At 39.7% G+C, this 253,045-nt stretch overlaps 5 protein-coding genes across 6 annotated transcripts; all 5 read right to left on the bottom strand.

Annotated features, from left to right (window-relative positions):
* Nucleotides 1-38,124: 38,124 nt before the first annotated feature.
* LOC140278625 (rap1 GTPase-GDP dissociation stimulator 1) lies at nt 38,125-43,508 on the bottom strand. The gene is made up of 5 exons (XM_072373674.1): nt 43,342-43,508; nt 40,990-41,097; nt 40,246-40,368; nt 39,935-40,060; nt 38,125-39,047 (listed from the first exon to the last, which is right to left on the bottom strand). Exons 1-5 carry the CDS (start codon nt 43,433-43,435, stop codon nt 38,575-38,577), a joined length of 924 nt encoding a protein of 307 aa, XP_072229775.1. The 5' UTR covers nt 43,436-43,508; the 3' UTR covers nt 38,125-38,574.
* A 565-nt stretch (nt 43,509-44,073) lies between these two features.
* On the bottom strand, nt 44,074-49,049 carry LOC140278624 (uncharacterized). 2 transcript variants are annotated; one of them, XM_072373672.1, is made up of 6 exons: nt 48,924-49,049; nt 47,274-47,406; nt 46,752-47,172; nt 46,280-46,480; nt 46,062-46,191; nt 44,074-45,970 (listed from the first exon to the last, which is right to left on the bottom strand). In XM_072373672.1, the coding sequence occupies exons 3-6, from the start codon at nt 47,143-47,145 to the stop codon at nt 45,499-45,501; spliced, it is 1,197 nt and encodes a 398-aa protein (XP_072229773.1). In that variant the 5' UTR covers nt 47,146-47,172; nt 47,274-47,406; nt 48,924-49,049; the 3' UTR covers nt 44,074-45,498. The 2 variants fall into 2 exon arrangements, with proteins under 2 accessions (XP_072229773.1, XP_072229774.1); XM_072373673.1 differs by lacking the exon at nt 47,274-47,406.
* A 2,735-nt stretch (nt 49,050-51,784) lies between these two features.
* kif19 (kinesin family member 19) lies at nt 51,785-85,411 on the bottom strand. Its single transcript, XM_072373903.1, has 20 exons — nt 84,910-85,411; nt 82,966-83,046; nt 67,075-67,185; nt 66,881-66,968; nt 66,032-66,168; nt 62,078-62,203; nt 61,791-61,985; nt 59,653-59,799; nt 59,432-59,554; nt 58,584-58,740; nt 58,307-58,481; nt 57,724-57,922; nt 57,341-57,611; nt 56,923-57,047; nt 56,668-56,831; nt 56,480-56,579; nt 56,091-56,214; nt 53,923-54,311; nt 53,637-53,805; nt 51,785-52,773 (listed from the first exon to the last, which is right to left on the bottom strand). The coding sequence occupies exons 1-20, from the start codon at nt 84,946-84,948 to the stop codon at nt 52,646-52,648; spliced, it is 3,048 nt and encodes a 1,015-aa protein (XP_072230004.1). The 5' UTR covers nt 84,949-85,411; the 3' UTR covers nt 51,785-52,645.
* A 1,048-nt stretch (nt 85,412-86,459) lies between these two features.
* Nucleotides 86,460-145,963, bottom strand: ttyh2 (tweety family member 2). Its single transcript, XM_072373390.1, has 14 exons — nt 145,377-145,963; nt 131,109-131,281; nt 121,698-121,809; nt 110,784-111,004; nt 106,638-106,733; nt 97,506-97,578; nt 93,788-93,857; nt 93,644-93,699; nt 90,847-90,939; nt 90,665-90,757; nt 90,104-90,246; nt 89,497-89,682; nt 89,323-89,401; nt 86,460-87,555 (listed from the first exon to the last, which is right to left on the bottom strand). The coding sequence occupies exons 1-14, from the start codon at nt 145,503-145,505 to the stop codon at nt 87,475-87,477; spliced, it is 1,605 nt and encodes a 534-aa protein (XP_072229491.1). The 5' UTR covers nt 145,506-145,963; the 3' UTR covers nt 86,460-87,474.
* A 987-nt stretch (nt 145,964-146,950) lies between these two features.
* Nucleotides 146,951-149,726, bottom strand: rpl38 (ribosomal protein L38). Its single transcript, XM_072373391.1, has 5 exons — nt 149,685-149,726; nt 149,457-149,483; nt 148,807-148,867; nt 148,578-148,700; nt 146,951-147,022 (listed from the first exon to the last, which is right to left on the bottom strand). The coding sequence occupies exons 2-5, from the start codon at nt 149,457-149,459 to the stop codon at nt 146,997-146,999; spliced, it is 213 nt and encodes a 70-aa protein (XP_072229492.1). The 5' UTR covers nt 149,460-149,483; nt 149,685-149,726; the 3' UTR covers nt 146,951-146,996.
* Between the last annotated feature and the right edge of the window lie 103,319 nt (nt 149,727-253,045).

Here is a 253,045-nt window from a genome sequence, read left to right as displayed (position 1 = left end):
TGGAAATTGATAAGATTCTATTGACACAGATGCTATTATCACCGCTTCTTATCCAATGAGGTCTTTATTAATTCTCTTATCAATTGTTGACCAAATTTTCCAGAAAAGAGGTACACTACATCAACAGAACTACTTACTATGTGAGATCCTGAACACAATAAACTTTGGGTTTAGTGTCTCTGTCAACTCCATACAAATAATTTAATAAAAACTATTTTTTTCAGATCTCTTACTTTTATACCAGACAATACAGGACAATGTAATGTGATCTAACTGACATGTCGACCTTAGGTGCTGTAAGTCTTTCACGACTAATTTTGTGACAGAACAATGACAATCATTCACTCTTTCAACACTCATCACTTCCCCTGTCTGTGGGATGGTAGCTGTTAGCAGCCAAAGAGCTAATGTTAGCTGTAGCAAGAGTTTCTCAGCCAACATTTAAAAATGAGGACATGAGATAAGACTGTTTCCATTTTGTCTTTCTGAGTCAAAGGAAAATATGCTTACCATGGTGCTAAATGTATTATAATGCAGAATATTAAATTGTGGTAACAGATGATCTGTTAATCTGTTGATAGACAGTAACACTTGTGCTCCACGTTCAAGCTTCTACACTAATTTAACTACCCCTTGAGTCAGTTATCAAAGCAAATATGTTTACAACATGATGAAAAGGGCTTTAATATCCCAGGACTGTTCAACAGCAACAACAACAACCCCTCTACTCCACCCCTCTCTAAATGGGGCACCTTTGAAGCCACTTTGATTAATGCTTTCCACTGACAATCAATAGTTTGACTAATTTAATGCGAAAATCATCACTCAAAGTGATGAAGCCACTCAAAATTATAATCAGTCTGTGATGTTCTCCTCTGCTCTTGTGTACAGTTTAAATGTCTCGTGGCTCAGTTTTTAGGAAATAGGTTTGCTGCAACATGATAATCGCAAAAGTTGACAGTAAACCATCGTTTTGTTCACAATTTTTCACAAGTGAGAAAACAAAAGACAAACCTAAAATATTTAATACCTCCATGAATCAGAAAAATGAATAAATAAACAATTGTACTTAAATTAAGAAGTTCCATTTCCAAAATAAACTTATGGAACTGCTGGAAACGTCCTTAATACCAAAGCATTTAAGCTATTTTGATCTCTAATAACCCAAGCTTTAGGTAAACACATTAGAAAGTTGAAGGAGAGTTCAAAGTATTCTGCTGGAAAATGTTTCATCATCACTTTCTCATAAAATGTTTCCTACAACACCCAAAACTCTTGATGGATCTTTTACAACAAGCATATATGTGTTTGACTGCCTACTTTTCATGTTAAATCTACTCACTGAGGAACTGTGTCATAGCTGAATGTATTAAATTTCATGGCTCTCGACATATAAGTGCGACAGTGTGTGCTTTAGAGGAGAGCGTAGATGGGAGCAGAAGATGCAAGGTTTGTACACTGTCAGTGTGACTTCCCACTTGAATGTCTTCACGCTCTACATCCCTCCCTATCTCTGGTGCCCTGCAACCTCTCCAACAAAAAAATGGGTCTATGCAATAGCAGGAAAATGAAAGTCAAAATTAAATTTGCCCATGGGAGGTTTCTCTGATACATTGTACCTGGATATAGAGTGAGTGTTTTCAGGGGTAATTTTGACCTGCTGACTGGGGAAGTCACACCTAATTTGAGACAAAACTGGTGCCCCGGTTTGATATTTCTTCAGCTGCATTCAGCAGATGTGAAGCACTTTTCAACTTAAAGGGGGACTCCGGTATTTTTAAACCTAGACCTTATTTCTGGCATGATATACATTTATCTACTCACTGAGAACAGTTCGGCGAAAGTCGGCGTCCTTCGGGAGATTTTTAGATAACTCGCGATCCATATAAAGGAGTGAACGGGGCATAGACGATGCAGCCTCTAAATAAGGCATTATCTGTCTTTATTTCACCAATACTTTAAGAAGAATGAATGAATATAGCTTTGTTAACTCATAGGTGCTGTTATGTGGCTAATTGCAGCTATAGGAGAGCTAATGGAGGGATTTCTACACAGGCACTCTACTGGGACCACTTCATCCGCATGCACCCCTGGAGCACAGTTTAAGGACGCTTTAATTTCAATAAATTTGTCATCTTTGAACTACTGGCAAAATGAAATGCAGTCACTGACATACTGTATAAATCTGTGAAAAGAGGAAAAATAATTAAAGACTGGTTAGTTGTTGGAAACATTTGGGGTAATTAAAAAAGTAGATTGTAAAAAAATCATCACACATTTCAAGCTATGCACATCTTTTGTTATATGATTACAGCACATGTTCTGCATCCTTCATTAACTTTATTATCTCCATCCTATTTTGTGATAGCTGATCATGCATTTTTTAAAACTTTTTTAAAAAGAATGATTTTCTCTCTTTAATTTCAGGTGGAAATTCAACAGTTCTACACACAGAAAATACGGATAAACAGATCTCCATAATTGCCTCTAAAAATAATCAACCATTTGAAACTGTGTGACCTCAAAACCTTTTGCTTTAAAAGAGCCGTCGTCTCCACTGGCTGACTGACATAAAATATCCTTTTTGTCCTTTTTCATGGAAAGCAGTCAGCTAACGCCAGTGAATGTGGCCCCAGATGATCCATGTGCCAAACCAATCAGTGGGTCTCAGTATCTCGTGAATCGTTGTCCTTCAAGTAGCCTCTCATCTTCCCAGTGCAAAATCAGAGATGTGAGGGGAAGGAAAGTCATTTTTCACCCGCAGAGGAATTGGTTCTGAGTGATGCTATGAGTATAATGTAAAAATGACATTAACACATGTTTAAAAATACATGCAGTGCCCTCAAATTAGAAGGTGATGTTCCTTTTCCTGTGGGTGAATCAAGATGAATAACTCTCAAACTGTTCTCCTCTAGTCCATAATGTCCAGTGTCTATCTCAGCTTCCTTTTTCTCTGCTCGTTCTCCAGCATTTGAAAGAACAGAGCAGTAACACTAACCTCAGTCGCCCATCCTTCTGTCTGCCATTGTTGTTTCGCTTCAGTGGGAGGGGGACTGAAAAGCAAAAGGTTAACATCGTTGAATGAATGTTGTAAAATTAAGAGATTATGATTAGATTTATTGCCATGCATGAGGTCATACACACAAAATTTGTCCTTTGCTTTTAACCCATCCAGATTGGCACCAGCAGCCAGGGAGCATGGGGGAATGGTGACTTGCTCAAGGACACCTCGGCTGTGACAAGGAGGTGGACTGACAGCCCTCCAGCTGTCAGTTTCACCAATATTTATTTTTTTTGAGTGGCGAGAGAGGGAATCGAACCTTCCAGTTATTGGAGGACCCACTCTAACCACTGAGCCACGGCCGCAAAGACACTGTAGCCATATGCATGCACTGATAAAGCTGACTCCTCTTTACTGTGTCATTAAGAAGAGAAAATTTTAATTAAACTTGACTTCCAATTTTTTAATTAAGATTGCAACTTGTAAAGCATTTAAATATTTATTTTTCAGCAAATAAATTCAACAAAAAATACATTTACTGGATAGTGCACCTGCTGAAATGAGGTCACATTACTGTTGTTTTCGGAAATCTTTTGTGTTTTGTCGCACACAATTTTTTTTTAGATATGATTAAAAAAAACAGCTATAAGAAATTAAACATTTCCTCTTTGTTTTATTTTTAGAAATCAAGAGAGTTTAGTAGATAAACTGGGAAATGGAGGAATAATCTTTGAAAAATGGCTTCAAAAAGTAGCATTACTATAATCATTTTTGTTTAAAGAACATGTCTTGAAAACCATTAGAGTGCTATGAAGTCTGAGGCGTGCAATTATACGAAAGTCAAAGCAGACCCTCTTTAAATGTGAAGGTTCTGTATATCAGGACATCATTAAAAAATCATCCGGTCCTCACCAGGTTTTACAACTGGGTAAATGCAACCTCAGGTGAAGAACACAGGACATATTACATTCAATATTTACTGAACAAAAACTAAACCAAGGTGCAGAGGCAATGTGTGAAAAACTGGGCCACAATGATTCAGAAGCTTGTAGAACCACTTTTAGCAACATCATCTGAAGTAATCCTTTTATTTCATAAGTCTGTCACATTATTTTTGGAGGACTTTAGAGCCACTTTTCTTACTCATTTCTTCAGTCTTTTGAGGTTTGCAGCCTTCATAAATGCACTGCTCTCTTAAGGTTCCACCACCAGCATTTCCATCAGTTTGAGGTCTGGACTTTAGCTGAACTAACGCAACACGGTGATTCTTTTTCAGCCATTCTGTTGTAAATATGCTGCTGTGCTTTGGATTACTGCCCTGTTGCGTCACTCAGTTTCAGTCAGGCTTTAGCTGTCAGACAGATAGCCTCACATGTGACTCCAGAATACTTTGGTTAAACTTGTTGGGAAATCCAATCGTATGAAGATTTACAACTGATTGGTGGAGCACTACATGTTATAACAAACACTCTTAGTAGTAGTAGTAGTCTTTTTTTATATGTTAACACTGTGGAGAATGAGTGTAGACTGCTACTATTTAAGAAACTCCACTGAGTCTAGGGTACACCCACAGTGCCCTCCTTCAGGGGATTGTAGTTATTTCTTATCTGAGACAGTTCACCGGCAACATTTTGATCAGCAAGAGGTGAGATCAGAGTGGAGAGATCCTTCAAACTAAATGAATGGGACGGCCAAGCTACTTGAGAACAGACTGAAGGAAGCTCACTCTGCTCTGGGCTTAGTTAATGTGGCCTATTGTTACCTGTTGGGAGGAACATGCTTCACCGGATTTGTGGATGGTCTCCCACAAAAATCTATGTAATGGTAGACTTGACAGTGACAAAACAGGCACAACACTACTAGTTATATGTCATCATACTAATATTCCAAAGCTAGACAGTAAACATGTTGAATAAAACTTCAAAATGTTGTTTTCTATAACAGTGAAAATGATAGTAACATTTACTAACAGAAATTGTGACTCTTATGCCTCACAGGTCTGGTTTTATAATGGCAGAAACCTATTCAAATTTACCAAAGACAAAAATGGGTTGAAAAGGGAATCTTTGTGTAAATGACAAAGAAATCAAAATAAAGGACAGCAGTTAAAGATTCAATAAGAAATAAGTTATGTTGTTGGCTTTCAAACAGCACAAGAAAAGCTTGACCTTGTAACAAATGTGACCTGGTCATTCCGGTGGGCTGTCTGCAAATGTCAGAGGTCAGATTTGACTTATTTATCTATGTTTAACTGTGTCTGCAGGTTAGGACAATGTATAGTGGTGGATCGACCTTGATTGTTCTACTGAATGAAGAAAAAGCTAGTAACACTGTGAAAGGAGAATGTGATAGTGGTAATAGTGACAATGAAACTGTCATCACATAGATCAGTTTGTATAGAAGAAGGTAATCTTTTCTCATTTCTATTGTCGACTTATTTTTAGAAGTAGGCTGTAATTTGCAAGCATCCTCACTCTACTGTGATACCACCAACTGAGACTTGTACTTGTTACAGATTCAGAATTTCCATGACATATAACTCAGTATTCATAATTAAGTTGAAATTAGAAAAAATATACTTACACTAGAAACATTTTTTTTGACTGTGATAAAAACACAAACCCAGGATCGGCGAAGAAAATGAATAACACTGTCTCTTTAAGAGTACTGTGGTGTATTGGGGATGGTCGCCTTCAAACAGCCTGTGTGTGGATGATGAAGGAAGAACTCTGCTGACACAGACTTGGTCGAACACAGAAACCTTTATTGTCAACCAGGTCCGTATCAGAATTACAGAAGGATGCATCAAGTCTGAAGAGATGTGTCAAGCCTGGATTCCCCAAAATCTCTGACTTACTGAGGGTGCGGTCTTCGTTAAGTAGAATCTGCCTGTTCCTCGTGACCTTGAAGATGTTGCATGTTCCCATCACTAAGCATAAAAACCGGACATGGTGTGTGTGTAATTTTGAGCCTATCCTTGGACAAACTTACTGGGGAGTATGTTATTCTCAAAATGTCCTGATTTATACCCATAACTCCCTTACACAGATGGCAATGAACAGACTTCTTATCATTTTCCCAAGGCAACTTTGCACAGGTGGTAAACATCAGACACTACAGTACCTTAGCTACATTTGGGTTTTAACCAGGAGCAAATAAAGGCTAAAGACTTCTGTGTTGAAAAAAAAAGAGAAGGGAGTTGATTCAGGCTCCACTGAGGGTCAAACACATTTGTAACGTGTGGATGAGCTGCCACAGAGCAGCTCTAGAGGGAGAGAGGCTATATTTGCGGGAACGGGATTTAAGTGAGATCATGAGCCGATGACAGGCTGGCATTGGGGTGTGAGAGTGGATGAGGAGCAGATGAAACAGCCAATGAAACAAAAGTGGGAGACCGAGAAATATTCTACAACTGCTGTATGAATATACACATCATATTGTGCTTTTATTTAGATAATCGCTTGGTAAAACCATGAACTGCAGTTGACATAACTGTTTAAAGTGGTGGCTATAATCAAAGCTTTACTATAGCAAAGCATTTAATGAAAATGTGACATGTATAAGTCAGTTAAAGAGCAAAGAATTATTAATTGTCTTGCATTAACCCCCTTGAGTATTTTTCCATTTTGTTGCTTCACAACCTGGCATTAAAGTGGATTTTTGCACGTTTAATTTAATCCGCACAACATGCCATCACTTTGAAGGAAGAAATAAGATTAAAAGAATAAATAAAAATAACTTTTTAAAGAAGTGTTTTAGCGGTATACTGAAAAGTGAACCTCTGTTCAAGTCTCAAATATTTGAAAGACTGAAACAGGAAGCTCATCCATCTGCCTTGCTCTTGGTTTCAATAGGCGGCCATCTTTTCAACACAGATGGAAAAAAAGGTATATATATGGGAGAAGATGAAGCTACACATTGATTAGATGCTGAATGGTTGAAAGTTAGCAAGAGCTGCTAGAGGCCAGCAAAATCACAACAAAGAGTATGAAGCGCAAAAAGGCCATAGAGAGCATGATTTAAGTAAATCCATCACAAAGCAGCAGAGCAAAGCTACCAGAACAATAACATCGCCAACACAACTAAGAGCAGATCACATCTCGCATTGTTCAACATATTTCTGAGACTTCTTCGAAGTGGCAGCAAAACACTAGAAAAGGTTGGTGTGTTAGACCTATGTTAACCGATGTCATCCGGGAAGTGTTTTAAACATGTCCCACCAGGTGGAGACCTCAAGGCGGACCCAGGACCTGCTTGAGAGAATATCTCTTGACTGCTTTAGGAACACTTCGGGGTCCCTCAGGAGGCACTGGAGAAGGTGCTTCCTGAGGGAAAGAGACACCAGGGGATCTCTGCTCATAATGCTGTCCCCCCTGATCCTCTCCAGATAAGCAGAAAAACTGGATGAATGGACTGAAACAGGTTATTACACAATGATGTGCCAATATTAAACACCATAAAATATTCAAATTTAAATTCCAAATTAAAAAAAAGAAACAATTTAGCATGGTAGGCCATTGAATAATATCCCTACAGCTTGATGCTGCCACCATCAAGCTTCACTGTGACTATGGTGTTATGGGCATGAGAGGTGCTACTTGGATTAGCTCTACACACTGGGTTTTCCTTGATAGCCAAGCAGTTCAGTTTTCCACTTATCAGCCCAGAATACCTTCTTACACATGTCTGCAGTGTCTTTGATGTCTATTTGTGTTTTTTTCCATTAAGTCAATCTCTGTGGAGAGTATGGCTTAAAGTGGTCCCATAGACAGATGCACCAATCTCTGCCATTGAGCTTTGCAGCTCCTTCAGGGTTTCTTTTGGTCTTTTTTCTTACTTCTCTGATTAATGCCCTTCTTGCCTGGTACATAAGTTTAGGTTGTTTACCCTTTGGCAGTTTTGTTTTGGCGCCACAATAATTTAATTTTCTAATAATAGATTGAAAGCTACTCTGAGGGATATTTAGTTTTTGATGTTATTTTATAACTTTGTCCCTGACCTATTTGGAAAACTAATCAGTGTCTATTGTGCTGGTTGCTTGTAATTGTGAAATGGAAATAAGATAATGTGAATTCAACATATTTTTCATATTTACACTGTAACAATTCAATTAATGTGGGCTTATTAAAGTATTATTAAATTCAATTTATGGAGAAATAAATGGGACAAATAAGTGCACAGGTTTTTTTTCAGGTAATAGGCCAAATTTTGCAGATTATTTTTACTTTATTAAATTTGGAGAACTTAAGTGTGGATTAATGTGGAACTTAATCTTTGGGAGGCCCCATTAATATTCCTGTGTGGGAATGTTGACTGAAAGACAGATGTGGCATTTCCACAACAGTAGGAGACAAACATTACCTTTATTTACAATAACCTTTGTCCTTTGGAGATGCTTTGAAGGTGCTCTCTCTCACCAGACCTTTGCCATGACTTCTCTGGAGAAACAGCCTAAAAAAGAGAGAGAGAAGTTGAAGAAAGAAGAATTAAGTAATAGAAAGATATTTTAAAAATTTTTGTTTTGTTTTTTCATTATTTTTTTTTTATTACTGGTCTTCGATGTCTTCTGTTTTTTTCACACGTTTTAACCTCGCTGCGGCATAAGTTACAACACAAAGTAATTCTCCTCCCTGCAAAGAGCCAGCGTAAGCTTGTCAACTTTTTGTTAACTTTAATCATTTTTGTGAATTGAAGTTCACTTCACCAGAGTTTGTTTATTTGACCACACAAACCAACTCCAACTCAAACACAACTCACATTTTTGTTACTTTTGACGCTATCTCTTGACGAGACACCCAGTGGAAACAGAGACCCACAACTTGCGAGGCACATTGAAAGCCCACGGAAAGCCATACACAAACAGCTGACTGCCGAGAAAGACAGCAGAAAGACAGCAGAACCAAGAGAGACCACTTGGATACCGCTGACCTTCAGCCTGGTGTGTTCAGGGCTAACCCACAGAGCTAGTGCCAACCAAAAGTAAGGTCTTTCCTCCTCTTTTATCCTTCAAATGGTATGGTGTTAAAAATGATAAATTACTTTAAAATCATTAGACTTCAAACTGTAAATAGTGACCGGGATTAAGACCAATTGTAGCAGTTCCAGTAGAGTTGTCCATTCTCTTGCCCATTAGCCAAACCATAAGTCCTTCTCTATACCACCATACATAGTCCATAGCACACTCAGTTTTAGCACAGACTTCTCTTGTTTATACTTTCAGGTTCAGGGTTTTGGTTAAATCTTTCAATAAATATTTAATCTATAGTTGTAAGTCGTTGTTGAGTGTTTCTTTATGTAACTTTGGTCAATTTAAAACAGAACTCTTTAGTAGCTCTGCGAGACTGATTAAGATTAATTACAATTTTCCTTCTGTCAAAGCATGATGCTCCTGTTAACAAATATTTACTACATACATAAAATGAAGCAAAGTAAACTTGGAGGATAAGTGCTGTTCAAGTACAACTGTTTCCTTTGACAGATTCAATTTAATCAATGAGAAGTGCAACCTAATTGCACGTCTGAAAGATTTACTCCAACAGAATTGAGTCTACACCTATACTCCCTCTTTGCTGAATTAATGAATGAATTACATTAACTGCACTGAAAAATCATTGAGAAAGTGAGAAGTTTATATGCTACTGATGAAGATTTGTCAAAGTTCCCCAGTTGTTGAGATATTTTTACCTGGGTCACAGTGTTGGATTGAACGAACAACAAAATGACCAGTTTTGTCATCCCTTGATCCGTGTCACTGACATTGCCTGAAATAATATTTTCTTTTTTTTATCTTTTCATCTATGCTGTTGCTCAGTTTCCCCCAACTTTCATTCCCCTCTCAATACCCTGCCCTCCCATTTTGTGTCATTTGCTAACAAGGAATCCTACTGTGGCTACAGAGCGTGATCCGAAAGCAGCGGGCATCAGAACGGATGCAATAAATCTGATTGTCCTGTTTCACTGGAGGCGACAGACAGAGAGAGATGAAGTAAATCTCTTTGTCTCTCCCCTCAGCATGAGACTTCAAGATCAGACACAATATCAAACATTCCCTATTGCCTCAGCGATATATAGATGGATTGACCTAAATTAACACACACAAACACACCCAGACCTACACTTAAACACACATATATGAACAAGTAAGATGAAAATTAAGAGATCATGTAAAGTGTTAAGTCAGGGCTGAGCTGAATAACTGGAGAAACCATTTTGGAGCAAATCTGTTCATAATAGAGGAAATAAACCATCACAAAAAACTATAAATCATTGCCTCATTGAATGTTTCCACTTATGTTACTAAACTATTGGGCAGGACTTCTCCAAAAACAAATACAATTAGCATTTTCTGATCTTTTGCGTGAAAAAAGACAAATATTGAAAAGTTCTGGTATTTTCAGTTCTGGGCCTTATTTACCCTTCTTTTCAGATGACAATACATTGTTTAAGTTGCCAAAAGCCAATTTTGAGTGCTCTGCGGCTGAATGAAATAAAAGGAGTGTCATTTTAAAGGTTAAAGTGCCTGTTTTTGCCACTTTTGCCTCAGACTAATAGGCCAGCAAACGAAAACACAGAAACTCCCCACATAGTCATCTTGTTAACTGTAATCTCTATCTGCTGGAACACTCATCCTCGCACACCAGTTTGTTTACAGGTTGAGGCTGGCTGTATAGAAAACCTAGCAGCGATTACCCCAAGGACCATTATAAGGACAATCATATGTAATTTCTGTTGGCTATACTTAGAAGAACTAGAGTCAATTAAATGAAAGAACCCAGATGCTGGTCATTTTACATTTATCTAAAAAAGAAAGAATATCAGTCATTTCTACATTTCTCATATTGCAGTTATACATTTCTTATAATCATCCAGCACAATGCCACAGCACCCCATGGTAGACAAGCACGAGTCTCATCAAAGATCCAACAGAAACAGTTTGGAAGCAGTTAGGTTGCAGCTTTTTAGTCAACAAACCTTTGAATGAAAAACCTGAAAAGGGTTGGTCTAATTACAACGAGTGGCTTTTATTTTTTCACTTAATTTTGCCATTTAACCTATAGTTCCAGTTTTATGTAAGTCCCAAAATGCAAGTATCATTGTTTTTATCTTTACTTTCGTTATCTGTGGTTTAGATAATTGCACTGGGACATAAATCCAGGGTTTAGGGAACCCATAGGTGAGAGAGTAATTGGTTGATTTCAACTTATCTACAAACAGGTACGTGTACAATGTCACATTAATGTACACAGGTTATTCCTCATGCAAAACTGCCTGTCAAAGTCATCTTTCCCTTATAGGCCTGACAGACCCGACTGAAAAAAGGCGTTAACAGAGTCGGACTGTGTCAAAGGGGCATTACACACTGAAGAGTCAAGAGATACAGACGTTGATGTTGTAACACCCCTTAAACTCAGCACCACTTTTAACTGCTGATGCCCGGAGTGTAGACTGAAAGGCCCTTCCACAGAAAAAAAGCTGATAAACTGTCAGGGAAACATACACAGGTTATTCTGAGCATGTGAGCACAAGGCTAGTGATGTCAGCTTCCTGTTACAGGCAATCTCTTTATATTAACACTCAGCATGCACAAACCCACAAGCATCAACACAGGTGATTCTAATAAGTGTCACCTTCTGTTTTTGGGTTCTGCGTACACAGATTATGGGACTGATCAGTTTGACCCTACTGTCGGACATATGGACTCCAAAGGGGGGTACTTTCAGAAACACCACCACCAGTTCTCGCTGCCCGTCCTGATACATGACCTCCAACCTGGACTGCACCACATGGCTGCTGACTGACTATTAAGGGCCTCTGAAAGGGGCAGAGAGAGGTGTAGGAAGGTATGGAAGCCAGTGAGGTTGTTTCTAACCATCCAGTTTGTATAACGTGGCCAAACTGAGAATTGTATATTTCATCTTTACCTTCTTCTCAGCGACTGGCTTCAGTTCAGGCAACACAGAATGAACTTTGCCTGACGTGAAACTTGCTTGAGAGGTTAGCTTTCACTTGGATGTTTTGAAATCTCCTCCTTATGGTCGTCATGGAAACAACATCTTTTCATTTTTAAAGCAGCGTTATTCCATTTTTGCCAAGAACTATGTCAAAACAAGCTGACAGAAACACAGAGTCTGTCAGAGCTTATAAAGTTACGTCTGGGACAACTTGTCAGCAAACAATGTTGCAGAGACGGAGCAACATTACTGCTTTCTCAGCACTCTGAGCTGAATACTCATGCTGTTTGTAGTGCTGGCTTGTCCTACTCCAAAGAAAAATATGTGGCCATTTAGTTTCTAAATATTCCACTGCGTTTATTACAATTCTCTTACTTCATCTGTTAGATTATTTAGGCTGTTTGGGTTGTGTGCTGTACAGTTATCAGAGCCAATTTGCAGGAAACAGCTCCCTGATACCATACGCTGCTTTGAAGTGTTTCTCAAAAAGAATTACAAATAAGTTGCAAGAAGCAGTGGGGAAATCCAACCTTAAACAAGACAAAAACAAGTATTAAAAGGATGAATATACATATAGAAACAATCAATAGCAGCTGTCAAATTTGGGGCATGGCCGAGTTTATCTGAATATGCTAAGATCTGAATGTAAGAGAGAGTGATTCAATCGGTTGAGCTGCATCAATTCATTTACAATTCAAAATGTTTGTAGTATTTCTCGGTACCTTAGTGTTGTAGGTTGTTATATACACAACTAGAAACAATATGCATCTCACAACACATTTTCTAAAAGTGCATTGAAGGAAAAACAATTGCATCTATTCATTTATTTATTTTGAATAAAGCGAAAGCAAAATCAAGTTGTTTGTGGATTTTTTTTGATCAGTTAGATGAAAATTTGTAAAAACTGAAGCAGCAAGAGTCAACGAGGGATCATGGCATGCAGGAGGACACAAGTTTCAACACCATGGCTGTAAGTAAAGATGGGAAACAGGGTGTGACCTTTCTTACTGCAGGCCCAAGTGGTGCAATTTGTTTTTACAACCCCAAGAAGGGGTGTCGAAAACTAAGGAGCAGATTTACTGTGACCTTACACCCAGCGCAAACTTTGTTTTTGACGTTAACTTGTTACTGATGCTACTTCCTCGGAGAACAAAAACATTAGATACATCAGATTTAATTATACTGTAATGCTCTGAAGGTATCAGTCCTTCATAACTCTGCTGTAGGTATTTTTATTTTGGTCATTTGTAACGGAGGAGATATTCCTAAAATGATTTTACATGATTCATCTCATGTCAAGCCGTTTTTTCCCTCCCAGATTTTGGCATCTTTCAACATACTGTTTCAATTTTACTGCTCAGAGTGTTACGGTTTCTTGAACCGTATCAGTCAGAAACTAGTTTATAAACAGAGGAGTTTTCACAGTCTTCAGCATCGAAAACAAGATACCTCCGATCAGTTCAAGCTCCCTCAGTATAAAAACAGAAGCGGAAGAAGAAAGACTCTTGGTGGAGGCAAGGTTCCAAATAAGGGGTAACACTGCCTCATGTTAGCTTGTAAATGTGATAATAGGATGCTGTGTTTCAAGTTCCCTTCAACAACTTTATAAGATGGTAAAATGTGTTAAATGTGAGCTTGTTGCTCACCATTAAAATTTTATTGGAAATAAACAGAGTTTGCTACAGATATTTAAAGTTTACCTCTTTGTGCATCTAAAGTCTGATTTATTCTCAGCAGAGAATATGAAACACGTCAAAAACTTCAACAGTCCTAATTCCTGTCTGGATTTCAGTCTAACCCCTGATGTTCACAAGCCTTTGTTGTGCCAATAATTCATAGCCACCGGTATTCTGCATATGGCTTTTGCACCACCTGAGGGCACAACACTTTTTAACGTAGTTTTGATACCTTTTTCACATGAATATTCTACACCCAACATATGCTTCAGACTGCACACAGGGATGCAGTCTCACTTTACCAGTCATAATCTGCTGTTGCTTGAGAGTTGCACCTGCTGCAGTTGAGCTGTTGAACAGACCCTTCAGTTTTGCCATTATTATTTATAATATACAGAATATTCACTCCCCACCATAAAGTTAGTCCAAAGTTTCTTTAATCAGTTGTTAACAAAGTGATATGTACATGAAAAACAGGTAATTAACTGCATATTGGAGAGTTTTCTCTGAAAATTTGTTGTTCTGAGTATTATTGTGCATATTCAAATCACGGTGACTTAAACTATTCATTCTGTCCTCAAACCAGTGACTCTTTTTTTGGATAAAACATGTTTGTGTACTAAATCAAAGTCCAACTTTGAGTGAGGGAATAACCAATGTGCCTGTGTTGATTTAATGAGCAAACTATGGGTATGAATCATTTCTGTCACTGCAGGTATTACAAGGCTGTGCCTTAGGCAGCTCGTCATGATTGATAACTCAGATGATTACACTTTGCCAATGGGAGATGGAGGGGGGGTGAAGGGCCACAGTGATACAAATGATAATTACAGAATCCCTACTACCTGAAATTAAAGCAGTGTCTCTGCCCTCAGTCCTGGACACGCCAATATATCCTTTAATCCCTCTACCATTAAATGTATTTAATCACTGTACAATGTCAATATACAGGAAATGGTATATTATTCATTTAGATTTCACTGAGGCAAAGTTGTAATTTACTTCTGTAGCATTAAAACTAAAACATGAAAATCTAGTTGGGTTTTTTAGGCGAGGCTTTGCCAGCATGACTAACCAAGCAAACAGATGTCATTCCCATGAGCCATTGCATGTTGGGAGCTAATGTGGTCTGTGTAGCCATATGAAACATGCCTCCTTCATATCAACCTTCATTAGCAGGACACATCACCCTCATACATATCATTAAGCACTGTAGGTCACAGGGACATGTGGCCATTTATGGATTTTACCATTTTGATGAAGACAAGCGCTTCATCACCTCATCAGACCTCAGAGTGCATGAACATGCCTGAAGTGATTTTCTATTGATTTTCATAGAGAGAGAGATATTCGGTAAACCTACCATCCAAAAACAGACCAAATATCATTCAGCTGTTGATATATGAAAAACACTTTTGCTTTTAAAAAGGAGTTGGAATCACTGAAATTTATTTTATCTTGATGTTATAACGTTCTGATCTTTTTTTGGATCTTGCCTGGTTTTCTTATGATTTCATTTTAGCACGTTTTCACTCAGCATGTGATGTGGTGGTTAGAACTGTCACCTCAGAGCAAGAGGGTTCCTGGTTCGAACCCTGACTGGGGCCTTTCTGTGTGGAGTTTGCATGTTCTCCCCGTGTATGTATGGGTACTCCGGCTTCCTCCCACCGTTCAAAAACATGCATGTCAGGTCAATTGGTGATTCTAAAATGTCCCTAGGAGTGAGCATGCTTGGTTGTTTCTCTCTGTGTGGCCATGTGATGGACTGGCGAACCATCCAGGCTGTATCCCTCTTCTCACCCAATGGGATATGCCCTTAACTTGATTAAACTGGTATAGGGAGCATAAAGTATATATTGTCTTTAACTAATTAATTTAGTCTTTGCATTATTTCAGTGTTTTAATTTTTCAACCCAGTTTGAAGTATAGTCATTACTTCGTTCTAAATTATTTATCATTTTTCTTTTCGTCACAGTTCTGGATTTTGAATAATGCTAAATCACCTCATAAAGTTATTAAAAAAAAAAGGTTGATACATCCTGTAAACACTTTTTGTTCGGTTGATGGACTTTTCAATAAAATCCACTGTAAAATCGCAAAATTAATCAATTGACTGAAGAAGAAAACCCTGATCATTATATGTATATATAACATATCGATAGTTTAAAATTTTTTACTTAAAACGAGTTCACAAACATTCAATCCACACAGTACAGCTATTCTCCGTTTGTTTGATCCGTTTGTCTTTGGATGGACAATTTACTGGTTCTAAATCATAAATAGTAATGCCTTTATGTAGCTCTTTTCCAGTCTTGTTGACCACTTAAAGATACCCACAGTACAACACACATTGATGTGTGTATTACTTTAATGTAAATTCAATTAAATTGTTTTACCTCTGGTTAGCTTGTAATTTTCCTCCAGTGATTAATAAATTATTTCGACAAATAATAATATGATAATTAATTATTTTGGATCATTAACTTAATTAACTTAATCTGTAATGAACTAGTTTAGTGGAAATATAAAGTATCAGAAAATGAAGACAGTGGGTCTTCAGTGAAGACAGTGAGCAGACAAACATATTTCCTTTCCCTGAATTTTTGCTGTGTCACATTGATAGGCCGGTCCCGACATCGTGGAGCAGCTTGCTAATAAGTGGTCAGGTGTCTCGTCGTCCCAAACCAGACCTGACAGTCTTCAGTGTCACATTCATTCATAGCTGCTAAATGAAAAAAAGTGAACTCTAAGTGTCCAAAGAAGCTCCATGGAATCATCTATGACGGGTACGGTGGCCCATGCAGCTGCCACCAAAGTGTTCTGTGAGAGCTGAACCTGCTCACCCTCAATCAGCTACACTCCTGGGATAAACATTTACATCCTGCATGGCTGCACATAGACGGAACAGGTCACAGGAAGCAGAACATCGTGTGTTACTTTCGGTATTTGTGTTGTGTTTGCTATGCGAGTATCTATTAACTCTTGGCATCTGCTTGTCTTTACTGTTACTGTGTGTTTATCACTGTGTGACTGCCTTGCTGATACCAGATCTGATACCTGATGACAGTGTCTGTCAGTCACACTCCAGCAGTGACGGGCTGATAATCACCTCCCCATTAGCTGATCTGGGGTCAGTCAAGATTTGGGAGCTAACTTCTTTCTGACAGCTTCTAAACTGTGGTGTCCACCCACCATCATGACCTGCGACATTGCCTCAGCCCTTCTTAATTTGTGTCAAACCAGCATAGCCTGCCGAAGCGGAGGATGTAGTGAAGACAGTTTAAACACCCTCTGCTGTTATTTTTGTTCTGTTTTGTTTCAAATCAACCAGACAACTGGGTTAATCCACCCACCTGCTTCAGAGAGGTGCAGGAGTGTGATAAAGGGAGTAACTGATAGATATAATTAGGGATTTTATACAAACATAAAACACAGCTTGGATCATTTTTTGAGCAAAAATAGATTTCATCTAAAAAAACAGTGAGTAGGGAAGCTTATCTGTTTGTTTGTGAGGCTTCACAAGAAAGCAGCATAACTCATCACTCCCAAAGAGGAGGGATTGAAAGGAGGGCTAAAAGACAGCACAGGGGAGGTAGGAGCAAAGGAGAGTAATAACTGGGTGAATGCAGAGAAGGATGACGTAGAGAAAAGGAGGCTTATTAAAGGGAGGTGGAGAGGTGAGGCAGGCTGAGTTTGTGCCAGATTGTGCCAGAGTTGCTCCGACCAGTCCCTCTTTTGGGCTGGCAGATGGGTCCTGTCGTGGCGCCGCCTGAAGGATGGCGTGCTATGTCGACACCTTCCCTGGGAAGACACGCACACGTGTGCGTGCGCAATGTTCTATTGCAATTTCACCCCTTTTTTGCCAGCATGGCCGCAGCATTGACAGATTGAGAGCAAACAGGCAGGCAGGCAATCAGCTCAGACACCTGAGAGCGCCCTGAGGATGCCTGCACTCTCTGGCAGGCGGCAGGGGCTGCTGGCCACACTGCAAAACACCAATTAGGTCCTCAAAAAAATGCTCCATTAAAAGACCAATTATAGAGCCATTACAGAGTAATGAGACGAGTGATACGTGTTAGGTCTGAATCAAACTGAACCAATGCAGTTACAGCACATACAACACCTGAGAAATATAGTTTTATTTAACGGACACAAGGCATCACGCACAGCCACTGAGGCTATGCTGCCGCTGATGATACAGATCGTTAAAGCTTATCACCAAATATGTTCTTGATTTTCCACTGAATGGTGATGAAGACAAACTCATGAAGCAGAGATGCAGAATACACCCCTCTAAAAGGAATCACTCCGTTTAAACTATTCTGATATGAAATGATCCAAAACCCTGACTGTTTTCTAGTAATGATGGAGAGAGCTGTCACTGAATTCCCTTTTCAGTCGTTAAAACACGTGGATTTTACAAGGGCATGGTAAAGAATGGCTTGTAGACTGAAGGCTGAAACAGTTGCGTAATCACTTAACTATGTGATTGCTTTCTATTTCTATCCACTGATGTGGCCTCTCCAGACAAGTTTCTGAATCTGACTGTGCGTATGTCGGTCTGTGTGTGTCTGTTTGTGTGAGAGAAAGAATGAGTGAGAAAGCCAGAGCTGGGCAGACAAGTGTCCTTCTACTTGATATCTCAGCCTCCATCAGGACCAATCAATACAATCCCTCAGAATTACTGTCACAACAGAATGAATTGGCCTGTCATGCAGTGAATACACAAACACTCACAAACAGACGAACTTTGTATGCTGCTCATTTGTTCTAGCACACACATTGACATTTAGAGTGTTTACCAAAGCAAGCACCGTGCACTAAACATTTTGTGTAGAGGTATGTTCAATTGATTGAACAAAGTGATTGCATGAGCATGAAGATCAAACAGGAAGACATGGGACATTAAACACTGAGTCAATCCCAAACTCGGTATAAAGATGGCCAACCCGTCACCACTGTGGCCACCATGCCATGCTAGTGGAGATGTTGAATTGTGAGCCTACCTACTGTAAGGTTATTACATAGTCTACAACTCTCAAACAAAGGTCCACAGGAGCCTCGACAGCTGCTTTACTCAGAGAAGCTGTCTGTCACAACTGTAAATCAGAACAAAACACAGCTTCTCCGTGACCTCGAATCAGTCTGGCTAAAAAACATGCCGTATGACAGGAATCATATCATCTGGATTTAAAAATGAGCTCAGTGTCAATATGTCTTCAACCGGCATGCTATCTGATGGCCAGTTGGGGGCAACTCCTACAACTACTAAAATATATATTGTATTGAATTCTATGAGAAAATACCCTGCTTCTCAGTTCAGTAAACATCTTCCTAACACGTTTTAAGGTCTCAATGGCAAGTTTAGTGCTGTTATGTGATACAGCATAATGTTTATTTTGTAAATCAAGGTCATACTGAGAGCAATAAGAACAAAACAAAACAAAAAAAGCTGGGTATCCTGTTTCTGAAGGACCAAGATGGAAACAACCAAAATGAAATACTCACGGCCTCAAAACAAAGTCCACAAACCTATAAACTGTAACATTATGCTGGTGATAAAAATCTTATTTTTATAACTTTTACCGTGTCGAGGTTTATATTTTATACTCCCAGGTTGGCTAAACTCATCTATTAGAACCGTTCAGCATTGTTATATGTTGCCTACTTTGGCAACTGTCTTTAATTTGTATGATTTACATGCAAGAAGCCCTCCAACTGAAACAATTATACATCTGTTCATACTCTTAAATGTGAGCCATAAGGACATTTTGTAAAGTGTCGCCCCTACAAGTGACAGGGAAACCACAACTCATAATGTTTCCACAGCAGCAGATGTCATTTTCAAGTCTTTCAGCTCCTGAAAAACAACCCCACACCATAATCCCCCGTCCACCAAACTTTACACTTAGCACAATGCAGTCAGACAAGTACAGTTCTCCTGGCCAGATGGAGATGAGTGATTCGTCACTTCAGAGAACACGTCTCCACTGCTCTAGAGTCCAGCGGCGGTGTGCTTTACACCACTGCATCCAACGCTTTGCATTGCACTTGGTGACGTATGGCTTGGATGCAGCAACTCGGCCATGGAAACCCATTCCATGAAGCCCTCTACGCACTGTTCTTGAGCTAATCTGAAGGCCACATGAAGTAGCATTTGACTGCAGAAAGTTGGCGACCTCTGCGCACTATACGCCTCAGCATCCGCTGTCCCCGCTCTGTCATTTTACGTGGCCTACCACTTCGTGGATGAGTTGCTGTCGCTCCTAATCACTTCCACTTTGTTATAATACCACTGACAGCTGACTGTGGAATATTTAGTAGTGAGGAAATTTCACGACTGGACTTGTTGCAAAGGTGGCATCCGATGCGGTACCACGTTGGAATTCACTGAGCTCCTGAGAGCGAACCAATATTTGTAGAAGCAGTCTGCATGCCTAGGTGCTTGGATTTATACAGCAGTGGCCATGGAAGTGCTTGGGATACCTGAATCTAATTATTTGGATGGGTGAGTGAATACCTTTGGCAATATAGTGCATCTTTGGCTCCTTATCCAGACTAAACAGTGTATGAAAATGAATTAAAAAAAAACTGTTGTCACATAGAAGGCTAATATGAATCTCTAAAACAAAGAAAAGCCTGAAACTTGTTCCAGTTCCATCCTTTTAAGATCCTAATTTTTAGTTAGATTTAGTTAGATTTTAGCTCCTGGGGCATCACAGCAAGCCAAAAAACTGTGTTGTGCACGAAACCAGTATTTGTCACCCGGGGATCGATATGTTAAAATCATGACAAGTATGATTTCTGACATCATGTTTATATACTTAACTTCAAAAGAAAATGCTGTCAATTAAGGAATGTGATATTGATACTGGGGACGTAACAAAAATATCCTCTTCAAATGTGTTTTACTACAATTTCTACAACGTTTTTAATGATAAAATCCTCTTGTCGCTTTATCAATGATTCTTAGAAATAAAAAAGTAAGTTGATTAATATGATGCTAGTTAAAGAGTTTAAGTATATCCCAATTCCCGTGCTTGGTTAAAAAAAAAAAAGAAATCAAACATTTCATTCACTTTAACAAATGTTGCCTGCGGGCATAATTCAAGCACCATTTAATTTTGCATCACAGCTACACTGGGGAAATATATGAGTGTGTTTATGGCTAAGATTTGATTTACATCACTGCACTCACTCAAATTGAGTTCTATGTAGGTTTCCTTTGCAGCGATGGATTATTTAAAGCATTTCTGGCACCTTCGCTTTACATTTTACCTCTGAGTTAAATAATGCTAAAATGTGTCGTTAGATGCTGCTTTTATTTCCAAAAAAAGGTTCAAATAATAACTATAAAAATGGATCTATCCATTGAAGAGACTGAATTAAGTAACTGAATGCCCTTTTGTATAATGAGACATGTAAAAGCAAAAACTATTCACGGACCCTGGCACTTGTCTATTTCTAGTGCTTGTTTCTATCAGAGAGAGGATCTGTCCTTGTTACATGGTGGCATATTGACTTAGTCTCGATAACAGATATCATGTATCCATGGGGTCGCATTTATCTTCATAGATTCTGTTTTGAGACACAGAGATAGAGGGTGAGAGAAACAGGTAGAGACACATAAATGGTCAATAAGTCATAAATGGAGAGGACAACAAGATGGGGAAAGAGTGAAGGGCATTGGAGAGAAAGAGACAGACAGGGAGGTAGAACAAAAATGGGCAAGAGAAAACCTAGAGAATGTGTAAACCAGAGAGATAAGGAAAATTATCTCGAACTGAACGCTGGCTGGCTGCTTCGGGGCATCTGGGATGGGAGGATGAAACGGAGGATAGGTGTGAGGTGATTAAAGTATTGTGTTGGCCCCATGAGGACTGACAGCCATCTCCGCTCATACTGTCTTCACCCAGGAAGTGCCATCCCACCTTTTCTCTAGTCTTAAACACATAAGACTGTTGAAACAGCTGGCCTCAATGTCAATGCAGGACTGCTGCTCTGAGATCTGTGGAATTATGCAGCAAGGAGACAGATGCTGATAACTAATGGCCAACGTTGTAAAGATGCCCTCCAAACAAAAGGCTATGTGTACATGGAGAGAAACAGCTTTACACATGCACTTCTGCCTATGAGCACTGATTTGGAACTACTTAATAACTATGTATATCATATATCTTGCTTCTCTGATGTGTCCAGTGGTTATGAAGTTTAGTCAGCTTATCAGAGCCAGGACACCGCATGTACCTCCTCTCTCTATCATTTCCATACAAGGGCAGCTTGTCCATTCAAACTAACAGAAAAGTAATCAATAAAAAGATTTAAAAAGTAACAGGATCAAACAAGGAGTTTCAAAGTGTATGTGTTTGCTGCGTAATGCTCAGATAAACTGGCTGTGAGTTTTACAAACAGCAGTGCTCACTGGCCGAAAGTAAAAAGATCTGAAGTACAGAACTTTTTCTATGTCAGGGCTTAATCTATTTCAGTTAGAGTGATTTGCTTATGCGATTGATAAACTGACATTAGAAGTGCTGCAGTCCTGTTAAAAGGTCAATCGTGCACATGTGCATTGATGTTATGTTGACTGACAGGCTTTTGGACCAATTATGTGGCTCAAAACTTTCCACAGTTTGCATGTGTATCCTGTGCAATTATTAATGATGTTCTTTTAACTTTAATGATTTTTTTTCAAGCGGTTAAGTCCCAGGACTGTACTTAAAGTCTGTGGCTGCATCACTCAGCAGACAGTGAAAGCTTCCAGTGTTAAGTCAATCTTGCAATTTCCTAGTCTTACTTTGTTAGTGGTGAAAGAAGTATTCAAAGGCTTATAAGTCTTGTTATACTCTATAGTGAGAGAAGTAGGACCCTAATACAGGCAGGACGGAACCAGATAGCGTAACAGAGACACTGTAGTTGGAGATCTGGTGCTGAACAAAGGAAACAAGGGAGTATTCAAATAGAGGGAGCTGATGAACTAACTCAGGGCAGGTGGTGGTGATTAGCTAACAGAATCCAGGTGTAAAGGAAACAAAACTACCAGGAATAAACACAGGAAGCATGAACAACCAAATAAAACGGCAGGCAAACATAACCAAAATACAGACAGTTCCAATGGACCAACAGATACCATCACCATTTTAGCTTTGGTGTGAATGTAAAATTTTTAAAAATCATGAACAGCAACTGGTAGAAAAATGTGACTTTTTGTTGGGCCAGATACTGGTGCAGTGGTAGAAGAAACAACACATATGGTCAAACATATATGTACAAACATATACACATATATCAAATTTGATTTATTTTGGGGACTTTAACATGTATATTATATCAACTTTGTTGAACGTGTTGGAGTCACAGGATTACGTATTCATCTTTTCAACTTTTGGGTGAATGTTGAAAAACTGTTAAAAAAAATATTGAAAAACCTTTTCAGAGATTATTGAAATATATTCACAACTTCAGCGCTAAAGCAAAGAATAGGTTCACAAATGAATTTTAAGATGCTCCAGCTGGTCATATGTTATCATTTGAATGAAAAAGTAGTGCATACAAATACGGGATGGATTTAATATGCAGCTTTTTACACTGTTGTGAACCCTGTATGAGGATTTTTATAAGAATGTAGAAAACATGCTGCTGTTATTATAAAATGAGAGCTCCTGTTGTTCTGAAAGAACCTGAAAGGAATTAGTTTTTCTCATCAATTTGGCTAATTATGGTCTCATATACACCATGTGGGTTAGGGTTTATGCACATCTAGCCAATAATATAAACATTGATTTAATGCACGTTTATGTAAGTTTATTATATGCCATTACGATGGGTATGACTTTACACTAGATCACAGACTTAATGTGACTTAATACACATACAGAAACGGCTTTATTAAATCTGTAATTCAGCATGCTCAACATCCCAGCACATCCTCTTCTCCACCCTGTAGGTACACAGAGCACACAACACACACAAACATCATCATCAGTGGCTGCAAACACAGAACAAGGTCACTTTGGGCATCTGTGTGACCAGCGGTGTTGATTATTTGGACTAGAAGCTGCATTCAATGCCACTCCAAATAACGCCCCGCACCAAACAACTGTCAACAGGATTTGGCGGTCTTACAGTTATTTATATTCATTCAGTCACTTGCAGTCAGAAGAGTTGATTTTATTGGCTGAGAACAAACTAAAGAAGTGGCCAACACTTTGTTGCTTTAGATTATTTGATGGTGTTGAAAACAGCTATTGACAAAACCCACAGAGATCAGAGGATGTAGGTCAGGGCAACAGAGGCCAGGAGGAACATTTCGATGAAGACAGGAAATGCTGAGAGAATGGATGGAAGACAGTAATAGACAGCCAGATATATTCAGAATCACTTCCTACAACAAGAAACATATGTCCTGATGATGCACTCTTTTTATGTCTGACTGTGCTGCAAATCTTTTCACCGGGCAGTCAGATGCATTCAGATTGCACGGCATTGTGATTAGCATTTCATTTGCACTCTGCCTCTCTTTTATGAATCATTTTATCATAATTTGGCCATTGTATAGGCAAAGGCACAGAAGTATACGCACAAAGTATATATATATGTTTGTTTTTTTCTGTATAGCTCCTCAGTAGGCGTAAAGAGTTAGGGTGAGAGACGGCGGGGAACTCAAAGAGGGAGCCTGGAAGGGGAGAAATTAGAAAAAGTGCAAAGAAGAATATGTGGATGTGTTTTATAAATCTAAACACATTATTCACAACCATTAACACTCACACAAATGCACACACGTTCTATCACTCACACACACGGACAAGCCTGTCCCATCCTTTAGCTGACCATCAATCTTCACTGACACATTATTAAGCATGATAGCTCTGGCGGGTACATCTATATAGAGAATGGCTGCCTGCTTATTTACACAAACACACTGACATATGCTGGGACGGGCACACATGCACGCCTCCCTTGTACTGTCGTGTTTTCAAGTGTCATACAGCTATCTGTCATGCTTTGAGGGGAAGACATTTATAACTTCACATCTCCATCGCACCGCCTCCATCTAAATGGAAGTCGCCTTGGAGGGACACACCACAGGCGCAACCAAAAATATAATTTGGCAAACTCCACCAGCCTGTAACCCTGAGGCATAAACGCAAATTTTACACACAGCGAGCAGCAAAGTGCTGTAGGAAAATCAGTCCAACATAGATGCGGTTTATACAGTGGGGGCTAATAGACGTACTGCACATTTCAAGAAGGCACAGCAAGTCTTGCTTGATGAGTGAATGCAGTGAGAGGTATTTCCTGGTGGTAAAAACAGTTATAATATCATAATTTACCATTATGTTCTTTTTAGCCGTTGTTTTCTCACTAATAAGTTGCACAATATAATTTTCTTATGATTAAGTTGCTGAATATTTTATGTTTTAGTCACTGTGTTTTTACTTTTTAATTTAACTGATTAAATGTTTGCTCCTGGGTTATTAGGCAATGTCTATGAGTCAGTTTTGGTGCTCAAATAGTTGTATGAATGCTTGCTCTCATCTCTTTGAGATTCAGTCTCTTGAAAGGCATCTTCTCTAAGGGTTCAGTTTGATCTGAGTCATCAGCCTATCAGTCGTCGGCCAAAAATGGAAGAATATAAAGACGCTGCCTCTTTCTGCCAATGGGCAGGCATCATAGTGATTTTTTGAGTCCAGGAAGAAAAAGCTTGGATTACAAACAAGGTGTTTCAGGCATCTCAGGTGCAGTGACATCAGTGATGATGGTCAAGCATAGAAGAAACAACACAACACATCATCAATAACATTTAGTTTTTAATATTAAGAAATTCCCATGTTCAAACTCTAGTAATACGTTTGACCTGTTGATCTTAGTTTCACTATTAAGATTTATTTAAACAAATTATTTTAATTGACATTAAATGATTTACAGCCAAATCCTGAATTATAGACAAGTTGTCATCAGATTTTTTATTGTAGAATTAAAAAAAAGATTAATCGGGTTTCTAACATCACTGCACAAATCTAAATGAACAATGATGATGATTACAATTGTTAAGGAAGAAATTATAGTACATAACCTGTAAAATAAGAAAAAGTACAATAGAATAGTGTAGATGGCCACATGTTGGTTGTTTTCAGTACTGGATGGCTAACGGCTTTTACCACTTTATATTGATACTAATGAAGTTACCTGTTTTAACCTGCTATGCCAGAATCTCTCTAGTAAATAGCACCTTGTAGCTTATGTTGCTTATAGAAAAGACCGGCACCTGCTCTCTATGATCAGCATGTCAGAAAAACTAAAGTGCTGATCACCTTTCACGATATCCTGCCGGGTAACAATGCATTCTTAATTAATGTGGATGTCACATTGATACAAACATTCCATCTGAACATTGCTGTAGATCAGTGTTTCTCAATTCCGGTCCTCATGACCCACTGCCCTGCATGTTTTCGATGTTTCCCTCCTCCACCACACCTGATTAAAATGAATGGCTGCTTATCAGGCCACTGCAGAGCTTGATGACGAGCTGATCATTTGAATCAGGTGTGAAAACATGCAGGGCAGTAGGTCATGAGGACTGGGTTTGAGAAACACTGCTGTAGATCATGTATAGCTTCTCTTGGAAATGTTGCCCCTTCAGACCATATAAATTAGTCAAGAAAAGTGAAAGTGGACAAAGAGCTAAATGCACTGTCTGGGCATTCCCAAGATTCCAGTTTCATCTGATCCATGGAATGTGCTGGAACAAGTAGATCCACTGAGGCTCTCTCACAGCACCCAAGAAGCTGCTGCCAAAGCCCAAGTAAAACACCTCAAGAGGTCCCACACCCATGTCCTGATGAGTCAGAGCTGAGTTATCTTATAACTTATATAAGTTATCTTGTGTAACTATTAAAGTTAATTTACAATTTCTTCTTAAAGACCAGGAAACTAATACTGCTGTAATGCATCCTGAAGTCTATCACAAAGCTGCTGCTGATGCAAAATTTTACTGCCAGAGCTGCCAATAAAACCTATTACTTTACATTTATCCAAACTCAGGACAATTTATTCATATCTTGCTCTCCTTTGCAGACGGACTTCGATGTTTGTTATCCTGTTTAATGTGTCTATTCTACTATATTTTATCATCTCAAACTCTGTATTGCTCTGTTCTTCTATACCTCTGTTTAAAGCCTTTATGCCTGAGCAAAAGCACTTTGAACTGTTGTATTATTGAATGGTGATGTTCAAATATGGCCATGGCCTGGCCTTAAATGTATATATAGAAAAAGCAGAAATGCCCAAAGATAACAGGTTTTCAAAAAGGAAAAAAGGTAAACATGTTTAAATCTACTTTGTAATTTCTTTCTGACGAAGGCTTTCAACATAAATTTGTGAATTTTGTCAGAATATCAATACGTATCTTAAATAGTGAAATAAATATTGGTGGTTTGATAGCTAAAATTACCTCCTGAAAAATGGTTTTGGAGGGGGCTCATAAATCAAGGGCTTCTACCTACATCTTAAACTTTCTCTGAAGTTTAAATTTTCTCACAGAGTCCAGTAATATTTGGTCACTTTTGTACATTCTGTATAACTTGAAGGTCAAACCGTATACTGACTGTAAAAATCCACTTAAAAACACTGCTAGTTATGCTAATGACTGCATGAGAAGGAAGGGTCCTTAATCAATGCCCATGGTATTCTCATGCTTCCTCACAAATTTGGTGACAAGGGGCCTTTCTTCATTTGCAGTTTGACGGCTTTGTTGCAGGGGGTGTCCCTGCCGGCTGGCACTGACGGCTGCAGAGAGGCAGCGGAGTGACTGACGACTCGGAGACTGTCCGTCTGTCAGGCAGAGTGATGGCTGCGAGACACTTGGTGACTAATCAGACGAGACGAAAGAAAATAACAGAAGAGGAGGAGGATGACAAGGAGGGAAGCCTGGCAGCTTTGTCTTTAAGTTTGGGCAGATCTGGGAAATGGGAGATATTGTAAACCCTCAAGTGGGCGCTTGGTTGTTTGTGGATGATCAGGAAGCACCTACACCTGTTGACAATGTTTTCAAGATGGATCCAAAGTAGAAAATTTGCCCCATTATGCTCCATTAAGCTTTCATCCAACTGATGTTGTTCAATGACATCAATGACAGTCTGCAGCCAGTGTGAAAGCTCTCACCCAGGGACATAATGAACAGCCTAATCAGGCAAGTCTGTAATCAGCACATATCCTAATTAGACTTGGGAGGGTTGCTGAAGAGCAGTACTCTTCCTGGCTTCAATCAAGCTTCAACAGACCACATTTTTGAGGAAAGATGCATTGATAGAACCTCTTGATTGTAAGCATGAACACAAAAAGGCACAATGAAACACTGACGTAGTTTTTTTGCCATTAGAAACAGCCATTCACGACTGTTGTGGGTTAGCCGACCATAAGACAAAGTGGATGTGTCTTTGTCATGGCAGAAGCAGGACCAGCAGTTATAACTTACAGTATAGCTTTTTCAAACCAAACAAAATGAAAAGTGAACACAGGCTTATAGTTTATTGTTCTTCTTCATAATGTAAAACTAGAGTTGACCCCTGCAAACTGTGCGTAACATTGTAGTGGTGATAAAACTGTGTACATTTAGAGTATAAGTTTTTCATTTGGCTGTTGCCATCCTGTTTTTTTTTTTTTTTTAAAAAGATAGATGTTGTAAGTGAAAGGTGGAGAGATGGATCTGGATGAGAACCTGTGGAAACTATGCACGAATATACGATACCAACGACGAGGTAGCCCTACCTCAAAGCATATCCGTCTTTATATGTGGTCAGAATCAGACTTGGATTTTAGTCTAATTTATGACAAAATAACTGCAATGCAATTGAATTCCAAGCCAGAGTTGCACTGTTTTTGGTAGTAAGCAACAAATCTTTGCATACTAAAACACTGGGGTGTTAGTGTTGTGATTCCCTCGATTCTATATTAATCTCAAACTAGCCTGATACAAGCAATGCTGACTAGTATGCAAATGCAAAGCATAGGTGACTATACTGCCTCATAAGTGAGTTCTGTGTAAAATTTCATTATACTGATTCCCACCACATTCAGTGCTATTTAGTTTCTTCATTAATGTTCTGTGCCAATTATTCCAAGTCTTTCAAAGCAATATGTCCAACTTGATGCAAGGTTTAGACATATCCCACGCTAAATTTGCACCTTGCATTGTGGAAAATTTGAATTAATTTGCATATCTTCAACTGCAGCGCAGTCAATCATGCAAGTGTCAGGCAAAGTGCTTCTCCAGGGGTCACATGGGGTTTCACTCTCAGGTTTGCCTCCTCCAGGCCTAACATATCCAGGACAAGAAGCAGCACTGAGACATATTAGCATAAACCCTTCCCTCTCCCTGCTTCTCTTCGTCTCTTCGTCTGCCCTTCACACATTCACTGACAAGTCCTATTTCCTCCATGTCGAAACTAATTGGCCTGGCTCAGAACTGAGCTTTTACAACTCGATTACTTTTCTACTTGTTTGGGCTCAAGGCAGTTCAATCATGAGTTTGAGTAGCATTTGTATTCAGCACCATTGTACGTGAAAGATCCTTCAGTTTGAATTAAACACAGAGTGTGTTTTCTGTGGAAAGGGGCCATTGGCTGTGTAAATGGATAATCTTGCACTTTCGAAAAGACCTTTTGATAATTTTCAAGTAAAATATGACTTGCCAAGCTTTTATTAGCAACTTTGCCTCCTTTATCTGAGTCGACTTCGGGAGCCCTCTCTATCTGCAGGGTAGACTTAATTATTGCTTTTAAACTTATTTAAGATTTTTACTGTATGTACTATAAATGACAATCCAACAGCCTGACTTATCTTGAGAGATCTTAGAGCAGTGTTTCACAATTCCGGTCCTCATGACGTACTGCCCTGCGTGTTTTCGATGTTTCCCTCCTCCACCACACCTGATTCAAATGATCAGCTCGTCATCAAGCTCTGCAGTGGCCTGATAAGCAGCCATTCATTTGAATCAGGTGTGGTGGAGGAGGGAAACATCGAAAACATGCAGGGCAGTGGGTCATGAGGACTGGGATTGGGAGATAGATGTGAGGACAAAAGAATTGTCCTGTTGTCACTTTTTTTTAAAGAATACAATAACCATAGCCATAAACACTCATTATTTAAATGAGTGAGGAAAGCTGAGGAAAACCATAGCTTGGATGTGAATATACATCTTTAATACTTTTTCATTGAATGGGGATCTATGGATGTATTAATCTCGCTCTGCCCACATCATCGCCAAACCAGTATATTTGGTGCTACTTGCCCCATTTACTCTGACTTTGCTATGCTAATTGACGGCTTGTTCTTATATTCTAATATTGGGATAATTTACGTGTAATATGCTGTAATATGTTGTAATTATAGCACAATTCTAGAGAAGAGGAAGCGAAATAATAAAAGGTTGCATGCATTTCACTTTCTGTCCATTTATACATTAGAAATGCAGCTGTGGCTGGCAACCACCTGATGAAAGTCACTTTGTCGGGGACAAGAGACTTACGATGTACATCTCTCGCTGTGGGTAGTTGTAAAAAACCTAGAAGCCTCTTTTGCCAATGATGTACATTGTTGCCATGCATTTGGTCTCCAAAAACAACTGTAATTAACAGAAACAGCTTTGAAGTAAAGATGTTGGACTGGCTTACATAAGGGAGATATGAAGAAAATAATGACAAAAAAAACCAAAGCAGTATTTATACGACAAACAAAAGCCAGCTGGTGGTCATTGGCTGAATGAATCCAGTAGGCTTAGCTTTGATGTTGTCATCAGTAAGTAATAATTGAATCGACCTCTTGTTTAGCATTGAGTTGCATTTGCTTTGTTTGGATCTGTCGGGCAGGGTACATTCAGATCACAAGGCAATGTCTGGTCAGCTTTTAGAAATTTCAGACCAAAATCTAGGACGTTTGCAGCCTTTCTAAAGCCTCTATATGCTAACGTGTTATATACGGCACTGTAATATATGCAAAGTGAATTACGTTGCACATGTATTGATTTGATTTGATCTGTTGGCAGCTTCTGGTCTAACCACGGATGGTTGAACGGATGGACTCACAGGCTGGTTTTTGTTCATGGCTAATTTTGCTTATGATATTGTCTTTGATAATATCTTTCTCGGTCTGAAACGGTTTCTGCTGGCCTCTCCCACTATCTTTACCACACATAACTCGCTCCTCTCCTTTTATCATTCATGAAAAGAACTTCCCGGGGGTCTCAGCCGTAATATCTCCTTGACAATTCATTAAGTCAGTAGCTCGGAGCTGACAGAACTCACTGCACACCTCAACAGGTAGGGGACAAATAAACTCACATCTTCACACAGTTAAAAAAAACCTATTCCACGAAAATGACAAACATCATATGAGGAGGTGATTATTGTCCAAGGTTTACACTAAAACTGTAAGAATAAATATGAAGAATTTTGATAGGTTGTCTAACCATCTGCATGTCACTGTCCCCTCCCCTAATTGACTTCCTGGTGTTTCCTCCCACAGTGTTAATCTCCAATCAGCCATCTGCCGTGTCATCTCTGTGCGCCACCGCTCTTCCCTCCCCTCCATCCCCTCTCCAGTATAGATTGCTTCCACCAGCTGGTGATGTCAAGATATGATATTCCTTTAAAACATTCATTAAACAAAACACTGTATGAAAACAAAGCCCTCGGTCGCTCTCACTCCTGCCCCTTCTTACACAATATATGTCACAATATCTTACAGGATGTGTGTTGTGTGGAAAGGCCCTCCTGTGATGGACATAATAGGCCAGGACAGATGGCCTCCCCCCCACCAACCCCACCACTGTACACACACATTTGCATGTACACACACACCTTAAGCACAGCCTGAGAGTTTGGTCGTGGTTGTTGTTGCGTCTTCTGGTACTAGCCTTATTCTGTCGCTCAAAGCAGCTGGAGAGAGCTACATCTGTGCTGCCTTTGCTTGTGATGTGGGTACAAAAATAGAGGTGAAGGAGTCAGTGTTTGAAACGACCATTCTGCTCTCTGACATCCCTCAGTAAAAATAAGCTGTCTGGGGTGTGCTAGGCTTTTTGGTGCTGGGGTTAACATCTGCTTGTCATGACCCGGAGCACCTTCACACTTTGACAGGGCAACCACAGGTGTGAACACATTTGGCTGAGAGTGGATGCGATATCAATTTGTTGTTTTCACTGCTACATCGAGTTAGGCTCAATGTCATTTCCTGTAAAGTTATCAAGTTTGTCATGATGGCATTAAAGTTTTGGCATCTGAATTTCTCCATTTGTTGGAATGAAATAAAATAACATCTCTATGAAATACTTTAACACTAAAAGTATTGAATAAATTACACCGAGAGATTTCTATGGCAGATAAAGCAGTATAGCCTCATCTCACCATAAAATGTTGAACAGGTACATTTGTCCACATGCCTGAAACATAGTAGGCCAAACACTCCATAGGTTAAAATTTTGTTGGGTTTTCAGACTGTTGTTTTTTGTGGGGCAGTGTGCCTATTACATTAAGCGAGTCATGGCCCATGAATAGCACAATATGTCAACCGAATAATGTGTTTTTTTGTAGGTCTAACCATCAAATCAATCTATGTACTTTCAGCTCTTATCCTTAACTGTTTTTGCAGTCAAATAGTGAAGAATTACATTGAAAGGGGAAGAAGAAGAGTGACTATGACTATGTAAAATACTGTATAGGAAGCAAAATGCAAAACAGAGCAAATACAACAAAAAAAAGTAAGGCTGGACTCTGAATAGAAAACTAAATCTTGACAAACATTTTGATACAATAAAACTAGGACGGACACAAACATGCAAGCCAGTATGAGAACCTAATAAGGGCCAACATAAGGAACCGTAGACCATTAAACTTTTTTGTGAGACTACAAGATTTTGCATTGTGATATTTTCCTGTTTCGTGTACCGGCCGTTGTTTGTTTGCTGAGTAATATAAAAAAGGCAATAAAAAACAAAGCTCTCATCAGATGACTGACGACTACAAACAGAAACCAGAAAAGTTCCAGTACTAAAACCTTTTCTCTTGCTCACAGATATTTACATATTTAAATGTAGATAAATCAATTGGTAAAACTTCATTTGGAAAGTCTCACTGTGATAAAGCTCTCTTTTGCTGAAAACAAATCACATTATATCAGGATGATCGCACCAATGAAAATGACTCCCTCCAAACAGTCATTACACACCAGCTTTGGTCACGTTAATAAGAACCTTCATAAATATTCTTTGAAATATGAGCCAGTAAAGCTTGGAACTCTCCCGGATTAATAATATTTGACATCTCATTTCACTTTTAATTGTTCACAACATTGGCAACCAGTCTTGAGTGTGAAGTTACTATCGTTTAATTAGCGCATTTTCTTCATTCAACATGCCATTTATCTTGGGGTTTTCTTTATTTCTGTATTCAAAATCCTTTAGAAGAAAAATCTCACCTCCTTTCTTTTTTTGTACCTATTCTTGTTCCTTTTTGACAATGTTTTTTGACACAATATTTTTTTTCTTTAGTCACTTTAGCAGTCATTAAACAAGACGATAGATGTTGCTGAAGAAAGTCTGTAGATAAGCCTTATTAAAAAAAAAAGAGCAGCATCGGTACCAGCCCATCTAGCCATTACTTTTATCACCTCAGAGAAAATAGTGGAAAACATCGGTTGCTTTAAAGACTTGTGAGACCGACTGTTGATGTCACGCCCCCCACAAGGTTGAACTCTTTCCAAAAGTTCTGAGAACAACAACTGTCCAAAAATAAATGAAATATTACATGCTTTTGAATCTGCCTGAAAGCAGTATTGACAGAGAAATTGATTTGGTTATGGTAATCATGGATCTCTGAGTTGTCATCGACAAGGCTCATAAATGATAATTTGGTTCAGTTTTTTTTTTTTTACCGACAAAGTCTGTGCATCAACTTCTGTGTGCAAAGATAGGATGCCAACCCCAAAGGATCTATTATAGTGATTAGTTATTTTGTGGATAAATGAAGCCCCTGCTGCATGTTCTATTTCTGTCTGTGTCTCAGCTGATATGTCCGTACTTGTGTCTGAAAATGGTGTTTGTGAAATTACTGCCTCACTTGTATCTCTATATTTGCCATTATATTGTATTTTGTAGATTGTTGTTTGATAAAATGTGTGCTTTGAGTCAAATATAAAGGAGGCTGGTATTATTTTTTTTTTAAAGTGCTGCACATCAAGAGTAACCAAGACCCCAATAAAGAAATGACAAAAGCTGTAATTATGAGCATGGTGAAATAATAATGCAATACACGGAATTGTTTCTACTGGAAACAAGTGGATTAAAGTTTAAATGACTAATTTGCAAAGACAAGCAATAAAACAGTCTTCAGCTGTGTTATCTGGGTTTGAGGGCATCGAATGCAAAATACATCATGCATTATTAATAAGTTTTATATTAAACGTAATATATGCACACTGCCTGCGTCTCCCATCACAGAGTGGAAGTGGAGCTATTGATTAAACAATTTATGTGTGTGACACATTAGATGTTTGTGCGAAGAGTAAGGAAACACCTAGAAAAATAAAAGTATAGCTTAATAGCGGTGAAGCAATGAGGCAACTTTTACAGTGTTTATCCTATGCTGTATAATAATTAAATAAATTAATAATTAAATAAATAAAAGAGAATTTTATTTTTATTTTATATATTATTGCCTGAGAACAGACTTTGTTTCATGTCACCTTCAGCCAACATGAAATAACACTAAAATGTGTAATATTCAAATATAAAATGAGAGTAAAAGCTACATCTACCATTAGTGATGACAATACGAAGCCTATAGCAGCCTTGCTGAAAACCATTCAAATGACTCCTGATTAACTTTTCCTTTTCAGCAACATTTACACATCTTGTTAACAACTAGATGGAAAACTCAGCTTGTGTTGCTGAGATGTCTTTCTATAACTAATATTTTTTAAAAAATCAACCAACATCTTATGAGGTGGTGCACTCTACTGTTACTTAGGCAAATAATCACAATACAAAACCTAGCGATCAAATATGAAGAATGTTTTTCTGCTACCATGTACTTATGACCTTCAGCAACTACTGTTGGATTAGATTCTGAACTAACTATATAACACAGACATTTTTTCAGTATCAGAGTATGTGGTCTTACATGGAAGTTATCCCTCTTCGTCATGTCTTCTGGCCCAGTAGATGTAGATAGGTGTTTTTCTCTGCAGAGACAGCACTCTGTTAGCAGTTCTCTTGTGTCTTGTAGAGCCATGCTGTTTTCCTTATCCTACTCCCGAGGGATTTCTGACCATTACAGCCAGTGTTTTTCTCCCCAATCCTACAATTTTTCATTGACCTATTTTTTTTTTGCCTCCTCTAGTCTACTGCTCAACTCGTTAAGCATGTTGAGCAGAAAATTTTGTTCAGATGAGAGAAATGCCTTTCCTGTTTAAATTTTCTCCCTAAAAATACCCGAATAAGGTATATATTTTAGCCCAGACGGAAGCCAGGAGAGAGACCAGCAGTTCTCAATAAATAAATGAAAACATAGAAATAAAATCTTTTTTTTTTCATCTGTAGAATTCAGTATTTACCAGCTGTAGCCACTTAGTGTACTTTTACTGAAACTGGATATGCCACACATTTCTCTAGCCATCTTAGGCTAGTCTTGAGCATGTGTGTGTGTGAGGGTGTCTGTGTTCGGATCATCATAAGCACACACCATATCTGAGGGAATGGGTTGGCAGAAGCCTATTGTTTTTGGTTGAGAACATATTGTAATTAACTTCTCACTTCGCACCACTGAGATAAAACCTCATGTCACAATATGGCATGTTTTTTTGAGGGGGATTGTTTTATATTCACCTACACAAGCACTGACTGCAGCCATGACTTTATAATAATCTTCAGTATACCAGTAATTAATCAATTTTACCTAAGAAAAGCAATTGCATGTGTTCGAATAAGACAGCTGAATACCTGGCTGCAAATATGGCTCCTGCACATATTTACAAATGTTTTCTCAAATTCAGGGGCTAAGACAGAAAGGGAAACAAGCCACCTTCCCCTGAAGATTATTATTTCCTAATCAGGCTAATCTCAACAGGTAAAAAAAGATTTCAATACTGAGATGTTAATGATTAGCACGGTCTAGCTAGAGTTAGCATTCCCCGTCAGCTCGATGACAGCATGAGGGTAGGTTGACTGGTGGAGTGCACAGCTGCTCACACTACTTTGGATGTACCATATGATGCGTTTACTAAATAGTGAATGAAAAGTTTCAGTTAAAATTTTGAGTGGCACAACAAAATGGCTGACTCACTACATGGTGAACATGTGGAAAGTTTGAACAGAGCCGTGGTGCAGGTTAGCTTTTCCACTTTAAAATGTTTTGTCAGCAGTCTAAAAAACAGAACTTTCCACTCTTCAAAATTATTGCAACAATCTATAATTTTTGTTTATTATCTAACCCCTTTCTCAAGCTGCAGTGTGTGAACACTGGCCAAAAACACTTTAAAACAGCATGCTGACTGCCTGGGTAATAACAGCACTCAGCTGCCATTAAATAAAATCCTCTCTGACCTGCTCTTGCCACTATTTTTGACAAGAGTGAAGATTCTCTCTTGTCACAGAGGTAAAAAAACAAAACATTTTTGGTCTGATTAAGACAAAGGCATTAATGACTTACTCATTAATGCCTCATGCTGTTTTCTTGTGTAAATGTTTTTCTCTCACCTGAAAAGTTCACTGGACAATCAAGTTAATGATGAGCAGATGTGTGCACCTCGTGTCTACCAGTAAATAATTCCAAAGCCCCATCTCATCTCACATCAAATATTTAAGTGGTTCCCAGAGTAATAAAGTTAGGATTGATTAGAGGACATGCCCCTACGTTTGGACACCTGAGGCGGGATGGAACCAATAAGAGAAGCAATTAGATGAGGAGGAATAGGAGGTATATTGAGACTGAGGGAAAGCTTGTGTATATCTCTATATTGCCTTTACAGACTTACAGTAAAGTGGCAACGGCTGTAACTTAGATACTATCGCAAATTTTTGTCATATCACTTTGAGACACAAGACCAAATAAATCTGCATAAATAAATCTGACCATCCACTGAGATGCGTATAAGTATTAAATCCAGTCTGTGTCTGTAGGCTTGTGTGCAACGGCCTGAATTAGCTTTACATTTATTTGATATTTGCAATGGACACAGAATTAAACAGTTTACTCCAAAGTACACGTATGCCATCTAGTGGTAAATTGACAATTAGTCTGGTTCTGAGAGGTTTCACATGCTGATTAAAGCCACTTTGAAGTCTGAAAGGGGGTTGTGAGAAAGGACACAAATGAGGCCATATCTGCATGTGTGATACATGGCTGTTACTGATCACACTTTTTGTCATTTTGTCTGAAATTATTTATGATTTTGCCATCCTATTAAGGTGAGTGGGGTCTCTGTTTTGTGCAACAAATGTGAGACCAGGGCAACCAGCTTCCCTGCAGGCCAGTCATTTCCCCTTGAGAAAAAAATACATTTAAAGGTGAGAAAATCCTTAAGATGTGACTTTTCACCTAGCTCCCTTGTGCTCCTTTTCTACCCTACCTTAGAGTGCTAACGAGTGCAGCACTTAGAAATTGACTGGTTACGTCAACAAACAACTTTTATCTTGTAGTCATAAATCTAGACCAAGAACGGCGAAGCAACTGGTTTCTACAGGTAAAAGTTTTTTTTTTTTCCAAAACTGTCCTTTCAAATCTTGTGCATTAGATTAATTGTAGGACCCAAGCAGCCAAACATCACAGAGATCTACAGCTGTCAGCAGGCATCATTTCTGGCCTCTCAGCTTGGCCTCTCTTCTAAGTAATGCTGCATCCCTGTCATCCCAGTTAAAGGGCTTGGGGTAAGTGACTCACAGTGAAAGTGTTTGCTGCTTTTATTAGATAATTTCAAATCCATTAAGACAAAGCAATATGTGTCTTGGTGGATTAAAAGAGTATACGTGTAAAACAATGTGAAATAGAACAAATAGAGAGTATTCTTTTGAATGTTGTAGTTTCTCATTATAACACCCTGTTATAACCCCCCCACACACACACACACAAAATAAACATAAAAGATCTTTTATTCAGGCATTAAAAGTGCTTTTAAAACACATCTCTAGATTAAAAGTAGGGTAATGTTGAATGAGGTCAAAAATTAAATCCATGTGCTGTACAAAAGAACATTCTTAATATTTCAAGCACTTGTGAATAAATCAGCTGCATGGGCATCGTGTTACAGTGTATAGAAATGGGATTTTTTTTTCCCCCTGTGATTTGTAATATTTTTATTTTTCCCAGGTTGAATTAGTCCTCAAAAGGTAAACAGCATTATAAACTGTGTCTACTAATTGTCTGGACTGTCACAGATGAACTATAACCATGAAGACCAAATCCATTTTTGTCTGATTAAAACTTTGGTGTAAATTTGACTCCCAAAAATCTAAATGGGTTCAAATCAGCAGGAACGGTGAAGAGACATCTGTGCATGTCCAGGTTTATGATGTAAACAAGGAAGTCTCGAGTAACATTTCTAACGTGTGGCTGCACCACACATAGAAAGTGGCGAAAGCTACAGTGATGCTTCAGTCTATGTGCATCTCATTAAATCAACTGCACACATAGTACTGTCTAACTGCCCTTTGTTAACACTGAGAACATATTGCTACTGTGTTCGTCTAAAACACCATTTTTTTTGTTGTAATCAACCTGTGCTGCTAAGATCCTGGTTATTGAACAAAATCCACCTTCTGAATAGCTGTAATGGAACATAATGGTTGTGATGTCAGTCCCAGTTCTGAGATCGGACTCTAAATGAAACACATTTTTATAGCTGTTGTGTTAATTTTTCTTAGTCCAGTTAATTCAGGCCACCATGTTTCTTTTTTAAGCTGTCATAAGAAAGTATGGAACACACGAGTCTTCAGACTCCTCGTCCGAGGAACATTCCTCGTAGAGAATTTAATCCCCTTAAAAAAATTTGAACAGCTGCCCGAACTGAAGAATGGGAACCAACGCGTTTCCCGTTTGTTCCCGTGAAGGTTCCAGAAGGAGGACGAGCAGCGCTGGAAATCCTCTATGCTGACTTCGTACTGACCTGGTCCCCACTGAGAGACACGGACCAGAGTCACAAAGGAGGCAAAACCACAGGTGTGAGGAGAAATGCCGTGAAACACAGACTCCCCAGGCCTCACGGGCGCTCCTCTCTCCCAAATCATTCCAGCCTCCTCTGCCACTCCCATGCCACTGAGGTTACAGAGGGCCTGAAGGCAGACCTCCTCCAGGTCCTCCTTATCTGGAAATCGGAGCAGGATGGCAACAAGACGAGGCACTGCGCCTCGCCTTAGTAACAGTTCCTGCTGCTTAGCTGAAGAGGACAAAAGAAGTATTTCCACATTGACCTTTAGTTAAATAATAAGCACTTGATTTATGTTCATAAACATCACTCAGCTTTAATGGGAAGGAAACAAACGGGGCCAAGAGAAGTACTAGCTTTCTTAATAATATTTAGACTGTTCTCTAATTTCAACATTCTAAATACACCCTGAACGCTCCGACTGCAAAAAGAATGTGGCTCGTCTTCTATAAACTAAACACAATGGGAATGAATCCCATCTGCACAAACTCAGCTTTTTTATCTTTACCCACGTTTTTCCAAGGAAAAACAACAATTATGTCTTATTTCTAAGTTCTGTTTTACTCCCCCAAATAAGGCAGAGCGGTGCATTATGACACAGAAACGATTTGGTCTGATCTCAGAGCTTGTGAAATTCAGAGAGGATTTCCAGATTAAATCGTGTCTAAACTGTGAATCTGATACATTTCCACTGACTGATCTGAAGCAAATACACAGCGTAACGTCACCAGACGGTAGCAGTATTGGCTGTGGTTGTTGATTTGTAAAAGAAAGAACTATCCTAAGTAAAAACAACAACTCCTGTGGAAATCTTGGATTTTATATCATATCTGGAAAGATGCCAGTCAATTATGTGAGTTAACAGTTTGCCAGCTTAGAGGCAAAATAGCTGCTGTGTCACATTGTTTTAATCTTTGCCAGGTCAGATGCAATTAGGTGTTTCCAATCCCTCTAACATGCAACAAGTCTCCTTAGAAACAAGAACTTCCTCCAGTGGAGGGTTTTTTCTTCCTCACATCTAAGTAAGAATCAAACACAGTCAGGGGGAATTGGGAGTAGTAAACTCCTGTTAACTACAGGTGACACTGGTGGTGTTTTAAATATTTCACGTGACTTACAGCTGTCATAGGACATGCGTGAGATGGCTCTTGCAGCATGAATGAGCAGCTCTTCATTTGTACTGGTCAGGAGCGACAGCAGCGCCGTAACCAAGCCTGCGTCACCGAAACCTTTACGAACCACAGCTGACGGAAAACAGGAAAAACTCCATAAATGTTCAGAAAAATGCACAGCAAAGAGTGAAGAAGTGGACTAAAATCTCTTGAAGCAAACATAATCTTTAGGTCCTATCAACGATCATTCGGTGACTGATATTTAACACTTCAATAATGAATAATAAACGGCATCTGGATCTATGCGAATAACCTACATTCTTTGGCAAGCTCAGCCACCAGTTTTGCCGTCAGCAGGGTCAGAGGCCCTCTGCTCCTCAGCGATAGGGCCAGGATGGGCAGGATCCCACTGATCACTACCTGCTCAGCAGCGCCTTTCTCTGGACGAAAAGAAAAGAAAAAAGAAAAACCTCAATATTCTAACCAATACGATCGTTATCACTAAACAATCTAACATATCAGAATCATTTTATGAGGCCAAAAGCAGAATATTTTGTCTTTAGAGATGAGATTGTGTGAACTGAACATTTATCAAGCTGTGGCTGTTAAGTATCTTTAATCTTTGAGCAGAATGGAGTCTTTTAGTGTGGTTTAGCAACACGCTGCATGCAATCTCGCTGACCCTTATTTATCTCTGCTCCTGTTGCTTTCGCGTTGCGAGGCACAGATACAGCTTAACGTCTACTGAAATACTGTCATCCCTCTGCAGGCTCTGAACCCTTATTCCTAATTGATGTGGTTTTGCAATAAGTGTTATCTTTAGATTGAGAACTATCATGATATAGATGCTAATGCATGGATTAGATAAGCGGTTTGTGCAATCAGATTAATTTAATATGAAATGCGTGTTGTGATAGTAAAAATAAACCTAATCTATTCTAAGCTCTGATTTATTTTACACAGTGTGATAGCTGATCCTTAAGGAATAGCACGACTTAAAATAAACTCCTCTTCGAAGTGATTATCTTAAAGTGTTAAAGAGTGCAACCAAATTAACTCACTCCTCTCCTTGATGTTTGCCAGCACTGTGTTCAGATGGGGTTTCAGTTCGTCTTCAATCAGCTCCACACCAAGGACTCTGATAGCGCCCAGTGCATTGTTCAAGTTGTCTGATGAGAGACAAAAAAGATAAATGAGTCAAGAAAAGGTGACAAATAAAAGGTTAGGTGGCATGGATGCTGTATGGGGGCATAGGGAATATGAGTTTCACTCTAACAGTTGTTCAGCTCACATGCAGGGACTATTACAGCAGTACAGCTGATGTGGGCTACATAAGAACTACACTTTAAGCAGAAGATAAGCTGAAAAGTATACAAGCACATTTTAGTTCAACACCTTCTAAATCCAGATGTTAGCCTATCTTCTTTCTTACGGAAGCCAATGCCTGTGACGGATATTAATGCCATTGTTTTCTGATGACGAGTTAACTGATTTCATCAAGACTACAAAGATGGGTTAAATTTGCCTCATTGTCTCGAGAAATCGAGTGACTGGTGGTTGATTTGATCACACAGTTGTGCGTGTAACTACACAGGGAGTATAAATGCAAAATCTTATTTGCAGCAGTCAAATGTTGACCAAATCCAACTTCTCTGCTTCAACCAGCAGCTTCTCCAATGAAGCCTGTATGTTTTCTGGTAATTACAATACAATTAACTTGATCACTACAAACAAGCTTTGTTATCTCAAGATAATGGGATCATTTGAACTTGTGATCTTGAGATAACAGTATTACAAAATAATTTGAAGCATGGTCATTATTGGCAACCTTAGCTTCTGGTTTAGATCCAAATAACCAGTATTTTCATTAAGTGTGAGGTCTTTGTGGTACTGTGCATGTAAGAGGAAGTCTACACTTTAGAACCATATTAGCAGCTGAATTTAAACACAGGGGTACCCTAAACTAAAAGCTACCATTGCAGATCATGTTAATGTTTAGCAGCCATTGGACCTGGCTCCAAAAATCTAATCAGCTCCTATATATACAGGAAGTAACGTAGCCTGGTACAGAGAAAGGTTTAAGTTATGCATAGTTATAGTCTTCTGAAGTAGTTCTGAATGAGTCCGTGTCTTAAAATGGAAGTGATCAGCTTCTTATTAACTCTTATTAGGACATACACACAACTGTGAGGCACCATAGGGTTGCCTTCATGTTCTCTATCAAACGCACTAAGTGGTAGAACAATGGTCTAGTCATGTGTGACCAGCATTTGTCAAACGTTTACTTCAAGCAGACCATTACCATGAGCAGAAATAGTCAAAGAAAATATTCAAAACAATTGTTCATTGTGCTGTTGTGTTCGACAGATCTGGCTTCAGATGTGACATTAATTCAAAGGAAAATGTGTGTGTTATTAAACCCGGGGGCTATTTTTCCAGCTCTTAGCATGTGATTAACTGAACAGACCGACAACTGACCCTGTACGGATGTCGGGTCACCAAATGTTTAGCTGAAATTACTTCTGCTCTGCCTGCAGCCGCCGTTCTTGGAATTATATTTTTATTCAAGGGAAAGCACTCTGACTCCTCTCCTATTGGACGGATTGCAGGCAGAATGGTCAAAATGGTAATTGCAAACATGATCTGTGAGACAAGTGTTTTTGGCCATATGTAACATAGCTAGCCATAATTTTCACACAGTCGCACAAACGTATTGAAAAAGCTTTTACTTCTGTCCATTTAAATCAGAAGTGCTTTCACCTGAATTGATTTTGGTGATTGTTGATCGGTTGTTGATTTTTTCCTGCTACCATATTGGATCTATTCCAAAATATTTAATTAGTCACCATTCGTGATTTACCTAAGCTGGAAAAAAGGGACTAGTTAAAAAGCACTTGGAGCTTTCCTTTAAGTTAAGACGTACAGCTGTGAAGTCATTTTAGTGCAATACCACATAATCTAAACTGATCATTTAAACTACCAAAAACAGCAGATTGACTATCACTGCAATGTTTACATAGGTCAGTCAATTCTGATAATTCTGCTTCTGTAGTTTCTGCATGAATATCAGGGCAACAATGGATGCCTGGAACGATAGAAACATATATTGCAAATTATGAAAAAACGCTACTTGTCCATAAACACTGATATATCCATCTTATTGTGTTGTAAAGGGGGGAAATGCTGGTTTGCACGTCTTCAATGGTCGCAAACTGGAAAAATACAGTGTTTTCCAACATGCCGATTACCCTTTAACTTGACTAATTAAGCTACTCAGCAGTAAAGAATTATCTTTGAACATGCAAAGTGTTCGGGTTATCTGAAGCGCATTAACATCGAAGCCAACATTTAAGGTCCAACACGTACCGACAGTTAACTTCACAGTCATCAGCCATCCCCACTGTTCCACTCACCGTTTGGCGTGCTGGGCTGCAGTCGACTGGATATGCGTTTATCTCTGTGGGCTCGAGCGTGTTTGTAGGAGAGTGGCACATTAGGGTGCCCCATTCTGCTCAGTCCTGCCGTCTCCGAACCGCTGATGGTGAAACTTTCTCAGTTTGACTCCCACAAGTCTCCCACAACACGCAGCACTTAATGAAACTGCCCTCCTTTTTTCCCCTTTCAGCACTGCCCTTTGGAGTCATTAGCTGTGGCTTTTAGGGCCCCTACCTCAACCTGAACTTCACTTTAATGGAGCTGCTGCATTTCATGCCGCCTTTCGGCGTTGTTTTGTGCAAAATGAAAGTCTACTTCTTCTCTTTTTCAGTTTACGTCTCGTCTCGCTCCTCTTCTTTTTGATCCAGTTGGCTATCTCCTCCCTCTCTGGGTTATTACAGAGAAAATCCTCACTAAAGCTGCGCCCTCATCCAACAGCCATGTGTGTGTGCGCGTGTGCACAATTAAGGTATTAACACTTGGCTGACTCTGCTGAGTGTATTCCTACCGCCATAAAATCTCCCATGATGCCTTTCTGCTTCTAGAACGTCTGAGCCAAAACAACAACATGGGCAGATGGGGATCTGGCATCTACACAGGTGGGTTCACCCAGTCAAGAACGCACTTTATAATTCAGCTTGACTCCTTTAAAACATTTCATTAACAGGAACATATACATACACACACCGTGTCAGTATTTCTGAGCTGGTTTATTTTTCCTTCGAAACAAAGTATATATATTTATATTTGATTCTACTCTTATTGTAGTAAAAACAGCAAACAGAAAAATCATTTTCAGAACTCGAGATCTAAAACAATAAATAAAACAGAAGAACAAGAGACCCCGTACCATCGGCAAATCCATACATAATCCTGATCTCCATTTCTTCTTCTTCTTTTTTTTCTGAAAACAGCATGAAGACATTATATCTACTTTTACTGCTATTAAAAAAGAAAGAAAAAAAACTTATTGGCTTAAAGGAATAGTTTGACATTTTCAGAAATGCAGTTTGCTGCCACTTGGAGAACAATATCGACACCACACGTGTGTCATGTAGCAGGTTAGCTTAGCTTAGCGTAACGAATGGGAAAGGGTAGAAAAAAAAAGAAAAAGTGTAAAGCCTTGTGAACCAACCTGTTGTGCAGCTTGTTGTTTTTACCATTTCGGTTTTTGTACATAAACTGATGGAAAGTGATGGCTTAATGCGTCAGAAAATCAGCTCCTTAACACGACGTGTCAACTCGTGGTCTCTCTGCTCTAATAAAATCCTGGTTTCATAACTGCAGCATCATCAGTAACTTAAAGACGATGTCTGCGCAGGGAGTTTAGCTCTGCTTCCGTGTACGATGATCTCACACCAAGAAAGTTCGAAGCGGCAGAAAGTCTTCAATGTGTACTCACAGTCCGCAGCATTGGACACACTTCAGTCAATAACTTGAGTCCGTTGCTGTGCTTGTATTCTGGGAATAAGTGTAGCTCAACTCAACTGTGCATGTAACTGTCCTGAGAGATGGAGCTCACTCTGATTGGCTGTTGGAGACAGCAGGGTCAGCAGGAAATGTATTTCTGCAGCACAGTGTGTGTGTGTGATATATTTCAGGTAAGTAAGTTTAGCTTTCTGTTCTTTCTGTGGAGGACCGACATCGTGTAAGATTGCTGTTGTACTGGGATTTGTGTTTCAACACATAATTTCCAAGTCAAAATAACTTATACAAGCTCAATGCAAAAGAAACACTTTGTTAATGCTCAAAACAAAAGATCAACAAACACGTGGCTGTTTGCAGCTACATGCTGCAAGAAAGTAAAGAAAATGTCAAACTATTCCTTTAACTTCCTCTCCAAGACTTAAGGCCCGATCCCAGTTTTCACACTTGGCCTTACCTCTCCGTTTTGCAGAAGTAAGTTACCACTACTCCTTCATTTTTAAAGGAAAAAGGCACACCTACCCTACCAACAACTATGACAAAAGTCCTGGTGGTAGGGCCACGGGAAGGAATTAGGAATGTTGCCATGATACGGCAGCTTGTGTTGTTTCTCTCGTAGGAGCTCAGGCCAGACCTCCTGAGCTGGATGACTGGGTTTTCTTTTGAATAGGACTGTTACCTAGTCTTTACAACAGTCATGTGACCAGTTGTTAAACAGTTCCAGCTGAACTGAGACCACTAGAAACGGCCTCATAACCCACAGAGACCAGGGTGAGGACGTTATTCTCCACATCATCTGGTTTGCTCTGCTCTGCTTGGGTCTCAACAGGACCAGAGGCTCCGGTTTCTGGCCGTATTTTCTTCCTGGCTCTGGCTCGGACCTTGCCTTTGGAAACGATCTTTCCTTGCTCTTTCACCCCTCCAGACATCTTGTGAAGCTTCTCGTTGTCAGCCGAGCGGATTTTGCGGTGCCGCCTGCGGATGCGACGCAAAGACGGCCCCGAGTCAACTGGGTCTGATGCCGCCGCGCCAGACAGGATGCGAATCTGCTGCTCGATCACCATAACGATCATGTCCAGTGCAACGTCCAACATTCCAAGGCCGAGGCCATGAGTGACATTGTCAAACGCTCCGCTGTTAACCGGATCCTTGAAGCATTTTCTCATGTCCTCAAGATGGTTTCTGGGAGAAAAAAAAAAGAATAGGGAGGGGGGCTGTTAATTCATTATGTTGATTCTGATAAACACAAGACCTATCGTATGGACATTCGTACTTAGTTTCAATAATTTTGGACCAGTGCTGAACTGTGTTCGTCTCGGGGATGAGCTGTTTAGCCATGTTGCTGTAGTCGACGTAATCGTGTGCAAAATCTTTCATGTCTTCACACAGAGCTCTGGTGTCGCCTAAAATGAAAGAGTCAAATTTAAAGTCTTCTAAAATCTTCTACATACTCTCAAATGTAGCACTGCTCTGCACCCACACACAGGTCACCTTCAGTGAGTTTGGAGAACGAGGAGGAAACGGAGGTAGTTGTGCTTGGCGTGAGGCCAAGGACATTCAGCGACTCCAGAAGTGTTTTCTTGCTGGCTGGGCCTCTGCTGACCCGAGTGTACGCCGCCAGAGAGCGCAGAGACATCTTCTCTGGGGCCTGCAGGCGCCTTTTAATTTCATCATAAGAGATGAGATATTTCCCTGAAGATGGAGAAAGACAGGAGGAGATAAATTAGCACCGCGAGGTTGGGATTTAACAGCATGTGATTGAATCCGAAAAGGCAATTTGTTGAAGTAAAACAGTTTTATCTACCAGCAAACCAAAGTGACAGAAAAACTGAACTCAAAAGCTTGAAATTCAGGAGAGCAGAATACACATTTGCATTTTACATGGACTTTAATTCATAGAACGTGCTGCAGTAACCTCAGTTTGCACTGATGGTGTGATTTTTACAAAGAACTGGCCACTTACGAGCCTTAGATCCTTTCATGTTGGGATCCAGGAGTGACGAAACCTCTGCAAACGGCATGTGGCTCGTGGACTCTGGGTTCGCGGTCGAGTTTTGTGGAAGCTCCTGATTCTGTGACACATCCTCACTTTGGACTGAGGCAGAAACCTGCATTTGAGGCTGAATATGATGCTGAATGTTATTCATTTCCATCTGGTTCTGGTCTAACGGAGCCTGATCCTGTTCCTGAGGCAGGACTAATGTGTTTTCAGTTAAACCGTGCAGGGTCATGCCCCCTTGTGATACACTGCTGCCTTGCTCTGAAGACATCTGAAAAATGCCCATAACTGGCTTTACCACTGTGAAGAGCATGTTCCCCTGCGCATCCAGACCCACCACCTGAGTGGACGGGTCCATGTCTCTGCCCAAATGTTACCTTTCAAGCTGCAGGAGAAGAAAAAGGAGTACAATTATCAGTTAAGGCTAACTCTGAGGCTTGCAAATACAGTCCAACACTTTCACAAGTGGTAATGGATAAAGCTGACCTGATGAATGGGGCAATAAGCCGACTCCCTCTCTTCTAGTTAAGTCCTCAAAAGAAATGTTACAAGATGTGACTTTTATCCACTTTCATGATGTTTATGAGCACTCATGGCAACCCCACAGCTAAAATTTCATCTGAAAAAGAAAAAAAACAGGAAAAGTGGTTAGTAATTGTGGTTTGTGTTGTTTTGTTTTAGCCTTAACTTAAGACAGTTTGCACAGGTGACAGTATATTTGTAACAATACTCAAACGGAACCCTTGATGGGGATATTTCTGTATAAACCATATTTATTTGGCATGCCACGTGTTGTTGAATAAGTAAAGTGACGTTGACCTCTATTATTTTTAGTAATCGACATGGAAAACACTTGGGTGTTGTTGGAAAAACAGAGATCCCACAGTACAATCTATTTTTTTTTCTATTTTTTGTTTTTTCAGTCATGCATGTCCTTTAGTGCTTTTCTTGCCCATTGTGTTGAGATATTTCAGTATTATCAGGTTAAATCTATTGATTTGTATCTGCCAACTTTGTCTCAGGAATATTTTGTACAGAAATTGAACCGATTACCTAAAATACAGTTTCCAAATTAGCTATATTGTTGTTTAGGCTGTATGCAAAAGCAGAAAGGAATGATTAGCAAATAATCTAAACCTTAGAGGAAAACTGAACAGAGACAACATATCAAATATTAAAATTGGAGTTAATAATATTTGGAATTTGATGCCAAAGAGAAGCAAGACGAGACTGGAAAGCACATCATATAGATGTTAATTTCACTCTGAAATAGGTTAAAAGATAAAAGGTCAGTGGCAGGATTGGTTCTTTCAAGATTGGGAGAGATCCAGAAAAACTGCCAATGGTCTCGTTCCAAACTCGTTCAGGATGAACAGGGCGAAGTTGCATTGGAAATGGTGGATGCTGCATTCATTATTTAAATGTCTGATTTAGAGCACAAATGCTCTAAATCCCACATTGTTTGGTGCTGTTTGCATGGAAAAACACGTGCAAATAAAAAACTAACAGCCCTAACATACAACATAGGTTCATCCAGGAATGAGGTACCACAGCTGCTACGAGCGGTGCGGTCTGTCTCAGCTCGGCTGACCCGAGAAGAAACGCTTGTACCTGAAGGCGAATGAGGGGACAGCTGTATATTTCCGGTTAAACAAATCAACTGTGCCTGTCCCAAGTGATGAAGTTATTTAAAGACAACTGTGAGAGGCTGGCGAATACATGTGACGTCAGCGACTGCGTGATCATACGGTTTTAAGTCTCGCGCCAGTGTCCCAGTCAACATTTCCGAGGCGCAAACAAGTAACTTCTAAAATATAACGCCAAAAGCCAGTTGTATAATATTGTGTCTAAAATTCTGGACACAGAGTTAACCAAGCTGTAGACTGATAGTTGTAGCTTCAGTTGTACCCCCCTCCCCCTCCTGAACTTTAAGCTAAAAAGACGTAAATTTGATCAAAACAGCTGTATTCAACGTAACTAACATACATCATGGCTGCTAGCCATTACTGCTAATGTTTTCTGTCCAGCAGGCCTGCAACGTTAAACTGGAGCCGACAGCAGCGGGACATATCACGATTCAACGAATGCACTTAAACTCTAACTTTAGATGCAACTGGTGACGGCTGTCCCACTCACCGAAATGCCGTCTATTTTTTCTTACAAGAACACTGATCCTAGAACGGTCCGAGTCGAGGCGAGCGACATTTTCTCTTCTTCTCTGCTGATGCTTCGGCGGGTTGCAAATCAGCCATACAAACCCTACAGAAGGAATAGTAATCCCGCCTCTCATTGGTCGACGGACACGTCAATCAGTCAACAAGCGCGTTTTCATTGGACAGGGTTACAGTTGGTAAGAAACGATGGGCGGCATTTCCGTTTCTGAAGTCTTTTATTTAATAATTTGACTGCTTTTCATTTCTCACTGATTTTAGGAGATGTTATTGACAATAGATCGGTTCCATAATCCATAAAAGCAATATGCGTATACTAATATTATTTTTTTTTAAAAAGTACTTAAGTACTTAACTAGTGCCTCCCCTTTGGTACAACTAAACGCAAGGGCTCACAGGAGAAAAGGTTATTGTTGCAACGTACAGCTGCTTGGATAGTGCAGTCATTCCCTGCTCACCTGTTACCACTGTCCATCATCTAGTGGGCATTTTTTTTAATATAACATGTCAGATCATGTTTGGTTTCCAATCTATTCCTAGCGACAGTTTGTTTTTTATTATGATGTCCCTGCGATGGACCAGCAGCCTACTCACTTTTGCGGTTGCATTAAAACGGATGCCATTATTCAACATAATTATTCAGACCTTTTTTTCTGTTTGGCAAAGATAAACTATCACTGCTGGCCATTTTTACTCATAGATAAGCTTGTCTTGTTAATTACTGTAGATTCTTTATCTGAATGGCCGATAAAATGTGTATTTCATACCATTTGCATCATTTTAAATTCGAATCATTCAGATCTTTGAATTTCTACTAGATATGCGTTAATACTTTTCAATTTTTAAATGAGGACACAGAGAACCAAAACAAACCAGAAGTCCTTAAAACCTCAGGGGAGAAGCAGCAGCTAAAGAGGCAAACAAAAACTACCTATTCAGACTTGTAGGAGTATATAAACAAAAACACTTTTAGCCATTTTCTTTGTCAGGTTTAGGGGTCCTTTGGAATCATCTATACAGATTGTCTTTGGGGCACTGTCAGAATTAAAAGAATCTTTCATTCAGACACTCGGGGGTAACTCATATGTCATAAGCTCTGCATTTGCTGTTTTAAGCCAAACTGATTTTCAGTCCAAGCGTATGGACTCAATTTGTCTAGGACCCAAACGTCACACTCCTCGGTTGCTCGAAGTGACATCTATCAATTATGTTAAAAGTGAAATAAGTCAGCTATGACGGAGGGCCTGCTTGGATTATCCACTCGTAGATTCAAGGTGGAAAACAGATTTCTACTCATGCTTCATCATTTTGATCAGAAAAATCTGTTTTGAGCTTTGCAAGCATATTAGATGGAGTGAAAATATCTCCTGAGGAGAGCGATGTTTTGAAAATCCCTGTCCATCCTTCATTTTGTTTGGCACTTATCTAAGGTTTTTTTTTGCTAACCCATCATTCATTTATTAATTTTTTTCTTGTTGAGCCATTTCATATCAACATTACACAACCAAAAGACTTGAGTGGTTGCAGCAAAGAATCATTCCTTATCATTGAAAAAAACAGAAGAAGTTAAGGTTTAATCAGCATTACTTCAAAGAAAAAAAAACAATAAGCAGGTCATAATGACCAAAAATAAGAGATATCACTCAGGACAACTCACATAAGGACGGATGTGTGCACCCTCCCTCTTAACGTCTGATCTACCTTAATCTAAAGGAGATAAATCCACAGAAAGACTGCCTGACCAATCACTAAAAACAAGCAACAACAATCAGATCAGAGAAACTGTGTTTGGAGACACAATCAGAGGGGAGGACAGAAATGGAGCTGAGCTGCCTTCCCCTCTTTATTAGTTTGCTTCAATCGACTGGACCAGAAACACCTGGGGGAGGAAGACAAGATGGCCTGTGGAAATACATGCATTTACCCATCAGAACCAGCAGAGGGGGCGCATGTAACGTCTATGAATGATGATAATAATTTAAAAAAATGTTTTATATTATTTACATTGTTTAAGCTGATATAATGTCAATAACTGTCTTTGTGTGCTACATATATATTTGTTTGGATGGGATGGTTGTTGTACAATTGCTTTCAGTTCCTTTACAACAGCCGTGTTACGTTCACAGACAACAAATCATCACCTCTTTTCGCTGTTTTGTAGTAATTGATAGTATATCTGAAGCTGCAACTTCAGTACAAGAACAGCTTTCATGTATTAATTTTGCATGCTCTTGAGACTATTTATTCATAAAAGATATTCCTTTTTTCCAACGTTATTGTCGCTTTGATGTGTTTTAAATTGGGCACAGAAAGCTGTTACTCCACTCTGCAGCTTCACTGGCTCTGCAGCAGCAGAGCATGAGTCTCTGGGTGGTAAACGAGCATCATTGTCTTGACTGTCTTAACTGCTTGCACCTGTAAAGTTTGGATAAGAGATGCCTGTTGAGGCTTGCAGATGCCATTCCACCTTTAACGTATTAAAGCACTGCAAGCCCTGCATTTTCATTTCAAACTACATTTTTTTCTATCATAAGAAAATGGGAAATACTGTAAATAACATAGATAAGAATATGTTATTTCATAATATTACTTGGTACAGAAGTATCATCGTCTTTGGTTCCTGAAGGTTCAGCTGTTGCTCGTAGAAAAACTTTTTTTTTTCAGCATAGTTGTACCATTGTGCAACTTTATGGTCTCGTCTATGATGATGAAAATTACCAGAATTTATTGTGCGTTCTCCTACAAAAACACAGCACAACGTCCCTCCCAGTAGACTGGAAAATAAGACATTTTATACAATCGTTCAAATTTATTTGGGTACAAAAAAAAAAAAAAATACAAAATAAAACAATAGAAAGTAGTAATTATGAAAGCAATGTCAACATCATAAAAGAAAAGGCAACAGTCAAATAATGAAAAACGTGACCCAATGAATCTGGAAAAAACTACACAAACGTGACTTTTAAAAGGTGAATTTGTGGTGTGGAAAGGCAGAGACCTGGGAAGTGCGGGAATACAGCATCGAATCCACAAGTGCACAATAAATCAAACTCATCAGAGAAGAAAGTCCACAAATACCAGTGTGCCACATCGCAAAAGTCTCACTACAAGAAACATTTGTGCTGACATGTTTAGACTGTAGGCCACAGCTCAATAGGCTGCATTCACATTGTTGTTAGCGTGTATTTTCTCTACTTCCTTTTGCCTTTTCCCTCAGTTCTTATATACAACAACCCACTGAGGCCGAGTCCCTTACGCATCCCCTATTTATATAGTCTCAGGGCTTCATAGTGACCACTGGAAGTTACAGAAACCACATACACTCACAAAGAACAAACAGTAGTACACTCTGGCGTTCACATTGAGCTCGACATCATCCTGACTTGATGAAACAAGTAATTCAGCACAACAGCAGGTTAAAGTCAAAACACTTGACAGGAACGAACACGCGCTGTACGTCTGCCAATCTTTGTCTTCTGTAGTAGATTTCTGGGAGCTGGACGGTTGCTGCCATCCCTCAGTGCTCACAACTAAGATTGAACAGCGGGAGGCCTGCGTTGGCATCGTAGATTAGCGCCGTAGACTCTGTCTCGTAATCTGGCCTCATGTCACTGAGGGCTTCAGTGTTTATTTTAAGGGGGATGCGATTGGAAGAGGGCTCTCTTTCGGGATCAGCTGGTGCTGGGCTCAGTGTCTGCGTGTACGCTGAGCCCCGGTGCCCGCCGTGGTCACGTAGAGGAGGGGCTGGGGCTGCCGGAGCTGAGGTCCTCGCTTCAGGTTATTCATGTTGGCTGTGGAGCCCTCAGCATTTAAGCCTATAGGGAAAGAAAATAAGACTAATTTAAAATAGAGATCATATCTACTAACATTTTAAGCCTCTTGGAGTCAGCGCAAACTTTGGTGTAATTTCTGATGGTATTTAGCAAAAGGCCCAGCGTACACAGAGTGATCTGTTGCATTTGCATCTATGGGAGTTTCCCTCTCAGGGCACAAAACTTGGGGAGGAAAGTATTTAAATGAATCACTTTACAAAGCTTTGAGCCTTGCAGTTCAGAAACATCTGACATGCCTGTGGTGGCTGTGCAGGGGAGGCACAGTTGTTGCGCAGCATCAGCTGGAGGAGAGGTGTGTGTGAAGCAAGATATCAATATACACATCATGAAACCTGCAGGGATATCGTCATCCACTTATTATTCGTGAGAACAGAGAAAAACAGTCGAGCATCATCAGATGTCAAGGCATCTGGGTTTTTTTTGTTAATAGATACCTGTAGATGACTACAGTTGTGAGCTATTAGCTAGAAAACAGGCTGAGACCACAATCTGATTCCTTATAAATAAATAAAGCTTATTAGTTTACATGTTTTTTTGAAGGTTTGTCCATATGCTTGAAAGATGGTGCCACTGAGTCTTGAAGTTTTAGTTTAGTTTTACTGTCAATTTTGCCATATTCTTATCTCAGAAATACCAACCTATCCAGACCACAGTGCACAAGTTGCTCCTTTAAACAGGGCTGTCCTTGTTGGACATTCAAAGTTACGACATGATCTAATTTTCTGTTTGATGCATCGATCCTTAACAAGCTCATTTACCACCAACTCACTGTATTTAAGACAGAGGAGGGGCGTGCACTTTCTGACAGTGCAGACATCTCCTCTCTGGCAGAGACAATGGTTTACCTGTTTGATGGTTGTTGTGGGGGGGCCTGACTTTGGCGAGAGGCGGCACTCCTCTGTACTGAGGACGTAGCATGGGGGCCTGAGGTTGACCGTTGATGTGGAGATGAGGGTCTGATGTGCTGTCCAGAGGGCGAAACCTCTGAGCTGTGGTTGTCTTTGTTTGAGGCAACTGCAAGTGAGAAAGTAAGAAATCAGTGAGTCATGAGAGACTAAGTTCCCACATGGCAGACACCCAGTAGTTTTCAGATAATACTTATTTACTGTGCTGCACATGAAAAATACTCACTGCTTGACCAGTGACCTCGAAAGAACGTGAGCGTCTCTTCTTGCGACGAGCTTCAAAGTCCACCTCACGCGGCGTTTGGTTCTTGGTGGCAACCTGGCGGTTACGGGGGCGCGTCCAGGTCACCTGTAGACCAGGTCCTTCCCCGGTGCTGCTGGATAAGTTATCGTCTGAGGTGGCATGTCTCAGCTCAGGGCTGGGCTGTCTTCCACGCCGCAAAGGTAAACCTCTTGGGGGAGCCTCGCTTAAAGAGAGATTACTTTTCTGCTTCGTGGGGTCCAAGGGAGAAGGGGCGAGCGGTATCCGCAGGGCATCCACCTCCTGGGCTTTGGAGCGCCGGCGGGCAGCTTTTACCACAATGTTCTGGACCCCCTTCAGGATCTGTTGGCGCTCTGTGCAGGCAGGGAGATGGGCGGCGTTTTATTTAAACTGCACTGTCATAGTAACTGGATAGAAAACGGGGAGCCTCAGCTTTACAGTAAGTGAATGAGCCAGATTTTTTTAGCAAAGCACACTGTCAGGATTTACTAAAGGCACAGAGAAAAGTTAGTACCTGAAAGGCATCAACAGTTATTTCCGTGCGCTTGCATGCATTATATCAATTGATGTAAGCTTCGACTGCATTGAGAAGACTTGGGGGAGGACGGTATGTAAATTAATTATATCAGAAAGTCATGCTTCTAAATACATTCTGTGATTATTTACTGCAGCTAAAATTCTGTCTGAATCTTTTCTGTGCCTGACACAGCTGTAATTACAGCTGTCGTTAAGAGGTGTTGCTACCACTGCATAGCAGAAAATCATAGAGGGGAGAGAACTTTCTCCACTCGTGGGGATTCATTTGAAAACCTTCTGGAAGATCAAAGACTTCATTCTTTCCAGTGTATTGTGGTTTCTCTACCTTTGATCTCAGTATGTATTTTGTATGCTGTTTCTGGGCCTGAGGTTATTCATAAAAAGAGCATGATAGTCCAAAATGACTAAGATGCCCTCCTAAAAGCCAAGCAGAAGTTACAGGAAGTTTATCATAAAAGTTCAAGATGGCTTCTTCTTCGAGAACAGCAGCCTCTTCCATGAAGATCTATTTAGTTCAAACTATTTAATTAGATTTTAGTTAAAAATATCCTAATTCTTTTTTAAATTAAAGGGGAACTCCGGTATTTTTAAACCTAGACCTTATTTCTGTACGTTTATCTACTCACTGAGAACAGTTTGGTGAAAGTTGGCGTCCTTCTGAAGATATTTAGATAACTCGCGATCCATATAACGGAGTGAACGGGGCAAAGACGATGCAGCCTCTAAATAAGGCATTATCTGTCTTTATTTCACCAATACTTTAAGACGAATGAATGAACAAACATGTACTATAGCTCTGTTAGCTCATAGGTGCTGTTATGTGGCTACTTGCAGCTACTGGAATGTTGTGATGCCAGCAGCACACCACACCAGTTTGTCAGATTGTTTCTGGGCTGCAGGGCAGTGCTGCTGGGGTTTGGTCTTTTTAACACATCAGCTTTGTGGCGTTACTGATGTGGACCCGTTTGCGTGGCTCCTTTGTTGGTGATCTCAGGTTGTGAAGTGGTGCCATAATCCAGAGGTATGAGCACAGTCTCCAGCCTTTCATGTTTGCTGTGCAATTAGCAAGAAGTCACCGTATTGTTGAGTACACAGGCAAACCAAAGCCTCAACACCTGCTTGTTTGACTCTAGTTTGAACTGTTCTTAGTAAACTGCAAATCGCTGGTTGATCACTTATATAACTGACTACTTCCATTAGTTCTTTTAGATACTGTAGAGTTCTATTTACCCTGCGCAGTGAATCTGACCCACAAAGTTTCTATAGGCAGAGCTCCTCGCTTGCAAGTTCTGAAAACATTGTTAGATTGAGCACTTCTTTGTTTGTAACTGATATAAAATAACTGAAATAAAATTAATTCACACAATTCAAGGCCATTGACTTGACAAAGAAGAAGCAACTGTATTGTCCAATAACAATGTTTTTAGATTATTTTTCAAACTCAGAACAAGGCAGGAATAAGAATAAGGGGTAAAGTTTGAGTCACCCTCAACCCAAATAGTGGTGTCTCTTATGCTCACATTACTGTTGAAGCAGCTGAAATATTCGTCCAGGCCTAAATCACACTGAATAATGTACTGGATGGAGTATCTTACCATTTCGTGAAAGGGGAATGTCAGTCCCAGCCTCGCTGCTCTCGGTTGATGAGTCCAGGTGGCTGCTGACACTGTGGCTGAGATGGCTGTAGCTCAGAAAGCTGTCGGGAGCCAGAGGTTGCAGCTGCGCACACAACGCGCAGAGTTATTCATCATGACTGCAATAATTTGCTTTCTGTCAGTCAGGCCAACTTAATCAGCTTTTTCTGTGGTGCGTGGGTTGAAAATGTTCTTTCAGTGAAAGATATGTGTGAGCTTAATTAAGACAGAAAGCCATGGTGCTCGAAGTGAAAAGCAAAGTGTGTATTCATTCATGGAACAAGGCACCTCAGTGATAGCTTCGGCACTGAATGAACCAGGGTTCTTAGTGCATTATAAATCATCCGTACCTCTCTGTTGCCCTTTCCATTAATGTGGATGGGAGGTGGAGTCATTACAGCAGATTTCTTCATATGCCTGGCATGAGGGCTGCTCTTGAAAACTCTGTCTCTGATCCAGGGAAATAGATAAGGGGAAAAAAAGTTATACACAGATTTATAAATGCAGATTGCAGGTGAGAAATAGGAAGTCTTCTTACGGCTCAGGATCAGGAAGAATGGGAGGCAAGGTATGTCTACGCATTTTGGCTTGACTTCGTCTGTTATTGGAGCACATGTTGCGCACGCTCTCCTGGTCTGAATCTGCATCTTGCATGTTGTCACGGCCCTGACCAGGGAGGGCAATCTTGGGTAGAGAGCCCTCCTGGAAATGAGAACCTGTGTCAGTTTTCATATAGTCCCTCTTATGGATGATTAAGTGTCTTAATGAATTGATTTTGCCATGCTGTCATCACCTTGATGGTGTGTCTGATGGTCACCTTATCCAGGGCCATGGCTCTGTCCAGTTTCCTCTCATCCAGCTCCCTCATGTACAAATCATACAGTTCCTGGAGGTGCGGCGGTACCGGCAGCCTATGTTCTAAAACAAACAGGGACACAAAATTCAGAAAAACTGAGTTTTAAATTGTTCTTAAAACAACAACAAGACTTGAAACATAACTAAGGAGTAGCCTCTTGACAAACAATACTGATTATTTAAGTCAAATGTTTAATAATGCCCGAAAATGTTCTTGCTTGTGGAAGGCAAAGAATAAAGTCATTTTGATTGACTAACTGATGAATAATATTGCAGCTGCAAGCCTGATCTGTGAAAGGACACAACAAAAAGTTTCATCCAAATACATTTTGAAATCAAGAAGCTGACAGACTCACCATCGATGAACTGCCTCTGCTGCTGAATGATCTCGTCACACAGGTGTCTGTGCTGCTCGAAGCGCTGCACCACAAAGTTTTTCTGCCGGATGAGGTTGTCTTTGAGCAGTGCGTGGGACTGCATCTCAGCGTTCTCGATCTCCAGCTCGTGGACCTTGCAGAGAAGGCTCAGGACCTCGCGCTGCTCCTCTGAGCTCACCCTACGAGGAAGCAGCTCCTCCAGGCGTCGGGCTCGATCCCGAAGCTCCAGAAACCTGCGCTCGAGCAGCCCCTTAAAGGACAGACATGGTGATTTGATCAGTCCAGGTTCTTATAAAAGTATACAAAACTATGAAAAGCAAGATGCTGCAGAGCTACTTTAAGATGCTGACGGACAAGCCCACCTTCTGCTTTTGAATCTTTTTCCGTTCGTCCATTAGTGTGTTCAGGTTCTCTCGAGCCTCCGCCACATCCCGGGTCACTGTGCTGTCTGGGGGAGACTCTGAGGAATCTGAGTCCTTCTCGCTCTCATCCTTATTGACACTTTCCTTCCTCCTTTCCGCACGCCACTTCCTCCTGCGCCTAGTCCGCTCCTGTTCCCAGCTAGAAGAAGAAAAGGCTGTGAGTGCCAGTGATACTATTCTGGGACTGAAAGTAAATTCTTCAACCAGTCACTTGTTTTTGATCATTTCTGGTCAATAAAACCCATAATTAGTAAGTGTTTCATAAATGATTGCAGCTCAGAGTATGGCTGCTATGGTTACCTGCTTTGCAATACACGCTGTGCACTAATTTAAATTTGATTGGTTAAAGTAAACCAAAGCAGTCATAAAGGTTCATACAAACCTATGACAATTAAAGCTCTCGGGGAACATTGGGGAAAATAAGCACTTACTGGAAGTGCATTTTCAATCTATTTTTTTCCAACCTGGATGTTGTACCGAGTATTATTGGTGTCATGTGCTATCTGTGGGGAGAGACACTGACTCTGCAATGATTAGAAGGTGTTTGGAGGTGTCGATCTGGATCTCCATGTTGCTGTTCTCCAGCTCCATCAGGCTCTTCCTGATCTCCATCTGCTGACGGAAGGCATCCAGGAGCTGCTCCTTCAACTGATCCATCTCTGCCCGGCTCTGCTGGCTGGAGTGGGCCTGGACCTCTGCTGCAAGTGGGAAACAAAGCAGAGAGGACAACGGGGAGTAAGACAGAAATGGATAAAATGGGAAATGCTTGATAGGGTTGCTATTCTTCATGGAAAATTTACCCTGAACGTTGCGGATGTCGGCTCGATCAGAGTTGAGCTGGCGGCTCGTCTGATCTTCGATCATCTTTTTGAGCCGCTGGATCTCGCAGCGAAGGTCTGAGATGATGTTGGTGTACTGAGCAATGTGGTATGACACATTTATCAGGTTCTTCTTCACCTGAAACCCAAAGGAATGAGAAAAAGATCCCTTCAAAGATCAAATGGATCTGGAAATTTCACAGTGAAAAACTTCTTTTCTAACTACAACAAGATGAATTTTGGTCTTAAGACGTTGATATCACGTCTCAGACCTGCTTTACAAAGAAATATGTGGGGGCTGGGTACCGAACTTAGGTTCTTTTAAGGCACCGACCGAAATGCTTCGGTAGTATCGAGTATCAAAACATGCCTCGTCTTTTACTGCCAAGTTTCGGGACCCAGAGATTAATCACGTGATCAAGAACTGATCATGCTACCCTCGATTGGCTGTATTAATGTTTGTCACGGACAATTTTGTTGTTAATTTTTCTGTAAGAACGCTGCTTGGATTGAAAAAATAGATATATGACTTTATTAATCCCTTTGGAAGGTTCCCTCCAGGAAACTGAAATTGATGATGATTGAATGATTTGTACTGTTATGTCTAATGTAATTTCCTTTTTGTTAGAATTGATATTATGAAATTGTATCGAACAAAGTATCGATCAGGAACCAGTACCGAAGTGAAGGTATTGGTATCGGTACCGTTATCGAAAAAATTTTGATTGATACCCAGCCCTAAAAATGCAGTCACTGCTCAGTGGGCGTCTGTCAGGGGGAAGTATGTTTTCAAGAAATCGAATAAAAAGTTCCATGTATCCTGAACTTACCCGTGTTCGAATGCTTTTGGCACGGTCAGCGTACGTCAGTGTGTTACGAGACTCCTCAAAAGCCATGGAGGCGGGGCTGATATGAGCAATCATGACCGTTCTGCTGTTCCCACCCAAGGAGTCCTATCATTCAAAGGCAGGATGATGGATGTAAGAAGCAGAGCATGCAACTAAAGCCAGACTGAAAATCCAAACAGTATCCTGCTTATAAACTGCTGTACCTTCAGGAGGCGAGTCAACTTGCTGTCTCTGTAGTTGACGTACTTGTTGCCATTTTTGTCGCTGAGGGCATTAATGCAGTTGCCCAAAGCCAGAAGGGAGCGGTTGATGTGGGCTCCTTCTTTCAACCGCTGACCTCTATTTTGAGTCTGAACGACACAGAAATAGATGAGTGTGAAAACCTCTGAAAGTATGCTTTAATGCTTTGTGCCTGTGAGGCCAGACAACTGAAACGTACAGGTAATGAAACCAAATAAAGACGGGGAATAAGATGGAACAATGCCAATACCAGAAACATTTAAATCATATGGTCAATGTCGCGAAGACAAAAGATCAAAGGCTAAAGTGTCAGCTATTTAATCTTTTTTACTGGGATTTTTCTTCCTTTTTGTCACCCCTCTATTGTGTTCGTGGAGGAAGAGTCAGGCAGGAAACATCACATACTTCCACTCACCAATCAAGGTTTAGCAATATTCGAGAAAGACTTTAAGCACAATAAAATCACACTCACACACACTTATTGCAAATGAGCGGTTTAGACTTCCTGATGAAGAATAATGAGAACCGAAAAAGATCTTTAAACCTCGACTGCTTCTCGGTTGGTCATAAATGCTGATAATGTTACAGAGACATGCTTTTAAACTCTGTTTTTCAGGGGCCTTTATAGCCTGTTGCCACCAAGGCAATGCCAACAGTTTCACAAACAACCGGCTGGTTCTTTCAGATTTTTTTCATTTCCACTCTTGACCTGTAGATGGCGTTAGCTTCTATCTTTGTGACATCAGCACTGGAATCGAATGAGACTCTTTGGAGATAGAAAATCTCCCTTTACAAACAGTTCTCTGTTCAGCTCAATCCCTGATGGAGATCACATGTACTCTTCATCATTAGTATGGCTGTGAGTCATTCAAACAGTCTCCATGGAAAGAAGCACTCTCGCTCACAAACTGCTGCATGTTCTTGACAAGGTGTCTTTTGGTAATGAGACAATGACAGTGATTCATGTGACATATGACAGAAACAGCTACAACTTGCAAACACTGCCACAGCAAACTAAATAAATACATTTCAGATACATATTAACCGTTGAGTCTTCTCTTCACTGTCTGATGATACAACTCTGTCTGTCTCAAACCTTCTCAACAGAGGAACTTAACAGCATTCAACTGATTGTTCTATGATCTCGCATGAGTCTTAATCTATTATTACAATATTTGCCAACCAACTTTTGAAGGTTGAGTGAATAAAACACTGATCAGAAAAATGAAATGATTCAATATATAATAAAAGTGATTTTGATTTTACTTGGAAATGAATGGGAAACACACCATTAACCATTAAACCATTAACACTTTCATTCATATGTTCAGGTTTTCAAGGGGTAAAGGGTAATTCACACTTTTAAACCTACAATATCAGGTAATACTAATAATTCTTTTGGGTCATTTGGCAGCCTGCACGTGAGGGTCTGATATGACAAAGCTATGCGTTCAACAGTCACCATGTAGCTGCAGACTGGGCCGGTCACGTTTTCCTTCAAATCATTATTAGAACCAGCCCTAAAGTTTTCTATGCTGTCGGTCGAGCCAGTCAAGTCAGATATAGTTAATCTTCATACTGTATATAACACTCTACTATGCTAAGATAATTCCTGTTCTGTTGCTGTAGCTGTTCGATAGATTTGGCTGAAGGGAAGCATAAAGCAGCACGAACACTCACCAACAAAAACTTTCCAACAGTGTAAGAAATGGTGAAGACTTTGCTAAAGCTGCAGAGCATTGTGATACATGTGAACATATTTGCAAATCTGTTGGTGTATCAATTAAATGGACCGCATAGTGGCCGACATAAAAAAGGCTTTAATTTAATTCATCCAAAATTTATCGGCTTCTCAGTTCTCTGGAGTGAATATTCATGGTGAAGCAACCTCAGCGAGCAGGCTGCAGTTAGGGTGCAGATCGACACAGGGTGCAAACCCTTGAAGTTTAGAGGCTCCACATGAATAATGTACTATACAGTCTGATGCTGAAGGTACAAGCGTGAAAGGAGCCGAATCTTGAACAAAGACAAGTCACACCCGCAACATCCAAAGAAAAATGTGTAAGTTAAACACAGTTTCAACCAGCACATTTACACAAACCTGTGCTGCTCGTTCTGAGCCGGCAAGGTCGATCATGAAAAGGCGTGCGAAGCGGACCTCCTGCAGAACGTCACGGCAGCGGCTCTGCTGTTTGACGGCCACCTGCAGAACAGCGTGGGACCGAGACGACGTCTGATTGGCGGCTGTAGGCTCCTGCGTGCGCTGTTTGTTGCCCTTCATCAGCAATTCCATGATCTAAAAACACACAGGTGCAGCTTTTAGCGGCAGTTTCCACAACACTTTGACAAAAATAAACGAATCAGGGGAATTTTTACAACATCTCTCACCTCTTGGGCATTAATGGTAGACACTTCTGTGATGCCAGCAACCTGAATCACACCCTTAGAGTCTTCCCTCAGGTCTAAGAAGCCAGAGGAAGGATTCAGCAGGTCACGGATCATCTCATTGTAGATCTATGAAGACGCAGATGGAAAGTTGTTTATTACGCCATGGACACACATTAGCTGGGAGAAAGGCTCCATTCAAGACTCAAACCTGGTACAAAAACAAGAAGTGCTATATTCTGACTAGTTATTAAGAAGTTTCAGGTTGTTGGGTGGCAGGCTGTCTGTGCTGCCCTTTCATGAAAGGAAAACTCATGTGACTCCTCTGGACTGACAGTGATGGCTGATGTGAAAGTCCATCAGCCACATTAAAGCCAAGTGCAGAAAAAGACATCCTGGAAAGTGACCGCTGGATGACAATCTGCCAGCACACACTTTTTACTTACCAAACTCACTGTAGCCACTAATACTAACAAGAGGATACTTTTACTCAACCTGACAGCTGGATATTTTTTTCCACCTGCACTCTCTCATTGCTGGTGGTAGAAACAAGGCTGAGAGTGTGTTGTCAATTCTGGCAGCTCTGAAAGGCTGTGCTTATGCATACAGTAATAGTACAGTAGAGCCTGACAGTTTGTTTTGACATTTCACTCAAAACCACAAATGTGTGGTGGTGGTTCTAGAGAAAAAAGATCGCCAAAGTTTGGAGGAGCCGTCCACTGAGAATCATCAATGTCAGAACAAAATTTCATAGCTATCCATTTAACTGAGATGTTTTTATTTGTGGACCCCACGTTTCTAATTTTGTTATCCCGTGTGTCCTGCAAATGTGAGCTGTAAGGTTTCTAAATGTGACAAAGCTCTCGAAGCCGGGATAAAAATAAACAAAAAGAGGCCCGGGAACAACACAGAGTGAGTTAGGGTTTCTTTTCATTCACACGAGGTTGTATTGATGTGTTTCTGTGCACATGTTGTAGTGATGGCACACGTGAAAGAGATCTGAACAAGAAAAGGACCAGATGTGTGCACTTTACTCGATCAGGCTATAAAATGGCATTTAACCTCTTTGTGGCGAGGCAGCGGCGGTAACAGATTGCTCCCTGGAAACGGCAAACAGGCACGTCACACACACCCACTGGTGTAAGGATTCATCCAGATGAGATCAATACAGGTCAGAGAGCATCCAGATTCCACGCCTAGTGTTTTGATTGAGAAAATTTTAGTTTCCACCCACCCAGAGTGCATCTATTGAGTTACACTTCAATACCATTGTCACCCAGTGCACATAATGACAGCGTCTGGCAGTGGAAACAAAGTGTAATTTTGATGTCAGATGCAAACCCTCCTCCCTTAAGAAGGGCTTATTTGTGCCTCTTTCATTTTGTTGTTGAAGGCTGAATGTTCTTTTCTTTTTTGCTCTTTGTATACAAGATTCTATTCATCATCTGATTAATTTTTCATCAGTTACTTTCCTTTCTCTATAATATTTTTTCTTCTCATTGTTTTCTGACAGCCTGAACACATCCAAATAAATCTGACATTCTTCTTTATGCTCCTATTTTCCAAAGCATTTGGTGGCAGAACCAAGATTAATCCTCAAAGATATCTAAAGTAAGAGCTTCCAATCAATTCCAAGATTTTTATTAAAAAACAAGGAGTTTCTATATTTCAAAACTATTTGCTGCACAACTATATAATAAATTCTAATGTCAAGAAGCTAAATATGAGCTCTTTAAAACCGCAGTAATGCAAAGACACACCACTGAGGCTGAGCCTTTGTTATCAGAGTCAAATAAGCTAACTTCAGCGTTGTTAAGGCAACTAAACTCAGAGGCTGAGCTATACCTGTTTGTGAGTAATGAGGTGTGCAACCAGGGCCAGCAGGCACACAGAGAAACCAACATTATGAGCCTGCCGTTTCATCTGTGCCTCATCATCCACTGACAAAGGAAGAGATAATCACTCAGCCAACGGGACTATAGCTCGCAGCACATCTAAGCGTACAGAGGGTTTCAATGCAACAAAAGCACCTAGAAATCCAGAACAAAATGTCTTACTTGCTCTGGTGTTTAACAAAGTTTATTTTACTTTGACTGCAAAATGGTGTTGAAAATGGAGTTGATGATGATGATCATACGTAGGGCCAGAATAACTCTGACTTTTGGACTCACGAACAGCGGCAGTAACAAGTATGTGAGTATCCGGCTAGCAGACACAATCTATCCAGGAGTAGTAGTACAGAATGACAGCTTTTTGTCTTATTTCTTTTTAATCTAGAATCTACTTTGGTTTTCCAAGACGTGTGTAGCTAATTCTCCTGAAGCTTAGTGTGCACAGAGCCTTGTGTACGCCCTCCGATGATTATGTTTATGTTAATTGAATCCCAGCATCCTTGAAAATATAAAAGTCAAACACTTGCATGACACTCAGTGGAGAAGGATAATCATTCTTGCTACATAATCACTGTTGTCCCTTTTTCTTTAATAAACTCCATTCACTTTTTTCCCCCCACACAAACTCCATCTAATGAGACTGACACATCAAGCTGACCTGAAAGACAAAAAGCTTGCAAAGTCTGACTGAATGTTTTACAATACTTCACCAAAAGGTTGTACTAACATACAGCAGATAGTTGTGGCACAAACCTACATTCTGTGTCAGCATGGGGAAAATAGTAAGTCATGGCTTCCAATATACATACAAAACAAGATATATCTAAAATGTAAGAATAACAGAAGGCAAAAAAGTAGAAGAAATTAGGAGAGAAACACATTTTCTGGAACAGCCTTTCAGATTTCTCTCATTCATTCACTATCTCCACATGCCAAATTGGATCAATAGCCACACTTGTACTACTGAGCCAAAAGCAGGCTAACAAGTAAGTACCAGGGCCAATAGAGTCTCCTCTGCCAATGACGTGACTTAAGCGGCACTTTATTGGGACTTCCTCTGGGCTAGCAGCCAGAGCCCTTGGCCCAGTAAATACCCTTGGGCTAGACACAGCGACTCTGATGGAGCGGCTTCATAGATGGGTGGAATGAGTAAACTGAAAGCAAAATGCTAACTGTAATCTGTTTTTAGACATAGGGCTACAAGATTCTGGCATGTCTGTTATGACATCTGCATTTGTATTTTATTTTGGACCGTATCTTCATTTTGGCAAATTCATCAGTTTACTGTGGCACAAGTTCCATCTGCTTGTACTACTACTAGTACATTACATGTGATCAAACTTGGAAGTGCTTGCTGCTGAAGACAAATGAGTGCACATTTCTGTTTGTTGTGATGAGCAATTACATGCTTATAGTTGACAGGAGTATTTTTTTTTTGTTTGATGCTGTATTTGATACTCTATAAGAGCTGCACACCTTTTGTTTGCTGTGATGAGCAGCTAAACATATATTTTTGACCACTTTCTTTTTTCCCTCTAATTGGTAGTGTACCCTATATGCACACCTTTTGCAATTATGCAATCACTTACTGCCACCGTGCATTGTACATATCTCACAGTCACACTCTCTGGGACAGTTTCAGAACAGCTGCAGTGGTGTTCACAATTCAGTGTGTTGAGGGTGACTTCTAGGACAATACTCCAAAGAGTGCAAAGAGGCTCAGAGGCCCTGCTGAAGCTGCCCTGCTGAAGCTGCCCTGCTGCGCATGCTGGGTTGAAGACAGAGCCAGCCAGCATTTGGCTTTTTAGTATGAATGTGGCTAGTGAGGGTCATTTAGACACAAAAGGTACAGGAGATGGACCAGTCCTAAAATAATAATTCAACATGAACTAAAGCAGAGATGGATAATGATGAATACATCAACGGAAATCCCTGTCAAATTATACAAAATGTGAGTTCGATGCAGGGCTATTAGAGGATGTGTCACAGCTGCTGCATTGATGAGGTGATTCTGTCACCTCATGGTGAGATTACAAGTCTGTTGAGAAGTTTTTGGGAGACTTGCCTCGAGATAGGACATGGAGACGCTGTACAGCATGTCGTCACTGGTCTCCTCGATGGCACGGAACAGATCGTTCAGTGTGCGGACGTAGATGCCTGGCTCCTTGTCCGTTCCCAACATGGTGTAAGTCTTCCCACAACCTAACAAAAAAACATAATTCACTTTACTAAAGTGGTCAGCACCAAATAATGATGGTGAAAACAGTTCAGACCTCAAAATGGAAATGAAACAACGGTATTTTTAAACAAATTCATGTTTCAAGGGATAAAGATGCAGTTTATCAGTCTAAATGAAATTGCCTAAAAGCTAAATGCTAAAGCTAAAACTCCTTCGATAGCTTACTGTAGGCTGTAAGTACTTCTGTACGACTAAATGTTGAGGACTTGTTCTTTAATGTGTCTTTGGCTGCTCAGACTACATTGCTGCACACATCAAGCCCACACAAAAATTACTACAACTCCCTTGTTTATGTCTCCACAAGAAGAGACCCCAGAGTGGTGAATCTCTGAGACTGTTTGACTGGAAGCAGGCAGAAGAAGACGCAGAAAACAAAGAGACAGGTGAGTAGCCTGGATTGCGAGAACTCAACTCCTCTTTGACAGTCTGATAAATTAACATGGCATGTTAGAGGAGGAGCATGACTCATATTGTCACTGTGCCTTTGCTAAAATTAGAAACCAAAACAAGTGCCAATCAGATGTCTCATCTTCCTCCCTACAGAGTGCTGACTGACGACAGATTGGGGGGCAGGAAGATAACACATGTAATTGGTGGATGACACCTTCGTTCAGACAGAGCACCAAGTCACCTAATCTGGGTCTACCACACACACTCAGTCACACATACACAAACCTGTGGGTCCGTAGGCAAACACAGTGGCGTTGTAGCCTGATATGAGGCCTTCAATTAGCTCTTTGGTTGTAGATCGGTACACCTCTTCCTGCACACATTGAAGAGGACTGCGTTTAAGGAACACAAATATCGAGCAAAATTTGCTTCAGTTTCATTCTGCTTTTGATTTATATAAACCTTTACTTCTGACTGACCTGACTGGCCGAGAAGTCGAACGCCACATCAAACATGTAAGTCTTCTCCCTGGAGCGGTTGGCACGCAGGATGTCGTCTGGGTCTTCCATGGGGTCCATCAGAACCACCATCTGATGATTGAGAAGAATAGAGATGCAGTAAAAATGAAAGAGAGCAACACAGTGTGACAAGGCGGTTTGTGTCCGGGCCAGTGTTGACATCTAAGTAGCGAGCTGCCTTGATAATGTGTCTCTTTGTCAATCACTGCAGGATGCTGTGTTAATGAGCGAATGAGATCTCAGTGAAGTGAGGCGAAGCTTTAAAGTGTGACAGTTGAAATGTCACTGAAATACAAATTACTTAGACAACTCTATTCTGCTGGGATTGGATGGATAACATGTGGTATTATTGTTACGTCAACCAGATGTCTAATTAGTTTTGAATTTTGTCTTAAGGAAAATGGCGATTAAAAGATAGATGTGAAAAGAAAAAAAAGTACAACAGGTATAATGCACATCTGTGGCAACAGCTATCAGGGTTAGCAAACACTAAACACAGATGTTTCTGTGCTGTAGGTTTCTGTTGAGTCAATCTGCATGTGGTGCATCTCTGGAAAGATGTCAGACACAATCATAGCCTTCAAGCAATGAAGGTGTTAGTGGCCTTTCCATTTAAATGCACAGTATGTTACTGAAGGTACTATTCATTCAAAGAGATACCGTCTTATTACATTTTTTCAGATGTAACTGCCTTAAAGAAATTGTTCATATTTAGGCAGGTTTTGTTTTTGCAAAAACTAGGCACAGAAGCTTGAAACTTGATTCACTGAATGAATCTATTTCTAAATATGTTCATAACGGAGGTGAATTCTCTAAAGTTCAGGAAAAGGACCATGTCAGGAACACTTCCCTTCCAGCGAAATGTCTGTCAACCTGTCCTGCAAACCTGTTCTTTCTCATTTTCCGCGCACCACCTGCCCTTATTCTCCTGCTTCTCCTGTGAGTCTCTCCTGTTTCTTATAGTTGGGGGTTTGCCAGCCTGGGAGCTGCCACGGACCTCCAGTGACACCTCCCAACATTACAGCTAATAACCTTCCACACTTTATTACAGTAGGTGCTGTAAGAGAGCACCTTAAATGATAGCGGTTGGAGTGGGTAATGTTATGTCACCTTATAATCGCTGCTGGCACCAGCCTTACAGCTAAAGTCACAGCTCGTTTCACATCTTTAATAACATTTATTTTTCTCCTGAAAACAAGTTGTGTCAAATTATCACTGAATCAAATCATAATCGCCTTTAGTCTTGAAATCTAATGAGCTACTTGGCTGCCTCTCCATGCAGCCGCTGCAGCACACACATTTAGAATGAGTCATTTCGATCAGACTGACAGAGATGTATCAAACAGAGAGAAGAAGAGGCATGAAAAATGCTGTGAAATCATTCCTACATTCCTCAGTAAATGGCAGGCTGTCTTTATGACAAATATCTGTATGGTACAGCCACACAGCATGTATGTATGCATTTATGCAAAAGCTCAGTCACTCGGGCCATCTGGAATGCTATGGAATCTAAAGTCTAACCCAAAAACATCAGTAAATCACAGCTCTCACAAAAGGATGTTTCAGGGACAAACAGCACAGCATGGCATCAAATAAAAATGTCAAAAATGGCTGACCAATCACCGAGCCAGAGGGGCTGCAATTAACTTGGAAATGTTGCATGCAGCTAAAGGAAAATTGTCACTCTCAGAAAATTGGACGTTTGAGTCTCCAGCGACATCATGACTGACAGAAAAGTCAACAACGATAAGGAACCCTTGAGTCTTGGGATTTTCCAAGTGTGATCTGCTAGTCAGCTTCATTCAGAAGCAGACCTTGAGAGTCCTCCCAGAACCATGACGCTGAAGCACCCTGCCTGTTTGATGACGCCCTCAACCACCGAGCCGCTCACTTTGAAGCCTCTCAATTGAAATTCAAGAGGAGAGATTTCACTTCTAATAAACTGACAACACACTAAGGCGGGGGGGGGAGCTTGCTGGCTGCACTCTACAAATAGGTGGACAGCAGAAATGAGGGTAAAGTACTCAAGAGAAAGATGGACGATGGAGAAATTGGAGAGCGAAACAACACTTGGCCTAATCTTGGCACAAGGAAAGCATGTGTGGAAAAGAGGACAGTGTGAAGCAATTAATACTGCTCTCTTTCTGATCCTTCTTCCTTTTCCTCATCCTAGTAGCAGCCGTGACGTACAAGTTGTGATCGCATTTCAGAGAAAAGACACTGAGAACAAATGGGTACTTCTTTTGATATCCAAGGTCAGAAACTCTGACGCCTCCTGGCCAATCTGATATCCTTCACCAACAATGTGAGTAAAATCAGAATCAGAAAACTTCACTGTCTGCCGTGGCAGAACATCTTCCTCAACATGTACCAGAGACTTGGCATAAAAAGGATCCACTCCTAAAACGGAATAAAATCAGCTTGTGCATTATAAGACAGGATAAAAACTATAACAGTATCAGGGGATCTTATTGTTTATTTAACATGTTTATAGTGGTAAGAACAAAGGATTTAAATAAATAATTAATATTAATGTTGTTGTTCATGTCTAAAGCAACTTTATGCCGTATTTGGGTTTCACCAATGACTCTATTTGCTTGGATAATGATCCAGCAAAGCTTTAATTCATTCTCGAAAGTGGTTAAAAAAAAAAACTCAGGCCCAAACATTGAAGGCAAGTATTGGCTCAATGGATGCCTTCCTGTACGCTGAATCAATGTTAGGAGAAAGACAGACACCTGTCACTTTGTATTACTTGAAGGAAAATACTTGAAGGCTCCGGCCTGTCTATTCACCCTAAGAGCTTCAAAGAGAGAGTAGAAGGAAATCAGACATTTGCGGCCCCCCAGAACACAACTCCATGGTCTTAGAGATGTTGGACTCCAAGGAGGTCTTTCTTATGCAAGACATCAGGGTGTCTACCTGTGTCTAATATCTAGAAGGGGAACTTTCATTCCTGATGTAGACCAACATGTCATCTGCATAATTAAGAGGTGTAAAATCATTACTTTTCCAGGTTTAATTGGTTGTATTCGGTTGAAAGAATTTTCGTGGCAAACGCCACCTCGTGATGAGTACAAGAGGCCAAGTCCTTGGGCCTCAGAAGAAAGGACAGGCAAGTCCAAAAACAAGTCTGTAAGGTTACAGCTAAATGAACAAGGGTTCCCGATTTCAACTATCACACAAAAACTGAACTTTCTAGCAGTTTGTAACAGCAGCAATGGGGCAAAGCTGAGGCGTAAGTGATGGTGCAAAGTACAGACACAGAAAATGCACAGCAGGAAACGAGCTTAAGCTGCTAAATAATTTCATGACAGTGGCTATTCTATTCTTGTCCAATGACAGATGGGATAGCGCCCCCACCCCCCACCCCACCCCACCCCTACTATTATAGTTAGAGCTATTATAGAGATAATAGCTCTAACTCTGTAGAGTGTATTTGGGAAGTTGCAAGAGGATTACCACACCAGACTGATTGGGGAATTTAATTCAACCATGTGAACAAAAACATACTCATAAGCAGGCACATAACCAATCTGAGAACATTATATGTGACCATTCATAAATCATAACAATCAACTAACACTTTATTTACTTTATACGATTCAAATTTTAGATAATTGAACCGATTACATTACATTCTACACAACATAATTTCTCACAGGTCTTTAAACTGCTTGTTTTGTTTTACGGTAACTTCATTATTTTGACTAATCATGACCTCCACAAAACACACAACAAACAAAGTTATTGTACTGAAAAAAAAAGTCGCTGTTGCTGTAGCTTCGACAATCTGACAGCGGTGATCTCACATGAGAACAGTTTTCTGAGGTGAAAAAGATGTTGTCGAAACAAAACGTTTAACTAAGACAGAAATATAGCTTTTCAATTGTTGGCAGCTTAGAGTCGATATTATTATATATGCATGGTGTGGCGATGTAATTGTGTTCCTTGGGAAAGCTAATGAGCATTCAACAATGCTCTTACATAACCGCAAGTGTAGTAGGTTTCAAATGACCACGCGGAGTTTTGTCTCCGTGCATGCGCTTGGGGAAAATCATTATGGGCAAAGGTGATGATAACACCTCTAGTCCCATCTGTCGCCTGTCGTTCTCAAGTTACAGTACCTCACAGCTCCACCCATGAACATCCACATATGGCAGCTGCTGCTTGAGAAGATTCTAAAGCACTAAGTCTTCCGATAAGACTGTGAGGTGCTGGCTCTGATGACATCGTGTGGCAACATTGGACTGGAAGTCTGGTCATGTGCCAATGGGTTTAATTGCTAATGGGCTATCCCAAGCCTTTCAGACTTTGTCAACACTTGCAGGTGCCCTTCACACCAGACTGTCCTCGCATTCAATTAAGAAGCTTCCGAGAAATAAAGAGACTGGGGTGAAGCGCCTGTCAGTATTAGCGGTTGAGCCCTGACGTCCACTCAGAGTACAGAACGGGTTCAGGAACATGGAGATCTCCTGGAAAACATTAAATCTCCCACATATTCTCACATATGCATGGAAACATGTACTCATTTACACATAGCAACAAACAAAGAAGCATGTACTCTGCAACAAGCAGGTTTGTGGAAGTAGTAAGGTGGCATAAGGCATGACTGACCAGAGGAGAGGAGGCCTGTCTGTTCAACATAACCTGTCCGTGTATAAAGGGACAAATGTTTGAGCAAAACACAAAATAAAAAGGAGTGAAAAGCAGAGCTAATCTCATAATGGCATACAGTTAAAGATGCAACCCTCTAGTAACATTCGAGTGGAGCATTTTTGGTTCGTAATATTTTAGTGTGAGAAAGGGAAAAGAGCCTGTATGCAAAAGTTTGGGCACCCCAGGAAAATTGAGTCTTTGGATAAGTTTTATAGAGGTCCCAGATACACGGGTAAACAGGCTCAAACTAACTTTACAACAGGAACATTATCCAAAACACAGCTCAAAATCCACAATGAACCGCCAAGAGCTGGGGGATTTTGCCACAACTCTAGTGCAGTTCCAATCTAAACATCATCTGTGAACAGACCTCAAAGGATCAGTATACAAGGCAGCCCAAGAATCACAGAACTAGCAGCCTGTGTCTTGAGAATAGAATGAAAATGGCCCCTCAAACAAAAACTGAAAGCCTTTAACTTACTATGAAAAGTGCTGTGATTCTTAAAAAAGGGGGTGTTATAAGTACTGACTCTAAAGGGTGTCGCTGTGAAATTTATCATTTTGAAATAGTAAGGAATGGAAATTACGTTCAGTGTATCAAAACGTTTCTAAAAACATTCCAATATTCTTTCCAACGCAGCAAGTCCGACAAATTAAAAATGGACCTCTATCCATCCATTTTCTACACCCACTTAATCCAGTTCAGGGTCACAGGGGGCTGGAGCCTATCCCAGCTCCTAATGGGAGACAGGCAGGCTGTACCCTGGACAGGCTGCTCGTCCACAATGTGAAGAAGTGGAAAAAGTGCATGAACACAAACAAACATCTTCCAGCCATAAGCACAGTCTGCCACACACTAATCCACTATCATCCACATCAGCTGTACCAACTGTCTGCTGGCAGAATCAGCCTGTTCAGCTCTTAATTCGATATACATGAATCAAGAATTCAACAAGCTCCAGACATGATTAAATCAACCACTCTCCAAATACAACATAACTCTGATACTGTTGAAAAATACATTTTTTGAATTTCTTTGAGCTTTGAGCATCACATACCTAAGCAGTGTGGCAGATATGGCTCAGGCAGGCTTACTTCCAGTACTTTGTAAGATGTGTTGTATAAAAACAGGAGAGCGAGACTTTAAATGGTTAAATATCTGTTTGCCATGTTCACCAGGACACCCGTTTCAACCAATTATTTCAATCAATAATCATTTTACAGCTGAACCTTAAGCAGACAGAAACAGTTTGTGGCGTTCACTGTGTGACTTCAATCCACCATTTAGCTGCTTTATCGACCCATCTATCAGCACCGACTGCTTCGCTGGCTCAGCTCGTAGACCATGATCTCCCAACAATCTGGAAAGATCAGAGCTTTAGGTAAATGACGTCAAAGTCCAAGTTTCCACTGGCTCTTAACTGGCTCGTTCTGTTGCCTCAAATCACCCCTTTTTGTTGACTGCTGACAAACTCATGGGGGCTCCTGAAGTGGTCATCAATTTTGACATTTTTGAAGTGGGCACGACACACCGAGGATGTGAGAAGTGCACAAAATTAAAAGCAAAGCAATTTCCTGGTTGACAGCCTCCGTGCAGATGGTGATATCTTTAGCATTTTCAATTATGCTGCCTTCTGTCACAATGGACATCACAGGCTACAGCTACTTTCATTTGGATGCCGGGCATGACTCATTTTAACTTGACCCCGGGGCCTCACAAAACAAAGTGGCCAGAGCGTGGACTTACACGCTGTGACTCTGAAAAAGGAGGCTCCTAAAATATTCATATCCTCGCGAGGAGCCAAAGTCAAACAACAGCTTGCTTATGCAATGACATGAAACCAATTAGCATGATGGAGGTTTCTAAGCACCATAAAAAGCAGTGGGGTGCGATGGAGTACCACGACCCGTGCTTTTCTTGGTTGATCAACAGCACCACAGCACCTGCTGTTCTGCTCATTAAAGCAGGAGGGATCACTTGGTTGGCCATCTTGCTGATTATAACACTGCGTGTTCCCGCTGCAGATTCATAATTCAAAGCCTGGATGTGGTGCGGTTTCCCAAGTCAGCTTGCCCTGGGTGGTTCTGTCTGACTCTCACCACTGCTGTGTGCAAAGCAACAAATGCTGCCAACCTCGGCAACAAAAGTCAGCAGCTTTATTCTAAAGGTACAGGTTTATTACACCGATGTAAAGGCTTGGGTCTCTGAGACATTTGAAATTGTTCAAAGTGCAGCAGCAGCCAAATGTCGATACCAAATGCACCAGACCAAAGGCAAATTTGTTTTCCTGTTTTCTATCTGTGTGTTGGCATTTTTATCCATGATAACTATGAGCGGGCTTCTATTTCTCACAGCCAGCAGCTACAACTGCAGAAACTGCTGCATCCAGTAAAAGAATGTACCTGAAATTAACAAGAAGACATCAACGTGAACAGATCAATGTGGCAGCAAAAAACAGGACTGATGAACAAAAACGGAAACCCAAAGAGAAGAGAGATTAGAACAGAACATTGGATGATGGCACTCGTTTTCACAGATGGAGGATCATTTTAAACAAAAACACCCAGATGGGTGCTGAATCAGAGTGATAGAGCCACCTGTAATGATGTAAAGTTTTATTGTTTACATTGTTGGCTTGTCTTTATGGCTTCAACAGCCATGAGGCTGTCTCCTTTTTTAGGCTAAAAGGGTTGACCCTGAATGGATCATAAAGATTAAGAGGAGTGTTTGGTCCACGTGTCACATTTTGCGGTGGATGTCCATCTCTGCATGTAATTTCTACCCTGAGACACAGTCATTTGGTAAACCCTCATCCCCTCGTGACAGTGTGGTTGCCATGGAAGTGTGTTTCCAATTCATGACTGCATTATTTCAATTCAACAGAATATTTAGAATTCTAAAAAAAAAAGCTCAGCAGTTTGGACGTACATGTGCAGGTAGCTCTGGTGATAACAATGACACTATCCAGAAAGAAACATCTCAACAGCTACTGCAACAACCACAATTTACAAGCATTCAGCCCCCAAACTACTTAACAGAATTCAGACTTAAGGAGTAATACATACTTTGGGTTGTTTCTTCAGAGACATAGTATGACTAGAGTCAGTCGTCCAACAGCTGTACTATTAATCTATCCTGCTGACAAGCTATGAGTCATCAACACAAAGATAAATACCCCTCAATCTGAGTCTTACGGATTTTCCTTTCATCTCCAGGCAGATATTCATCTCTAATGTAATAACCAGCATCCATCTTGATATAAGAGAGGTATGTATTTCTGTGAGTGTGTCCTCTCTACATGCCACAATGTGACTACATTACTTTCTATTATCTTTATGCCACACAGTGACATAACAGCTGACATTTCACAGTGCCATTTGTGTGCTGTGTTGAGAAAACAGCAAAGAACAAAGGATCAAGACTGCGAAAAAAAAAAAAAAAGCCATCCGGGGCAAGCAGTGACCTTCGTGGGGAAACCTTTCAATCTGCCCTTTCAGAAATGCAACCAAAGCTTTGGAAAATCCACAGTGCACAATTGTAGCAGGTTATCCGATAGAAACCGTCAGCGCTGCCCTCTGCACCCCAACAATGCCACTGAAGATCCTGTTTCAGGGTCTCTCCACGATTGGAGGTGTCTGTTTGACCACAGTGTACCTGATACAGCATGCCTGATTGCAAAGTCTGCTCTTCAGCTGAGGTTACATAAGATGTCTGGTGGTGGCAAATGAATGCCAAACTGGTACCGCCGGTTGAGGGTCTTTGTAATTCCAACTCAGACACTCGATAATAAACACAAAAGGACTCCCAAGCTTTTGCACATGAGCAACAAGAGGTCTTAAAGGACCAGATGACACAGACACATTTTCTACCTTCCTTTCTTCCAATTTCCCTCTCATGCTCATTACCCTTGCTTGTTATGTTTAACAGAGGTAGCACAGATGTATTGCTGCATGGAACAACAATAGATGGTTACAAAAGATAAGAGGAAAATCACTGTGCCTTGATGTTGCCAATAATGACACTCTCAACATAGAACAGAAAGAAAAGCATTCACGTGTCAGATGGTTTTATTCAAGAAAAGGTGCAAAGCTCATGCATACAAACCCTCGTCTATTCGCCTTTTCTTTGGTTCTTATATTTGTGTTGATAGTCATAAGAACTTTAGAGCTCACAGATTTTTAAAAACACACCGTCCTTGGCAGAAGAAACTAGGTTGATTACTAATGAAGCCATTATCTAAGCACATGGGATTGTCATCACAAACAACAAACATCCACCAACTGGCAGGACAGCTCAGTAGCTGAAGGCCAGAGGCGTAGGCAGGTGTTTATTAAGAGGTCAGGCGAAAACTCAAAGCCACAGGCCGGAGGATAGCCATAACACATAAACTAGGCTAATCGTCAATTACCCAGACAACAACACACAGGATCTTGTTAACAGTTGTGTGGTTTTTTTGGGTCAACACCTAACCTCAGAATGACCATCTGAGGACAATGGATTCTACATTTCTCCATTAAAACTGTCAAATGTACAGTGAAACACTGCGAGCAGGGTTAAAGTTCTGATATGAAAAGGTATTTAGGTGGTTTAACTCACTGTTTTCCATAATTTTCACTGAATTCTCACAGGAACTTTCGATAATCAACCTTTTATGTTCTTCTAATCCCCTGAGAAGACTATGTATCATCCACAGCAGAGGAGCATTTGTGCTTACATCTAACCAAGAATAGACTGACCAGTACCCTTTATAGGACCTTGGAAAATGCAGCATCTGTTATTCTTTTTAAATTCTTTCATTAGGTTGATCTTTCCATTCATTTTCATGGAATTTCTCAGCTGTATGACTCTTCTCAGTCAGCTTAAAGGCAGAAAAAAACATGCTGAACTTTTGGTAAGTACTGTCCATCAAAGGAACTTTTCAGATGGATGCATCAAATAGCTGCTGAAGGATCCATTCAGTCTGGTGTCAAGTTAACTTCACACCCATGTTCACAAGTAATAATAGTAATGCCAAAATGGTGCTCAACAGCATGTTATTTTCAAGTCAAATTTGCTTCCATCAGACGTGACAGAATGGCAGATGTCAGTGCAAAACACAAAAGCAGCCATTACTGCTTCTTTGCGGCTTCAAGCCTTGCTGCTGAGCAACAGAAGGAAGTTTCCACGGGGTTTAGAGCAGACGCTGAACTCTGCCTTTTTGAAGATGAGTAACAGATCTCATTACAAGTGCAAATAGAAATAAATAAATAAAAAATGTTTAAAAAAATCCATTAGCAAGCTGATAAGTTTGTAAAAGACATTCTCAAAAACTAAGTTGGTGGTTGAAACTGAACCCACGCATGGAAAATCTGCTGGACACGGACATTTAAAATAAAAACTTAAAATGCTCACATGCCAATTGTTCTACCACAGTTTAACTCTGTGAGCATGCTATATTTGCATGTTGGCAACATGTTTTTGGAAATCTGGTTACAAAACTATACAACTAGACAAGAGATTACTAAAGTCACCTTTACATAAATGACAGAGCTTTTTCTGACCTGCCAACAATGTGGATTAGCTGGGGCTGTGCTACGCTGCTTAGGTATTGTGTCTAAATACTTCCATGCGCTGCCATTCCATTACATGTGCTGCCTACCTTTGGTGAAGCCTCATGGACCAACTCTACAAGAGAACCAACTTGTTGTCATCGCTGTGTATTAGACTGAAATCCCCAGTGGAGACGGATTGCCACTTAAATCCTAAAGCAGACATGGATATCTTTTGCTGTAAACACTACTATTGCTATTTATTTTTGGTATCTATTAAATTTAGCTTTTTTTCTGACAACCCGCTGCATTTCACACTCTCCATAAATCTTCATCTTATGATTAATTTATTTCATGAATTTGTTTTTAAGCACTCCAAGTTGTTTTTTGCATTTGTGCAAGGATACTATGAGAGGATGATTAGGAATTACTCTACACTTTAGATAATGAAGCAATATTACAATGGACCAATCCTTGCCTGTCATCCAATAACAATGACTCATCCATGGCCATGCGGCTGGCCTTTACTTCCCTCTGTGATGTGGCCTTGGAGGAAACAGGGGATGAAGAAGCTCCTCATTTTGTTATGCAGATAAAAAGACCAGACTGTGGGTTCATGGAAGCGTTTTTCTAACAATTTAACATTGCCACTAAAATGGTAAACATGTTTTGCTTTTATAATATGTGACATAACGAGTAGATGATGCCCTCTGGGTAATTCTTTCCTTTTCACACCCCCCTGCGGACTGACAAGTGACTCAAAAGATGCCAGCGGGCTCAGCATGGTGCAGACAGTTCAACTACAGCGACATTCTTTTTTTGTTTCGTCTAATCAAATTGGATAATTAATTCAATGTGAGTGCTGTGCGTCTCCAGCTCCATACAGCAAAGCTCTGGCTGCAACTGCAGAGGGGTTAGACAGAAGAAGTAGGTGTGTTTACGTCAGTACCAAAAGCTGTTCAACAGAACTAACAACAGGGCCACTCCAGCATCTACTCTCCTTCAGAGGCTGCTTGTGATGAGTTGCCCTGCCCTGCCCTGCCCTGCCCTCTCATCAAGATCAAGAGTGTTAAAGCATTGAGAGGGATCACACAAAGACACATAGAGCCACTCACAATGGCCTTTGCTGCAGAAGACGCTTAAATGGAGGGGCAGGAATCAACACTTTGAGGTGAAGAAGGGGAGGTGGAGTCCGAGAAATGAGGAGAGCAAAGATTATCCACTTTCCATGGACAGACAGTCTATTTGGACTGACATGTTAACCCAGTTTATCGTAAAAGGAAGGAAAAGGCTATGTTACAAATTAGAAACAAAGTGTATAAGTTTCTCTTTCTAGCTGCTCTCTTTGGTGCCAATGTTGCCGTTTTTGGTTGATCCTTGTTCCGTTTTTGTGTGAGAAAGGGCACGGCTATTTGTATTTCCTTTCCCTCCCTTGTTCAGATGTGAAGCTATTCAAACACTCCATCTCGTAAAAAAAGGGACAAAACTGAAGGCAATGTGTGCCCTTTTTCTAGTTTTCCCCAGATTCTTACTAGGCTGTTATTGCAATAAAAAACTCTTCCATCAGCAGAGAACGGGGTAACACAGAAACTAAATGAAAAGGGCATTTTTAGGGAGTTGGCATTCCGCATATTAAAACCAAATCTATTGTATGTGCACAAAGAAATGGGTGCATGTTTGGTAAAAAAACAAAAAAACAGAAGAAAAACCTGGCCTCGGATTTTGTTGTTTTGTTGGGAGAGATCCTTAAACCCTTTCACAACCAGTGAAGCGGTGAAAAACAAATTTACTCTCCATTTCCTGTGATAGATGCCGGCACTCCTGTATTCAATGGAGAAAGCTTCAGTGTGTTTAAGTGTTTACAGAACAAAGCTTTTCTAATTTAAAGTGTTTTGTTTTTAAGGGGAGCAGCTCTTTCTGAATGACACTAACTACTGGGCAGCGTCTCCTTTCACTGACAGACCTGTGTAAAGGCACTCAGAAACTCTACACTGAGCACCTGAAGTAAGGTTCATTGTACTCCACAGGAGCAGAAAATGTACCAATTCATTTGATAATGGAATCAACTATACATGTGCTTGGAACAAGCTTGAACGCTGTTTAATTAAGTCTTAATCTGGACCAGGAGGAGAAATGGTGCCACTTTGTTTGCTTACTCTCTTTTTGGGATCCGACTAAACCACCCACTTTTGAAAGTTTCTCCCCCAGAAGATCGCATGTTGGTATACAAGAGGACAGAGTCTTTTTCTTCAGTCCCAGCTGTTGTGGAGAGGGGCTTTAAAGACCCCAAATGTCTGCACACAACAGAAGCTTCATTCTTGAAATATGACCACGAAAGACCACCGTTAGGACGTTGTGCTACTATCTGTTCATCGCACTCACAATCCAGCCAGCACAAACAAGCCAAATGGTACGAATGCTGCACATAGTCCCGACACCTCATTCACCTGCAAACACAAAAACAAGCTTTCCTGCTGTCTTTTGCTTTTGACTTGTATACAAGGGGATGTATGTGGAAAAGGGGAAAAAGGAAAAGAAACAAACAAACAATGGCCCTGACCTTGACTTGGTGTCTCCACGGAGACAAGGCCTCGCCATAAAGTATTCCCCACTGTGTGCAACAGAGGGACCAACCCTACTGAAAACACACGCAACAAGTTTGAAGTCTGAAGAGAAATAATTCTACGAAAACTAGTTTCCCCATCTGCTCTGCTTGTGTGTGGATATGCCTCAGTTTTGATTATCCTATCTTATACCAAAGTCTGCAATGCCAGGAAAGTTTCTGTAATTTCAGTGAGGTTGGTAGTGAGATAACACTGTCCTCTCAGGTGTCTCATTGACAAGGTCGAAAGACCGTCTTTATCTCTCAGGGGCTAAACTTAGCCTCAGTTTTAGCCTCTTAAGGAGGGACCTGTCACCTCTTTCTGTGTGTTATAATGAAGTGGGAAGGTAAACAATGTCTGAGTACATAAAGACCACAGCAGAAAGTCAATACAAAGGACTTATTACTTATTAAATTACAAATTATCTTTAAAAGCAGCTGAGGGCCAAGATGGCAGCATTAACTCTCAGGGCTTTCATTGTTCATTTGATCTGTTTGATATTACTTTATAAACTCATAGGTTGAAAATCTCAGTAAAACAGCTGTGAATGGTACATAAGGTGAGTAAGTTTAAGTACTATAATTTATTTAAAAGGGCATTAGATAAAGCATACTTTTATTATCATTATTATTGTTCATTCCTGCATTTCACAAGAAGCATGGACTTTTTAAATGTCTCAGAAATATCTTGTCTGGGATGGATCATCTAACTGACAAATGTTACCTCATTATTCTGTTATGACACTACAGGCCAGTAATTACTAACTTTATTGGGGCAGTTTTGATGTTTGCCTGGTGGATATCTTTAAGAACTTCTTTCCATCCTGAACTGGAAATGATATTCCATATTTGGTCATTTCAAGGCATCCTCTGGTCTGCCTGATTGGTCTTTTTTGCCTCATTAACAGAGAAAGGTTTTCATGATGTCCATTCAGTTTGGGCTGATCTCTTCATTTCTAAAACCAGCATACTTACAAAGCCTGCTACAATATTTTTTCTTTTCCAAACACAAAGTTTTTAATACCACCACAGCTGTGATAAAGCACCCCTGTTTCTGGCATCTACTTTGGCATAAAAGCCCCTGTTCTATGTTGGTAACATCTGACCCATTTAAACATCTTATTCGTATATCCACCGCACTACACGTCCGACCTGTTTACTAACAACTCCCACCGAGCGTAACAGACACAGGCCAAATCCTCTGGGGCTGTCAGAGGGGAAGAGTAAGGCAGAAGAGAGAAAAAGAGCAGGTGGCAGAAGGCTTAACCTGAGCTAAAACCCCTCCAATGAGCTCATCTCCACAAGCTTAGTAAGCTGAAAGTTGTCTGCTTTCTGCTAGAACAGCGAGATCTGGCTACACCCATCCAGTCAGCCAAGTCAGCCACCAGCACCCTGCTAATCTGTCTGAGTACAACCTGTAGGCCATATGGTCTTTGCCTGTCTACTGTCTAACAAACAAAATACTCAGTGAGCAGCTTTGTTCATTTGTAAAGGTACAGAGTGTGGAGAGTGGATGTATTATTGGCATGTTCATATCTGCACGTGTCTCTGTATGTTCAGGCTGCTGAGAGGTGGGTAAACACATTCAGCTCTCTGTGCTGATGTGACCAATCTCACCGACCTCCTCCATTCATGTGAGGACAGCTCAGGTAAGACCATGGATAAAAAAAACCCAAAGATTCCCTCAGTCCCGCTGTCTCAATAACAAGCGTGTATTGTAAGCTCCTCTAATCCTTTTTGCGAATGTGTCTCAGTGCACATGACATAACCAAATAGAGACCAGACAGCATGACTGCCACAGTGTAATGATCCCCACAGATTTAACACACTGGACTGGGCTCTGTGGGCAGAAAATCAACACACTGGAAAAAGTTGAAGAGGAGACACAAAACAAACTTTTTTTCTTGGTGAAGTTGGGTTGAGCTGGAAGACAATAACAAAGCCCTGATATAGGGGCTGTGCCAGCACCATAACTACCTTGCTGTTGTTATGCTCTAATCCCCTGAGTTCAAGCCTATTTTAATGATGTCATGGCTGAGAGAAGTGCTGATGTTGTATCTAAGACGTGGTGTAATTAAATTACATCTAACAAACAAGTTAGATTTCAGTGCAGCACATTACCCGTTTCTAGAAGTGTTCCACAGTAACATCCAACACTACACATCACACTCCTGCATGAATGCAACACTCTTACAACTTTTAGAACACTTTCATAACAAGACCAGGCTGCGTAGCAGTGGCAGCTGTTGCTGCTCTTACTTTTAGGGCTTGGTTAAGAAACACTGGCCACTAACAGCAAGCACACGAATGTTTCAATCAACCAACACTGAGCGAGGAGACACCTCTGCAGGTTCCCAGTCACGATGCTCATTAGCATTTGCACTGCCTTCATCATCATTCCACATTCTGCTAAATGGTCTCCACGGGGGACCAGTTGAAAGCAAGAGCTAATGGTAAATATGGCCCTAATGGAGCTTGAACATATGCCGTTTTTTTCTTATATTATCTAGTAAAAACCTGAGTAAAAATTAAGCACGTAAATTTTACATATTCAAGTATCAGATATATTTTTAATTGATATAATAGCTAGTTGCTGCCATACATGTAATTCTTAGCTTTTATTCAGTAAGGCAGATGCATTAAAAGACTTAATTACCATGAGCATGAATGCTTCTCATATTGAAAGTGCTCGATAGCTCTGCAGTTGCTGATATGAAATTAACCTCAGGCATTCTCTGAAGCAAGGGTCTCACATGTTTGACTATAGAATAATTTTCCATCGTAGCATTTGTTAGAAAGGTCACTCTCAGGTCTGACTCATCCTCGTATTCACTTACAAATGAAATGTGACATTTGAGCTTTACCAACCCTGTTTTTTTTTTTTTAAAAGAGCTTCTGGCATTACTGAGGTCCCTGCAGATATCTTATCTGTGCATGCTCATGACTGGCAAGAAGGGGCTTTGAAAACCACGACGACGGCTTTTCTCCCGCACAAGCGCACACACACTGACCCCATCAGTCACTCAAATGCACAGATAAAGAGTAAAGGATGGATATCTCACCTGGTCGTCCACTCTGTGGGCCACAATTGTGGCTCCCTCCTCCTGCTCAGCATCACTGAGGGGTCGGATCCTCAAGGCAACCTGCAGCACAAAGAGGGAACTCAGTCGTCCTTGAATTTCATCAAAACAGAGGTTTCAATTTACTGAAGTCTTAGTATAGAAAATCCAACTAGGTCTAGATGGGAAAGGGTGACACTGACAGCACACAGGAGTATTCCATCTCCTATAATAACTGAATAGTTATTTAAAAAGGTTGTGCCTGATTCTGAGCTGATGCAGTTTCATCTGGAGTTGCACTTGGTGGAAACATTTAGGGGTCACTTGTTCGACTGAATGAAAGTGCATCGCAAGAGAGAAATTAGGCTTAATTGTCAGTTATAGCATGTGTGTGAATTCCTCTGATCTTTCAAAGAGGGAGTTTTCAAATGTTAAAGGCATTTTAGAAAGGAAACGAGTCCTCCTCTCTGAGGCTCTGTACGAAATTATTCACAAAGATGCCATTGGGGGTTATTTAAATGACACAAAGCATGCATTAAGAAGACGGATCATATTAAAGACACTGACACATAATCTCCAAATTGGAGTAAAACAAGACGACTCACAATAGCCCAAATTTGAGGAGATGCAATTTGACAACCGAATAACAAGTGTTTTAAATGTCAAATTTTGCCTCATACAACTGAAGAACAGCACATAATGAAGAACACTTGCATTTATTCTGATCCTGCCTCAAACCAGTCACTTCTGAATGTTTTTTCTGGGTACATTTTGCACATTGTCCCCACTTTAATGTCTTCTTTCTTCTCCTAATCACATACAACTCAAGTGAACTAGTAATGAAAAATTGTTCTTGGATGTAGACATATGTTACATGTTGTTCGTACTGTCAAAGTTGATGAGCACCTATAGCGAAAACGTTAAATAAATGGATTTGCAAACAAATCCTTCACACCAATTGATGTCCAAAGTGCCTTGAGTGGTGAACGAGACAAAAAAAAAAAAAAAAGAAAAAAAGAAATACAGTCAATTTATCATTCACAATCTGCAAAGCTGAATTTGAATGAAACCGTTAACTGTGCAGAGTGGGAATTATAAATGCTAAACAGCCTCGGGCAGACAAATTAGTGGAGGGCTGTATTATTACACTAAATTCATTCAGAGATTTCATGCTGTTAGCCTGTGCTTGCATGCTTTAGTTCCATTAAAACATTTAGAGGTCAGTAGAAAGGGGTTTGATGGTAATAAACTGGGATGAACGCAGAGAATTACAACAGTGGTGGACATAGACCCAGCGTAAAGCCCTATGACTCATATGTGTCTACGTGTAGTAATAAGTGTGCTCCACATCGTGGGCATGTCTCTTACAGTAAAAGCAAACATGCTGATCCACATTAGCTTCACCAAGGCACCATATTTTGATAATAAGCTCCCGTCCTCTTGTCAGAAGCCTGTAGAAGGTGTATTACATGCTGGATAAGAGAGGCCCAGCAGCTGAAACAGCCACCTCAATAATTCAGGGATGCAGTGCAGAACACAGAGCAGGCAGTGTCAGGGCAAATTGAGCATATAATACCAGCAGCAGATGCTCTTCTGAGGTATGATAAGAAACTACAGTAGGAAAATAGAAAAGTACACATAGTGGCCACACTTATCTTACTTTTCCTCAGCCTATAATGTTGTTGGTTTATTAATGTTTCAGCTCAGAGGTCACTGGGGACAGTGGTGCTGCACTGGGTTTTATCAGTTACACCTCTCAAGATAGTGCTGTTCAGAACAACACCACATTTTGCTGAAATTAGTTTAGTCAAATTTGAAGAGGTCACAGAATCTTAACAAAAACATGAATAACTCATCAAACTTGCTAGGTAAAGATAAGCAGCTAAGTGTTTTTTCACGAGGACTTTAAAAACATCACGAAAATAACCGTTTTTAGTTTAAACTTACAGTTAGTTGGTGGTCTTTAGATTCCCCCGTGTCCTTCATGTTTGCTTTCAGTCCAAGTGAGGGATAACGAGCATCAACAGCAGTCGGAGTACTGGACCATCCTGCTCCGTAGTGTTGGTACCTGCACTTCCCCCAAAAACGTCTACAGCACAACGTCCACACTCCACAAGTAACGGCTGGTGCCTGAAAATAGTCCCTCACAGTCTCTCAGTTCTAGAAGGCGTAACAACTGACCTAGCAACCACTAGTGTATTTTTTTACTTAACGACCTGTCCAACTACCAGACAGCTACTCTCTCCTCCCCTCTCTATCCGTCAAAGTCGGTCGACACTCCTCCTCCTCCTCTCAGTAGCTTGGAAGCACGAGCACAAAATTCATCTACCTCTTCAACGAAAAGCTGAAGAGTGAGGCAGGTAACGGCGGCAGCGCCTCACCTGCTACAAGCACTTCCCTGTCCGTCTTCGCTCCAGTCCGCTGCACTGGTGCTTCAGTCGTGGGTCTGTTTGTTTGTGTCTGCGCGTGTTCGTGTGTCAGTGTGTACGTGCGTGTTGTCCCTGGAGATCCGAAGCTCCCGGTAGTATCAAGTCAAGTACTACAAACAATAGCTGTCCACTTCCGATTATAAAATAAAACCTCACAGTGAGACCGTTTCCGTTACTTTAAATGTTTGTTTCATATGAACATTGTTCGATTTAACTGTAACGTCTTAAATGTTTCACAGCAACTTAAAATATATTGTACGTCCAAAGTTTATTTTTTGTCTGTCTATCTCTGTAACTGTGGCAATTTAACCGTCGCTTTTTTCCCTCCAACGGTTAAAAAAAAACTCCGTTAGAAACGTTGGACCTGCTGTTGAGCCAAATTGATCTAATTTATAAATAAAACAATATTTAACCATCTTAACCAAATTGAAAATATGTCAAGTATGACTGATTTTTTTTTAATCGATTTAACATTTTTAATAAAGTTTGCCTAGTCCTGTCAGGTGGCAGCGAAAAATCCGAGGGGTACTGTGTTTGACATTACACCAGCTACCTGACAAATCAGGTGAGATGCGGGGTACACCACGGACAGGGTGCGGACGAGCCGCAAGAATAGCAGCCATTTTGCCGGCCTCCGATGACATCTGCTGGATGAAACTATTACTCTTTTTTAAGAACTCAAGTTTCAAATTCAAGTAAAAATCTGGAAAGTCGCTATCAACACTGAAAAGCATATAAAGCTTTTAGAGCGACAGATTTCACGCCATCAAAAACAATGCTAAACCACATAATACATAAATTAAAACAGCATGGCTTCTGAGTTTACTTTCAACACTCGGTACGTTTTCTATCTTCTACTGTGAATAAAATAATAGTTTATAAGATGTTTTCATTTACATTTTACACAGAGTCCCAACTTTTTTGGAACTGGCATTGCATGTAAGCACAAAAAGAGTATTCTACTGGATTATTCTTGAAGAATTAACTTTTAAAAATCTAAAGCAGCAAAACGTTTTTTTTTCTACCACTGATTTCACTCCCTACAACAAAAAATCCAGACACATCAAGTTGTACTCAAAGCTGGTTTAATTAACTAACAATCAGACCCTTAAGCTTGGAGTCTCACACAAAATTAAGCACTACCCTTAGTGCCTGTACATTGTATCATGCTGAAAGAAAAAATATTATTCAAAGACACTGCATGTATTTAAATCCCTACAAAAAAAGTTAGTTATTACAAACGTGCTGTTTGGATGGTTGGATTTGATGAAATCTGAATATTATCATTAACACAGCAGCACAACTTCCCATGTCATGGTAGAAATGACAGCTTCACTGTTGGATTAGGTTATAGACAATATAAAAGAATGACCTTTTAGAAATACAAATAATAATAAAAAAAAAATAGCAAAAATAGTGACCCTATGTGACACTGTCACAAAAACTAGAAAAAATAAAAATGGCACACAGTTTAGACAAATTAAATTGAGAATAAGACAACTGTCTGCTATTGTACAAGGTATTTACAGAAGCCACAGACTCAAGGTAGTCCTGTCTGTGGAGGTTTCAGAGACGTAAAGCTTCGTCTATAGACATGTTTGCGTGGTTACGATGAATTTGTTTCCTCACCATTACCTCCAGCAGTGTGCTGCCATTGCTGGGTTTGTGCTTCACAAATATCATAGTACATAGGACACGGCGTAGCCATGGTTACCGCCGTTTCACCATATTTCATTCTTTGGAGACCTGGATAGAAGTTGCTGGAAGTGTTACCCACCCAAGTGTTACGAGTCAGACAGAAAAATCTGGATTTCTAAAATCTCACCGGAAAGCAACTTCAGTTTTTCAACATGATGCAAAAGTTTGTGTGAGGTATCAAGTGAGCACAAGAACAGTTTAAGAGCAGGTTAAGAATCATTTAGTAAGTTAGGAGCTTTAAACACAGAGAGAACAGTAAAGAAATTGTCCCATTGGCCTGCACAGCCTGGAGTCCCAGATTAACCAGATGTTCCACCCTGTCCTCTGTGATGCTTCTAACAGCCACGCGCTCCTGTCTTGTTGAGGGTGTGTGATGCAAAGAAGTCTATGCTTGGAAGTCGTTTCCAAAGTGCCGGCTCTGTTCTTCGGTCATGGACAGATAGGTGGCCCTCATGCTGGGAGAGTACTGTGGAGGGAAGATGAACACAAAGAAATAACAGAGACGATTACGCTGCCATTCTCTGAGCTGATGGTGATGAGCAGAAGAGTGAACTAGATCAAACATAAGGAGGGGAAAAGGAGCTTAAAGGAGTCGTCCACTGAAAATATATCTTTTGAGGATTTAATTCTTGCCTCTGAATCATCACTAGCGGAACAGCAGTAACAGCATGTGTGGATTCACAGCATTTATCTTGAATTATCTGTCAATTTCTCAGCCAAAATGGCTTATTGTTACTGCAGGGAACTGATAACAAGCTGGTAACAGTTACTATCCTCAAAGGAGTAAATTTTTATTTGCTGCACTTCATGTTTAAAGTAAGCCCAAGTTAAATTTCCAGTGGAGTATTCCTTTAAGTCATACGTACATCACAAACTCAACAAAATCAATCCCTAAATTCATTAAAAAGGTAGTTACCTCATGTAAAAACCTTCACATGTTACAAATAGTTTCTTAAAAAATTATAGCAATTAACATGACGCCTGCAGCCGAGCACTTAGTGCCAGAACAAGCTTTACAAGACTGCATGCACAGTGAGAGCTGCGTCCAAGAGACACAGTTACAGTACCACCCTGCGAACACCAGGGGGAGACAAAACCCTTGCTACGTGAAAGAAACTGCCTGGAATGAGGACAGGTTGTGGGGATGAAAGCCATGCCAAACAGGAAAAACTACACAGGAACCAAAGTTATGTGAGGTGATGGGGAGGTAACATATGGAGATACTGTACAACGGAGGAAGAGGAAGGGAGTTTATCCTGAGGAAGAGTAGAAAAGACTTACTCGGTTTCTATACTGCTGAGAGTATATCTCCAAAAGTTGATTAAAATAAGAGGATATATAGAAATGAAAGATACAAACAAAACACAGACACAAACACATGACAAACAAACAAAAATATATAAAAGAAGCTGTTAGCAGAAGACGACTGCATGGTGCTGCACAGTTGTAGTCATGAGGGAGAACTGAAATATGCATTTCTTGCTGGTGTTAATTAGGAAACAAACAAGGCAGAGAACATTCTGTTTTCTGTTTCATGTCCAAGTGGAACTGTGAGCTGAAAGATGATTATGATGACTGAATTAAAAAACATTTACATTTATGAATTATGTCATAAAAAAATTTAAATTTCATAACATAAAAAGTTTTTTCCTATATATATCACTGTAATACATGTCAACCTAACAAGCATTGGACTGATATAAGTACACCTGACAATAAGATATTATTAAGAGAGGTGCCCAATGAAAATTTAATTCAACACATTTCTATTTTTATCTCTGTGATATAACAGTAGATGTGTGGCCCAGCGTGGTAGTGAAATAAACCAGTGAGGAGGAAAATCTTGAGCGACAACAGCCAAAGAGTTACGACCTATGTCACTTTCTCTTGGGAATGGGGCCTGAAAGAGGTTAAATGGTGTTCTGTTCATATCAAATATTAACCATATTACTTCTCCCCGCCTTGCTCTGGCACTGAAAGTCAGCGTCATGTAAGTTAGGGACAGCTGAGAAAGGCACGGTGTCTCATTAAATACTACGAGGATTCCTTGAAAAAAAAAGTAGATTAAGTCAAAGGAAGGATTTTAAATGGGGCTTTACACTTGAGTGAAGTAAAGGCAAGCATTAAAAAAGCTGAGCCACTGAGTGAATTTCCGGTGCTTTAAAGGCTAAATGTGTTAGCTCTGAAGGAAATAACATCATAGGAAGGACTTGGCCTCTGGGACCCAACACACCGAGGGGGGTGGAGAGCCTCGTCCGATCAGGGGCACATTCTCGTACCGCGGGTTCCCCCCAAAAAGAGCTGTCTGGTTCCTGGTAGACAAAAAGAAAAAAGCAGCTCAGACGCCAGAGATTCTCATGGACAAATGGATATCATTATCCAAGTACAGTAGCTTTCTCTCACTCACATGTACTCAGACATGGGGGCGTTGGAGACAGTCGGAGCAGGAGGGTGCAGGCTGTTCTGGCTGCCCATGCTGCTGCTGTAGCTGCAGAAGCTGTGCATGTTGGGGTGGCTGGGGTTCTGGGAGCCTATCCTCCTTGCCCGTGGGTTAAACGGGTCCTCCTCATCAATGTCGTCGTAATCTTGCTCCCTTGATGAGGAGGGAAAAAGTAATGTTTCTTTGGTGCAGTTACGATATGAGCTCAGAGATGCTTTAAAATGTCTTAAATGTGACCGGTTTCTGTTATTTTGCTCGTGTACAACTGGGAGCAAGCACTCTTCCTTCAGAGATTCAAATGTGCTTTAAATATAAGACCAATTTCAAAGACAATTTTCATTTAAAAGAACAAAATATACAAAGATTGTTCATTTAAAAAGGTATTTTGAAGACATTCACCTTCCACTCACACAACATAATTAGCATTTTTAGTGCTGACACAAGGTCAGTTGTACATAAAAATGGTCGAACACATGCATCTCAAACAGCACAGTATGTAATGCACATAGAGACTAGTGCTTCGTGTTAAAATGAGGGTGCTTAGGTAAGAAGACTAGCCTGAGAATAAACTGACCTGCAGGCAATTTGTCTCCAAGCCCTGGGAATGGCACACAACATGACAGTGAAGGCACAGGCTGCAAGGATGGAGAAGAGGCAGAGGTACAGCACACCCTCCACGCCGTCGTAGCACACCCCCACCATTGCATCCAGGTAGTCCTATAGAGGTCAATCAGAGAACATGAATACCAACAGAAAGGCAACAATAGTTCCCTTGTTGCCCTCATTCTAGTTGTCATGTTTGAATTCACAGCAGGCAGATGAAGAAGCACTTGGAGCTGTAGTGTGTGTGTCATCTCCAAGAGGAGTAATCTATCTATGTGCTGCTCAGTCAGAGCGACATTTAGCATTATTCATGTAAACTGCACTGCAGTCCTGCAGCACCCTTTACAAGTCAGACACGGAAGGAAACTAAACCTAAGATGTGAACAGTTAGAAAAGTTTGCATTTCTTATTCTTTTTATTGTGCCTTGCTCTGTTGTGGCTCTAGTTCCATTTGCAGTTTAATGTGGAAATCCTGCATGGCTTTGTTTTACTGTGTTTTACTGTGATGCCAATTAGGCTGTGGTGAACAAACCTTGTTGAGCCCTCTGCAGTCCAGCAGGGCGGTGAGCTGGTGGAGACTGGCCTCTGAGGAATTGAGCACATGCTGGATACCCAGTAGATCTCTCTGTGTGGACAGGTCATGTCAATGACAAATGATCATTTACATAAATGCATTAATCTAAAACCGCCTCTAAAATAATTCTGCGGTCATACCTCTGCTGTGGGAAACAGAGGCACAGCGAACTGCAGCAGACCCTGGATCTGGATCTGCATGGTGGTCAGAGATCTCTGGAAAATGGTCAGAGGCTGCAAAGGATAAAATAAACTTGAGTGCAATCGAAGAGAATGCAAATTGAGTGTAGCATTGATTTTTATGGCGACTTAAGGGTAGAATTGTAATGACACACTCTGCATACCACATAGAAATGAAAGATTTCACACTGTGTAATGAAGACAAAGTAACATGTACATCTCCAGTGTTCTCCATTAACAAGGGCAACACAGATAGTTTTAAATTAAGTATAAATTTGGTTGGGGATGACTTAAAGATTAAGTTCTATGTCACACCAAAATTTTATTTTTATGCAGGTTATATTACCTAAAGTTGTCAGATTAAATCAAACTCTATCACCTCACCATAGGCTAGTTAGTTAGCTTAAGTAGCTTATCAGATGCTGCATTTCCCCTCATTTCATAGGTTTACATACTGCCTTATTACATGGAAAAAACAAACACATCTACAGAAAAGTTGGAATTTAAGAACTTATATTCTTAATCAGATGAAACCAGTAAGAAACAGTCAGCAAATGTGCTTCAGCTCAACAATCGTAGGCAGTCACAACTAGCCGAAAGCTAGTTGTGACCCTTTTCAGTTTGAATTCAATTTTTAATTTGTTTAACTAAACAATTTCAACATAAAACTCATCCTTCTGTAAGTTATCTGTCATGAAATCAAAATTATAACTCTTTTTTGGATAAATATGCAACTGGGTTAATTTTTTTTTTTTTTTAGAATAATCTGTCATTTCTTCAACTCAACATGAAAATATTTAGCAGGTTTACATTCACACCAGCAGGGGGCAAAATAACCCTTAAAATTTAGCAGAACGCACCTGGATAATACCTCACCCCACAGCCTTTTCTTTTTTTTTTTTTTTAATTCAAGCATAAAAGAAAAAAGAATAATTGTTTCACAACAAAAATAAAACTGTGTCTTCACACTCATCCAACCTGACTCAAGAAGTCTGGAAACCCTCTGACCCACTGGACAATGTTAAACTGAAACAGGATATGGTCAATTACCCAGACTATCCATCAATGCAGTTTTTTTCTGGATCTACATGACTGTCTTTGGTCCAACAAACAGCCCCCAACAGCACAGCCAAATGTTCTGATCTCTTTTGTCTCATTTTACTTTGGATTGCTCCAAGTCAAAGTAAAATCGTACAGAAAATTTATAGAGGAGGACAGTAAAAATAGAACAAGAGGTTATGATTAAAAAGGAAAGGAAAAAAGTTAGAAACAGAGCTGTGGAAAGACACAGACTAAATTCAGGAGTGACGCCCTAAGCAGTGAATTACAAGAGCGTTCTTCTGCCGTACTGCAGCCTGGAAGTACAGCAGATTGAGATAGACAGATGAAAGAAAAATGAAAAAGAGCTAAGCTTGTGTGGTTGTCAGTCAGCTGCCAGCTAGCTTGTGAACTTTGCACCTGTTGGCTATCGCTGTGGCAGAAAAAAGGGATGGTTTTGTTTACCAGGAAAGGTAGCGCTCGTGTTCCCTGCTGTTGTGCTCTTGTTCTGTTCTCTGCAGGGCAGGCCTACCAGAGCCAGATAATAACAGATGAGCTCTGTTGGGCTACAGCATGCAGAAATTGACTTAACTGCTGACTGATGTCAGCGGGGAAGTTAATGATGTGACCAACAATTCCTACACTGCCTCCGCACAGAGTGAAGGCACAAGAAGCTCCGGAAAGGGGAAAGAGGAGGGTTCACTAAATCATTTAATCTATTCAGCAATTTCATAGTCTTTGTCTTGGCAGCTTTGTGTCACTTAGGCATGCTCTGGCAAACAAGAAATACAGGAGGAAACAGAAAGCAGGGCAGTCTATGAGAAAGAGTTGGACGCTGGGCAATTGTGAGTTGAAGTTGGGAAGTAATTCAGACAGACAGGGCTGGATAGAAAGAAAGTCTCTGACAAAGATGAGGCCTGAGCAGCAGAGAAATGACCTCCATACTGAGCACAGAGCTCAGTGAATTACTTGTCAAATGATATGTAGGCACATTAAAGTTCAAACACAGTTTGAACACAGTTAGTTCTTTTGTCTGATGCTGTGTTGTCTCAAGTTTTTTCAAATGACTAGAAAGGCTCTGCATTAAATACGATTTTAACAGCCAACATTTTGCTAATCAATTCACTTGAATATGTACATGTTTTACTTAGTCAGTTCCAGAGTTATTCCAGTAACTCTCATCCTGATTAGACCATCACTCTGGAAAATCCAATCTCCGTGCTCTCCGACAAATGTAGTCCCTTTTTTCTTTCTTTCTAATAAGCCTTACAGATATGAGGTTTAATTAACGCTACACAGCTGTTTAGTTCCAATACTCTGACCTCGCTTGACATTGTGTGTGTGGATGTGGCTTCTATCATGGCTGTTTAAGGTATAAGAAGCTGCTCACTGCTTCAGCCAGGGTTGAATGACTTTTTGTCAGCTGAAATATTAATTAATGTGTAATTAATAATATTAATTAGTTAAACCCAGGTGGTGAGGCTCCTTTTGGTCAGTCGGTGTATTCTAGATGACATTACTGTAAGCTACACCCTTTCAAATCTGCTGAAACTCACCTGTGAAATATACAAACTGTATAAACTGCCTGAGACAGTAGTTAATAGCAGATGTTATTTTTTCAACCAGTCAGCCAGATGTGTAAACCCTCTGAACCACCATTTGGTTACAAAACAAGTATGATCAGTCAATATTCTGCTCAGAAAGGCAGCACTTCTCCTACCTGCTGAAAGGGGTTGGAAAGAGTCTGGTTGCAGTAAATGTAGTAGTGGACAATATCTGTGGAAAACAAAAGGACATTTTTAAACCATGAAACACACAGCTCTATTAAAGCAGCTTTATTCATTTTATTCACACTTAAGCTCACCAGAACCGATGATCCCTTTTGTCTGACTCATGACGTACTTGTCAGGAGACACACAGAAATCACTTGTGCCCTGAAATAAAACAGGACATGTGTGAGAGGGGTGGAAAAAAAGAGAGAAAAACAAAGACAGACTTGACAGACAATGAATGGCTTTTGTGACAATTATGATAAAAATGGGATTTCACGAAAAGAAAACATTCAGAGCGGGAGTCAATCAGTGTGTTCAATACCAAGTAATTTACCTGACATTGATATCTAAGTCTTTTGACACAGAATAGGAAATAAGGCTGCTCTTAGAATCCACTTTAACACATCTCGGCAGGATATGTTTTAGTTCTGTCACTCACAACCACATTCACTGCACCGCAGAGTGCTAACAAGAGACCTGCCTTGGCAAAAATAATAAAAGTGGTGAGCGGTGAGTCTCTTCCGAACCGTGCTGTCTGAATGCTAAATGTCCCCTGGGCTCTGGGCACACACACACTGCATGTAGCTTAACCTTCTCTGGGGGTTACGCTAATGAGCCCCACAAACACAGACGAGATAAAGCAAGCTGAGTTTCTCAGCAAACCCGAGCTAGTTTGTAAGAAACAAGGGATACCAAGGAGCTCTGCAATTCAGGAGCAAGTGTGTTAGAATTCCTGAGGGGAGAGCAGCGATTCTCAGAGAATGTAAAGTTCTGACTTTCACTGGTCTATAATTAGAAGTTCCGTGAGGGAGTTATTCAATATGCATATATGCATATTATGTTTTCAGGCAAAAACCCTAGTCTACACACACGTACAGTTTCAAGATTTCCTTGCTGATAAACAAGTATCTGTCAGTCAGTAAGCAAAAACATCTCTTAAACAGACTGTAACCACACATGAAGATGTTCAGAAATACAGACAGTATGTGCAGGGTTTTCATTCCCCTGGACGGGATGATGGTCTGACCTGAAAGTTCAGCCATCGTTTTAGGGTGGAGAATTTTCATATGCAACACATTTGGGCTTTGTGATGGTAACAGGGTCACTTTGAGAATTGTACTCAATGCCAGCACAGTACTTCTCCAACAGTCCAAAACTATCAGAGCCAACTGATGAACTACTTTAAATCCAGCACTTTATAGAACTGCGGACCTTTCCTGTGTTAACTGCAAAAATGATTACATTAAAAAGTTAATGGACCACTGGTATTTGGATTTTAGTCAAAAATCAGCATTTCTTTTAACATTACTTGAAAGAATTAAGCATAAAAAGAAATCTGAGCCTAAATTAAATGATAAATTAGATTTCCATGTACAGCGTTCAGGCTGAAACAGTCTTCCAATCCCTCATTTCAGTCATGAAAATGTCACCACTCAGTTATCTCTGAGGGTTTTTTTTTCTCTTTTATTTATAACCGTGAATATAATATTTTTTGGATTCAGAGAAACGTTTCCCAATGTGATGTGACCCGTAATTCCTACACTGCCTCTCACCAGTGAAGGCACAGTAACTCAGAAAAGTGGGAAGAGGAGGATTCACTAAATCATTTAATCTGTTAAGCAATTTCATAGTCTTTGTCTTGGCAGCTTAGGCATGCTCTGGCAAACAAGAAATACAGGAGGAAACAGAAAGCAGGGCTGTCTGTGAGAAAGAGTTGGACACTGGGCAATTGTGAATTCAAGTTGGGACACAATTCAGATGAAACAGAATTTTTATTGCTGTCTTTTATATAAAGAATATGCCAAACACATTCTGGACTCATCTTTATAGACAGATCTTGACCAACAAAACCATCTATGGCCTTGAAATAGTACAGATACCATTAAAAAAGTTTGTTATTTAAGTACAGCAATCTATTAGAAATGTGTTTTTTTTCTAATTAAAAACTATGTTTCAATTAATATCTACGGTAATCGCTTTATTGCTAAATCAGTTGTGTTTTTGTTACTCTAGACTTAACCGTTCAAAGTATTTGTGCAGCGGGTCTTTTGGCTTTGGAGAATGCTCATATTACTGCGATAAAAGGTTTGTAGAAGATGAGAATTTTTCGGGAGGTGACGAAGTTGAAGAAAGACGAGGAATTGATGTATTTACAGCCCACCGAGACAAATTCTTGGGTACCTCTATCAGATAGAAATCCTGCTGAAACACGCCCAAGGTCACCAGAGCCTTGCAGTACATTCCCATAAGAAAACCAAGATATGTACTTTATAACAACTCAAAATAGCCTTTTTGAACCTCTAAACTTGTTCAATTATTTAAAAACAAGCTGTAAATCTTACCCACATTCTGTGAAAGTGGTTATTAAACCCAGAGATTCAGAAATGCACCAACACAACAAGAGAACTTGTCACCTTCAATGGCTATGATTGAGAGCTGTGCAGACTATAAAGAGTCACAAAGCTCACACCACAGATGAGTATATAACCTTCAAGCAGGCAGCGCTCGCACACTTCTGTCCTGCTGCTTCCTCCACAAACACACCCTCACACACATATCTGAGCCACTCACATCAATTCAGAGAACACACATACATAAGGACAAGAAATCTATTTACATACAAAAATGTTGCCTAAAGAGGCCGAGCAGATTGTTCTTGTAATTGCTTTGTTCAAATTGTAGCCATTATGGTGTTTACTCTCAAGCAGAGAGACGTCTGAGAGGACTTTTAACCATTCAGTCCAGTCAGGGACAGAGCAAAATGCTACAGAACAGACAGCTTTACGCAACAGTTAAATGTAATTGCTATGACTTTTGCAAGAGGACAAAACGTGGGAATGATTCTGCTGTCAGATTCTGTAAAGTCGCATTATTCATTCCTGAAGAGGTCGAAAAAGGAGAACCTTTTTTCAACTTTTCTCTACCGCTGGCTGCAAGCAGTAATATCATGTACTTCATCAAATGCTTTCATTTTCCTCAAAGGACCTCAGAAGGGCCAAACACTCAACTTTTTTCTGCAGTAAAAAACACAGATGGGTGAAATATACTTCTGGATTTTGGTTTTCACTTTGCTTTTCACATCCATGCTTCAACATGAAAGCAGCGTTTGTTATAGTGCGACAGTCTTACGGATCTTCTGCATGTTAACTGTACTGTTCTGTGAACTGAGCGCTGTACGCGGGCGGACTTTTGTTCTGTCAGTCTGTCCCGTGTGTCAAAGCGTTGTTATGAGAGGAATCCAGCAGGGATTTGGGCGATCGATCCAGCAATCGTCAATTAATCTGGTCGATGAAAAAAAAAAGATAAAACCAGAGGCTAACAGATCAGCTGTTTTTCTCTACATGCTCATTATTAGCAACTTAAACTCAAACGTGCAAACAGTCCTCCAGATAAAACGCAACACACTGGAAAAAAGCATGTGTCTGAGGCAGGCGAGTCAAACATCCATCTGATGCTCATTCTTTCACCTTTTGCCATTTTTACATTGACTCCTCAGCTCAACGCCAATCTAGCACTTTTGTGGTTTTTTTTTGGCTTTGTGACCATGACACTGTAGCGCAACTGTTCACCTCATCATTATGAGGGTTCAAAAGCTTTGGTTAGATTCACTGCATGCTGTCAAAGTCCTTTACTTTGAATCAAGTAATTCATTACAACGGTGGCAACAAAGTTTGAGTTTGGGCCGCAGCTCCGTTGTTGGTCTATATTTAGTGGAGGGTGGTTTGATAGCAGAGATCAAAAGGCACATCAGGTATGTGACAGGCCATTATGATCAGAGGGAGTTGGATAGAAGGAAATAAGGCACCCTACCACAGCTGTAGCCAGGTCAGCTCCCAGAGAAGTCCAGCTCAGGACCAGCATCAGCACTCCAAACACCATCATCCTGCAGGCACACAAAGCAACAGCAGTGTTAAAGGGATATTTTACTGTTAATTACAAAGTAGCTTACAACTAAGGCTTCAGTGAGCCAGGACCTGGCGGCTCATTACAGCTTGCTATTTATCCAAGAAACCCAATTATTTCACCTCTTCATAGTCACTTCCTTCATATAATTTGCACTGATGATGTCATTCTTACTATAAATAATTTGAAAAAAACAAAACAACAACTGTTGATGTCATTTAAACCTTTTGGTGGCATCAAAAACAAGTTGTGAACACAACAGACATATCAACACCTTAGGCTCATCTCATTTGTCTAATTTCAGCCTCCTCGTTCTAGTCCTAGTTCCTCCGTCCTCCTGCTTGTGACCCAGAAATCCTTCACAGCGAAACATTTTGAAGGATATCTCAACTCTTAAAACGCACCCAGAGGAAAGACGACTGAGGAGAGAAGAGGTTTGCGTGAGGAGCTCTGAGAGAAGAAGGGCGCATGGCTGCATTTCAGATTCAATTAAAGGAAATATCTACTTTGTCAGACTACTTTGCAACAGATTTAATGCCATTCTGACAGATATAATTTAAATGGTAGGTTGCAACAAAACAATGGTTAGACGATGCAGTTTGCGACACGTCTAATTCGTTGACAGTTTGAAATAACATTCTGAAGCGAGGGCGTCTTATTGTGGCCTCTCACTTCACTTCTTTCCTCTCGTCTGTCCTCAACTCCTCTGCTGGTGTCTCGGGCAGGACGGAGCGACATGTGATGAGATGAGTGAAGAGGAGGAATCCAGTGGGTGCAGTTTAGGAAACAGGAAAAGGGGCGTGCGAGTTGATCTGGGGAACCTGTCAGTCAACGGTTGCAACCTGAACATTAATTTTCTGGTGACCACATTGTTTTCAGTGTTCCGTCTCCTTTATAATACTTTTGCTTTCCACTAAAATATCTCCCACAGGTGCTTTAAATGTTTCGTTCTGACTCCATTTGTCAGGTGTTTGGTGTTGACGTAGTCAAGGCCAAATGGACTTTTTTGACAAGTCAAATAATGTGCGAAGAGACTCGGTAAAGCACTTCGAGTATCACTTTGAGTTAAAAGAAAATACAAGAAACAAGCTTTGTTTCCTTGAGCTGATGTACACCGATGTACCTCGACAGCATCAAGGATACCAACTTCTGAGATGTGCACTTATAACAAGGGAGACTTTAGCTCTTTTCTTTAGTTATGGGACTTAACACATCTTTGCTTTGTCAAGTTTAAAGTTCGCCATGGCAACTCTGTATTGATTTAAAACCTCGCTCCTTGAGTACAGAGATATAATTCTCTGAACACGTTTAGTGACTCTGTTTTTAATATTTGATCCATCTCATTAGTATTTCCAGTTTCTGTACATAGCATATATGGATTATATAGTTTGCAATGCTGTTTTTTGTTTGTTTTTACAGTGTCACAACTTTTTCTGTAAATCATGTAATAGAATTGTCCATGAGATGCATTGTCAGTATAACATATTTATTGTAGTTTTTATTAGTTGGTCTTTTCTGACAGCTTAATTGGAGTGAGCTTTATGACAAAGACAGTAGAAAATCTGAAATTAAAGAAGAATTAAAGAAAGAACTGTGAATCAGTTTGGAAATACATATACTTGTGGAGCATAGCAACACAGTCATAAGAATTTCTATTCAAAGCACAAAGTGTGACCCAGAGGCAAAGAAGAGCTGCTGTAATTAGCCTGCCATCAATAGGAAAAAAATATCAGGCCATGTTTATGTCTTTGGAGTTTTCTCTACAGCCTCAATGTAGAGCTGCATCCGAGTGGATTTATGAGCCGAAGGACGAGCATCAGAGCATCTACATCCGATTACAGCCCACTGGGTGGATGGGTGTTCCATCACTCCACCCATGAGGATGTAAAAATCTGGTTTTGTTTTACAGTGTGCTCCCACCCTGACACTTTCAATTAATCAGATCAAATACATGTGACTGTAGGGGGGTGGACAGATTAGAGGGCTTAGGCGTGCATTTCTGCCTGCTGATGTGAAGAATATAAATACCTCTTAAAAGACAACACTGCTCAAGTGATGGATCCGCTCGAGTTGAGTGAAATAATCAGACAATCCAATAAGCATCTGCTGATTTTACCACTGACGCACTTTGCAGATACTTGAAGTTTAATTTTCTAATTTTTTTATTTTTTATTTCAGCATGTCAAGACTAATCATTGGCCTGTTCATCTTTCAGCACTCCGAAACAAATCCATTTCACAATAAATTGAGCTCTCAACACTGCACTGGAAAACCACCATGTCTGTACTGCTTTATCTTTTTTTCTTTTGTATTCCCTTGGCCCTATCCGAGTCTTGTCATTGACTTTCTGTCTGATACTGTGCCCTCAACAAGCCCTCCGACAGAGATAAGAAGAGACCAACACCTCACAGACTGCTTATCTTTATTCAAATCAAAAAGAAAATCTGATGCTAAACGTGCCATCTCCCTAACTGGTCCAGTGCGCCTAACTGCAGTATCTCAGCCTGCTTTCTGACAATATACACCAAGTGCCATGTTAGTTTAGGAATGGATTTATTTTAACCTGATTTTTTGTCTTTTTGTCTCGCAAAAGAGTGCTTTCACCTTGTGACGCTCTGGAAATAACTAAAATGAATTATTCAGATGGTTACATAATGTTCTAACTCTAAGACTGAAAGGGTTAGGCAGCCGACACAATTTTATGACTGATAGTGAAATCGTTACATTGTTTTCAACAGTAATTTTACTCTTCTACTTCCCTACAACTCACGATTCCTTACTTTTCAATGGTGTTTTCACCAATGAATGGTTGGGATTGGCCGTTAATGTTAATGTCTACAGGATTTTGTTCATGGAGCCAGAGATTGCAAAAGTTAGCCTGCAAAAGGTGGACTCAAACTCTGCCACCTGCTGGAAAATGGCTGGATAGTTTTGTAGGTCCACATCAGGCCAGATCCTACTGTCACGTTCCATGGTGGAGAGGACCGCATGTAGGCAGTGGAACTGGATCCAAACTTACTGTAAACAAACCAAAGAAGCTGCCTGTGGCGGGAAATCAAATAAACTAATCTAAAATAAAACTGTGCACAAGTGACGAAAACCAACACAAGACTGAATTTCATAGGAGAGCTTTTGTGCAGATCTATCACTGAAACCAGGGAGCATTTCTACAAAGGGAGCTAATGACAAACTAAGTTCAGGAGTGTTAAAAGGCCAAATGAATCCAGGTGTACGACAGGAGCTGATAGGAAAGTTTTAATATGAAGTACAGACTGAGGAATAAAAAAAATGAAGGACATGAAACAAAACAAAACACCGAACAAGAACTTCACCCTAACACAGAAGGCAGTAAAAGTAAAAAAGTACACGTTATCTCTATGTGTTATAAAATACATGACTTGGAAGTTACAAAAATGGTTTTGTCATTATGACATTGGATTTGTGGTGACACTGGGCAGTAAGAGCCCAGGAGTTACCCAATGCTTTATTTTCAAAAGCCTTAGGCCCAGATGGTTGGGAATCACTGACCTACATCTCTGTCAGGTTGTGCTTATTTGTTTATTTGGTGACACTGAACTGTGTGAGCTGCTTTACACAATTGTTAAACAGAGTGACCGCGCAAACGGGAGCAATGCCCTCCGATTGCCTCCTCAGTGCCAGCAGATCACGTCCCACCCAAGCGATACTGTATTACGCAGCTTTGTGCTCTGGTAGGCAAAGGGGATTCACAGAAAAGCAGCAAACAGGGTGTAAACCTAAAGCAAGAGCCCAATAAGCAGGGCAGATGATGCAATGCATTTGAGTCACAGGAGGATAAAGATTTTCCTCTGAACTGAACATGATATTGCAACCAGTTCATAGAAAAGAAAGAGAGAGCATCATTTTACTTTATAATTAAGAGTGAGATGCACCGATGCCAAATGGCTTGTCGTGATAATCACATCTTTGTCTGAACTTCTAATAAAGACTAGTGAGCACCATCTCTGAGACCGCTGGAGTCTAACTTCAAATGCATCTCATTATATTCTACTTATATGGCTTATGGCTTGAGCCAATCTAAGCAATTGCCCACAGACTGTGGCTTGGTCAAAGAGATGGATTGATGGACTTTAGTAAACTGGCAAATTGAACTTTATTTCAAGGCACAACTTTGAAGATGATGCAAACTACAGTATAGCTCCCAGAAGTAACTGCATACCTACAGTATTCCTCTAAACCTTTATGCAATCTCTGCAGTGTTTGAAGAACTGCGTTTTAATAAATCATCACACTACCTGATCTCTCATTTTGCTTTTTTTTTTTTTGGTTTTTACTCAAAATCAGTGACCTGGATTTTCAGCTTTTGGACTGGTAACTCGTTGAATATTAAACAACTGTGTCTTCTCCATTCTTATGTATTCTGCTCTTAGTTCAATGTGTGGAAGGTCATTATTATTGTATACTACTGTATATGCACAAAAGGCAAAGTACACTTCCCTGTGGCACATCATGAATACATGAAGCTATGTCAACACAAGGGCAAACCTGCAGGGCTGAAAAATGAAGCCCATGCGGGACTTCAAAAAGCTGTAGTTCCTGCAGGAGCCATTTGAGGTTGGCCCTAAAAGGAAGTCAGTCCCTGTAGACCCCCATGCAAACATATCCCACATAACGGCAGAAATGCAGTCTTGTGCAAAAAAACTCTTTCTTCATTCATGACAGAAGGACATTTTTGTATGAAACCCTTGTATAAATTGTTTGAAGACTTAACCTTATTCATGGTAAATAGTGAGTTTGCTGTGAGTGACAGGCATATTGTTCTCAGGTTCTAAGGTGGATCCATTCCTGGCAGACTGCCTATGGCTCCAAAAACCCAAGATAGTGACAGCTAACACCAACAACTTAGTTGTGCCCACATTTTATGTAGTCTGTGTATGTTTCACTGTTCAGACTTTTGCATTAATTTACATGTAGAATGAGGTGTAGGAGCTTGTATCAAGTACAGTCATGATACATTTTGCACTTACTACACCCGATCATAAAACCGTTATGCCTACTGACACATTTAGTGAATAATTACAGTTACACTAAAACTAATACCTGATAAAAGTGTCCTGGCCTTAGTTTGATAGTTAGCATTATCGTCCTCATATTAGCTAAAAAATGAGTTTGAGACACAGCATTTAGACTGCTAATACTGTTTTGTGTCAACTGACAACTTAAAAACTTTAACCTAAAGCTGGGAATAATCCAAAAACATCACAGACATCACATCCCATCACCCCTGCAAAAGACTGCCTACACAAACAATGGCTAATATTTGTAATATTTTTTCTTTGTAATAAACCCGTCGATAAAACATCTTTCTTCAGTCATATGAACTATCGAACTCTTGACAATCATTCGTTGTTAACTGCAAAGTAACAAAGCCAGTCTGGAGGCAGCCTTGCCATGTTTTTTCCACACTGTGAGACACATAGGAAGGTTGAAAATTATACGAAAGACAATGAAAGAGAATAAATTTGGCACATAAATCAATGCGGTTTCCCACTGATCTCTGTGGACCTGTCTGAGTCACGTTTCCTAAAATGACATTTATATATAATCCTTTTTTTTTTTTTTTTTTTTTAGCCCAAATAAGAAGTGAAGCATGCAAACTCCTTCAGACAGCCCAACTTGATTTCGCTTCCTCACTCATATGACTCATTTGTCTGACTAGAACGCATATCCAAACCCACCCTCTAGATCACAGAGGCGTACTTAAAATGTCAGAGCTCCACTCATTCTTTCGTTACATGCCTGCGCACACTGTTAACCTGAAAGCTGCTGACTCTACTGCCTTCAGCATTTTAAAAGCTCCACCCTCCCACAGCATCCTCCATGTACCCTCACTGCAACTAGATTCACCACAGGACTCACATTAAGATCTTATCAATGTCGGTCCATGCTGAATTGAGCTCAGTGTTTTAGCTTTGATCTGTTATCATAAAAGCAAAACACTAATGCAATGAATATTTGATATTTACTGAACTGTGTCATGCAAGTAGACCTGAGTGAAATATTTTCAAGGCAATATCATTGTGAGTTGGATTATATTTACTGACGTCTTACCTTTCCGTGAGAGTAAAAATAGTCTTTCTAAAGAACACAAGCCAACAGGAAATGCTAGGTGTGATCTCTGGATCCATGATCCATGAGGCAATGGTTTCTGACACTTAAGGCCAAGGTTCACTTCCTGTGCACCACTTGTGGTTGGCTTTAAGCAAAAGAAAAAAAAGAAGCTATTTGATCAATATTACTTTAAGGTTAAATATTAATAAAGGTATGGTCACTTTTGACTTTTTCAAGATCTATTGGTGGTCTTAATAACCATTAAAAGATGACAAACATGTCTTGATTTATATTAAAATAAAATAAAAATCTGTTGGCAAAGTTGACAAATATGCACATGAAAAATAAATTTGTGTGGTTTTATGCTTCTGTAAAACCCTTTTGGCGTTGCAAGTATAAACAGTAAATGTAAAATAATGAGGCTTAATTACACCACGTGATTAAAAAAGTGTGTTTCCGTGAGTCATCTGTTGCTGTCGACCTCAATTGGATACCTGAGCCGGGTTGGTGTGTCTTGGTCAGTTGTGCACCGTGCAAGTGGTGTATTAGAAAAGCCAGAATAGCAGGAGGGAAGAGTGTAGGAGAAGTTCCATCTCTACAAGGATCTGTGTGACCCATCAAACTCCAAAGAGATACAACTATTGTAAATCATGCAAAAACATGAAATATTCATAAAAGTGAAACACAGAAAGTACACATTATGGACTTTCTGTACATCTTCTTCTAGTCCTCTTACTTTGTTGTGGAGGTGTCATTTTCTTAGTACTGACACCAGCTGTTTAGGACGAAGACTGCAGTTAGTCCAAAACACCCTCAAGTGGCGGCATAAACGGTAGCTTCTCGCTGCGACCTGTGGGAAGGAGGAGTTGTACCATCGAACTCCTCCCACACCCAATTTGCTTATCATGTTCCCTTAGAAACAGTACCTCAAGGTGGCACAAGCAATAACAAGCGCTTGAGGCTTAATAGTATTATAGAAATAGACTTGAACTACCTGGCTCCCTGAACTCGATCCCAAGCATTGACTTGTTTCTATTCTGTTAATTTCCTCAGGCTTACAGGCTGTTAGATGGTGGTAATGTGGTCATTCAAGGTAACCTGAGCGGCTCTTTCCCTGTAAAACTGCTTATTACTCTGCATATGGAGCATCATCTTCAGTTTCAGTTCTTTCTGTAGATTATTGGTAATGACAGCTCGATTTCTGCCACCATGGAAATGATATTCCACTCTCGGCTTTACTTTACTGATACCCCAACACTTGCAACCCATAAAGGTAAGCTTGTAAAAGGGCGAATGCTCTTACTGTATGACATTTTAACACCAAATTCACCCTCTACTTTCCAAAGTACTTACATATTCATATATCTCTTCACTGTATGTCAGTTTTCTGTCAATACCCTGAGGCAGAGGAGGTGAATAAAATGTTGTTTACTGTGTTAAAGGCATAAAAAAAAAAAATCCAAATGCAAAACTCAGCAACCAAATACGACTACAGAAAAACAACAGCTTCAAAATGACATCCAGATGAAATCTGCTGACAGCAAAGTTTATGAATGTCGCTCCCCGTTTCACATGTGGGTGTAACTTCTTGTCAAAGTTCTGTCTTGGTAACACACAGTCAGCCAGTTAGAAGCACCAGAAGGAGTTGGTAGGCCTCCAGAGTGTAATTTGCCTCCAACCACTTCCACTCTACTGGAAGAGTGCATCCACTGAGAGGGTGGACACGCTTGACACTGACTCCTCTCATTTTTGTGTGTGCGCAAAGGGGTTAGAGGGTGATGTGGGGGAGGGTTTGTGGTTAGAAAGCAATTTTAGCATGGCTCACACTCTTGACTAAGTAATTTAGAGAGACAGCGGGACGCTCAGCTGAATGAATGGTCTCGATGGATTTTATGCCCTGTGAGAGCCCCCTTTACAACAGAAGGAAAACAGAAATAAAACCAAACACATATCATATATGCAATACTGTTTGTGTTCCTGTCAATAATAAACTGTCAAATCAATTAAACATTAAAGTGAACTACACTTTGAAACAGAAAAGCTAAATAATTAATCACATGTTATACAAGGCTCCAGAGAAACACAATGTTTGTGTGTTACAGAATGTAATTCATGTCCAAAGCTGTTTTAAAACAGGTCAAGTGTTAAACTGGAATAACAGTCCTCAGGAAGTTGTGTTGTTGATAATATCAAACGGCTTCGCTCCCATCTCTGCACAACTTTCTAGTCCAATTTGTTGGGCAAAGCTATTGAGATGGCAACACTCTGAGAAAGTTCAACCCCCCGCTGGCAATGCTGAAAGGCAAATGGTCAAATATAACAGGGCTAGCCGAGCAGTGTTTGTACACGGATGTGATCCAGGGCTTAGCTGCCTTGTTCGCAGGCAATTTCCCATGGGAAGAGACTGAAAATGTGCACCCAGCTCATGGGAAATTACAACATTTTTGTTAGAAGTGGTCATATCTCTGCTTCCTGTGCTGTATATCATATATAGATTTATACTTTTATGTCTCTCGTATACACTGGGTCATTTATATCTACTGATGCAAAAGGGAACCAGTGTATGAGAAAAAATCCATTTGTTTGGAACTTTGTCATCCAAATATAAAAGCAAAAAATATTAATTTTGGCAAAGGTTAACTTTGTACCACAATGTTTTCCCTTCTAAGATCTGGTCAAATGGAACTTGCTTTTCAACAAAGGCAAAATGAACATCTCTTGCTTTTGTGATGCTCCAAGTTAGTCAGACGCTCTTCCAATCCACTTCTGTGCCCTGTTTTTGCGTCTCAGCATTTGCTACCCGCAGTGCAATGTAATGAAAAACAGACTAATCTCAAACAAACATACAGACAAACCACATAAAATGGAACATGTTCCAGCTTTTCAAGTAAACAATAGAATAGCTGGTCTCTGTAAATATACCAGTTTCACAAAACATATTAGACTCACGTGGTGAGCAGCCAGCGGGACTGCTTGGCCAGTCCCAGACAGGCCAGCAGGCAGATGATCAGGTCCAAGATGAGGAGCAGCAGGTATGTGAGCCACCTGCAGACACAAACAGACCCGAAAATTAAACTTCTGCTGGTAAATGCATGTTTTGGCACTGGATGGTCAGATTTTGTCAAGAGAAACTCCAGTTTTTATACTAATTTTTGTCATTTTGCCAAATATTCCTACCAGTGATACTGGTTATAACATTGGATTGAACTAGTCAAGCAGTGAATGTATCTGCAGTAACATAAGCTGCACACTTTAATATGTTCAGCCTATTATCTTAACACATAATGTTACAATAAAGGCCTCATTTTGAAAGCTAAGCCATTAACAAGTAACTGTAGAAGGTTCTCATTTAAAAAATAAGAAATCATATAATCAATAAGTTATCATGATTGATGATATATGAACAAAGGAGCAACGCAGGAGATTACACAAGAGTTTTACTAAATGAGCCAACTAATGTAGTTAGTGTTGATTAGCTAGCTAGCTAAAGCTAATACAATCTACATGAGCAAGAAACACATTTCTATTGCCAACACTGATGCTCTCTTCTAAATGCCAAGTGCATGTACTTTAGTTTAACATCAGCACATATGAAAAGATATCTTGTGAATTTCAAAAATATCTTATGAATTTATTGTGGTGTGGTTAATTGGCAACCATTGTCATTTTTATTCTAGTTGGTAATAGTTTGCATTCTGATTATGCTTTAGGGATTTGGAAATTATATGCAGCAGCTAAACTAATCAGCGGTGGACTTGGCTAAATTACTTGTTTAAAGCTTGTTTTGCTTCTGACAAATTGCCTCTATTAGTAAAGAATAAAACCCTGATTGAAAGCATGGATGATTTATGGCGTCCTCCGCCAACCTAAAATGGTAAAAGTTCAAACAGTAAGAAAGCTCAAAGTGACACTGTGCAACCAGCAGCCTAAATCTCCAAATGTCGTCAAAAATCACTGAATCAGAAAACAGCAAATTCACGCTTTTAAATTTTGCTATGCCATCTCAATTTCATGTACAATTTAATCAACAACAAAACATTATATAATATCTCACTTGCACCTCATTCTGCATGTAAAAATCCAAATTTCGAAGGTAATTATTGAGTACAACATTTTCTTTGAGAAAGCAGAAAAGTATAAATGATCTAAATCTAAAAACTGGAAATATCCAAGTATCACAAAATTAGACTTTTTGTGCGGTCGCAGTAAAGCTCTTTGCTTTAACCGCCTCCGTTTGCTTTAACACGAGCAAGCGGTGCTGCCCTCCCATTGCCAAACAACATTAGCAACCACAGTACAGCATTCCTTCAACCGATCCAACTCAAAACCGGCTCTCAAGTTTGGTGATTTGCCAGCAAGGGCCTTGGTAAACAGTTACTCTAGTGAGAATAACTATCATAACATGATAACAGAAGTGCAAAACAAAAAAATATTCATTTCCATTTAGTCAGTGAAGCCCTCTGGCTTCAAATAATGTCATGAAGAAAACTGACCAGCTGAACCACATGGGGAGGGTGTCCCACTTCCTTTCACATCACCAGACACATGCAATAGCTGTCACCTGTGTATGAGCGTGTTTGAGGGCAAACTCCGCCCTCTTCAGAGTAACCATCTGTTATGTGAACAGTAGCCAAGCCTGAGACCGGACACAGCAAAACCTGTCCAGATGGTTAATGATGAATGGCTTCAAATCCATATGGCCGACTGTTCCATGGTGCGATTTAAAAAAAACAAAGTATGAGGTTCTTTCACTTCATTATTAATCTATATATCTTATCCATCAACGCTATCGTCTATATATTTCCATCTTACTGTCTTTTTTCACCATTCCTCTACACTCATCCCTCAGTAAAGTCTTTTTTTTTTCCATTCTTTTACTCACCATAAACCTGTATTCTCATTACTAAAGAAAATCCTTTTATACCTCTGCCTCCATTACTAATGTACTCTTCTACCTTTCTCTTTTTACCTCCTCCTCTCTGTCTATTTAATCTCTCTTCTCATCTTTCCAGTTTTTCTGCCTTTCACCCCCTTCTTACCCTTTCTCCCTCACCATCACCGCCATGTCTCATCTTTTCCCCTTCTGGCAGGGTACAGTGCAAGAAGCTGAGGAATCAACTTGGGAGGCTCTCCTGTGCCACCGTGTTTGTCTACATTATCCTAATCCAATTAGATTCTCACTGAGTAAAGCATGGATACATGAGAGGGTGATGAGGGTGCATGTATGTAATGTTGAAAAAATGCTTGTGTTTTTTGACACCGTAAAGCATGGACTCAGTACTATCTGCACGCTTAAAGAGTAGACTAAATATGAGAGAGCTGGGAGAAAATGCTTTATAGATTTATAGAGTCTAGTTCAAAACTATGTGTGCGTGTGTGTGTGTAACTGAGTTATTGGCAGAGCAGAGGAATCACATTACAGATCAATACAAACCCATCAGCTGGTGTGTTTCTGCAGACCCCACGAAAAAACAGATGAACCTGTCATGGACTGAAAAACATTGTCCATGTATCTGTTTCTGCTCTAAAGCCCTGTTCACACCTGGCATTAACATGTGGACTGTAAGACCAGGTGTTGACACATTAAGGGTGTGCTGAAAACCTTATGAAGTTCTCTGCATTAAACAGCAGGCTTTTGGAAATTATCTTTTTCCTGCTTGTCCTGTGTCTGAAAAGAATTTATACTACTGTATGTGTTAAACTGACCCCAAATGTTCTGGGTATAGCACTCACAGAAAACCCCATACATCTTATTTGTGTATACCGTGTGAGAGGGGCCAAGGCTTTGGGGGTCCCTTACTGTCCCCTGAGACCAATGATGTACCTGCTTTTAAGCATGCATTTGCATGGTTACGATGACTATCTCACATATCCTGCATTTGTTTGGATTCAGTCTTCGAAAATGAATGCAAGATTCAGTATGGCGGTGACCAGTAGAGGCAGCGTGGAGGTAAATATGACTGCATATCCTATGTCCTTAATTAGGGCACTTAAAAAAAATTCAGCTGTTGCACCTGAATAATCGACAGGAAACACGACAGTGACTGATGTATATCTAGACCTTGACAATGTGAACGGTGTAAATAAACAGTGAAGACCTTTTGCCGTGTCTAACTTTCTCTGGTCAATGTTTTTTACTCTCAGATGACACTGTGGTTATAAAAATCTGAATTTTATTAGAGCAAAGCAACAGTCTGGGAGATGACACGTGATCTTATTGGTCTGATTTCAATTTTTGACGTTTAGCAGACAAAAGAAACAGAAAAACGTGTATGAGTGTGGCTATGGTGGGAATTCGGCTGTATTAATATACACTTCTTTTTTACAAAATGTCCAGAATCATAAGTTATTTATAGTACTGCATTTGTTAGCTGCTGCATCCCATCATTCATGTTTTCACTGAAAAAAAATGTATATATGATGGAATCATGACTAACAGGATGCTTTTTTTCCCAACATCTCACACAGCAGCGTTGGTGAGGAAGTTCTTATTAACATAAGTAGTTGATGCGTACATGCAACCACAACATTTAATTCCATCTACTAAATATCATGTGATATATCCAGGTCATAATATCTAGAATGCAACTCCCTGTACATGAATTAACTATATCAGGGTGTGTTCAAATTGCTCAGCGATTGCATCTATAAAATACACTGGATATCATATGCTTGTGCATATTTGTATGTCCATGATGCAAATGACTCTGTATTTGAATTGAATGTTTATGAATATGTCATATGCTGTTTCTGCTCTGCAGCCAGTTTGATTCATGCTTGGAAGTCTCCTCTCATAAATTTCTCCCAGCAAACCCAGCACGGACAGCTATGTATGAAGATGCAGGTTGTTCCCTTGACATGAATAACTATACTCTGAAACAGTTGTGTAGTGAGCCGCATCTTAGAAATGCATGTGCAACTTTTACCTCCTACAAAAAACTGTGCACAATCCAGTTTAATTTTCATTCAGCTTTCTAAATTTTGAGCAAATTAACTCTCTGAATTTGTTCTCAACACTCTGCACTGGTGCTGTACTCTAGTGCGAGCGAACATAGCTCCTGACTACCCCACGCGTGTATTTCCCAGTATCTTCACCTGTAGTACTCTACGCTTGCCGTTTGATCAGCTATGGACGCCAGGTCCACTTTAGCCTCTTCCCAGTCAGGCAGACCCAGGAGCTGTTTGATCACGTTGTCAGCCATCTGCTGCATGAACTGCAGCGTTTGCACATAGTCGCCTCGCGTGGCGAAGATCTCATCCAGCCTTGCGAGATGCTGGTGCAAGCCAGTTTTCATGTTGCCCATGGTGCCAGTCACCTGCAGGGCAAGAGAGGAAAAGAGTGGGGTGAGATGAAGTGGTATACCAAGTGCAGTCGAACGTTTTGACAGGTTTCAACTGTTATATACTCTGTAGCTTTAAATTTATTTCAACATTCTTGTTTCCACTGAGCAGCTGTGAACTGTTTCAATGTGGGTAGGACACATCTCTAAATATAGATGTTTGCTATTGCTCACAGCAATGCACTCAACCAGCCACTGAACAGCTCCTCCTGTGGGGTCATTTACTAGTTACACTGGAAAAGTCCTGGGGATACAGCCGTGTGCATTTGCTCAAGCCTCTTTTCCAGGCTAGCCAGAGTTCCATTATGCTTTTACGTCAAGTAATCAGAGGGAAAAATCGATATCAAAGTAAAATTCATCTTTAGTATTGTACACAGTAGATTCACACCATCTCAAACAACATCAGATGATGCAGGAAATTGACTCATTCTAATGCTGTTTCCTGACCTACAGTCATGCTAATGAACTGGCCGTAGATTTACCAACATTATCAACACTTTGACCCAGACTGAAATATTTTGGCAACTGCTAAAACACATGTATTTCTGTTTTGTTTAGTTCATTCTTGAAGAACAATAATGGTCTCCAGAGGAAGAATTAAACTGATTTTGGTGATCCCTCAACTTAAAGACATAAGTTTTTTTTTTCTTTTTTCCAATATTTGGTTAGACACAACAACAAAGAGAAACAGCCAGAAGAGAAAGAGACATTCCTGAAATGAAAGTGGTTGTTCTTGTCTTGGACCCACTTCATCACACCAGAATTGACACTCTGTCACTTCTAGCTCTCTCTGTCATTCATATATTCATAGGTATAGCCGAATTCATTGAAGACACATTGTCTTCAGGTTACTTTAATATTGTGTTTTTGTCTGATGAAGCTGAAGTTATAAAATCAGGATTTTATTAGAGCAGAGCGACAGTCTGGAAATGCTTTAAGCGACTGTAAGTTGCAGTCTTCATGGAACGGTTTTCGGTCACAATTTCTGACGCATTTAGCCAACAAAAGACAAAGAAACTGAAAAATATGTGAACGAGAGCAGCTTTGTGGGGAATTTGGGTGTATTAATCTTCGCTGTTTTTACTAAGAAATGTAAAAAGATAGAACTTTGGAGGAAATAACAGAGCGCTTGGGCATATTTGAGTCCAGCCGAGCGTATACATGCAGAGTGATTTGGTTCCCAACAGTATTATCTGGGTGTGCTGGTCTGGTTTTGAGAGATTTGATTTCGTATGATTTTGGCCACATGAACATGTCCATATACATGCTAAAAGTCCGGTTTTGGACTGAATAACAGGATTATTCTGCTCACTGTGGGTAGGATGCAATGCTTGATAATACTTGATTGGGATTCTAAAAATGTATGGCTTGGAAAACAGAACTTAAACTCCACCCCTCCTCAAATTAATGAATATTCAAACTTTTCACAGAAAGAGCAGAACTCGGCACCCTGGTAACCGAAGTAGCATGTGTAACAAACATGAGAAATGAGGACGACTTCTTCACACAGCATATAGTCAACAGAGGACTATCTTGTTGCCTGTCCAAGCACAGATATGCAATTTTAACATTTAGCGCGCTTCTGTCACATAGTGCGGTATTTAGAAATATAAAATCAGAACCCGTTTTCATGAGACTAACCTGATAAAGCTTGTTGCATGGCTGCAGCCTTGTGTTATCGTTCAGGGAAAACTCATCATTTCTAATAACAGCATAACACTTTTTCTCCCCCCACAAGCTGCTGGCACTGTTTTTTCCAACACCTTTCTACCTTATTAGTTATAAGGAATGCTGGTGTGGAGCACCTCCAACAAAGAAAAAATTTCAAAGGTGTGATTAGCTTAAACACGAGGCTGCTCTACGCTGCCAGTTAAGAGAGAAGGAAAGAGAAAGGACAGTGTAGGAGAAGTTAAAAAAAATGAGTGTGGGAGTCTGTTCAGTTAGGCCTGGAAAACAGCCAAAACTAGAGAGCTCATCAGTGAAGTAGTATGTTTGCTGTTGTTGCTGTCAAACTATTGTTGAAAGCAATCCATCGCAAATGAAACAGTTTGTTTACCTCTTTAAGCCTTATAATTATACGCCAACTGATCCATTCTCCGAGGGGAAGTGTGATCTTCTCAGGCGACTAACAAACAAAACTCATGCATTTAATTTGATGATTGTATTTTCATTTAGTTGGCCACGACCACATTATTCAGTAATGTATGTTTAGAGTAAGTACGTTCTGTACAAGCACTGCCCATCGTCTTGGGTTTAATTACTGTGCGCTTAGCTCTGAGGGAGAAGCTGTTTACAGAGAAATGGCATTCACGGAGAAAACCTGCTATTTCAGAATTAAAAAGGGTAATAAATGCTTCCATTCAGCTCTGGGTGCTTGGCATTTACAAGAGAGACAATTGTGTTTGTTTCTGTGTTTGTCAGGGACATGGTTTGGTGAAGCTGTGAAGAGAAGTGGCTGGTTGGAGGTTCTTAATCGGGTTTGCATTCAATGTGTGGCCCATGTTTGGAGGAACTGAAAGAAAAAGTGGAAAATAAGACAAATCATTTGTGGTTAACTGGGTATTGTCTGCCAGGCTTTTTGCACATCATTCTTTGAGGTTTTCACCCTTGAAAAATTTTCTTTTTTCAACCAGTGACAGACATCGAAAGGTTTTCCTGAACTGAACCTTATTTTGCTGTTCAGTTATTGTATTTACTGTGCGCTCTCTCTATAAAAGATACAATTACTGACCAAAGAGGAACTAGTTAATATGACATTACAAACTTTTGTAATTGTTAGATAAATCACAGGTTAAATACGGATCTAAAATCAGAAATTTTAGTACTTAGCTGATATATTCCTGTGTAAGGAATAGCTCTTGAGGATATTCCCCTTGTCGGATGCCAGACTCAGCTTCAATAATAATCAGCCACCAGTTAGACATTAGTGAACTGCGTCTTCATGGGGATGCAGTTCAGTGAAGTCAAAAAAAAGAAAAAACGAGTAGCTTCAGGCAGATCAGGAGCAGTTCTTATTGTGTTGACTTTAATAAAAGCAGAAAGAATTGAAGAAGATGTTAAAAACCCAAAATGGATGATATGTCCTCTGTATGCAGTTAAAAACACACGCTTGGTGACACTATCGTTGGTATAATGGCTGCATTTTCTTTCACACTTTATCTCCTTGAAATCAATTTAGCACACTTTTTGTTGATTAAAACTTCTCCTTCACTAAACTCAGGATGAATAATATGTGGCGGCCACCCACCTGTATAATAAGAGAGAAAAAATGAACCAGAGAGTTATAACTTATTATATTTAGACTTATAGATCTCTGTAGTTTGTTATCTGATCGCTCATCGACCCATCCGCCCCCTCAGCCTGAGCAAATGAAATCGCAGATACAGAAAAATGAAGGCATTTATCTGATCATGCTTCCTGGGTCTGAACCTTATCTTAAATGCCTTGGGAAACGGCCAATCCAGCTAATTTCTCCTCCATCTTGGTCTGATCCCCACCGTGTAAGTGATCCCCACAGATCAAGGAGATATGATTCCCAGTCCCAGTTTTCTCTGGCTTTATCTCAGTCTGATGTTTTGAGGGCATGGAGAAGCCTTCTTTGTCTCACATCTTTGATAAACAAACAGTTTTGCTGCTTCGTGACTTTGTTGCAAAGCTAGTTTACTATGGGATGTTTATTTCTACACTCCAGAGGAAAAGCAACAAAGAAAAATTATAAAAAATAAAAATAAAATAACACACAGCCTTGGGCTGGAAGAGTGACGATGTGAACTAACATTTCACGTAGATTCTAGCTTGAAGAAAGGGAAGAAAATAAGGATCAATGGGCTTCATGTAAAGGTTCTTATGTACACAAGTGTCTATTTCTTCCTGTTTATTCCCTCAAACAATGTTAGAGGCCTCTTTTTTTCAGAAAACTGGCATTTTGAAACTCAATCTTTCCCATAGAAATGCCTGCTAGGAATCATGTATATTAATTCTAACCTAATTCTAACAAGCACGGCCATGCATAGCAAATAGCATTATTACTTATCATCAAATCTTCTCTTCAGAGTTTCTCAAAGGAGATCAGATTTCCTGTGCACTGCTTTCTCCCAACATAATGATGACTCAGATTCTTCAGCGATACCACCTCCTTCACTCGGACTTGATTTCTGTCGTAGGGGTGGTGCACAGCTTCAGAGGAAGAGATGCTTCAGAGATGACAGAGCTGGAGAAACATCTTTAATTTAAAGCTCAAGCCTCTCTGAGAATGCCTGTCTCAGAAATGAAACTCTAAAGACTGGTGCCAAAATAAAAGGAGAATTTTCTGCTATTTGATTATATATTTTTTCCTTGATAGAGCTCATTGTGAAGCTTTGTTATGCGTTTATTAGTAAAACTGCAAGTGAGTATTCCTCCAAGAACCACTTCTGCCAACATCATTGCTTGCTACATGATGGCAAACAAGGACATCTTTAACAGTAAAAAAAAAAGAGAGAGAACAAATGGAGATGTCATATGGTTGGATATTTCCGTGCTCTTGCATATGGTGTCTGCTTGATATCAGAGAGTTATCTCAATTAGAAACTGAAAGTGAGAGCAGGAGCGTGAAATGGGTCTGAAGTGCAGCTCAGTATTGGCCGAAGATGGACCATCTTTGACTGCCTGGGAACCAAATCTCAGCAGAACACTTTAAAAAAAAAAATATGGCTCCTTTTTCAATCAAAAACTCAATCATCAAAAAGCTTTTAAAAGTTTGCCTGCAGAGTTCATGCGACGTGTTCTGGTTCGCTGATAAAAACTGAGCATTAAATCATACATTCTTGATTTGCCCAAGGTATTTTATCTCTAAAAAGGTTTTGCAAAATACATATTTTGAGTCCAAAAGTAACCCTTTGTTAAAATTAGAGTTATACACACATACACACTTCGAGGTATGTTGGAGATCTGAGGCTTCTCCTCTCCGAGGAACAGCTCCTCACGTCCAGAATTTTGTCTGAACACTCACGTAACTCACATGTGTACATTTATATTCACAATTTCATTATTTTGGTCTCAATCCAGACAAATAAATGTACATCTTACAGTCTCAAACTCAATGCATGATTTAGAGTAAGTCTCCTTCAAGCAGCCAAAGCAGCTCTGACCCACCAAGACATCGACTCGACAAGACCTCTGAAAGCCAATCCACGGTTTCCACTCTCACATGTGCACAAGGCCCATGAGACGTAAAGCAGGAGTATGCCAGGGTCTATTGTGTAGCTCTCCGGCTGATAGAGTGCAGCTCAGACACCTGTAACCGCATGGACTTAGCATTCCTACTCTCATTCCTGCGCTCAAATTAATCTTGATAAAAAAGAAAAAAAGTACTTATCGAACAAAGCAGAAGACGCAGGAGAAAAGCATGGAGGCTCGTTTTGTGACACTCTGCAGTGACTTGACATTATCCACACTTCTCCAAGGGATCGTAGACTGATTGCACATCCATGCATGAAAAGCTTTGACACTATTGATCCAAAAACTAGTATGAATAGAATTACACACGAATTACCTGTGGTATGAGGGAAACGTTAGCATACTAACCCAAATGAAAGATGTTACTGTTAACGTGACAAGGCATGAGAGTTTATGCCAAATCTTGTGCACAGGCCTCCTCAAAAATGTGCCAACACATCAGAGCAACAGTAGACCCTGTGAGAAGCCATATAAGTGATAGTGTGCTGGTTCTGATCTCGTTCACAGCTTTCTGAGTAGTTGTTAAAGATTGTTTATAAAGAAGAAGAAGTTTAACAGGGGTTCAGTAGCACTGATTAAGCAAAGCCTGTTCAACTGCACGTGAACTTCTCAGCCTTACCTCCCCGTTACATCAGAGTGAAATAAACCACAGTACATAAATACACTCATTAGTCCTGTATTCAGAAATCAGGCACTTTTTTTTTTTACAAAGAATGCACTTTGTGGCACAGTTCGTTCAGTGAGAGGTGTGGTGGTGACAACCGGAAAAATATGATGTTAGCTGAAGAATAAATCAACACAGAGGTTATAGGTAACTACAGCAGGACTCCAGTTAACCCCAAACAGTTTCCATAAATCTGACTTAACTGTCTACTCTGCAGTCATCTGTCTGGTGAGCACACTTTATTTTACTTCAAATGTGATCAGTACTCAGTACTTGAACTCCACTGAAGGGTGCCTTTTTGGGTCCTTGAACCCACTCTGAACATGTATGAACACTGAGACATCCAGCATAGTGGGTAAGAGGTTATCACTGCTGCCCAGCAAGAACTGTATGAATGGTAGATGAATGTTCTCTGTGTACTGTTAATTTCCTCTAACACAAAACACATGCAGATTAAATATCTTGCCCAGTGCTCCCCATTCAGCCAATGCCTCGTATCATAAATAGCTCACAGTTCTGTGCAATTATGAAAAAGATTATAATGAGAATTGTGTGAAAATATGCATGTAGTAATTATGTAGTAGGCCAGCATCCAACCCACATTTGAGTTCCAGCCAAATGCTCAGTGAGTGACCCAGTCGTCAACCCAGTCCACTGGGAGATTGCCTGCAGCCAAAACCTCTCACAACACCCATCTCCAAACAATAGAGTTATTATTAGTGTGGCTAAACACTTCAAATGTCACATCAGTCCCATTACAGCACAGATAAAGCATCCTTACTGGCCAGTTTCCAGACTGGGCCATCCTGTTTGAAATAATGTCTTTCAGTATGCTAGTGCCTGCTTTGTTTTACATTCTTACTCTGTTTCACTTAGATCATAAGCATTTATTCCAGACCGTATCTAATCAAGGTCTCTCCACTGACTGAGCATCAAACTTCCTTCCTTTTCTCTCTTATGCTGTGAGCTAACTTTCTTCTAAACTTTCTTGGAGCTGGGCTAAAAGGCATTTGTGTGGGCCAAAGAGGAGTGAGGCCTACATTGTCAAATGATTTCAATACCGATTTCAATCCTGTCTCTGCCAATCAGACGACGTAGCACTGCTCCTTGTTCTTCCCAATCAAAGGGCTTTGTCTCCTGGGCTCATGGTTGATTAGGTGGGGGGAGACTGGGAACTGTGTGCGGCACACTGGGCTCTTTGTCCTCCTCTAGAGTTAGACTCCTTAACAGTCTATAGCAGCGTGCACATGCACACAAGTAAGCGTACTCGCACTCTAAAGACTTCCGTGTGCAAGTATGTGTACAAGTTTGCAAATCCCACAGGGACACGCTGACTAAGGTACCGATTATTTATATGTTAATGATTTCTCCCGTCTTGCTAACATGCTAACATTTGAGAAATTAAATGCAGAGTGCTTTCCAAGAGGCAATCGGGGAACATCAATCCATACCATCTAGAAATGCCAAGAGACTAATCCATTTGAGTGCATTACAAGCTTAACATGCAGTTATATTGAAGGCATTGAGTAAGGGTGCGTTCTAATTACTCAGTTCCCTGTGAAATGGACTGAACACGGTATTAAGATGTGTTAAGATTCCTAACGCTGTGTGAGAAGGAACAGAAAATGTTTTATCACTTGACATTAAGTTAGATTACCTATTAGTCACTGCATCTCAAGCTCCAAACATAAAAAAGAGCTTGTTTGAACATGTTTTGTCATAGTAATTAACGTTTTTATATTGAGCGCAAAGCAACAATGTTAAAAAAAAATAAAATACTTTTAGAAAAACAATTATTGCTGACATTAAATCAGAGTATAAAGGATTCTAATGCAGTCCTATCTTAAAAAGTGCATGAATTAATGGCTCCTGAGTGGCAAAAAAATTCTATATGGTTGCTAGTTGTGATACTGGGATTATAACTAAAGACTATCATCATAAATCAAAGGTTGTGGATCTTACATGAAATATTCTGTGAACCACAGACAGTAACATCTGACCTGATGATTTTATGTTCCTCTTATCTCATCTCGACTAGTTGACATCAAACCCTCAACTGTTACATGTTAGATTTTTCTTTTACATATGTAAAAACATTGCACCTACATGGACAATAAATGTAAGTTACTTTATAGCTTAACAATGATTTTTACTCAGAAATCTAAAGAATTCCCTGCAAACCCACATTTCCGAGCCTGGATTCCAGTTGTCCATGTGAATGGCAGAAATCCACTCTTTTCTCTTTACTTTTAAAATTTTCTCCGCAGCCATGGAGCCAGCTGTCTTTTTGCCATTTAGCTAACTTGGCTAAAGTTGGCCTGGCTAGTGCAGCCACAGATGTAAAACTATCATAAATGTGAGCTTTCCCTGAGATATTGGTCATTACAGCAGCAGCAGCATCACTTAACCAGCATAATGGTTAATGGTCTATACTGGTGACATTGCAGGGTTTTCCAATAGAAACAAAAAGCTAATATAAAAAAAAGCTAATATAACTAACATTCCCTGAGAGTTGAGAGTGCTGTTCATGTACAAGTGAAATAGAACATAGCTTAAATCAGTGGCTTGTGTTTACTGGTTTAATGCACATAAAGTGAGAACTAATCCCAAAACGTATCAGCCCAACTACTTGCACATCAGTCGTCCCAGAGCTCCTCAATCTTTCCAGTGTAAATTATCCGCAGAGAGCATCGATGAGAGCCAGGCAGCTAAGAACGACTGTCCATTAAAATATGACATCAACCCCCCCCCGCCATGATTACTGTGACATGTCCTAACATGCCACAAAATAGAGCTGCTGGGAGAGTACCGTGGGCTCTTTACTCTCTCAGCAAGGCGTTTATTACTGAGGTCATGTTGAGTCACCGCACTGAGAATCTCACACACCACAACATTAATCTCCGTTAACACAGATGGAGACTTAATCCCTACTCTTCAACAGCTAGTCACCCTGAGTCTCTGCCTGAACGGATACTTTCTCAGGATAACTGCTGGTTACACCAACAAGGTAATAATGCACATCTCAGGTCTATATTGCAACGATCTACTTTTAATTAGGAAAAAAAAATGTTTGTATTCTTTAATCAAACGCTTATTATGACCCAGCTCATCAAAAAAACTCCACGACAAAAAAAATCCATTTCAAGCATAAGTCTACTCCAAGTATTGAGTTAATTTACAGTCTTGTGTATGTCTTTAACAAACGTGAAGTTAATCTACTCGAGCCTCAATTCTGATCAAATCTAAAGAGTCAGCACACCCTGGGCCTTGCGCGAGAGATTGTATCTCTCAGCTGGTTAGGGAGGGTCTCGGTCATCCCCCAGCCAGCTGGAGGTGGCTGGGAAGAGGCTCAGACACGGTCTGCCGCCCCCACAACACAGTCCTGTACAAGCAGCAGAAAAGCTACGGAGGGATCTACACAGCCAAAGACAAGAAAAAGGTCAATCTCCAGTTTCATTAAATCAATCTAAATGTCAAAACTTATGCCTCTGATCAGCGTCCACAAGTCTCAAAATTAGTCTGCCTGCAGTAACTAGATGCTTCAAATCATCAGCCTTATGGTGCCTCCAGAGTATGAAAGTTTAGTCATTTTATCAAATTACTGGAAGTCACATGTGTGACATGGATTTACTAATCTTTGATATGATATCATGTTTCATGAATGCAGACCGCTGCAAAATTATGATGTATAACCCCACTGGCAAGAATGATGGAATCACACTTGGAGGCAGTTTTTTCATACAAAATATTAAACAAAATATAGATGTGACACATCAATTTTATTCAATAGCTGAACATTCTGGCTTTGTAAAGCATGCATCAAAACATGTTTTTGCTTTCTTTTAGATGAAGAAATCCTAGATGATTGATAAATCATAAATGATGGAATCACCTCTTCAATTTGCATCTCTAAAACAAACCCCTGCACAGGTCTAAAAGACAGTTCTGGCAGAGTTTAATGAGCTGTTGCACCTGGCTGATTGACGGGAAATACGACCCCGACAAGAGAGCTGTCAGAAGAAACAATGGAAAGATTATAAAACCCCTTCAACTCAGAGTGCGGAAAAGGGTGTGTGGTGTTCTCCGTCAGCAGTTATCACCGCAATCTGAAAATGCACAGGTGGACGTTGAAAGTTTGGACATAAAGTCAAAAGGATTCGAGCAGTCATAATAACCAGAAGAGATCCAACAAAGCACTAACTGTGTTTTACTTTGGTTTCCTGATTTCAGATTTTTACCTCTACTTCATCTGAAAAAAGTTATGGAATCCCCACAACACCCTGGGAGGAAGGCCTGAGTTTTAAGTGCTGCGTTTACAAAAGAGTAACAGTTTACGATACCTTTGGTAAGAAAAAAAAAAAAGATGTTAATCACAACTCTGTTTTCCGTTGAGGCCACAGTGGAGCGTGGAGGGTGAGAGTGCGTTATTTGCCTGTCTGAGAGGAGAGCATTTTGAGTTGAAAGGCTGTCAGTTTGTGTGTAGCCGTAAAAAGCTATAAAAAGACTATGAAAAACAGTCTAACGGCATACTAAATTGTGTCCTTTGGGCTTTCCTCCTCCCTTGAGTGTGTAAGTGTTTGTGCCTCTGTGTATGAATACATCAAAACCAGCAACTCAGAAGACTTCCTCCTCAGTTGTTTGTTCCCTGCTGGATGCACTTATCTATAAACTTTAAAGGCTACAAAGTAGTGTTTTTTCATTTATTTCAGCGAACTTAATTATTCAGTCAAACAGCACATGTTGGGAAAGGGAGACATTCATGATGTGGCACTAATATGTTTTACCTACCAGACTGTCCACACCACCCAGTGTGTGATTGGCGTTGTACAGGGAGTAGGTCAGCTGGTATACGCCATCGTTTGTCTCACTGTTGCCATAGAAACCCACACCCACCCCGACGCTAGAAAGAGATAAGGAAAGAAAGGACAGGTAAGACTTTAATAAACGAATGAGAGAAGGAAAGAACAATAGCAGAGCTGCTTGGCCTGTAAATCCTCTGTCCACAGTGATGTACTTTTTAGTCAGTCAATCCAAAGCTTGTCTGCTTTAAAGCCATCATTTGGACCCTTGATGAACAGTAGTGGAACAGACAAATAATCTTCTCCATATTTTAAATAACTGTGTATCAATAGGGTGCATGGCACAGTAGAAAACAGCACAGAATGAAGATTTTATGAATGTTTGAAGTTTAAAAAAAAAAAACTGATATAAGGGCATTATCATTGATTAGAAATTTCAATTTCTCCACCAACCCTGACTTTTGGAAAAAAAAAGTGAATAAGGCACAAACCTGAAAAACGGATTTTCAAGGTAAACATTTTCATTCGATCAGTATTAATGATGCGTGTTTCTTGGAAGCATCTAGCATCTTCACACACCATCAAGCCTATGTTTAGGATGAAAACCACATACTTGTGTTTCTTCCATAGCAAAAAAAAAAAAAGACACATCCACATCCAATCACCACGTCAAACTTTAAGGGATCAATTTTAATGCCTGAAGAACTAGAATTTACAGTCATGTGAAATAGAAAGCAGATCCTCTTTCAATTCCAAGGTTTTACTTATTAGGACAAGATAAAGAAAAATCTTCTGGTCCTTACCAAATCAGATAAAAACAACCTCAGATGAACAACAACGCAGAACATATTACGTCTGGTCATTGTTTTTTTAAATAATGACCTACGTAATTACGCCACGATGCAGAAACAGTGTGAGAAAAATTAAGTACACCCAGTTATGCATTAGCTTGCAGAACCGCCTTTAGCAGCAATTACCTGAAGTGATCGTTTTCTGTGTGACGTTATCAGTCTCTCACATTGTTGTGGAGGAATTTGGCCCACTCTTCTTTACAATGTTGCTTCAGTTCATTGAGTTCACAGCATTTCAGTCAGGATGAGGTCTGGACTTTCACTGGACCATTGCAACACCTTGATTCTTTTCTGCTGCTGTGTTTAGGATCATTGTCCTATTGCATGAAACTATTTTAGCCAAGTCGGACAGATGGCCTCACATTTGACTCTAGAATACTTTGGTATACAGAGGAGTTCATGGTGGACTCAATGACTGCAAGATCTCCAGAACAAGCTCAAAGCCTAAAGGCCAAATCATCACCCCTCCACCACCATGCTTGACAGCAGGCATGATACGCTGTGCTTGTTTTTCTTCAAACATGGTGCTGTGCATTATTACCAAACCTCTTCATTTTGGTCTCATCTGTCCAACAGAAGTCTTGTGGTTTGTTTAGATGCAACTTTGCCAACCTAAGCCATGGTGCCAAACTCTTTTAGAGAGAAGAGGCTTTCTCCTGCAACTTTTCCACACAAACCAAGCTTGTTCAGTCTTGAACTTTAACATGTAACACCCCAACCACGGTGTGTAGAACTGTGTAGAGTTTTAGATGTAGCTCTTGGGTTTATTGCAATTCTACTTCTACTCTCTGAGTATTGTGCAATCTGACCTTGGCGTGAACTTGCTGGGATGCCAGCTCCTGTAATTGGCAACTATCTTGAATGTTTTCCACTTGTGAATAATCATTCTCGCTGCAGAATAATGGACTCTAAATAGTTTGCAAAAAGTCTTGTAACCCTTCCCAGAATGATGGGCAGAAACAATCGCTCATCTAGATTATTGCAAATATCTTTTCTCCTTGGCATTGTGTGAACACACACCAAGAATCTCGAAGCAGCTGCAACAGTCAGCTGAAAACCACCAAAACCTTTGCTGTTTTACCGAGGTGCTCACACTCATTAATTAGCTAATCAAGTGCATTTGATGAACATCACCTGCCTGGTACTTTCCCAATTAAAGCAGCAAAATTGGACTTAGTTTTACACACACTGCTTGTGCATTTTGGCGTAGTTTTTAAAGTTAAATTTAATCCCTGGCAAGAACCAGATCATCTCTGATAAATCTGAGAATTTAAAGAGGGTGTATTTTCTGCAAACTTTTGCTGAACATTCTCGAGCAGATATCAGAAACAAAATTAAAACAGTATGTCACATATATTGTGTCTAAAGAACAGTGAAACTGTGAAGGCTGTTAATTTCTCTGAACCGAAAATTACACAATGCAGAGTTTTGCAATGTCTCTGCATAATTTCAAACCACTTTTGCATATGCAGCTATCCAAGGATTTAATTTGTTCCCCCCAAAGTGCTGTCGTATTGTGCTGCCATATGATGGAATTTGAAAGCAGCTGTGCATTTGTTCAACACAGCTAAATCACACCGCATCACAGTTTATTTGACAAACAAATAATAGAGCTCTAATTAGTGAGTTTTTTTGTTTTTTTAATCCATGCTCTGAGAGAAGAAATGAATGCAGAAACTGTATATACATGATGTGCAAGAGCTCCTTAACCAACATACAGCAGAACACCGTGTTAAATAAATACAAATACAACTGCAGCTGGAACTTCAAGCATGGTGGGCACTACATTAGTTGATAATAGTTAGTTAATACAAAAAGGGCATCTTCAGTGAGAATCAAAAATGATCCCATTATAAATGTGCTCCAGATGAAGACCGAGGGCAGGTCGGGTCAGTACCAAAGGGACGCAGGAACCATCCCAAGTGAGACTAAGATCCGCTTCCTTAACACTGTGGATCTTGATGTTCCAGATAAAAATGGGGCTTCATGTAACATTCATTTGGCAGAGCTGTGGTGGTAGAAGCTGTGCAGGTGGAGCAGAACAACATAGCCTGTTTTCCTAATTAAATACACCAAGAACGGGGTCTCATTAACTGACCTCCAGCAGATAAACCTCCCAATTTGCAAGTTTTATCCATACCCTTAAGGGAGATTTGAAAGGGGAAAAAAAGGACACAAAGGCATGCGATTGGGCCAAAACAGAAGCAACAAATGCAGACTAACGCGAAAGAGATTATATAAACCGGTTTATAATATGTATTCAGAGAGGAGGAAAATAAAAGACAAATAACATGACAAAAACAGAGAGTGGAGCATTGAGGCAAAGAGAAAAAGTGTAAACAACGAATAGATCAGCTTTGCATCCACATGTAAAACAATCTTATGATATATTTGCACATTTTGCTAGTGCTTACTGAAAAATGTGACTGTGAGTCTGAGATGGGAGAACAAAGAGAGAATATCCTCATTTCTCACTTCCCGTGTCCTGCCATTGTCTCATTCAATGATAAAGAATATCATAGATGTGGGTAGTTATGCACTGACCAAAGTCCAACCTGTCACGTCGATGAATGAAAAAAGCGGACGAAAGAAAAAAGTCAGCCTGAAGCAGAAAAAGTCCCTCGACCACTTTAAATAGACTCTGGCATGTTTAGATTTTGAGATTTCTTTTCCCCAAAAATGGTAGAAATAAATCTCCTGAGATGGCCAGTGATTTTATATTTTACCCTGTCATATTTAGGTCTCAGCCAGGACCAACTAAAAAAAAAAAAAAAATTATTTATGCTATTTCAGAGCTTCCAGCAAAGTCAATCTGTCAACAGAAGGGGAAAAAAGCAGTCACTAAAAACCACAAAAGAGTGAATGAAAGCTTTGAAGCTTTAAAAAAAAAAATCTGATTAAAGTAGCTTTTCCTGAAGAAGATAAGTAATCTCTCTTCTGCTAACTCTTTAAGATCAATTTTTTTTTAAGGTTGTGAAGTCTTTTATTAGAAGCATTTTAACTTTTATATTCTATATTCTACAGGCCTCATCAACAGCTGCAAGAAATACTAAGCAAGCCCTCATCAAGGCTAGACATTTTATGATAAAAACAGTCATAAAGGGATTCTGGCATAAGCACACTCGGTACTCTGTACTTTCTAACATTCTGTGGACATGTGGACACCCTGACCCAATGTAAGTAGTTTGTTCCTCTGGCCCATCAAAGAGCTGATGCTACTGCAGCATCAGTTTTCCTGGCTGGGGGCTGATTGTCTTAGCTGTCAAAAAAGATCAAATGGTAATAAATTAAGCACTGGCTCTGAAACGCAGCTCGGTCAAAATTCTGTTACGAGTTATGGTCAAAGATGTATGTTGTTAGTTCCCAACAATGTTTAACCTGTACATTCTGGTCAAAGCGGGTTCGTACAAAAGCTGAAGAAACTGCAGGTGTTCCTAAATTATTCAAGTTATTAATGAGAAGAAAACAAACGCACAAATGAATGAACAACCTGAAAACACAATGTCTCGGGCTGTGGGAGCATGGAAGCATGACAAAACTATCAACACCTTTATCACGGGCCAGTTGCCCTCAGCATGAGCGACTTAACCCGTAATGGTGCAGTATAATTACAGTGTTAATGTGTTACACCATGGGCAAGGCTGCAGCCACAGCTGGGTGACATCTGCGCCGTCTTCACCAGTGTAAATTACAATGGACTTCATGGTGTATCAACTCTAGCCACTGTCAAATAATTAGAGTGGAGCACGGCAAGACTCCAAGCAGAAACGGAGAAGGAGGAGGCCAAACGGAGGTTAAAAAGAAAGAGAGTAAACTGACAGGGGAGGATCAGAATCGGGGATTAAAAAAAGGGTGAAAAGAGGGGAAATATCTGGACAGATGAGATTAACATGAGGACAGTTTTACTCCTCAGCAAAGGTCTGCTTGGCAATCACATTCATCTACCAATGCATACAATCAAAGTTAGGAATCAGATAGAGTTAATTTCCCACAGGATGTTCTATCCTTTTCATTAATCTCATAATATCTGCACTTACAACTCAGCAAGACAGGCCACATAGGCACTTCAAAGCTACTCTTCAAAACAGGTCACACTATCAGGAGACTACTATGTACACATACATATATATATACCCCATCGTTACAAGACTGAGAGCATTTTCTTCCATTTGCACAGAAGTGCAGCAGAGATAGATGAGTAACCATGTTGTTTATGTTGTTGTTTAAAGGGCGTACATCTAGTAGAAGAATAAAGCAGCTCTGCTACTAAATCATGTAGATACAAGTTGAGACTAGATTTACCTTTAAATCTATTTTTCAATGGCCTCTGAAAAAAGATATATGGACATGGTTACAGATGCGGAAAATAAGAAAGATTTCTTTCATGAAAGGAAAGCGCTACTCACTAAACATAATGCATCTCCTGCAAATACAAAATAAATCATTTATTTGGAATGGATCTGGAGAGTAAAACCGAGGCTTCAGAGGGTTTCTTATTTTATAGTGACTGTATAAACAAGGTTCTTCAGCCAAGACATGAAATAGTTCACAGTTTTCAGAAAGTCATCCAGATCCGCTTCAAAATTCAATAGTTTTTCCTTTAATCATGTTCCACCTCTCAAACAAGTTTCATGACATTCACGCCGGGATGTTTTTTAAAGTTTTACGACAGGACTTTCAAACAGAAATGATCACATGCTCATCTCATTTTTACAGACAGTGAGTTCCAGCTTTATGCTTAGCTGTTCTACCCCGTCTCGATTCATTCTGTCTTCGCTCTATTTGGTTTAAAAGGGCCCCGGTTTTCTGTGGAAACCATCTTTAGCTACCTGCTCAGCGCCAGAGACACAAAGATGCTGTCATAGGTTGGAGCATGAGCAGCTAAAGGGACATGTAGTGGGTATACTGCCCAACATGGTCCTATTTGAGTCAAACTTTAATTAACTTAATCATTTTGTATGAGAGTTTGGCGAACAGTTAATTAACTGTGAAAAGTTGTGAGCCCCCTAAAAATAGCATGTAGTTCTGACAAACTCAAAGCTTCGACCTTGTAACTCTTATTCTTCTGACATGTTTAACATTTAATGTACTACCCAAGAACTGAATTCATATGCTTTCAACATGCTCTGCTCTGGCAAGGCTACATGCAAAAAAATAAATAAATCAATAAGGAAAATAAAAAAAGTGGCGTATCCCTTACATTGCAGCAGTTCCCGTAGTCCTCGTCCCCAGCTACTTTGTGCTTTCAGCCATATTTTTACTCATCTAATTTTGATTTTGCCAGATTCATCTTTAATGAGGAGAAGACTGCTACATTTGGGACACGCTACATTCTAAGTAACCAAACATAAATAATTAAACATCCAGTAATGAAGACTGGTTCAATCGGAGAGAAAAGAAGTAATCTGCAACCCTTTACAGAGTCATCACTGAATAAATTTGTGCCGTCAAACTAAGTGTTGAATGATTAGCAATTTAATGCTGTTTTTCCAGATAGTGATTCAAAAGTAATTAGACAAACAGAATGCTTGTCACCATGAATCTAGCAGTCAGCATGTAAAAAGATCTCCAGACAGCTAAAATGGAGAGGCTTCCCTGTCACAAAATAACTACAAGACATAATATTGCTGTGCTTCATTTCTATTGTCTGTCACCATCAGTTTTGGTAGAATTGGAGCTCAGGAAGTTTCTTTTTATTTATCTGATTTGAAGGTGTAATTTTCTCACAAATTTGCGCGTCAGATGTTGTAAAAAATGGGACTACAATGGGGAATTTTGGCAGGGGAGGTTTTCATATCTTATCCTGGCATTGTGACAGGGAGAGGGTGATACACTGCCTTGTTGCTCATTCGGTCTGTGCAGTTGTGGCTCGCTGATTTTGCCTCGTGAAAAATCCAAATCACAGCCACATGAGGCAGTTAAAGAAATTTTTTTTTTTCATTCAGACTTTATTTCAAATTGCATTCAGATGTGTGGGTAGTTGCACGAATAACATACAACCTAGAAATGGATGTAAATCATTAGTATGACTCACCAACAATGTAAGCTTTAGCCAGTACTGCTGAGGTTTCAGGATATTTTACACAACCATGCACTACTGTGTATCTAACAATGAACTTAAATAAAAAAGCATAATAGCGGTAATGCTCAAGGCTTAATCTAATATTTCCTACCAGCTGATAAGCATGGCTGTCACATGCCTGAGCATCCATTGCTCTGGCAACAAAATTAAATTATCTACTTTGTGAGGACAGCACGTCTCATCGACAAACTTAATAGATCCGTTGATGTTGGTGCTGACTATGTTGAATCTGTCCATGTGTTTCTGTGACTTTATTACAAACTGTACGGCCCGTGTTTGGGAGCAGCATAAAAAGGGTGATTTCGCAAGTTTGACACAGCAGCAGAACAGAAGGTCAAATGACCGACACGTTGGATTCAATGCTGAAAGAATTATGCGCTCCAGGTTGCACCAAGTAAAGGCTACGTTGCTGATATCATTAATCTATGCTTCATGTCGCTGCTAAACTAACATCACCTGGCACCAAGTTCACAAGAAACTTTTGTCCAACCAAAACAAATAACATCTATTGTATAATTTTGTAAAGTTAGAAACTGAGAGGAAACATGGGGTCGAATAATTTAAAAATAAAAAGTAGCATAAATATTTCTCCTTTTCTGGGATAATTTCATTTGAACTATGGCCTATTGACATATTTGGTTTCTTTACCATTCGCTACATGTTAGTATCTTGTCTTTGTTGTGATGGTGGCACATAGTCTGCGCTAAAGGGACTCATGACAAAAGCTTATGTATTCACCTAAAGAACATTGCTCTTCCATCAATGAAAACCGACACTTTCCCTCTGCACTCAGAGGCCGCATGTTAGCAGATGTGTGCAGGTTTTTTTCTAACAGTGCAAAAAGGGGTTTATATTTTAGTTTGAGCACGTTTTAAGCACATCTACGTAAAAAGCACATTCGTTAGTGCCTTCCATGTGACACTTTGAAATTAGGAATACTAAAAAAAAATGTTCAAAGAGTGAGGGCTATCAGGGAGATGTTATCCACATTAATGCCTCAGAGCTGAGAGAGAATTTGCAGAAACAGATCAAAGGCTGAACTCATCAAAAGAAGAAAATTCTAAAAAAAAAAAAAAAAAAATAAAGAACTGTCTTTGCTATTGTGAATCTGAATCAGGAGAATTCATAGAAGTAAAAATAGAGGCTTCAACCATTTCAAAACAGAGGTGGACTGACAAGCATGTAGACCAGAATACAAAAACAGGCAGAGGACTGCCTGTTGGAAATACAGCTGGATGAAAAGCAATGAAGAAATGCTGCAAAGAAGATACTGTCTCACAGCGAAGGGGCTTTGGGAGGGTTGGAATATTCTTCAGGTGCTTCAGTGTCCTCCCACATGTATGTTGGCTTAATTCATCAGTTTAACCCTTGTGTGGTGTTCGGGTCTGTGGGACCCGTTTTCATTTGTGCTTAAATTGAAGATGTGCCCATGCATAACCCGTCTGTGTTCGTCCTATGACCTGTTTAAGATGGACCCTGCAGTTTGGATAGGCTGCAACCACATGCGACTCTCTTCAGGATAATGCAGGTATAGCTAATGGATAGGACTAGTGTGTCTTCTGCTCAGCAGCCGCAGATAAGACCCCACTAATTCTGCTCTCCTGTAAAGTTTAGACACTTTACACCGCAGGGCCTTTCTGCAGTAATATTTAGTTCATGCAGTAGCATCCAGAGATAGTCAGAGAGACAATTAAACATCTTTTAGTGTATTCAAAACCACCTTAGTGGTAGTTCCTGCAACAGAAAGTAGAAGTGAATAACGACGTCTACAAAAAACTAAACGCATCAGATGTGAGGACTGAAAATAGGCCCATTAAGACCGTGTGTCAACTCAAAGTTGTTTAGCACATTTCCAATTTGCTCTGAGAAATTCCTGATTTTATAACCGCAGCGGCACCTGACAAAAGCAACATTCAAGTAACATCTGTAAAGTCAGCTATGCTTACAAGTATGACGATCTCCCACGGAGAACATCAGAAGCGGTAGAACGTCTTAAATGTTTTCTCACATACACTCCACAGCACAGCTGCATCAGACAGGCTACGATTTATGCCTCAAATTTGCTGTTGTGCAAGTAAACATGTACAAAGACGGTGGTGCAAATAAAAGGCCAAGCTGAGCTGTGACCGTAGAGCTGTAGTAACTGTGCATGTGACCATGCTGAGTGGCACCAGAATCACATTCTACCACGATGACTCATACACAGATTCTCAAGGTGAAACATACAGCAGCTTCACTTTTACAGATGGTCAACATACAGAAAGTCTAAAAGCTGCAAACTAATAAGTGATGAATCACATGTTGGAAACAGAATGCAGCCTAATGTTGTGATTATGCCACTTGAAGCTCTGCATTCAGAATGTAGAATGATCAATAAAGTCGATGAACACCAGACGTCAACGGGGAAAGAGCGTGCACAATAATCACAGTTAGTCATCACAGCTCGTCTGCGTCTTGATTTTCTCACCATGTGATAAGGCCGGCAGTGACAGCTGACCAAGTGACACAGCAGGAGTTGGGCTTCTTGCTTTCCTCCTCTTCATCTTTGCGGCAGCAGCACAAACAGCTCAGGTAGATGGCCAAACAAAGAAGGTTTAGGCCGAGTCCCGCAGCCGCCACACAACCCAGGAATATGAGAGACTACAGAGAGAGAAGAGGAGGGGTGGGGGGTTATTTGCTTTACATTCAAAGGCAAGCAGCAATCAGAATAATGTACACAGCTGTGGAAAGTATTCTAAACTCTTACTTTAGTAAAAATGCCATTGTCACTTCACTACACGCACAAGGCCTGTATTCATGCTCAACTAAATTCCAGAAGGAAAATCCCAGATGTTCCTGATAACATTAACAATGACTATACTCAAGTGATCTACCAAGACTGTATTGTTCAAAAGGGGCCTATTTCTAAAATAAAAAAGGATGAAAATAGAATATGCGATACTGATGTCTGTATTATTCTATGTGACTACACAACGGGACATTCATTTACATCGAACAAGTTTTACTCAGGAGGACCTACTTAAGAAATGCAGTAGCATAAAAGTAGCTTATCGGTTACAAAAAACTGTACTTTGAGTGGAATTTCAGTAAATTGAATAGTTACTTTAAATTCACACAATAGCTACAAAACAATTTGTGCTTTGTGGGTTTAGATAACATTCTGCCAAGTTGATGATAGTGATTATAACCTTAAGTGTTAGCATGAAGCACTGATGAGAATTAAGAGTTTAAGGACTGAGATGATGAGGGACTGCGTTGATGAGAAGCTACTTCATACTCATGACTGAATGGGACCTGAACTACCATGATCACGTCTCATTGGTCACAATTAGCTTCTGCTTATTACTATTCACAAAAACAGGAGTTGTTGAATGAATACATTCTGAAGTGAATCAAAAATTAAATTCTGTTTTACTCTGACAACATTTTTACAGACAAAGTTTCCTTTTCTTCTGAAAAAAAAAAAGGCTCTCTGTTTAGATCGTGATAACATAAGGATGAAGATCTGGGACACCAAACAAACAGGTTCTTGTAATTAGCAGGGAAATAAGACATAATGATCACTTAATAAGATGGCTCCAGTAACAAGGACCAGCTGCATTCTGGGAGTTTGCCTCCAGCTGGAAAGCACACATTTCCTCATTCATTCACTTCTCCTTTTCTCATTTCTCCACTAGCCCCCATCCCACCTTCTGCAAAAGATGGAGCGTGATGACAAAAATAGCAACGAGACTGTCGTAACGGCCTCAAATGAATTCTGCATCCATCTGTGAGCAAGCCCAGGCCCTCATTTTTCACCCTTACTCTTCCTTTTAGTTTGTCTAAAATCTCTCTGGTGCTGAGCCATCTGCTCTTTAGTTGTGATGTCATATCTCCTGCAAATTACATGGTGGGATTAGCACGCAGAAACAGAGGTATCTGCAGGATTATACCAAAATTGCTATACAGAGCCAGGTAAAAGGCAAATAATAAAAACGTACAAAATGCTGAAACCAGCAACAGTCCATATATTCTGAAACCATCCCGCAGGTATATTTTGACATCACCGTTATAAAAAGAAGCTTTGCCTTTAACATTTTCTGCCTTCTCCCATGGAAATGATCCATCTTTCACGCCTGTACGTGTGCACTGCCTCATTATGTCCCAGTTCATGCCTTACTTGCCTTTCATCTAGAGGGTCACACATTCGCCGGCAGAAAAGCAGAAAATTCTAAAGGGGAGCAGAGCAGTGATGGCTGTAACGGAGGAGCTCCACGCTGCAGTGGTGCTTACAATTTACAAACGAGAAATATTGAACATGGTCGTTTATTTATTTAGGAAAATGATCCCCTATTATATACCTGTGGATGGAAAAAGTGTGTGGTAGTACCTACATCTAAGAGTGTCCAGTAACTGTTAATCAGCCGTGAGCATTGGCTTGGAGGTTCTTTAGCCCATGTCACTGGTCAGATCAGCCTCAACTCTGCCATGTTGGAGCATTTATCACATCAGCTGCTCACTTAAAGTGCATCCACGTTTCTTTTGGATTAAAGTCAGGAATGAAAGATTTGTTGTTTTGCTGCATAATCCACTTTCTGTTCAGAATCAATTCATGGACCTTTAAAATTAGTTGGTATAATTCAGATTGAATTTTTCCATTAATATTGGCAAGCTGTCTTGGTTCAGATGTAGCAAAAACTACCACCATCATGTTTTACTGATGGGATAAGGTTCTTAAGCTTGAATGCAGTGTTTTGTTCTCTCCAAACATAATTTAGCGTAAAAGCTCTGTTTTGGTTTCATCGGTTCTTAAAACATTTTCCCCACAACCATCGGGGTGTCCACATAAACTTGGAAGAAGTGTGGCTTTTTCTTTGCAGCCATGACACGAACACCACGATTGTTGAATATTTTTTTTAGATGGTAAATGAACGAATATTAACATCAGCCAATGTGAAAAAGGCCTTTGGTTATTTTTGACTTACCCAGGGTTTTTTGTTTGTGGGAGGGGTTAAGGTTTTATCTAAGCAGACATGGAAAATTCTAAAAGGTTCCTATACTTTCAAACAAAACCCACTCATCGATTTTTCTCATATCCTCCTATAGCCAATAGCAAATAGTAAAATAGTTTTAAAAAAGGAAATTTGGTGCCTCTGTTTAAGAGACAAGACAGTGAATATGATAATTGCTGTGCCCAGACAGACGGATGGCGGCAAGTACAAAAGTGAGACAAAGGGACAGAGAGAGAAGCTGCTTGTCTCATCTTGTGGTGGGGTGGGGTACTTAATGATGAGAGTTGGCATAAATTGGGTGTAATTGAGGTGAATGCGGCAAATGAGATGGAGATGTGGGGCTCAGGTGGATAACATGAATGTCAGGGGGGATGGGTGGGAGACGGCCCTAGATTATCTGACTGGGTAAAAAAAAAAAAAAAGGGGGGAAACTCCTGCTGAACACACAAACGCTGGGCCCCCCCGCCGGTCGTATCGTCATGGTAACATGCAACAGAGAGGGATGACGAGTGAAAGGGCGAATTATCGCAGCCTATTTGAATTAATCAGCATGTGACAGGCTTGCTTAAATTGCCATGCCTCTGCCTTGTGATTCATCTGTAGCCAGGCGATGCTCAGAAAGAAGAGACTGTGGCAGAATGGGGGGAACCACAGATGAGGACTCACCACCATCAAAAAAAGAAATTTGTTTTATTCCTATAATAAAACTGTATAGGGCTCAGGAGGGAATTTGTAAATGAGAGGATTTCATTCCTGCTTTTCAGCGGAGTTTGAGAACAACATGCTGAACTTTCTTTCTCTGTCACTCTCCACTGTTCTTTCCTCCCAGTCGTAGGGTGGAAAAATAATGGCTTCTGAATTATGTAGCATCCATTCAGTGAAGGGACGCACACATACACTGTATAGGCACAAGCTCTCACACACACACACACACACACAAACACACACACCACAACCCCATCCTGAAACCATCATTTCCCAAGCACTCCAACCTTCCATTAAGTTAAAAAACACCATTTATCTCTCACTGACCAGAGTGTGCACACTCTCTTTGGTGAAATTAAATTGACTGCTTTGACCACTTAACTGCTACCTAAATTAGGACTGAGTAGTTTCCCATAAAAACTCAATACGTTATCACTCTTCCCCTTATTCTACTCGTTTCTAACTCAAGAGGCTGTACAGTCTTCCCTCTTTTGTTTCCTGTAGATGAGGTGGGGTGGGGTAAGCATGAGGCTGGAGGCTGTGGCACAGGAAAAAAAGGAAGGAAGATCTAGCTGTGTAAAGACAATCCCTGAAATCTGAACAGCCTAGAGGAAGAGCAGACAGAGGAACACAAAGAGAGGGTGACATGATGAAGAGATTTATATATATATATCATATGCTGAGTAACACTGAGACAGCAGGCTGGGGAGATAAAAGAGTGAAGAAAAGAAAGAGTAAAGACTTGTGGCGTATCAGCAGATAGTGTGTTCCATGTGCATCCATAATGGGAAGAGAAAAAGCCCCCCCATCCACACAGCTACCTCCAACGGACTTCAACTCAGCTCAGCTTTTCTCCCGTTACAATCTACTCTCATTGGAAACTACTTTACCCCGCAGCTGAAACATTGCATAATACCACAATTCTCCCCAAATACTAAGCAAATGCTTTTGCTGAGTGGACAAAAATGAACTCAAGTGAAAAACAAGACAAATGAGCAATGATCTCTTCCCCCAAGGATGACTAACTGAGAAAAAAAGTGAACACGAAAAACAGTTTTTAGAAGAGACTTTTGAGCCATTTGTACAAACAGATATTCTCATGTGGCCCCTGGATGAGCACAATGCCACTTCAATACACTTACGTAATCCAATTAAGGCTCCATGTTGTCATTATTACAACTGTCACGACCTAAAGCCAAATCAAATCAGTCATTTCACCCCATTCATTCTGTATATTTAATAAAAATCTTATTCTACTGCTAAGAGCTCCTAACATTTCATAAAAAAATACAACCTTAGAAAAATCACCCCACTCCTTTCACTGACGCAGTTATTCATAGGGATAAAAATGGCAAATACATCTCTGTATGACATGCACTGTGTATACAGTATCTAAGCAGCGCAGAAAAAAACAAAACTGAATAAACAAAGGAAGAGGCCCAGACTCATACACACTCGCTCACACACCTATAGGACAAAGGGAGAGGCATAATGAGGCAGTTATGACCTGGGTCAGAAATGACCCAGAGGGCATTTATCCCCCCAAGTCCCATCAGAAGGACGATGAAAGCCAGTGGAAGGATGATGGTGCAGATGGGACGGTGAGATAAATGGACAGTGACGCTGTAACAGGCTTTACAAAGCCATCTGGAAAAATACAGCAAGCACTGAAAAATTCAAAGAAGCTAATCTTAGACAACTGCTCTGAACAGTTATTTGTTCCCAATATGGGGGTGATATGAAAATAAACTGGAAAATAATCTTCTGATTGCTGTGAAGACCACAAATATGCAAGTATCTCTGTTGAGCTGAATCCATGCAGCTCTAAAGCAAGTGTGCGATGCTTTATTGTCTATGCTAGGAAGTGACTGTGGGAGGTGTAATGCAGGGTTAAGATGTGAAAGCCCAAATTCAAAGCTTCGTAGTCGGGCAGTTTTACCATCAACATGAGAGAACAACTTACTGTAAACGGTGAATCACTGTAAATCTATTGTAAAACATGTTTCCAAATGTTTCATGTCTTTGCATAAAGGGATGACACGTTCCACTCATAAAATGTGACCTGAACATGTGCCTTATGATGAGCACTTCACTGTAGCGTTTCTGGTGTAGGACAAAAAACAGAATAGATAGAAGATGTGTTGGATGTCAAACAGACGCAAACTCCATCAGCATTAGTGGTAGAAGGTATGTGCCTTATGCTGAGCTCCCATTAAAGATTCATTTTTAATACACAAGTGGGAAACATAATTAATGCATAGAAAGGAAAAGCACAGCCATCTGTTGCTGTGCATGTTTGCAGCAGGACTAAGTCATGTAACAGAGGTACTCCGCAAACTTGGAGGAGCACTAAATGCAAGCTAAGTTATATGAAATGTTTTTTCCGCAAGCAAGGCTGCTCAACAGCAGGTGGCAGACAGCTGTGCGTAGGTGGAGAGGTCTCCAGGCGCTATGTGCACCAATGTACAATATATGTGTGTGCAGCCTGAATGGACAGTGACATTCCTCCAACATGAAGGGGGTTAAATGGGTGCCAGGTAAATTAGTGAGACAAGAAGACATGGAAGAAGGAGGGATTTCCACCTTAAAATATCACGGCCTAGTGGGTGGCAGGGGTTCAGATTGGCTGTTGAAAGTAAATGTAGCATTGCATTGTCAATAAAGCTCTAAAGAGGGCATTCCTGACTTGCCGTGATGCAATGCAACCAGTTCTTTTCTCGTAAAAGAAACAGAAAGTCCTCACTTTTAGTTTGATTATTAGAATTCAATAAGTAGCGCTGGACCGAGGCTTCTACACACCTTTGGAGGAGCAGGCTGGAAATGGCGTCATTAAAAGCAAAACCTCTCCCGAGAGATCAAAAGAATCACCTAACTCGCTGTCTTCCAACTCCTCTGCCTATTCCTCCCCAGTACTCGGTGAATGCCTGAGGGACCAGATCCCTTTGTCAGTGCAGCACACTCCAATGGGTCTGCTCGTGAGCACAGCTGGGACACCATTAACACCCAGCAAGGTGACCCAGGGGACATGGGTGAAAAGGAGGAACAGGAAGAAAGAATGTAGAGTTCAGCATAAAACTGTCCTCTATATGTGTTACACTAAGTTGACGGTGCACTAACACCATTACAGCTAACACGAGCACGTCTGAAGATTAAGTAAAACAAACTTTAAACTGTTAACAGCTGAAGACGGCGAGGAGGAGGTTGCATCGTGACTGACCCAATGGACAGACAGTTTCCCCAAATCTCAGTCTGACACGCTGTTAGAGTACACAAACTAATGGGTGACTGTACCCATCTTTTTCATAAAGTCTATGGCTGTGATCCCTGGCAGAAGTTCAGAATAAACTACTTCTGTGTTTGAACAAACATCCTGTGTTCCAATTCTGTATGACATTTTCTTTGGTCTGTAGAAAAGTAAACTGTCTTTTGGAAGATTTGCAAGTTGAATCTTTGTACTATCACAAGCCCAGAACCAGCAATGGGTTTGTGTTTATCAGAAGTGGGTATGTGCATGTAAATACTGAGTTTGAATAGTAGCATTCTAACTTCTTGGGCTCAACTCTTTGAAAAACTTGAGGTCTCTGGAGCTTTGTGTAGAGCTTGCTCATTTCTTACTTAATCTAGTTTTTCGATAAAACTCTGTTAAACCTTGACATCTTTCTCTGTATAGGTCATGTTTACTGGGACATCTTTGGAGTGCAATGAAGCAAATAATTTCTATTTCCTTGACACCCTTTTTCAAGCCCAAACCCTTCCCTCAGGCGAGTCAGAGGTCATTATGTGGATGCTACTCCCCCACAACAAAGGAAACCCAACCCCCCAGTTTCCATGGAAGAGCAGATCTCATGATTGTTTATACTGGAGGGGAATGTTGTCCTGTGAATCCATTTGTCCCAGTTCTTGCATCTTTGGCTAATGGGCACACGCTCTTGATCTGAACCCCAGAAGCATATCACTGTACTGCTGATCAGAAAGTAGAATTATGAAACCAGAGAATTTCAAAGAAACACAAACCCCAAGCATTATGGATGGTAGTGTCCTATTCTGTTGGACTGCGGTTAGATCAGCATGAGCGATAGACAGATAGATATACTGTCTTAGAACCTCAGACCTCAGCCATACCCTTTAACCAATCAGGTGACGCTAATCACTGACTTCATGCGTTATTTAGACAGATTGGGGTTAATGACCTTCTGGAGAGCCAAAGGGGACACTGTGAATGCATTTCCTATGTTTATAACAACACAAACAAGAAGTGCATAGATGTTTGCCCACGAAAACAAATTGTGTTAAAAAGGCTCGGCCGAGGTGAATCACTGATTTAACAATAAAGTTACACAATCATTCGTGCACACAGGGAGAGGCTGAGGCGGAACAAGGTGCATTTGAATTAAAAATGGCAGATTTAAGATTGATTTTCCTGTGGAGGAGGCTATAGGAACTGGTACATTTCCAATGCAATCATGGTGGCAGGGATAGCTGAACAGATAATGGATTTTCAGCTCCTGGCATGCATAATTTTCCATTTGCTATTGCACAAATTAAACACCAGAGTGCAGTTCATGCATTTAGTTGTAAAATCACTTGCAATCAGTAGAATCTATGTGAAGATTGGATGGCGTGAAAAAAATGCAAATACTTTTAACCATAGAATTAGAAATATTAATGAATATAAGAGTATAATGAGAAAATAATAACTGCACTTTAGTGAGAGATAAGTGCTGCAGTGCAGCCAAACTAAGTGCATGATTTGGAAAACATTATCTTTTCCTTCAAGTGTGGAAATTCACATATGCTCTCAGTCTCTCAGACATGTGAATGGCTCTGACACAACCATTTAAATTGGTATAGGGAGGTCTGACATCAATGAACAGAGTGGGGGAAGGTGAAGGAAATGCTGATGAATGAGAGAAATACACTCAGGGAAGACAAAGACAACAGAACGAAAACTGAAAGCTCTGTAAAACTAGGCTGTTTGGATGCACCCGGGTGGAAGGCATTTCTCAGAGAATAACTGCAAGAAAAACCACTGAGGCAGAACAATCAAGCGCATTAAGAGTGTGTGTTTTCACCTGTAATTGAATATTATGTCTGTGGTTTGTTCCTTTTTCCCCATATCCTTTTAAGCCATGGGAATAACAAGATAAAAGCTTTCAATGTGGTCTTGTCTGAGATGGGCATCTCATGTGATCTGTGGTGATGCATTTTTTTTTTCCAAGGACTATCAGAGTTACTGTTTACCTAAAACTCCATTTTTCTGTGTGGTGGTGGGGATTGATGTGTTTTTCCTCTAACAAGGCGAGAGCTCAGGTGGAGGTATGCTCTCTCAGTGCCACTGGTTTGTCTGCCCTAGCCTGGGCAAAGGGAGACAACATCACATTTAGCTGAGGTCAAGAGCAAGGGGAAGGATTATTTTTGGCTAATACGTTCAACATGCTATGAGACAGGGATTCCTAAAAACAAGAGAAAAACTGAGCCTTACAATGTGAAAACCAAGAAACCATTATCATTAACTGTGTTTCTGTGAGGAAAATGTGAGCAGTGGTTATGTTTAATTGCCCGGGCCGTAGCTTTCTCAGTGAAACTGAGCATGTACACCCGACTGTTGTGTTCCCACTGATCCCAAGCCAAATTGGAGCTGATTAACACTCGCATGTACCCCAGAGTCTTTTGGCGTGGAACTTGGTGCCCTTTAAACACGTCAACATTACACTCAAGAGCCATGCGTTAGTGGGTGTTAGTGGGTTATTTGACAGTGTGGACAGTGTTTGGGTGAAGTTTACAGTCTGACTCAGACAGAATGTTGCAATTAACAGCACTGAGAAAACCTCAACTGCAACTCAGAACTCACAACTGATGGACAGTTGGTAATCAACAGCTTCTCTGCTCTCTGTTCTGTTGCAACACTTTGATATCTTGAACTTTTTAGCAGTAACCAACAAACAAGGGAATGGCAGTTTAAGCCATCCCACAGCAATTCCTCCAGGAATTGCATGGTCTAGTTTATTTTTGCATCGTCAAAATATCTAAAATTACTAAGTATATTGCGGCTTACTCTAAAAAAGTGGAGTGACTCTAAGCTGGGACATGCACACGGACATTTTAAATCTCTGCCTTAAAATACAAAACTTTTCCCAACTCTTAATACAAAGTAAATAATGTCACTCTACACTGCAGTAACTCCTTAAAAGGAGGCTGTTCTAATGGAAGCTTTGCTTGCTGCAGAAGCACGCATTTAGAAAAAATACATTTTCTGCTAGCTTTTGTGTCCAACTGCACATGCAATAATATACATCAAGAATTTGCACAATTATCCCGATGTCAAGAAAAGCTGATCACAGTATTGGTTTAATGATAATAAAGAACGTGTTCAAACCACGTCTCTCAGGAGGAAGTGAAACTAAGGACAAAGTCTGAGGTCATTTCTCTTTGAGGCTGGCTGATGGTCAAAGGTGACGTGATAAAATGATAAAATGCAAAGATTTAAACTTCACTTTACCTTTTGCACAAATGTCATATACTCCTCGTAACTTTCATCAGTGTAGATTTGGATGAAAAGCACTGCACTGCCCCATTTCTACAGCAGCCAAGAAACTTACAAGTGGACAGTTTCTCCTCCACACTTTGAATGGGAGGGCAAGCTAAAAAAATCTTAAATGAAAACTTTCTGACCTTTGAACATTTGTTTGTCTATATGCTTAAACTTTAGTTATGATTCTGCATTTGATCAGTGAGGAGCGTGCACCTACCAATGTGACCTACACCAGTGTGAGCATTAATATCTGTGCACCTGTGTAATTAGACCACCAAAACACCATTTACCAGCAATTCCACTGTTTTTACAGTAAGTCTATATTTACTTTCCCTAAATACAACAGCCTAATATCTGATTCTCTTTTGATGCAAATGGCACTGATGAGAACAAACCGGCGTAACATTATCACCAAAAAAAGGTTCAAATAAACAGTAGAACCAATTTTCTGTTTCTTTTGCACGATTTTTAAAATCTCAGTATCATATTCTAATCATTTTATTAATCATATAGTTAAGTACTGAAAGTGAAACGGCTTCTTGAATAGTGTCAGAGCGCTTTGGTTGGATGGGTGTAGTGGTCCATGTGATGGGCTCAGAGCATGTCGCACATGCATGCTTGACACACAAAGCAGGAAATGGAGAGAGAAAGAAGAAGTCAGATGGACACAGACCTGCTGACCTACACATGATGTTTGGCTCAATACACACACAGTCACACGCATACTCATATACAGGATAAACTAGGCCTCTGTCCTATTTTTGGGCAGGCTTTTTCAGTCTTTGCCCTCTTTCTATCCCCCAGGCTTCAGGACAGGAAGACATGGAGCAGAGAAATGCATTTCCACATCAGACTGACCTGGCTGAGAGGGACAGAGCAAGAGTGGAGAAGACTGTCTCAGAAACATGTGCATCCACAAAATGATCACAAAAAATCTCGGCATAACAACGATTGCAGGCTTTTTAAGGTCAGCATGCTTGAAACTTGGATTTTCCTGTTCATCAATAACACCCACTTCATGCAGAGGCTGCTCTGTGATGGAGTGGGAGACGTTTGAAACAGAGACCTTATTCTTTAGAAGAGTCAGTCAGCAAGTCAGTTTATTGCATAACTTGATGAAATTTTCAAAAATATGCCAGTGTTAGACAAAAAGGAATTGCCTAATTATTGTCAGAAGACCGAAATTAGAGAACAACTTGGGGCAGATGAGTCCTATAATGACGACAGCAGTTTCCGGCAGAGTGTGGCCAACTTGCAACCAGACATGCACACACAGATTCAAAGATTCAGACAAAGAAAACAGTTATAGATCTCGACCTCTTACATTCCTGAACACACAATGGCCTGAAGCCAAGACAGGATTTCACCGGGATTGCCGACGCTACAACGAGCCAATTACAATTCCTCTGACGAAGCATGTGGCCTGGGTTACAGGCATCGCTCAAATGCTCGATAGTATTCACAGCAGCAGCCAAGCAAACCGCAATTCAGCAGTTTCAGTACAATAGAATGAACCCAACATCACATGGCTGGTTTAAAGCTCAATCTTTGCTCCACTAAAAATCTGAAATCTGAAAAGAAAAAGTAAGAAAATTTAATAAAAACAAAAATACTCTTTCATTAAAATCTTTCATTAATTCCAGTGTAATGTCTTGTAGTGTTATAAAGCCAGACACAACAAGCCGATTTACATAAACATAACTGTTTACCAGGTACAATTGGAGTATCACCTGTGTTCCCAGGCTTTGGGCCCTTAACTCATTATCATCGCTGCTTATAGTCAAAACAGGAGGATCACAATTAAGCTTTGCCACCCAAATAGGATAAAAGCCATGATGCTCTAAAAAGCCCCGTGTCGCCTTGGATTAGTTTTGGTGCATTACAATCAGCTGTTCAACATAATCGGAGTAGCCTTGATGTATATCTGAGAACAGTACTGTAGGGGAGAGAAAAATAACAAGAAAAAGTCCGACTGGAAGTTGTTGATGACAGGGATTTCCCGGCTCAGACTTCGTCAGCAGCCTTCTTAGGAAGAAGCCATTCTCACCTACAGAGAGACACCATCCTCCCCACCCACATGCCGTGGCCCTGGCTGTACTTTCACACAGCAACAGAGAATGAAAAGAAAAAAAAGTTCCACCTCTTTGCCTCACCTTGTGTGTTTCCTAACACCAGTCCACATAAATCCAGTTTGATTGAGCAGGCATTTGATATTTTGTAGCGCAGAAATTCCTCAGGAGTCATTCCTAGTAAGCTAAAAGGAAAAGCCGGCACCACAGCAAAATTTTGAGCCAACATTTCAGTGCCTTGAGCTTTAGTTCCTGAGTCATGGAAACTCATTGGGAAAACCCTAAAATTCCTAACTTTGTGTACTTGGAGCAAACGTCCTATACTGCTTCCAGTGGAAAATACACAGTGTGACTAATTAGCTGTTTAACATTATGGAGCTAACGCTATGGTTGCCCCAGCAACCCTATCCCAGATGAGCTGTAGAACATGGATGGATGGAACAGTATGGAGCATTTAAACGCTCACACAAATTGATGGGGACTGAAAACACCAACATGAAAGCTGTGTAATATTTAGACCTTTGCTAAGCTTCAGATGGTGGTGTAATTTTGCATCTTCCCATACATCCTTAAAATAAGGTCCCAACTCCATGTACTGTGTTTCTTTTGGAAGAACAGGACTTTACTTCTCGTTTGGAAGCTCCATCTGCAATTTCAGTTCGCCATTTGCTTTAGACATGCTGACACCCATTCAACTTTTCTGAGCCTTAGAATCAAGATTTTAGTTGCCCTTTTAGGTGAAGATTGGCTCCAAAGCAGCTGGTATCTCAGATTCGTGATCATGAGATAATCTACTTCATCAGACTCAAACCTTTCCGGTTTGTGACGTAGACACAGATGTTCTGTAGGGTCCCGAGTGGGATTTACGTATGACGACAATCAACAATGGCGACTTCTATTCACTGACTGATTGCATGCGTTTCTGTTCTGCTCATCTGATTGGCTGATGGATTTTGTTGAGGACTTTCTAGATAGTTCTGTGGAGCGAACCACCTGCCATGTCAAGCTGAAAATAAATGTCTTGTTTTCTGAAATCCAACATGGCAGAAAATCAAATATGCTTTGAAATCTGCTTGAAAGAATCAATCACTTTCATTGTACTGCTCAATCGTTAGGTGCTTAAACGCACCTCCCATTTCAACTTGTTGTTGGTACTTGAGCAGTCAAGAGCAGACGCCAATATTTAAAGGGATCTCTCTCTCCCTCTTCACTGAGTTTCATGCAAATCAGCCTGGTAGTGATTGTGAGAGAAACAGTCGAAACAGCAGTCACCTTTGTGGAGGTTAGGAATAATGTTGCTGCATGTTTGTGCAGACAGCCAAAGAAGTTTGCCTAGTCACTGTAATACGGTGGAAATGCAAAATTGTGTCTGCTAAGCCAAACAGACATGTTTCAGTGAGCTAAAAGAAAAACTAAATACTGGTGTTGTCATTTTTCTTGTGGCTTTGTCAATAAAACACCCCTTTAACCCAGCTATAATCTGTTGTGATGGCTCATTTGATTTAAATGAAAGATTACACATGTCACATTGTCTTTTAAATTAAATACTTGCACATCTCAGACTCTCTTGGAAGGTCTCTTTACCGTGACAGACCTTGGGACACCTTTTTGTTGGGACACTACAGCAATGAGCCTAAATGCCATCTACTCTCAGCAAGACTTACATTCTTGCACTGACAGAAACTGAGCTGTAACCTTAAAAAAAAACAAAAAACTTAGCGCTTCGAAACATTCATGTTCACAAGTCAACTGAAGGCTGTGATGAATGGTGTCGTCACCCCCTCCCCTCTTGATTTAGCTGGGAATCACTTGACTCCCATGGATGGAACACTTCAGTGCCAACATTCTCCACACAAGTGTGCTTCATGGTCCTCTCTGTGCCTCACCAACATTTACACTGACTGCAGATTTGTCCCACTCAAAAATAAATGAAAAAAGTTGTGATGTGCACGTTCTGCTACCACCAGCAAACAAAATCTGTTAAATGTTCCATGACAGAAGCATCAGAGGTGTAACACCATTTCTGCAGAGAAGAGAAATACCAGCCCCGAAAAAGATCACGGACATTACAGCACGTATCAATCATTTGATTGTGGCTACTGGACAAAAGCACTTCATAAATGGCAGGTGGTTATCACTCAAGTGAACCAGAGAACATATGGAGACTTTACAGGCCACTTCTGTCATCAATCGTGCAAAATTAAATGAGAATCTGAAGGCAGTAGAGGTTGATTTATCCTGAGAATACATGAGCACAAGACAGAGACTTAACCACATAAAGGGATTAGCATTTGCAGATAAACAATATATGAAAATTATACTATAAACTCATAAGTACCACCCTCACTACGTTACCCTGCAGCATGTTAGGTCCCAGTCTATTTGTCCATAACTGGGCTTGTAATAAAGCCCCCCATATCCCATACTCCTCCACTGACCTGCTGGTAGTTCTCATCCTCAGGCTGGAAGCTTTTGTCAATGGACTGAAACCTCAGGTTGATATGAGGAAAATTGTGAAGCCAGTAAGTCCACCAGGGCGCAATGTAATCCACCCGAGCCAAAGACATCCCTGCCCGGCAGGAAAAAAAGTTAGGCAGCAGCCTAATAAGCCTCTCAGTGCTGAAGCGGGCGGTCTGTTCCGCTGCCGGAGATCTTAATCAAGTCTCACATCAAACAAAGGCAACGATAAAAGCATGCTCAGTGGGGGAAATAGCCACGCCACCACACAAGAAAAAAAACATGGGATCTATGAGAAGTTCTGCAAAGGTGGAAACGTTGATTCAAAGTGACGGTGTTTGTATTTCTATTTTTTTCAAATTGTCCTTAAAAAACAAAAGTCACTCAGCGCCCATGTCTTCGTGTCTGTGGACCCAGGGATACTATCCGGCCGACAGCTGCTCCAGACAGTACTGTCAGCAGCGGGAGCGCGCAATGATAGTAGAGGACACGAGGAGACGCGGGGACGCGCACATGGGTCCCCACAAGAGGTTTCGAATAAGTCTGGCAGGCAGTGTAAAGTAAAACTCTTACGTAAACACACGCAAACATATATATCTTCCATGGTGTAAGTCATCTTTAGTATCTCAGTGTTTACGGCTTAAGGGTCTTCGCAATTAGTGTCGTCCTTGGAAAAAGACGCTCTACTGCCACCAAGTGCTCAATTACGACAATTACAGTCCGCGGCGGGGCAGCTGGCCTAATGCTCGTCCTCACGTGGACCGCCGTGTCAACTACCAGCTCATTTATCCACAAGTAGCGATGGGGTCCAGAGGTCAGAATAGTATTTTAATAACTGGACACTTTTAAAATCTAAATTTACTTCTGGAAATACCTTTTCTTGGCTCATTCTTCTGGGTTTTTACGCTACTGGCAGATATATATTTTGCCATTAGCAATAAAGACTGTCACCGACGTTTAAAATCTGGAATCTGTGTCGAACTTACTGCTGGTGTTACAGGTTTTTGAAATCATACTCTTAGGTAGTGGTACATTTTATTTTACTTGTGCTCTCATCAATGACAGATTTGAAGAAACATGGTGACTTCTTGTGAAAGTGAATGGCAAGATTTTATTAAAGGACCAAGGGCTCCAACTACTGGGGTAGATTTAACACACCAGTCCTCAAATTTACAGCTTGCTCAGCACAACTGCCATTTCTACAATCTTCGCCCAATCATCCCAGTGCATGAGTATGTTTAACTGACAAGAAAGTGCACTTTAAGGCTTTAGCTAATTGAACTGAAGTCATAAACACTGAATATTTTACACTGATGTCTGCAGATCTGAGGACTCGTGTTCATGATGATCAGACTTAATGGTGAAGTTGAAATAAACCGAATGTCAGTCCAAATAGCTCAAATGTGACATCTTGTGGAAAGCCATTAAAACATTGTACGATTCTCAGTAGTGGATCCTTTGTGTCCATCTTCCATCACAGGAAAACTAGAAACCAACAAACCTAATTTTGTAAGTCATATGTTGCATCATGGCACAGTGAACAAAACACAAAATCTAGTTTTTTTCCCAATTTTTATTACAATTATCTGTACATGATGGATTTACTTCAGCTCCTTCACTGCCAGACCTGAAAAGAAAAAGAAGAGTTAGAACATTTTCTGGCCTAATTACATTATACAAGACAGCAACTCATTTCAGTTTAAAGACACCCAATTTGTCCACATTTACCAATAAAACACATTTCAAACTAACAGGTTGGCTTCATGTTATCTGACTGCCAAATAGGTTTAGGTTTGGTTAACCTAAGTAGTAAAATGTACAATATTGTGAAGATTGTTACCATTCAACATGATTAAAAGGAGTTCCACCAAAAACAACTAAAAGTGAACAAACACCTTATTTTTCTGCTTGGGAACTCTTTGGATGCAGACAATCGTTTAAACTTTCTTCTTTTTAAAAATGGGAAGCAGTTTACAGCTTCAGACTCTTTACATACTCTGACCTAAGCAGGTAATTCACAGCGAGTGTGCGGAGCGATTACTACGGCACGTGCAACACCTTGTTCTCACTGTAGAAAACGCTGTTGCAAACGACTGTTAATGAGATTTCCTGCAGCAGATATACATTTTAAACTGAAAACATGAAGAACACTGACCCACTGAAACGAGACAAACGCTGGAGGTTTTTTTTATTCATTTTTTCCAAAATATGAGTGAAGCTTACTGATGGAAGCAGCCCTTTAGCTCATGTAGACCTAAAGCAGAGTTTTTTAAACATGTATAGGAGCTGATGCTTTAGCCAGTAAAAATACAAAAAAAAAAAATTTATATGGGGGAAAAAAGACAAGAACTACACAAAGGCTGTCGGAGCGCTACAGATACAGAATTAACTGGAAACCCAACACTAAAGTGTTCCATTCTACATGATTATGAATTTGGTGTGTACACTTAAAACAAACTTCAGATGGATTTTAACAGTGAGACTTCTCAACAATTTTCCCAATACCCAGATCAACTGCACAGTGATAAAGGAGATGTCAAACGGCCTGAAATGCAGTCTATTCCCAACATGTCCTCCAGACTAAGAAGTTGCAGTCTCACTGCTTCCACTCTGATTTAGTAGACTACAGACAGTGGAACTTCAGTTCTGTAAATTTCTTATTGTAGGGAAGCGTTCTGAGCGTGCACAACAGACTGGCAATTACAGAATGTCTGATTGCACTTGTGTGTGCTATATATGAAGTTCCCAGACAAGTGTTCAGTCACAAAAATTGTGTGACTATTTGATTTTTATTCTTACTATGGCTTTACTTTGCACCGAACAAGATGTTTCATTCAATATTCACGCTATTTTCAAAACAACATACAACATGCTTCCCTTGTCCAGAGAGCAATGAACTCACTTCCTACAGTGTTTTCCATCCAAAGCTCACATGAACATACATCAGCATCCATTTATTTGTGGCATGTCTAGTTATTCTGGTGTGTATGCTGGTAGAGTGAGGCTCTAAAATACAGACTGAGCCACACGTGGTCCAATGTTTACACCTTTAATAGACACATATCCATGATAGTGGCATTTAAGTCATCTATGTTCAAGGGTATGAAGCTCACAGATGTAGTTAAACTCACTGGGAATTGCTCGTTTGAACCACTTTTCCAGATAACTTTGTTAATACTGACCTGGCGGCAGGGACTGCTTGAGCTTCTCTGCCTTCTCCTTGTCTGTGATGACCAACGTGTACAGGTACCTGCTGCAGCGCACCTTGAACTTAACATTGTCCTTGTTCTTCTTGATCTTTACGGCTGAGAGGAGACAGACAGTTGCTGCATTTAGATCCAACTTAGACGCATTCACGATTCAAATGCTACATTAATAGCCATGGATGTGTGGTACATTTGATCAACTTACACTTGGCATCCTTCCTCCTGGCTGTCAGCAGGAAATCTTTGATTTCTTCTATCTTGCGAGGCTATACAAAAATAAAAACGGAGCAGACTGTTTACATATTGAGCAAGCATTGCAATGACAAGACCACAAACTAAGAATGAATGAGTTGATGTTAGTGGACCGGTGGAACTGGAGTTTCTGTTGGAAACCGAAACCCAGCACTTGGTCCATCATTATTCTTGCAAGTTTGTGAATGCATCACGGGCACTTCAGCCAGTGATGCTTGGACTTCTTGCTGTCGGTAAAACGCAACTAAAGCCAAATTTAAAGAACCCAGCTTAAACTAGGCTCCGTCACTATTAACTTTTACCTACTCACGTTATAAATGCTGTCATCAGCTTCCACGTAACGTAATATTTCTAAATTACTGCAGTAATGGGCTCCTGAGCATGGGAATTATTACCAACACACTGTGGCTGTATGGTAAGAGTGAGTCCATGAGCGATATCTTGCTAATGCTAATGACCGATGCTAGCCGCGTTTACTCACCCTTCCCCAAACCATAACCTAATAATCTTTTAATTTTCTATTCTAACTAAGAGCACAAAATACAACATTAAATACCATCGAAGTGTAGTTATTTGTGCATTTAAATGTGAAACAATCCTTACCATGCTGCCGTGTCAGCAGACTGAACGCTGCGGAAGGATAGCAAAATATGGAGTCAGTTTAACGATTATAATAACAGAAAGAAAGGAGTTGGAAACAAAATTGTTATCTAAAGATGGAATCTTTGAACAGAACAATGATATTATGGCAGATACATGTTTGTAACTATTACTAAAACAGAGGATGGATGATGATTTAACTGAAAATTTCTGTGAGAATAAGAAACTCACTCAGTCGGCCAAAGAGGGGATGCAAAAGGGGCGGTACTTCCGGTTAAAAAACTATATATACTCAACTACGGCAAGCGCGGAAAGCCAATATTCCTGTGGAGCGGCGATTTAACCATTTTATGTCAAAATGGGAAATTTATACTCTGTTGCTGTGTTCCATTTACAATTTAATTCTCTTTTAATAAATGTTAGATGGGTTTATTCTGTCCATGTTGTTATATTCCCGATTATTTTATGTCACATGAATTTTGTACAAATGCAACACAATTTTTGACTTGTTCAGTTGACAATAAAGGGGAACTCCGGTATTTTTAAACCTAGACCTTATTTCTGGCATGACATACGTTTATCTACTCAGCGAGAACAGTTTGGCGAAAGTTGGCATCCTTCGAAAGCTATTTAGAAAACTTGAGATCAGCCCTGGGGGTGGATGAGGTCCGTCCTGAGTTTCTCAAGGCTCTGGATGTTGTAGGGCTGTCTTGGCTGACACGCCTCTGCAGCATCGCGTGGACATCGGGGACAGTGCCTCTGGACTGGCAGATTGGGGTGGTGGTCCCCCTCTTTAAAAAGGGGGACCGGAGGGTGTGTTCCAACTATAGGGGTATCACACTCCTCAGCCTCCCTGGTAAGGTCTATTCGGGGGTATTGGAGAGGAGGATCCGTCGGATAATCGAGCCTCGGATTCAGGAGATGCAGTGTGGCTTTCGTCCTGGCCGTGGAACAGTGGACCAGCTCTATACCCTCGGCAGGATCCTGGAGGGTGCATGGGAGTTCGCCCAACCAGTCTACATGTGTTTTGTGGACTTGGAGAAAGCGTTCGACCGTGTCCCTCGTGGAGTCCTGTGGGGGGTGCTCCGGGAATATGGAGTGCCGGACCCCTTGATAGGGTCCGTTCGGTCTCTGTATGACCGGTGCCAGAGTTTAGTCCGCATTTCCGGCAGTAAGTCGGATACGTTTCCGGTGAGAGTTGGACTCCGTCAGGGCTGCCCTTTGTCACCGATTCTGTTCCTAACTTTTATGGACAGAATTTCTAGGCGCAGCCAGGGCGTTGAGGGTGTCCGATTTGGCGACCTCAGAATCGGGTCTCTGCTTTTTGCAGATGATGTGGTTCTGTTAGCGTCGTCAGGCCGTGACCTTCAGCTCTCACTGGAGCGATTCGCAGCCGAGTGTGAAGCGGCTGGGATGAGAATCAGCGCCTCCAAATTCGAGATTATAGTTCTCAGCCGGAAAAGGGTGGAATGCTCTCTCCGGGTCGGGAATGAGATCCTTCCCCAAGTGGAGGAGTTCAAGTATCTCGGGGTCTTGTTCACGAGTGAGGGACGAATGGAGCGGGAGATTGACGGGCGGATCGGTGCGGCGTCTGCAGTGTTGCGGGTTCTGCACCGACCCGTCGTTGTGAAGAGGGAGCTGAGCCAGAAGGCGAAGCTCTCTACTTACTGGTCAATCTACGTTCCCATCCTCACCTATGGTCACGAGTTGTGGGTAGTGACCGAAAGAACAAGATCTCGAATACAAGCGGCCGAAATGGGTTTCCTCCGCAGGGTGTCTGGGCTCTCCCTTAGAGATAGGGTGAGAAGCTCAGTCATCCGGGAGGGGCTCGGAGTAGAACCGCTGCTCCTCCGCATTGAGAGGAGTCAGATGAGGTGGCTCGGGCATCTGGTTAGGATGCCCCCTGGGCGCCTCCCTGGGGAGGTGTTCCGGGCACGTCCCACTGGGAGGAGACCCCGGGGAAGACCCAGGACACGCTGGAGAGACTATGTCTCTCGGCTGGCCTGGGAACGCCTCGGGGTCCCCCCGGAAGAGCTGGAGGAAGTGGCCGGGGACAGAGACGTCTGGGTTTCTCTGCTCAAGCTGCTGCCCCCGCGACCCGACCCCCGGATAAGCGGCAGATGATGGATGGAGATCAGCGTATATCCATATAACGGAGTTAATGGGGCAGGGACGATGTAGCCTCTAATTAAGGCTTTATCTGTCTTTATTTCACCAATACTTTAAGACGAATGAATGAACGAATGTGTACTAGAGCTCTGTTAGCTCATAGGTGCTGTTATGTGGATACTTGCGGCTATAGGAGCGCTAACGGAGGGATTTCTACATAGGCACTCTACAGGGACCACTTCATCTACATGCCCCCCTGGAGCGCAGTTTATTTATTCTTTGCTCTGTGACAGTCGGCTAACTTCACACGGAGTTTGCAACTGCTAGTTTTGGGCAACATTTCAGGATATTTATCAAATTTTGACAATATGAACGACGACTTTGAGTAAGATGGATGTTCTTACTGGAGTTAATAAGCTGTGCTGCAGCCATGCGTCAATGAAGTCATCCCAGTAGAGGTGTGTGTAAAATTCCCTCCTTTAGCTCTCCTATGGCTGCAAGTAGCCACATAACAGTAGCTATGTGCTAACAGAGCTATAGTACGCGTTCGTTCATTCATTCGTCTTAAAGTATTGGTGAAATAAAGACAGATAATGCCTTATTTAGAGGCTGCATCGTCATTGCCCCGTTCACTCCGTTATATGGATATAAGCCTATCGCGAGTTATTTAAATAGCTTCCGAAGGATGCCGATTTTCGCCAAACTGTTCTTGGTGAGTAGGTAAACGTATTTAATGCCAGAAATAAGGTCTAGGTTTAAAAATACCAGAGTTCCCCTTTAATATCAAAAATCGGTTGACTCATTAATTTATTGAATTGAATTGAATTAATTTTGAAAAAATGTATCAAACGAGCAATGGCTTTCTTAGCACACGAAGCATCTACAAAAGACATAACCAAAGCTGGCATAATTTTGTGTTCTACAACAATATATTTCATCTTATAAAAAAACACAGCCATTTTCTCAGTCCTTTGTTTTTTTTAGAGTGCTTCCAGGAAGTAGCTGTTGGTAAAGATGGACGCTCTAGTATAATCATCTTTTGCTTTGCACTATGGTCTTTGAACAAAAACATGGAGTTATATTGGTGCCTGCCATAATGCTACCATATTAGCTTCCAGATATTGATATATAAAAACTATATTGTCCTTTGCAGGCCAGACTGAAACCTGTAGCATTGATTGCTTTCATCACTGATGCATACTGTCTTTTATTGAAATGCATTCAAGAGCAGAATCAAGTTCTCTTATTCATGTCTGCTCTGCTTTGCCAGACTTTCATCTCAACCAAGCAAAGTCAAATGAAACTGACTCAAAGTTTGTTTCAGGTAGCTTTAGAATTTGTAAATGGAACAAAGACTGATGTAGGGTAAGGACACAAGGCAGCTACTTGTGTTGTATCCTTTCCTTAAGGCCTTTCTTTGGATAAATGTATTTTTCTAAGGAGGGATACAGAGCTGGTTCTGAAACTTACAATCCAGATTCAAGCTGAAAAAACTAAATACAGCTTTGAGAAATAATGTGCAATATCTTCCTTGTTCTCAATTAGCTTCATTTCTGCACAGCATGTTCCTATGACATACATAATAAAAAGATGTACCACTGAGATGGGTCAAAAATCAATCCCATCTCCCCTTGTATGGACAAATGAAACTTTTTCATAACTATCTCTTCCAAATGTAGGATTTTGTGGTAATTAGCTGCTTTTCATCTTTGCACTCACCCTCTCTTTTCTAAATGGATTACATTTAAGCAGCTGGTTGTGTCAGTGCTCCAGGTTTATCTAACAGCCCAATGTCAGGCTGACTCTGGGTGAAGCAGCATTGCTGTCTATAGAGAAAGAAGATAAGCCGGCAAATTAGGCTCTATTTAATCCAATTATAAGTGTCCTTTCACTGTTGAAATAGTTTACACACTTCAAATTAAGTTATGAATGTTCTGCTTTCGTTTATCTGTTGATCTGCGCTAATCCCGTCTTCTAGTCTTTTTTTCATTTTGAGCCAATGAGGATGCAGAGACGATCTTATCCCAGAAGTCATGGCTCTTTGTGTGCTGCAAATCTTCCATGTTGGTACTTTATATTCTGACAGATTTTTCTTCAGTTCCAGATTGACAGTAAATCAGTGTTGCTCATTTTGAAAAGCAGAAAAGGTTTACTTGAGGCACGGCTTGCACTACACACATTACAACCAAGTTGTTGACTTATGAGTTCAATTATCTTTTACAGTCCAAACAAATAAATCCAAAGAGAGTCAGAGCAATGAGACTTTTAGTGTACGAGTGTTCACACTGTGGAAGTTCTCATCTATTATCTACTAAAATGAATCAACGTATTCCTACAGCAAGAGTGCAGTTAACAGGCCAATTCTGCTACATATTAAGGTCCATTCTTTAGGAGTCAGTTTACTTTACTTCTTTTTAAAGTGATGCTTGGCCCTGTAATTTATGATGCATATACTTTTGTTTAAAGAAAGTTGCACTAGAAAATAACATTACACTACAGGACCTCAGATTTCCCATAGCTATCTTCATGAGAACTGAGTTCATCAAGTTACTGAAAACCACATTTAAGTTTAAGATATATTGATTTTCGTCAGTAATTTATTCCAGGAGCTGTGCACAAGCCAAACACACGTGGTCATTTGAGCCTGAGGGACATCTCCATCTGTTTCCATGGAGACCCACTTTGACATTCAAAGAGACAGGAAACGCCAGACCAAGCCATTGTAATTAACCTACATGCTACCTGCCTGCCAGTGTTCACAGGCCATATCCCCCTCTGCTTGTACAGCTGGACACGTTTCACTCTGGATCTAAAATTTTAAGCAGTCTAGTGTCAATCAAGGCAAAAGATGATGTAGGCTTTGTTTCAGTTGAGGATTTCTGAGAGGGACATCGATTACTAAAGATTCTTGCTGCACAAGATGTGTTTTTGTCCCATCTTGTCTTGTTGTTTTAGCACTTGTTCACAGTCCCAAACCACTTTAATCAAGGAAAAGGGACTAAAACGAACGATTTATCTCAGCAGGGCTGTCTGCTCCTTGCTGCTGAGAAGATTATACTCTTAGGTGTAGCAGAGAGGAGGTGCAACAAGAGTCGTGGCTTCAGTAAAAAGAAGATGGATTCTCACTCAATCCTTGAAAAAGATATAAACGGCCTGTGTTACTGTCAAGGAAATGTTGCACAGGCACACATGAAATCTGATGAAGCGTATACAGAGTCGTGCAAAATGCAGAATATGGAGTCGTGTGAAATAAGTACACTCTTCTAATTCTAAGGTTTTAAGGCAAGGTAAGTTTATTTGTAGAGCACAATTCGTACAAAGGCAACATACAGCTACATAAAATTAAATAAAGTCATTAAAACATAAAAATAATCATTAATTGATTAAATTAAAAGCGAAGCTTTCAGTTGTCATATGCACAGCTAAATAGAACTGTTTTCAGCCTGGATTTAAACATTGTCAGAGTTGAAGCCTGTCTCACATCTTCTGGAAGACTGTTCCAGATTTTAGGGGCATAAAACTGAAACGCAGCCTCACCTTGTTTAGTCCTGACTCTGGGCACCAGCAGGAGACCCCTCCCTGAGGTTCTCAGTTGGTTCATATGGCTCTAACATGTCAGAGACGTACTTTAGCACCAGACCATGAAGAGACTTGTACACAAGCAGAGCTGTTTTAAAGTCTGTTCCCTGAGCGACAGGAAGCCAGTGCACAGAAATAAGCACTGGAATAATATGGTCGTATTTCCTGGTTCTAGTCCGGACTCGAGCAGCAGCATTCTGGATGCACTGTAGCTGTCTTACAGCCATTTAGAGAGCCCAGTGAACAGGCTGTTACAGTAGTCTAAGCTGCTGGAGACAAACGTATGGATTAGTCTTTCTAAGTCTGGTTGAGACACTATTTCTTTAAGTATCAGGATGTAAGGACAGCAAATCATCCCGTCTTTACCAGGTCTTAAAATTATGTATAAAAATTATAACCTAAAAATGAACAACAATGCATGACATATTTCTCTGTGTCATAATTAAAAAAAACTGTGCCAAAATGCAAAAGCAGTTTATGAAAAACTATGTACACCCCATGATTCAATAGCCTGGAGAAGTACCTATAGCACTGATAGCTTGAAGTATTGTTATGAGCCCCCACAATGTTGTGGAAATAGTTCCTTACATTGCTTCAGTTCATTGAGGTTTGTGGACATTTGCTGACACACACTTCTCTTGAGCTCCCATCACAGCATTTCAATCAGGTTGAAGTCTGGACTTTGACTGGACCATCGTAACACCTCAATTCTTTTCTTTTCCAGACATTCTGTTGCAGATTTGTTGCTTTTGGGAGATCATTGTCCTGTTGCATGATTTAGTTTCAGAAAAGTTTTGACTCTTTGGCAGATGGCCTCACATTTGACTCTTGAATACTTTTGTATACAGAGGAGTTCATGGTTGACTGCAAGATGTTGTGAGCCTGTGGCTACAAAACAAGCTCAAATCATCATCCCTCCGCCACCTTTCTGTTGAAGTAAATCCAACAGAAAACACATGGGGGAAAACTACACTAAATAAAATAGAGGTAGGTAAACCAAAGGCCAAAAGCAAAGCAAGAAATCTAAAGACAAACTCATGGAGTTAAAAACTCATAGACCATGACAAATATACTGTTTGGTTTTTAACATAGTGCTGTGCACTATGACTAAAAATGTAAATGTTCCAAAAGTCTTGTGGTTTGTTAAGATTCAACTTTACAAGCCTAAGCTGTGCTGCCATGTTCAATTTCCTTGAGCATTGTAAGGTCCGACCTTGGTCTGAACCTCCTTGGGCATTCACTCCTGAAATGATTGGCAACCGTCTTGAATATTTTCCACTTATGAATATTTTTTCTTACCGTGGAGTGATGGATGCCAAATTGCTTGAAAATGATCTCATAACCCTTCCCACATTGATGTACATTAACAGTTGCTTCTCTAAGATCATTGCTGATGTCTTTCCCAGCAAACTGCCTGAATGTATGCTTCTATAGAGGCGGTGCTAAATAAAGTGTATTCTATTTCTATTTTCATTCTCATGAGCGCAGTATGAATTATTGAATGAATAATGACACAGTTTGAAATGTCATATGTTCTTGTTTACCAGATGTTAAGATCTGGTAAGGACCATGTGATTTTTTTAATGATGCCCTGATACGTTTTGTGCTAAATAAGGAAACATAAAATGCTTGATGCGTACTGTCTGAGCTATGAAAGGATAATTAAAATAAATTCTTAGATCTCTTATGAGCGCAATGAGTAACAAAAATCATTGTAATCTGAATGCTTTGAAGATTAAAAAAAATGCAGTCAACACTGTTCACAAATATAAAGCAAATGAAAAACTATATTTCATTGCATTCAGATCTTCCAAGTGCTGACTTAGAATAACAAGCAATTCTTATGAAACAAGAGGTCATTAAGAATCAAAACAAAATGTTAAGCATGCTTTTGAGCTGTGCAAATATGGCTCAAAGTCAGCACCGAGTGCTATGAAAGAATTTTCAGAATTTGTCTCTGTGTAAGTGTGTTGATGTGTCCCTCTTTATCATATAATCTGTTATCACTTATCATCCTCATTTAGTTTTCCCATTTTGAGAGGGGCAGATGTAATACAACATGGTTGCATATGGAGAATCAGCTCAGTCTCACAGATTAGAACAGATGACTATGCTCAATTCAACTAAAGCTCTTTAGCACGGTTAGGATCTTTATTCCATTTGTCTGCACAACAGCAAACACGATCCTCTGTGCCAAACCACTTGTAAAAGCCCAGCCTGCTTTTTTTCCTTTCTAAGTTGCAGTTCTGGTTTTCTGGCAGTAGAGGGCAGTAAGTAATTGTTAATATGAAGCTGAGTGGAGACTCATCATCACTGGTAACATTGGGAGACGCTGTGTATCAAGGAATTGTCTCTATCACTTTTCAGTTCTCTGTGCTTTGAAAAGGGAGTGATTGCAAATCTTTCAGCTTACTCCTGTTTTAGGGGTTCATACAAATGCATTTGATTGTACTCACTCCGCCATATTTAACAAGCATTAACCAACAGACTCCAGATCATCAGGCTGTCACAAAATCTTTGACCTTTTATGTCCAACACACTTATAAACTCATAGAAATTTAGATTTTTCTTCCATCACATTATCCTTGTAGCTGTCCTCTCACATCCGTGTGGCAATGTAAGCCTTCTCTGTTTTCTATTCACAAATTTGTGCTCACAAATTACAATCTCACCTCCAAAGAGAGATGGATTCAATGAGCCTGCCAAGGGCAACCTTTAATTTATTTACACAGCCGAGGTGCGTTTATGAATTCATTCAGCACTAAAAACTTATTTGATGCACCCCAACCTCACCACTCTACACACACGTGCGTGTGCTCCCTCCCTCTAACTATCTGTTATTAAAATAGTTTCCAGAAACTATAATCCCTTTTTTGTGTAAAGGTTGTAATTCGAATAAAAATGTGCACCCTCAGGCTGAGGGATGATCATACTTTGTAACTATGCTCCGAATTATTAAAAAGGTATATAGTGGGGTTAAAATTATCTGAGTTTGGAGATCCCTTTTAACTGTAACAGACACATAAAGCATGGATGATGGAATTTCAGGAGCTTCACCACAGACACGCATAATTTCTGCCCACAGGCCTGTATGGCGACAGCAGATGGAGCTCTACCTGAGAGCTGATAAGTAATGCAGCAGCAAGTTCCGTTATTAATCATATTTTGATGCACTGTTTGCGCGAGAAGCTCTGAAATATCACATGAAATACTTTACTGAGCGATCATTATTGGATTTACTTTGATCATCCAGTCAGTAGGAGGTCTTAAGTGGGAAGTTATTGTGAATACTCTGAAAAAATATATAAAAAGTGGTGGGTTGTAGTCTATTTCTTTTTAGTTAAGGCATGCAAAAGGTTGTTCCTCACTGCAGGAAACCACCTACAGTGATAATGTGCAACAAAAGTTCTGAAATTATGTCTAAATGTCATTATTTATGCAAGAGGAGAGAAATCTAAAATCCTCTCTAACGCCCTGCTCCCTTTACCTCCCACGTTATTGAACAGATTGATTTGTCAACTATTGATCCCTGTTCCGACAGCCTTATCAGAGGCAAACTTAAAGTACACCTGCGGATGAGGGAAGATTATTAGAGAGTCTGCAGGTTTACCCTGACAGAATCTCAATGCGAATGCGCTTAGACTTGTCAGAGTAGCCAGAAATTTACTGTGAAGTTCCCATTTATCACGTTCAAATAACATGTGCGTCGCTGCCGACGACTTGCCCGCAAAATCAGTGTGTCGCAACTCCCTGCCAGTCAGGCCTGATCAATCAGAAAACCAGGAAAAAGAAGAGAATAGAGAGGAGAAGGAAGAGGAAGAAGTCAGCAACATTTGGCAGAATAAATTCGACATCGAAGACTCTCACAGAAATGTAACAATCAGCCAAAAGGATGTGTCCAAGACTTAGATGTTGCAGATGATATTTTGTGGGTTTAAATTTAATCCTTGTTATAACAGATAGACTTCCTTTTGACACCTATTCCATCAAGTTCATAAAGTCATCGATCCCAGTTGTTGCCCTCTGGCTACATTTTCTACTTTTTCCCAAGAAAGGCCTGATAACTCACAGAGAGATCCACCATTCCTATGAATAATGTCGAAAGACTGTGATAGTTAATCTAAATGATACAGGATGACGATCTATTGAATACTTGAATAGAAATAAAGGATTTATTTGGAAGTGAGCAGAAATGGAGTGAAAGAACTGTTAGAAAAACGGAGTTAATGTTAGATAATTGGCTAATAATTGGAGTGTCTTGTGTTTATGGCATATTTTTAAGTACAGTATCCTGATGACATTCATCTTATTAGTAAGAATATATGTGTATCTATACATGTTTGCTTTCAGTCATTCTCAGTGGTGCAGTATATGATCAGTGCTGCACTGCAAGAGCATCTTTTCTGATCTACCACTGGGTTTGGACAACAAAAGCATATAGAAAAATATGGTTTTCTGACTTGTTGTTTAACAGTGCAAATAAATAGCTTTTTTCATCCTGGAGACAATTTGAAAAGAACGTTTTTTGTTTTCTGATTCATGAACAAAAATAAATGGAGGCAGTTGAATGAAAGAACAGCTCAACAAAGAATTCATAAAAATGCCAGAAAAGGAGGAAATAAGGCTGGCTGTTATCTCTACAAATTCTTCTTTGTATTATACATTTTCAAGCATTTTGTAACTTTTACAGACTTGGAATTTCTTTAGTTGCTTTTTGATACTTTGTATCTTGTATTCGTACAAGCTTTTAATTGATTTAAAAAAAAAAAAACTTTCCTTAACAGTAAAAGTACGCTTAATTCCTAAATATTATCCACGCACTGTTAAGGTGAAAAGCGCTCAGGCAGGTTTATTGAATAGTTCTTGTACAAGAGAGAGTAAGATTTCAACACAGAGCATCTTTGTCAGAGTGTAGCTCTGACTTACAATTTCAGTGCATGTCTTATTATACCCAAACACAGGAGAAGGGGAAAAAAAGCCTATTTATCAGACTGTGCAAGCTAACTTTTTCTTATCTCTGGTTTCTGCAGCTGCAGATGAGCCGGACGGCCTTGCGGAGTGTGCAAAACAGAATGAACAATGAATGAAAGAAATGACTTACTGGAACATCTTGTGCCTGACAAAAGAAGACCAAGTTTCACAAGTAATGTAAACATGATGAGGCACAAGCATAAAGCTAAATAAATGTTTGCATTACAAGTGCCATTGAGCATTTATCACAATATGTCCATTCAAAGAATTATTGAATACAGAGACTGCTCATCATATCCTTAGATGTCCACAAGCTACTGCAAGTGCAGAAAGTTCTTTAAAAAACAGCACTGATATTCCATCTTTTCATGGAGTGTTTCTTTCAGTTAGGCTAATTATTCTACACTGTCAGGAGGTCACTGGTTGTGTAAGCCAGCTCAGTTTAATGACTACATTTCATTGTCCCTTCCTCATGGTAAAACTTTCTTCTGAGAGTTTAGTTCTCTCTGTGATCTAAGTGTTTAGCAGAGTCCAGTACATCATGTCTTCTGGATCATGTTGGAGAGATATCCCCACTTCCCTTTCGGTGCCTGTACAGCCATCAATTTCCACTTGCTTCCCTGCAGGCAGCACACACTCGCATGCACACATACACCTGCCAGCCAGCAGTGGCAGTGCCAGGGCGTCTGCCATCCCTCATGCCCTAAGTCAGATTGCCCTTGTCTGCATAACTCAGTACTCACAGTGTCAGTCTTGGTGGACAGCAGGTCAGTAGCAGCCAGCTAACATTTCCTGGAATCTGTTTTCACAGCATGTGCCGAGCTGTTCATGTTCGCCTCTTAGCATCAATGCAGCTTGCAAATACAGTCATTAAGATGACAAATTTCAGTAAATTGAAAGTTGAGCAGAAAATTCTGCCTAATTACACAAAAAGGTAGCATGTTTGTTACAGCTATCTATCTTGTTTGATCGCTCATTAATAAGTGAGTAACTGATCCTTAAATGTTTCAGATTAACTAAATTGGCATCTAAAGTACTTTTTTAGCTACATAAAACTTTGTTTTGATCTCTGCTGAGTCTTTAACTTGTTTATATTTCAAGATCTTTTTTTACTACCCTTTCAGATGTTCAGTGTACTTATGATGTGCTTTTCTTACCTTTGTGGTTCCAAAGACTTCAAAGACAGAGTCCAATGAAGCCACTTAGAATCCAATTCATTCTAATCTAATCCCATTTATTAAATTTCAAACTGGTCCAATTCATACAGAGACAATTAAAACATTGCCAGGCTAAGGAAACCAACACAACTCCCTTTTAACAGGAAGAAACCTCTGACAGAACCAGACTGAGGGAGGGCGGCCATCTGCAGGAAAAAGGGAACAACAAGCTCCCTGACACCAGACCACGGATACCTACTGAGCAAGAGAAACACAAATAATGACAACAATAATGTTATGTGTACATGAAGAGTAAAAGAGAGCAGAGTGAGGAGAGGTGCATCATGAGAGGTCCTCCAGCACTATAGCAGCATTACCACGGGATGATTCAGGGTCACCTGAGCCATCCCTAACAATAAGCTTTATCAAAAAGAAGGTTTTAAGCCTAATCTTAAAGGTGGAGCGGGTGTCTGCTTCCTGAACCCAAACTGACAGCTGGTTCCACAGAGAGGGGCCTTCCATTTAAAAACTCTGGGAACCACAAGTAAACCTGTAGTCTGAGAGCAAAGTGCTCTGTTTGAAAAATATCGCGCCATGAGATCCTTAAGATGTGTTGGAGCTTGGTCTTGAAGAGCTTTATATGTGAGAAGAAAGCAAAATTAAACAAAAGTAAATATCTTGTTGTGGATGACAAAAAAAACACCCACCTTTTTTGGGTTGGGAAACAAAACATGCTATATGGGTAAAGGTTTGAGAGAAATTAACAGCTTGAGTCACAAGGAAAGAAGAAATGTACTGCACACTGGAGCATGTACTTAAAAAAAAAAACATTAAATACATACATATGAAATTACCCAAAATGTACAAATGCTTACATTTTCTTTTTCAAGGAACATAGAATAGTAACATCTTTTCCTGGTGAGTGGAATGTCTTCTGACAGAGTCAATGTTCCACAGGCATCTATACAATTCTACAATTTCAGTTTTCCCATTTTCTTTCATTTTATTAATTTCAACAAGCACTTTTAATCAGCTTACTATTATTTCCTAAAAAGGCTATGAAGCGGATTTAACGCTGTTCACACAATTCATGATAAACCCAATGACGTCAAAAATAATCAAGATGTTTACTACTCCTCGTGTCCTCAATCAGTTTTATTCATTGAAGTGATGCAAATACCTGAGTGGATATTGTGTTGAAAATAGACAGTATGTAATCTGAGTTGGTTGCTATGACTATTGTATAGAAATGATGTAATTACTGTAATGTTGTGAGTCAAACTTAGTATCACTCTCCGCTTTCTCCATTTGTCCCAATGCTTTTTGGTAATACTTTAAAAAAGTGTGCCAATGATTCTATTAAGTAATTAAGTAGAGTCCATGTCTACATAATGTCTATATCTTACTCATTGTTCTCATTACCAGTGGCTCATTACTTCCTCTAATGGATGTACCTTCCAGCTTTTCTTTGTCTGTGGTAATTAGGTGATGATCTGTACCAAAAAATATTAAGATGAATTCCTAGGGCAATGAATGGTATTACAGAGTGAGATAAGTCCATCTTCAAATGCCCTGATTAAGCTCTAAAATGGCCAGGGGGCACTTTGGGAAGATGGGGCTGAGAATCTATTTTCAAATGCCAAAAACAGTTCACAAGCACTTGCCATTTTGTGCATGGAGAATATTGCTGCTGCTGCTGCAGTCTATCGCTTTATGCAGGTATATTGAAATCTCTCACTTTCCACCAACTCCCCTCACATCATTGAATATTTATCCAATTTCTCCACCACTGTATTGTTATAGTTAGATGAGATACTTGTGATCTCCAAAACAAAATGGGCCTATTTATCCATTCTGTAACTCAGCTGCACCTACTGTCAATGCAGGCATGTTGACACATTTCTTTCTTGGTGACAGTCAGAACTTAAGAACAGCTTAAAAAAATGATGGACGTCACTCTCACTCTCTGACACCCTTCTACATTTGCATGTTTGCCCCATTTGTAATCAGCATTACCACCTGATACAGTGTGAGCTTGTAGAGACAGTCCAACACCTTGACAGGCTGTAACAATGTCTTTGAAGAGTGAAAACTGTTTTTCTTTTTCATTACTGACCCAGTCATGAGTACAAAGAATCAAGTTTTTTTCTATGGCAAAACAGACAAAGGTTAACCACTAAACACTCTTCTGTATCCATAAATGTTAGTTGAGCCAAGTGGGCTTTGTAGGTACATTGAACTTAAAATTTATAAAGGCCAAGATCAAGGCATGAAGAGAGATTGGCCGGCTATCAAAGCAGCAGAAAGTGAAAAGACTCACAGCTCTGGCTTCACAACTGAGAAGGTACACTAGAGAAGCAAAAGTCAGGAGAATAAATAGGATGTTTTCCACTGACCCATCCAAAGTGTACTCTCACTGGGAGAGCAATGAGATGACAATAACATAATAGAAAGAAGCATCACATAACTCCAATGCTCCATGGTTTGTGGATCTTAGAGCTGAACACACAGCAGTCTCCCAGAACAAAAGAAACTGTCACCATCAAGACTTCCAGGAAAGGGTGTCAAGTATGAAGAGTTGGACTGCATCATGCTCTGACATGATACACACCTACTGGCCTAGCAGCACAAATGACTCACCTGCTAATGGATGGGACACACCCAGGCTGGTTTACCCAAAGTCAGACAGTCTATTCATGAAGGATCCCCATAAGGGGGCGATCCCATCCAACTACCATTCACTAACCTGCCTCTGGACTACATGGAAGCTCCTGTCAGGCATCATAGTAGATCAGATGAGCAGGCACATGGCTCAACACATGAGTCAGACCCAAAGGGGAATTGGGAGTAATGCCAAAGGAGCTAACACCAGCTACATGACTACATGTCAATAAACAGAACCGTTATCCGAGACTGTGAGATCATGCATAAGAATCTGTGCATAGAATAAATTAACTACAAGAACGCCTACAACTCAATCCTGCACAGATGGAATGATTTGAACTCTACAACCATTAGATTTCTGCTTTGCATGTAAGCTGATAAGGTGGCCAGGACTGAGAGAAAGTTGAAGCACATCAATTAATTTGCTAGAAAAACAAGCCTTATGTGTGTTTTGACCATTTGACTTTCCCAGTTTTCTCATATGACTACACCTCTAAAATTAGATTCTAAGCGGTAACTCTGTTCTCAAAACGTTTTATTCTAACATCCAGAGATGTGCAAGATGGTGAGCAGGGCACAGCTGAAACTAATTGGGACAACCTGCACATCCTGTTTTGTCAAAAAATTCTCCCTTCCAACTTGTCAAATACTGGTGACAAGTTAGATGATCAGGAACAATTCAGATTTCAGGGCTGCACCGGCCATGCCAACATCTAACAGCAATATCAGACTCTGCAAATGTCATACTACAGTGCACATTGACAACAAGGGGTTTGAGGAGATTAACAGGATTAATAAACATGCTATTTCCATTTGAGACTAAACTTACCATTAGATGTTTTTTGCATTGTTTTTCCTATTAATTCACGCTTTAGTTTTGGCAACAGCAACATTTGTTAGGGTTAGGTCAACTTAATAGTTAGACATATGAATAAGTTAATTTAATTGAGGAACGCTTCTTGTACATTTTCAAGATTATTGTGGCAACACATCTACCGACGGTTAGCTGGGATGTAGCCTCCACACATATACCTGCGCATTGAAAAAAAATTCTGTGAGGGTCATGCAAAACATGCACTGGTATGCGACATGTTGGGAGGGAAAATGGGTGAATTTAGTTACACAGCGGTAAAATGACTGCCCATCAAGGAAGGGACATGTCCAGATGTCCAAATGACATTATGACATCTGCCACGGCCGCCACCAGTCCCACTACAGCAGGATGCTGGCGGGACTTTATCGACATCTGTAGCAAGTTGTTGTTTGGTCTCGGTGTGATTGACGTAAATCAGGCCATCAGGGAACGTCCTCTTTTTGTCCTCCACGTAACGTGTTCTTCTTTCACTCATGTAGAGGCATGTCAGGAGTTTTCTGAGTTTCATTAGGCATATGTTTTGACTGTGTGTATTCGTGTGTTTGTGCTTCCAAATCTCTAAATCCAATGATAGTTTTTCTGTAGATCTATATCAAAGTACTAATGACAAAACTAGTCCTCACGTCAGCCAGTGAAAAGATAAAAGGCCCATATGTTGGAGTTTCATGAGCGTAAGTGAGGTGAGGTATGCATATGATTTTGGTGTGGAAGAACTTGGTTTGATCTTCAGTTGAGTAAGAAATCTCAGAGGGATAGCTTGAGGCTATCCTTTAATCTTTGAATGTCCATCACAGCTGAAGAGTACAGTTTATGTATAGTTTTGTTTCATGTTTTAATGTATTCATGTATGTTGGGTTATATGATTCTGGAGATTCCATATTGACTATAGGTGTGAGTGTTTGTGTTGATGGTTGTTTGCCTTTGTGTTGGTCCTGTGATTGACTGGGGAATTGTCCAGGGTATACCCTGCCTCTTTCCTGATGGTAGCTGGGATAGGTTCTAGCCCCCCTGTGACCTCGAATTAGATATGGTAAGTATAGAAAATGAATGAATGGACCAAATGAGCAATCTTTTGACCTAATCTAATTCAGTATTTTCAGGTTTCCTGTCATTTGATGTAGAGTCCCTTTGATCTATTCCGGTTTTTCTGTCACTTGTGTCCAGTGTTGTGAGCTGATGTTCACAAATATGAATATCCTGTACATATTCAAAAATTTTGAATGACTCCCTTTAAAGTGAAAGACAGATAACTATAATTTAACATGGAGAAGAGTGGTATTGCATTAGAATGGAAACTCTGGCAGGAGGGATCAAAGAAAATAATGATAAAAAAAATATTGCAGGACTCCGAGGGAAAAATAGATAATTGTATACCAGCATATTTAATGAGTTTCAGAGGGTAAAGGCAGAAATAGAGGAAAATGCATATTTTATGCATATAAGAAATCTATGCACTAATTTCACACAGAGTACTTTTTGTCTCAAGAGTGCTCTCTGTCATCATACATCTTAGATCCCCAGAAATGAAGCATTAGTGCTAAGAAGTTATAGTTTGATTTGGCAGTGGAAGGCTTTGCTCTGCCCTCCAATAATCATAGCAGGAGCGAAAATTCAGATAGTAGAACAAGAAGATCAAGACTGCAATTTAACTAGAGTTTGGCTTGTAGGAGAGAGCCACAGCAGAAAATAGGTTTGGCATGAGTACATATAGCATGGCTGTAAGACTATGATGGGCATTACTTATCAGTTGGCGGCCAAGCAGCCAGTTAATGAGTCACTGATATCCATTCAGTGAAATACAGTAGATTTTGATTTCATGCACTCTTCCTTTGCTTAATTTTGCAAGGACACAACTAGTACAATATGTTAAGAGAGTGTGTTGTCTGACCATTCTGGATGACCGTTTTGGAAGGCAGAATTAAAAGCTAGCTGCATGGAGAAGGGGAGATGCAATACCATTCAAATATGAACTCTCTTTCAGATATTCACTCATTCATTATATTGCCCAAGGTTGTCCATGTAAGAAGTGGTAGAGTTAGCTGGGAAGTATGAAAAAGCAATAAAGACAAATAGAGACAAATAAAGACAAATAAAAACTTTGACTTATTTCTAAATTCCTCACAGCAAGTAAATCATAGCGTGAAAGTTGCCAAAATTGGAGTCAGATATCATAATTGTGTTTGCCATTCACCCACACCACACCTATAACTGGAACTCTCTCTCCAGAGCCATTGTGGCAAGTGCATGACTCCCACATGAATTATGGATGATCCCACAGGGCATACACTGGGCCAAAAAGCTGTTAGACCCTATGGCCCCTTTGAGTATGACATCTCCTACTCCATACAAATTCACTCTCTGTCCTAACTGACAATACACTGTCCTTCACAATCCAATATTGCAGTCATTATGGTATATTATCATTAGGATGTGCCTAACTATTTTGAAGTCTTGGCCTGATCATTTTGGGACATGCATGCCTCTCTCACTCTATAGGGGTTTTGTTAATGCCAATAGTAACTTTAAGATATGAAAAATGTGTCCTTTGGCATTGGTGCTCCAACACACTGCCTACATCAGTTCACATCTGACATGTTAAAAAGTCCGTTTCAATTACATTTTCAGTTCGCTATAATCATATGTGGGTATGATGTCTATCTACTGTGATTGGTTAATGTTGAAGGGACAGTTAGAGAGAAAAGACAGCAGGAGAAAGAAAGAGAAACAACAAAAAACCCAAAATAATTTTGTTGTTGATTGTTGGTCAAGCACAGATGAGAAAGATTTGATTCCAGTGTAAACGATGCCTGCAGAGGGATAAAGGCCAGTGCATTCCAGAACATTAGAGCTACATCGGTTCACAGTGGAAAATGAATGTAGCAGTTTCAATATAAAGGCTCAATTACTGTAAAATGTTTGTCCCCAAAGTTGTAACTTGTCTACATTTGTCTTTGTAAAAGTGTGCCTCACCTGCATTTTGCAGTGTGTAAAGCTTTCTCCCAAAATCAATGTTTGCCACTTCTCTCATCAACAAAATATCTGAAAGGAGGTAGGAGTGGATAACCTGTGGCATTAATAACTGCATAACCACATAATGAAACTGTGTTCAAACCAAGAACTAAAGTTTATTGAGGTTCTTTTAATGAATCTTCAGCAAAAGTTCTTGAAGATCTGATATGTTTCATTCACTCTTTCTTATCTCTTGGGTTTTCTCTACTCCCTTGCCTCTCCCTTTTTTGCACATTGTCAAAACTTTCCACATTAATTATCACGTCACTGCTTAAGTCCAATTGTCTCCCTGGTTCCTTCTTCCTTTTCATTTTAAATCTCACTTCTGCTGTCATTTTCCTCTTAGATCGTGTATATCATGCATCACGCCTCCTCCCAAACTACATCTTCTCTTTCAGCCAACATAGAGCTGCACCTACTTAGAGCTTCATCCGATTAACACCACCAGCGTCTAGACTCTGGGCTTTCCTATCATAGTTCACGTCACATCCCCGGAGTCTAACCATTCATCAGTCTTCATTCCAATAACTTCTTCTTCAATCTTTCATCTCTGTACACCTAACAAATCCTACATTTTAGCTGTCCTGTGGTATGTGAAGCATTAGGAATGAGGTTGGACTCTATGAACTTATTCTAAAAGCAGCAGAATAGAATTTTTTTTCAAAAGAAAATACAGAGTTTTAACAACTGGGAGACTGTTAGAACTCTAAGACTGTCTGTAAGATCAGTTGTATTTGATTTATCATCCTGATATTAGTCCCTCTGAGCCTCTTAAAAGTGGACAGACAGCCATAAATTACATCCCGTCTACTCTGCTAAAACTGCACTTCCACTGTATTTTCAAGTCAAAGGAACATTTCCATTTCTTTTGATGCTGCTTTTAGTCAGTTTTATTTTCCAACAATGTCATAAATGAGTTAATGAGCTAAATGATTCAAGCATCCTCATACACCACTGTGGAGTGAGGCTTCTGGATTTTTCCCAAGTCAGTACATTATCACGTCAATGGTTATGAGGAATTGACAAATTGTCAGTGCAAAATGTGTGTTGTCCTGAGCTGCCCACTTACAAATGATGCAAAAAGTCTGCAAGCTGTGTTTTTAGATACACAAGTTTTCAACTAACACACACTGACACCTCAACGGGTGGCACGCTCATGCTTTTGCCTTCACTGCAGAATATCCACAATGACATGAGTGAATGAGCATAGCATTTGTTTGAAAGGGGAAGTGATAGATTAGGAAAGCAGGCCAAAGCAGGAGAAGCCTCTGAGCCGTAGCAGCAGGATTAATTCCCTTATTAGTTACTCTGCATTGACGTTCTGCCATGAAAATCTAATACCATCTTTTTATGAATTTGAATACCATCTTTTTATGAATTTGACTCAATTTAGATTACCTCCTGCTGCATTCAGAGAGGCTATCACAATCATTTTTACTCTGGTTGTTTCCCTTTGTTTTGTCAGGGATGGTGTAGGAGAGCTGGGGAATAAATTTAAGATTAGTGAAAGACAGAACCATCCCCCAACCCACACACCAACGGCAAACATTAGTAGCAACATGTTTGGAGAGATCATTAAGGCAAAGGGAGAAGTTTCTTTTCAAGCAAAGGAATGTGGGGTGTGTAACTGTAGTGATTTTCAGGGTGATTAAAAAGCCATTAGTTGAATGACTCTCACAGGTATTTCACAAGGTAGTCATTCACCACCCAGTTAGGAACCAGGAAGAGCTCAGACTGAAGAAATGACTGTTATTACATGAAGATATTACATCAAATTGCCCTTGTGAGAAAGCTCCCCCACAATCTCCTGAGTATGAGTTAAATCGCTGTCATTTGGAAAGATAGTCTTTCATATCTTCTGGCATTTTCTCATCAAATAGCAGGATCCTCAGAAAAGCTAACATTTATTTGCGAGGGAATTTGATGAAAGACTGAATAAGAATAACTAATTAAGTTACATGTTATCTGCCAATATGTAGGACTTCAATATCAAACAGAAAAATCAGAGCATACAAGGTGTCGGAGCATTTTTAAGACAGCACACAACTGTTCTTAAAATGACTTTTTTCACAAAAACATCATATTTTCATAAGAAACAGTTCTCCCAAAGCAGAAATATGAATGAACTCGGGGATGACATTATTTGGTGTCATTCAGGAGTGCTTACTGAATTTTACACAGAGTATGATCTTCTAATGTGTATTTGTACTCTACATTGACCACAAACTCTGCTTCTATTTCAAATTATAATCATGATGTAAATCTATTTCCTTTCATGGCTTATTGGCCTCCATCCTTCATTCCAAGCTCCATTATTTTTGAAGATTGCTTCTTTGTATTTGATGATGTGATTCTACTGGCACCAAATTCAACAGAGGGATGAAAAGTTGATCTACAAAGACCAGGTGATGCTCAGTTTTCACATCCAGACATGTTGTAATGTATCTGTATTTTGCACTACATGAAAAATCTCGATTTCAGTTTCAGTTTGCACATTATACTATCCAGACTAATTGTCTGACCTGTCATGTTCTCAATATAGACTTGTTTCTTCACCTGGTATGGACCACAGTGTAATTCCATCTTCCAGAATCTGTCAAATTGTTGACACAAATGAAAAATAAATATGTTGACAGCCAAGAAGTCGACATCAAAGGCCAAATTCAAAGTAACAATTTAGATCAGTTCTCATCAGGACGCTCCACTGAGCTCCCTTCGTATAAATGGCTGATTTCACAAAGCCTGTTTTGCTTTTGTATCACTGTCAAACCAAGCCAGAATGTTGTGCTCCTCTGTTATGTTTCACACAGGCAAATTGGAAGGGAATGTCTGTTACAGTCCACAAGATGTGCTTTTGTGAAGCATTTCTCGACATGCATCTAGACAGATTTCAAAGGCTTTGAATATTCATTTAACCAAACTTCAGCTTTGCTGTTTCAAGTTAGTCACATCCTTGTATTGTGAATAGGTTTGCTCTCCAAGCACGAATCAAGGCATAACTTCAGGAATTGTGCTGTAACAGAAAATAACAGAAAATGGCATTATATATATTTTTTAAAAATTATATCTGAATCTTCCTCACAGTAAGGTGATATCTTACTTGGAGCTTCAACTCATGCCAGGGATTCTGGCCAAAAGAGGTCAACTGCAAAAAAACTTTGGAAAAATGTAGGATCTTGTTCATACTCAACCCTAATTCTTAAACCCTTTCTGTGGCTTTTAGGCTGTAAATCAATTTAAGTCAGTATCCACAGCCTTCCAGCTCTTGGTTGAACTCCATGACGTTTATACTAAGTGACGCATTGGTTGGTCAAATCAAAGGTTCAAATAGTTATCATTTACATTATCATAAACATGTTTCTCCCAAGCAGCCCTATGTAGCTGTTATCTTTGCCGTAATTAGACATTTCATCATGTGGAATTAACGTTCACATCTGAAGCTTGAGCAGTTCTTGAGCTCGATGAAAAAATTAGCTTTGATCAAATGGAAATCCATGTTGAAACTGGGATATGGGTCCATAAACTGAGCATGTGTACAGTGATCATGTTGGCTGACTGCCACGAAAGACAAATTTAATACTGTCCACACATCAAGCTCTTGCATTGAGAGCAGCGCCCCATGGAAAGTGTAGAGCAACCAATTAGCTACAAACCTCAGGTCAATTGCTTACCAAAAGTTGAAGTACCCACTGTGTATACACACTCATTAAGCCACAAGCATACTCGGGCACGGTGGATTCTTGAAAACACATCTTATGCACTATGAGGAGCTAGGGGAAGCCAATTTATTTATTCATATATATATGAGACTGCTTTTCTTGGTTATTCGTGCCAGCACTTTGCAACCGTTTCAGCCAATATGACAAAAATATGTTTTAAGCTTTTTTTTAAAGTTTTACCAACTGTTTGAAGGGATTAACAAGGCTGTGGGTCTACTAAATGTTTGTGTGACAGAAGAGGACTGTATGATGCTGGTCAGTGTTGGGCAGTTAGACATGATAAAACGACTTTACTGTTGCCACAAACAACTCAAGAACCCCTGATGATCAGTGGACGTGTTTAACTCAGCAGGATGGCAGACATGACAGACAGAAGTTATTGTATCTCACAGACAAGTGCAACCGCTGTCTGTGAGATACAATTACACGCACCTGTCAGCAGTTGTAGAGCTTCACTTTAAATATGAAGAAGCATCTCTGATGACGCTGTGCTTCCGTGAAAAAAGAAAGCAATTAGCTTTAAGTTTGGCTAGACTCATGCTATTGATTACTTGGAGAATGAGATCCTGAATACAAGGGTAGATGCATGTGAGGCTGCATGCCCGCCATACAATATAGTCAGCATGTGAAAGGAACCGCAAAAGGTGTGTTTCTATTTTGTACATACATATTTGTACATATATAAAATGATACGTTTCTAATTTGAGAGGCAAACAGGTTAAACATTATTTTTTGATAAAAAAAATGTAATTCATGCTCCTGCGGTGTATATTCTATCGTATGTTGTACAGTCATTGATTATTATTCACTTTAGATCTGCCCTGAGTGTATGACCTATGCAAAACATAGTTCGCTTCTCATCTTAACTGTGGTGGCATACAATATTCAATAATCTTTTTGCTCTGTCTGTCAGGGTTTTCTTCTTATTGGAACATCTTTAGTCTTTTTGGAAAGATGTATGCATATGATATTTTGATACAAAGTACAAAAAAGCAAAGCATAACTACTTTATTGCCAAACTATTCCATATCACATCTGTCCCATGCACTTTGAGAGACTTTCTGGTTTGAGGACAAAGTGTTCCTGTTTGAGTGAGGAGTCTGCATAGATGGGGTTTTGAGGAAATGGAAAAGAAAAGTGGAAACTGCAGCTTCTTGAACAACACTCTGAGAAATGACTCTTTTTTGGCCAGAAGAGATAGGACCAGAGTGATTCCCTTCAGACTTTAGGCTTTTATTAATGTCCAATGTGCAGGTTTTCTCTAAGGGACGCATGACCAAAGACAAGCCTCCACTTTCATCTCCCACTTAATGAGAAAAGGCCAGATAACCATTGAGCCCCTCCAGGCCTCAGCAGAGATATGAAGACCTAGTTCTTGTTGTAATCTCCTAACATAAAGCTTCACGCTTCACTGCCTTGGGGATCAAGAACCACTTAAGTAAGTCAATATATACACATTTAAACATGAACAAGATATGTATTTTCTCCTGTAGTGAATATTGGATACAGCTCAAAGACGTTAAACTCTCCAAGTTTATAGCTCTCAAGTCTTCCCTCAATAATGCTTGTCTGTTTTATTAAGATTAATTCAAAATGCTGCTGCTGAAAGACTGAGGTTAATTGTTAGGAATAATCTATTTCATGCAAAGAAAAATGGAGGAAATATTTAACATTGCTGCATGCTATGGCTGCAATAATCAAATATTCTGAGAGACCACATGAGTAATGTTTGAGTAAGTTAAAAGTATGTATGAAAATGTAAAAAGGGAGATGAACACACAAAGAGCAATCATCCGTTGATGCAGCTTTTCTAAAGTCTAGCATTTTTAGGTCCAATTTTGTTTTTATGCCTTGCAACTTTACAGTTTGCTCCTTCTCATCAACCTCTTCCAGCAACAGCAAACACTCACTGGGTGTGAGTGTGAGTGTGTGAGTTTTTTATAGTAGTGGTTATTAGCTTGATGACAGAACTGCTTCTGCTGAAAGAAATGGAGAAATGAAACAAGAGCACAAGTCATAAAACCTCACAGAAAGACCAATATAGACTTTACAAACTCTGAAGAAAGTTTTAGCCATCATATAAGAAAACCGACAGCCACGCTGCGTGACAAGTGACACATTTTTCAGTCATGAAATCAAATATTTGACCCACCATGGAATTTAACCCTAATTGAAAATGTTTTTAATTGAACACAACCCTTTTGTTGTACTTAACAAATCATCTTGATTGGGACCTTGCTTTTAGTTGATGCAAAATGAGCTGTGCACATTTTTATATTTTGTCTCTCTTTGCCAAAAAGTCCATGCAGATATTGAATCTAACACATTTTAGAAAATTCATCAGTCCAAAATATTCAGTTAATCAAAAATTTCTCTGTCATATGGCCGGTGTTGTGTGATTCTTAGGTTCTGATCATAGAGTCAGAGTTAAAAGTACTTCATGTTAGACGTTTATGTGCAGCTGTCGTTATCCTTACATTTTTCACGTTTTTATTGATACATCTCGATTTTCTTATGAGAGTGTCAAATGGTCAGTGTATTTTTTATGAAAGAAGCATCGAATGACCCCTAAAATGTCCCCTTTTTATGTGAGTTTGCCTAAAGAGGAAAGCCTAAGTTAACAAAGAGAGATCAAGACAATCGTCAGCATACCTCGTAAATGTAGGTTCTGTCAAACCAGCTAACACAAAGAAAGCAACTTCCTAGCCCACCCTTCCAAGCGCATCACTGAAGAGCTGAGTAGTGGAAGATTTTGGAAAACATTATAGACATTAGGGTTGGTGCTGAGCTAGCGTTCCACTAGTCCGTACTTGTCATCCACTGAAAACATATGGCATATCATGAAACAAACATTTTGACAAAGGAAACCCTAAAAAACAGTGTTGTCCAATTCCAGTCCTTAGGGCCCTCTGACAAGTGTGTCTTAGATGTTTCCCTGCTTTAACACATCTAGCTCAAATGAATAGGTCCTTAACTGGCTTGTGCAGAACTTGACAGCAAGCTGTTGAGAAGATCCATTTAATGAATCAGGTGTGTTGAAGCTCGGAATCATCTAAAATCTGCAAGGCAGTAGCCCTGAGGACTTGATTTGGAAAACACTGCCCTAAACTGTTAACCTGATGAAATTCTGTGTAAAACAAGAATAAGAAAACCTTTCACAACTAAAGCAGCTGGTCTCCTTAAACCACTAACACTCACAGAGAAGTGTTTAAAAGAAGAGGTGATGCAGCACACTAGTTTGCATCGTTCAAAAATGTTATATATAATACCAGGTGTTTTATTTTTATAAACACAATGAAACACTGCATTGACACATCACTCAGTGCGGTTACATGCGGGCAATCGGGGGATTAATGGCTAAATTACAATAAGATTGAGTTATTCAGCTCATAAAACAAGCTTAATCCGACAAGAAATCGAATCAGATCGGGTTACTTGCAATCGAATTAAGACCCCGGGATAACTCGATCTGATTGCCCTCTTAACGTGCCTGGAGACGACAGTGGATCGGATTGAGTGTTCTGAGCATGCTCGAGATTTTTTCCTGCGATTGTCACCCAGAAGTCAAAGGAGACGATATTACTGTTGTTGTCACCGCCATCAGAAAGAAAGAAACAACGCGATGGAGAATGCGCCGTTGTGCATCGCGTTTGTGCCATAACCAGCTCATCACAAATGTAGAGGGACGTAGCTTCATCTTGCTCTTTGTTCGCCAACTTTCTCGAATGCCTTAGTTTTGTTGTTGGTGGTGGTGAAGACGTCAACTGAAAGTGGCTCTATTAGCGATAGTTGAAATGGGTACAGCGCTACCTATCTAGTGTGGTATTGCATGCTTTGTGCCAGTGATTCGATTCATTCACCGCCATGTAACAAAGGATAATTACCCATGCTCAGATAAGGAGCATAACCCAACTATAGCTATAATCTAGTTAATCTCATCATGTAAACCCACTGAATGTCTTAATTGCATGGTTAAACACAATAAAATGACTTGCAAATCCCGGCATTCTGGTTTTACGGACAGTTTACCCAGCTTCTCAACATCTTTGCAAATGGGGTTGTTCATGAAGTAACACAAATAACTTTCAGAACTAAACACGTTAACCTTTTTGCGATGGTAACAAAATGTACAAAGAAATAAAATAAGTCTCATTGATGCTTGCAGAAGAATGAGAAATATTTTTTTTTTAAAAAGCCGTTCACTCACTGCGATATGTTCAGATTTTCCTAAAACATTTATATGTAAAAGTGGGGAAGACTTTAAAACTTAGGACTGTTTCTGGGCATGAAAGCATTTGTCTTCCTTTTGTTCACTGCACATCAGATGCATTGTAGAAAGATATATTCAAGAAAATGTCCCTCTTTGTTTCAGTCTCAGTGTTGTTTCTTTCTGTTGTCAGTAATTAATCAAAGAGCCTCTCTGGAAATTTGTTATAAAAGCTCTAAAATTAGTACTTTGCTTGCAAATTCCCCAGGCAAATTCATGACGGTAAGAACTATATGGTAAATGTGTCCTTAACTTTAGCTGGAAGAAAGAACAACATCACATCAGTAACCAGACTTTTTCCTCAGACACCTTAAAAACTTGTGGCATTGTCGTTTAACTGCACATCAATATCAATTATCTGATTTCTGGCTCACGTCCTCCCATCTCGTTCCCTAAACTGCCCCATCACCACTCCAATTAAAGCTTTTCTTTAATAGGATTACAGCCGACAAAAGAGAAATAGATGTACAAAATGTATGTTCCACAAAGACATCTATTAATCTTCCTTTGCGGGTAATCAAATTTTAAATGTTGTGCAGAAAGGACAATTGAAATTGAATGGACATATGTTGAAAGATAAGGCCAAACAGCAATGGTAAATCACAGGCTTGTTCCATAGGCATAAGGTAAACCTCTCAGAACAGTAATCTGTTTAAGACAGCCCTTACTGGGCAGACATTGCATCACAGATACCTCAGTATAGTAATACACATATCTGCGCTTGCATATACGCTAGTCTAACCAGATTCGAACCGGTTTCCTCTTTGAAATAACTCTTGGACTTCACTACTTAACATATTTGAACACTGGTTCTTCTTCGTTGTCTGGAATTTTGGAGAAGGGGGTTTTAAAGCCTGTATTTAAAGCCTTTATTTAGAGTAACTGCACTCAGTCTTTGGTCGGCTTTAAGGGATAGATAGACTGGAGGTTGATAAGAGGATCAGCTGTCTAAGCATATGGCTTTGCATGTTTTTAGTCAATAACTGAATTACCCTACTTTATCAGTATATCTAAGAAGCACTGGCATGGAATACTTCCATTCTAATCTGGAATTATTTTGTCTATTTGTCTACTTTTCAAAAATGCTGCTGACATCCAACTTCAAGTTAAGAGACTTTTATTTTACCCTCCTTGTTTGTTTTCTTTCTTTTTTAAAAAACATTTTGCTATGTTCAAATTCTACCCTTTCTCAGAATCTTAGTAATCAATGTCAAAGTTCTTAATCACCACAGTCATCTTTTTTACCGCTTCCTTCTGCAATGGAAGCTTTTTCTGCTTTTTTTTTTCATTTTTTTTTCATTTTTGTCATTGTTGTCTTTATATAGCAACTCTGGATGACATCGGTCACATTGGACCAGAATTTTTTAACACTCAAATAAAGCAGGACTCTAAAGCGGCCTTCTTTAATCTTCGCAGTATTACCCAAGTCCCGATCCTCCTGTCCCAAAATGATGTTGAGAAACTGGTCAATGCATTTACTGCATCTTGGCTGGACTACTGTCATGAAATTTTAGTTGGATGTCTAAATAATTCCTTGACAGTCATCCAGTTGATCTCAAATGTTGCGGCCAGAGTACTAATTGGTACTGCCAGGAGAGACCATATTTCTCTTAAACATTTTGAATAGAATTTAAAATCATTACATACAAAGCAATTGATGGCCAAGCTCCAACCTATCTGAAAGCTCTTATTGTTCCTTATCACCCCACAAGAACACTTGTGCTTGTTATTCCCAGAATTTCTAGGTCTAGAATTGGAGGCAGAACCTTTAATTTTCAGGCTCCTTTTCTCTCAAGACAAACCTTCAAACCATTTGCCCATATTGCTATTCGTGTTACTATCTCACCTCTATTAGAAAACTGTTATGTGTTGTTGTTTTTTAATCTTTAAGATTTACGTTCCATTACTTTTGTCTTAGGTTTTGTCGACTGTGTTTCTAAAGTGTTTCTAAAAAGTGTCCTGTTGTTTTTCCCCATTTCTTCAGCACTTTTCAGAGCTTCCTGGCCAATCCGTTACATTTCCATCACTATGGTTGATAGCAGAACTCGTGTTCTTAGTCTTCTCCCTTGTGTTGCCAAACTAATACCTAATCGCTGTGTTCAAAAACCTCAGTTTTAATCTCAGTTGACTACAGAACTGAGCTTTAAGCAAGACTTCACATGCTTAGAAAAGTCCTCCTTAGGTGTAAGAACACCGACCTTGTGTGGTATCAGTAGAAGAATCTGCCGTGAGATGTTCGTATCATAATTATCCAGATTAATTAGCAAAGCCTTGGTGGTAATTATTGGAGTGTGAATTGCCCTTGGCAAACTGGAAGAAAACAAAGGACAGTCTGCAGGATAAGAGAAACGCTGCTGGGCTTCGGTGGATGTTCCATTAAAAAAGAAAATACAAACTTGCAATAACAGCGGACAAGAAATGATTGACAGAGATTTATATCAACATATGCGAGGACGTTCAGACTTGCATCCCATCAAGACCAGAGGGATGATAAGGAAGCCTTCCAATTTCCAGAAAAGAGTTATAGGCACACCCCAGTTGAGACACTGGAAAAGTTTGTGTTCACAAGAACAATTTAAAATCTTCCATTAAAAACCTCTAGAATAATGTTTAATAATTTTTTTGTAATTTGTTTTACAGTATAGAAGAATGGTCAAGTTGAAACTCACAATAAATCTACATTTTCTAAAGAATTTTACACCTAACTGTTTCATGTCACATAAAAACCCAACATATTACACTGAGAGGCTGAAGTGTTACATTATGTTCTCCATGTTTATGCATTTGGCAGACGCTTTTATCCAAAGCAACTTACAGGTAGGCAGCTAGAGTAAGGGAGTATTGCCAAAGGACCACTACTAGAGGTAGTACCTTTCATGAGTGATTTGAACGCAGGTCTCCCACACGAAAGCTGGCAATCATACCACTACACTATCCAATACATGAAGAATCCCAATTGCAGTTATTTGCTGGCCTTTTATATTTCTGCCATTTTCAAACGGAGATTCGGTGTGAATAATGAATCGAAATATGTCACCAGTTTGTTGTTGTGTAGATTTTGTCAGATTCAGATGATATTCTCAGCAGTAAGTTGCAGTACTTATAATGCTATGTGGCAAAGGGATCTTCTTTCTTCAAGAAAAAGACTGTTAAAAAGGATTGTGCTTCACCCTAGAGACTGCTCTTGTCTTGCAGCTCCCCATTTTCTGATTCAAGCAGACAGCCTAATGGGCTGAGACCAGCTCGTGCTGGTGAATCCTTTGGGTTCTCTGACCTTTCCACAGGCAGGTTTACTTAAATCGAAATCTGGCAAAAATGTAAATCTGACATCTTGGCAGAGCAGAGAATGTATCAGTGTGTCACCAACTTGTGAAATATATGTGGCCATGTATGTGACAGCGCCCTTAAATAGCAACAAAACTCCTCATTATAGTAGGCTCAATGATAGGTTGGCAGAATGAGTCCGCCAACTTTTACCCAGGAAGCAAAGGCATCTGTTTTATACAACAGTCTTACCCAGTCATCATCTATGTCCATCAGATGACTGCTATGTCAATTATGCACTATGGCATACGTGCTGTTGTTTATTTTATTAATCTGCACAAGTGTACACTCACTCGATGACGTTAAGTGGAGTTGATGGAAGACCCACATGCAGTCTTAGGCAGGAGGCTAGCAGGATGATGAACACAGAACTTTTACTGAAACCAAGAGCAATGCTGTTGGAGGGAATTCAGAGACCAAAAACATAGGAAAGCCACCAAAACAAAAGATGAGGTTCCTGCATGCTGAGGTATCAAATAAGTTGATATTGTGATTAGCGATAAAGAGCTACATGGCTTAAAAATGACCACAAGTAAGCCAAAACCAATGAGCTATGCTATTAATCAAAATGAAACTTTGGGATTAGCCATAGAAATGTGACCAGTATTTCATCATGAGGGAGGTTTTATTATCGACATTGAACTGACCCTATGAGAATCCCTGTTTGGTTTTAGCTGTGACTGTAGATATCTCAGAGCTCCAATTGGATTTGGCACATTGAACTATTGGAATCGAAATAGCTTGAATAGAACAGCTATAAAAAAGGTTGTATTTCTCAGAAGGCATTAGCCCAGCCCGCTGGGAGACAGAGTGTGCTGCTGGCGTGTGGAAGAGATCAGAAAGAGGGGATCCTTCTCTGCAGCTCCATTGTAGTCCAGGTATCATAGATCAAACAGAGCAATCCCTACAGAGCTCCCCAGAAAGTGCTTACCTGGAGGCAATCTTAGGCAGCCCCAAAAAGAGAGGCATGGCATATGGCCTTTTGAAGATAGTGGTTTGAGATTACAGCATATCCTGAATCAGAAGGCATTAAGAGGGGTTGAACTATGAGTGTGATGGTAAGAGACAGAATGACAGATAGGGGAAAGGAAAAATCTTAATGCAGCAGTTTCAAAGAATGTGAATAAACCTGTTTAGATATTGATCGATACTGTCGTCAGGGGCTTAAAGCAGAAACAAGTTTGAGAAATGTGTGAAATTTGATAAAGATGATGCTAAAAAGTATAACATCAAGCCCACTTTTTGTGAAATTAGATTTATTTTGTTACAGATTATCACTTGTTTTCCCCCACGAGAGGACACTAATTTTTCTGTCTAGACCATTTTTCTGCTATATTCTTACACCTGCTTTTACCAGCTCAATTGGGGATAATAAAAATCAATCCAACATACCGTAAGAGCATAATTTATGAATCTATGGTAGCAGTGTTAGTGTTCTCTCTATCATCAATCACTGAATTTGACAGCTGCTCCCTGCAGAAGTCTGGAGAGTCCACCACCTCTGCAATGCAATTTTATCTTCCAAACAACTGAGTCATAGAAAAATTGCTTCATTGTGCGCTTAGCGGTCTGATATAAACGCACTTTACTTGACCGAGACTCATTACCACTCTATTTGTGATGTGACGTCTTGGTGATATTTTGTCTGATAAGAAGGCAATTTCAATAAGAGGCTTCACTGGCTTTTGGCCCTTTAGACTTTGACTTAAGTAGGAGGGATATTTCACACAAGGGAAAACTTTATGAAATGTGGGCCGAGCATTTGCAAAAGTGAGATGAAAACTGTCTCTATTCCCCCTGGACATTTTCACAAGGAGTCATAAGAAATTTTCTCTATGGTGGTATGCACAGTCATAAAGATGGGGAGCAGTCTATTGTTAGTGTCCCATCAAATTCCAACTCAGATGAGGGTGGTGCAGAGGAAAATGTTGGTGGTTGTGTGTGATACAGGGGGGCAATTTAGGGATTTGCCAAGCCCAAAATTAAGATGACAGCATTGACAAGGGCTGATGCCAAACACATCTATCCCACTGATGCAAGCCACAAGCTTAACAACCCATGTAGGGTCTATCTCTGTGAGATGTGTGTGTGCATGTGTATGAGTTTGTGGATGCATGTCTGCGTTTGATGTACCGTGCCATATGTGCGCTTGTTGACAAGATCACGGGGACTCAGTGTCAAACTAGACAGGTGATTGCAGGCTGGAGTGCACACCTGACATCACTCTTGTCTTCGGCTGAGGTGAATCATTGCACATGTTCGTCAAATTGAAGGCTTGGAAAATAATATCTGAGGAGGAACAGGGATAAAAATCACAGAATGTGAAAACTGTCGTATCAATTGCTTGATGTGTGCTTAAATCTAAAAGTTTTTATTTAATTCTTTAAAGTAGTAGCTCCCTATGTCTTTATATTAGATGTATCTCTATATCCATTTCACATTCACACGTTCTTTCACTGACTCTGTGTCGAGTCTAATTACTCATTTTTATCTCCCTATACTATTTTAGTTAAATAGTTTGCTGTTTTTAATCTGCAGATTAACATTTTTCCCTTTCCCTTTAGGAATTTGATTACTATTTGAACTGTTTATTCAAAGAAATCTGTTTTATTCAACTGTCAACTCTTAAAGAAATAATTTAGGCTCCTGAGCAGCCAATAACAACAACACAGCAGCTATGAACTAACAGTGCAATAGTACGAGTTCATTCATTCATTTGTCTTAATGTATTGGTGAAATAAAGACAGATAATGCCTTATTTAGAAGCTGCATAGTTTTTGCCCCGTTCACTCTGTCATATCGATCTCGAGGAATCTAAATATCTTCTGGAGGACACCGACTTTCACCAAACTGCTCTCAGTGAGTAGATTAACATATTTCATGCCAGAAATAAGGTCTAGGTTTAAAAATACCGGAGCTCCCCTTTAATATGGCTTCAATTACCATTAGTTTTGGTCTGCACAAGAGCTGGCATAAGCAGGACCAAAAACATTGGCGTGACCACAATGCCAACATGAGCTGTTTCAGTACAGTGGAATTTAATCTAAACTTGCAAAAAGAGACACTATGAAGAGAGATGGAGGTATGCTCCACCTTCCAACTGTTGCATCAGACACGGTCCAGCAAAATGTGAGTGAACAACCCTATGACGTAAGGTAAGGCCTTTGGAACAAATCCTGACCGCTGAGTAGAACTTTTCCATACATTCCTTGTAGTGTTTCAGTCATATGAGTGAAATACCATCTGGGAATCATTGAGGATCCTCATCATTCAGTCTTCATCCCCAACAAAAACTTTCCAAAACTAAACAAGTCACTCACAGTGGTGTAAAATAAACAACATTCACCAGAAAGCTAGTTATTTTTGAATGAAAGTGATAGAGGCCTAATCACACAACACAAAGTCCATGAATAGCAATAAATTGTTTTCCTCCCCTTTAGAATGACACTATTCTATATTGTAACCTGAGTTCAGCTAGCTGGTTTGTTTGCATCACCTGGTAATAAACAGGAAAATAAATATCCACAAAGCAAATGAATGATTTAATGGTAAGGTGATTACATGAACTTGTTGTGCACTGTATCACATGCAGTGGTGCCCTGTGCAGAATATATAACTTGTCATTGTCCAGTTGTCTTCCAATTCCAGAGTTTTGTACATCTGTACACATATATCTCATCCCATTTACCAATTTACACATTCTCAGTTATTCTCCTCAACTCCACTGCTTCCATCTTTGTTGGCATTTAAGTGGCTAAGACACAAGGAGAGGAGTCTTGTGCTTTCATATAGCTTGCACCAGTCCAAGAATTTAATCTCTAACCCCTAATACGAAAGAAAAACCACAAAATAGAACCAGTCCAATTCTATTATTCAGCTATTGCACACTTCGTGAGACATTAGGTTAAGAGCATCCAGGGGGCGCTAAAAGGCTTGAATTGCAGAAGACCATCAGATCAATCTTAAAATCCAACTAGAACTTTTTAATCTTAGTAACTTTAATATACGTCATTGGAGTGGTGATTAGTGCGGCTGCTGGCACCAGTATGAGCCTTCAATTGATCCTCATTATGGTGGACTCATTCCAATTACATGGCTTTGAAAGAGTTCTGTATTGTTATTTTTCGTCTCTACTGCCACAAGCCAGGAGCAGGTAATTTGCCTGCCTGCTGCCTTTCATGGACGTGGTAGCTATTTCTCAGACTCCTTACCTTAAAGCCATCATTTGAGAACTAAATAAAGCTTATTGATGAATGGCTGTATGTAACCATTGACATGTTTTTACAAGTACTGCAGATTAATCAGAGCAGTCTGGTCTTTCCAGGAGCTAAACGGGATCATATCATGCAGAGAGTAAAGGCAGAGTGGAAAAAATTGTTCTTTGAACATTTAATCATGTAGACTTCTGAATTCTGAACAACCTACCAAAAAGGTGCTCTTTTACTATTTACCTTGAAACGCATTAACCTAGCTAACTATTTGGTAGTAAAGCGTTAACAAACAGTTGACTGACTATATGGACGCTTCTTCTCAGGAAGTCAAACTTTTTCAGATTAGTTGGGCTGCCTCACAACTTTCGCTGTTGCTCAAGCACTTGATGAAGTATTCGGCAACTTACACCTTTAAAGAAAAAACTTTTGACAGAGCAAAATGTCCTGATTACTTATGGCCAATAAGAATTCAGAGAGGGTTAACAGAGTCCCATAATATTGTTGATTATTTATGTTTATACATTTGGCAGACGCTTTTATCCAAAGCGACTTACAGGTAGGCATGTAGGGTAAGGGGGTCTTGCCTAAAGACCCCTACTGGAGTCATGCAGTTAACCTTAACCCTTTTTTCCATTATTCATTTGTAAAGTAATGATTTATCCTTTATGAAAATATATGACTGAGACTTATGACTATTGGAAACTGCATTTCCCACTGATATGAGACAACCATCTTTTTGGTTGTAAGTAAGAAAGCCACTTCTTATCTTCACACAGGACTGATGTCAAGTGTGAGAACTGAAATGAATTGAATTGAAATGACACAGCTAGAATATTTGGTCAAAATTTCTGTCATACAGTAAGCTAAAGGGGAAAAATGATGCACAAGGTTTTGCAGAACTGTAAATGAAAAAGCTGGTCTCGGTTTTCCACAAAGTGTGCTATCAGTGCATAACACAAAACATCGAAAACCACCTGAAAATATGATAATGACCACTATTTTGCATAAAGAAGAGCGCTGTAAGGGTGAAAGGTGAAGTGATTGCAAGAGGATACAGAGATCTCCAGTACTATGCATGCTAATAATCCAATTAATGTTAATCTATATGTCATGGCCCAAGTTATTAACAGAAATTTCAGTCTCAAGGCGTGACATTGTGCCACATTTCCATATTGCAAGTTGTATTCATTTGTTTAATCTTTATAAAAAAATAATTTCGATTCTCATTATTTTTCCTGTTAATTACTATGATAATCTTTATTTTGTGGGAGCATGAGATTTTTTGTGGTTTACGTCTGAAAGTAAACAGACCCTTTGACTTTTTGAACACTTTGTGTTTAATACCTCAAGATCCATATGACATCGTCTATGCCCCTGTTCATTCCGTTATATGGATCTCAAGGAATCTAAATATCTTCCGAAGGACACCGACTTTCACCAAACTGTTCTCGATGAATAGATGAACGTATTTCATGCCAGAAATAAGGTCTAGGTTTAAAAATACCGGAGTTCCCCTTTAAGTTGAATTCTAACTTAACTTAATGGACATTTTCATAATCTTTGCTAATCAACAATCACACACCTTCTTCCTGCTCATCTCGTCAAACTTCATCAGCTTCGATTGTAACTGGCCATGAACTTCACAATTGGCTGAGCCCTCATGAGTCCGAATGAAAATAGTTTTATATTAGCTTTTTGATAGTATGCTTCCCGTTAAGATGAGCATGTGCTATAAAAAAAAGTAACTTCCTCATGATATGTCAGAATTAGTGTTTCATGGGACAAAAAACAGCTGCTCTATTTTCAAAACAGCTGATCTGGAAAAATGTTTTGATGTGTGCTGTCATAATTTTCTGATCAGCTGATTCAGCTTTCAGAATCTGTGTCATGTGCCGATGACAGAGCTCACTTTGACTGGCTGATCAGCATAGCAAAAGATGTTACGTTGTAGTAATGACAGGAGGCCAACGGCTTTTTTAACATGTCACGCACAATCTCTCTTCATTTGTCATCAGAATTTCCCTAAAATACGCAACATATTACCTTGACGATATTACCACGCTTCCACGTGGAGAGAAGAAACTGTAGACAAGCCGATAATCATGACTTAAGGATACATACTACCCCCTCTTTCCAAATTTACAAGCTATAGCTTCTTGCGCTGGCATTGATTGTATGTCCTAAACCGGAAGGTTGAAGTCATCTTTGCAGTGTGACCATTTCTTTCCACGGGGAGATACAGCAGCAGGCCTCTTGTTCACCACCTGTTCTTTACATTGGTTTGGTGTATAAGAGCTCCTAAAAAATATAAAGTTACGTAAATCTGCATGGTTATTACTTCCACATTTTACAGTTCATTCTTTGGGATTCTCATCATAATTTGAGGATCAAAACTTGAGACATAATTGCTTTTGGCTTTTACACTAATCTTTGTGTAAGTCAACAAGTCCAGTCAAAATCAAGATACAGTATCCACCGCTCAGGTTTTGGCAACGCTGTAATTTATCCACTAAGTTGTTAAACATTGAACCAAACTGTCAGACCACCCGACAACTGCCAGAGAATTTCACATTGGGCAAACAGGCACTGTCTCTGGTTGCTGCGAATATGATAATGCCAGACAAAACACGCAAATGTGAGTTGCCTCAGACGTCTCAGTTCAATTTTGATTTGCAAGTGCTGCAGACTAATATGCTTCTGGATGCAATTAGATAAACCTAAAACTTATCAAAGCAATGAAACAAGCTGTACAAGATCTTATTGTATCAAACCTTACAAATGGTTGAAAATGGCTTGGTGCCTGCAAATCTATTTGAATTGCCTGGACAATGAAACATGAGCTCGTTATTTGTCCGGTTAGCAGGCTTGCAAATATGTTGAGTCAAAGACCAAATCAAAGCTTTTTGCTTGCAAATTCAGAAGACCCAGAGCAGACAAAACTGGTGTGACACTTTAGACTGTTAATTATACCCTTGGTCTAAAACAGCAGTTCTAGTGACAGGTGAGGTTTTACTTGGCTAGATAGCAATTATTTGGTGAAATACCAGTAGTGAAATGCTTGGTTTGACATGTGGGTTGGACTGAAATTAAGGCCTTTGAATGGAGAGATTAATAAGAAATTTACAGTTGGTGGTTTTCTGAAACTAAAGGGATTTTGGAATCCCCTGACAAGTTTCACAGCAGTGAACGTAAATACACTGCTGCTTTGGAGCACACATTTAGAGCTTGTCTAATTGCCCTGCTTTTATTGCTTTGCAATTTGACAACAAGAGCATTAAAAAAACAGCTTACATGACTTGCATTGGGTGCATTTGTAAATAAGTGTCAAGTTATCTCAAACAAGCTGAAACACAAATTTAGAGTTGGGTTCAAATGGTAATTTCTCCTCAGTCTCACTGGCAGCCAGGGAATTTAAAGGTTATGTATTTGTATAATTAAAAATAAAAGGAGATACAAATGGAAAGAAATCAAGTGGAATGAAAACTTGTGATCTAAGTGAGGAGAATGTCGTGGCTGAGGGCATGCAGGGCCTCAGAGGAGATTGGGAGTTCAGAAGCAATGAAAATAAACCCAATAGATCATATCGCATATGCATTGTCTTGTCTTTCATTGTGATAGGGCAAAATCTCGTCAGGGATAAACACAGTATGAATTTTTAAGAGGCGCCTTTCCTGGTTTCTATTTAGTTTTTCCTTTTTTCTTGCTCTTCTCAGAATGACCTCTGCTAATCTTCAAAGGTGAATATTGCCATTTCCCAAAACCTGCATATGAAAGAAGATTGTGAAACCTACCAGGGGAGTTGAAACGCAGGTGTTGAATATTACAGTATATGTATTTCATTAGCATCTGGCAGTTTGAATGATGCGGCTGGATATATTAAAAGCTGCTCAGGTCTCTGCACATTGCTCTGAAAAGTAAAGGCCACCTTGGGTGTGAACTGAATGCAACCAAAGAAAATGGTCATAACACATTCCAACAGATTGTGAAACTGATAGATGAACACTTCCCTCATTCCATGAGAGATTTTTTCAGCAGAGATCAGCGTTTTCCTCCAAGTATAGTGAAGAAACACCATTTGTATCTGGTACAAAAACATGCACAACAAATGTAATGTGTGAAAATGTATTATGTACAGCCGGTGTGTGCAATGAGCCTGATATTCAGTATGCAGACAAAAGCTTCTCAGAAAGTTCCATCGGCACACAATTTCAGCATGCAAATGCGATAGAAACTTACCCCAAACAGTTTGATGGAATACTGAAACAGGGCTAAGACCAGACTACTGAGTATATTCATTAAGACGGATATTGATCTACATTTAGAGATCCAACTCACACTCTGCACAGCTTCACAGTATGTAAAAAAGACGTCTTCTTAGATTTCTTTCAGAAATTATGCTTCTGTAAAGACTGCGCCTGTTTTCATCTCTGTATCCTACAGCAACATATTTCATTGATATTTCCATAACCAATTAAATCTTATCTGTATTATTCTTACGCTAATATATATATATGGTTTATGTTTTAAAAGTAATAAAGCCCATAAAATGTCTAATATTAGACCTTGTAACAGAGTTAAATCTTTGAATGTGTGTTTTGTTGAAAAAAGAAATTATTGAAATTTTGCTGCATGAGAACCAGGAAAATCAGGTCTGATCTTGGTAAATACCTCATACAGGTTCATTTTTTATTGCAAACAGTTTAAAAAAACATTGGCACCCAGGTAGATCAACATCTGAACCGATAATAATAGAATAAGACTTCAAAGAGCATGACGGGAGCTGAAAAAGTTCTTTTTTCTCGTGACTTCCAGTGGCGTACTTCTCTCTTTGTCTTCGGCACCAGTGTTGAAGAGTTACACAACGTAACAAACGTTAACTTATATTTTTGTGTAAAAACAAAAACAAGAACCCTAAGTTCATAAAGGTGAGACCTCATGTACAGTTTCATCTCATACAAAGGCAGAAAAATTATCAATATTTACAGCAGCTGCACTTTTTCTGCAACAAATGTTGTCATTAATTACTAATTAAATAACAACTTGTGATGATGATTAACCCAGATTACATGTGGAGAATAAAACAAAATCACATTGATTGCTTTGTGATCCAAAGATGAGAGCTGTGGGAATATTGTTACTGTGACAGATCAGTAACCAGGTTTTAGTTAAGACCCGATAAGCTTGATAGCTCTGATTTTCTTTTTCTTTTTTGTGGCTTAATTTGATTGGAAAGAGTAGTTGAGATTTTGTCTGTGTGTATGTTGATCTTCCTAGTTTGTCACTGTTTGGTACATGTAGAGCCAGATGTAGACATAAGCTACAAACACAGGAGCAGTTAAATTGATACTTGATCTTAAGAAACAGGCTTGTTTTGAGGCAGGGAAGTGAAGACAGGAGAAACAGTGCAGCCAGAAACAAGTGAAAACCACAATCTGGCAGTGGGCTTTCACATTTAAACCTTCTCAGAATATGTTGGTCCTCTTCTTGTTCACACCTGTTGGGGCATGAACACGGGACCTCTGGGGGTGTCATGTGGTGTTGTGCACTGTGGACTTGGCAGCTGATCCTCGGGATTTGGGGTCAGGCTTGTTTCAGCACATCCTGTTGATGTTCGATCTGTGAAGTCTGGAGGCTGAGTCGCCTTGTGCCTTTTGTCATGTCAGTCAAGCTATTCCTGTGCAGTTTTTGCAGTCATTGATATCACGCCTGGGAAAACTGTTGCCGCTTGGTTGTGAGCCTCATCTGCTATAATTGATCAGGTAGATGGAACATTCAAATAAATCCCAGGATTAAAGGTTTCCCAGTAGAAAATATTTTATTCACTCCACTTTTTGTCTGCTTTTATGTTTTGGTTTATTGGTGTTCAACCAATATAGAGGTAAATGTTTTTTGTTGTAGGAGTTGGAATGTGGAGTTTAGTCCACTGTCCATTGAACAGAAAGGCCCACTTGAAGATTATTCAATCCTTTTTTTTATTTTTCCAAAATAAGTTTCCAGTTATAAATGTTCTCTACCATGTCTGTGTTGACCGCACAGTTTACTAAACCTTCTAAAATCCGTTACCCTGCAGATCAATGAGTAAGTGTTACCAAAGTAGGTGCTCAATAAGAGGCAGTAGACACTAATTAAAATGACAGTTTGACTCCGTATTGGCTTGCTGTCTTGAGGTGAAGCACTGAGGAGGTGACCCCCTCCTCACACAGTGGAAATGTAATTTCATGGCTTGTTAGATACTGATCTCAAGGAGTAAACAGAGAGGTGTTAGTGCTTACGTCTGTTTGGGGCATGCTCGGACCACAATGACACTCCAGTAGTGGTCCTTCTAGTTCTTCATAGTGAATTCTCTCTGGCTCGAGGGCTTTTTGCCTCAGCTTCAAGAGTGTAAACACTGAATGAGTGGACTGAACTTCTCCTAATAAGCGCTCTTGCAAATAATTATGCACATGGGTGAGTTGTTTTTGGATGTGAGGAAGGATACCATTAAACATTAATTTTATGAAAGCAGTTAATATTATTCATCTCTGCAGCCATGATATTTGAAACTAACTGAAAAAGATCTTGGAATCTTATTTTGTAAAGCATAGAATAAAAAAGGCACTTCCATGATAACCATTGAGTATTTTCAGCATGGATACTCCAGCACTACGATGAGTTTACTAACACTCCTGCAGCATACACCACATGTCATTCTCAGTCTCACTTCATTTATTATGTATAGATGAACCAGAGATACAGAGCAATGCATACTCAATGGATTTAAAGATAGTGGTTCCACCTGAAGATCTGTTGGCCTTGTGAAAAATTCAGTAAGGCTGTGAAAGTAGAATGGGAGCAAAGAGAAATTCAGAGCCTATAATGAGTCTCCAAAGACATCAAAAGAGAGAGAAAACAGAGAAAAACATATGAAAAATTGATTCAGGTTTCATCAAGCAGGCTTTCCATCAAAATTGGCAAATTAATCATCAAAAAGTTGCACAATGCTCATCTCTCAAATGTTAGACCATGTTACCAAGCTAAGATAAAGGATTTAATAATTTACTTTGTCGACCTTTCTTGAACCTTTTACTTGCCCACATTCATTCCATCTCTGCACCTCACAGATTTCAAGGCAATATCTGTCTGAGCAAAAAGAAATGCCCATCGTAATCAAATAGTTCTGACAATCAAACCCTGAATGTGAAGTGCTATCTCTGAAGTCTGATGAGAAAATCATACAGATATGGATAATTGGATTGATTCCTATTCACATCTTAAACAGAAGACAAGGAAAGAAGATTGAAATTGATTTAGTTAAAAGAAAGGGAAAAACCGGAACATCACACATTGTTCTTCAACAGTACCTCTCCTATAATAAAACTGAATGTCACAGTTTATGTTTTAATATTCTTATTTTCAGGTCATTTGTTATGTTTTCAGGTTTCAGGTCATGTTTTTTCCCCTGTCATGTTAGGTTCACTCATGGCACCTGTTTTCCGTTTCACAGCTGCACATCATCACCAATCACTTCCCCACAGCATTTAGTTTCCAGGTTCAGTCACAGTCTTTGCAGAATCCTTACTAATCTTTCATGATCATGCCATGAAAAGCAAAGTCTGGGTTCGCCTCATAGTCTTGCTTATTTGCCAGCACTCCGCTGGGGCAGGACCTTCCACCACTGGGTCCTCCCTTCCACCATTGTTCTTGACACTGAAGGAGCAACAAAAACGTGGTGCGGCATCACGTTTCATGTTCCCTTGTTTTGGAAAATGGGTAAGAATCAGACAAAATCAGAGTGCCCATCACTGTGGTCTATGAGCGTTGACCTTATGCTACATTCTAATTTACTTTTTGTCATCGGTTTACATCTGGGTTTCCTTTTTATCTATTTTTTTATTTCCTCATTTTGTTTTCTGTTGATATTACTTCCGTTCTTGTTTCACATCAGGTCTTACTTTGCCTGATTTACCTCACCAGCATCCTGTCTGCTGTTATCTCCCTCAGTATATATAGTTTTGGGATTTCTTTGTTTAGAGCCAGATCCTAATCATTAATGTTCACTTGTGTAGGATGCCAGGCTTTTATTTTATTTTATATTACTGCTGCCACTGTAGCACTCTTGTTTTGTAAGAAAGATGTTATTTACTTTAGATTTCTTTGCCTCCAGAGTCTTGCCTTCATTAAGTTTCTTTTCTCAACACTCTTTTGTTACAGGCCCAGAGCAAACAAACCAAACCCCCCCCCCCCCCCCCCCCCCCCCCCCCCCCCCCCCCCACACACACACACACACACACTCTGTCACTAAATCGTACACACTGCTCCTTGAAAAACTGAACAAAAATGGCAATATTTACAATAGTTGAGCTTACCACAAACCATGAAGAAGAAGAGGAAAAAAAAACAAACCCTAATAAATAATGGCTATATAGGGTATGGATTGAGTTATCATCTAAACTTTCTCATGCCACTTTCTTGTAGGGCTTCAAAATCCACGTGTTCTAGGAAATTCATATTTCTTTTCAGTCTTTACATTAATGTCCCCCTTCACAATATTCCCTCCTGACTCATTGGTCCATTGCATCTCTTTCTGCCTTGTCCTTCATATCATCCCCAGGACACTCAGGAAGCCATGACCCTGTGTAGGAAGAGATGGGAGAGATCAGGTAGCACAAAAGAACTGACTGCTATTAATTTTGCCCAGGCAACCTTCACAATAATCCAACGAGACAGCCGTTTAATTGCACTAACCCTGAGCCAGCAGTGAGCTTGCCTGTACCAGCATTCTTCTTCCTCAATGAATACCAAGGAGCCATTCCACCCTCATTAGAGGACCAGGAAGAAATTGTTGTGTCGGAAGTGTGAACAGTTGGGTTTTTTATTCTTCTCTGCTCTTTTATTTCCTTTCACTCACATTTTATTTAGCTTCATTGTTATCTCAGTCCTCTATAGAAAAATCAAGCGACCTGTCAAGGAAGGTAATCAGTGGCCATTGTGATGTTGATTTATTTTTGAAAAGAAACTCTGGACTATTGTCCACTTTTAACAGTGAGCTACAGTTTGGTGGAGGGAGACATTTTGGAACAAAAGCTAATAATAGGGGCTGTGTGCCCCAAAGATGTGCTGTGTTTGAGTTAAAGAGGTCATACAAAAGCAAGAAGGTTGCTGGGTTAAGATATTACCACCTTGACCTTCCTTATAGAAGATGAACAACATAGTTTTCTCCTACACACAAGCTTACACAGGCTAATTATGTACCTTTGTTTTTACATTCTGTACATTGTTAGGATATAATTTTTGTCGTGTGTAAACTCTATGCCAGTTCCATTATTTGGTACCAATATAGCCCATGAACAGGTGCAGAGACACTGTCATCATATCTACATGTATGACAGGATGTAGCTCGGATGACATTACACAGGCAATATACAGTAGTCTCAACAAGTTATTTCAGGCCAGCGTCCAGAACATATGAGGGAAGCGGTTCCTGTAAGCAAAGTCAGCATCAAGGTACTCCGATCAGCAAAAGCAGGACAGGTTACATTTAAACTAAGACCATATAGGGAACCACAAGAACAACCGACTGCACTATATAAGCCATTACCCATCAGGCTGAAATTGTGGGACATGAACTTTTGACAATCGTGTATCTGTTCTATCTTAACCTGAGCTGTCTGCTTGTATTAAGGCGTCTTGATAGAAGTTAAAGTCGTGTCGCCTTTTCTCCTTCCTGATGACTGAATCATCCATAAAGGTCTCCCTTTAGTTGCTGAGGCATCTTATGTCCTTTTTATACAAAAAAAGCAAGCTGATTAAAATCCTTTCAGCATATAGGCCTACAAGAAGTTGTTTGTTCGTAGGGCACTGAGGGTTAGAATATATTCAGAACCTGTCCAATAAGACTGTAACTACAACAAGGGATGAAACTTTCTTGGATTGTACAGGCTGTGTTTGATCAGTTTCTGGTAAGAAAACCCTGAGTTAATTAGGCTAGTGTAATATCTTTCCTCCGTGTGAGACATATGGTCAGAAAACACATGTTTATGCAAAGGAAAAGAGAGCTGTGCCCACCCCAGTAGCCCAATTAGCATTTCACCTAAATTGCGAAATAACACAGGTGATGTATTCCCAGCAAGGTAACCAAAATTGACCAAAAAGTCTGAAATAGAGAAAGTGAGCATTTCTCATTCTGTGTTCTACCACTAACTTTTATTTCACCTCTGCAAAAGAACAAAGGGTAAGCGTCAATGGTAGCGATATCTTCTTATCAGACTGTGTTAATTAATTTAACTGACCATGTAAGGATTTGACTAACTGATCACTAACAAGCTTGCTAACTTCAAAAGCTTTGGCTTGATTTAACATGAAATACATGCTACATAATAGTGGAAAAAAACTAACATCTTGCTTGAAGAGTAGGCTAGAAAATATTAAGAACTAATGGACCAAAATGTAGATTTTTAAAGTGGGCTACAATATTTTAAACAAGCTTATACTCTAATTTTGCAAATTAGAATATGAATGTCACTGGAGAGGTGAGACACACAGCAATATTGTGGCTGAAAGGTAAGGAGAGTAGATGGAGAGTTTAGCAGGCTCACTGTGGCTGTCCCTATGGGTCGTGTGAACAACTTAGCAGTAAATGAGGCTAGATGTGTGGTAGGTTAGAAAGTCAGTAGTTGGGAGAGGAATGAGGAGAAGAGTAGGGCAGGCAGGATACACAACTGAAGAGGATTACAATGCTGAAGCTAGCCAAGACAGGCAGGTTTGCAGACTTGAGAAGGCAATAATCTCAAAGCTCAAGGTGACAAGGAATTACTCTGGAGGTCAAACAACACAAGAACATATTTAAGTCTAGATAGCATTTGTACCACATAGATGAATTGAGCAATCTGGGGAGGAAGGGAGAGCAGAGCTGTGGTATATACTGCAGAGCCTTAATGATTTGGTGCCTCTTGGCTGCGCAAATCAATTGGTTGCATTTTGGAGTTTCACGTCCAAACACACAAACGTGGACAGCGTAGAAAGAGATACCCCCTTTGGTGCTCAGACCTAATAACATGAGGTACAAGAGAAGGGAAGGGAGACCAGACAAAACACTAGGAATATAGATAAGGTGCAACCAAGGTCATGACTGAAAATCTGTAGGAGCTATTAGGTTCATCTGTCACAAGAATTAGTGGTTAGCTTGCAAGGTAAAGTAGTTAAGTTCGGCAAGCCCAGGAAATGTTGTCACTGCTCTCGTCCACATGTTGGCAAGTATTTTAATGGTGATTTAAAGTGGGCATGTTCCAGCTTTTTTTTTTTTTTTTTGCAGGTATAGGGTTTGAACAGTTGTTCCCTCTCATAGACAGCGGTAATGCTTAAATGTTTTAAATGCCTTGTTTTAGGTCTGGCCTTGTCTGCCTTTACATATTCATAGTGGTTAAAATTGGCAGAAGATCCTCAGGGATCTAGCGCATTATCTCTCCACTCGATTAGGGTCACTCAACCCTATAAAATTCATCTTCATTTATTCTGTGACAAGTAAGACCTACACCGATCAGCCATAACAGTATGACCATCTTCCTAATATAGAGTGTGCTCTCCTTATCCTGCCAAAAGAGCTCTGACCAGGCAAGGCATGATCAAAGAACATCTGAGTGTCTTGGACGAGGACCATAGCAAAGGATCCTTTGGGTTGTGGGGAGGGTCTTTGTGTATTGGGCTTGCTTCCCAGATCCCATCAGACTGGTATCTGGAGAGTCTAGAGGTCAGGGGAACACCTCAGGCTCTTTGACATGCTTTGTAGCCATTCCTAAGCTGTTTTTGCAAGGCTCTGTGGTGTCCCTGTGCGGAAAGCTGCTCATTAGGGGACTGGTGTTGCCATAATGTATGGTTGTGGGGGGTGAGCGATCTGCAAAAATGTTAATGTAGGTGTTATAGTGAAGTCCATGGGAGTCCAAAGATGCAGGTATTCCCAGCAGAACTTTGCATTGGATTGCAGTATTGGTAGTAAACGGCCTTTTGGCTTAACTTTTCGTTGCAACTTTGTCTTTCCAAACTGATTAGCAAATTACACTGAACAGTATTTTTTTTTCACAAATGTAGGCAGCCAACTGCTGTGTTGATTTAACAATTTTGCTACACTGAAGATTGGAATAGCTAGCCAGCTTTTAGTGAAGTAGAATTACATTGGTACAGTTATTAATTTAACTGTATCTAACTGGACTTGTATTGAACTTGTTCACTTTCTTTCTGTGCCTTGAGATTACTTTTTTTGTTTTGAACTGGTGTTAAATTAATATACTGAATAAGTTAAAGACAGCCCGAACACTTGAACTTTAAGCATTTTGGAGCAGCTCAGTAAAACAAACATGCATAACATTTAAGATATTACAAATTTTACAGCTGCAAGCTAGAAATTCAATGACACACAAACGCGGCACACCTTGCAGATCAAGCTCCTCATTTGTAAGTCAGATGGCGCAGATGGCATAAATAGATGAACAGTACTGAAAGAAATAGAGGGTCAGGGTCTGACATGGAGATCTCGTTTTCTTTCATAACTGAATATAAATTCAAACAATGAATGAGCGCAATTTATATTATGTGCAATTTTTGCTTGCCTTGATTTAGCTCTCGGGAAAAAAAAAGAAATCAAACAACAAAACAAATTGTTTAAATATAGTAGTGTAGGAGCTACATAATAGTGTAATGGGTAAGCAAATTAGTTTGTCTTCCAAGCTGTAATATCATGAATGGCTGTTAATATTTTAATTCTGTAGAAAATAAATAAATGAATGAAATCTTGATTTAATTATTTCAATGACTGTTTCATGCAGCGTAATCGTCCTCCTTTAGTGACAGCCCAACACCTCAAGTCCTGTTTTTTTTTTTTTTTTTTGTAGAGAAATGGTGTAGAGTGGACTTACAGGAAGGTTTTACTGTCATCAGCTGCTCATTTTGCACAGTGCTACATGCAGAGCAGCAAGCTGTCAATCTATTTAAAATGTATATCTTTGCATGCGGGCATATTCTTCCCTTCACTGGTCTTGACATTTTAATACAAAGGTGACAAGGGGTATCGCTGAAATCAATTGTAATGAATGAAAGAGAAGTAATAGAGAACTTTGGATTATATGAGAGCAGAATGCTAAAAGTGTTAAAGCATGATTTTAGAAAATATTATAATTTGGGTACTAAAAAGTAATTTGGTAATCCAGTCAGGTCTTTTTATGAGTATATCATTTTGACCATACATTCAGCCTTTTAAGGAACAGCAGAAAATCAACTTGGAGGTGAGATCGGTTTGACAAGTGTTTTTCCATTCTGTCAGTCCTTACTTACTTCCTCTCATGTGCTTTTTTTTTTTTTTTTTTTTTTACTGGTCTCTCTCTCACTCAATAGCTGGCCCCTCACTGCAGGTAATTACAGTGCAGCAGCACCATGGTCAGTAAAAGGCGAAGCCAACCACTCCAGGGAAAGGCACATGATCCATTAGCTGAGCACAGAGCTCGACGGCCCATTCCTCATTCCCATTTGTCTTTCCCCTAAAACCCCTCTGCTGCCCCATCCCACTCTGCTTCAGACATCTCCTTCCTCTTCTGCTGTATAACAGACAAAGATTTGAGAAAATGTAGAAAAAACACATCTTTAAAAATCACAGAGCTCCATAGAGCTTTTTTTACATACCAGAATAAAATTGATTGCAGCCAGAATGCACTTTAACTCAATCACGGGCCTTGAGATAAATTCAGCTAAACAGAGCTCTGCTCCTTTGAATTCAATAAAGTCAAATGTAATATATTTTTCATATGCAGCCTCCAAATAATATAACTGGCCCAATGAGATGTGCTGTCAAAGGAATTCATTGAGTTTTAATTTTCATGTCCTTTTTCATTTTGTTTGCAATGTCATGACGAGAGAAACGGAGACAGTAAACAACCTTGAAAAGAGAAATCCCTCAATTACTGCTTTTAATTCTCATTGTTGATAGACGTATATGATAAAAATTCCATATCACACAATGAAACTCTGAAGTGGTGATAAAACCTCCAACAGTAAGACGATCCTGCAAAATTCTGCAGCTATTTGCTCTGCTTTCTTCTTACCGCTTGTCGCTTTTTCTCACGTCTTGGGAAAAAAAAGGACAAAAAAAGTTAATCGTGTAATGACCTTCTCCACTGCGAACATGTTAATCCATTACAAGAGCAAAGATGGTTGGGAGAAACAAAACCCAGGGGCTGCAGCATCCTGTCACATCAAGGAGTTAACTCTTCTTGTCTTGTTTAATCAGGTGTAAACTCTGCACCAATTGATAGCTCTTCTTTCAGGTAAAGAACATCAGGATCCCATTACATCCCTCTCAAACTTTACCTGCCCTGAGGGCAGTTGCCTCTGGTTGCCATTAAATAATTTAAATCTAAAAACTCAAAACCAACCTAAAAACCAGGCACAATTGTTGTAGCTTGTGGTAATAGCTTTTGTAACCCTGTCTTAAAATTGTTTCAGTGAGTTCAGGGTTATCCTTTGAATATGCCTTCACTGTAAAATGAGATGTCAATCTTTCCCAATATGGAACATTTTATGAAGTGGCTATTATACAATGACTGCACTTAGACTTTTCAATCTACAACATCACTCACCTGCAATCATACAGGAAATAAAGGAAGGATACAGAGTTGCCAGGTATGTGCGTGAAATAATTTCATACACACTTTCTGTAAAATCAAAGGAAGAAACAATCTGATCAGATTTTATTTCATCCAAAGGACATAGTGGTAAAAATGTGTATCCCCTATCTGTTCAGCCCTTCCCCTTTTATGTTCTTTCTGTGACTTTTATGGATTGATTTCACATGGATCTGAACATTAGGATAGGAAATAATTTCACTTCATGTGGTGAATAATGATCTCATTGCGCATATTCCTACTCAATATACATAAATTCATGCATATGAATATAAGTACGGGTGCAAGTTTCCACGATTTGTGACCATGAAAAATTATAGCTGTTGTCTCTCGGTTTCTGTTTCTTGTGTCTTTTGCTAACCTCCACAGAAGAAATCAATTCTGCTGACCCTTATCTAAAAGCATGACATGAGGATTAATATCTAGCCTTATATAGAATATGCACAACTTTCTGGCAGCCAGATGAATAGTCTGCAGCCCAATTGAAATAACATGTGAGGAGCTTTTTAATCATTGGGTCAAAAGGGAAAAATGCTTTGCTTAGTTCATGGAAGGACAACATGGCCTGGTTTATGCTTACACATGTTAACAGTCTCTAACAAAAGGTATTTCTTATTCATGTTAACATATTGTTTTTCTTAGTTAGATATTTATAAAGACATCTCATGGCAGCAACATTTATAATCGCTTGGTTTTCCTGTTCTTCAATATAAATGTATATACATAGTGATTGGCATTTTTAACCATTTGTAAGATCCATCCATCCATTTTCTATACCGTCAATCCGTTAATCGGGTAGCGGGTGGGCTGGAGCCTATCCCAGGAGTCATCGGGCGAAAGGCAGGGTACACCCTGGACAGGTCGCCAGTCCCATTTGTAAGATCATTAGAATAAAAAGAAAACATTCCTTAACGTATAAATATTAATGAAAATGCATGCAATACAGGCCAAAAACTATAAAGAATAATCCGGGTGTTCTGTTGTGACCATGGCATTCAGGCTAATAAGCAAATCTCAACGATCCTTTACGTCTGAGTAGATTGTTAGTCATCCAGGTTATTGTAGTCCTGATTGCTTAAAAGTCAACAGGACTTCTCTTTTTGGGCCTTGAAAACATTTCACCTTTCAAAAACTTCTTTGAAAGAGACGAGAACTTTCGTTACGTCTTTCGGAGTAGATGTGAAAAGTCTTTAAGAACCCAAAAAAATATAAGAGGTTAAATGAAAAAAAATACCCTAAAAGCCTCTAAAGAGCTTAGGTGAACTGTACTGATGGGTGACAACTGCAGTATCTGTGATTTGTCAGACTTCATAACAGAAAGTCATTTGATCTATTGCTTATATGAAAAAAACTAAACATTTTTTGTGTTGTGTAGCCTCAGCTTACTCAGTGTACCACAGAGTCTGCCAAATTTAATCTTATAACGTATGGTGTAAGTGGATTCTGAAAGAGCCAGAGAGAAATAGCCAGCTACAACAGTAGCTCAAGCGCCACTTGTTGTGGAAAGCTCCTATTAAGCCTGAACTGCTGCTGTGTTTAACAGTAACAGGTCCTATTTACCTTCTATTGTTAACATGTGCACTAGGTGATCCAGTCACAAGTAGACACCTCTACATACATGTGTGTACACGTGGTGTTAAATGTGTTTGCACTTGCACAGTCAGCCGATCTATTGTTATTTTTGTAAAATCATGAATATATTCAGTGATCTGAATGATATAGATATGTAGCCATTAACACGTTTAGAAGAAGAATACAAGCTCTTCAACAAGCTAATTTATGTAACAGATGTGAAAGAAGTAAAGAAGCATAAAGTACAGTATTTATTTGCAGAGCTCAGTGTCAGCAAACCTCTGAGAAAGATACACACATTTAAGCTTTTAAACCCTTTAATTCCTACCAGTCAGCCATGGGCCCAACAGATGACATTCTTTACAATTTTGCTTTGTATAAATGGTTGGAGATGCGACATACCATTAGAAAGCTGCAGTAAGATGGAAGTTATTTAGCAGGTACAATCAATGCCAACAACAATCGAAACAAATCACACTATTAAAGCAACTCACTAAAAGCCTTCAGGTAGGTGATTGGATTGATAACTCATTGATATTCTTCTCAGCAAAAATAGTTTTTTCATTTGCAAGGGTGCTGATAATCCAGATCAGAAAACCCTTTAATCAAAAGAAACTTTGCAGGGTTACAGGCACAGTTGAGTCGAACTACTGTTAAAGTTTGCCTGGGCCAGTTAAGTGGCCCATGATAATTGTAACCGGAAGTGTTGGAGCAGTATAGACTTATTGACTGAAGCATGCTCGACGCTGCAACACTGTTGACTGTGTGAGTAAATGTTCAAGACATTCTGCCACTTTCTCTGTTGGAGATCATCTCACTTGTAAGTATAACTTAATTCACTGCACAGATGTCAGTGGGTTACTTAAATGATGATTTTTGTGGCTTTTTGTGGAGCAACAGTCTGGAAATGCTTCAAGTGACAGTGAGTTGGTACATGGTCTTCACAATTTCTGATGCGTTTAGCCATCTGGGAAAAGAAACAGGTGAGACTAAGACCAGCTATATTGGGAATTTGACTGTAGACACTTTACTGTTTTTAGAAAAAGTTGCTAAGAATAGAACTTTGGTTCATGTGCAGTGTCTAGTTGAGCGTATACATCCCCTGCTGCATTATCTGGGGGTATTAATCCAGTTTCAATAAGTTTGATTTAGATTTTGGACAAACACCAAAATATTTCCTTCCACAGTAACTGCACTTAGTGACTTATTTCAGTCGCTGAAGGTCAGCCATTTAAGCACTCGTCGAGCAAAGTCAATATAACACGCCATCAAGGTGTTGGTGTTGTTGATTTCTTGTTTTGAAAGAGTGACTGAATGGGATTTTCAGAACAGTGTGTGTAAGCACACCATTCCATGTACCGTTAAGGGCTTTTGTTAGAGCAGCAAGTCTTGTGGTAGCAGCAGAATGCACAGCAGTGTGTCATTTGAAGTGAATGGTGCCTCAATGCCAAAATGAAACTAGAGTTCATTGAAAAACAAAAAGTTTTTATCAATAAAATACAAATGTAATACAAGGTTGTACGCTGTTGAGGTAATCCAATCTGGAAGAATTAAAAGTGCACTGTACGCTGAGCAACTTACATGAATGCGCCCTAAATGTAAGTCTATTTAACTCTGGCAGTCATACACCATGAAGCAAACGGTTCAGTAATGAGTATTTTTCTTTCCCTTTTTAATCATGCAGGTATCCTACAATACAGTTTATAACCTTCTCGACTTTGCAAAGTTCTGACTTCTCTGGACACAGACCTCCTTTCCTAATGTCTAAGTATTTAATGAAGTGAAGTTAGCTCTGGTTAAACTAAAAAGTGTTATCCTTGAGAGAAGGAAATTTTCACACATAATGTAGAAATTGAGCTATTATCATGAGTCTGTGTCAGGCTTTTTAAAATCTAGAATGCAGTTAATCACATTTTCTTTAAAAGCTCATCAAGTTTGTTATTGTTTTACAACACTTTACAGTTTTAAAATGTATCTCCAGATGGACATGCACTCCTATTTTATACTGACATTTAGTGCAATAAGGAACAAGCATTTTCTCCCTCATTGCTGTTGAAGGAAATGTCAGTCAGCATTAGCATACTCATTTATAGAGTTCTACAGCTGTCCCTGACTTCTACCTCTCCGACCCGCGCTCTCAGTGCACCCTGCCACCCCTTTTCAAGGAGGGTTATCTCGATGATTATGAAAAATGACTCCTAAAAAAACTTGATGTGACACATTATCTCAATATTAAGGGAGTTTGAGAGAATAATAAGTGTGGCTTATTAATAAAGGTATGAAAGGGTGAGAGGCTGTCAAGTGAAGTTAAATGCCACTGTCAATCTCAGCATAAGTCACTTGACTTCAATGGAGATTTTACCCAAGTCATGTCACAGTATTTATAGATTCACCAAACTCCCAGTGGAACCATCATGTGAGACAAGCAGAGATTTTTCTCTGAAATTTGAAAGATGTGCTAGGAAAACCTGAAGACATGCAAAACATAATGAGCCCATTTACTCTCGGTTCCGATCAGAGTATGTGAGCAGATACTGATGTTTGCAACTGACAGTGGGCTTGCATGCTATAACATTTGATCTATTTACGTAAGCGAATATGCATATTGATTCTCTTGAAAATACCTGTAGCATGCAGACATCTCTGTATGCACATACATGTAGGCTCATTAATGTGAAATGAAGAGCAGAAGGAAGATAAAATATGATCGCTTCACAAGAGATATACTATTCTCTGTAAGACAGCTTTAAAGGAAAGAAAGAAACCTTTGAATTTCTTGCTCGCTTTTCATGAATAAATGATGAGGTGTGTTTAAATGAATTCATGTCCTTTCTCGGTGTCCTTTCAAAAGTTTGCTAAATGGCAGACATGGCAGCACATCCTCATCTATGAGCTCGGTGCTGCTAATCTGACGGTGGAACGTTTATCGTACCAAGCTATTCACCGTGTCCTCTTGTTATAGAGGCATCTCTGGAAGCTGTCTGTGGTCTAAAGGTCCACTATCAAACATGTCACGTAAATTTAAACTGTAGTGCCCGAAAGTATGAGCTGCTGCTTCCTCTGTGCTTGTTTGGCCTTCATTTGTTGCAATCTTTCTCCTTTGTTCTGATACATGCATATAAATGAATAAAATCAAGAAATGCCACCATACACAATCAGCTACTACTGTTACATGAAAGAATGATGTGGTCATCGCAAAACAAAGGTCACCCTCTCATATATAAGTGATAAATTACTGGGTACACAGTTCCATATTTGCATTTATTGTACCAACTGTGGGTGTATAACAGGCATGCACTTCACATATCTAATTGAATTGGTCACTGTCGTTAAATACATAAGCTGCAGAGGGGGCAAATTAGCTTACAGAAGTCTTTCAGAAAAGGAAATGAGGACATATGGGACATGTCTCAGATCTCTGTGGAGCAGACTGGAGGGAAAGGCTGTCGCAGTATGGTGTCAGTCACAGCTCACACCCAAGCCCAACAAAGTCGCAGTCATGAGCGAGACAGAGCAGAGAGGAGAGAAAGGCAACTCACTCAATGAGAGTCTGGGGCAAAGATAAGAGAAGAATTAGCAGTTAATTTGTGGAGAAATTAATCCATTTTCAGTATAAATCAGAGCCTAACGCTGTGGCATTGTTCGAGGCAGTGAGTGCTCCTATCTCACATCCCCAGATATTTGCAGGTCACTACAGAGGAGAGGATTTCAATTTGGTCACTGATGTTGGATCAAGAGCGGAAAGACACAAAAGAAGTCTTTGTTCCAGTAAAGGGTTCACTGGAAATAGCATATATCATCTCGGGAGACTTTTGCAGCTGCCAGCATGCACCTACTCTGTGTGTGTCTTATAAGTTGCTTGTCATGGAGGTAGAGTGAAGGCCACACCTCAGTAAAGTGAACAAACTGTAATTGGAGCAGCTTCTATTTGATACTGAGCATTTAATCTCAGATCATTATTGTGGTGCCATTTAAAAAGCCTCAACGTCCCTGGAATATTGAGAAGGTGACATTTTAAAAAGCCTCCAGTTCTCTGCCAGTGCCGAATATTTTGCGAGTTACTCAAATTAATTCACTGATTACTTACCTTTGGAAGCAAGCCACACAACAAAACAACACAGGAATTTTGCACTAAGCAAGGTTATGCAAAGACACACTTTGTTTCTGTTTTCTTGCTTAACTAAAGACTTTGAAATGATACTTCTATAGTTTGGACAGTTTTGGAGGGTGTGTGTTTCTCCTTGTGAAATTACTCTGCAGCTTGATTGACATTCTTTATACAGTGCCACATTGCTGAGATAAGACCTCTCACTGACATTAAACTCCATATTCAGGGATACCACAGACACTGTGAATTCAGTATCCTATCACATGTAAGTTTGAATACAAAGATGACCATTTCATTGTGAGACATGCTCTCAGCTGAACTGCTGACCTCTGCCTCTTAAAACTCAGAGCAGCTTGTGTTCTCACTTGTACAGACTGAATCGACCACACATCTCTCTTATCTGCTGCAGTCTCAGCGCTGAGTAGCATTCAACAAAAGGGCATGAACTGTTGTTGTTATAAGCTTTGTACTGTTGTGCTGTTCCAGTGACCATTTAATTTCTCTGTGCCGCACTTGCGACAGCTGTTTGCAGTTTGACAAAGGACAAAGAATCATCACTTTCAACAAGGGAGACATGTTCCCCTCAATCTATGGTCATCCACATGCTAGTGGCTAAACTGTGTTGCTCAGGGTCTGAGGTATGTTTATACCTTTACATAGCAAGCATTTTCTGCATGTGTAGATTGAAGCTCTAGGACACAAGCTCAATTTTCTCTAATTAACAAAAAAATTTAGTTTTTTTTTTGGGAAAAATGTTTCAAGAATTTAACTAAATTAAATCCTAAAATAAATCCTGGGGACTGTTTGGAGTGCAATAAAAGTAAAGTCTGCTTCTGACTGTAAAGCTGATTAACAGATGACCTGATGTCCACAAAGAATCAAGCTCAAGATGACACACTTCTTTAAAACCTCCCTCTGCTAAAGGATCTATATTTTTTGTGTCTTTTATGTGTTACAAGACATATCATAAGCAAAATCAGCCATTAACACAATGCATGAGGACTTCGACTTTGAATCTGCAGATCACCACCCTCAGCGTTAGAAAGGCAAAGACAGACTCATCTACTTTCTGAGGCTCTTTCAAGTTGAAGGAGTAGTTAGTTGGAGTATTTTCATCCAATTGTTAAAATGACAAGCGTGACATGTTCTGTTTATGACTTCAATAAACTAAAATTAGATTCTGTAGGCCTTTGTGTCTTATCTAAAGATGTTATGTAGAAATTGATTTATTTTAATTTCTAATGAAATACCACAGAGTCTGCAGTCCCATAAACAGCTTTGTTTTGAAACTAAACTCATAATGAAATTTGATGCTTTTCCATTTATTCAACAAACATCACAAGTACAAGCATGCGTCTTCTTTGGTTTTTCTCAAGGTTCTGGGTAGATGGACCTAGGCTGGCTGAGGTTGTGGTTGACTGGGGCAAAGCAAGGCAGACTGATCTCTCTGAAGGTCAGAACTTAATAACAAACTCTTTGGCAAGTATTACATCCTGTGTAAGTGTGCAGTACCTTTTTTGGGGTTTTCAACAATTCATCCTGAAGGCTTCTAAATATGTTGCATGTGGACCACTTTTAGTATTGTAGATTTTTTATGAGAGTTTATGATCACTATCCTGTATTGTATCAAAATATCTTCAGTCTGGTCTTTTACAGATAGGCTATTTACTGATTTTTCAGGTGTTAAATGAATCTTTCCTCCAACTGCCAGTTAAATGTTCCCCGTGCCACTGGTTATAAAACAAGCCCCCAACACCATCAATCCACCATCATGCTTAACAGTTGAAAAATCATTCTTTTCATGTAATTTTTCTGTACTTTTTCTTCAAACACGCCTTTGCTCATTGTAACAAAAGTGTAACCTTCATCAGTCTACATGGCTTCTTGTCCAAAACATATCAGGCTTGCTTAGATGTTCATTTGCAAACTAATGCTGTATTTTGTGTTAAAGGGGTATGAGAGGTTTCTTTCTACTGGTATCCCAACATTGTAGAACAATGCACCATAACTCCAGAAATAACAAAAAATTGTTAGTCTTTTGCAATCACACAAGGATTTCGATTTGCTTCTCTAGAAATATTACGAGCAGTTCTCCGCTTTTCCCGTACACGACATTTCTCAATTACATTGTAAACTGACAAAATGCTCCTGAAATGATTTCCTGTATTGTGAAAACCTTCTCCTGGTTTCAGGGTGGAACTTCTATACATTATCAGAGTGCTAAGCAGCTGCTTAGAGAGGCTCATTGCAGCTTTTTGTTGGAACAATGTATGAGGTTTGGAATATTTAACCATTCTTTGAAATTTGCATAATCATTGCCTTTTTGTAAATGATGACTGTGAATGAGCCATAGCCCTAAGAAGTTGATTATGGTTTAAGGCATCACTGATAATGGTAAAAAAATTATCAGTGATTCTTCCTTTCACAATTTTCTATATTACTGATAAGTCTTTGGGCACATTGTGAATATTTGATTATTGCCTGTTGTCATTAACTCATGACCACCATTTTTTTTAATATAATATGAAAAAATGATTAAGAGAACGTGGTTGATACTTATTGTTATGGGACCATAAATACACAACTTCCACACACACAGCTACAGCAATAAAAAACTGGGTGTGAATCCATTAACTTTGATTAATAGAGCTCTTTGTTTAAGGCATCAATCCTCCTCCTTCTCCATTGATGTTAGATGAAAATGAGTGGAGTTCTCCCCTTTTAGCTTCCCCTAATTATGACAGCGAACAAAAACAAAGCACACAGATTCCAAAGCAAGCAAGGGCTTTAAAATGAATTCACAGCACCTGCTTCCGAAGACACAGAGCTTCCATCAGGATTTAGTAGAACTGATGGCAACACAGTTGCAGAGAGAAAAAAAATGGAAAAAAATGCACAGAAACAACATTAAAACACATAATTCACCCCACCATTTGCTTGATTTACTGAGCCCTTGCTGAAAACCTTTTGACAAGGTCTAATTAGCAAGCGATTACACTATTTTTCATGTTTAAAAGGTGATGAATTGTATAATTAAAGGGCTTGGAATGTAAATCAATGGGGCTGAAATAGAGCAGGTAATTAAACAACACTGTTGCTGACTTTATAATTTTCCAACTTTCATGGGAGGCAAGATGCCCTCATCATGGCCAAACACTCGTTGATTACATTATTGAAAGAATATTGACACACAAAAGCAATTGAGTTAATTCAGGGAATTCTAAAGGAAAGACAGAACCATTCTGGTACAGGAGGATGAGGTTTTTTTTATGGATGCATTCTTCCTTGGCATGAGGGCCTAAATTAGTTTAACAACCTGGCATCTTCATTTGTGCCTCAGGCTGTGGATTTGCCAGTCTCGGTCGTGCATATGCAGTATGCTCTCTCTGCATGCCTATAGAGAGGCCAGTTATTTTTGTAAAATAAGTCAGCTTTGCCATTTTTGGCAATACTCCACCTCTGATTCTCCATCTTGCTTGATGATAGAATATTATGAGTCTGCATCGCCCTGCTGGGTTCACGTTTCTATCCCTATACTGGATCTCCGTTTCAGCCACTCAAATCAAGCTTGCATATTCTCTATTCTCCCTGGATTTAGAACATTTTAGAGCTATGCAAAGCAGCAAATGCTGATGTGACAGACCTCATTTGCAGTCTCCGTCCCTGTTCTCAGACTCAAACCCTTAGGTGTTCTGCTACTCGAGCAGCAAAAGATAAAGCTTCCTTTTTTTGTGCTTTGGCCCTCTGCCACATTGTTTCCTGGGATTGCTAAGGCTGGTGGCAGGGGTGTAGATGTGTGGTAATTGAGTTTAAAATGGGCTGTTGGAGGTGGAGCTGTCACTATGTGGCTCAGTCATAGCTAAACCCCATTTTTTTCACTCTCCCAGGAGTTTTGGCCCCAGGAAATATGAAAAAGACTGGACTATGCTGAGTGTTACTGTTGTGTGTAACTACAGATGATACAGACTTTGCTTTTATTGAGACTCTTTCGCCCACTTTCTCTTCTCACTTACTGTATTGTAGCTTACTGTGCTAACAAGATTAACCACTGGCTTAGGTTCAGACATTCTCACAGATGAGTTATACTATGGCATGAATGATAAGTAACCCTTTTTCTTTCTAACTGAAAACATAGTATGGGAAATTGAGTATTTTCTCTTTTTGGGATTGTCGTGGTTCAGTCATGTAGGTGTATCTAGGTGTAGTACATTTATAAGTAAGGAGCAATTAAAGGTCTGAAAATATCATGTTTACTAAAAAAAGTACAAGTGATACACATGTTGGTAGTAAGTGGGGCAGACAGTGCTCGCAGACAGTTGGCAAAGATGTGAAAATCAAGCTCAGTCCAAAAATGCCAAAAACAATAATAAAAAAATCAACAAGAAGTAGGCCATAAGAAATAATAAAAAAATTAAGAAAAAACAGAAGCCAGGAACAAAATGGACTGACATGGGGTGATAAGAAACACAGGAAATGGATGAAATGCTTGACTGTATGATTACAAAGAGAATATGTCTGATCAACTCATTACTCACCTCCTAATTTGCTGTTGCAGGGCCTTGAATTGCCAAAGTCATTGAGGAGAACTGATGGGAAATAAAGCAAAAAATAAAACAAAATAATACCTGATAACGCAACACAAAATAGTACTAAGGATTACAAAATTTGTTGCAAAGTAAGAGCAATTCATGGTAGCATGTACACTCCCATCTGCGATGCCCTACCTCAGGCAGAGTGAAGGATATTGGTATGCAACCAATGCAGATGGTCTCTTACTCACTCCTCCAAAAAGCTAAAAGTTCATAGTCTTTGAGAATTTCAATCAATTTAGACTCTATCAGAAATTAGTTCTTTGACCACAATAGTCCTTCCCATGCATCGATATGGTGAGACCATATCTGCCCAGGAGAGACAACTCAGCGCCGCATAAGTGTGTGCTGACAGTTATCAAGCCAGTGTCATGGAATTAGCCGTGTGACCGCAAAGTCATTTTTAAGAACCGTGTGCTAAGTGGTGGTGCCTCCCACTCGCAATGAGTAACTGCAGTTCAGCTCTGTGACTGCCTCCGCTGACAGTTAAAAGGTGTATTGGAAGAGCTTTGACTATGACCCCTCATTCTGTCTCTATTTCTTCAAACATGGTACAACTAAAGCCCATCACCTCTTCCTTAATTGGGCAGCGTCAAAAGGGCTTTTGACTTCTGTCTTCTATTTGGCAGGGAAAAGCTAAAAGCAGAAGTAAGCTCCACTTCAGTTTATTCCACAAATTTTTGAGGCACATCTAATACAGTTTTGTGTGAGCTCCAGTCTTCATTCCTGAGAGGACTGTAGTTGATATTGAATGTAAGCCTTTACAATTAAGTGTAGATAGCTGGTTGCAAAACCAAAAGTCACTATAGGCAAGAATTAGTGAATTCGATCAACCAAGTAATGTGCTCATTTGGGGGGAAAAGCTGTTTTGCAACTATCTGCAGCTCTTGGATCCATTGAAATATCTGACTTCTAATAAATATTGTGAATGATATGATTATGTTATATATTATCTTTACAGGGTTATTAGAACACAGATGTAAGTTAATGTAGAAAAGTTATGATATTTGATGCCAAATATTTTCTGTAAGAGAATTTCAAGAAGTTTTTCTATGTAGCAGTTATGTAAATCATCTGGTTAAAAGCACTTTAGCGAACAAAAACAAATTGCAACTTTTCATTTACAGTGACAAAGTTCACTGCATAAAAGAAATCAACAGATTTTCACCAGATGGCCCAGATATCTTTTCTTAAAAAAACAAGATATTACAAATTGTTGGGGTGATTGTATAATGGAAGAAATATGCCAAGAAAATAACATAAATAAATAAAATGGCTTTATTCTCTGATTCTTCTTTGCGTGGAAGCAATCCTTTCCTGAATGTTAATGCTACACAAATGGTTCGAATGCACCAAATACCAGAAAATAAGCCTCTCTGTTCAGCCAGCATTATTGCCACCCTCCTCAGGTATGAGGCTTTTTTACTTCTTGAAATGGTGTTAGACAGAGTCCCTTACAGGATAGACACTCAAAGCACAACTGTAAGAAGTGATTACTTATTGGTTATTGCATGTGTGAACTATTACTTCATGACTGTTGCTCTGAGAAGAGAGGAAATACAACATCATACAAGTTTGTCCAGTATTCTGTAGAACCTCTGTAGAGCCAAATATACTCTGTATTGTTGATTTTGGTCACAATCAGTTAATCTATTCTGCAAATATGTGAGCTGAACCTTGTATAATCAGTTACAGAATCTGGGAGATGCAGCTCAAGCACAAACAACACCAAATTGCACTAGCCTCAGTAGTAGTTATGTTCCTGTTGGTCGCAGCAGTACACAAGGGGTGTGAACTGTGACCATATACTAAGATTTATACAGTCTAACTGGAGGGGGAGGAAGCTGCTGTCATGCACAGATTATGTAGTGTGGAGCATGTCACTTTTGGGATGGTGGCACGAGTAGCGCCAGTAAAGAGGTCTGCTTGACCGACAAGGAGGCTGATTCATATCTCTGATGTACCAGCCCAAATGCAAACAAAGGAAAATTCAGTTATTATTCACTGTAGATGAATAAACAGTCTCACATCTCCAGTCTGAGTTCCCTTTTTGCATCCAAATGAGTTTTTTCTGTATGTTCCTCCAGTTCATTGTCATTTCCTGTGAGCAATGTAACAATACAACTAGCTGACTGAGGTAGGTTTGTGTTTTCCCATACAGTCATGACTGTTGCATTAATCTTCTTCTCGTATAACTTTTGATACGACAGTGAGTTTCCATATCTCCCAAAAGGTCGTACTTCTCTTTTGAATTATGTCACATCTGATTTATATAAAATTGCGTAGATTAAAAGATAGCTTGAAAATGCATCATGAATTGTGGGGGGCACAATTGCTAACAGCTCTTTTAAACTCAACTCTGACTTTACAATTCTCCAGTGAGTGATTTCCACTCTGCCTCTGTCACAGCTTTATTCAGATACATAGATTATTGTATGCCATCATTTTCACAGTTGCACACATCTCGGTATGAGCGACCTCATAAATGTGTCCCAGAGACACTGTTTTTGATTAGGATAACTTGTCACCTTTATTGTCCTGTTACTTGCGCTTACTAGCTATAAAAAAAACACATTCTGGAATGTTCATAAAGGTGTAATAGTTTGTGTGCACTAACCACAAAATAGTAATGGATGTACTGTATGTTTCACTGGCAGGCAAACCTGACTCCTCTTTATGTTTCCATGTCCATGTCTGTAGTGGTGCTCGAGTCGTGCAGAGTGGGAAGCGTTCACCTAATGTCAGAAAACAGCTATCCACGTGACCAGCTGGCACACAATGGACAAAACCATGCATTAATTCATCTTGAGAGACAAGAAAAAATAGAAGACAAGAATATATGTACCTATAGCAGCAGTTCTTATAGACGGGATAAGAGTTTACTGGATACAGTACACTGATTCATCTAAAATAACTACAGTATGAAATATGCATGAATACTTTTTTAAACTCTTGCTTTTTGTCAACCCTAGGTTTGGAGTTGTGTAATACAGTCAGTCTGAGGCCAGTCCCATTATTGAAAAATATAAAGATTACTCTCAGGCAAACACAATATGAGGTTATTACCTGGCAAGAAGCTCACAGCAGGTCATGTTTTACCTGCTGCTGAAAGATAGGCTTAAGTGCATAAAGAATGGACCATGATATTTATCTGCAATCTCATTACATGAAAAGATCAAACCTTTTCAAGAGTAAAGAATAATAGGTTTTAAATGACCTGCAAATATTCAGCAGAAAAAAAACATTTCCCAACCATGATTAGACAGTTTGACATACAAACCTTTGCTTCGGCTTTGTTCATTCTCTTTATCCTCTGTGAATCTTACCCACAAACCTAAGGTAAACATTACAGTTGGTAATTGGGTCCAGATTATCCTCCAAAAGACATAATTTGTCCTACACGTAAAATCAACAGGGCAAAAGCTCAGAAAAGTGTGTGAATTTGATTTCATGTGCTTCAGGGGAATTGAATAAGGCCGTCGATGGAAGTGGCACAGAAGGGAATGTGGATGTGAGAATAATCAGTCACCGTTTCTTGGAGGGGTTACAATTTAGAGGGCGGAGCAGATGGATGACCAGGAATCAAACAGCTGCTGTAATCAATTCACCATGAGAGTTCATCATGAGTATGTCTGATAGCAAGAGTGAAACAGTGAAACAGAAAGCAGAGCCAGGCATAATGCTTGGTGGCACTAATCAGCATTTTTACTATCAGTGAAGAATATCAAATCCAGGAAAATGTCTCTTAAAATGTCTGAAAAAATGTTTGTTTGCTTTTTTTTATATGGGTTTTCTTAAAGTTTGGTGCCAGTAATTTTTCATTTAGAACCATTTTTATATCAACATTTTGTGCAGCATGCTAGTTGCAAAATGATCATCTGGTGATGTGAGCAAACGTTAGCCTCTGAGATGATAAACATAGGATGCATGTGTGTATGCATTGTCACGGACAACCCATCCAGGTTGGCACCTGTTGACACACACATGCACATGGTCACATACTCATACACTGGAGCGGTGGGCAGCCATTCACAGCACCCATGGGGGTACGGTGCTCAAGGGCACCTCGGCCGTGACAAGGAGGTGGATTGACACCCCTCCAGCTGTCAGTTTCACCAATCTTTTGAGTGGCAAGAGTAGGAATTGAACCGCCAACCTTCCGGTTATTGGATGACCCACTCTAACCACTGACCAGTATGTAAGACACCAGATCCAGGACTCATCGGTACCACAGAGAAGTACAACATGAGCTGGATGACAGCTCAGCAGAGATGGCTGTTAGTTTACAATTCACAGGGAAACCTCTAGTGGGGATAGTGGACACAAATGCTGGTGTTGAGAGTGGCATCTCAACTCATTCAAGCATTCACAGGGTAAGTGAACCATTACTGGATCTCTTCTGCAGCTTGACTCAGGAGCAGCTTATTACTGAGCAGAAGGCTGACCCAGACATAGCACCAGAGTTTGGCTGGATTGAGAAAGGCTCCAGGTAACCACCCCGGGCTGCATCTCTTGTTTGTTTGCTGCATGTATCTCTGCCACCAGAGCTTTATGGTCACAATATTGCAAAATTCTATTGCACAGACGGGAAAACCATTATACTCCCGGATTTTACCAGGCATAACTGGTAAAATATAAGAGATGATGTCTCTTTATGGCCGCACCTACACGAGTTTTTCAGCAAAAGCTCGCCCACAGAAAAAAATCCCAGGCAGCCATTAGCACAGTGTGGGTTGGCGCCCCATGGAAAGAATAGCAGTCAACATGATGGGACCACTGAATGAATCTGAAAGACATGACTGTTACATTCCTGTGGTGATGGATTATTTTAGCAAATGGGTGTAAGCTTACCAACTACTCGATGAAGAGGCCTCAACAGTAGTAGATAAGATTGTCTCTGAGTGGGTGTGCATGTACGGAACACCACATCCTGTATACCCTGTATACCAATTTTAAGCTGTTTTTCAGGTCATGTGTGAGCAGCTGGGGCTTGAACAGACATGAACCACATTTTTCACCCACAATCAGATGGACAAGTGGAGCACTTTAATGCCACATTGCAGAAAATTCTGGCCACCACAGCAGAATCCTGCCACTGGGACTGGAATTTAATGATCCCGTTTGCTGTCACGGTATACACGGTGCAACAAAACACTCGCTGGTCCTGCTTGTCTGCACCCTGCATCTCTTCAGAGACCGCAGAGGGCACCCAGACCACCACACAGGTTTGGTGACAGGCGTAGCCACCTGTTGCCATGTGGCACCAGGAAGAAGCCTTAACCTGAGTCAGGGTGTAAGCAGATCTAAAGTGTTTTTAAAGGGGGTTAAAGGGAGAAGAAAATTGAATTTGATTTTGTTCTGTAATTGTTGTTGTTGTCAAAAGCCTGTTTATGTCATATGAGCTGGTGACCAAGTGTTACACTCGTCACTACGACCTGCAATACAGCAAAACTCTACCATGAGTAAAATTTTTGTCGGCACCTTACAGTCTTGTTTACAAGATTGTACGCTCATCTGAGCTACACAGCTGGGATACTATCTCCCATGTTTAAGCTGGGTGAGACTAATTGTATTGTTTTCTCCAGTATGTGCACAACATGTGTCATGGACTCCTTGTTAATTTTCCATTAAAGAGAGGAAGGAAAAAAAAAAAAAAGAGTGGAGTATGTGTGTCATAGAGTGACGGACATTTCATAAGTCTGAAAGAGTAATATAGCAATCATATGTGGAATCTGGGACTGAATTTTCTGGACAGGTTCAAGCCAGGCTCAGCGCGTCATAACATAAGAAAAACTATTTTATCTATTTTAACTATTTTATCAAAGTACTATAATATCCTAAATAGAGTATCTTGAATAACATCTGTCCATCTATCTTTGTTTAAAAAATAAACCATCTTATTGATCTTGTGCTGACCACTTTAATGGATACAGTTTTAACATTCTAAAACAAAGAACAGAATGTGCTTCTCCATGTCTCCAGCCTCAGGAAACATTTTTGTTTGTCAAGCTTCAATTTCCAATAAAAAGTGCACACAAGAATTCCAAAATAGTTTGCCTAAACAGATCAGTTGATCAAGTATGCAAAAAGAATAATCTCTGAAATATATTTCCTATTTACGTACTCACCACTATCTTCTTTACTTCCTGCTGTATCTTTAATCATGCTAAAGAGTAATTACATAATGGCTGTTGTGTTATGTTTAGTTAATATTTCTTTACTCAGGATTAGCGCCACTCTTTAGACCTTAATTGCATATTTCACCAGCTCTGTACTTGATTGTTCCATAAATCTGCATTCCTGTTAGAATTCCTCGGTAAGAATTCCATGGATCATTTTCTGAATGCACTCCGTGGCTGCAGAAAAGCATACAAAATACAATGAGCTATCAACCGAGTATGGGTCTTAGCTTTGGTGGGACCAGAAAGATATTGGAATCACAGTTTTCACTGTAATACATTGCACAGTCTTCAAAGCCCGATTGGCTTTATACACAGTTTATACACACCAAGAAAACAGTTAAATTATTAATTAATTTGAAATGCTTATAGAAAAAAAGGTAGTGGTCTAAATGACAAAATAAACTCAGCTGATTAAAGTTACGGCTTAAAAATAAATGTGTCTGTTAATTCAATAAAATTACAAAGAAGCCATCAATCCATACCATTTTTTTCTTGGAAAGCTAAGGGGAAGAATGCCTATGAGTTACTTTCAATTCCTCAACTCAAGTCTACAGATACACTGATGTCTGTCTCATTGCAATACACATTCAAAAGCTACTCCTATATCACCTTGATCTTTCGTTAAACTGCTTGATCATTTCAGAGAATCTGAGGGTTCGATTAGGGTACTGTTAGCTGCTCATGCATTACTTTCACTGTGCAAGTACTGCGCTTGCATATGAATGTGAAATCACAGACATTAACATGTACCGTGGCATGCATTTTATGCAATATTTATCTGGCACATAAGATGCATATTATATTTCTTGGTTATGAGTCAGAAGTGAATTTGATGCAGGACTTATAATACGAACTTTCAGTCTCAGCTGGTATAAGCTCGCCCTCACAACTCTTGCAGATTATACTGAGCAAAGCCGATGAATGGATGGATGTCCTCAAATACAATGTGTCACGTACTGCATTGTTGTCAGGACCCTTTGGTGTTGAAAGAAGAAAGAAAAGCTGTGCCCTTTAAATTCAGACTTCTCCTTTAAGACTAAGTGTCAATCTCGAGATCGCTAATGCCGTTATCACACACATCTGCTTATTCAATAACTCATGCTGCTGATATATAGCATTGTTCTTCCCAACTCCCTTCTTCGCTGGAAAATGTCCGATGGCCATAGGTAACCTGTTTGAGTAATGAGAAAATCCTAAAATTAACAGTCCCAAGTTTAGTTTTCATAAAGACTTTTACAACAAAAGGTCATTTCAAACTCTGAAATAGTTAAAAGTCGTCTAGACGTACTTGCAGACCAACTTACAATTGTCTGTATTGTGTAAATATCATGCCTCTTTAGTCATTAAACATGTCATCCATAGCAGCAGGGTCAACCCCAACTCTTTGTCTTAGCCTTTTAGATTAATCAATGTCCTTACTCAACACTGCTCTCAGCGGTATTTTGAATAGGTCTTAAAATTGAATATTTCCCAATTAGTCAGTTTTAGTAAGAAGATACAATTCTTGGGACTCTCTTCTGTAGAGTTTTGAGGTCCTAGCATAGATGACAACAACTAATTACATACTCAATATTTAGGTAAGAATGCATTCTGTTTGGGTTGGCTGCGGGCAATAAAGATATGAATACATATGTGTAATGAATACAACCATAAATCGTTCAATCGTTATGAAGCATACTGCTATAAATGAAAGAGTAGTTACCTAGAATATAGTGACCAGTGTGAATATCTGTGAATGTGTCAACATAGGACTTCACGTGGAGACGACACAGTAAGGCTTCATTAATTCAGGCTTCACCTTTACAGGAAGTTGACAGAGCTGCTCATTAAGACTGGTCTGCCACCTATGGAGACTGGCAAACACTAAAGGAGGTACACAAGTAACTGAACAACAGCCCCAAAGACGGTGTTTGAAATGATGAGGAGCAAGTGTTGGGCTTAGAAATGGGGAGAGACGCAGTGCACTTGCACTGAAATGAACAAACAAGAAGAGTAATGTCGCCAGTTGTCATGGTTAATAAATTATATTCAAAGCATGGCCCTGAATTCATTACACCACTGCTGCTGTTGTGCTGTAATTTTAACAGATCAGGTAATGGCGCAGAAGGGTTAGTGTAGCATAAGGGGATTTGGGATGAAAACTGGGAATGAATTAAAGGATTGAGGGACACGGGCAGAGGGAGAATGAATGAATAACTGTGCACTGATATGCTGGCAAATGACAAATCGTGAAGACATGTCCTCAATGAGGAGAATGATGAAAGATGAGTCTTGTTCAGCTTTGTTTCCTTTGCTGCTATCTCCCTTCTTTCTCACAAGTGAACATTATGGGGTAGGATATCATAACTCAGTCTGTCTTTTTTTTTTTTTGGTAGCATTTGGATGGGAGCACATGTTAGAAAAAGTGAAAATAAAACCAATCCTCCGAAGTGCTATAATACTTAGCAATTCTGGCTGATGAATATTAACAGTTCATAGACTGGCATTCCACTGTCTGATAAATAGGCACTGTAATAATGGTATGTCAGTTATTTGTACTTTTCAAATGGTCTTTCACGGTCACTATAACTCACAAATTACCAGTTATTAGCACAAAAGATTCTCCTTTAGGGCTGGCATGATTTAAACAAACACGTATGCCAACAAAGCTGTAAGTTTCTGAATAGTCAAGAAAATCGAAATGAAGAAAGAAAGCTATTTCACGTTATTTTAGATGTGCATGTGTGTTATGGAGGAAAAAATTTAATAAAACCCAGTTTTATAGCAGCTTACTTACCATAGAAATCTTATTAGCCAGTCACTTGATTTTATGATGAGTTTTATCTCTGCCTCTGAGGTATAACTACAGAGCCATTGAGGTGACATATACTGCTTCCCCAAAATAAGAGGTTTTATTTGGTGTTCAAGATTAGATTTCTTAGTAATGTACTGTATGTTTTCCTAATTGATTAATTGAAAATGGAAAGCTTCCACAAGGAAAACTATGAAGAGACTGACAGTTTTGATCTACTGAGTCTCTTTCATCCCCTGACTACAATGGAAGTAATGAAGGTCACATGGAGAGTCCCACTGGACCAGTAGGTGCCGTTAGGCATCTTTCTACAACTTCTGAGATCATGGTGGCTGTCTCTCAATGGAAAACTGATATGCCTTTATGCCATGCTCATATCAAGCAGCAGAGGGGTCCACAGACATGAAATACTCTCCCTTTCTGCTTTTCTGCACGATGCAGGTTCTCATGATTGATACTAAATCTGACCATACATGACTTACTGTAATCATTATTCCCAACATCCACAAGACACAACATTTTTACATTCAAAACGGTGTCAGTAGCTGCAGCTGAATGGTTATTTCAGCTGTTCACATATCTATGTAGCCTGTGTTTAAGTTCCTTCTCCTTCATAAACTGACAGTTACAATATATACAGACATATTTACAAGCAGCCAGCTGAGGCAACTCTGGATTTTCTAGTATAAGTGAGCACGAAAATATGTCCAATCCCCTATTAATACTGAAAATAAAAGCATATTCAGACCTGAACTTTCAGGGTAAGGACAGATGTGGTTCAACATTAATGCTACAGGTTCATTACAAGCAGTAGACCGACATATAAATTTATTTACTGTCTTGGCTCATCAGTTAGTTACTAAAGGGTAATATGTATAGCAGATCGAAAGTGCGAACACTATTTCAGCTGTGGTAGCTGTGGGAGGCAAAAGCTAGTGAGTTGACAAATAACTCAAACACATTAATTCAAAACCTAGAGCTTCAGTTCCCAGAGAGATTGTTAAAAATATCACTGGTGTACATCTGTGCTTATCTGGGTCCTGATCTTCAAACATCAAGATCCGAACGTTCAGTATTTAAAAAGAAGACTCTTTTACTATGAAGCCATGCTGTTGTAATAGATGCAGTATGTACTTTAGCATTGTCTTGCTGAAAGATGCAAGGCTTTCCTTGAAAGAGACGTCACCTGGACCGGAACATTTGTTGCTCTAAAACATGATCAAAAAACATCTTGAAAATCACAGTTTCAAGATGTTTTTTGATCATTTATGCAGATTGTTGAACTGCTGCATATCTTTACTTCTGAGAGACTCTTCCTCTCTATAGGCCTCTGGTTATGTCAGTCATGTTACTATTAACCTAATAAGTTTGAACATGCCCTTCATACTGTTTCTCTTTAGTATCAATTACTTTGTCAGCTTTTTTCTTCCCGTTTCATCTTTTTTCAGATGTGTTGCTGCCTTCACGTTTAAGATGAGAAAATATTTTTAAATGAAATAGTATATTGTCTTATTCTAAAAATCTATTGTTTTAAAATCTTTAAAGAATATAAGGTTGATTTGCAAAATTTAGACATTTTTTAAAGAAATTACTTAATGTACTGAATGTCTTGTGTTTTAAAATGCAGGAATCCTTCCTGCTTTCTTTTAACCACTATCTTCAGAAACTAAGTATTTCCTGGCCATCTATTTTTTTCCAGGTAGAGACAGATAAAAGCCAATTCTGAACAGACTAACACTGTAGACTTGAAGGTTGGGTTCTGCATATATTGAATGGTAGTGAATTGAGCCTGTTTATACGCAGTGTTTACCTCATGCATAATATCCTTTTCTAATGAAGGTGTCCTGAAAGCCATTTCTGGCAGTGATCAAAGAAGATCCTCTGGGAAAAAACAGCTGATAGTGAGAGAACGAGAATGTTTTTTGTTTTTTTCTGTGAATATAGTTACTTTCAGACTTTGAGATGCATACACATCATACCTAGGAGAGACTTTTATACTTATATTGGCTTATATCTTATCATCCCTGCAATATGTATAGTTATTGTTGTGCTTTTCCTCAACCCTTTTCATAAAAACAAAAAAAATCTAACCCTAAAATCACATAAAGCTCACAATGGGAATTAATGGATTTCCAGTTGACTTGCATACAGACACATAGGTATGTACATATTTATGTGCACCATTCCAGATTTCCGTTAGAGCTTTTAAAGCAACGTGTTGTCGAAAAATCGCGAAGAACTGCACAGTGGAGGACTGCACGGTGGTGTGGTGGTTAGTATTGTTGCCTCCCAGCAAGAGGGTTCCAAGTTCAATTCCTGCTGAAGCCTTTATGTGTGGAGTTTGCATGTTCTCCCCCATGTATGCAAGTACTCAAGCTTTCTCCCACCTCCCAAAAACATGCATATTAGGTTAATTGGTAACTCTAAATAGTCCCTAGGTGTGAGTGTGAGCACCCAGTCACTGGGGAGCACAAGCCAATGTATTTATAGTGCCGGTTCTAAGCCCGGATAAATGGTGAGGGTTGCGTCAGGAAGGCATAAAACGTGCCAAATCAGTGATGCAAGATCCACTCTCTGTGGTGACCCCTGATAAAGGGAGAGGCTGAAAGAAGAAGCAGATTCTCAAAAGTCATGAAGAGTCAACCTAACAGTCATAATGTGAACTTGAAATAAAAGCCTGTCCTCTGATGAAGGCTAGTACCCTAAAATGTTGAACTAAGTAACCTGTTGAAGTAAGTAAGTAATCTCAGCCTCCATCTGAGGAAATAACCCATCTAACACACATATGTGGTGTCCAGATAGGTAGCATCGACGCAGACATGTGGAGGCCACTTGAGATACCTGTATAGCGCCCGGTTAATTTTGTCTTCAGTTTCCATAATAACCCTAAATGTGTTTCTCCCAGATAGGAGAACCTTAGATGGGCCCCATGGTAAAAGCGACTTCATGAAATGCCTTAACACTGTTTTCCTGCATGTAGTTTTATGTGTCTTCAAACCTGAAAAAAATGTTTGTAAAAGAGAGGAATTTGTGTTCCTGGATATAAAGTCAAATAGTTCGAATTTCTAGACAGCTTCACACATTTCTGTGATAGTGTGTTATCTCCATAGTGATGCCACTGCTGAAAAATATGTTTCTGGTATGCCATCAGAAGCACAGATAAGCCAGTCTTTGTCTGTGATCATGTCACATCAGTACACAAGTGCACAGTATACATATTTTTCTTGCTCAGCATTCATGGGTATGATTCATTTACACTATTGCTATTTTCGCACTATACACTATTTTAAATACAGTTATGATATCAAATATAAAAAATTCACTTTACAGTAATAGAATGTCAATAATATGTCATATTTTTCATATTTTTGCTGCCTTAGAGTAAAAAGACCCTTTGTAGTTGAACACAATGGTACAGAGTGTAAAACACCAGTTTTTCTGTCCTTGAGGTGTAACAATGATGAAAAACTGACTTCTGCCATCTTTCTTAAACGCACCGCAGCCCACAAAGGTTCAAAATGTCAAATATTGTCCAAATTTTCTCTCAGCTGTTGTTCATTTGTGTTTGTTACCTTATTAAATATTCAAGCCTATATTTTGTGGAGTCATCTCACGCTGTTTCCTTTGTTCATTTCCAGATCCTTATTATTTCTATATTTTTTTTTATTGTTCCTGATAAATTTTCCAGCTTTGTTGCCGGTCTGGTTTGTTCTATACATACCCTGCTATTGCAGAGCTTTGTGTTTCCATTTTTTCATCAAAGCTCCCTTTCATTTTCACATGCTTGCCTCCAACATCTCTGCATTTTGGGTCCAACCTCAACAATTGGTCTTGGTCCTGAAAAACAGCAATACATGAGAGGTTTAGAAAATCCTAAAGGTATGTTTTACTAATAGTTCACATAAGGTATGTATACACTTTACTGACCTGTATAACTTAGCATTTTCTTCCCCCCTCGAAGAGCCTCGAAATTTATCTAACCGATCAAGACTAAAAGATAACCCTCTTAAGTAATGGAGGAACAAAGACTGATGTTCATACAAGTTAAATTTAATTAGCTCTACTGCGTTAGTACATAATTGCTGCGTCAAAATCAACCACCGGCTATAAAAAGAAGGGTAGAGGTTATTTGGGAACAGCTGATTTATGTAGCTGTTGAAATGTAACTGGATTTAAAATAGACGATTGATTTACCATAATATGATTAAGAGAACAAAGAGAGGGATTCTCACATATATTATTGAGAGAAATGAACAACGAACTCGAGGCAATGCAATGCTCAGCAAAACATCCAAGCAAGTTGACTCTACAATATTTGTTTGTGGATCGTTTGCAATGCAAGGAGGCAACAGTAGGAATATTTTATTTCCAGCAAAGGATTTAACAGTGTTCTACAATCTCAAAGTGTCAGTAGGACAGATCTCGCGTTCCTAAAAGCATTTCTGCATATAATTATGGTATGAACTATGCACTGTTTCACCTTTTTACTATTTCTGAGGGGAGCATGCTGGATGACTTTGTTAGTAAAACCAACACACTACATGTCTGGCCGGCATCCATCTTAATATGGCTGGAGCAGACCTTGAACTGTGACCATGGGAGGAGGAAAAGTTGTTAGTGGCATCCCCCCTTCCTCACCACCACTTGTGTAACTTACCAACACCCAGGTAGTATAAAGCTGAGCCTGTTGTAACAGACAAATGCTACACGTGTGTCTGTGTGAGACTGACGTAAATTTTCCTCTCGTCTGACCAGTTGCTGCACTCCCTCATCCTGACAGCTCCATAGATTAAGCTTTGAGAGGCAACAGTGCTGTTTAGTATTCCACATGATCCACCTGCACTGTCTGGGGCCACCAAAGGGAGCAGAATGCAAGTGCTGGTACTAAAATGGAGAAAAAATCAAGGAGGATCTTATTACCTGTTTGATGTCATCAAACTTCATCTAACCCTCCTTTTTTAGGATTAATGTTGCTCCATAAAGCAGACATAGTTTGCAGCAGATATGAGACATCACTGTATTGTCAGGATAACATTTAGATTCTGGCATCAAATGTATAATGTTGCCTGATATGAAACACATGAAAGAATGCATAGAGAAGCTGTTTCACTTAATCTAAACAAAATACAGACTCTGGGTGAGCTGAAGAATTAACCACATTCGGTGACTGTGGTTTTCATTTACAGTTCTGTGGCATTATTTTGGTTTGGATACCACTCTGAAGCCTCAGGAATGACTACACCCCAACAGTGAATGCTTCCATCAGTCCACTTGAAACACCCAAACAGCTGTGAGTTTTTCTCTGCTGTTGTTTTCTTCACACTGATTTGTTAGCTTGATAGAGATGCACAGATTTGTCCTGCAAAACCACCATTCCTCTCTGAAGGTTAACTTGTTCATCCACAAATTACCTTTTAATCGGCCCAGAAAAAAACAAATGCAGATTTATATATTTTATATAAATATATAAATATTTTATTTATATATTTGTCTAACTATATGTAATGTTTTAATGTGCTCACTGATTCCCATCAAATGGTGCTTATTGATTATTTCAACAAATGGTCAGTCTAATATTGAGACTGTTCTCTGCCCAAATATGTCCCCATGGGATGGTTGGTATTGCAGGTTGAAAGAGATAGACAGCCTCTTGCGGATGTGAAAGCAATTGCATACGAGTTGTAAAAATAACATCCATGACGGCGACGGCCGCAGTCATGTTAAAAGAAGAGTGTATTTTTCTTAATCACAATCATAATCATTTTATAATAATGATCAAGTAGTTTTGATTTCTACCCTGAGCAAGCAAAGTTATTGATAAACCCAATCAGGAAGTGACAAAGCTTTGATGCAACAGGTTTTGTTTACATGTAAGCAAGGCAATCAGGAAAATGGCAACCATGAATGTGAGAGTCGTGTATGTATTCACAGATGCATTTTAGCCATAACTGTTGGCTTTTTCTAACCATAACCAATTTATGTTATTGCCTGAAACCAAAAGTAAATGGTAAAAGTGTTTTAACAAAGCGCTGTTCTGTTATCAACTGATCGTAACTACAGTGCCATCCAACCCATGGCACCAACTCATGAGATCTTTGTTCAAGTAGTTTTAAAAGGATGCTTTAAGATGTTTTAAGTAGTTGTACAAAACAGTTTATGGAGTTTTGTCTGTTTAGTCTAGAATTCTGAAATCCCACATTACCTTTTTCTCAAAGTTGAGCAAGCAATAGGCCCACAGTATCGTTAAGAAAACCTTGGATGACATCAAGTCAGGCTTTTTCCGTCGGTAGTAGTGTCTTCAATACCCCTTTTTGAACCTTGGCTTACAATACATATGTAATACATGAAACACTTAAACCTGTCACTAAAATGAGTCTTAAACACTTTTATCATGCAACATGGCCACATACACACACACACACATATATATATATATATATGTATATAAATATATGTGTGTGTGTGTGCGCGTGTGTGTGTGTATCATCACCAGCCTGTGAGGAGCTCTGCTCTACTGAACTCTATCCAGGAATGCTGGCTGACTCATTCATCACCGTCTGACTCCAACAGTTTGAGTTCATCAGGGCATCATGACTGTTTCAGGACCTTTTCTTATTACTAACTAACTTCACAAAATAAGACTCTACAGGGTAAATATAAGTATTTTTAGATAAATAGTCAACTTACTTAAACTTACCTGGTGCTTTTAATAACTTTGACTGGTAATTTTCAAACTAGCCATTGCAATAGTGATTTAATTTGCTTCTTATCAAGGTAACAATCTTGCCCAGACTAACAGAAAAATGGGAAAACTATGTATTCATGCTAACAAACACGGAGTCACTGTATTTTTTGTTCAAACCATCATGACTTTCATAGGATTGTATTTGAAAAGGACATCTGGCTCATGTGTCCAGCATGTTTTGTGTGTCTGAAATTCAGCAACTCGCTCAAAAGTAAGTTTTTAGTTACACTCTGTATCAAACAATTTTCATCATGACTCTCTGTATAGTATTTAAAGTAATCTGAGTGTAGGCTTCTTTATTGACTGCTCCCATTTTGTGTCGTTTGGAAATATGGAGAAATGGAGGACAGGTAAATCTACAACGGACTGACTAGAAAAGAAAAAAAAATTAGGTGCTGCAAGGCCCAGTCAAGGTCCAGATCTCAACTCAACTGAAATGCTGAAGTGAGACTTTAAATAAGGTGTGCATGAACAAATACCTGCAAACCTCAATTACCTGAATACTGTGAGAGATTGATAATGTCAAACAGAGGATGATTACTTAGTTATTGCTGCTAAAGGTAGTTCAACAAGCTATTGAAGCATGTGGTTTGGGTTGAAAATGACTTAGTACAATATATCACATATTGTTGTTCATCTATGTTTGCATTTTCCAAGTTTTAAGATCTGGAAAGGACCAGATGATATTTTATGATGTCCTTAATGGGAGGGTCTGCTTCCTTTTTCACATTATTGTACCTCCACGTGAAACTAAGTCACATATTTTTCTGCTGTTCCTTGCTTCTTTTCTCTCCATGCACACATGCACGCAAAAAGACAAAAAAAAAAAACAGTTGAGGCCAGGGACAAAGAATTGGCAGGTAAGCAGGTGGCTTTGTACCGTATGTGTGCGAATGTAGGTGTGTGGTAAACTGTAACATGAGTTTTTTTTTTCTTTCTTTGGAATGGGAGAGCCACAGACGCAGCTTTCATCAGAGGGTTGTATATGTGATAGTGTAATGGGGTCACAGTGGATGTGCAGGACAGGCACGGTCTCTGTTCCACAGGCTGAGAAATGGAATACGCAAGATGGTAGCTGGAGCAGACAGCAGAGGGGTCTGAATAATGAATTATCTCTCTGGGCTGTCTCGCTAGTGACATAAACCCACACCTCCTTCCAAAACTATACTTGGATATTAAAAGGTGTCATAGGCCCTGTAGTGTCATAGCACAGCCAGTGGTAATGACACAGGGGGAGAGCTTGCGAGAGGAGAACTGAAATAAAACAGGACAAGCAGAGGACTGACAGAATAATATGATAAGCCAAGTGTTTCGCTGTTTACTTGCGAGATGCAGCAAGTTCTGATTTGTGTTATTATAGTAGATTTTTTCCTGATATACAATGACAGGTTGGGACTTTGTTTGTCGAGGGCAACGTGTGGGGGAAAACACCTGAGAAGAAGTTGGACACATGTCTGAGAGACATACGAAAAGCAGCGTCAACACAGTGACAAACTCTGCTTCACTTCTTTAACTGGCATTACTAAACAGATCTGAGTCAGAAACAATGTTAACCAGTTTGGGGTTCTGCCTGAGGGGAATCTGCTGAATAGTTCTTCCTGCAAAAGCGAAATGCCTTGTTTTTTGCAGTCTATTAAAAGCATGAACATTGGGTTTCTGTTAGGTGACATAGCCATGACAGAATACTTGTTGGTTTACACAAGCTTGTATGCATGAAAACTAATTGGGTTTTGAAAATGAAAACGCAGAAGTGCGTTTTCATCAGGAGATCTGCCAAATAATGAAAGGCAGGATTTTAACTTAACTTAAAAACTTAAATAATGGCACAATTTATATTTGTTACTGTCATGGTGGAGGAAGGTGGAGAGGAGATACTCTATGGTGGCTTTAAAAACAGATTCTAGCTTCCACCCATGACCCTGAATAGTATTAAGCAAGTATAACATATTTACATGCATTTAAAAGGCTGGTTTTGGCCTGTCTAACACAGTCATTTTTCTTTTCTACTGTCGTGTAAATATGCTGACTGATGCTAAATGTCACCCTGTCATAAGTTCATCCAGGTCTGTATCAGCAGCCACAGAAAGACTCAGATTCATGCAGAAGAAGCAGTCTTGTAATTCCAACCCCTTAGTCTTGATTTACCAGATTTTAACCTCTGCCTCTAAGCCAGGAGAGGACGAGCCATGTGACATGGGGAACATGACTCATAAGAGTGTTTTTATTCCTGGTGGGTTATTTAATATATGTCATTATTTTCATGTAATTCCAAAATACCAAACTTGTTGTTTTAGATTTGTTTTGCTGCCTGCATTTAGTTTTTCCATTTGTTTTCAATGAATTGATTATCCTACATCATAGGATGAAGCTGAAGCCAAGAGAATAAATAGGATGTTCTCCGCAGAACCATCCAAAGTGTGCTCTCTGTGGCAGGGTAATAAGATACAAATAGACACACCCAGGGCTAAGACTGAACAATACTGGAAGAGCTTATGGTAGAGAAAAGAGTCCAAGAAAGAGTCGCAAGTATGAAAGCTTGACTGCAGCAACACAAATGAACCAGGAATAATATTGGAGAACTCTGTCTAGAAGAGCGCAGTTCTACAAACAGCTAAGATACTGAGTAAAACCCTTGAGCTCCTAGGCCTCTGGTCGAGGAAAATTTTTGGAATTAATGTGACTTTCAAGTGTGCACATTTAACAGTTATTTCATAAATGAATGTTTTTAGAATGACTAATTGCTTGCCTGTTTTAGTTTGACTTGTGACTTGTCCTACATCCTCTTTTCAAAGAAAACTGTCAGTCACGATGAATATTGCTCAATTGTTGACAGGTTAAGGTTCTGTTTTATCAGTGGAATAGGTTTTACTGAAAAATCATCCAAAATAATTATATGTTGTACAATTATGTTTGTGTATCACGGCAGTCCCTGAAAACTGTAAACAGTTTCAATTTATGCTCCACATTAACTTTCCGGTCTGCCAGCCTTTGGAGGGATGAAAACCAGAGTAAGCAAGAAAATTCCCATGGTGACTGAAATGGTTTGCATCTATAAAACTGGCCTCTAACTGAGAACTCCATATTTAATTTAACATAATGACATCTGTATACCAACTTCTGTTAATGTGGAAGCAGATTCTGCCTTACATAATTTTGCCTGGTATCTCTGTTCTGCAATTCACTTGATAGTTCAAAACTCCCACTTTGTTGGTGCAACATGCACTCCAACTCACTTCTCCCATGTATGTCTCCTGCAAATTAGAGCGATGTTTTACTTCTCCAATTACGAGATAAACTGTAAACCTTTGGTGAAAATATGCATATTGTCCATTTCAAAGATCCATCCAAACTAAGACTGTTTGTAAGAGTGTGTGTGTAATGTTCAAACATTTTAAAAGCCCAGGTTCTAAAGCCCTCTTTTTGTGCATGCAAAAATGTAAAAGGTCTGTACCCAAAGTCAACACCAAAGAGTTGGGCAGCTGTAGCTCAGTAGGAAGAGCAGTCACCCAGCAATCAGAAGGTTTCAACTCCAGCTTCCCCAGGCTGCATGTCAAAGCATCCTTGGGCAAGACACTTGAAATACATTAAAGAGTAAACCCCACGTTGCCTACCGATGTATCAGGCTATGAATGTGTGTATGAATGGTTAGAAAGCACATAGTTATGTGTAGAGTGTATGAGTGTGTGTGAATGGCATGTAGTGTTAGAAGCCCTTTGAGTGGTCAGTTAGACCAGAAAAGCGCTATACAAGTCCATTTGCCATTTAAAAACTCCAAACTTCCTGGTTCATTGTCAGGCTTTTCTTCTGTTATGCACCTTTACACTGTTAAAAAGATAGCTATAATCTGATTCTTCACTATAATATGATGATATTTAATCAGCACTAATTGTGCAAAGGTGTTCTATCGGCTGGAGGTCAGGACTCTGTGCAGGCCAGTCAAGTTCTTCCACACCAAACTCGCTCATACATGTCTTTATGGACCTTGCTTTGTGCACAGTCACATTGGAACAGGAAAGGGCCATCCCCAAACTGTTTCCACAAATTTGGGAGCATGAAATTGTCCAAAATCTCTAGGTATGCTGAAGCATTCAGAGTTCCTTTCACTGGAACTAAGAGGCCAAGCCCAGCTCATGAAAAACAACCCCACACCATAATCCCCCCTCCACCGAACTTTACATTTGGCTCAATGCAGTCAGACAAGTATCGTTCTCCTGGCAACCATCAAACCCAGACTCCTCCATCAGATTGGCAGATGGAGATGAGTGATTCGTCACTCCAGAGAACGCATCTCCACTGCTCTAGAGTCCAGCGACGGCGTGCTTTACACCACTGCATCCAACGCTTTGCATTGCACTTGGTGATGTATGGCTTGGATGCAGCTGCTCGGCCATGGAAACCCATTCCTTGAAGCCCTCTATGCACTGTTCTTGAGCTAATCTGAAGGCCACATGAAGTTTGGAGGTCTGTGGCGACTGACTCTGCAGAAAGTTGACAACCTCTACGTACTATGCACCTCAGCATCTTCTTGCCCCGCTCTGTCTTTTTACGTGGCCTACCACTTTGTGGCTGAGTTGCTGTTGTTCCCAATCGCTTCCACTTTGTTATAACACCACTGACAGTTGACTGTGAAATATTTAGTAGCGAGGAAATTTCATGACTGAACATTTTGCAAGGGTGGCATCCTATCACGGTACCATGCTGGAATTCACTGAGCTCCTGAGAGCGACCCATTCTTTCACAAATGTTTGTACAACCAGTCTGCATGCCTAGGTGGCTTGAATTTATACACCTGTTGCCATGGAAGTGCTTGGAACACCTGAATTTAATTATTTGAATTGGTGAGTGAATACTTTTGGAAATATAATTTATTTGTATAACACGAGTACTGTTGGCTAGTTTGCACCTCTTAAGCCATGTTCACACTACAAGATTTTTAAGTGTCTTTGGATTGTCGTATTTTTCACAGTACATTATGTGTTTCTCTTCTCTATAGGGCTTTGTAAGTTGTAATGTGTTGCACACCAGATCTGTGTTACACACGAAAAGATTGTTCACCTCACTTAGCTTTCAACTCATATGACTGCCTCTTGAGATGGAGGTCTTATAAAGACAGGAGCTAAAACAAAACATTTAAAACAGATGTTGTCGAGATGTCATAAGTTCAATGCACTGTATGAGAAAAAATTATTGCTTTTAAAGCATGAAAACCAACTCAAGCTGACCCCCAGAATAGAAATGTGAATCTTTAAGTGAGCATAATGTGGGCTCTTTAAGATAGTGATATGTAATTTGTCTAGACTCAGTAGACCGAGTAAGGCTACATTATCAAATGACACACTGAGACACTAGTGGAGATTTGGTGTGTACAAGGCTCACCCTACATCAGTCCCAATCATTGTAGTACAAGGTGAATATAAGCAGCACAGTCTGATTACCTATTCAAAGCATTGCCAGCTCAGCCAATCAACTGAACTGTAGAACCGATTCAGCTAACATGGACATGGTGCCTTTTGAATATACAGTGGTCTTTGGTCCAGTTTGTCCGGTCTTCTCTTCTTTTTCTCCTTTTTGATGTCCTTGCAGTGCCATATAAGGTGCTGGTCTTAGTTCTCCTCATCTCTGACAGAACAAATTATGCTGAAATGACACACAAAAGGCCAAATGGTTCTAGAATGGCATAAAAGGAAAGTGCTATTAATGAAAGTCCCTTGTTGTGGTAATGGGGAGTGGGGTCCTACACTAACAGTAGGACAGACATTCGGAGTTACCTTACAAAATAAGGGTGACTATTTTGTGAATGTTGTAAACTCCACAAAACGTGCAACAATTCTTGAGTCTTTCAAGCTTCAAAAAGAGGATGTGAAGTGGATTTGTTGCTTCATCCATGAACTAATGTGAGGTAAGGGTAGAGATTTCTAAGGAGTATATTAACCAGCTGCTTAAAATGAGAACTGTAATTAAAGAGATGACAGCTTCATTAACACGTGCCGACGAGGGGAGTACTTGATTAGCAGGGAGCAGCTCATTTACATTCTTGTATACGTACGTGTAACCTAGTCTGCTCTTTTAAATGTGTTGCAGTGGAACTACTTTATCAGGGGACATTGTCAGAAGCTGTCAACAGCTGTTGTAGTGTTTTCTGCCTGCCTGTTTGCTGTTCATGGAGTTGACAGTTGTTTGCTGTGAGTGGGTGGTCAGTGGAATGATTATTGCTGTTGTGCTTGTCATGGTGTGCATGGACATTTTGTAAGACCTTGTTTACTCTTTAATGTATTTGTCCTGTCTTGAGTTTTGTTTTAACATTTTCTGCATTTAATAAAAAGATGTACTGCATATCGAGCAAGGCGAAACTCAAAAGCAGGGCTTCTGTTCAACAGTCGCAGGCTTAAGCCATGTATGTACACAATGAAATCAGATACGTGGTGACAGAGCCATACTGAGATAAGAGAGTATTGTAATTGTTTAGATCTCCCAGTTCGGGCAGACTGAGGTTGAAACAGACATGCACACACACACAGTGAGTTTATTGGCTGTTGTGATTCTGCTTTCAAGCTAAAGAACTGGTTTTCATCTTTTGTCATCATTGCAGCTGCCACACTACATGCACAACAACTGAAGCATCCCTTCACATCAACAAATATACTGTGTGTGGGCAGAAAAGCCCTCAAAATCTAATTTACAATGTTTTCAGTTTTCAAGGGTTCTTTCTTATTCTGCCAACCTCAATCAGCACATCTGTTACACTGTGAGGTGCTACTTGGAGGAACCTCCTCTCATTAATGTCTGAATTGTGTAGCTGATGGGGCTGGGAATGTGCAGCTAGGCAGGGCTCTGTTCTCTGTGATTCACCTGCATCTCTTGGACAGATGGCAGAAGAAAGCAGCTGTGACTAAAGGATATACAGAGGGGTCTGAGAGCTAGCAAAAGCATAGCGCTAAGATGGAGGTCGAGATCAAAATAAGTCAGATGGAAAACTATAGAGCCTAAGCTCTTCAAATTTAGCATGCTATGAATGCCACTGGGCAACAAGATGCAGTCTACTTCCCTGATTTTGGGAAACTCACCATCCCTCTGAGTACACACAGAATCATTGAGCTGCAAGCACCTTTGTTTCCTTCTTTTCCCATTCTATTTAGGTCCTCAGACCTTTTAAGCCAATCCCACATGTTCCCCTCAAACTACCTTGACTAGTTTTAACAGATATCTCTAAGTCTCCAAATATATTGTCCAGGGGAAACTTCAGGCTCTTTTCCCGTTGCAGTTGATTTGCTATTTGGCATAAGGGATGCATAAGAATGAGCAGTTAGCAGCGTTTGGAGTCCAACTAGGGGGCCTAGCTTGAGAAATGAGCTGGCATTTGCAGATAGGCAGGCGCATACTGATGGAGTTACTCTGAAGGGTTCTGAGGGAAAGTGTCACTGCTTTTCTCTGGGGTAAATCCTGCTGTATGGTGAAGGGGGTGAGAACACTGAGGGATGAGGCACAAGACAGACTGAGTGTGGGACTTCTGCTGAGCACGATATTACATGAGCCAAGATGTCTGCTCTACCATGTGATTTTGTTTTGTGTTGCTGTCCTTTTATGTCTCTCTTGATTTTGGATCAAACTGAGGTTGGAGTATTACTTTGCATTTGTTTGCCGGAGAGAAAAGCATACATTAAAAGACAATGCATTTTCTGCTATTAGTTCAGAGATAAAATAAAGCTACACATTCTCAGCAATACACATAGCTTATTTTACTGTTTTTTTCCTTTTTTTCTTCTTTCAACAGCCTGAGTAGTTCTGTGTGGAAAAACAGCCATTTCTAATTAAGCATGATTTTCAGATGAACAGGTAAACAGAGAACCCTCCAAGTGCTTGTCATTAAAGACTTATGTCAGAGCACACAGGTTAGGCTTCTTTCTCTCATTAAAAATGCTCTCTTTTTCATAAAAAGAGGGGAAAAAACAGAAGCTATGGTACATGCGCTTGAATATGTGTAATCATTTAAATCAATGTGGGATTTTGTGTCGATGTGCTAGTGTTTGTTTGTGCCTGCCTGAGAGAAATGAGCTGAATCATTTACAGTCTGAGGGGTCACTTATTGACTGAATCAAACCCCCTGACAGGACCCAGACAGAATGGAAGCTTAACAAGATTACTGTTATATATAGCAGCGGTAATGGGAACCTCTCCGGAGATTCTGGTGATGCTGATTTGTGCCCTGCTACCCAGATTTGAGCATTTCGCACACTGCCTCTCTCCACCGGGAAACTCCTGATGCATTACAGCTGCAATGGATCAATCAAACTATCCACTCCCAGCTCTCCCATCTCTCCACAAGCTGCCTGCCAGGACAGTGATTCCTCAGGCTGCACTCTCTGATTCTGTAATGCCCAGGCATGCCTATCCACCTCCACCTCCAGTTAGGGGAATCAGTAAAAAAACGAGCACCTTGTTGGTCCCCACCCCACTGCTCGTCAAGTCAGGTTAAAGCACAGGAGTTAAGAATTGGAGGAGCTTAGAGTAAGGAGGTTCGTATTAGAAAATGCAGCTATAACACGCTTGTTTTGATTAATGGACCCCTCTCCACTGGTGAGTGACAAATTATCAGAGACCTGGATGGCTCATTCATCACTGTCAGAACCAGGCCTCGGAGCGTGGCGTATCCAGTCCACCAGCCAGTCATGCTTGCATCTTACCCTTATCGTTCCCACCTGGTCCTGGAGATTTACGGAGAGAAAAATAAAGGAAGAGACAGGATGATGATGCAAAAACACCAAAGGGAGCACAGCTGAGACTTTTGACATTTGGTAGCGACTCCATTCAGTCACCCTCCTAGGAGTCATCACTGAAATAGACTTATCCTGTGTTTTACTGTATATTTACTCAGATAATCTGACTGGTAAAAGCCTACAAGCAGCTGGGATCATTCACCAAACCATTATCACATGACTGGAATTAATTTAAGGAACGATAAAGAGGAGGGGTGATATGAGTCTTTATGTTGACCAATTGAAAGGTAGATAGTGGAATTTGTTTGTATCTCAGCCCAAGGCTCTGCCTGACCTCTAATTAAGCAGGCAGAGAAGCTTTAGCAACGGGAATCTTATCTTTGCCTTTGCCAGGGGACAGAGATGGTGTCCAGAAGCATAAACACTAATTAGCTACCAAGAGTGTGCTTCAGTGTGAGAAGGCCCCTCTGTTGGTACCTCTTCTGATGGACTTTATAGAGGTACAGTTGGAGATAGGAACTGCACACACATACACACACCCTAAAATAAGCAAAATTCCTATTTCCATTTTTACGGTCTGTCTCTTTTTTCATGTTCACTTTCACTCTTCCTGGCTTGTGAACTCACTCCCAACTGTACATGGAAGGAAAGGTAAAGTAGTTTTTTCTTTCAAGTGAGGCACCATCTTTTGATACAGACAGCAGACCAAGCTGAACCGGTGATGGATGGGAAGTGGACAGCTGTCGACAGGTAGGAGGACGACGGGGCCGCAACACCCGACAGAGACACACCTAATTCCCAGGTCTTATTTTGTCAATAAACAGCAGCCAGTGGCACTCAATTAGAGGGCTTTATTGACTAGGCTGCCTGGTCTGTGTCAGATGTCAGATGGTGACACAGCATGATGTCCTACACCAACACTTTCTCTGAGATTACAGAAAATAGAAAAATCAAAAGAAGATTGCAGAAGCTGAGATAATAAATAAAGGAAAGAAAGCAGAGGTTGAATTTGGCGAGGGATGGAAAAGAGAGGCAGACTGAGATTAGGGGAGATAAGAAAAGAAAGAAAGAAGGAAAGAATGAGGCCTACGATAATTCTCAAGGCATTTCCTTCACTTGAGCTGAGTGATGGTTACCTTAGGTAAACATGAAAATATAAAATATCACTTATTACAAATGGTCGTTGTAATTAGCAGGTTTCCCATTGTTGTCATAAACATTTATAAGAAAATGTGATAACATTTATGGATGGTGTTTGTTACTAGTATGTAGTTTTAAAGTTTTAGTTTTATTTCAGTCACCTTTGTGTTGTTTTCAGTCAGTCAGCCTAACGTTAGCAGGTTTTTGTTCCTACCATGCAGCAGCACGGCTGACTTGTTTCATTCAATCAACTGAACTGGTTAAGAGCTTCAGTGCAGACAGTTCAGTTGATTAAATGAAATCTGCAGCCACACTGGCCCTGTGGTGTAAAGCCTAATCTTAACGTCCGTTACGCACACACCAGGCATGCTTTCTTAGCAACATCAGCGCGTTAGTTTAACTGGCTACCGTAATAACTGAAGGTTGAGCCTGCGAGCAACTTTTTTTCTCCCCCATCAATATCAAAATTGGGAACAGCTTTAACTTGTCTATTTTCCATTTCTAAAATGATTAGTTTGGCCCAAACATTGTCCATCTTACAACTTTACAATGCTTTTAATAAAATTCAGATTTGCGCAATGGGCAAACATAAAATGACACATTTTAGATATGACACTGAGTTGGCAAAAAGAAAATCTTGTTGACAACCTTCCAGACTGACACCCTACAGAATTCTACAGGGATCTGCTTACTTCCTTGAACTCATTATGATCATTAGCACACAGAAAGATGTGAAGCTGCAGCTACCTTGACACACAGCAAACAGTTATTCTCTGGATACCAAAGCTGAGCAGTGTTTCTTTATCCCAACAGGAAACCTCAATGAACACCACCTGACTCTCCTGTCATAAGCAGAAAAATTTGGTTATTTTATTGTGCTGCTCTTAATGTGGCATTTTTTTTTAAGTTTGAACCAATTTTAAATTGTTTACACCATTTTTTTCCCCAAAACTGCAATAAAGTCTTAAAAGCAAGTTTCACCATTCAATTGATTATTTTTTCTCAACTTGTCCTCAGTATCTCTTTCGATGTTTAGTTCCCTGCTGGCTTGATTTTCAGTTTTTCTGTTTCTACAAACATCAGTTTAAAGTTGACATGTTACAAGAACATGGGTGGACATTGAACATATATTTTATCACATAAACTGTGTCTCCACATAGGCAAATGGGAATGAATATGGAAAATATAGTCATGCTCGAGCTTTTTGAAAAGCTGCAATCTTTTGCACTGTAGTTATAAGCTCTGCCATGAGATCATGTTGTTGTAAAACAGAGAAATAAATGGATTAAAGAAATTTAATGAATCTGGTTACAGCAGGTACAGCACAGAAGTATCCTCAGCTCCTCGGCTCCACCCAACTCTTTAGGATGGTACTGAGTCCGAGTGTGCTGGCAATTTGACCTGATTGCTGTTTTATAACCCTTCCTGCCACATGCCTTCATTGATGGGTATTTACTCTCTTTACTATCACTCAACAAATGCTGCAGTCCAAAAACATCTAGATCTCACCAACACAAAAGGGAAACAAGAAATTTCTGTGGAGAAATACACCACATAACACTTCAATTGGGTCATATTGGGTCACCAGGCAACTTTGGCATTCATTTTAGATACAAGAAAATTATGTTGAAATTATGTAGCAGGCACTAAATTAAAAAAAAGACACAAAATGTAATCTTTCGTCGGATATGTGTAGGCACAACCCTGATTCATCCATAGTTAAGTGTCCTTTTTATGTTTGAATGATTCGTAGGCCAGTGTTAAGTGGCTTGACAAACAAAAAAAATTAATTCATCTGAAAATGATCAGGTACAAAGACTTGATTGAAAAGGAGTACAAAAAGCAGCAAATATTCAAAGTAAAACTTTGAAATACCTTCAAAAAGGCTGAAGAACTACTGCTAAAGAACACTTTGAAATATTAAGAGTCTGGTACTACTGAATCAATAGAATAAAAAAAAATAAGGGTGGCAGGATTGTTTATATTGTTTATATATATATATATATGTGTATATACATATATATATATGTGTATATGTATACATATATATATGAGTATTTACCTGCCTGTCCCTGTGTGTCTTCTCATTTGACTCTCATTCTCATGCACACATCTCACCTGCTGAGTTTCCCTTCCAGCACACCTGCACCCACTTCCCTAATTGCTCCAGCAGTTTATGTACCTCTAGCCTTTCACTACTTGTTTCATCACACTAACGTCTTCCATCGTTCTGCCCCGAAGCTTATGCTTTATTGAATTTTGAACTTGATTTGGTACACTGAGTTTGTTTGCCTGCCTGCTTTCTGTATTTTGAATCTGCTTATTGTATAAAAAAAGTTACAAGAACTTAAATTTATCTTTATGGAGCAGGTTTACCAGTTATTGATTAAAGGTATTTCAAGTCATGAAACATGTTTATGCACCTTGTAACTGTGTCTTTCTTTCTTCACTGGCTTGAATAAATAAGCTTTTGCTCTGTTTTGGTGCTCACCACAATGCAACAGTGTCTTTTGCATTTCATATTGCATATAGTCATTTGTTTCATTGTGCACATAAGGGGAAATTCAAACTGTTTTCAAATCACAATTTATATTTATATATATATAATCATATATAATTTATATTATATACCATTTCACAATAATGATGGGGAAAGGTTAACTAGTACAACAGGAAAACAGCTTATAATATATATTCAAATAATGCTGAATTTGTATGGCTGGAATATCCTAAAATATTTCCATTGGGTTTAAAATGCATGGTCAGGCTGAGGTAGGAGAAGGTAGGTAGGGGAAATAAGGCTCACAAACACTGCTCCTCAAAGAAGGCACAGAACCAATGTTTAATTCCTAAATATTTCCACTGTATCAGAATTAAGATGAAACAAAGTCTTCTATTTTTAAAACTGTGTTCCAAACTGGGAGCAGTCCAGACATACAGGTTGGACTTGCATGAAAAGCAATACTTTCAGAGTATTAGGCAAACAATCTAACTACTAGCCATGTGTCAAAGTCACAAATAAGCATCTCCTGAAGCCAAGTGGACATTTACATGCCAAGCACAACTAATTATTGTGTTAGTTGGTCCAGCTCATTCAAATGATTTATGATGATGGGAATGACAATAAAAGTGCTACCATCAAATGGTGGGTCTGACCATGGCAAGTCAGTTTTATCTGCCCTTGCCATATCATAGAAGAAAATAAAATAAATATGAGAGGTGCAAGATACTTCACATGGCCTCTGAAGTCCACACCTTCAATGCAAATGAGACTTTGTTTAATAAAATTAATAAAATATAAGATTCCACAGAATTATTTCATGTGTACTTGGTGTTTTGAGGAGTATATACCTATTGGAAAACATCTAATAATGACTTTGTTTTGTTTTTCTGGTTCATACAGCTCATCTGAAAGCTTACATTGTGTACAGACCAACATTAAGCAGAAATGTCTTTTAAAACATTCTTGTGAAAACTTTTTAAGGCAGCCACGTGTGCCTTATTAGAAAAGCACATCTGGCATTTGTAACAAACCCCCCGCTTGAAAATCACTTGAGAAATGTATGACTATTTTCAATGTGAACAGACCTCCCACATAAATGTGTGGGAGACACAGCTGCTCTTTATCAAATTTGAAGTAATGGGCATGACATTATGCAGTCTGATTAAAATCATAAACATGTTTTATTCCATCGAGTGGTAAAAGCACAGAAACATTACAGATACATAGCTTGTTTGTCTTTAACCTTTACAAAGTAGTTACGTACTGGTGTTCTGACAAACTTCTTCAAAATATGTACCTGAGAGCTGTGTGTCTTGGCCACCTGATGGAGGAGGGTAAATCAAACCACTGTGAGGCGTGGGGAGAGTTATCTAATATTGTATCTAAGTTTGCTTCACTAACATTGATAGTTTGGACCCTTTTGTGTGTACAATGTATAAACCTTTTGCATTTTGACAGATCCTAGACTAGATTCAATAATTCTGGGTATTGTGAAAAAATGAAAGACTTTACAATTATTCTTCTACAGTCCTTCGACTGATGTCTGCCTCTCATTTTGTGAGAAGTAGGTGCTCTTCAATCACAAGCAGAAGAAATAAGCAATGCACTTACTCTGAATGTATTCTAATCATAACGTCAACCAGACCTTCAAGCAGAGAGAAATAACTTCACATTTCTTCAACATTCTACCTCACAGAATGGTAAAGTTGCACATTTGTAACTTGACGTAGCAAATGCTTTATGTGAGCAGTATTTGACATTGCTGTTTTGACTTTACATAGCTTTTTTACTCCTGAGTAATTTCTACACTGAACAAGCTGTATTCTGCTGAGGAGCATCGATTTGAATGCATTTAATTGTAAAACATTTTAATCAATCTTGTAATTACTGAGTAATGTAAAATATAAATATTGGAAATTCAGTACCTTGAAACAAGTTTAAAAACAGCAATGTTTCATTCATTCAGTGCTGTGAACTTTAGGAGAATTGTTGTGGAGACCCCTGAAACACTTGATGAATGCTTGTTAAATCAAAATGTCCAGTTTTCTCCTCCTACTGTTGAGTAACGAAATTAACATAGTAGGTAGAATAACTTGTTTTAAAAGATATTCTACTGTGAACAGTTGATTGTATTTTTCAGATAACTTATCCTGAATTAAAACCAAATGCACTCTTTGAAGGGAGACAATCCATACACAATACATGAATATTAGATGTATGTAGATGTATGTAAATGTGGACTTTGTGTGTGTGCGTGCATGCAGGCTTGTATTTCCGGGATACGATCCAGAAGACACCAAACTAGGGGTTCGGTTGAATCGTCAAAAATTTAAACTCCTGTTTTCTTCTCCTAAGTATTGTTCCCCTTGAACTTGTTGGAAAATTTCATGTGGCTAAGGAAAGATGGTAGGAAAAGACAAGTGCACTGCATAAAGAATCCGGCCACACTTACACTGGCTCTGCAGCACTGAAACTACAGCTGTTCAATAAATGTTCTTTAAATTGTGCTTTGGATACTTCTCCTATTGTAGTCCTATCACATTGTTATTCAAAGATAGATTATCTCATATATTAGATTTTTCAAAGATTTTCAAACCTTGTAATTAAAAAAGAACTTGACCCTATGTATTACTGATTAGTTATACCATAAGTACAAACCTGTTGGCCAAAATAGGTAGGAAAGTGTACATTTAAAAAACAATGCAGGGGTTTCCTAATTATTTAAGACCTATATTTGATTAAAAATGGCACAAAGATGGCACTGCTCAGCAGTTTAGGATTTCCTTCTTTGAATTTTGTGTAGCATAGCGCAGCAAACGTCGTGAGGCAGCAGTCTGGTGCAGTTTAGCACCTAAACTCTTTAACTATGAAGCTATGTGATTCTAATACATGCAGAGAGTGGTTTGATATTTTCTTGTTAAATGAACTGATTCCTTCTTCAAAACAGACATCACATATTTCAAATCGATGGCCACACAGATATGCAAGATACCTGTGACAGGCACACTAATGCACCACCACACAGTAGCAAGCTACAAAATCTCGCTCCTTTTTAGCCTGGAGATTAGAGCATCCATGATTTTTACATTTCTAGAAACCAATACTCATGAAATATGTATATATTCTCTTTGTAGTTTTTTTGAGGGTGCCTCTAACACATCTGCCTTCACCTTATGGAATGGAGTTCAGGTCCTGCAGAAAATTAATCTTTTCAGTTAGGGACACGCTGCTCCTTTGGAATAATTCATAAGGAATAATTTAATAATTAAAAAATGAATAGATAAAACACTGTTATAATCGACACATAAACAACGGGGACAAACTGTGGTCAGACATTCCAGAGCTCATGGAATAATTTCTACTACATAATCATGTTTGTTCAGGATTGTTCATCACTATTTTCCAGCTTTTTGTGCAAAGAGTTTGCTTTTTTTCTATTATGTTTGTAACATTTAATGAAATCCACAAAATCTGAACACGTTTTTTTGTTGACCAAGGGAATTGTTGAATGAATTGTTTTCCCACACATTATCTCAGGGGATGAAACCCTTCCAAACTTAGTACTCAGATGGAACCCCAACTAACATTACTTGTATGGATTATGAGATTAACAATGGCTTCAGTTATTTCTGGTGGACCACCTTAAGATTTAATTACAATGCACATCCACTGTGGTATAATTCCATAATCTCATGCAAGGTCACCATTTTTCCTTAATTTTTCCGCAAGATCTTATAAACATGATGGTAAAGTTGGGCCGCTGTGTAAAGTCTTCAACACATCCCAAAGATTCTCAAAGAGTTTGAGGTCTGGACCCTGTGGTCACTAATCCAAGTGTGAAAATGATGTCTCATGTTCCCTGAACTACGTTTAACATTTTACCCATTGAATTGTGACACCGTTGTCTTGAAATGTACCAATACCATCGGGAGAAAAAAGACCATTCTGTATATTCAGCAGGTCAACGAACCTAATTTTTAGTGTAAAAAAAAAATGAGATCATCTGAATCTAGTCCTGACCAAGTGAAGAGACCCCAGATCATAACACTGCTCTGCCAGGCTTGTACAGTAGGCTCTTGGCTTACTGGGTGCAGCACATTATCAGCCTCCTCTGACCATGATGTACCCATCACTCTGAGGCAAGGTAAATCTGGACTCATCAGACCACAAGAACTACTTCCATTGCTCTAGTGTCCAGTTTTTATCCTACCTAGAGAAAACCAAAGCCTTTTTTCCCCCCATTAGTCTCCCTGATAAGTAGTTTTCTTAAGGCTATTCATCTATTTGGTCCCAATACCATAACAGTGTATGTAGAAATGCTCTTACTTTACTCTATGAAATTTTGCTGTGATTTATCTGCCCACAGTATGTTTAAATGTAAGAACATGTTCTTGTGTTATGACACACAAAAGTACAAGAGCTTGTCTGGATAGGCTATGATTTATTGGCACATTTCATTGAGTCGATTATTAGGCTAAGATTTATCATCCACATCTGACTGAGAATCTTTTGTTCTCTCACAGAAGCAAGAAAATTAAGACATTTTAAGGGAGTAATCCATTACTAAATCAAGTCTCCAATAAAGGGAGCAGCACAGAGTGTTAAGCCTCATACATTTGGAAGATTTAAAATCCCACAAATCATTTTCCATGTCTGTATGACTGGTGGTAAAAAAACAAACAAAAAAAACGTTTTAATTCATCTTACACTGCAGTGTATATACAATATCCTAAACAATTTTTCATTTCCTGCTATACTTTATCTTGTAGCAAGAAAAAGAACTGTCCATATCCGTCTGAAGTGTTTGTGTTGTTAAAGCCTGAAAGTGTGCAAGTATTTTACTTGGCTAGCCTTGTAAGATGAACCCTTTCCCCATTCCAGAACAACTGGGACCCAATTGGCATGCGTTTTCATTCAGCTACTGCAGCTTGTTTCCACTTCATTGTTGGGACAATGGGTCAAAGCTGTGCTGCAGATTAAACTGTGCAAAAAAATAACAATAGGCAAGTGAGCAGGAGCTCTGTTTGGGGCAAATCAATAGGGTCAAACAAGGATGGAAACCAACGATGGTGGGAAAGAGCAGAGGGCAACAGAAAGACAGGAGTGGAAAGAGCTGGTAATCAAGTGAGCCATCAGCTGCATGTTAAACCCCCAGGAACTGTTTCCCTTGAGCAAATGAATGTTCAGGAGCACAGTGTGGGTTCATCTCCTCCAAATGAAGTCCGCATCGAGCGTCCCCATTGGCCTTGTGCATGATGAAGCTTGAAAGTTGTGTTGTATTGATTCAGTTCTGATTGTTTGGCTTGCTCCTCTTGAGCTCATTTACCTCGTGTGAAGGCAAAAAAGAACAATATCACGTGTAAGGTCCTAAGTTTCAATACGTTTTTAGCCTCTTACAATGAAGCAATTACATCTCTTTTGTAAAGTTCTCACTATTCCTACATTAAGACATTTAGATGAATGATTAAAATCTCTAAGAAATGTATTCAATAAAAGTAAAAATGCAAAAACTTCGCAATGTCAAAACTTTTCTTGCAAATTCACGTCCATTTCCCTTACGTCTGCGTGTCAAGTTTCAGATAGCTGCCACGAACAAACTATTGCACACTACACAAAAAGAGGGATATAAGGATGTAATTTCTGCAAAACTCATGGCAGCAGCATGAATTCAATTGAAGGGAAATTCTGTTTGTGGCCCAAAAACAATGAGATGGGGCTTATTAAGTAAAAACAGGGAAACTGTGAGAGTGGAAAAGCTCCTCCAATTGCATTAGGACCGGATCTGGGAGAGCTGGTGCAATAATGGCACTGAGGGTTGGGTCAGATTACAGCAGAGGGGTAAAGGGTTTAGTGGACAAGGATGGCCCTGAGAGAGCAACACGGGCTGACTGAGAGGCTAAATAACAATTATGAAAGATATTGGATGTGTAGAAAATGAGAGAGAATGGGGAAATAGATGGTGAAACGGGGGAGGTTAGGAAAGTTGTGGATGTATTTTCAACAAAGTTGTGGAAAAAGGTTGGAAATAGTGTTTTAAAATGCAGACTTTTATTAATGCAACGTCTCAGATTCTAATAAATTAGTTAAATAAATAAGTTAAAGAAGTTATAGCAGTAAAAAACAGCCCCCGATGCCTGCTAGAAACATGGAGGGGAAAAAATTATGGAGAAGGTAATTTCTCTTTTTTTATTAGTTTAAGAATCAAATCAAATGCAACATTTCAAGATTACAGTTGAATAATTGAGCACAGACCTATGAGATGTCTGCAAGATGCTTTGTGTCGATAAGCTATTGACATTGTACCTAAGAACTGGTTGTGGTAACAAGGAAATTCTTTCTCTTTTAGGATAAACACGGTGGGGCAATAGTAATTTAAAACTACTGTGTCAGAAATGGTCTCTGTTTAGAGAGAGAAACAACACAAATGAAGAAGACAGGGTTGCATTCCTGCAAGCTGAAATAGCTGGTGTTGGACAGGTGCAAGGGCATCGATGGTTAGACCTGTGTGCAAAAAAGAGAAGATGTGTTAGATCCCGAGATATTGTAATACACCAATCTGTGAACTCCTGTTTTTCTTCTATTTTTGTGTGTGCGCCCCGTCGCCATAATCTGACATTTAAATCTTATTTATTTATTTATTCTCAGTCAGTCAATTTACAGAATATATGTGATGTGAGTCAGTGAGGGAGCTCACTGATTTGCTGTTTGGTATAGTGACTGAGTGCAGGAAAAGGGAGGCGGAAATGTCATGAGAAAGCAAACAGACAACACTAACAGAACAATGTGGCCACATGAAGTGAGAAAAGTTTAAGATCAACTGATAATTATGCCTTGAGAGAGTCCAGCTCTGTTTGACATGAACAAAAACCACAAAAAACAAAAGGTAGTTGGACGTTCTCTTAGATAGATAGAAAGATAAATGTCCAAGCACATCCTTGTGTATAAACAAGATGTCACCTGTCTCACTTGCATTCATTTCTTGATAATTTTCATCTGGTACTGGTGGCTATCTTTAATTTACTTTTATTCCTTTTTTTTTCAAAAAAGTTCATCTGAAAGTATCCAAACTGTTCAGTAGATGCAACATTAAACTGGGCCCGAAAATGAGACACTTTAAGAGTCAAACAACTGATTTATTGTCATCAACCCCTCTCTGTCAGCCAAGGGAATAAACACAGATCTATCTTGCTGGCAAAAGCTATAATGTTTCTTCTCTTGCTTCTTTTTTGAACCGTCTTGCGACAGGCTAACCGAGACTGGAGCAGTCTGTCAATATAATGCAAAGAAAGTAGTAACATTAAAACACACTAACAGAAATCTGAGTTCCGTTGAATGGCAGTAATGCTTCCTATGTGTAATATGTTTTTTGTTGAAAAAGGATTTTAAGGTGGATATAAAATGGATCAAATAGAAGCGGTGACCAAAATACTTGTCAGTTAAGGGGCAAATGGCCTCTGTTTTAGCAAAAGAGGAATTATTCAACAATTTGACAACTTCATTGGTGGGACATCATTTTGAATACAACTGGCTACTGTTTTGATGATTTTCTTGTTTTTGCATCCCTCACCAAATGCAGCTTCATTGATTCATTTCAACTTTGTTGTACCTTGCCCTTCAGTTACGTTATGTACATAACTACAGCATCGCTAGAACGGAGGTCAGCAAAAACACCATTTTAAAGTGGTTGATATTGCTGCCTCTCCTGGTTTCAAGTGAATTACCAGTCTGTCAGTAAATCATGACAAACTCGAGTCACATATATCAAGAAATTAAGATATACAATCTCAGCTTTTTCTCCAATTCACTTTCTTTGACTAGCTGGATGGCTTAATTCACTTGCCCATGTGGGTATTTCTCACAACATGCAGTGAATGCACTTTGACCACTGCAGGCGTGCACGCTCACAGTGTGACAGATTGCACTTTACTTGATGCAGTAACAAACTGTCACTCTGCGCCACAGACTAATGGAAATAATACATTTAAGAGCTGTGTGTCATTGTCACATTCTGCCTGAAAGCCCTTACAACTCCAGTTTTACTCCATCTGTTTTAGAACTCTTATTGCTCAGTGCACTTTCTCATCCTGATGTTACAATGTTGCAATAAGCACATGCACACCAGGCTCATTTTTCATCCTCTTGGGTATTGCACATAATCTCAAACCAACTCAAAATCCACGGTGTTCAAAGGGGCCCAACCTAGATCCACTTGACTGTATAAAACATGAATTCAAACCTTTGTTTTGGTTGAGTCAAAAGAGCATTTTGACCGCTAGCTGTATGCAGTTATAAGTGCAAAAGAGCTCTCTGACTGTACCCATGACCAATTTTACAAACCTGACATGGTGCAACAGCCTTGAAACTTTGGCTATGATTGAAATGTTGAAAAAGTCCCTCCTAAAGTAATTTCCTAAGCACTTATTTTCAACTTCGTTATAAAACCCGAGGTTAACGAGAAATAGTTTGACAAATTTGTATCAGGGCTGGTAATTTAAGAAAGTAAAGAATGTAACAGGTTGCTGACATTAACCCTGACCACAAGGGATGTAGGTGAATCACAAAGGATGATTCAGATGCACTAAAGTTTTCTTTCCATAGCATTAAAAGAGTTGATCAAGCTCTTATCATGGCTGCCACTTACATTCTTTCATATCATTTTGCACAGTTAGGAAGCATTCAAAGCAAAAAAGATGATTTAATCAAACCGCACAAGATCGAAGTGAAGCTCACTTTTTAGCTTCTAATAAGTGCTCCCTTTAAAAGAGTCTTGATGTCTAATATAAAGGGTTTGACCTCATTCACGGCTTTGCCAGGAATTTTAGGAAAACACACAAAAAAAACATAATATATATTCCAAGGCTGACATAATTTGATTAAATATGTTTATTAACAATAAATATTCAAGGTAAATATTTAAAAGAAAATTCAGAGACAGCTGCTCTTTAATCCAAAGAGACTGACTGCAGTCTCATTAAGCTGCACTGTTCAAAAGACCTTGAAATGCCTTCAACAAAGAGGTGACTCAACCTCAATAATGCATCTCTCTAGGATGACTCTGGTTTCTCAGTAGCATCCTGATGTCTGGCCTTGCTGCCTGGATGTCTCCTCTCCAACCGCCCCTGACAGTGGAAGAGCGAATGCCTCTCATGTCCTTGCGTCAGCCGGGGCATGACACACACTCATCGATACGTGGAAAGATACACTCTGTAACAACAGGAGATAAAACTGAACTGATTTAATCAAGGCGTTCAATACTCCCCTCACCTTCTGCCAAATGACAGAGTGATTGAGGACATTAAATAGCAATAACAGAGTGCCACAGTGTGAAGACGAACTCCCAGGCTGCTGTTTTCAAATTGTCGAACTCATCTCTTAGGAGTTGCTGAGATAAAAGAAACAGTGCGTCTTCTTTGTTATTGATCTGGAGAGGGAAAATATTTCAGCAGTGTAAGTACAAAAAAAGAAATACTCTGCGTTTGTACGGTTCGGTTTCTTAAAGCATTCTCGTCCTCACAGTTGTTGCCTTGGAAGTTGTTTTTTCCAGACGTGAAAAATTCAGTTGTCCTTCAGGAAAACCATGTTTGTAATTAGACTGTCATTGCTACTAATGGCAATGTTAACAAACTCAGCTTATGGTGAAAGTTCTTTCAAGGTTGTGGCTGCTTATGTTCTCTCAGACATGACTCATTTGGAAATGTTTCAGCCCAGAAAATATTGTCAGCCTGTTTACCATTGCCTTCATCTGTCTTCAGGGTCCAAACTTTATTGTGCTCTAAACAGCAACCACCCCCCCCAACTTTTTTTTTTCTTTTTCCTAATACCAACAACTTCCTCTTACACAGGATGTTATTCTCTTGCTGGCGGCTATTATAGGTTGTTTGGTGGCGACCCTTGGGATTTTGTGGTCTCTCATACTCCCAGCTCTTATCCAAAGTGATTCCGACAGGCACATTAAAATGCAAATTCTTGTCTGTGCGCTCCTTGCCATTTTGTCACTTCCTTTCTCCTTGTGTGGCATGTTGAGGAAAGAGGAATTAGAGCGCTGGCCCTGGGGTTGAATATTCAAATGGCCATCTGATTTCCCAACAGAGCAGCACCAGCCAGGTTTCCATTTACATAGTTCCCTTTCCCCATTCACTGCCCATCATCACTGACTCAACCCCAACTGTGTAACATCCAATCAAATAGGGAACACGTTTCCGAACAAAAAATACCCATTCACAAAACTTCTCAACAGAGAGGGGTCATTATTAGAACAATGCTGTGGAAAATAGCTTTTCATTAGCACCAGTGATTCTGAATGCTTGTTGGTAGAGGTCAGTGCCTCCATGTAGCACTAGAGGGGTTACATGGGTTTGGCTGGCCAATTAGATATAATTAGAATATAATGCTAAATATGAGCACAGCAGGATAATAGTAATCAAGCTGATAATGAACTGATGCTGACTGTTGCTCCTTTGTTGCCTGGACGAAAGACGCTGAGAGTAACATTTCTCCTTGAAAATAAAGAATAAAATTCCTATGGCTGTGTTTTTTTTCCATCTGATAGGCTTCTCTGTGGAACCATAAGCACGAGCTACACACAAATTAGCTATAACATTATGAACATCTTCCTTTTATTAAGTTGATCCTTCTCATGCTGCCAAGGGAGATCTGAGAGTGTCCATATGTTAACAATAGATTATTTGGGTCATGTGAGGGGTGTGGTGGGGTCCTAGAGGAGTGGGCTTGCCTCCCACAGATGCCATTAGGCAGTTTGCTGGGTGAAGAGCTCAGATTTTTTCTTTTTCCAAAGCCAAATTCAGGCTAAAAAATTTGTAGTGTTGTGAGATTATTGTGGCATTCAAATTACATTATAAAGCAGATCCAGTGGTCGTGCAGACAAATCTGTGTAATGACAAATCTACACTTCCACTTTGTCTCAGTCTATCATTAATCTATGAACAGTTTATCAGTAGGCTAAAATGCAAAGATTTTCAACGTTATTGACTGATTTTTAGTGACTGATTGATTATTTGCAAATTTTTGCCCACAGTCTTGTACAGAGAAGTGAAACACTCCATGTAATTAAAAGGCAAATACTCAGCTCTGGGATGCACCTTTTTAAACCCAGTCATATCAGTGACAAGTTGCCTATTATCGTAGTTATGAGATGTTGCATTACATGTTTCTTGTGGCCTTTGTCCAAACTATTTTGGAAGATGCTGCTGACACATGGAGGTATATACTCACTGAACAGCAGAAAAACTTTCAGGCTCAACATTTGAGTTGTCTTTATTTATTTTCATATTTTATTTTCTAATACAAATATAGTCACAATTATTTCATATTTACTTTCGTATGTTTTTATTAGAATTTTATTCAAAGTTGTACAATACTTCTTCTTCTTTTTAGATCTCAAGTCTCTTATTTTTGTACAGTTACAGCAATGATGGTGTGTGGGGCTTTAAGTGCTGCCTGAAAGCCAATAACAAATAATTCAATATTGTACCAGAAAACCTCCTCTCTTGTGTAAACAAAGACCAAGCTTGTTGTTGCTGCTAACATGCTATCTAACAGTGTGTGTTAGATAGAATGACAGTGTCATGTACTGGGTTGTGTGTAAGGGTAAAATATTTAAATCTATCAATCAGGCAATAAAGAGATAATATAGGCAATAAAAGTGTGAGTGAAACATGGTTATTATGGAATGAGGTTGTTCTCTTTTGTTCTTCTATTGTCACCATAGAGGTTGTACATTATGAAGTAAAAATAGATGCCTTTTTAATGAAAAAGACATGGGTAATGACATAAGCATAAAAGATATGTACAAAAATAATGCGTCCACAGTAAGGCTGTCTTCATTATACCCGTCACTGTCAATGACTGTCCTCTTCTCCTGCGTGCTTTAGATGAATGGCTAATTACCTGTATAAGGTGCATGGGGAGCAGTCGGCCACAGCAGCCACCTGTCAGCTGGAGTACCTCCAAATGACAAACGCCTGCAGGGCTGTGCTGCCCAGGTTCAGTCTGTGTTTTCCACTCTGTCGCCTTGCACTGCACCTCAGCATGGCAGCATCAACCTGGGGAGCAACTGTTGTCTTTACTAATTTACCCAAAATAGCTGCCTGCCTAAGGCTCTTCCATGCTGCCAGTGCTGGTGAAGAGCATCTGTTTTGAACTGCGGGGGCATGCATAATCGCACTGCATGGTTGCGCTGGGCGTTAGCTGAGTTCCCAGCTAATAGTAATGCATGTCTAACTGTCTCACACACACATAATACCTATTGACAAGATCGCAAACAAAAATCCAGAAGAGCCGGAATGCACCAAACAGGTTTTTACAGCCTTCAACTTCTCATGCTGCACAGTTGAAAGGTTATTTTTGGTCATCAATTAACGATGTAGGAAATATTGAGAAAGTTTAAACATTTTAAAGTTGTAAATTTGTTCAGGGTAAAACTGCTCATAGAGACATGGAACAGGGAGTAAATAAAATCTTCTGGACCAACTGTTTGGGTTGATGTATAACTTTCTTTGCAACCCAAAGAAAATCAATATCACATGGTTGCATTCACTTGGCTTTTGCTGCAGCCAGCCAGTATAACTTGAAATAATTAGCATCCACAAAGAAGAAAACTTGGTTTTCAACTGCATTCCTGATCCCCTCACTTCTAAAGCATCACTGCAGAATTGTCCAAGGTCATTTCTTCTTGAAATCTTTACATGTGCAGCTTTAATGCCCGAGAAAGTGTTCAGTGGGGAACTTTTTTTTCAGAATATTTGGTCAAGTGTCACAGCTTGTCAAGCAACAGGATATCTCTTTCTCTTCTTAATAACCCGAGGGATGTACACATTGCAGTGAAGAGGTAATCAGTAGAAAATACTGCAAAGAAATGTGTTTTGGTCAGCCTTGAGAAAATGTTGTTTTCAAATCAATCTCTATAAGGCACTGCACTGTTAATAAAGCATAGCTTTATTGTTCTGTACTAAAACCTAATTGTATAATGTGAAGTAGCTCTCAGATGAAACGTAACAGCACTAAAACAAAATTACTCCACCATTATGTCCAAAGCATGCACAGATCATTTCAGCCTCCATGGGATGGAGAAGAACATCAGCACTTCAGAGAGATACTTTGGGGAGCGTTTTAAGTGTAAACACATGGCCTCATATCCTCTGACAACCTTGGCCTTAGAGATCCCTACCTAACTGGTTAATGGGTACACACAGTCATACAGATACAGTCCAGTACATGTTCAGCTGAGAGACTGTGAAAAAGTGACAGTGGGATTTTGGATGCAGGCTGATGGCAGAGGGAGTACTGTTTAATGTGGCATCTGTCGCACAAAAGTGTGTTCCAGCTGGAAGAGTGAGCTCCAGGCCACTGGGGCTTTGTGTAAAATATACTGTGGAGGTCACTTTCTACAGCTTCACTGAACCAAACCACAATCCAGACTGCAGCACCTAATAACCACCTAGGAGAATAATGCAAATGAAACACATTTGACAGAGTTCAAAACAGGAGATAAAATTAAACACATTTGGATAACATGGATGCTCACTGTCAGTTACTGAAATTCTTCAGTGTTTTTTACAGTGCTTCTCCTCATAAAGAGTAAAGTCTGAAAAAGGCAAAGAGAAATGGAGATGTTAGAAATGAACAGTGGTGCAGTATTACTAGCTCACCCCAGCCAACACACTTTTTTAAAAACATTCCCAAAAATGTCTGTTCCTTAGTTTTAGTGCTTCAATTTGCAGTTTGTACTGTCTGTTACCCTATTAGCTACAGCTGTTGGCCAGCAAAACGTGTTTGAAGTAGTGTGCCCAGAAAAATCTACCATTTGTTAGGTCTTTAAATACAATGGCAGCATGACAAATCCTAAAGCTCAGCTTGTGAGATGGCATGATAAACCTGTGAATAATCTGCACATGCTCCCTGGTCTTTCAGGTTATCTTTCCACTGTGATGTGCAATGAAGAAAGTTCAACACAGTCAGGCTTTGTTCGTCTGAGCTGGCTTAACTAAACCTAAGAGAGTTCATGGGTACAACGGCAATGTTTGTTAACATTCTGTGTTAACTCAGGGTTTCCTCTTCAGGTGCTGTCCATGCTCAGATAAAAAAAGGGCATTTTAAGTGTCATTGAATTTTTTTCCACATAAAATACAGTATTTGCCTGAACTAATTGATTAATCAGTTTCTTTGACTTGAGAGTACATTTAGAGGTACATTTAACTAAAACTCTGTCTCAAAATAAAGGAAAGATGAAGTGGGGTTTGTTTTGACAAAATCAAACTGAAATCAGTTTTATTGATTGAATAATCTTTTTGATAAATGGTGAGGGTCTTTATGGATGCAAAAATCAAAACTGCTCTGTAATCTGAACTGGCTGAACGAGATCTACACTGGTGACACTAAAAACTCCCTTGGCACAACATATCTCACTAATCTTGCTTTATACAGTAGTACACTATTCGAATAGTCATTGTACACCTATGGTGAAGCATCCCAGCCATTTTGTCTTTCTTTTTATCCTCTCAGTGTGTTATCCTTGTCTGTTTCTGCTTTTGTGCCTTTAACCAGATCACTGACAGCCCTCTCAATAGTGTTTTCGGCAGCCTGAATGTTTTTTATTTTTGCTCTTTTTGCATGCTCTTGTGCTGTGGTTTCCTTACCAATTGACCATCTGGGTTTGACCCAGTTTTTGCCAAATAAACCCTGGACTTGTACTTTTACTCTGCTTGGTTCAAAATCACTCCATGTGACTTTGTTCTTGGCTCAAGATCATCACAGACAGTGAAGAGAGGCTGGTGACCTAGTCTTGATCACCGACCATTTCATCATTAATTTGGCTCAAGTGTTTTAAACAGACTTACGCACTGCACACAGTGTTAGAAGAAAACTGGAATCAGCAACAGAATGTTTGGAAAGAGTAGATATTAACTATTTAATTACATGACCTGTCAAAAATTCTCTAAAAAAATGGATCATAAGCCAAATTAAACCATCCCTTCTTGCATGTGTATCTTTTTCAAACAGTCTAGAACACAGAGACCACATGACAACAAAAGAAACACAAATAAACAGAAGGGATGGCATCACAGAGGTGGGACGCCAATCAACAGTGCAGTGTTCCCTGATTGCAGGCCACTTGCATGGTATGTGAAATAATCAAGAAAGGGCACCCACATCTTATCAAACCCATATACAATACATTCACCAACATGGAGCTTGCCTATCTTTTCTTGTTGCTGGATTCAGTTCAGACTTGTACAGCCGACTGAGAGGGACTGCCATCACAACTTTCACTAAGAAGTAAAATGAAACTGAAAAGCCCAATTTCCATTAGATTAATGGAAACCTATGTGATCTTTACAACTTCAGTTTTGAAAGCTTTTTAATTTGATTAAACTCATTCAGTATTCATTAAAAAAAAAAGATTGGGCGCCTAACAGATCCGAACACAATGAATGCTCAAATGTCAGGGCAGTTCACGTCACCATTGATTTAATTTTTCTGTCTCCTGAAAGAATATAAAGACTGTTTGACTTCCCATGTTCAACACAGTCAGGTGGGTCCCGCGGGACCCAACTCAAATCTCGCAGGAGCGGGCGGTATGAACTTTGCTGTGGGTGGGAGCGGGCGGCTAAAAAACCAAAAAAAAAAAAGAAAAGCGGGATCGTGATGTAGCCTATCGACAGGATGTCAAAAAATGATGTGGAAAGGAAGCTCAAAGAAGGTCTTTACAGCACAAAGACAAAGCAAGGCAAGTCTGACATTTGGAGAAGTTTCTCAATTGTCCATGAATCTCTTTATTAATAGCCTATAAAATGACGTGTTTTCTCCTGTGGACCGGAGAAGACACAAGATCAATGCATTTCTATTTTTGTGCGGGCATAAATTCTCAAAGTTTTGCGGGTGCGGGCGGGAGTGAACATACACGTTGCGGGTGCGGGCGGTAAAGGGCAGAAATTCAGCGGGAGCGGGATGAAGAAAACTGTCCCGCGCAGGGCCCTACATCGGACTCCATTTGTGACAAAATATGTGAAGAGCTTGAAAAGAAATTGCTAATAGGGGCGTCTAATTTTCCATTGAAAGAAATGCATTAGTAATCGAATATGGAATGATTGCGCAGCTATCTTCTCAATCTGGTCATCATTTTCCAAATAATGTCTTAAAATTCGTGGATATCGCTGTGTATAGTTTAGGTTTATTCCATAGAGTGTTGTCACTTTCTCATAACTCCATTGAATTCTTGGTTGAAATGAATAATGACAAGAAAAGAACAAAAAAGTTAAGATGTTTAATCATCCATCCATTTTCTATTCCAGCTTAATCCAACTCAGGATCGTGGGGAGGTGGGGGACCTATCCGAGCTGTCATTGGGCGAAAGGCAGAGTACAGCCTGGACGGAGACAAACAACCATCCACACTAACACTTGGCTCAAATTAGTGTCACCATTCAACCTGACATGCATGTTTTCGGGCGTTAGGAGGAAGCCGGAGTACCCAGAGAGAACCCACACATACATGGGGAGATTATGCAAACTTCACAGAGAAAGGCTCAGCCGGGATTCAAAGCATGAACCCTCTTGCTGTGAAGCTACGATGCAAACCACCACACCACCGTGAAGCCCGCACGTTGAATTAGTTGCATTTAAATTTTATTATACAGCGACTTTTTATTTGGCAAAATTTAGAAAAAATGACTTGTCTGCCTTCTCTTTATAGTCTTTCTGT

Source organism: Leuresthes tenuis, unplaced genomic scaffold (assembly GCF_036924035.1).
Source record: "Leuresthes tenuis unplaced genomic scaffold, fLeuTen1.0.hap1 SCAF_20, whole genome shotgun sequence".
NCBI classification, from domain to species: Eukaryota; Metazoa; Chordata; class Actinopteri; order Atheriniformes; family Atherinopsidae; genus Leuresthes; species Leuresthes tenuis.
This window is presented reverse-complemented; position numbering and strand designations above follow the sequence as displayed.

What these genes read in the sequence shown, in the direction of transcription:
- LOC140278625 (XM_072373674.1), bottom strand. Translation starts at nt 43,435, where the DNA reads ATGGGGCACCCTAATGTGCCACTCTCCTACAAACACGCTCGAGCCCAC. An exon ending in GCAGCCCAGCACGCCAAACG is followed by an intron (nt 41,098 to 43,341) that starts GTGAGTGGAACA and finishes GTCTCTCATCAG; the next exon opens with ACAACTTGAACAATGCACTG. An exon ending in ACGCATGTCCTATGACAGCT is followed by an intron (nt 39,048 to 39,934) that starts GTAAGTCACGTG and finishes TGTCCTCTTCAG; the next exon opens with CTAAGCAGCAGGAACTGTTA.
- LOC140278624 (XM_072373672.1), bottom strand. Translation starts at nt 47,145, where the DNA reads ATGGACCCGTCCACTCAGGTGGTGGGTCTGGATGCGCAGGGGAACATG. An exon ending in CATGAAAGGATCTAAGGCTC is followed by an intron (nt 46,481 to 46,751) that starts GTAAGTGGCCAG and finishes CTCCATCTTCAG; the next exon opens with GGAAATATCTCATCTCTTAT. An exon ending in TCCAAAATTATTGAAACTAA is followed by an intron (nt 45,971 to 46,061) that starts GTACGAATGTCC and finishes TTTTTCTCCCAG; the next exon opens with AAACCATCTTGAGGACATGA.
- kif19 (XM_072373903.1), bottom strand. Translation starts at nt 84,948, where the DNA reads ATGAAGGACACGGGGGAATCTAAAGACCACCAACTAACT. An exon ending in CTACCATTAATGCCCAAGAG is followed by an intron (nt 61,986 to 62,077) that starts GTGAGAGATGTT and finishes GTGTGTTTTTAG; the next exon opens with ATCATGGAATTGCTGATGAA. An exon ending in TCGAGGTCACTGGTCAAGCA is followed by an intron (nt 53,806 to 53,922) that starts GTGAGTATTTTT and finishes TCTCACTTGCAG; the next exon opens with TTGCCTCAAACAAAGACAAC.
- ttyh2 (XM_072373390.1), bottom strand. Translation starts at nt 145,505, where the DNA reads ATGTCTTTGGCTCGGGTGGATTACATTGCGCCCTGGTGGACTTACTGG. An exon ending in ACTGCCGGCCTTATCACATG is followed by an intron (nt 121,810 to 131,108) that starts GTGAGAAAATCA and finishes ATCTCTTTCTAG; the next exon opens with CGTCGGGGTGGGTGTGGGTT. An exon ending in TGGGTGGTGTGGACAGTCTG is followed by an intron (nt 111,005 to 121,697) that starts GTAGGTAAAACA and finishes CTTGCCCTGCAG; the next exon opens with GTGACTGGCACCATGGGCAA.
- rpl38 (XM_072373391.1), bottom strand. An exon ending in CAGGAGGAAGGATGCCAAGT is followed by an intron (nt 148,701 to 148,806) that starts GTAAGTTGATCA and finishes GTCTCCTCTCAG; the next exon opens with CCGTAAAGATCAAGAAGAAC. An exon ending in CAAGCAGTCCCTGCCGCCAG is followed by an intron (nt 147,023 to 148,577) that starts GTCAGTATTAAC and finishes TTTTCTTTTCAG; the next exon opens with GTCTGGCAGTGAAGGAGCTG.